Raw genomic sequence first — 288,358 nt, forward strand, 5'->3', positions numbered from 1 at the left:
TATTTTTGTTAGAAGCACTCGACTTATTTTATTTAACTGCTATCACAAAGACATAGTGAATGATTAACATATAAAAGCCATCCCTAACAACCAAACAAGTTTTGGTTGTTAGGTTGCTAGGGAACCATGTGAACCGTATCCTGCAACGTATGCAATCGTACTATAATGGTTTGATGTCCCAACGGTGGCCCAATGATAATCCATTTCGTAGGGTCATAGTTGGGGATTTCCGTTGGGCCAACAGCATAAACCGTTTCGTTGGGCCGACGAACAATATCTGCGTTGGGCCAACAGCGGAATTTGGTAGGCATATCCACCCACAAAGAGCCAACCGTGACTACGGTTCTCCAACCGAGGCACAACGGTCAATGTTACTTGGGAATGCATTGATTGCGATTCCTTACCCACCATTAGTGTATTCATAATATACAAATAATTTGGTTTTAGAAATCCCAGTTTAGACGAATGGCAATGGTCTATTTTAACCTGATTAGAAAAAAACCAGATTGGCGCCCATGCGATTCCACTCCACGTGACGTCACAGGGACCTAGTTTCTATACGAGTAGGTAGGAGTTATGCATCGTCTGAGATTACCAATGCATGCATGAGACACAGAGCTCAGGGAAACATCTCTTAATAATCACCTATTAAAACATTGCCGGAAAGTTTCCTTCGTTTGATAGGGTATTAATAATCCGTATTTAAGCCAAGCGCTACTTGCTAGCAGCTTGCGACGCATCAGCGCTCAAGGCCTTTCCCCAAGGTCACCTCACACGGCGACAGCTGGAACCAGAAACACGTCACACGGACTTTTCCCAGCATTCCTACTTAGCCGTCGCGTTTTCGCGCGCTTGAAAAGTTTCACTTTTCATTTAATCGCGAAAGATAAATATCGCCATTCAAAAATCTAAGAACGTGAAATGCGTTCTCCAGGAGTAATAATCTTTCGATTTAGGCAATAAAAAAATAATAGGAAACCACCCTATAGGAAACTTCACCACGGCAATGCGCCGTGCCGCAGTGCAATTCTTGTGCGGCAGTTGCTAGCGAAATTCGGCGTGGTGACGTTGCCTCACTCCTCCCACAGCCCCGACATGGCTCCACCTGACTTTTTCTTGTTTCCGCGAATAAAAAGGAAGCTCAATCCATCGAGGCAGTTCAAGCGGCAACGACAAAGGCTCTGAACAGTATTCCGAAAACCGACTTCCAGGGGCCTTTTGACATGTGGCAGACGAGCCGAACGAAGTGTATCGATGCAGGAGGAATGTATTATGAAGATCATTAAGTAAATATTACGATAGCTGCAATAAATTTTGATTTTTGGGTACCTGTCGTGATACTTATTGAACGGACTGTACTCTGTCTTCTCTCAGACCTATGGAAGCAGGCGTTCCACAGGGCTCATTGATAAGTCCACTGCTATTCACTCTTTTCGTAAACGACATTCCATGCACACCACACACTACAATTTACATGTACCTATGTAGACGACAGAGCTATCGCAGCTACATCTAGAACAGGAGAGACAAACATAAACAAACTGAACACTCACTTAAAACGACTAGCACAAGCGGACAAAAACATGGAAAAATCAAATCAACTCTACAAAAAGTACACATATACACTTTTCACGAGGCAAGATATTTATTCTCTAAACATTTCAACGCATCCACAACAGAAAAATACCAAGAGCCACAACTCACAGATTTCTCGGCGTCATTCTTGATGGCAAACTGACTTACAAACCCCATTTACAATATCGCCTTTCGAAAGGAATTGTTGCACGACAAGCTATGTCTCTCTACAAGCTAATGTCTCTCTACACCAACCAGTTCACTTTCCCACAGTTCCCGAGTTAGACCATACAAGAGTCTCATCCGTCCGGTGGTGCTATACGCATGGGAAATGTTCGCAAAGGACAAAACAATTAGTTGAAAATTAAAATCATTCCAAAACAAATATCTTCGTTCTCTCCTTAACATTAGCAAATTAACAAGTATTAGATATGCCAGAGCAGCCCAAAAACTCCCTTCCATTAATGATTTTGTCTTCCATTTAATAAGCATCTTTAAGTCCTGGTTGAAGGGCACAGGTAATACACTTCTTACAAACTAATGGGACTACGACCCACGAGTCCAAAATACATACACACAGCCTCACCAAATCACTCGCTTATGAGTCTTTACTATGTCTTAAACTCCTTCAAATCACAGGTTTATTTTGCAATTTATAGTTAATTCATTTGTATATCGCTATTGTGCTCTCGCTAATTAATAAAGAAGTAAGATAAATAGCACAAAATTGAAAAAAAACGAGAAAATATGTATGCAATGAAATAAAAAAAAGAATAAAATACAATAAGCAATATTTTTAAAAAAATTCAATTGTTAACACTTAAAAATTGTTTAAAAAGGAAAAAGGGGAAATAAGTGCTATTATATATTTTTTTGTTCTGAACTACCACTTAGGCTTTTAGCTTCTCCTTCACACAAACAACACTACAGACGACAACAGAAGATCACCTTTATTTTTGAAGTGCTAAAAATTGGATGACGCAGCTCTCGTCTTTTCTCGAAACCGATTGAAATGCGCCCTAGTGGCGAGAGCACAAATCAATCGTCTACGGAACGCGGCCAGTCTCCGCCAGGGTGCACTACGATCGCTGTCGCAAGGTGTCTCTCGGGCGACACAGCCATGGCTCCATTTAATGCACGCGCGCAGATATAGTTGTTTTTAATGCTTGATTTCATTCACTAAAATGCAAAATTATGCAATTATTATCGCAATGAGAGCCTTCCGTACTCACTCGGGGCGTCTACTGCCGACCGATAAATAAAATGGGAGGCAAGCCTATACAAGCCAAAGGGCGTTGAATTCGACAAACGCCTAACTTGGTCTCACCACATCTCTACTGCCATCAATAAAGCCAAGGGAGTTGCTGCCGCCCTGAACCCTTTACTTCGACCATCAGCTCCGCTACCGCTGAAGACTAAGCTCCTACTATACAATAGTATGCACCATCAAGCCGCTACTGAGTTACGCCTCACCGGCATGGCTTCACGCGGCGCCTAGCCACTTAAAAAAGTTACAAACAGCAGAAAATGTAATTATCAGAAGAATCACCGGAGCCCCGTGGTTTTTGAGCAACGCCAGTATCCGGAAAGATTTAAAAATCTGCCCATTGGTAACAGAACTGAAATTGCTAATCAATAAATTCTCGAAAACGCTTGGCAATACAAATAACGAAATGCTTGTAAATCTCTGGGACTATGATAACATAAATACCTTTCCCCATAAACTCTTTGCCCTCAAAGAGTTAGCTCCACAGATCGCGCCTTACTTAGAGATCATATTCAAGAAGTCACTCTCCGAAGGGAAGTTACCGCCCGACTGGAAAATTGCAAGCGTTACACCCATTTTCAAAAAGGGAAACAGAAATGACCCAGGCAACTACCGTCCAATTTCTCTAACATCAATTATAGGCAAGATACTTGAACATATCGTTGTTAGTAATATCATGACTTTCTTGGACAGACGTAACTTCCTCCATGACTGTCAGCATGGATTCCGAAAAAATAGATCCTGCGAAACAGCTCGCGCTCTTTCTTCACGACGTTATAAAATCTGGTGAGTCGAAAAGACAAGTTGACGCACTATTTCTAGATTTTAAGAAAGCTTTCGACACTGTACCTCACAACAAACTTTTATACAAATTACAGTCATGCGGATTAAACGAAACAGTTGTAAACTGGATACGTGACTTTCTCAGAGATCGTAAACAAAAAGTAGTTCTTGACGGAATTAGCTCTGATGTTGTAAAAGTTACATCAGGTGTTCCACAAGGAAGCGTAATCGGTCCCCAGTTGTTCATTATATACATTAACGATCTCCGCTCCCGCATTAACAGTAAACTACGTTTATTTGCTGACGACGCTGTCATCTATCGCGAAATTAGTGATCACTCTGACTATGGAAATCTATCATCGGACTTAAACAACGTTCATTTGTGGAGTCAAGAGTGGGGACTCGAACTTAATCTGAGCAAATGCATGGCGGTACATTTTTTGCGGAATTCGTCCAACACTAACAATGTTTATGCAGTGAATGGCATTAACATAAAGGCAACAGACGAAGTGAAGTACCTGGGAGTTACGATAACCTCGAACCTCACGTGGGGAACACATATAAAGAATATTTGCGGCATAGCCCTGAAGAAATTAGGATTCGTCAAGCGTATTGTGGGAAGATTTTCGGATGAGAAAGTAAAAGAAAGGTGCTATTTCGCTCTCGTCCGACCGCACCTTGAATATGCAGCGAGTGTATGGGATCCAGTGCAGAAAGACTTAATCCGCGAGCTGAGTAAGATACAAAGGAAGGCTGCGCGTTTCGTCAAAAACCGCTACGGGCGTACAGACAGTGTTACCCAGATGTTAAGCGAATTAGGCTGGGAGCCGTTGGAGACTCGGAGGCTGCGCGCTAGGCTTAGATTGCTTGAACAATTAAGAATGGATATCTTTAAGAGCGACACAGAGAACATAATCTTAGAGCCACACTATATTTCCAGGTCCGACAGAAGCGATAAATTAAGAGAGATTTTTTGCCGAACGGATAGATATGGGAATTCGTTTTTCCCCCGAACAATAAAGGACTTTAATAAACGCTTGTCCCAACCTCGTTAGAACACTTCTTTTTTTTAAATAGCTGTAAACGGCTGGTGTCCTAACACCCCCTGCCACACGCCTTTTAGGCGGCTTGCGGGGTATTATGTAGATGTAGATAAATACCCCAAAACTGCCCTCAATCCCTCCCACATCCCTTCCCCCTAATCTGATACTGTCAGGGCCATGACTTTTTAATTACTTCGTAGCAGAAAAAACTTCAAGAAGAATCACCCTGTAGACAGCACGCCAGCTGGGAACCGGGCCACTTAAACAAAAATGAAACTCGTTGCGTGCGTGCGTGCGTATACAAGCCAGGGACAAAATAGAAGAAACCGGGAGAAAAGGCGATGGGAAGAGCAAAAATATTTGCGGGAGTACAAGCAGTGGACGAGGCCATGAGCGCTTACCTTGCTACCTTTCGGGATGAGTTCACCCGAAGCTTAGAGCTGACTTGATTAGCCAAAGGTGCATCGCACTCTGCCTGCCTCGTCTCTCCTTCACCTTAGACGGATATTTCTCGAGCAGACGGCAAAACACGAGACGGCGGAATGTCAAAATAACCAAAACACGACCGGAATGCGTCAAAGGACGGAGACAAGAGATTCCTAAATATGGAAATTGAAAGCCTACCTCCCATCTGATGATTTTTATTTGCATCTACATCTACATAATACCCTGCGAGCCACCTCTAGGGTGTTTGGCAGGAGGTGATCAATCACCAACATGCAGCATGCAAGAGGACCGCCACATGCACACCGCACGGTCATATAAGAGCGTTCCACATTTAGTTGACAGTACGGGCCTTATGGATCATACAGCGCTACCGCTAACAGCGTATGCAACCACACATAATAGAGCGCCAAAATGGTTTAGTTCAAAAACGAGTTAGGGATCGCACGAAAGACGGCGTAAAGTAAGGATTTTTTTTAGCGTAAATTACAATACCTTTGCTGCAAAATAAAAGGAAAAGTCTTTTGTTATTTTATGTATGCACTTATTCAATGCACAAGCTGAATAATGATTAATCTGTAATGTAAAATATAACAATAAATTGAAGGATAATAAAATTATCGCCACTCCTGAATGAGACAAAATTTCTATTCCTTCCATATTATGATATATTTTTTGGCTCTGGCTAGTATTACATGAAAGGCGATGTTGTATAAGACATCATCAATCTTTAATTTTTCAAAAATTTCCCGTACTTGGTTTATTATAAATTAAAGATCTCTTTTCAAGCTGACATTTTCAAAGCTAATTTCCTTAATGTTCTCTTTCCTCCACCTTGTAGTAGGCAAGGATTCCAATTTCTTTGAGTAATAAGAGGCGTTATCTACCACTATAATTGATCCTTCGGGTAAGTTTGCAAGAAGTGAGTGCTCAAACCATCTCTCGTAACACTCGCCACCCACTTCTTCATGCTCATCCATTGAGTTCTTTTTGTACAGAAACACATGCGATGCTGCTTTTATGAACCCATTTTCCGTTCCTGCGTGTATAATTGCAAATCGTCCTCCTCGGGAAGTGGGGGCCAAGCCCAGTATTTAGTCCAGCAAGGAAAGCTTGACGCGGATTTTCTAGTTGTTTGTTTCGCAAACTAATGTTCACTATTTGTCCAACATTAATCCAACTTTCGCCTGTGAATACACTCGTCCTGTGTTCGCGACGATATTTTTTTAGCTGCCTTAAATAATAATTAATTGTGCCACCAACGAATAATATCATCCCTTTCGATAAGGATGATTCTTTTCCCCTTGCGTTCGTACACGAAGCCTATGTCCAAAAGAAGACGATACAGTGTTGTCCTTTTGTAATCTGGGAGAATACTATCCATATTTACCGAGTTTAAGATGGATTTTAAAGTCGGAGGAATATTTTTCACTAAGGATTCATGTACCTTCCTTCTAATTCCCGATCTCACAAAATCGTCGAAAATCACTGCTCTCGAATTTTTGTAAGACTGTCTAATTTCTTTAGTTTTCGACCACGGGAGCTTTCCTTTCCCACTCTGTAGATAGTGGACTCCTAGCACCCAGTAGCCATCGAAGCTTCTCGGCAGGCCTCACTATAACTGTCTTTCGTGGCTTATGAGCTTCTCACCTTTTCTCCTCTTCTTTGTATCGGACATTTTGATTGGGCGTGTTACAGCAGAGATGAGTGTAAAACACACTTCACAATTCTCATATTCAGCAGACCACACAACACTTGTTCACTCCAAAAATGCAATGACAAACTGAACGCCTTCGTAAATTCTTCCCACGGCCCCTTCGGCTAGGGTCGATTCTGGTGCAGGTTTTATGACACCAGAAAAAAACCCAAGCCCCCTTTTGTAAAAGGCGTGCACTGGTTGGGGTAGTGTTTCGCACAGATTATGAGATATTCTCTTTCTTGGTTTCCGCGATGGGACCGAAACACCCAAGGCGAAAGCGTCTTATTTCCAAGCCGCTTGCTTACTTTCGTGTATCAATGTATTCAGATAAAAACACTGCTGTTACGACGTATGAGTATTCTCAGTTTAGGATATCAAACGAATAGAGAAATACATTTCATAGTATGCATTGACAAAAAAACTCCTTTTCCGCCCGAGAATTTTCCCTCTTCGCGCAAGAAAAAGCAAGGAGCCCAGCCCAGCGGCGCCGTAATATTTTTTCTTAAGATCAAAACCTTGCAACTCGCTTCAGAATTGATGTAAGTTAATTATTTTTTCACCAAAAATAACTTTGTAGTTTTCTTCACATTTGATACGCAGCATATAGGGACCTACGACATAAGAAACGTAAGTTAGTAAGCGACTACTTTTTACCTTGCAAAAATCAAAATTTTCTTGTCCTAAAGGGTGTTACGTCGGCATAACAACATTTTCACTCAATATTTGTACAATTGGTGAAGACCTTGAAAGAGAAAATAGTGTGAAGAATTTTGTGCAGAAGATTCAATTCAATACAGGCAACGTTCAGGCAGAAATTGTGAGAAGAAGATAAAGTAAAAAAATACACGTTCCTAACGGAAATTTAAGGAAATGTTTTTTATAGCTTTTGTTATAACTTTTATCGAAAAACTATTGGCACCAATGAATGCAGCATCTCTTTCTACATTAGAATGCAATTTTTAATCAGTGCATAACGCAACATTAATTTTCGCGCTGTTACTGACAACACCGCGCTCCTGGCCTTAAGAGGACGTGGGACATAAATTTTTCTCCTCCCACGAGGCCGTCTGAGTTTGGAGATAGTTCTCTTGTCGGCCGGTAGAGTCGTCCCAGACAATCCATCCTTGCGTCGGCGTTTTTGACTAGGGTTTATTATCTTCAGTGTGCTCCTCTTTGAAGGAATGAGGCGGGCGAGGCTTCTGCAAGCTCTCGCTCCTCCTCTCTCGCTTCTCCCGTGGCCGTCGCCAACGGGAATTCACTTGCACTCTTGGGTGTGTGTGCACCCTGACAGTAGCGATACTCGAGGATCAGTTACCCTTTCTCATTAGAGCCCTTTTACTTTCAGCATGGGTGTCACTTTGAGTTTTTTTATCCGTATTCATGGAAAGCTGAGAGCGTATGGACGCAGAATTTTGCAATGCGCTTCCTCGGAAGTCACGGAGGAAATAAATCCACATTCGCTGGAAGGTGTCCCCGCCTTATCGTAACCGGGGGTCCTCATCCCCACCCGCACATTTTTTGGTCCCTCGGGCCAGATCGCACACATGCTGTGCATCTGACATACTAGATACCTAAATAAAACCGCGGAAAAGAGACTTGGGAACGAAAAATATCATTTTTGTAGCATAAAAATAATATTCTATTTTCCTGTTGAATTTGTATTTTAATAGTACTTAATTATTCAGACGTTATGAATCCGAAAAGCTTTCGTAGTGGAGTTGCATCAGCTGTAGTGATTGGAAAAACCTTGGCGACAAGGTAAATATTGCAGCAAAATCAATAATATACCAATGAGGATTACAAAATAATGTTGGCTTGAATATAAGATACACCTTCAATTTCTGTTTGTATCGGATGTGCCACACGAATGACAACGAAAATGCTGCCCTTACGGACTTTGAAAAGTCCTGATGAAATCCTGTTTCACTCGCAGGTCTTTTCGTTCGAGGTAATTTACAGTTTCTAGTTGCTTTTCCGAATGGAGTGCTATCCGATGGGGACAGGTTAGTAGTTTCCTGGTAATTTTTGGGATACTGCACCAGAGTTAAAGAAAAGAGTATGTAATATCTGTTTTTAAATTATTTATTTTTAGCTTTTTTATTAGGCAACTGTCCTTCCCCGTCTTTCTCCCCCTCTTTCGTTTCCCCGCTGAATTTCTCATTTCTTGAGCTGCCAAAATTCCAGGAGGATTCCGAATCGGCATTGGTCGGGAGAATCTCGGATCAACAATTTCGGGAAGCATACACTCAATGTAGAATTTTTTCAATTTTTCCTCCATAAATGTTCTCCAAAAATCGTCATCCCTTTCGATTCTCTCCACTTTTAAATCACATTTGGTCCATACGGCAAAGATACTAAAATCTCGCTGGGTTATGTGAAGCTGGCCCTGAATTTGGAAGAAGTAATTATGCTTCTGGTTAATCTTCATTTTGTCATTCTTCATCCAGAAGTTTACTTTTCCTTTGTTGACTGCCTCTTCTACAGTCATCTCTGCTGCCGATGACGGACACTTTATTTCGACTATCCCACGATCACCAACAATTCCATCGGGAGTAGCTCCAAGGAAAGGAAATTCTTTGTAAACGTACAGCCCGCATGGTTGAATGCAAATACCTTCCTTTAACTCCAATGCTGTGTGAGCTTTTTCCTCATTTATCCTTCCATATTCCAAGTGAGGAGAGTCAAAATTGCTGTACATAACTGATTTTATAAACTTTTCACAGCCAGTGTGCGGAAGCATTTTACACACGCGGCCAAAATTGGAAGCACTGAGCATCTTCCGCCGCATTGTGACCCACTGAATATTTTTTCCTTGCCCCACTGTTTGCCTTTCGATTTCCTCTGTTTCTTTTTCATTCCTTTGGAGGGATTTGAGGAAAAGCCGACACTCATCTTCAAATGGTGGTTTAGCATGTCCGGTCTTTCAGAAAAGGGCCCGCAATCAGGGTCACGATTTTTTCCCAGACGACTGAATATACTTCTCTTCGATCTTGGCACACCTTTCCTTCTGATTGAAGTTGAAAGCGCCTTTTCACTTTTCCTCTGAAGTGACTTTTTGCAGTGGTACCCTGGACTTACGTCGCATACATTTTTATAAAGTGTGCGCAATGGGTTGCCAGAGTTATTACTCACAACTGCTCCGTCACATCTTCCCTTGTATGAACGGGAGAGGGCATAATTGACTCTTTTCCCACCAATGAATTTTGCTATAACAGCGTTGTAGTGTTCTACTGGATTATTATCCACGTCATAAATAAGGCTTCGACTATGACGACTTATGTTTTTTACAATACACATCAATTTTTCATACACACCACTTCTTTTCAATTCTGGAATGTAGTTTTTTTGATCACTTTTGTTTTTACCATCGCAAAAATACCCGATTTCTTTGCATTTCTCATGCTCTCCAAAAATGTGGCTCGCACTATTCAGGATATCCCTCTCGAGTAGTTGAGCTTTTTTAGGCAAGGGTATATCCTGAGATTTTCGGAACTAGACAGCTTTTGTCAATGCAGTTCTAAAGCGCAAAACATTTTCTGCTCTAAATTTCCTCTCAACTCTGTCACAGATCACAATTTTTTATCACTTCGCCCCTTTTTTGGCGTTGTTTGGCAGTCCGCATCTGAATGATTTCAAGTACTGTTGCACGAATGCGGTGGCAGACATTGAAGACCAAATCGTTCCTTATGTTCCCCATGCACACCGGCCACGGAGGGGAAAATTTCCCCTCCCATCCCTCTAGGACCTCTTTCAAGGTCTTTGCAAGTCTAGACTCAGGGAATAGCGTATGATAGCAATCCGTTCTATTTCTGACAGAGCGCTCGGGGCGAGAGAAGTGAGAACTAAGATGACTGCGGCCGCTGTCGTTGATGCCCGTTTTGGGACTGAAATCCCTCAAAACTCTCGTATTTCATTCCTTAATTACGCACTTATCTGAAAAGCATTGTCCACGAGAGTTGGTGTGTTAACCATAAACATCTGACTAAAAGGTGATGCGTAAGCATAAACGTCATTAATGGATTCAATATTCCACAGAGATTCCCGAAAATTCCCATTATTTCCAATACCGCCTTGCATAGTTGTATAATTTAGAAAAAAATAAAAATAAGATATCGACTTAGCTACATACTTTTCCTTGAATATATCGAAAACCGCATGCCTGTACAATCAAAATCAACGGTATAAGAACGGAACGTGTAGAAGCATGTAATATAGGGGTGTACTGCGTCCTCTTAAGGAGATGGGAAACGATTCTCCATAAGAGCCCCTACTGTCAACTAAATGTGGAACGCTCTAGAAATATTACGCATACTAGAAAAATATACATGCTTGTTCATAAAAAAAAGCTTGCTGATGGTTAGTAATTCCAATAGCAAATACATGCAAGGTTAGAACTATGAAAAAAATAACATGCAATGAGTGATCTTAGCGAGCGACGCCATTATTCCTATCGATTGAGACAACGTTGCTATACTTAATAGTACGAGGGAAGAATGACATTTTAAATCTCTTGTTTTGCAGTGTATTTCTTTTATTTTATTCTCATGATCACGTCTTCTATCGCACGATGGTAAACGAAGGATTATACTGCTTTAGACTTTAAAAAAACACCACTGGCCACTTATTAGCTCCTTTCGTCGACTTTATAGTATCTTTGAAGGGCCAGACGAGTAGTACGATAAATATATCTAAAACATCTACATAATACCCTACGAGCCACCTCTAGGGTGTTTGGCAGGTGGTGATCAATCATCAGCATGCAACATGCAATTGGACTCCCACATGCAAACCACACAGTACAAAAAACGTCACGCATACTAACAAATTATGCTACCATATGCTGTTAGAAATGAAAATAAAATTAAGAAACATGCATTAAGTTTTACATAGGTTAGCAGGCCACACCACAAGTCATCCAATCCATTTAAAAGTGCAACAATTTTTATTGCAATAATTTGGGATAACTTTTGCATATAATTTTTTTAACAAAGTTTCACATTCGTCAATTAAATTATTCAAACGCTTTGGAAGCGCATAAATACCGTTAAAAAATCTTTTGATGTTGTCTGAAAACACTCGTGCACCTTCATCTTTTCCCTCTTTTGGGAATGCGGTGAATAAGATGAATAAGAAATTCAAAAATTAATACATTCGGTAGGGTTTGCAGTCGAATGGCCTTCCTGTGGCAGCGCACTGTGATGCGGTACCAACTCTCCGGAAGTCCGTAGTTCTCGTCATTTACCTAATCCTGATTTCAGGGCGTGGAAGAGTTTATGGCGTATTTATTTCTCTATTTATTTAATCCAGTCCAAAAACAGCACGAGGCCAGTAACAGAGGACTACAATAACAGGAGAAACAATTTAATAATATTAAGCAACGTGACCAATAATGAACAAAAAATATTCAACAGTATTTACAAATAGATAAAGAAAAGTAAATTTCATAGGGTGGTGTGAGGAATAAGGGGAAAATTACGATAGTGATGGTGCAAGTTGGATGACGGATGAAGAGAAGGATCAAAATTTGGAACACATTTGGCATAGCAGTTAATAGAAGAAGGAAGGGTGAATAGAAAAGAACCTTTGGAGACATAGAGGCGGGGGATGAAACAATGAAATAGGTCACTCGACCTCGTCGTGCGCGAAGGAACACGAAGCTGAAAAAAAAGAAAGTAGATCAGATGATCTGTACTTGCCATTTGAATGTGAGAGGCGGAGTAGTGTCACTCCTTTGTTCATCTGATGCTTTAAAATTACTCTTTTTCATCCTCATCAAGAGTAGGCATCACTTTCCCACTAATCATCTACATCTACATAATACCCTGCGACAGGGCCGGCCTTAGGGCGGGGCGACCGCCCCGGGCCCCGCGCTTTGGGGGGCCCGCGTTCGTGAAAAAAATAAAAATATAAATAATTTTGTTAATAAATATAATTATAAATTTTATTTGTATTATACTATTTTGGACTCAACTGCGTGATGGTATCATAACGGCATAATTACAAAGTCTGAATTTGGGAGGGGAACACATACTTAGCCAGAGAGTGGTAGGGATTCAAAATGCTCGAGTTTGTAGATGGGGTATAGAGTTTAATATTTTAAGTGAAGGGCCCCGCACTGAAGGTTCGCCCCTAGCCCCGCACCTGCTAGGGCCGGCCCTGCCCTGCGAGCCACCTCTAGGGTGTTTGGCAAGGGGTGATCAATCACCAGCATGCAGCATGCAATTGGACTCGCACATGCACACCACAGGGTCCAAAAACGTCACGTATACTAACAAATTTTACTACCATATGCTTCTAGAAATAATAATAAAATTAAGAAACATGCATTAAGTTTTAAATAGGTTATTAGGCTACACTACAAGTCATGCAATCTATTTACGCGTTCTATTGCTGCCGTTATAATCTCTTATTGATCGTGGAAAAAATGACATTCGGAATCTGTCTGTTCTGCAATCTATCTCTCTTATTGTATTTCTATGATCTGATCTACCATAGTATATTGGCGTCCGTAAGATATGGCTAATTTTGTTAGAAAAGACTCTTGAATTTATCTAAAAGGTTTATACTATTTTTCAATCTACGGTCCGACAGAGATTCCCATCCGAGTTTATCTAGGAGGTCAGTTACACTAATAAGACTATCGTAACGACCTTTCACATACCTGGGAGCTCTTCTTTGCACGCGTTCTAACTCTGTTATTAAGCCTTTTTCATGAGGGTCCCAAACACTGGCAGCGTATTCTAAATGGGGTATACTGTTGAGTGGAGAATTTCTTTCATTACGCTGATGAGACATCCGCTCCAGCCTTTCGTTATTGGTTGGCCGCTTTTGAACTTGCTATACCACTCTTGAACTTGCTGCATCGCCACACATGAATTTCCTTTCTGCGATGAGTTTCATCGTTTTCACACCTTCAACACTGAAAATTAGACCAAGCTCGGATGTGGATAGCGCGATCCACCACAACGCTATTCTAAAATCGTATGACAGCAAGCTTCACTTGTGCAATGCAAGGTTGTAACAAGCTTGTGACAATGCCAGAATTGCAAGTCGGGTGATGGCGGAAGAGGGTGATCGTGAACGGATGGAGAGAGAAGAGGGGATTGGAAAGAAATCGGTAAGGTAAAAGTTAACGTAATCTTGAGTTAATCTTTTGGAAATCGTAATATTTTAATTTTTATCTCGGTAACCAAGGGCGAAGAAAACAAACTGTGACCTACATACGGGAGAGGACAATGTGAGCATATACAATAATAATTTTCGCATTCCAACTCAAAAAATTAGGTTGAGGGCAGAGGAGAGTATGAAGTTTTTTTCCGTGAAATCATTTTCGGACTACTTTTTCGAAGCTATACACTTAAAAATAAAGTAAAAAATCTAAATGAAATCGTGGCCACATGTATTAGCTTTCGCAATTGACAATAGCCATCCGCGTAGCACGACATCGGACAATCCTTTCAAACAGCAGAAGTAAAAATGTAAAATATTACAAAGGAAATTTTGGGGCCAGATAAAGACTTATGGTTGTTATGTATTAACTGTGTGTATTTAATGTTTGCATGGCACATATATGTAGTCACAAGTACGTAGCTTTTATCCATACTCGATGGCTATATTTGTTTTAAAGTGTAGATAAAAACTTGTGCCAAAATTGAGGTACTTATTTCGTAGAAAAATTTAAGCCTGCATTGACAAATATATCTCAAACTATTTTCCTTAAGGATAATGTGTAACAATTTGTTTCGTCCATATAAATCAGCTAGCAAACTAAAGCTGTTGGGTGGAGAAAAAAATAACAGAAAAAATACTAGGATTCATTTTTGACATTTTCATTTATTTTGATCTTTTTCATTTTCATTTGATCTTTATATTACAGAAGCTGTTCTTAAAAAATGTATTTTGTCAGTAACTGCTAAATATTAATGGACCCAATCAATAATTCAATTGTTTTTTGTGCTTTCCTTTCTAAGTGATTATGTGTTTAGAGACTCACAAAAAATACTCAAATCATAAATTACTAAAACTGCAGTAATACAACCTACTCCTACACACTTAAGGTAAGAAATAAAACAATAGCAATTAAGGTCAATTCTACACGATTGACAATATTTAAATATTGCTGATATTTGACTCGATGCCGAACTTGAATTCAAAAGTCTATCCGAGAACTCCCTTCAAGTTGCAGATGAGTTAGGGTTTGGAATATCACACGGAGAACATACATACGTCAAAGAAACGGGAAGCAACGCGCCCGCAGAAAATCCAGAAGCATAGTTCAGGAGATCAATTTCCAAACTTTTTCGGATCATTTTATTTCAAAGATTGATTTAAAATAGACGGCAGAGGTATCCGTGGAGTCCGTCCTCTTGAAGGCCTCATTCCCTCCACACTATCAAGATTCGGGACTCGTCAAAAACTGCTGCTGTCGTACAGAAAGCGTTACATGGATGTTAAACGAATAGGATGATTTACTATTATTTTTTATTGCCTAAATCGAAATATTATTACTCATTGAGTACGCATTTCACGCTTTTACATTTTTAAATGACGATATCTATTTTTCGCGATTAAATGAAAAGAGAACATTTTCAAGCGCGCGAAAACGCGACGGCTAAGTATGAATGCTGGGAAAAGCCCGTGTCACACCATTCTGGTTCCCGATGTCGCCGTATGAGGTGACCTTGGGGCGAGGATATGTGCGCCACTGCGATGCAGGTTGCTAGCAGGTAAGTACCCTGCTAGTAGGTAGCGCTTGGCTTAAAGAAGGATTATTAATACCTTATCAAACGAAGGAAACATTCCGACCATAGTCAATTTTAATAGGTGACCAGAAAGAGACGTTTCCCTGAGCTCTGTGCCTCATGCATGCATTGGTAATCTTAGATGATGTTAAATTCCCATCTACTCGTATAAAATCTGGGTCCCTGTGACGTCACGTGGAGTGGCATCGCATGGGCGCCAATCTGGCCTTTTTCATATGATGATAAAATTGACCATTGCCATTCGTTGGAACTGGGATTTCTAAAAGCAAATAATTTGTATATTATGAAAACCCAAATGATGGGTAACGAATCACAATCAATGCATTTCGTTTTCTTTGATGAAGGAAACTACCCTATTGAGTTGGGAGCCGCTAGAGACCCCGGAGGCTGCGCGCTAGGCTTAGATTGCTTGAGGAATTGAGAATGGATAACTTTAATTGTAAGAGCGATACGGAGATCATCATATTAGAACCCGACTACATTTCCAGGTACGATCTATACGATAAAATAAAATAGATATTTAGGTGAACGGATGGATGCGGGAATTCGTTATTTCCCCCGCACGACAAAGGACTTAAATACATGCTAGGTGTAATTTCGATAGAACATTTACTTTATAAATGGATACGGCGGGTGTCCTGCGTCCCCCGCCACACGCATTTTGAGGCAGCTTGCGGGGTAATATGCAGATGTAGATGACAACCATAAAACTTTTACAAATGAATCGGCTTACTACGTGTGCATAGTAATCTTTATCAAAGAAATAGCCAAAAACCCGCCATTTATGAGTCTTGTAAATCCCAAAATTCTATATCCCTAAACCCCTTCGCAATTGTTAAGAGAAGAAAGAACCACACGGGAAGTTGACTCGAAGCGCGTCACAAGACAATATTTTTCACACTATTAAAATGAAAATACGAATTTTCCAACGTACCTGAATTTGTATCTAAACTCTCATTGTGTAGTAAACCGATACAGGAACCACTGTTCTTATTCAGCCAAGCACTGACGTTTTTGAGATATTATTAACATAAAAGAGTTTTTCTTCTTCTCATTTCTTTTCTGCGCACCGCTTTCGTGAACACGTTTCATATTAACACTTCAATTGAGCATGAAACCCTCTCACTTGTCAAACCACCTTTCACCATTGGCATTCACTGAACTACTAAGCACTAGTTATGAGCGATATATCGCTTACTATGATTGAATCACCGTCACTGAAAAGTAGCAGTCACTGTCGGTGATTCAATATTCGAAATCACTGTGATCGGTGATTCGATCACTGGATTCGGTGAAGATAGCTCTGGCTGCTACCAAGTGATATGCGATATATCGCCACCTGTGATTGAAGAGAAGTAGCCGATCACTGCCGGTGACTAAATCACCAAATACTCGAAATCACTGCGACTGTGAATACGGTGAATTTAGCTTCGGCAGCTACCATGATGCTACCAACAGTAAAATAAGGATGTCTTATTCATCTTTTATGATAAATAAGGCATTCTGTACGAAATATACAGCTAAAGTTTTGATTTATGATGGTTTGATTAAAAATATGTTTAAAAAATGATTGCCCCTTATTAATTCTTTTACCCCATCAAATTTACTTAATTATTGTAAATAAACTCGGAATCAGAACTATTCCCTCAAAAAAATTATTTCCCCTATTCTTTTGCAATTTTCTATAAGTTTTTTCGTTTCTATTGAGGAGAGCTCACTCCTTGGAATTGGATTAAGTAGCAGGAATAGCAGCGCCACAAATCACCGCTGAATTCTAAGAGTGATTCTCACCTCGGTGATCGCAATCACAGTTAAGAATCACCGTTACTGGAGAGTAGCAGTCACAGGTAACGAAGTGATCGGAAAATCACAGTTCCGCTCATCACTACTATGCACTACTAATGTAAGGATTCATAAGGATTTCGCGATCTTTGTGAGGGGGGAAAAAAGAATATTTCTGCTGTGCGCGCGCAACTTTCCCCCTCCAATAACGCTTCCTTCCCTACTTCCAGTCCTGGGAGAACTACTTGGCGCTGATTCCCACGGTAATAGATACCCCTTAATCAGACAAGTGAGATGTGTAACTGTACCCAGACAAATTATCTGATATTTTTTCTGGATGAATCAATTAGGGTATCCACTACCAGCGGGGATATCGGGTTTCGCTACGGAACTGAGATTTTGGGAAGAGTGGATGAGGGAAAAAATGACATGTCAAATGTTCCGTCGATGTCCCCAACATATACTGAAATATACAAGGTCACACTTGAGGTTGCCACCGTGGTCTCATCTTGCAAGGGATATTCACACGAACTCGTCGTCGAATTTGGCCTAAGCGTGGGACAGGAAAGAGAGAGCCATCAGCGCCCCAGAGCAAGGCGGCCGCGTCATGATATTCATGAGCGTTGTGGGGGCCGTGGGGGCAATCAATAAATCATGGCGATCAATAAATTTGAAGATATGGATGATATCAAAATGCGTTCATAAGTGTAAAACTATTAATAGTATTTCATCATCATTTTAAAACATCAATATCCACATACAACCCTGCAAGTCGCCTCAACAGGTGTTTGGCGGGGGTGTTAGGACGCCTACCGTTTACCCAAAAAAAATAAATACTCTTACGAAATTACGTCGAGCATTTATTAAGGTACTTTATTGTGCGAGTGAAAAACGAATTCCAATATCCATCCGTTCGACAAAATATCTCTTTTATTCATCGTATCGGACCCGGAAACGTAGTGAGGCCCTAATATGATGTTCTCCGCGTCGCTCACAAAGATATCCATTCTCCATTGTTTAAGCAATCTATAAGTAAGCCTAGCCGCCGAGTCTCTTGTGGCTCCCGACCTAATTCGTTTAACATTTGTGAATCGCTTTCTGTACGTCCGTAGCATTTTTTCAGTGCGGAATGGCACATATCATTTAATATCTAGTCCGATAATATTCTCACAATACGTTTGACTAATTCGAACTTCTTCAGAACCCTGTCTTCACTTTATCTGTTGGTTCGATGTTGAAACTATCCGCTGCACATTAGAGCGGATCGAAAAAATCGATTGTTTTCAAATCCACCTGGCCCAATGAAATAAAAAGTTGTGGAAATGGTTAAAAATAAGGCCTGAAAACTTTGAGATCTCTAGGTGAACCTCTGACCCTCGCTCAAAAGCCATTGAAGGGTGAAGGGCAAAAAATCAAAACAATATATTTTATGATCATTCCCTATAGATTTTGCCGAGTTACTCTACTTTCGGGCAAAAATTTCGTGCTTTGTGACGTATCTGCCACCGTTAAGCCACATAATTCCAAATTTGAGTGCGCGTCTGCGAAGAAAATATTCCAACACCCACGCAGCGTCGCGGATAGAGGAGCGGCAGGCTGCTTCCGTCTCCTTTCCGCACGCCTCTCACCCTCCTAAACCCCGAAACAGCAAAATTCATCCATCTTTGATAATTTAAATCGGCAGATGGTAGAAGGTAAAAAAGAAAGCGTAGCGAGACGACTTGTCTCTTTTTTTTGGCGTATCGTCGGGGTTAAACAAATTGACATCACCAAATTTTAGAGAAGTGAAGAAATATTTTTGTTAAGTTCGCGATATTTTTAGATCCGAGAACGCAGGCAAGGAACCTACGGTCTATATAGTGGCCACTCCAGTGACTAAAAAGGTGTACGAACTATGGAGACGCGCTTCTCTTCCATAATGTTTTTGACTAAATGGATTTTGCGGTACTATAAGCAACTAAAACTTACGGGAAAAGGTGAATCTAGTCGAAAAGAAGAGTAACATTGAAAAAATGTGTCATTTATGTATATAATCAACGTATCTTGTCTAGTTTAGTAATAATAAATAGAAATGTTCTTTTGAGTAAGTTGTAGAGTTTTCGCTGTTTCTTAAGGACCCATCTAACATTGTTGTTGTACCAACGAGGTTTTTTACAGTCAAATTTGAGTTTGCACGGAATATATTAATTGATTCGTTGGCGTAGAATTTCTAAAAAGCATTTCGATGATACTTCAGTGTTTTTATTATCTGCTTTAGCTACAAAGTCCGTGTACGATTTATTAAGCTTCTCGCCAAATTTAATGAAGTTGCAAGTATCAAATAAATATATATTCCGTTTCGGATTTACAAATGAGTCCACTCCAATTTTTCAGGTTGCAAAAATTACTATGTGATCACTTACACCGTCAATAATATTGATTTGTGAAAAAAGATCTGATGCTTTCCCGGCGTATGCTGGTAGTGAAGGCCTTTCGGGTGTTCCACCGGGTACTCTCCTTCATGGCTGCCGACGTTTCGGGGTACGAGTCGTGCTCCATCCTCAGGGCTGAAGCCTCATTCAGTCATCGAATGGAGTGGCGTACTTTTTTTCTTTTTACTTTCTTTCTTTGCATATGAATTGTTTCCCCTGGATATTGACACCCGAAGCTTTCTCCTTGATTTCTTTAATGGCTTCTCTATGTAAGCATTAAAAATTAACGGGGAAAGTGTCTCGGGCCCCTTTTCTTATATTCTTGCTTCTGCACAGTTGGGTCCGCATTTGAGCACTGCTACTTGGTTTTTATACAAACTATGAATAATTCTACGATCATTATACAGTGCTCCGATTTCTTTCAGAATTCTAAGCACTGAATTCCATTCGTCTATCTAAATGATACATTAAGCCTTTGGAGATCCGGGACTAGACGACGGGAGGATGCCAACAATCACGCCGCGCCGCCCATCACCAGGGAAAGAGGGCAGCAACTGTTCTTCGTGTGATTGAAGGTGGAGACCATAGAGTTGAAATGAAGGCTCAGAAAAAGCGCCGGAATGCGAGTGCAAATATTCCTGCAGTACAATGAAGCCATAGTTACGGTAAAGTGAGAGACTAAGGCCGTTTTCCAATTCGCAATTATTCACCCTTCGTGCACTTTTCGATCGTCAACTTGCGGATGTGACGACAGCAAGGGTGGATCCAATTGGTTAGGGCGCAAGGGAACGAAGGGTAAGTGAACTAGGGAACGGGGATGCTCCCTCGCTCCCTTCCCCTCGTAGGAAGTGGACGTCAAAATGGCGGCAATGGAAATCTCAGAAATCTTGAACTGGAGTTTTAAGTAATTATGTGTTTATTATGTGAGCTCTTCTACGCTATATTATATCGGCATTGTGAATTCTTGCTCTTCGCATGCAAAAATATAAGTATAAAGGTGAAATTGATTCTTAAATCAACCACCAGATATTCTAACACTACCCCGTGCGTCACATTTCGTTACTGCCAATAGTTCGCATTATTTCCGTTCACACTTTATGGCGCCAGTAGAGCATTAGTAAGGGAACAGGGTGCAAGGGAGAAAGGGATCAAGGGAATGAGTGCATACTACGTGGATTGGAAAACGGCTTAAGCCGGTATATACCGTAAGGGTACAGTTTCACATGCCTCCGACAGAATACTATGATGAAGAAGTTGAAGGCTTCTGCGGAGATATCACGGAAGTAATCAAACAGGTAAGGGGTGAAGAAAACCTTATTGTTTTAAGTGATTGAAAAATTATCGTCGGCGAAGGTCAGAATGGAAGAATAACCGGAAAATTCGACAGTCCTGACATTGTTTCCTTCCTCAACATTAGAGTACCTTCCCGCCACACCCGATCTACTTCTTTACTCCACATTCCTACACCCAGGCTATCTGTAATTAAGCGCTCTCTTTTCCAAAGGCTTTCCCTTTTAATAAATACTCTACCCGGTGATATTGATCCGTTTGGTCTGACACTTAAAATTTTACACATCGGGCATTAACATATTTATCGCATAAATGACTAGATAGCCGGATAAATGTTTGTTTTTCTTTTTTATTCTATTTAAATTTGTAACAAATAATTATTCTTTAATTATTTAATATTTGTAGTTATAAGTGCACTTTAAATTGGCAGTATTGCTGTATGTGCATCTCTTTATTAAAACAAATAAATAAATAAAAAATAAGGATCAGAAAATCGAATTTAAAGAGGAGAAAGTCTTCTACAATTCTACGCAGAACAAAAATTAGTGGTTGCTAACACCCTGTTTAGGAATCACATGCGAAGAAGATATACAATTTAAGGGCCAGGAGACAAGAGAAGATTTCGACTAGACTATATTTTATTGGATCCGAGGTTTCGGAAGAAGATAAACCTTAGACAGATGTCTATATATATCAGATAAAGAATATTTGCGGCATAGCCCTGAAGAAATTAGGATTAGCCAAGCGTGTTGTGAGAAGATTTTTGGATGAGAAAGTAAAACTTAATCCGCGAACTGAATAAAATACAAAGGAAGGCGGCGCGTTTTGTCAAAAACTGCTAAGGGCGTACAGACAGCGTTACCCAGATGTTAAGCGAATTAGGCTGGGAGCCATTGGAGACTCAGAGGCTGCGCGCTAGGCTTAGATTGCTTGAACGATTGAGAATGGATATATTTAAGAGCAACACATAGAACATAATATTAGAGCCACACTATATTTCCAGGTCCGATAGAAGCGATAAATTTAGAGAGATGTTATGCCGAACGGATAAACATGGGAATTCGTATTTCCCCCCAACCATAAAGGACTTTAATAAACGCTAGTCCCAACTTCGTTAGAGCACTTCATTTTTTTTTTTTTGCTGGAAACGGCTGGTGTCCTAACACCCCCTGCCACACGCCTTTAAGGCGGCTTGCGGGGTATTGTGTTGATGTAGATGTAGTGGTTGCTAACACCCTATTTAAGAATCACATGCGAAGAAGATATAAATTCTAAGGGCCAGGAGACAAAAGAAGAATTCGACTAGACTATATTTCAGTGGATCCGAGGTTTCGGAAGAAGATAAACCTGGGACAGATATCAGCAGTGATCATAATCTAGTGATGATAAAACATCATCTGAAATTAAAGAAATCAGCGAAGAACTCATTGCAATTAGACATTAGAAGCCAGTATTAATAATATTTCATAATGATTAGTGAATTCCACGCAGACACGCATGAAACAACGTAATTCATTGAGGTTTGTTCGAACAGTAGTTATCGTTAAATTGTAATTATTCGTCCATTTTTACCACCAAGTAAGTTTCCTTCCTTTAATTAATCCTCAGACCTCAGCATGGTCAAGTCACCTGTCAGGGCCTAATTTAAGGTCAAACGGTTGTCAATAAATATTTCCGTAACGAATGAAGATACTTAAATGAGCCATAAAAATAGATACTTAAATTTGACGTATTATGCATTTATGCTTTTTATTAAATGAGCGTTCAAAAGCCTTAAAAAAATCGTTGTTATTTCAATTCGATGTATAGGCAATAAAATTAAAATGATTAGTAAGTATGCAGTAATGAGTAGTTAACAAGTCTGTGTCTTATCCTAAATTTACTATTATTTATCAGTGGCGTGGCCAGGAATTTCGTTCTGGGGGGGTCTAAAACCAGGGGGGAAATTTTAAAAAAACACGGCACTAAGTAAGGGGTTTTAAACTAATCTTAACGCTTCTCATGATCGTAAAAACATCATTTGTTAACCCTCTGAGTGACAACCGTTTTTCCTGGTACTACGCTAAAAGTGCCGAGGCATTTTTGCTGATTTTCCAGTAGGTTGGGGAAAAAAATTAGGTCTCAAAAACAACTAAAGGTATATACATTTAAAAACGTTAAGAGATCTTTATTATATTATGTGGTTTCACCTTTTTAATGTATTATTCGACGAATTTTTGGTAATATGAGTTATTTTTTTTTAATAAAATGAATACTGACCTTTGAATAATTAGTGAAATATCAGCATCTAAGAGAGACATGGCAGGAGGAGCGTTATCGCACTCGTGGCACTTTTCGCGAAAGATAGGAGCGAAATAGCGCTCTCCGGCACTCTAAGGGTTAAAGGAAAATCTTTAAAATTCACGATTTATCAATATTTTGTTTTATTTTATGAGAGAAAATAACTGTGCTTATTTATTTCAGGGGTGTCCGAACCCCTCGGACCTCCCCCCCCCTGGCTACGCCGCTGGTATTTATCCATACAAGCGAATATACCTCCCCAACGGTGCCAATAATGATGATTGCAAATTATGATTCACTATAAAATTCATTTCAATGAAAAACTTAGGTAATTTACTCGTTTGAGAAAAAAAGTTACTCAAATAAAAAAATACCCCTCACTGGTATCGAACGCTCAACCTTTAGGATGGAAACCTACACCCTGACCACTGCTCCAACCAAACAATCAACTATGATTAGCGTATATTTTCATACTATTGAAGCACTTCCTACTTCAGTGACTTTTAACGGTAGGTATCCTTTGAGTGAAACAGAACCTTACTTGCCAAAACATAACAATTCCTGACACCAATTGAGTGTTGACACCAATAAAGTGTTCACGAGTACCAACACACACAGCAGGGAGTTGTACACACAGCGGTACAGAAATAAGCGATATGTAGTTGTCGGATTGAAAAAAATGAGAAGGAAATAAAAACTGAGAATGATGGCTGCTCACCTTGTTCCACACACGCCTCCCGAGGGGTCCTCTTCTTCCTGTGTTCACACGAACGACACACACTCACTATCGAAACTGAAATCACCACGTACTTGCCTTTACTCGGTGTTACCCGTAGAGCACATGTCGCACAAGTGTTATTAAAGACAACAACCACCGATGGTAGCGCTGCTGCCAGTGACGTCAATTTTCAGAATGGGAGGCAGGACGAGTTATACGGAATTTGCGTGCGGGGAGAACGAAAGTTTTTCTTACGATATAATAGGACCAATCGTTTATGTTACTCACCATACATATCGCTTTTCTTCCGAGGCAATGTGCCCATGGTTGGAGTTCGCTAACGGAATAGATCCCGGTTTCAAAGTTTCAATTTACTGAATTGTTACGTTATTTAAGTTACGCCATCCAAACAAAAAACTATCTCCCTCTGATGAGATTTAGGTAATCCTAGTATAACTTTTTCCGGTGTTTATTGCGACTTTCTTCTCGATGGAGCGGATCCGGAACAAATGGAAGCTCCAACTCTTCTGGTACGGAAGTCTTTCTGGAACAGTTTTCGCAACCAATGAGAAAGTGAATATTTATTAAGCCTAAATATTTTGTATTTTGCGAAATATTGAATTTTAAAGGCAATGCCTTTATTTACATTTAAACGTTTAAATACAACATAGGATAATATTACACGCTTAAAAAACCTCATTCAGGTAATAAGGTGTTGCATGCATGATTTTATTTTTTCCCGACCCCATTCGAAAAGCAAAAACATAATAATAATACGAAGCAAATTTTGGGGCCAGATAAAGACTTTTGGTTATTATGAATTAATCATTTCTAATTAATTGTTGCACGGCATATATAGATTTAGTTACTAGTACGCAGCTTTTACGAGCTGTCACGTACGTAGCGATATGTACTCAACAGAATATTTACCTAGTGACTTCGAGAAGAATATATCATCATTCCCATTCCCAAAAAGAAGAGAGCAGAGAAGTGCGGAGACATTAGGACCAAAAGCCTGACGACACATGCGTCAAAGATTCTGACAATAATCATTTATAGTAGAATTTACAGAACGATCAAGAGCAGAAGGATTCCTGGATGAGGACCAATTCGGATTTCGGAAATGCAAGGGCACAAGAGAAGCAATTTTGGCACTTAGGCTGCTCATAGACAAGAGAATGGAGAAAAACAAACCGACTTTCATAGCATTTGTCGGTTTAGAGAAGGCATTCGATAATGTTGAATGGAATTCAATGCTTATAATTCTGATAGTAATCGGAACACTCTACAATGATCATAGAGTTGTTCATAGTTTGTATAAAAACGAAGTAGCAGCGATCAATTGTGGACCCAACTGTGCAGAAGCAAAAATAAGAAAAGGAGTGCGAGACACTTTCCCCCTTAATTTTTAATGCTTACATAGAGAAAGCCATCAAAGAAATCAAGGAGAAAGCTTCGGCTGTCAATATCCAAGGGGAAACAATTATTAAGCTGCGATCTGTGTGGTAATCTGATATTTTTTTCTCGATGAATGAATTGGGGTATAGACTACCCAGAAACACTTGCTTGGATATCGGATTTCGCTACGGAACTTGAGACTTTGGGAAGAGCGGACGAGGGATAAAATGGAATGTCACATGACGGCGACGACGATTCTCAAATTTCACCGGGTTATATACCCTTGGATGGCCCAGTAGCGTAGCAGAGGGGGGAGGTTGGGGGGGTCCGGACCCCCCTCCCTCCAATATAAAAATACAATGATTGTCCTTCATAAAAGAAAACAAAATATTGAAAAAACGGAAATTTACAAAATGTTTCTTTAACAAATTAGTTTTTTTCGATTATGAAAAGTGTTAAAATTAGTTAAAAACCCATTACTTACTTAGTGCCTGGTTTTTCAAAAAATTTCCCCCTGGATATAGACCCTCCCTCCGAACAAAATTCCTGGCTACGCCACTGGCGGCGATGATTGTACGCAAAGTGCGTACGCGGGACAATTTTGACAAAACAAGTGTGTAAGGGGACCAGTGTAACATTTCCAGTGGTAGTGAAGGAGAATGAGAAAGACAGGCTTCTTATAGTGAGCGCGTGAAAAAGCACTCTAAAATTAATAAGACTAAACCTAACCGACATCGGAAGCCGGAAACGGCCCTGATTGGCCCAAAACATGAAAACTTTAAAAGTTCAATTTTTGAAGGATTTTTCACAACTTTTAATTTTTTTGGTGCATTGGTAGGCATTTTGTACATTTTTTTGCATTCCTTTTCCTATTTTTATCATTTTTTTCTTTTGAACAATTTCATATAATTTTTTTATTTGAAGTATTTTCTTTTTCTTTTCACACAACAACAAAATTCAATTAATTACTTCCTGCACTGGCTGACGGCCAATGCCTGAATAAGTAAGTACACTGTTGACAGAGTTAACAATAATAATAATAATAATGAAAGAAAATACGTAGGAAAGAATTCGGTATTAGCGAATTAATATTTCTTTTGGAAGTCTGTAGCTTTTGAAGTGTTTAAAATGTACTGGGTAATCTGATCTGTAGTAGTCCCTAAAATATACTGATATTCACACGAAATACCATGGTCTCTTCTCACGAGGGAAATTCACACGAACTCGTCGACTTATTTGGCCTAAGCCAGGGACATGAGAGAGAGAGAGAGAGAAGAGAGGCGAGAGGAGCGCTTCATGATATACGCAAGCATTGTGTTGGCACCAAAGCTCAGGGCTCCCAGAGTCCTCTGGATGGCAGTTCTCTACACTACTCCCTCATGGGGATATGAGGGTTATGAACCATTTAGTGTGTTATTGACAATCGAGAGGACTTTGGGGGCCCCCTGAGCTCAGGGCCCTTGGCGATCGCTGACCTGGCCAGACCGCCTCTGTTGTCGAATGTTTCCTGGTGAAAATTGGGATGCCATGTTAGTTGCCGTGGAATTTGCATGTGAATCACTGAAAAGAAGGGATTGGGTGGTTGTTTAGGTCAAACCTATGCCACTTAATTTTTCCTCCGTACCCCTAATCATTCCTCAATACATAAATGCAGGGCCGGCCTTAGGGCGGGGCGACGGCCCCAGGCCCCGCACTTTGGGGGGCCCCGCATTCGTGAATAAAACATTAAAATATACGACAGTTTTGAAAATGCAATTTCAACTATTACTGTATTGCTAAGTCCGTGCTAAACAAAAAATAATGTTATGAAAAAGGAATAATAATGCAGTAATTTTTATTGTGCAATTGCATTTGTCAGTACAGTACTGTGTCGTGTGAGTGATAACAACGAGTGAGAGACCTTGACATGAGTGAGAGCGGGCGCTTTTGAATTTTATGAATAAATATTATGATAAATTTTATTTGTATTACACTATTTTGGACTCAACTGCGTGATGGTATCATAACGGCGTAATTACGAAGTCTGAATTTGGGAGGGGAACACATACTTAGCCAGAGAGTGGTAGGGATTCAAAATGCTCGAGTTTGTAGATGGGGTATAGAGTTCAATATTTTAAGTGAAGGGCCCCGCACTGAAGGTTCGCCCCTAGCCCCGCACCTGCTAGGGCCGGCCCTGCATAAATGGAAGATCTTTCTTCCTTTCTGGTTGACATCTGCGTGTTTTACATATAGGAGCACCAAAAATCACATGAAGCAGAATTTAACCATGATTTCCAGGCTACTATGGATCCTACAAGCATCTTCTTGTCACACAAGGAGTTTGATACATATAGAAGTGGCCTTTTATATGCGTCACAGAGTTGGTGGATGTGGTTGTTTTTCACTCAAGTTTGTAATGATTGGCAAAAGTAATACTTGAGAAGTATGACAATGTTGAGATGTGTAGAAGTGCCATAGAATGAAGTGATTTTCGCCAAAATGAAGGACCTTAATGGCCAAAACATGAGCATGAAGTTACATTGGAAATGCTAACTCACGTTCTCTCCCATGCTCGGTGGAGACTTTTTCATGAAAACCACTCTCAAAACAAAAATGTACATCTCCAGTCCAAACAAACCTGTCTAGAAAAAACTTTAACAACCACCACTGTGACATGAGAATCTGGATCAAATGCCACTTTTGGCTTAAAAATGTTGGTGAGGTTGTTGGCAACGCTATACTATCAGATATAAGTAAAACAATGTGGTGGAAGCCCAAAAAACATAAGAGAGTAAGCTACTCACCATTGAAGCCTTCACAAAAACAAAACAGGATTCTTTCATGTCTCCCTGAAAATCTTCATAACAATCGAAATATGTAACATTTAATGTCATAGGATCAGGACGCATTTCATGGACACATGGTTTATACCATTCATGCAACGTAAGATTTAAAGTAAAACTATTGGAATGAAAAAGATTGGGTGTGGAAAATTTTCATTATATATAATACTTTCTCCCCACATATTTATATATGTTCATTCATATATACTTATATACACATTTAAATGAAGTAGGAATTGGTTCTTGTGGTTAAGGTGAAAGAAATTTTACCTCCATCTCAGTATGAGACAAATGAGTGACAATATAAAATATGTTATTTACATCTAAGGAAATGACATATTTGTTACCTACAGCATTTATGAAGAACAGCCAAGATTCTCATTTGAATGGCACAGTAGAGCAATGTCCGTGAGGAATAAACACTCGTTCAAATCTTTCTGAAGGAGCATTGGGGATGGCACACGAAATAAACACAAGTAATAACCATGATAAATGCTAATGTCTCTGGTAAGGTTAACAACACTTCACTCATGCATTTGGGTTTCTAATAAAGTCTCACTTGGCATTACAAAAATTGGTCGATAGCAGCCAATTCACCAACAACGTATGATCATTGATTTGATGTGTACCACTCCTTATTTCACGTGTGATAAACTATGTCCATAAAAATGCAACAATCGGGTATAACTAGTGTTGTATAAATTAAATAGGTTCAGTTGATGCTTGGACATAGCATTCAACTTGAAATTAAAAATAAAATTAAGTTGATGATGCGTACTTAAAACCACTTTTATCACAATTTCCTGCAATATGCCAGCATTGAAACAATCACAATCTGTAACTTCACACAGTATTTCACTGGAATGCACATTTCATAATAGATTCTTTATTCAAATTCACAACACACATTGGGAACACCTGAGTCTCAAGAACTTTAGTTATATTCCTCTCCAAATTCTCACTACCCATGAGAGCACAGTTTTCAATGGCACCTAGTCACCACAAACCTCGGGAAAAAATATCCAAAAGAATTTCATCCCCACGACTTTATGCTAATCCTTGATAGAGAGGGAACACTCAGTCACGCACCGAAAAAACTAGGTCACAACACTTTTCGACATCATTCTTACAGTGTTCTTCAGGGCTTGACGTTTGTTGCAGAACCAGATACGAATCACCTCCCGCTCATAGCCCAGCTGCTGAGCCAGAGCGGTTATCTCAGCACCTGAAAATCATCAACAAATGCAATGAAACATTGGCTAGCCACAAAATAGCCCACCCACAAGTATTACCATATTTCTTGAACACACTTCTTTTACTTCTTTGCCCGAGGCACATTTGCTAGTACATATATTCTTAAAGCAGTCCCTACTATTCCTGCTCATGCTTCAAACATCAAATATAGGGTTCCAATATCTTTGTGATTTGTAGAAAACAATCATTGTCGCATTCCTATATCTTTTTATAATTAATGACCCTTTATACATAAAGTAAGATGGTTGAGAAATAGACATTAGATTGTAAATCTAATTACGAGGAGTTACCCCTCTCTTGCTAGGTTTTATAGTCAAAGGGAATGATATTAGACTGCAATTCTAAAGTTGTTTGTTTAAACTAAGACCTAAAAGATTATTACTTTTAATTGGAGCTTTGAAGGCTACTTGTTTACTTAACATAAGATCTTAATATAAATTAATTGCCACAATTAGAGGAATTCCTGCTATTGAAATCAGTACTGATATAAATATAATTGATTTATTGTAGTTTTGATTTATTCAAATTGTAGATATATTGTTTATAGTAAATGCACTATAAAAATTTAGTGTAATTATGGTAGTTATAATATTTACAATAATTAATAAAGTTCTTTCAAATAACAGACAATTTTGAATAATTATTCATTTCGGCAGGAATCCTAAGAAGGGAGGTAATCCTCCCAGATACTACTTGTCGTTGAGAGGCTAATGCTTCCCTAATAATAAATAGTAATATAATTACTCCTATTATAGAAATTGATCTACCTAAAGTAGAAACAATATTTCATGCTGTATATGAGTCAGGATAGTCTGAATATCGTTGTGGTATTCCAGCTAATCCTAAGAAATGTTGTGGGAAGATTTCTTGAACTTATGGGTGGAAAGAACTTAAGGGTAGACCTTCATTCTCTAACAACACAAGCTGCTTTGCCGAGGCTGCCTTAATTACAATCATCAATAAAACCCATGTTTTGAACCAGTCAAAAGCGAAGGGGTTCTACTAATTCTGTAACTGAGATTCCTTCAAACAGTTATGGGTTTTTTTAATGCAGACTTGCTTACGTGGCAATCCTATGCTGCCGATCATGGCAGTTCACATCTACTGTGTGCTTAATCTACATGAAAACAAATTCCAGTGGTTCAAGAGTCTGATTCAAGTATGCATTTTTCTTCAAATCTAACTAGAAATATCACGGAGCCTTAAAATCTCTACAAAAGAATCTGAATTGCCATGGAATTTTTAATTCATTATCGAGGATGACACAAAGCTACAGAGGATATGTGTAAATTGTAAAAAAAAGAGGTGAGACGCAACAGAATAATCATGAAGACGAAATGGGTTGACTGAGTGAGAAATGAGGAAGTCCTCAGGGAAGGGCTCTCCAAAATACGGCCCGCGGAGGGCTTTCATCCGGCCAGCGCACTCGTTTCAAGTAGCGTGCGATTCTCGCTCGTTTAACTCTGTGAGACGCCGCTAGGAGCATTGCAGCGCTGCACTGCACCTCAAAGTCGCCTTCAACTGTTCGTAAATAAGAAATGCGCCACCGGATACTTCAGTAGACGTTGGTATTGAATACTTCAGTCATCGGCAAATTTGCTATCCAGCCCGTGGGGCGATTCGGAACTTGGAACGTGGCCCTCTTGGCCTAATAAATTGGAGACCCCTGCCTTAGTAGAGTGCGAGAAAAGGGTGAATATCCTAATAAGAAGAAGGGACAGCTTAACACACTCAATGCTGAGAAAATTTATCATAACACACCGCCACATGGAAAAAATATTTTGCAATAATGTCAGATATTATGTCTTGCTTAATCGTATACAATCATACATAGTTCAAAATTATTAAAATTTGCACTATTATAAAGAAAATATTAAATATTATAATAAATATATTATAATAAAAAGAAGGCAAAAAATCTGCTGCAAGTAAATGACTTGTATCCAGTCACAGGAGAAGATACACTGAGACGCTGGGCACAATTGCAGGGTCTAGTAGAAGAGGCGGAGCCAGGTGGCGGGCCGAGAAACCTAACGGGACCGATGCCTTGTATTCAAGGCATCCGTGTCCTAGGTTAGCGCAGGATGCCTTGAATTCAAGGCATCCACATTGAATGTGTTAATCATCCAAATCATTAGACAGCATGTAGCCTGTGGAGACAGTCATTGAGGGATGAGTGGGTGGGAAGATGGCTAAGGAAGGCCAAGAAGGAAGTACATAGTTACTTAGTATGTACAGGTTATTAAGGGAGTGAAGGAGACGAATTATGTAAAAGTGAAAAGGTTCGTTGAGGAGGAGGAATATCAAACCAAAAGCACTGAACTCTCAGCGTCGGTGAATCATTGATATGCAATTAAATATATACAGAGATGAGGAGTGACTGAGTGAAAGTAACTTAGTTACTAGTGATGATTGTATTTCTGATATTTTTATTACAACCATTAACTTACCTAATTGTGCATAGTTACTTCTGAAATTTTGACTGGTAAAATTTGCTAACTAATTATTAACTTTGTGGTATCATTAAAAGACCAAAAAGGACAAAAAAGTTTAAAATAATGAATAATAATAATAATTTAAGTTTTTAATGCTTAATATTGAAAGTAGTGCTGTAAGTAATAGTGAAACATTCAAGAAAACTTAATGTGACTGGTAATCTTACCAAATTAAAAATGTTAAAAGTGACTGCAACTGAGCCCATTTACTTTTTCGGCTCTTTAGCCATCTCTGACACTTACAATCACTGATTCAGCCAGAAGGTTGGCTTGGAAAAGTCAGTGTAGAGCTCACCCCAAGCTAAATCACAGGCATGTGAAATTCACAAATTCAGGGCTAGTACACTTCCCTGGGCTATCTTGTACAATTTGCGATTTGGTGTCTGAATGGCTTCACCCACAACTTCAACCCACTACTCCCCATTAATTATTTGCCACTCACAAATTCCTATGCTCATGTCCATAAAAAAGCTTTTTCAAACTGTTTCAGAATTTCCTTGGCAAGTTAGCAAGCTAGGATGATAGTCAGCTGCAGGGGCGCAGCTAGGAATTAAGGCTGGGGGGGGGGGGTTTAGGTGCGACTATTCCTGGGGTTTGTGGGGGTGTGGAATACCCACCAGGATAAGTGGTAGGTGCGAAATTAATAAATTACGGAATTTTAAGATAAGCAGATAAAAATGGTGAGTTTTACGGCTTTCTGAGGGATTTTTTTATTAATCCTTACAGTATTCTATTAGTAATATCAATCCATTAAGTAAAATGGATTAAACTTAAAAATTTCTCAGGGCTCTGGGGGAGTTTTAACCCTCAAAACCCCCCTTGCAGTATCACTGGTCAGATGAATGTGAATAGATGTGACCAGACTGAATAGGCGATAGACAAGACATAATAATAGACATGACACAGAATAATTGACAAGGTTCACAGCAAGCAGTGGCGGATACAGATGGGGGGCGCGCGCCCCCCCTTTGCGGGGCCACCCGTATTGCCAAACATAGCAGAACCATAATTTTAACTTTTTTATATCATAAGATGGCATTGTCTTGAATGTGTGTTAAATCACTTTAGTTAAAACTTCTGAAGCTCTGCATGTGACTTGATTATTTTTTATTGCGATAAAAGTAAAGGTAACTCAAGATGTCTTTTGTGCCCCCCCCCCCTTGAATTTTCTCTGTATCCGCCACTGACAGCAAGTGGACCGCAAAGAGGAGATCCCAGTATGTACTGTAGAAGCTTGATTTTTACTGCCACTTTGCTTTTAAATCAGTTTGCAACACTGTCCACAGCTTGGTGATGAATGCAGAATGATCCTTCTATTCTTAATAGTATATGCAATGTAGCATTTACACAAACAGGGAATAGTATTGTAACATACCATATAATAAAAAATTTAAATTTTGGCGAACAGCCATAGGCTGGTATATTTCACCATGGAATCTAGATCGCTATACCAGCCACAACGGGAGTGGTGGCTAAAAGTTCGATTCCCTGTCCACAAGATATTTTCCTATTGCAATTAATGAACACAATATGTATTCATTGGTACAAAGGCTTCTTTGGTTATTTAATGACCATATTTTCTCTGAGTTTTGGCTGCATTGATTCATTTTGGGGAACAGCAGTTTTGCCCACCCTCCAGCTGACGTTGTCAGGTTCTTCCAAATTTGGACCTCACAACACCACGAGGAAACTGCTATCCCCCAAAATGAATCAATACCGCCAAAACCAGGAGAAAATATGGTTACATGTAAACATTTATTTCTCTGAGGAATATGAACTCACCAGAAGGATGAGTGTTCCTTTCGAAATGTGCATTGAGAACTTCAAGAGCTTGCGGGGTGAATGATGTCCTCCTCTTGCGCTTTTTGGAAGGCTCTACTCCAATGAACTCTGTCAGGTTGTGTTGTCCACTCTTGTACCTGGTATGAGAACAACAAGAATTGGTTCCTCAATTGACCAATTTCACACAAACACATGCCACATCTAAGGCTAGCTTAAAGAAGCTATAGTGAATGCTATAATTGCTAATCCCTACCTTTCCTCTGCTTCCTTCATCCACCTCTCCAAGACAGGTTTAATTTTCTGTGCACTTTTAGGAGTTATGTCTAATTTTTCAAACCTGTAACACAGGATGAATATTTTACTTTCGAATTTGTAAAAATTATAGGAATGAAACTTTTATCTGGTACCATATAATGTGTTATATCAAAGGCACTTTGCTATAAAAACTTTAAGGGCCAAAGAGGTGAACTGATTTGATTGAAAACACTGACTGATATCTTTTCCTGACTTCTTATTTTGCATCAACTGTATTACTGTTGCTACTCAAAAGCAAAGAAAAGGTGGAATTTAAGCAGTAGTTACCCAGCTAGTACAAGAGATAACAATTTCATGGAATATATTTGAATTCCATAGATAGAGATTAGTTCAATAGAGATATGATATCCAATTCAAAATTCAACAACATTCAATGCAACAGGAAATTTTGTTATTCAAAATTTCCAGTTGTATTAGATATCACATCTTTAAGAGGCAGCATCTCCATGGGAACTAAGTCATAAAAAAGACAACATAGTTGTACTGACTGGGTAAACATTTATGCAATCAGATTTTTATCCATATGCCTCACAACAATCACAATTCATTAGCAAAACAAGATGATGAAATGGAAAAAGAACAAGGACAATTAACGTGCATGCACCATTCATCAGCCAGTTGGCACTCCATACACATGCTAGGACAAAGGACATGGCAAAATAATGCTATTGTTCTTGATTTCAAACATGCTAAATTTTAAGGCTTGTGAAGACAGAGAAATGTTGGAAGTTAATTTGATGGTGTGCCAATGCCCTGGCTGACTAAATGAAATAATACAAGTAAATATAAATGTCAATAGGAGATATGAAACACAGCTCACTCTCCTGACTTCATCATAAGAGGTCTTCAGCCTTGCTTACACGTCAAAGGGGACTGCTATGGCAGTCAACTGTCATGCTCAACCAGTATGTGTGGACAGAAATTGCAAACGCTGAACTAAAAAAAACTGAATGGTAACACCCCTTCCCCAAGTTAAGCCCCAAAAATTGTGGATCTGGATTGAGAAGGACCCCTAGAACTAACTGTGCTCCATTTAAATACCACATGGGAAATGTTGCAAAGTCAAACTTATTTCTCAGTTCAAATAATTTGGATTGTGACTTGGAAGATAAGTTCCTTAGATCCCCTAGACAACATATAATTGCCCTCAAAATGTACTCTCCTTTCAATCAAATTTTGCACACTTTCCCATTCAAAATATGTACAAGGGAGTCAGCAGCCATGTTCTTTGGACAGACTTCAGCTGACACCATGAGCAAAGCATAGCGACGAGCATTCCATTGTTTTGAGATCAGAAGGACAGTGGCTGCAAAATACTGCAAAGTGATCACAATTTGATTGAGGAGGTGGTCGATATTTATTCCATTTATCAGTGAAATTGAAGCAGTTCAACTTAGAACGTAGTAGGAATCAATGGTTATGGATATATCGCAATCAAAAAATATTGGTTCAACTACTCAAAGGCAAAGAATACTATCATAAATTGCTTTTTCCACTTATTTCTTATTAAGGTTACATGTTAAGCCAACTGTTAATTTAATTTTCTCATAAAGAGAAGGAGATGAAAATTGTATTTCTCCCTTGCAACCGTCACTCCCTTTGTTTCCCTATCTCCCGCAGCATATAGTGCATTGGCTGCCGAGTAACAATTCTGAATAGTAGCGCAATGTAATTTCTGAGTCACTGCTTCAGCAGTTTACTTCAACGTGTAAACCAGGCTATGCAAACCAAGAAACCAAAAAAAATTATAACTTAAGCCTTCATTATTTATTGTAACTTATTCGTTTAGTGCATCTTAATTTCACTAAAGTGATAGGCAAAATGAAAAGAAAACAGGCAAGTTCTATTAGTTTTTAGCATTCTAAAAGGAGAGTGAGTAGTAGATATGTAGTAATACATAAGGTTTAGAACAACATCACCTACATAGCTTGATGCTGTGACGCTATCTGCGCAGCACAGTACATCTGAGTAGCCAGGGCACTGGGAAAAGAACAGCAACAATTACTACTTGAAAATTTCTGTGCTGGATTTCAAGATTTTTAAAAAATTTTAAACAAAGCTCATAGGACCATCCCAAAGAAAGACACTGATTGGTTGTTTTATGAGGTGAAAATGGATTCTTTATTGTTCACTGACTCACTGTTTTTATCTGGTCTACAATGAGACATAAGCCATAAGACGTTAGCTGTGATGGAGCTAAAATTCTATCCCACAATGAAGGTGAGTCATAGTGTGCGAAAAAGAAATGGTAGAGCTCGTCAGAATTACATCTATAGAGAGGTAAAACTCTCTATGCATATGTATCCATTTAATATAGTAGATGCAAACGGATTTTTATGGATATATAGAGATTTCTAAGAATGTTCGATCAACTAACTGGTAATTCCAAATGCTCAGCTTGAGCTGTTCATAAGGCATTCCGTGAACGTTTATCCTTGGATATTTATAAAGCTTTCCATATATTCAATGAACTTGGTTTGACCGTTAAATGAACTTCAGGAATGACTAATTCACATATATTCTGTAACCTGGCCTTTGATTTCTAAAAAAATTGCGTAAAAATACTTAACGGTACAATATGAGGCACTAGATATGTACTAGTAATAAGGTATAAGTTTTTTAAGGAATAACAACCAAATCACTCTTTTCTTTACGAGTAAGCCTTCAACCTACACGTACAATGGGTGGGGTAAAACCATAGCTGTTGACGATGCTTTTTCAGGTGTGCCCTGTGTATGTACTGTGCATTGGGTTTGTTGCCCAAAGTTTCATGGCTGTTGCTGGTCACATTGAGGGAATAAGGATATTTTTTTCAGTAGTTTGACAACATCAGGCAACAAACCCAATAGTTACATCAGGCACATAAAAAAACATCACCAACAGCTATACTGGCCCGCAAAAGCTTCAATGATTAGCACAGCATTTAATCTGAGAAATGAAAATTTGATGCTCAAGGTACTTTCAATAGTTGTGATAAATATTGATAGCTCACCTGTACTGCTAAGCAAATTGTACTTCTGTGGGTTCATTTCTGAGCCAGTAAACTTCTATCGGAAATGTAGGAATGGAGTGTGTGTCCTATACCATATGTATATTATTTTGGAAAACCAATGGCAACATATACAGTGGAACCTCGTTAAAGCGAGTACGGGCTATAGCGACACCCCCGCTATAACGAGAGATAGCCGATGCACCGTCAATTGACCCTATAATAAGAGTGTTAAAAAATTCGTTTTTACGAGACCCTTTCGGTGTTGGCTCTCGCCATAGCGAGGGTTTCACCGCCGGAAGACTTTCATCAAGACTCCTTAACCTCTGTAATTGCTAGCGATCTGTTAGAAATGAAGTTAATGGAGTGCTCAGTCTCAAATTTATGTGGTAAACTGTCGTTCGATAAATATAATGATTAACGAAACAATGCTTTGCACGATTTTTATTCAGTGCGGCGCTGATAAATTGTTTGAATAGTTAGTCGTTATTTGAGTAAGGAAATTTAGTGATGCAAAAAAACATCGCCTTTCGTCTGGATTTATGCTTACGTTTATCGGATAGATGTTTATCTGTCGCCGCATCACTCCTGTTCCTGTATATCTGTTCGCAACAGGTATATTGGCTATTATTTTCTCCACCTCCGGTAAAGCGACAATTCGCTATAGCGAGTGTTTATTAGTGTACCGTGGGGTGTCGTTATATCGAGGTTACACTGTATGTAGTTACTAATGGGATTTCCTATAGATGCATAGAGTTACCAATGGGATGTCCTAAGGCTACCTTTAATTTTTCCTACATTTCAGTTGTTCCTTAGATGTTGAGAAAGAAGCTATTAGCTTCAATTGCTCCAGAGAATTTTCCCGCATGTGTGTCTCTTTTTATGTGTTTTTATTCAGTGCTGGTGACTCGCTATTGTTTTATTATTATGCGCTATACGCATCGTTTTCCAACAATATTGTATATTAAACATATTGGCTTTTCTATAAGTATGTATAGCTACTCATATGCTTTACCTATAGTTTTGTGTACAAAATATGGGCCGAGTACATATCTATCGTTTGCTAATTTTCTAAGAAATTTTCACCTAGGTAATGAACAAAACATTTTATTTTGTATTGAGAATTAAGACGTTTTATGCAAATTAGAACCAAAAGTAATGAAAATTCTATGAGTAGGCTTCACTGACTTTATACTTGTCTCTAGTCGCTAGATGTGGATACAGACACTGAAAAATTAGGTGAAATTGATACGTATAGTGAGCATACAAGACGTGCACTGAGTGTCTGAAAGGAAACAGTTTGTAAAAGAAACACTAAGAAACTTAGGAAAATCATGTGAAAAAATGTGAGAAATGATATTGGAACTCAGCTCTTCCTGTCAATGCCTTCATTTTGTATTGAAGTCTAATGGCTTACACATCCCATTGGAGGTATGCAATTCCTCATGGCTTATGTCTTACGGCATCCATTTTATGGCTTGTATCCCATTGTAGACCAGACATTAAAGAATAGGGATGCAGTTATATCTGCAAAACGCAGTCATTGGTTTTTAAACACATCATAACCCATTCTCTTCTCAATCAAGTAAGTAGGTATCACTGTAATGGCATAAAGTAACAACTGGTGCAATACATCAAAGAACATTGATCATATTGTAATAGACTGTGAAAATAAGATTCATGTTATGCAGAAATGAATGACATCGAAACTTATAACATTCATGAAACACAGCAACAGTATGGAGGATGCTTCAACCAAATATCAAAGTCAGTGTTCTCCTCAGGGATATTCTCATGTGCCACACAACCACAGCTGTAGTAAATTGCTCACAACCTTTTCTTTTTTAGCCAGTCAAACCTCACTTATAGAATATTCAACTCTGAGAGTTGATAAATATAATAGCACTACATGAATTTTACATGCATGGCACAGATAACTACAGTGAGAACATACAGGCTGGATATGAACCTGTAAAATAGAAAGGGAATCAATTTCATCTCAAGCGACAGTTGCAGCAAAAGAAAGATGACGCTCTGATCACAATTGACCACAACTACCCAGCCAGCACAGGTTGTCAACTTCCAAGAAATCCTGGGACTGTATCCAGTTATGCAAGGATACACACCCATAATATGGATTCAAAATCCCAAAATGATCCTATTCTATTACACCAGGGATGGCAGGAAGATGAATGCCTGATTAAACACGGACAGAGGAAGATTTGGAGGTAGATAAAGATACAGCCAGGATCCAGCACCCAAATTTTACATGAGGCTGGAAAAGTGATACCAACAGACTTAAGCTGAGCTACATGATGCCAATTGACGCAATGGCTTCTATGTATTCTTGCCTTTGGAATGATGTTTGTTTAAAGTAGAAATTGGCATAGCAACTGCTCCATTTTAAAGACCAATGCCTCTTTATTATATTAGAATATATTTGAATTTTAAATAATATACAATGTAAGCACTATAAGCATTAGCATTGACTATGTATTTTGTTTTGAAAATACATATCAGCTAGATCCACCAAGTTGCAAGCCAAATATTAATTATTTGTCTTATGCAGAAAATAATCCTATCACAATGAATAGATTAATTAATAATCAATTAATCATATATTTTTCTGTAACAAAGTATTACATATGCTCATTCACTGCACTGTAATAGCTAGATTGAAAATTACTTTTGCTGTGATGTGTAATTTTTTAGCACAGCATAAATATTATTAATATCCTATACAGTGCATAAATATGAGGGGATAAGGGGATAGATCCCCCCCCCAAAGACTTAGAGAATTTATTATTTTATTAAACTGTTGTTTCGTTTTGACATATAATAACTGAATATGCTTAAATTTTAAGTACCGAAATGATAGAAAATGTATTTCCAGGCATGTCATTTTTCAAAAATTTTCCCAGAACCTCTGTTGATTGGGGCCCCTGCATCCCCCCAAAGCATATTCCTAGTTACGCCACTGATCCTATGGTATCCCTCATAGATCTCCACAGTACATATTCAAAATCCCACATTCCTTGTGCTGGCTGGGTACATACTTCAGGTTCACAAAATCTACTTCATATAAATAAAAATCTGGTTTAATGGATCATATTTAGGGGTACTATTTTATAACACAAACATCTGTCAATACTTAAACGATGGAATAATTAAATACCTGCATCAAATGGCAAAAATCTGATGGCTTAATTATTGAATTTTTGAAGCTATTACTAATGAAACAAGAAAATACAGATTCTCATTTTTGAGCTGAATATTTGTAGATACTGAGAGAAAAATAATAAATGAGAGCAGTCATATTGCCTTCGTCTCATTGTCAGAAGGAAGATGAACAACCAGCACACACTTAGCGTTTCGTGCATGGGGCCAAGGTTGAAATGGCAAGAACCTCGACAATGTGGTGGATATGATGGTTCTAATAGGCTGACTATGACGATACCCAGGTAGAACATGAAGAGGACTTGAAGACGTCTTTAAGAGGTCAGAAGGGTCACCATATAGTTAATGGTTTTCCTTTTGACTTGAAAAAAAAATTACACACAAAAATGTTGACCAGAATATGTTTAAATTATTAGCTTTGGCAATTCAAAGACACTGTAGTGTAGATATATACACAAATAAATTCAGAGGTAAGAAAAGAAAGGGATAGGAACATATAATGGAAAAAGGACGAGGACAACGGTGCGGTGGTAGTGAGAATAGTGAGAAGTAATAGAGAGTTAATGCAAAATTGTAATACAGTGTTGCATTCTGCTGGATAACCACACTATTCGATGCCTCGCGTAGCTATATCAGCTTACTAACAAACTCTTGGAACGCATCTTCTTCGTATATCAAATAATTACTGCATATGTGATTCAATCGTATGGCCACTTTCAGACAAAACAACTTTCCGCTGGCCGCCGTTCACGGCACGGCACACGACATTGCAGAGTCGTCTCTGGTTGTCTTGTCTGAAATCTGCCTAAATGGCTGCTGAAGGCGTTTCATCTGAAAGCGTACACAATGTAGGAATGTCTATATTTCACGCCGTAGATGGTGCATCGCTGGGCCAAATGGGTGCCCTGTCGTCAATGGCACGATTCGACTCGTTTGAAGGCGTCCATAGAGACTGTTGGTAAGTTAAAAGAATGGCGCTGTGCCGTGGATGGCGGCAGGCAAAAAGTCAGCTCCTTTGAAAGTGGCCTAAGCGGCCGTGACTACAAAAATGTTACAATGTTGGCGAGAGAGACAAACTGACAAACCCTTAAGTGCGCGAGATAGCGCGAAACTTTCTAAAGAAAAAAAAATGTGGAAGCCATGCAATCGGAAAGTAATATGTGCGTTTTTTAATCACTTTTCACTTGTTTTGCATTAAATATGCTGCAGAAAATTTCTGCTTTGGGTGCCAAATTCAAATCTTCCGAGCCGGTTCCTAAGTATCGACTTTATGTGACCAGTTCTCGATACCGGTTCGGCAGCCAAGAACTGGTGGTACCGAGAACCGATAAATAGAACCGACCCATCTCTGCTTTCAACCGTTTTGAAATGAGGGAACAAGGATGGTCGTCACTTTCTTTTCTTTTACACAGACTACCTTTTCGCGGATGTTAGCCGTGGCCATTGAAAGGAATAATTGCCAACCATAACATTCTTCTTGTGGGGGAATAAAAAAACACCGCACAATCAGGTCACAAGGCCACTTAGGTGGAACTGGTGCAGAGAACCCAATAATAATTTTTTTATTACTTTGCAGCAACAGTCGCATTAAAAATATATCAATGACTAAAACTAAAAGTGAGAATTTCAGTGGAAATATATGGCATAACTTACTGAAAAAGGGTACTCGAAGAAAAAAGTAACTCAAAAGAGATTGAAAAAAAATGAGTTTACGGATTTCAAAGTTAGCCGTTGTATATGAGAAACTTCGTAATGGGATTTCATGAAGTCAATGAAGGGTCAGATCCAAATCTACAGGTTAAATATTGTAATTTACACTTTCAATGTCCACAATGATTCACAAATCCTATAGACACAAAAACAACCCTAAAAAACCCTAAAATTTCTCACTTTTCACTACCAACTTCCCTGGCGTGCAGGCTTTGAAGAGAATTATTAAAAGCCTCTACTCTTTTTTCTAATAACCTCACTACAGGAAAAATCATGACCAATTACCCATCCTTAGCCTTCCGAAGACCACCTAATCTGTCTTCCATACTGAAAACCATCAAACCACTCTCAAGGTTCACATCCCAAGCCAACACTTTACCTACCCCATGCCAACGGTCCCGATGAAAAACCTGTGCTTTGCTCATTACCAAATCACCTCCTAAACCGTCATGCGCAACCTTATGCTATACCTTTTACTTTATATCCTTTCATGCAATTTTTTCTCTGCCTTCTAGATTGGCCTAACCTCCACTTCAATTAAACTCCAGGTTAACAATCATCTCGCCTAGTGTGGTAGCCTTCTTCCCCATCTGCCTCGCTTCATGACCCCACCCACAATTCCCAAGGCAGGCAGTCATCCTTATCGTTCCTCCCACCGCTGGATGTTGAGCGTCATTTTCCATTACGTACATGCTCTTGAGGCAATTAAGGGGTGAGTAGGATCCTTGGGGCATGAAGTGAGCGTACCGTGGAGATGTGTTGGGTGTGCAATCGCGCAAGTGTACCCACGCTAATTGTCACTGTGTAAAATTTGATCTCACAGATGGAAAGGCACTCCTATATTAAAACTGGCATTAAAACCTTTGGATTCTAGTGTACTCACATCACTCACAGTTTAGCATGCGATAATTGTAAGTACAATTCTGTATTAACTGCATCCTCGTTGATATTGGGTGCTCTCTGCAACGCCATGTGCCGTGCCGTAAACGGCGGCCAGCAGAAAATCGTTTCGTCTGAAAGTGGCCTTACGATTGAATCATGATGTCATTCTTTGACATACGAAGAAGAATGAGTTGAATGAGTTTGTTCGTAAGTTGATATGCAAGGCATCAAATAGTGTGGTTATCCTGCAGAATGCAACATTGCATCACAATTTTGCTTTAACTCTCGGCTGCCCGGTTTATCCACGTTGTCGCTGCACTGGCATGTCGAGAAATTTATTGTTGAGGTTATAAGAAATGTGACAGTGAAGCATTCAAATAAGCCAATTAAAGCAACAATTTAAGCTACATCACAGATTACAGAATGCATTTTGAACTGAGTCACAACTTACAACAAATTAACGGATGATGTCGTCAGAAGTTGAGGGAGTTTCCCTATTGATGTTGATGATATGCAGAATGTATACTGTGCTCTAAGCATATTTTACGAGGCCCTTCAAAATCAACATTGACCACTACTGTTTTCAGCGAACACCTTTTCATGGCAATATTTATGTCAAAAAAAGGGTAGATTAGACCCAGATAGGTCAAAAATGTTGAATGCTGAATCAAAATCTGAAAAAAGAAATAGTGGCTGCCTGGTGTAATGTGACATACTGGTCGATCATGCATTCTTTAACAACTTGTCATTTGAACTTTTCTGCTTGGGAATATAAAATTATAGAGATAATCTTAAGTTTTTCTTACAGAGCTTTCTTGCTAATTTACATCTTTAGTGAAATTGTTTTCATTCACTTCTTGCAGTTGTTCATTTAAATTTGCCATTGATTCAGAAAATAAGAGTTCATCCTTGGAACTGAGTATGGAGAACCGAGACCCAATGGGACTGGAACTGAGAATCGAAAAAATTTAAGAGCCTACTCATCCTTAGTTGAAAGTTTTCATTCACAATGTTCAAAGTTTAAATGCTGAACTGAATGAACTTGAAGCTTTGGCAAAGCAATAAAACCCTGATTATATTAGTATACGTGAACATAGGATGAGAGATGTTTGTGTGACATTACCTGGGTATGAAATAGGTGATGGTTTTCATAGGTGGATTTAGGGGAGGCACGGGGGCTTGCCCCCCCCCCCCCCCCCCCCCCCCCCAGATGCTTCAAAATATGTACACAAGATTTTTAATACAGTTATTATTACATGCGCATTATTTAGTGCATTAAAGAGCCTCAATCATTTAATTTATTATTAATAACTTTCACATCAAAATGAAGATAATATTTTGTAGAATAGTATAGTAATAATTGTATTTTGTTTTTAATCTCAAATATGAGAAGACCTATCAGACCCCCCAGAAAAAAATCCTGGATCCACCCCTGATGCTTTTTGTACAAAGAATCAAATACACTGAGGTGTTGCAATTTTGTTAAAATAACATAAGCCTACAATAATGTCCCATTTAACATGGAAAGCTTTGATGAGGAAAATGAGGAACTAAAATTTGAGCGCTCAGCCATGAAGTATATGTTCGAAAATCAAGCATATTATTCTAATATTGTATCAGTCGCCTGGGTTGTTTTAAGTCCTTTATAGAGAAACACGAAAGCCTATTGTTATCATTAACTCATCACCCCAAAAGGCCTACTACATATTATATTAGCCAGGGATTTAAACTGTAATCTTTTCATTGATGGGATTGTGCAAACACAGCTTCGGCAGGTCTTCCACAGTTATGATATGAAACCTTAAGTAAAGACTCCTGCCAGAATTATTGAAAGTTCAAAAACATTACTATACAATGCATTCACTAACCACAGTGAATTAGATGTAAGCACAACTGTTTTTAATACTGCACTGTCGGACCACCTAGCCATAATGTCTACTTTCACTGTTAAAACTAATAATTCACTACCATCTAACACCAAATATCAGAGGTTCTTTAATGGCATTAATATTAATATCTTTTGTGTGTTACTACTTCAACAAAATTGGAATTGAGAAAAATGGTCAAATGAATTTATGGATGATTTCTGTAAGTTTTATGAAATTTACATTTATTGTTTCAATCCAGCATTTCCTCTCAAGCCAATAAGATACAAAGGATCAATTAGAAAAAAATGGTTAACATCAGAGATAATTACCATGGCAAAACACTTAAAAAATATGTCACTCCAAGCAGTGGCGCAGCGAGCTCCCAGAGTTCAGAAACTTTTTTAAGTTATACACATTTTACTTAATTGCATTAATATTACTTCCAAATTTCGTAAGGATTTATAAAATATCCCTCAGAAAGTTGTAAAACTCACTATTTATCCTAATTTTTCTCTGGGAGAGCCCCCGTACCTCCCGCATTCCCTGACGGGTATGCCATACCCCCAGACACCATCGTATTAGTTGTGCCTAAAACCCCTCCCAGCCTTAATTCCTAGCTGCGCCCTTGACTCCAAGTATTTATTGTCAATGAATGACCAACTTTTACGCTCTCAATATAAAATTTTTTAAAAGCATTATAAATATTGTATTTAGAAAGATAAAAAATGATATAATGGTATACGCTTACAAAACTCTTCAAATTACTCAAAAGAGGCATGGAGTATTATTAATGGTAGCATAAGTTCAAAATTATTTTGGAGATGAATTTCAGAATATTATTCTTCCTCACCATGCCATTCTGATGTCATGTATTGTAAGTCTTTTTATTTGAGACCATGTGATAAAACTGAATAACTGCAGCATTTAGCTAATATCAGGAAAAAGAAATCTACTAATATATATGGTTTTAGCGGTCAAATATTTTATCAGAGTGGAGATATAATTCTTAATCCTTTATTACATCTAACTGATCAGTCTATAATTGAAGGTGAATATCCTGATACTCTTAAGGTCACCAAGGTAGTACCCCTATATAAAAACAAGGGAGACATAAGTGAATTATGCAATCATAGACCTACAGCAGACTTCCGATTATCCGGCTGCGGTTTATCCGGATTGCGGATTATCCGTGCATGATTTTCACTCTTGCTCAATTTATTCTACGATCTTTAAAAAAATAAATAAAATCGGACACAAAATCATCAGAATTACTGCATTAATGCGACGATACACGGGGCTTATTATTTCCGTTAGAATCCCCTTCGTGAAACAGAAGCGATCGCGCGCTAGCTGCATTCACATGAGCACAGTGTTCCTGATTTCCAAGCCTCGCAGTGCGCGACCGCACTCCGTGATCACGGATACACGTCCCGCAGCAGTTGCAACCCGGGCAACTTGTGCGAGACGCGACTACATTGTGTGGTGCCTGACAGTGTAGTTTCCGACATCGAGCAGCGGTTTTGAAGCATTCGTGCAAACCAATTTTCCTTATCAGTGATCACAAAGCCACGGATGTGTGGTTTTCGAAACCAGGCCTTACATGGAGCATTAATAATACGAGTGCAACCATGTTATCGCAACCAAAAAGATCGAGAACTGGCAAAGAAAGCTCTCATTGAGTCCGGGAAGCACTCTAATATAACAGAATAAGTGCATAAATATTAATATACTGTTTGCTTTAGGTAAATTATGGACGTTGCAAGACATTTAAGTGAAAGTTTGGGTTGTATGTGTTTTCCGATTATTCGTGCCGTCTCTCCCATTCATTAATTAGCCCATTTGGATGATCAGGATAAGTGTACTGTATTTCTATTAATGTACAAATTTTTTGTGTTCCACTGCACCCAAAATGCTTTCATGTATTTCATAAATAGTCACTATTTGTTATAATACAATCTTTAGTGATAAAAATGTCAATTAAAAACTGGAAAAAAAGTTAGGAAATCTTCAGAGGAAATATTCTCTTTCACTCATTTCTCTCAAAATGTGAAGCATCACTATTTTATATTGGATTTAGGTCAAATAATAAACATCTCACTGGAAACATAATGTCTAAGAATTTTTAAATATCAAATATGACGATATCTGTCAAATACGTGGCATAAAAAGGCATAGGACCCAGATAGCACAAAGTAAGAGAGTTATCCATTTCTTATGGTTTTCTTACAGAAAAAATTGATAAGCAGCTTATCGTAAGCTAAGGGGCTTATATATGGCAAGGGTAAGATTTTAGGGAAGAATGGGCAAGGTAATGCCGTCAAATATCCTCAGACAATGTACCTAAGTCACTTCTGTTAGAGCGCCAAAGGTGGCTGAACAGCATACTACACATGCTACGCTGCTCATCCTGACATGAATTTAAAGCCTACCAGTGAAATTCAGTGAGTCTTTATAAGAGCTTAACAACCGATAACAGATTTTACCGTAAGTAGAAAAAAATTAACATCAGCAAGCGACTGGCTGGTGATGATGCAAAGCATAATACTTTATCCTTGTGGTGGAAAGAAAAAAAATTAACATCAGGGAGAACCAGACATATCATAACCTAACACATCCTCAGCTCAACATGCTAACTATTACACCACAGCAACCGATGAGTGAATGAGGTGTAGTTACCATTTTAAAATCTAATAGGGTAGTTTCCTTCATCAAAGAAAACGAAAGGCATTGATTGCGATTCGTTACCCACCATTAGTGTATTCATATTATACAAATTATTTGGTTTTAGAAATACCGGTTTAGACGGATGGCAATGGTCAATTTTAACCTCATTTGAAAAAGGCCACATTGGTGCCAATGCGATGCCACTCCACGTGACGTCACAGGGACCTAAATGCTATACGATTAGATGTGAGTTTTACATCGTCTGAGATTACCAATGCATGCATGAGGCACAGAGCTCAGGGAAACATGTCTTAATAATCACCTATTAAAACTGGCTAAAGTCAGAAAGTTTTCTTCGTTTGATAAGGTATTAATAATCCTTATTTAAGCCAAGCGCTACCAGCTAGCATGGTACTCTGCTACCTGCTAGCATCCTGCATTGTATCAGTGCTCAGAGCCTCACCTCAAGGTCACCTCAGTTGCGGCAGCGGGAACCAGAACGACGTCACACGGAGTTTTTCCCGGCATTCATACTTACCTGTTGCGTTTTCGCACGCTTGAAAATTTTCACTTTTCATTTAATCACGAAAAATAGATATCGTCATTTAAAAATCTAAAAGTGTGAAATACGTGCTCCAGGAGTAATAATCTTTCGATTTAGGCAATAAAAAAATAATAGGAAACCACCTTATTACATAGAAAAACTTAGCTGGTACGTGAATGAAAAAACTGAAATTATTCTAGGCTCACACATTCCAAGATTTATGAATTTTAATTTATGCGCTGATAACCCGATGAATACAATATGTATATTAGAGATTCCTTCCGGCATTTTTATATTATTCCACATCACTAGTAGTGTGAAATTATGTTTTTCTTACAATCGTCGTTTCGCCATCAGTTCATAAATGTGAATGATTTTCAAATTATGGCTGTAAGAGGTTATTTCTACTCATATTATAGAGGTGCAAAAATTGAAAAATTACTCTTATACATAATTCCTTTAATTAATACTCTAAATCGATGGAATAAAAACAACATCTATGGAAGTGCTGAAAGTTTGGCATCCATTTTGCCATTACTCTGGATGTTTGTCGCCCTGGCAGTAAGAAACCCTAACAAGCTTAATTGATAAGCGCCTTCCGTATTTCTTCCTTTCACCTTATCTCAATGGCTTATAATGTGCTAACTGGGGATCATATATGACAGTAAAAATGGCATATTCCCACGAGACGACAATATATTGCAATGCGGGTTGCATAACTGCAAATAGATACCATATTCGGCCAAAGTTGCAAAAACGCAACATTATGTTCCCGATCCGATTTTCTCTTAATGTTGACTTCCTGATGAAATAAAAGCTGTAACATCTATTAATTGAAATTTTGAATTTTATATGGACGAATAAAAAACTTAATGAAGGGAACAGTTACACTCAGGAAAACATATTTAACTTGCATAACAGTCGACTTGATAATTGAAACATTTTGAGTATTTTTTTAATTATAGAAATACTCATGAAATGTCATTATCATCTTACTAAAACTCAGTTTAAACTTACTTTAATTGAAAAAAGCAAATTTTATATGAATAAAATTCAATTGAAAGTATTTTTTTGCATTCCTTAATAATGTTGCCTTTTCGCAACTTAGGCTGTAAATGGGTTGAGGGTAAGGCAAGTCTAGGACTATTCTTCATCTACCCTTCCTTGGAACTCCGTCCCTTACCATCGGTCTAACCTTCATCTACACTCTTAGGTCCAATAGTATTTCTGATTTTCATTAATGACCTAACCTCAGGGGCGGATCCAGGATTTTTTTCTGGGAGGGGCACAAGCAAGGCCGTATCCAGGATTTTGTTCTGGGTGGGGCACAAGGATACCTCGTAATACAAAACGAACGCAATGATAATGGGACCGTATTAAAAATCATGCATATCATTGAGGGTCTGGGGGGGGCACGTGCCCCCGTGCCCCCCCCCTGGATCCGCCTATGCCTAACCTTGAGTCTTAATTCAAGAGTAGGAAAAAATTGTGTGATTTTTGCTGATGATGTAAGTGTAGTAACTTTTGGAAAAACAGTGAATAATTTAATATTCTCTGGTGAACAGGTATTATGAAAAATGTTGAATTGGTGCAGTAACAATGAGCTCGTATTTAACTGTCAAAAAACACAAGCTGTAATTTTTACAGCTAAGGGCAACAATTGTGAGAACTGCTCCCAACTTATTATAAATAATGTCTTTAATGTGGTGGAAGAGTTAAAATTCCTAGGAATTCATGTTGATCAACATCTTAAGCCGGATACACATGTCACAAATTAGTGCAAAAGTTGATTTCAGTTTTTTATCTTATCTCTGTTTTAAAACATACTACTGTTAGTCTCAAGGGGTACAGAATTCAATATTATGGTATTTTTTTATTCCCTGATTTCCTATACCCATTTCATACCCTTTGTATACAAGGAATATTACTTGTAAACAAGCTGTTTATTAGAGAGGTCTCCAATTATAATACAATGTGTACTGCCATGGGAAGGGAGACACTGCTGCCATTATAAGTTCCACACTACAGTAGGTATGTATAGGAGAGGAAGAAAAAAGAAATGAGGAAGAATCACATGCTGTCATTAAGGCAACTTCAGCTGCCACTAGCAGAGACAAATTTGATGTTCCCACAGAAAGGGAAGATTGTACATTAAAAACATGTGAAGCAGTGGCGTAACTATGGGTGGGGGGGGGGGGGGCGAGGGGATAGATCCCCTCCCAAAGCCTCAGAGAAATAAAAAAGTTATTTAGAATTATTGCCTAGTTTTGAAATTTAATAACTGCATCTGCATTAAGATAAATTTTTAATGCCAAAATGATGTAAAATATATATATATCCAGGGATGTGATTTTTCAGCAATTTTCCTGAAAAGATTTCAAGGGGTGGGAGGGGGTCCTCACCCCTAGTTCATCCCATCCCCCCCCCCAAAGCACATTCCTAGCTACGCCACTGACGTGAAGGATGACCCAGAGAGATTATTCCCCAGACGAGGAGGGACGGAGAGCCAAGCGAGCAACTGCTGGGATGGCGGAAGAGGGTTGAGCAATGAGAGAGTGGTGATTTACCTGCAGATGGCACTTTGGCTGTACGCTGGCCCTTCCGTCACGCTCAGAGCCTGCCCCACTTGCGTTTGGGTGAGTCCGAGCGAGAGACGACGGAGTTTGAATGCTTTGGCAAATTCCTTTATCTCATCCAAATTGATCCCATCGACAACATTACTGGTCGTTTGGTTGATGGTTGGCTGGTCTGCAACAGCAGGTGGAAAATTGAATTAGGGCATAAAAAGACAATGAAAGTACCTACTACGTGTGCATGCAAGCTAATGAAACAGATGGTCTGTGGCTCGATTCCCGGTCGAGGGGAAATATTTTCCACATGTGGCCACCATTTCATCTCCACATGGCCACTACGTCATCATCATGTGTTTGTGTGATACCTACCTCTATCATTAACCTAAGTTTGTATTTGGTCAAGCTTTCATACCTATAAGGATGTGTGCCTAACCTATCTGCCCCTTGCCTTTTTTTGAACTGATCCATTTCACTCCAGTGAATACATTCAGTAGTCAGATTCAAAATATTCTCATAGCATGTTGAGCAAAGTATAGGTTGCGGTAAAAACCCGCTTTTGCAGACTCCGTTGATGTCGCTAATATTCGAGATTACTCTATAGCCTTTAGTTTTCACAAATCATCAAAGAAAAAAAGACATCCAACATTTGAGGCCTTATTTTTAAATCTGGCAAAATATTGATACATAAATATGATACTTATAACCCAAGTGTTTTTGGAATCAGTATTTTGATCCTGCTTCAAATAAAAATTTTTACTGACAAATTGGTTCGTATTGGGAATGTAAAAATTTGAATATAAGTTTTAGAAAAGTTAAGCATTTAAAGAAAAATCAAACAAAAAATAAAAATGGCATTGCAACACTTCATGAATTTTTGATATATTGCGGTCTCCCAGACTGCACGTCACTGATAGAGTAACAAGAATTGCACGTCACTGGTTAAGGGTTAAATGCATAATTTTATACACTCTATTTTAAGTTTTAAATACTCCCCTTACCATAAGCTAACAGGAAAACACAATTATTTTACCATACAAAAAATTTTAGTTCATTCCACGAGAAACTCACTCGGCATGTCTCCTAACGGATCAATGGATCCACCCTTGTGGTGCACGCTGCTCCCATTCAGGGCCGAGTGGAGCTTGTGCATCAGATGGTTGTGCTGCGTTTGGTGCTGCTCATGGTGATGAACATGGTGCCTCGACTGCTGCTGTTGCTGTTGCGTATGATGGTGATTCTGGCCGTGGTGCGTTGTATGCTGCTGATGCTGCACAGCGTGGTGGTGCGTGGAGTGAGGGACTAGAAGAAGTAGAGGAGATGCATATTTATTTATTTTTTTATGTCATCTCATCATTTTCTCAGAGCACTAATGGCATGCAAATCAGAGTTGGGAAAAGTAACCACAAAAATGAACAGATTAAAGTCTAACTTAATCTCAGAAAAAGGTAACTGGTTAAAATTCACTAACTCTTGATTTACTTTGTGGTATTCCATTATATGTTTTCCTGTATATTACACAATTACTTATACCACTTATTTTTTACAGAGTGCAACGCGGGTTTCAATGAATTATCATCATCTTCAGGCACAAATGATGATTTGTTTATCTCATTATTGTTACCTAGTTACTTGATGAATAATGTAAGTGCTTACAAATATAACAAAGATGAAAAAAGTAATTTTGCTAAATACTTAATATGTAACTGCCATAGGAGCGATTTTAAAATGAATATTTTAAAATTTTACAATGACCGCTGTGAACTGGACTCTAGGGAGCAGTTAGAAATTTTAAAAATTATTTCAAGTCAGGACAGTACTCTTATAAATGAATATCTCAACCCATCCTTTTCCCCTATTCTGGTGTATGTTTTAAAATTCACCAAGTAACTAGGTAAGTAACGCTCTGTAAAAAAAAGTGGTATAAGTAATTGTGTAATATCCAGGAAAACATATAACTGGTTAAAGTTAAAATTTACTTTTCCCTAAAAGTAACAGACTGAAGTTCAAATTGAAAAAAATGTTAATTTCCCTTTCTTTTCATCTTTCTGAAAGCTGGGTCAAAAAACAGTTTATGAGCTCTTCAGGACAATTTATTCACATGGTATCCTGTTTCTTCCTCTGAGAAAGTGTACTGAAATTTTATCGGTCACTTTACTCAATCCCGCAGCTGACAGGATGCTGCCAAGTGCATAAACTGGTGCATTTTACAGGTATGTCACTTTTAATTATCAGAAGGCAAGGCCAATAGATTTCCAAATAGATACCTATATTTTGGTATGATAAGTTAAAAGTTATTTAAAAGTTGAAGAAATGGATAATATTCAATCGGTATTCAGGGGCGGATCCAGGATTTTTCTCTGGGAGGGGCACAAGCAAGGCCATATCCAAGGCTATTTTTGGGGGGGGGGGGGCACAAGGATACCTCGTAATACAAAACGAACCAGGGATGCCAACTTACAAAAAATATTGGGCGGGCCCAGGTCGGCGCTCTTGCCCCGGAAAATTTTATAAGTAGTGAGTTTTAAGTTTTTTTAAGCATTTTAGAAGAGTCATATAATCACCATTAGAATCCTGATTACTCAAATCTCAATATCTGGACTCTTCGGGGAAAATCGACAAGCCTGACACATTTATTCTTCACACCGATAATGAATTTTTGAGGGGGCTCGGGCCCCCTCAGTCCCCATGGAGTCGGCACCACTGAAACGAACACAATGATAATGGGACCGTATTAAAAATCTTGCATATTTTTACATGCCCCCGTGCCCCCCCCTAGATCCGCCTATGTCGGTATTATATGAAAAGCACTAATAGTCGTCGGATATTTAAGTAAAAGAGTTAAAATACTAATTTATTTCTACCTGTACCTTTCTTCGTCTAAAAATTCATTGCTGAATTTTTCTTGAGTCACCTGCATAGATTATGTTGATATTAAGAATACATCTTTTAAAAAATGAAAAAAGTATGATTACTTCAGACTCGATCCCTTGCAGGACTCTCACGAAAATACAGCGCACAGTATAGTCCCACTCGGCCATGGAGCCATGTAGTGATTAGAGGTAAACGGAGAGTCCAAATATGAATCCAAAGATAGGAAAAACTTTGCCACGGAGACCGAAAGAAAACACACCGACATGACGGCCCAACGTCTGTGGGGACATGAATTATCTCCATGCATTCCATCCGCTATTCTTAATTTCGATTGGGCACTTGCTCCTGGAGTTTGACTCTAGATTCGGTTGCTCAGTCGCATCCGTGTCTGTCTTCGTCAGCTCGCTGCGAAGGCAATGGATGCAGGTTGCTTCATGTGCCAACCTTTCAAGTTTACACCGACCCTGCCCCATCAATTAAGCGGGTCTCGTGAGTGTCTACATATTATTGAAAACGATAGAATTTTCGGGTAATACGAAGAAGGACATGATGAAGCAGTTTGCCTGACTGAAATATTTTCCATATTATTGGTGCACTGATATTTTGGTAAAAACGAATAATGATATCCGTGGAAAGCAAAAAGAGAATTTTCTCCATTCACAATTTTAAAACGACAGCAGTGTTTAATTAAGTTAATATGCGTTACAGTGGATAAAAAAATGTTACTGCCATACTATGTAACTGAAAAAAAAAAATTGGTCCCGAGAGGTTCAAATTGCCGATTTCGGATTGCTGCCGAGGTAAGTTTTCTCCTTAACCACTAGTCCATCTCACTCATTGACTCCAAGGTGGATTCATTACGAGCTTTGTCAGGCAAGGGAATGAACCAGTCTTCTAGTGTCACTAAATCAAACTGAATTTAAACACTCAGTGGCATTATTTGCTGTGATATTATGACAGACATTTTATATGTATGCTATGTTCGCTATCGCTGATCGAAAAGCTTCAGCGTTAATAGTAAGACAATATACTTAGCTGGATTGGCCAACTTACGAGTGAAGGTAAATTGACATTCTGGAAATAGATGTATTATCTAGCAGGAGCTGCATAATTTATGTGGTATTAAACATGCACATATACCGCATACACTTCCCTTTAATGATGTTGTTATAAAAATATTGCGGGAAGTGGGAATGTTGTTCAAATTTCCCTCCCACTGGTACAATCGAAAATGCCGAAACTCGATTTCCAAACTGCGGCGAAAGTGGCGCCGCTCCATTTGTTACAATACTTTTGAATCCGACAGTGCATAACACATTTAAATGGCTCACTTAGTGGAATCACATAACGATATGCAGGATAGAGAAAATTTTGCAACAAGCTTTTAGCATTAGATAGCTGATGCCTTAAGGAACCAAAATTACTGATGATTTTTTGGTCAAAAACGCACAATTTATAAACAACAGAAACTTTGAGCCAAGCACTCCTTTAGGCCACAACTATACCCAGTTGCCGGATGCCATGAATATATCGCAATCTCCGGCAGCAAAGCCTTCGAAGTTATGAGTGGTACAGAGCATTCGGCAACAGGGCTTGTCTAGGGTATAGTATAGGGTGGGTCGAAAAATGCCTTTTTCAGAGTCAAATATGCCCTAGGTGGGAAAGTTGCCAAACTTATATCAGGGGTCACATCTGAAATTTCTCAAAATTGGACATTATTAATCACCGATGCCCGGGCCCCAAAGTTAAAGATTTTCAGAACATTCTGGTTGAATTTAAATTGAGGCAACTATGCAGAATAAATCACTTCTAGTAAGCCCGTTTTGGCAATGAAAGCTGATGAATACAGCATTCAAGGTTATATTAACTAAGTTTAAAGTTTATCTACAGAATTTTATAGTTTTACCACAGGTGAGAATGATCAACAATTATTGAGCACATGTAACCCGTGCGCCAACCAAAATATCTACACAACGTGACGCGCGCTCACTCTTGGTGCAGTATCCCAGGTACCAAAGGGCAGAAATGAAAGATAAATAGAGATGATGCACTACAAATGTCTAACGAGTTGTTGTAAAAAACAGAAAAGTGATAGAATAATCCGAGAGTGAAATCATCTTCAGCTATTGTCCGAAAAACACCCAAAAATACCAAATATTCAAAACTTAAAGTGTGATGCGGCATGTTTACCTGATATACGATTGCAAATATAATTTTCACAATTTATTTTCTCACCAAATGGAACAAAACTGGGCGCCCTCCCAAAAGAAATTCGAAAACGATAAAAATAAGGACCACCCTAATTACCATAGGCATAAGCAGATAATAAAAGTTTTACTCAATTCAGATAATTTTCCTGTCTCAAATGAACAGGATTGAAATCAATGTATCAATCACTTGATTAGATATAATGCTTCAATTTACCATGAGTTGGAGTAATTGATATTGATGAATTAGCAGCAGACAGTCGCTGACTGATGGCACTCAAAGAGACGGATCCATTCATATTCTTCTCAGATGCCTGCAAAAGAAAATTAGAACAACTCGCATGAGACATTTACAAAGCTGGATACGTTTCTACAATAAACATAACTTAAATGTTATTTTAATGGATTTTTTAATCCTGACATTACAACAGTCAGTTGCTATTGTGACAGCCATTTTCTTTCCAGCAACTCGGAGTTACATCAGTTTCTACCATATGGAATTATGTAGGGAATAGTGCGTTGGACAAGGGAAAAGGGGAGAGAGGCGAGAGGTGTATGAGGGAGGGGGTTAGGATGACACAGACGCTCAACCCAGGGAAACTATTGGCTTGCAGATGCCAAATGCACGTCGACTCGAGGGTTGAGGGCGGAGTCAGTGGAAGGGAGGGAGGCAATGACTGAAAGTTTGGAGCATTCATTGAAGACGGAGTCATGCAACAAACAATATGCAGGTACTGGTAGAGATGCATGGGGGGATGATGGACAGCAGGAGGCGCGGCAATTATTAATTCTGAGGTTAAGGGGGGTGGGTGCATTGGCCAACATAGAAAGCGGGGCAGAAATTACAATGAAGGAGGTAAATGTTATTGGTTGAAGTACAGGTGGTAGAGGGAAATATCGGGAGGCATTTGAGTTTGGGGATGAAAGAGGTTCGGGGTGGGGAAAATATCTTACAGATTTTACATCTGGGATGGTTGCAAGTTGAGGGTGGGGTGGCGGTGACTGAATGCGATTATTGAAGAGGGCGGGTTGCTTTGAAGATGGTACTTTGGTTAGGTGGTCTCTTATAAGTGATCCGTGGAGTAGAAGGGAAAATCTGGGAGGTGGATTTATGGTTTGAGAGAATGGGGTACAAGTCCTTCAGGATATCCTGTAGGGCATGAACGCCAGGAAAGTAGGTAGTGAGCAGAGAGGGGGAGCAATTTTTCTCCGTGGGGGGTTTATTAGAAATGTGTTGTTTCTTTCTTATTTTATTCATTAAAAGTTTATTGGGGTACCCACGGCGGAGAAGAGGAGTATGTAGTTTTGAGAGGAACTTCTGAAGGTCTTCAGGGTTATTGTAGATCTTATGTCCACGGACGGAGAGAGAAAAAGGGATTGAACGCTTGGTGTATGGTGGATGGCAACTGCTGTGGTGGAGGCATTGCTGTTTGTTTGTGGCTTTGATGTGAACCGATGTCTTGAATTTGTTGTTTTCAGAAAGGTTTATGTCCACATCTAAAAAAGTGATATTAGTTTTGGAGATGGAAATGTGGAAGAAGCTGAGGCAGAAGAGTTGAGTGAAGAAACAAAGGTGTTAAGAGAGTTGATGTCATGAAACCAGAGAATAAAAATGTTGTCAATGCATTTAAGTCAAATAAGAGGTTTTAGAGGGTAATTGGTGAGGAAATTTTCTTTGAACAGGCTGCGGAAAAGGTTGGCATAAGAAGGGCTAAACCTACTACCCCTCAACCTAGAGTTGGCGGGCATTTGGCATCTGCAAGCCAATAGATTCCCAGGGTTGAACGTCTCATCCTAACCTAAATTTTTAGGTTTATATATTCATGAGTCACTATCTTGGGAATTTCATGTTGATAAACTGTCTACAAAGGTGTCCAGTGGCTGTTACCTACTTAGAAGAATTGTCCCTCTGGTTGATACTGCTACTGCACTCTCAGTCTATTATGCATATATCCATAGTCGATTGATGTATGGGATTGCAGTATGGGGCCATTCCCACCATTCTACTCGTCTTTTTAGGCTCCAGAAATGGGCCATTAGAATAATAAAAAACATTCCTAGGCGAAGCAGCTGCAAGCCCTATTTCAAATCCTTAAGGATTCTTACGCTACCTTGCCTATACATTTTTTCTGCAATTACCTTTGTTCAACAAAATAAGCAGTTTTACAGTCTCAAAACCAATGCTGATATCCACAACTATAACACAAGGGGTTGTAGTGATTTAAGAGTTACTGTACATAAATCAACCATGTTCAGCAAAAACCCCATATATGCTGGGTCAAAATATTTCAAATGTTTACCTCTAAAGATTAAACAGCTAGATTCATTCTCCAAATTCAAAGGTCAACTTTATCAGTATTTATGTGACAATCCCTGTTATTCAGTGGATGAATTTATGTCTTTATAACCTGTCTTTTGAAAATGTTACTTTTATGTTTATGTCTGTACCTATCCTTCTCGCCTTAAATATTATTTTTTAATACCTCATGTATGTACTATTCTTGTGACTTGTTCCATACGTGGCTTAGACACGTCTCTGGGAACCAATAAAAATATTATTATTATTATTCCCCCATACACCTCTTTCTTCTGTCTTTCAACAGCCTTGTAGTTCACCATCCTATGAAATGTGGCTATTGGATAACAAATCTTGCATTGAAGATTAAAATTGAGTGTACCCAGCATCATTACATATTACGAACATGAAAATATAATAGAGCAATAATGGAGTACCGACACTTAGAATAAAAAATAACAGGAGAAGCAGTGGAAGTATCACTGCAATGAATTTTTCTTGGGCTTCCAATTGCATCTGGCTCTCCTTTTCTAGCAACATTTCAATGGAAAACTATTTCATTGCAACATCAGCAGAAATGAAGAACCTTACCCATTCATCGAGTAATTTACTGGGAAAGGATTAAACTCTTTTTAAATTGTTAGGTGAAGTTTCAACTTATAACATCTACCACTAAATCAATCGACTCAAAGTAAAAGCTCTAGGAAATATTTCAGCAAGACACAAGTCAAAACAGTGAAAAATACAAAATAATACACAGTAATTATACCACAGAAATAATTTATTTCACGAGTAATTGAAGACTTGAGTACAAGTAACAGATAATAACTAATTTTATCCAAAAATGAGATTTCCACCAAAGCATTAAGTCCCTCATCCCCTTTATCATCAGATTTTGTTATTTTCAACAAAAAGTTTCAAATGTGTTATGCAGGCATCGTTAAAATCTTCTCTCAGAGTTCAAAAACTTATTTTTTCTCATTTTTCTTGAAACTTCACCTTAGGTTATACCATAAAGTAAGTAATCTATAATTATACATATCTAGTTCTCACACATGTATTTAGTTATATTTATTTAGTCAACCAAAATACTAAGAATTCTGTAGGTGAGATCAGAAAAATGGAAAAATTTGACTTATTTTTTCACACTGGTGGTTTCTCGCAATACTTTATGGAATTTTCTGAACATTTTAGATGAATAAATTTTAACTTTGTTATTCCATAGAATTTTTATTAAAACACAACCGTGGTCATCTACTGATGGAAACCATGGTTGTCTTCTGATAAAAAATTCTGTGGAAAAAAAGTTTAAGGGCCGTATTCTTAGTCGACCCTACATTTCCGACCCTACATAACAAAAGGCTCCTACATGCGTTTCTCAGTCAACCCTACATAAGTGGTGGGGGGTAATTCTGTCGTCAAGTCCTCTGAGATGATGTAGATGATGGCGCAGTGCCAATTTACCACTTTGGCGGCGTAAGGGGAACTAACTATGAAACAAAGAAAAGACGTCTGATAATTTTCGGACGTTCGTTACAAGAGAATAAGGAACGAAATATGTTGTAAAGCGCGGAAGGCTAGAGAAACGTGGATGAAAAGCATTTGCGAAGACGTGCAAAACAATCTTAAACATGGAAAAGTAGAGGCCGCTTATAGGATAGTGAGGAACCACTTTAAGGAAAGGGGCGTAAGATGTAATACCCTAAGTGACAAAAACGGAGAACTATTGATTGAAAACGAAGAAAAAGGGAAGAGATGGAAGGAATATCTGGAACATTTGTACAAAGGAAGACGCCTCAGAACGAATGCTATCGAAAACGAGAGGGAAGTGGATGCCGATGACATGGGAGCCCCAATTTTAAGATCGGAATTTGATGCGGCTGTAAGAGACCTCAGGATAAATAAAGCATCTGGCATTGATGACATTCCTGCAGCACTAATTAAAAATTCAGGAGAGAAGACGTTGAACCAGCTATATAAAATCATTAGTGAAATGTATACGACAGGTGAGATACCAAAGGATTTCGAGAGGAACATTATAATTCCTATTCCTAAGAAGAAAAGAGCGGAGAAGTGCGAAGATTTTAGGACCATAAGCCTTACTACACATGCGTCAAAGATACTCACAAGGATCATCTATAGAAGAATAGAACGAAAAGCAGAAGAGTACTTGGATGAGGACCAATTTGGATTCAGAAAAAACAAAGGCACAAGGGAAGCAATATTGGCCCTAAGACTGCTCATAGAGAAGAGAATGGAAAAGAACAAGCCAACATTCGTTGCGTTTGTGGACTTAGAGAAAGCATTTGACAACGTGGATTGGAGCACAATGCTTGGAATTCTAAAGGAAATTGGGGTTCTTTATGATGACAGAAGAATCATCCACAGTTTATACAAAAACCAAGTAGCCGTGATAAAATCAGGGCCCAGCTGTGAAGAAGAGAGAATTAAGAAAGGAGTGCGACAAGGCTGTACATTGTCACCCGTAATTTTCAACGTTTACATTGAGAAAGCCATTAATGCAATCAAAGAAATGGAATTGGGAGTGAATATCCATGGAGAAAAAATTAGCATGCTTAGATTTGCCGATGACATAGCCGTTATAGCAGAAACAGAGAAGGATTTGAAAAATATTCTGGCTAATATGGGTAGGGTAATGAGTAGATATCAACTGAAAATAAGCACGAAGAAAACCAAGATCTTAGTATGCAGCAGAAGAGAAGAAGTCAAGACCAACATTAAAATAGGGAGGCAAAAACTGATAGAAGTGGATGAATTCTGTTATTTGGGAAGCAAGATAACTAGTGACGGGAGAAGCAAGAAATTATCAGCAGAATAGCCCAGGCGAAGAGAGCATTCCACCAAAAGAGAGACCTGCTTACAGCGGGAAACTTAAATATGGAAGTAAAGAAACAATTCATAAGAACCTACATCTGGAGTATGCTCCTATACGGAAGTGAGGCATGGACAATGACCGCAGCGGAGAAAGCAAGGATAGAGGCCTTTGAAATGTGGTGCTACAGAAGAATGATGAAAATCAAATGGATCGACCGAGTTAGTAACGAGGAAGTGCTAAGAAGGGTAGGAGAGAAGAGAAGCCTCATGAAAACCTTAATAAGAAGACGGAACAACCTTATAGGCCACATCTTGAGACATGATGGCCTGATGAAGACAATCGTCGAAGGGCAAGTGGAAGGCAAGAATGGAAAAGGAAGACCTCGGACAAAATATATGGAACAAGTAAAGAGAGATGTGAAAGAGAAGAATTACGTAGGTGTGAAAAGATTAGCTGATAGGAGAACTGAGTGGAGAGCTGCGTCAAACCAATCCTAGGATTGTTGACCAGTGATGATGATTGTTAGGGCAATGGCTCAAGGTAAATAAACAATCTGTGTTGTCCGCCAGGTCGTGTCGGTACCTTAATTATCGCTACAAATACTCTCATATCGAGCCAAAAGTAGAACCTCATTGTCTTTAAATTATATCGAAAACGGTCTGTACAAGATAGTAACAAGTACGGAGCAAATATGATCATTGACATGGGAAATTACGTTGCATTACCAAGGTTCGTTATTCCCTTTCACCTTCCGTAGTAAGTTTATTATGTAGCCAATAGAGGCATGAAAATACGTTTTCTATGGTTATACATAAACAAAGTATTGGTTTCCTAAAAGTATACCAAGTACCAAATGTGAAAAATATTATTATATATTCGTAGAAATAAGGTGCATGTATACCGCTATATTGTTCTTATTAGTTCAGTCACGTTTATAATTTATTTAACTTGGTGGCTATAATGTGGTAGTAATATTACCTTTCCGCTGTGTTACTGTAAATTTTAAAATTGTTTGTATGAGCTCGTCTGCCTTAATATCCATTGTAACATAGATTCTTTAATTGAAGTGATCAGCAGACGATATTTGGCCGCCATGTTTTTGTAGGGTGTAGGATTGGTTAGGGTACCCTACATCAACTAGGGCTTGTTTAGTTCCAAAAACGGCAATATGTAGGGCTTGATGTGGTGAATGTAGAGGGAGATCAGTTTATGCAGGGGCTGATGATGTATCCAGGGTCGTTTGGTCCTATAGGGTGGACTAAGAACACGGGCCTAAATTTATTCTTCCAAAATCTCAATACTTCCAGCCTGAATATTCAAAGAGGGGAATGGCACAATAAGGAGGGGTCGATTCGACTCACGGTGGAAGAGGAGTAGTGGTGATGCGGTGGGTGGTGCGACGACTGAGTGGGCAGAGGGTTGGCAGCTCCTTGCTGCTGCTGCTGTGGAGACGAGATCCTTGCACTGGGGGCGGTGCACGGCCCCTGGCTCTGCGTCTGGGAGGAAGGGGGAGGCGGTAGGGGGTGGTGAGGGGAGATGGGGGCAGTGGAGTGGTGGGTGCCACTCGACGATGGCACCCCCCTCTGCAGGGAAGGGGTGGACGTGGATTGCTGCTGCTGCTGTTGGTGCACTGATGGCGCCGCTTGCTGCTGCATGCTCATGGGTGCCATTGCCGCCATCTGCTGCTGCTGCTGTGGGGCCTGCTGGCTGCCAATGCCAGCCGATGCTGACCCGTTTGTCAGGAGGTGCTGGATTCCTTGGAGACCAGAGTTGGGCGCTGATGCACATTAAAGAAGATGGACATGTTTCACAAGACCAAAATACCTTCATGATGTCATAAATTATTCCGTTACCATTCAGCAAATCCCCATTTTGTTAGTGAACAAATTAATATACATAATTCCAGATCCTGAATATTAATAATCATAATTGGTCATATAATTTTGGTGCTTTACATTTTTATGATCATTGCATATCATTTCTAGATTTTAAGAAAGCTTTGGACACGGTACCTCACAACAAACTTGTATACAATTTACAGTTATGCGGATTAAACGAAACAGTGGTAAACTGGATACGCGACTTTCTCAGTGATGGTAAACAAAAAGTAGTTCTTGACGGAATTAGCTCCGATGTAGTAAAAGTTACATCAGGTGTTCCACAAGGAAGCGTAATCGGCCCCCTTTTGTTCATTGTATACATTTATGATCTCTGCTCCCGCATTAGCAGTAAAATACATTTATTTGCTGACGACGCTGTCATCTATCGCGAAATTAGTGATCACTCTGAGTATGAAATTCTATCATCGGACTTAAACAACGTTCATTTATGGAGCCAAGCGTGGGGACTTGAACTTAATCAGAGCAAATGCATATCAAATCAAATAGGTCCTCACCGATTAAACTGCCTTTTGGGTAGAAAGTTCCTCCATGTCACATTTTTTTGGTGCGGAGTCCAAACTCCCTGTTTAAATCAATGATCTCCCGTCATTTGTTCAAGAAAAGACAGTTACTTTAAACGATGAGGAGCTTGTAAATATCACTCAGTGCTTTGTTTAATTACTCACTTTTGTTTCATAATACATCAGTCATATCACCTATCATTAGTAATTAAGAGGGTAAATTTTATTTTGAATTTTGTATACGTACTGAGGGATATTATTATTTTTATTATTATTAATTCAAGTAATGTGAATAAATCGTTCATGTTATTTAAAAGAATTTCGAGTAGTCTCTCAACACGCTATCCCAATATTTTTAAATTCAGTTCTCTTTTGAATAACCATCACCACAAATGCAAAAGTTTGTACAGGTAAACCTTCAGGTACAGGCCCTTCAAAGATAACTTCTCAATAGTCTACTCACTGGTAGCTAGGTAGGTAAAAATGGTTGAAGACCCCTGCTATAACCCTCACTAATGATATTAATCTTTCCTGGAAGACCAATTGTAAAGCAAATATTCCATCATATGCAGGATTGGCATTAATTCAGAACAGAAGATTAGTTTGAAGAGCAGGATGTATGTAAATGTTGCTATTTAAAAAATGTGGTTTGTTTACAAACAAGACGTAGAGTTACATAACTGACAACTTATTATGGAAGTGGAAGCAAAATGCGCTAAATTTGAAATTTTGAAAATCAGGTCCAAAATCAGCTCAATTCGCATGATGAATCCATTGCAAGTCAAACTGATCCTAAAGCAAGAGTCTATTGTGTAGCAATTTAGAAGAAAAATATGAAACTGAAAATGAAAATATATGAAAATAAAAAAGAAAAAATATATTTATGCAAGATAATTTTTATGATCAACCAATCACAACCAAGGATTACTGACGACAAATAAAAATGCTCATTTTCTCAGTCCTTATAACCATCTGTGTCATTTTAACACACAATGATATGTTTTGGATGTTTACACATTCGTTCTAAAAATATTCTAACTTTTCGCAGTATTTTTTCCTACGAAATTTTATTTTTTATCGATATTTATCTAGTTTTTAAGAGCCAGAATAGGGTAAAAATCTATTCGTCGTAGTGGAAAATATGAAGGATGATAGGAGTAACTGTGAATAGCTCTAAATATCAATTTTATTTCCAGCTTAACGCATTCTTAGTTTTATGTCCATAATCTGGCAATTTCCCGGGTAAATAGCTTTGTCATAGGCAGATGCCATGGAATTGTCAATGCTTCTCTCAGTGCGGTTAAAAATGTGTACAACTTAATTGTCATTTGCTGCAATAGTAACTTCTTCATTCTAACCCTTCTAATTAGCCCTTGTAACTGATTTAAAATTCCAATGAATAACTTTAATTTATCCCAGATACTCTGTCAGATAGTGGCAGAAGAAGGGAAGGCCACACTTAAAAAAACTTAGAATATCTTAATCTTTCAGGTGGCTCTAAAAAGAAATATTTTATTTCACGAGCTTAACAACAATGTGAAAATAATTGATGATTACCTAAGAGCTGCATTTCTACGAATATCAGTCCTTAGATGCATTATCGCCAATATGTCCCATTCCCTCACATATCACCAAGTTTCCGCGGAAAGTAATGAACTCTCCTCTCCCCCAAAATAAAAGTGATCTTAATCCTTCTCTACTTTCTAGTGCCCTGTCCATCACGGGACGTCTTGGCGCGGCCATCTCGGCGTATCTCAAGGACTCAATTCAACAAGATTTGAAATTTATTGGTTAAAGATGCATGAACACCAGACCAAAGGCTTAGTTAATATTGATTTATTTTATCTACCTCGTAAAAAAGGAAGACACCCAAATTGGACTGCTTGCTTCTGCGTATGATCACATGGTTAAAAAATTCCTCCGCCCATTACTATTTCTTTTACAAGTTTGGCTTATGATATATCCTCATTAAATTACTTTATACACGGTAAAAATATTTGAATGAAAAATATTTTTATCGCGCATAATGAGGCAAATCTACAAACTAACAGGGTATTTCGCCGAAAAAAAAAAATGTAATAACAGTTTGCCCACTTTCGCGCCAATACGTCCACTTTCGCGCCAATACGTCAGCTTTCGCGCCACGCTTGCTTGTGCAGCACTTCTGACATGCAAAAAAGGGAAGTTTGGGAGTGCTGCCGCGAAGCGCATCTGATGCGCATCTGCAGCATTTTGTGTTTACTGGGGTGGTTACAAGGGGACCCCGATATAAATTTAATCTCTTTTACAAATGATTAGGCAGTAAGTGCTCAAATGAATAAAATTATTTAAGCTATGGAATAAAATTTCTCGTGATTTTTTGGCAATTCAATTAGCCATTAATAAACAAGAGAATGAATATCAATGTATTTAATTGTATCAATAATTTATTTAAGTGTACCAAAATTTTATAACCTTAGGTTTCAATTTACAGAGGTTTTACCAATAGACTGTAGTTTACCAATAGACTATGAGTGACTAGGTACTCTACTATTAATAATCCAGAACACTCTCCCATCATTTTCCAAAACTACAAATGAATACACAATATTTAATAAAAAAGAGAAATGGCAATTTTACAAAAATTTATTTAATAATATATTCAAAGGTGGACCCAGGATTTTTTTTCTGTTGGGGTGGGGGGGGGGGAGAGGGGGGTTCTGACAGTCAAGGTCCTGGCAGGCAAACAGTCTTCTCATATTTGAGATTAAAAACAACATACGACAGTTAATGTACATAATATTCTCTTTATTTTAATATGAAAGTTATCAATATGAAATTAAATGATTGAGAGACTGTAATACACAAAAAAATTGAGCGTGATGATAACTGTATTAGATATCTTGTCTACTTTTTAAGGGTCAGGAAAGGGGGGGGGGGGCGAAATTGCCCCCTCCCACCCACATCCGCCTATGAATGTATGGAGTGTTTTGACCATCAGGTCATTCTCAAGTACAATGCGAATTTTTTGAAATTTAAGAGAGAGCTGTATTGATAGAGTTGGGATGATTGGGGAGTGGGAGGGGAAGGGGATGGGGGAGAGGAATGTGCCATTGGTGGCGTTGCGCACTTGGGGAATGGGATAGCTAGGAGTGGCCCATGAATATTTGTGCGTTCATCAATGAAACACCCCCTTGTGACGCAATTTCTCAAGCATATCCTGTCTTCAGACTTTCCTCTCCACGATCTGGACTGTCTCCTAGTCAAAATCAATACAATGTTTCCCTGCTCAGAGATGTTTCACCTCGAGATATGTGTTATCTCCTTTTTCCCAGCATTTGATGAGCTCCTCCATCCACGTGGTAAAGTTCCGGCCTGCCTGACCAATGTAGACTTTTTTATAATCCTTGTACTTTATTTTATATTGGCCAAACTAGGAAACTCTTTGGAAAATAAATTTATGGAAAATTGCCACCTCTCTTTTCCATTCAATGAGGATGTCATTCCACTGCACCTCGCCTGCCTCCGTTACTTTTTGAACACACAGTCATCATACCATGTCCAGAGGTGTTTGCCGTTGAGGATAACAGTTGCTGTGAAGGCTGAGCGAGTGCTTGAAGGTTTCCCAGTGTTGTGGACACTACCTGGCCGTTGTTCAATGCCAAATTCACTACCTGGCCACTAGCCACCTGGTTCACTGGGATAGTTAAAATAGTTTGCGTGGCCAATCCTAAGAAGAGAAGGAAAAAAAACATTTTAAAGGCTTCCACCGGTAATGTATCCCTTAAAGCATAGTGCTATCTTTTTCATTTAATTTGACATCAATTAATGTCAAAAAGATATAACCTGTATTATGACAAAGGCATAAAAATATGAATACATTTTTTATCACCCCAGTGATGTTGAATAGTTTCATCATTTCAATACAAAATAGTTGATATCACTTGCTTATATCACTCACTTGTCAATAAGAAGAAATTATGTATTTACATCATACATATTCGTCTACGATGATATCAGGGAATTAATCAAACAGGTAAGGGGTGAAGAAAACCTTAATGTTTAAGGTGAATGGAACGATTTCGTTGGCAAAGGTCAAGATGGAAGAATAACCAGAAATTATTTAATTCATCGAAATTAAAATTGTTTAGTATAATTTAGATACCATTTGTTAACAAATGAATCAATATTTATAAGTAACCATGATTAGCCTAGTAACGAAACTTTTCTATCACAGGTATGTTGTTTAATTCTGTACACAATTTTTTAATTTACCAATGAATTTGTACTGCACAATTGTATTCAAATTTTTGTAACCACTTAATTAATTTATTTTCTTTATTTTCTTTGTAAACATTCATTATAATTAAGAGCCCTGAGGAAGGAGAATAAATCTCCGAAACGTTGGCCAAATGTGAGTTTAATTTATCATGACCTATACTCCAAGAGCATAAACATTACATTGGTGTTATAATAAGGAAGGTCAGGAGAAGAAACTTTATTCAATAACCAGAAAATATGGATTAGGAAATCGAAATGAAAGAGGAGAAAGGCTCCTGGAACTATGCACAGAACACAAATTAGTGGTTGCCAACACGCTATTTAAGAATCACATGTGAAGAAGATATATGTATGTACATGGAAAATGCCAGGAGACAAATGAAGATTTCAACTAGACTATATTTTAGTGAAGCAGAGGTTTAGGAACCAGATGAAGGACTGGAAAAGCTATCTGGGGCAGATATCGACAGTGATCTAGTGATGCCATCTGAAATTCAAGAAATTGAAGAAATCAGCGAAGAAAGCATGGCAATTAGAGAAACTAAAGCAGCCAAAAAATCAACAGGCCTTTCAAGAAGTGGTGGAGAGCAAGATAGGAATAGGTCAGACTGAGAAATCAGTGGAGAATGGCTAAACAAATATCAAAAGTGGGCTTCAGGAGGCCGCTAGAGAAGTTCTAAGGAAAAGAAAATGTGTTAAGAAAAAGCCATGGATCACGGATGAAGTCCTAGACCTCATTGAAGAACGGAGAAAGTATAAGAATACGAATACTGAGGAAGGACAGGCTTGCTACAAGAGAATAAGGAACGAGATTTGCTGCCAAGCGAGGAAAGCCAGAGAAGCGTGGATGAGGAACATATGTGAGGACGTGAACAATAACCTCGCACAAGGGAAAGTGGAAGCAGCCTAAAGAATAGTGAGGAACCATTTCAAGGAACGAAGCACAAGATGTAATACCATAAGGGACAAGTATAGAAATATGTATTCCAATTGAAAATGAAGACAAATCCGAGAGATGGAAGGAATACCTGGTGGAATGATGGAACGGAAGCAAATTTAACTAAAAAACTATGGAAGAGGAAAGTGAAGTAGAAAAGGATGACACGGGAGCGAGCATCTTGAGATCGGAATTTGACACTGCAATAAGAAATCTGCGAAAGAATGAGGCCCCAGGAATAGATGACATTCCAGCAGAGCTAATAAAAAATGCAGGAGAAAAGGTCTTAACTCAACTGTATAAAACTACATATCTGCGATATGTACTCAACAGGAGATTTACCTAGTGAATTCGAGAAGAACATCATCATTCCCATACCCAAAAAGAAGAGAGCTGAGAAGTGCAAAGAATTTAGGACCATAAGCCTGACGACACATGCGTCGAAGATTCTGACAAGAATCATTTACAGGAGAATAGAACGAAGAGCAGAAGAATTCCTGGATGAGGACCAATTCGGATTTAGGAAAAGCAGGGGCACAAGGGAAGCAATTTGGCACATAGGATGCTCATAGAGAAGAGATTGGAGAAAAACAAACCGACTTTCATAGCATTTGTCGATTTAGAGAAGGCATTTGATAACGTGGAATGGAATTCAATGCTTAGAATTCTGAAAGAAATCGGCGTACTCTACAATGATCGTAGAATTATTCATAGTTTGTATAAAAACCAAGTAGCTGTGATCAAATGTGGACCAAACGGTGCAGAAGCAAGAATAAGAAAAGGGGTGAGACAAGGTTGTGCACTTTCCCCTTTAATTTTTAATGTTTACATAGAGAAAGCTATCAAAGAAATCAAGGAGAAAACTTCGGGTGTCAATATTCAAGGGGAAACAATTAGTATGCTGCGATTTGCTGAGTACATAGCATGCATAGCTGAGACAGAGAAGAATTTGAAGAAGACTTCGACAAATATGGAAAGGACAATGGCCAGATATCAGCTGAAAATCAACAAAAAGAAGACTAAGATATTAGTTTGCAGCGAAAGAGAAGGGACTGAGACAAAGATTAACCTAGGAAAGCATAAGCTTGAAGAGGTGAAAGAATTTTCTTATCTGGGAAGCCGAATTACCAACGATGGACGAAGCAAGAAAGAAATAGTCCATAGAATATATGTAGCAAGTGAAGAGGGCTTTCGACAAAAAGAAGAATCTTCTTACAGCTGAGAATACAAGCATAGAAGTAAGGAAGCAATTCATCGCATGCTACATATGGAGTGTGATTCTCTAAGGAAGTGAGGCTTGGACGTTGACAACAGCAGAGAAGTCAAGAGTGGAAGCATTCGAAATGCGGTGCTGCCAAAGAATGATGAAGATTAAATGAAGTGACCGCGTAAGTTATTAGGAAATGCTAAGAAGAGTGGGAGAAAAGAGAAGCCTCCTAAAAACATTAAGCAGAAGAAGGGACAACTTAGTTGGCCACATTTTGAGGCACGATGGCCTGATGAAAACAATCGTGGAAGGACAGGTGGAGGGGAAGAAGGGCAATATAGGACAGGTTATAAAGGATGTAAAAGAGAAGAAATACGTCACAATGAAAAGACTGGTGGATAGGAGAGAGGAATGGAGAGCTGCGTCAAAACAATCTTAGCATTGAGGACTAGTGATGATGATGACATATCAGCAAACTGCATTTTAATGCTGCTATGAAAATATTAACAGACAATAGTTTGTCCAGTTGTAATTACTTCACCAGGTGATATTTATTGATACATGTAATTACTTTTTAATGGCTAGCGGGGATATCAATTTATGATAACACAGGATTATTTCTTGACATCACTATTCATCATTCGCAGCATTATCGAATTTTAATTCCTGAAGTGATATTTAAATGATATAGGTACATTTGCATCACATAGGGGATATGGATGTAAGCGTGGTATTCGTGCTTTTATATTGACATATTTTTGCCATGGAAACGACAAATGATGCCGCTCAGGAAGTGAAACAACATTTCCTCTTGGATGGTAATATAATTTGAAACAAAAAGAAGTCCTGGTATTTATTTACCTTGAGAAGTTGGAATGAGGAGCTGAGCACCTTGGATTCCTTGCACCAGCTGGCCAGAGGCCAAAATGAACTGTGGCATAGAGGTAGCTGCAGGAGGGGATGAGCCGGAATTCTGCTGAGATGCAAGAACCTGCCAGGCAACGTGGAAAATCCATCCATCAAGAGCAAGCGGTTGAAAAAAATCAGCCAACATTGAGTTTGAAATCTCTGGGTGGCATACACCTCACTGCTAAGTTCTTGAAAGTTTTCCTGGATATCAGACAATTATGTACTTATTCCGCTTATTTTTTATCAGTGAATGACCCGGGTTTCAATGAATTATCATCATCTTAAGGCGCAAATTATAATCGCACTCTGATGAAAAATAAGTGGTATAAGTAATTGTCTGATATCCAGGAAAACTTATAATGGAATACCACAAAGTAAATCAAGAATTAGTGAATTTTGTAAGTTCTTGAAACCAAAAGAGGAATTTTGAGGTATCTATTATATCCTTGTCAGAGGAACCTGTTCTCAATTCAGTATTCCATCAAGTCAAGGAATGGAAAATGAAAATGCTCCAAAAGCCATAATATATTATACTAGTGATTTTTGCGCTGTTCTGGGTTTATTGTTTTCATTTGTGGGGATGGAGCAAGAGCACAAGCACAGACTCACACTATCCACTCCCACTCATGACTAAATACAAAATCGTGTATGCTTTCCGTGAATCAGCAAACACACTGCCACAGGAAGGTTAATTTCTTCAGGGTTCCCGTCTCATGCATTAACTATCTTACATGGGAACCTGGCAAAAATGGCCACGACAAAACTTGCAGAAATCTCTGCAGAAACATGGATAAGTGTGGTTGCATTACCTGCTGGGAGATGGCAGCAGCGGCTGCATTGTTGGCTGACAAGTGGTGGTGCTGCAATTGTTGGAGGGGACTTGAGTCCAGGGGCACAGGGCCACAGCTGGTGGGGATGGAACCTGAAATGAAACAAATGTCGCAATAACAATTATCCTGCAAGCATTTATTTAGGACCATGGATATGGACCATAATGACTGTACATATACGTATATGTACTATAATATAATGCCAGAGTGTCCAAGTGCTGCAAATTCTAAAATTCTCTGAGGTTTTCCCGAATATTCATTTATAACTTTTTTCTCATTAATTAATTATTTGAGAAAGCTATGAATAGGTTATGAAGAGTATACATATATTCCTTCTAATTAATTTATTTGTATGATTGTGCTTAAGGTGCCATGTGAATGAATGAAGGAGTGTATTTGCCATAATAGTTTGTTTCACTTGGGCTCAGCATGCCCCAAAACGCATGTACCAGTCTCTTTCCAAATATCGTGTGAGTGTGTATCTTTCCTTTCATCCTTGTGTCCTCATCCATTTCTTCTGCTGGTGAGTGGTGAGCTGCCCCAGTGCCATCTTTGGTCACTCTTGTGAGCCAAAGCAAAGGGAGTGTTCTTTGTATAAACTCCCGCCGAAATCATGGAAAATCTAAGCTTCCTGGTAGCCCAACTGGTTAGAGCACCAGGCCGGCAACCAGGAAGTTCTGGGTTCCTGTCCCAGTCTGGCCACATTTTCACCCTCGGAGGTTTTTAAGGTTGCCCACGACAGAGGATTAAACATATACATCTTGTCAATTATTGATCTCTGAAGGACATATGCGACATGCCCTTCCATCTGAAAATTTCTGTCTTTTCCAGCATCTCCTATGTCCTCTTGGAAGATAAATTATCAACTATGGAGCATTGGCGCTGACTCCATGGGGCCTGAGGGGGCCCGAGCCCACTCAAAAATTCATTATGGGTGTGAGGAAAAATGTGTCAGGCTTGTCAATTTTCCCTGTAGAGTCCAGATATTGAGATTCAAGTTATCAGGGTTCTAATGTTGATCATATGACTCTTCCAAAATGCTTAAAATGGTACTTAAAGCTCACTACTTATAAAATTTCCTAGGTCGAGATCCCCGGTTTTGCCCCCCCCCCCAATATTTTTTGTAAGTCGCCATCCCTGCTATGGAGTGAAACTAAGAGGGCAAGGGAGACTTGTCAGAAAAGACAGTGGATATGCGTACAACGCCACTCACTTGGTCACCCTTCAAAACCTTTATTTGGGGACATCAGTTTCCCTGATACTTTAAGACATACCTCTATGACCTTTAACACCTATTACAACTCTCGGTGGTCAATCAATCTACAATACGGATCTATGGACTGCAAAAATGACTTTGGCACCCTCTATAACCTATGGTTGGACACGATGGTTGTCACGATGTCCTGACGTTTACCTCTATGACCTTTGACCTCTGTATTAACCTTGGAGGTCAATTAGTCGATAATACTAGTATCATGATAATACCATTGCCTTGGGCACCGTTTAGAACCCATGGATCGACACCTGTGTTGTTATTCTATCCTTTTTGCCACCCTTATATGACCTTGACTGCAACCTTACTAGGTCAACGGTTAAATTTTCGTAAATAAAAGTGTTATTCTTGGTTCTCTTGTGTCCGAAAACCTAAGAATTGACATCTTGGTCAATGAACTTTAGACTTTTTTCTATCTTGACTTTTTTAACACTGAAACCCCATTAGACAAATTCAAATTTTTTGGTTTGGACACACATTGTGAGGTCAAAAGGTCAAATTTGTAAAATTTTGCTTGGAATCAACAAAGCTTAGGACCTTTCCCCATAAGTGTGCCAATTTTCATGACGATTGCTCGATGTGAAGTTACTAAAATTGGGGGTCAAAAATGCACATGATCCGTAGGACAGTCTGTATTTTAAGAATGATAAGGATTATTTTTTTACCCACATGTTTGGAGGAAATTAAAACAAAAAAAGCATGATACTTATCTTTAAAATTTTGAGACAAAATCATACTCGTGAAACTTCAAATCATCTGATGAACTTTCAGTTTTACTTCCAGACAACAGCATTTTCTGATCATCGTGTAAGATAAGATTAAAAAACATGAAATAAAGGTTTTATAACAATTGTATACTGTATTACTTTGTTAAATACTTTGTGGTTGTTATTTTTTGTCTACAATTTTCCTAATTCATTTTCCAAGCCATAAGGATGAAAATATGATTGCTAATTAGTTTTAAAACTTTGGCAAATAACTAAATACTATTTTGTACATCAGCCCTCAAGATAAATAAAGACATACCAATGAAAAATAGATTTCAAAAATTAGACAAAAAAAGACACTGGCACCAGCAAAAAAAAAGAAAATGAAAAGGATGCACTGAACATTAACTGACAAAATTTTCTTTCGGTGTCATATAGAAAAGATAGGACGCTTAAGTTGAGGTAAGGAGAAAGGGGTGTGGAAAGAAGATGGCATCCTCTGCATTCAAGGGAAATCGGTGGAAGATGTTCATAATTTCAATGAAAGTAGCGCAGCAGACATTTAAAGCTTACGCAGGTTAGATTCCTTTTTCAGGGAAGGGCCTTGTGCAAGAGGCTGCCAAGGGTAGTTGTCACATGTTTTTTTAGGGATGGGAAAAAAATTAAGTTGTTTTCTTGCTTGATGTTCCACTGGCTACAGGTCCACAAAACACGAGAACAAGGAGCAAGGCTTGGAAAAATCGTACCTTTGGAGTTGTGAATAGGGTGGTTTCCTATTATTTTTTTATTGCCTAAATCAAAAGATTATTACTCCTGGAGTACGCATTTCACGCTCTTAGATTTTTTAATCACAATATTTATTTTTCGCGATTAAATGAAAAGTGAAAATTTTCAAGCGCGCGAAAACGCGACGGCTAAGTATGAATGCTGTGACAATCCCGTGTGACGTCAATCTGGTTCCCGCTGCCGCAGAGTGAGGTGACCTTGGGGCGAGGATGTTTGCACCGCTGCGATGCATGCTGCTAGCAGGTAGCAGAGTGCCATGGTAGCAGGTAGTGCTAGGCTTAAATAAGGACTATTAATACCATATCAGACGAAGGAAACTTTCCGACCTTAGCCAGTTTTAATAGGTGATTATTAAGACATGTTTCCCTGAGGTCTGTGCCTCATGCATGCAATGGTAATCTCAGAGAATGTAAAACTCCTATCTACTCGTGTAGAAACTAGGACACTGTGACGTCACGTGGAGTGGCATCGCATGGGCGCCAATCTGGCCTTTTTCAAATGAGGTTAAAATTGACCGTTAACATTCGCCTAAACTGGGATTTCTAACACAAAATAATTTGTATATTATGAATACACTAATGGTCGGTAATGAATCGCAATCAATGCCTTTCTTTGATGAAGGAAACTACCCTATTATAATACAAGTTTAATAAAGTTCCGCCACTGTGAAGGAAGGAATGCTACGAATGCACGCTAAGCATGGGCGTAAGCTTCACCAAAAGCAAAAAAGTGCTCATTACCGGAGGATCCGACGCTGAGGTTGAGGGGGCTGTGCGCGGCCGACGCCGCGACGGCGTTGACGAGCTGCGTGGCGGCGGCGGCGGCGGCCGACGAAGGGCCTAGGCTCGCCGCGATGCCCTGCAGCCCTGCGGCCAGCGTGGCCACCTGCGGAAGCCCCTGCAGCGTCGCCAGGTTCTGCAAGTTCTGCAGGTTCTGCAGCGTCACCATGCCAGCCACTGTACGGAGGAAGAAACACACCCGCGAAATAAAGTTAGTAGAAATAAATCGATAGATGAATGACAGTAATACTTACACTGTAAAAAATTATTATTCAACCCGAAATTCGTAAGTATAAAGGCCGATTTACACAGTACACGGAATTGCGCAAACTGACGTACGTACGAAGGCGCAATCAAAATTCGTCGTGTAAAGCGGTGAATTGCTAGAACACATGCGAGAATGCGTGGACGTGAGATGGCAAAATAGCCCCTGTTCTGATTTCGTTCATGCATTCGCGCAATTCCTCGCCATTTTAGAAATTAATGCAGCTCTAACCTGCGCAATTCCGTGCCCCGTGTAAAACGGCCTTTAGATAATGTTCAACTCCTATCTACTCGTATAGAGACTAGGTCCCTGTGACGTCACATAATAGGCTCCAGGGGCGCAGCTAGGAATTAAGGCGGGGCGGGGGGGGGGGGGGGGGGCGGGGTTTAGGCACAGCTAATACTGGGGTGTCTGGGGGTGTGGAATACCCACCAGGGGAAGCGGGAGGTGCGGGGGCACTCCTTTAAAAATTTTCAAAATAAAGGGTTCAAAATGGTGAGTTTTACGGCTTTCGGAGGCGTGTTTTATTAATATATTCACTATTCTGTAAGTAATATTAATCCGATTAAGTAAAATGGATTAAACTTTTAAAAATTTCTGAGCTCTGGGGGGTTTATCCCCTAACCCCCCCCCCCCTCGCTGCACCCCTGATAGGCACACCAAAAGTTACACAGAATACCAAGTTGTTCTATGACAAACTTATAAAATTAAGGAATATAAGACACTACAAAAAAATGCGAACACCAAGGGGTCTAGTCATTAGTATTTACAAAAAAAGTACAAATTTGGGCATAGGAGGAATAGAGAAGCATCATATGGTGGAAGGAAGGGAAACAAGCAGGCTACTGTGATAGTATGTGGGATGCAAAATGCAGAAAACAAAGCAATAGACATCAAGGAAAGATTCAGTTAGGGAAAATAGACATTTGCACTTTTGAATAACTTGTTATGGAACCAGAAAATATCCAATGAAAACGATTAAAGGATACACAACACAATAGTGAAAAGGATAGTAGCTTAGAGCTGTGAAGTAGGTACGCACAATGACGAAAATATTCGATTACATTAGTGTTGAGGACAGAAAATCTAAAAAAGATGGAATCTGATAATCTGAATTTATGTAAGGCGTTAGTAGAAGACGAAATAAGAATTTTATTATTTATCTTATTTGTTGAAATTCGTTCAAGCTTGTACATTTTTAGGTGACACAGATATAAAGGTACACAGGTGGCACACGGCCGGTCGGACGGCGTACTTTATATGCCACGGGTGTCGGGTTCCTCTGCCGATCTACAAACATTGCTACAATACTTTGTGCTTTAAAAATCGCACTATAGACAGCCTAAATAACATTGTAACAATACACAAGGGCATTCAAGAAAAGCGAAGCATGAGGTACACGGCCGGTTCGCACTCGTTCGGAGAAAGTCCATGGAGGCATATAACCATCATTTTCGAAGGAATGAAAAAAAGTGTTACCTACGGCGATTTATTTACTCTTGGTTTTTCACGTCGCGACATATATTACGTATCATATTGCGACCACTTCGCTTAATTGCACATAAAAACACCTCAACTATTCCTTTGTTTTCCATGTTAAATGCTGAAATATGTTACTGAATTCCATGGCTGTAACATATTTTACTATTTTTTTACATTCAACCAAAAGTACTAATTTGGCATTGAAACTGGTTATTTCTCGCGTGCTATTATTGCTAGTTAATCGTATCTTTAGAGTGGATATATACCTGACCAGAGCGTAACGAGGAGAAAAAAATAGATAATTTACCGAGGAGTCGTAAAGAGAGATTAACAAATGATGATGAAGTATTTATAAAGAGCAGTTAGCTGTATATAAAAGTCTGAGTTAATCATAAGAGGAGCATTTAAAAACTTTTCTGGTGCAAAATACGTGAATAACATCAGATGCTGAGTCAATAAATATTAATTCTGCTTATTCTATAAGTGGAGAGCATATACTGTCCTGCACAAGGATAACCAAGTAAAGGCCTGGGACATAATTTGCTAGAAATTACTATAACACGCTGCGCAAACTATTTGATACCACACAGGGGCGCAGCTAGGAATTAAGGCTGGGGGGGTTTATGTGCAACTAATACCAGGGTGTGTGGGGGTATGGAATACCCACCAGGATAAGCGGTAGGTGATAGATAACTTGCGGAATTTTAAGATAAATGGTTCAAAATGGTGATTTCTTACGGCTTACTGAGGAATATTTCATTAATCCTTACACTATTCTATTACTAATATCAATCCAGTTAAGTAAAATGGAATAAACTTAAAAATTTCTGTGAGCTCTGGGGGGGTGGGGTTTAACCCCCAAAACCCCACCTGGCTGCGCCACTGATACCACACTATGCTTTTACATTATACTCTAAACGCCCGACAAACAGTATTGTTCACCAGGAACATATATTTTGAACTGTTCTTTTTTACTAAACAGGATCAAAGTGAACGGTCCATCAAAATGAAGACCTGTGGGAACTAACTAGGCCTCACTTCTGTACTCACCCGCGCCGTTGATCTGAGCGGCTTTGGCGGCGTCCAACGCGTTCCCCGCACCGTTGATGGAGGCGCCACCAGCGCCCTCCATCGCCATGGCGAGAAGCTGCTCCTGGTGCGGCGAGAGCCGGTGGTGCTTGTGGTGCGGGTGCTTGTGCGGCAGCCGGTGCCGGTGGTGCCGATGCAGGTGATGGTGGTGCTGGTGGCGCTTGACGGTCGCCGCCTCGGCGGGTGCGGCCGGCGCCTGGTGGTGGTGCAGGGAGGAGTTGGAGGAGCAGGAGGAGGCGGAGGAGGAGAGGGAAGAGGGGGGGGAGGCGGCCGCCCTCCCCCCCACCCCCTCCTCCTCCTCACCCTCGTCGTCGTCCTCGTCGTCATCCTCCTCCGCCAGCGTGATGATCGGCTCCGGCGGGAGAGAGCGGTTCTGGTCCGAGGAACTCTCGTCTTGGCTCTGAAACAATCAAAACAGGAGATAAACAGACAGTGCTCCACTTTACCATTACATGCAGTCAATCCCCCGACCGAAATGACTCACGTGTGAGCTCAGTTTTCCATTTAAAACCAGTAATTTATTTGTAAACTAGAAAAGAGCCTTGTGTAAGAAGGCACTGGAATTAAAATTGAGGAAGATATTGGTGAATGCTATGTGTGGAGTGTGTTTATGTATGGATGTGAGACTTGGACGATGGGGAAGAGAGACAGGGACAGGATTGGGGCTTCTGAGATGTGGGTTTGGAGGAAGATGGAGGGAATACGGTGGACGGATAGTTATAAATGAGTAAGTGTTAACTAGGATAGATGGGAAAAGAACATTGATGGACAAAATAAATCAAAGGAAGGGTAAGTGGCTGGGACATTTGATGAGAGGGAATGGAATTTTGAAAGTAGCTTTGGAGGGAACGGTGGAAGGGGTCAGAAGAAGGGGAAGGAGAAGGCTGAAGATTATCGACAACGTAAAAATTGTAAGATACGGAGACTTGAAGGAGATGGCCGGAGACAGGAGGGAATGGAGACGGCATTGGCGCGGGGGACCTGCTTACGGGCGGAACACCACAAGATGATGATCATTTATAAAAATAGAAGACGAAATAAAGGGATGGGAACAAAAACACATGATGAATCAGCCGGCGCACAGTGGATCAGAAAATCAGGAATAGACCCTAAATTTGACAGGCATGGGGATAAGGAAAATCCCTACCACTTCTATTAATGAAGTAAGCAGGTGCCTAGAATAAATTTGTCGGCACGGGTCGTCAGTCTGAAATTAAGCTCACCCGAAACGACTAGGCTATCTCTCCACTTCACCTCCGCCATTACTCACATTTTATTTCTGTAAACAGATGCAGTAAGAAATAGTTGTTTCCAAGCTGATATAAAACAACGGGTAAGTTTCGTAAGTAAAGCAATTGAATTATTACGTAAATTAAAAACTTTGTAAATTTCATGCCTCAAACCTTCAATGTTATTTTGAATGATTACAATAAAATGAGAAAGTATAAAACAAACTGTGAGATATGGTCTGTTGGGGTAATAACATACGGGTTTTCCTACATCTAACCCTGTGAAAACAACTAATTTAGGCTATTATCCAAAGACTAAGCTCCAAAATACATATTCGATACTGGGCAGAAGTTTGAACATGCTTTAAAAATGAAGGTCGTCTTCAACCCATCTTCTGCTTATTCTGTATCATGCGTATAGCCATCACAAAGAACTTTCAACAAGTACTTTTGGAGAACATATCTGACAACTCGTTCCCATGACGTTATAAATATCATCCTCGATATTCACCAAGAATCATTTGTTGGCTCAACAAGAATGCGACTAATGCGAAGAAACGACTAGTGGCGAGGCCACTATCGGCCACAAATAATACAGCTGAGTCGTGAAAGTTGCCAAGAATTAACAATAATAAACCGCATAGTAATATTGTAAATTTTTGTTTCTATTGATTTACTAAAGAAGGTGTGGCATTAATTTTAACATGCTGAATTTAAAAAAAAATCAATGAGGGCAAATTTTGCGAAATTTGTTCAACTTCGAGGCCAAGTAATTAATTTAAAAAATGTACCGATGAAAAACGGTTTTTGTGAAAAAATGCACTAAAGTATTGACAACATCAGTGCAAAGTTTCAATTTCTGCACTAAAAATAATCTATTTCCAGGTTTTGTCCATCTTTTTTCGATTTCAGCCCACTGTGCGTCGCGACGTGTCAGCGGAAGTGAAGCTATAACCTTTTCTAGAGCCCAAGATGAATTCCTAAACATTTTTCACCGAGAAAACCTTCCGCTACAAATTAACAAGTAGATATTGCCAGCCACGGAGGCGGCAAGGCAAAGCCTCGAGACTTGATTTTAACGCGTAATTTTTCCGTCAGAAAATGAGCATGATGACTCCGTCGAATGGGAACATTTTCCCACACGCTTTCACTCGCACGCGCGTATTTTTAGCGCGAGCGACAGGTGGCCGGCGCATTCAATCGGGTGTCGCACAGGAAAAACGGCCCATTTCACCGTTCAAAATCGCGAGGACCGAAAAATATCCACGAGGAAGACAATGTCGTCCAAAAACCCCAGTAGGGTGATTTCCTATTATTCTTTTATTGCCTAAATAATGCTTTGATATGGTAATATGTTGATCCCGACATGGAAACCAGATTCCTCGATGCATGGCATCAATTAATAATCTTGACAAATATTTTCAGTCCAACTGTAGCCGGGAATCGTTTTTCAATGCAAAGAAAAACATTTTTGTGACTTTTGACCTTGAATCAAACTTTTTGCACACGCGGGATCGATAGGGACTTTTCAGGATTTCATAAGAGTGGTTTTCCTAGCGTTCCAGTAAATTTTCAGCTTTTTGGGAATTTATGCAAGGGTCAGTGACTACTTTGAACGGGATATGAGGTCCAACGTGTCCACCAAAAATCCAAACGATAATTAAATGCGTATGATATATTTCATTGAAATGTTTATGCGCCCGTTTTGTTTTTAGTAAAGATGGTGCTGTACATTTGTGGAGACTCGCCGAGAACCGTACCGGAAGAGCTGAAAGCAGCAATATATACCGGTTATTCAAAGGAACGGATTTTTCGGTCACCGTGACAATGCACTACCAGTGGCGGCTCGTGAGTCAAATGCTGGGAGGGGCACACTCCACCGGGGGTCAACATTTTTGAATATATTGTGTATTTTAGTGAGTTTTTCAGGCAATCTCGAGACCACTAATACACAAAACAATCACAAACACTAAAACACTAACAATCGACTAACAACTCGATTAACTCAACTACAACTAGGGCTATTTACATTAAAAACAATTTACACATAATAAGTCAACTGGTCACCAAAACAAGGTAATCAGCAACACTGCAACACCAACATTATACGGCCTCCGGGTGGCGCGGCGATGTCAACTCACTAGATTAGTCGTTCTGCGCATGCTCGGGCGGTGTCCCAAGACTTCCATAAGGCACAAGGTTAGACGCGTCATAGCACCAGCAGCCCCCACCACTAACACTCTTCATGTAACTGCATGGTGTTGGATAGGGACGTTCTGTCCAGCGCCTCACGGCTACAAATACGAACTTCTCGTGCTATTTTTGCGTGTTTTTTCCTACATTTTCGATGCATGCGATTGAAAAAACACCTTAGTAAAAAGATGTATGATTACAATTGAATGGGTGCTTAACTTTATTTCCTTTTTCAAATCTTTGGGAGGGGCGGCGTCCGAGAGTCCTTATGGGCAAGCAGCCTCTGTGCACTACTTGCTGTTTAAAAGCTGATCAGCGTGAGGAGGTGAGACGAAATGGACGGAAAAAAATATTAAAGGCACGCAAGAACCAATCGGAGATTTTTTAATTGCTGAATTTTAATATCGACGTAAAGGACGACTCACTGGTGATATATTGGGAAGAGACCACGGTACCTCCGTTTATATCTGCCCTTAGCGCTATGGAAATTCAAAAATCTTTTGAAAAACTTTCAAATTTGAAGTAATATATTCCATTTATTAAACATGCGGTCGAGATATTCGTGAAGGAGGTCAACCGAACTTAGTTGACAGCAGACAAAGACGACGAACAACACTGACATAAGAAATACAGTCTGGAAAGCAGATGATTGCAAAATTCTTTGCGATTTTCTTCCACAGACGATGCTATAAACATCAAATATTAGATAGAATAACGAAAGAAAAAGCACTTGGTGAGAATTTCGGTGCATTTGAGGCGTGATGAGGGCGAGCGGGGAGGGGACGCGAGCGCCCTTCACCCAAAATTCATTTAGTCACACCTGTCGCACAAAATCCTGAATAGAAGTGCATATCCAAAGTTCGCACACCTTTATAGCCTCTCGAGAGGCCTCTTCATAAACCATAGGCTCCTTTCCGGCATTCTCGGATCTAAAAATATTTCATCACTTCTCTAAAAGTTGGTAACATCGATTTGTTGAACGCCGACGAGGCGCCAAATAAGGAACAAGTTGCCTCATTACGCATCCTTTTTTACCTTCTACCATCTTCCAATTTGTACCATCAAAGATGAACGCCCTCCTACCAGCACACGCAGGATGAATTTTGGTGCATTCGGGGTTTGGGAGGGGGAGAAGCGAGCGGGGAGGGGACGGGATCGGCCTACTGCTCTTTAATCCACGACGTTGCGTGGGCGTTGGAATATTTTCTTGGCGGACGCGGCATAAAATTAGGCATTTTGTGGCTAAACGGTGGCAGATACGTCAAAATGCACGAAAGTTTTGGTCCTGTAGGTCAGCAACTTGGCAAAATCTATTGGGAATGACCATAAAATATTAAATTTTCCGAATTTTGACATTCCCCCCATAAATTGCATTTGAGCGAGGGTCAGGGGTTCACGTAGAGGTCTCAAATTTTCAGGCCTTATTTTTTATTAGTCCAACTTTTTTTCAATGTGCCGGATGGATTTGAAAAAAATTGATTTTCCGATCCGCCAGATTGTACAGCATTCGAAAAAGACAAGGATGACGCCGACGACAACGATGATTAAATACATGAAAGTACTCAAAAATTTATTTTTATCTGTGTTTCTATAACTTTCATTTTTGTCTATGTACGTAAATATTTTGTGCATGTTGTTAATGTGTAAATTTACTTTTTTCCCATTCATACCTATTTAAGTAGTTTATTAGAACTGCAATGTTATATGGGGTTGTTTTTTAAGAGTTGAAAATTTGTAAAATGAAATTAGTACATATTAGTATATAATATCCTTACAATGAAACACCATAACGAATAATTTTTTTAGGTTAAATAATTTATTTCATTTACCCCTAATGAGGGTTGATTTTTAAAGGTAGAAATATTCTGAAACTATGTTTCAAAGTATAAAACAATCAATATTTAACTAATACAATCTAAATGTTACCCATATAAAGCTTTAAAATGTAGTTTTTTTTTTAACTTTTTGCATGTATGGGGCAATTTTCACCCCTAAGAAATAAATAGCACACTATATAGATTTTGAAGTAGAGGGTAACATTAACCTAATCCTAAATTTTTTTGTGAATCGATTTAGTTCAAAAAATTTCAAGGTGCTGCACTTTCTTGAACTTGATTTCCTGGACTAATGAGCCATAATTAGGGATGTTAACCGAAATTTATCTCAGTGACAAGTAATCAATAAATTTACAAGTTTTCATTTCTACACCTCAGGAGTGTAAATACTAGTGATGGCATAAACGACTCTTTTTGTGGGGCTTCCTCACCGCTCACAGCACACTCCAGAGAGCCGCTCGCACAGTGCGACTCAACAAAGCGCTTCTATGTTGAGGGGAGGGGGAAGAGGGGAGTGGAGAAAAGGGGAAGAGGGGAAGGTGGTGATGGGGGAATTTCTGAACGAATATTTAAAATGCAACATTTCCTAGATCACAATTTGAAAAATTGGACTCAAATCAATCACGTATTGCATAGTCACAATGTTTAACAGGTGATATAACTGAGGAACCATTTCTGCCGATACGTGATATCTTCCATCGATGACGGAAAATGTATTCCGTCTCCTGTGCTTAGAGATGACGACAATTTAAAAAATTCTGTTCTAACAAAACATTCTCTCCGAAACTACATGGTCATGTTAACAATTAATTTCCTCGATTAATCTTAGTTGTTTGTGTTAAAACAAATTTTCATTTTCGTCATATTATTTTCAATAATTTGCCGTTGGCGAAAACTTTTACGTGAGCACCTTCCACCATTTTCCCTCACGACGCATGGCATTGATGCATGAGATAGAATTACGATAGGGGCCACATGAGATTCTTTATAGTAATACCCAGAAAATGAATCAGAAGATTCTTTCAAGCGACGTGAAAATGTGAGCTGTGGGCTACCCGCGAAAAGTGCCATGTCCTTCCTTTGACCCGCCAAACGTGCGATGAGCTTCGCACAGAAAATATTTGTGGAAGGAGTCGTGTGCGCATGGCGTCCAACTTCCACCGCACACGACTCCCAACACGCACAGTGTGCGCTGAGGGAGTTGTGAGCACTTCGAGTCTTGTCTTCACTTCACACAATTCCATCGCATACTGTGCGCGAAGGGAGCCGTGTGCGCATGGAGCCAGGACCACCTAGATACTGATGCCTCATTCACATTACGATAGTTCCAGCGATTGTCTGAACTATCGTGCATTCACACAACGATGGTTAAAACCTGTGCTGCCCTCTAGTGCTGACATCTGAAGGGAACGGGAAATTGACGGTTAGCAAAGCTGTTGAAGTATGCAGGGACAAGATATCACTGTGTTCAACAGATGTATCCGCAGTCGGCCTGCAAATGTGCGGCCCCCCACCGTGCTTTAAATATGGGCTTACAAATATCGTCACTTGCGGCGCACATCGTCACAGCGAACCTTAATTTCACTTTGGAGAAATAAGCCACCATCAAGGCTTTCTACTGTAATTCATTTTCGTGATCTTTCAAATTCATAACATTAGAATGCTTCTTCTCGCGATTGTAAATACGTAAGTATTGCCTCAAGACTTACCTATCTATATTTTACTATCATATCATAGTATAAGTAGTATTATTATATTATATCATTATAATAGAGATTATATTGAGAATACATGGATTGCTCTCACCTCACCGCTGCCCCACGGGCAATAAAAAAAATCATTAAAAATGGGCTCAATGTAGCGACAAGCATAAAGCTTCAACCGACGGATTGGTACTTATGAACGATTCATTGGACATGAACAAAATCGCGAGAAGCGACTTGAATCGAAAGTCTCGTTATAATTAGGGATGGACGGATCCTGGATTTTTTCGGATCCGGATTCGGATCGGATCCTTGATTTTTGGAGCCGGATCTTTCGGATCGGATATTTTCGGATCCAAGTGCATTTACAAATTCCTGACGCTGAGATTCCCCCGATGATTGTTCAATCTCTTGGGTAGAGTCACTCTATATGCCAGTCGTATTTTGCTATTTGTATTTTCCACGGCTGAAATTCTCCTACGTAACCTCTGCGAGAGCTTTCAAACAAAACGGTTTATGAGTAGGACAATAATCGCATGCGACGGCGCATTCGAAGATAGAATCGGAACTATTTCCACCCTTATGGGGTTGCATTCACTGAAGCTATTATTTAAAATTTCGGATCCAGATCCGATGTCTTCCGCGACTTTGGATCCGATGTATCCGATGAAGGGCAATATCCGCGGATATTTGGATCCGAGGTATCCGATCCGACCATCCCTAGTTATAATGCGCTGGTATCTAGAGCAATTGCTGACGTGAAAACGATAAATCCGGGCGGATGGTGAGTTAGTTCGGTAAATGAGAGAGTCCTCCTACGGGAGCATAAACATCACGGGAACCGGAGAGACCAGTTGGACGGAGCAATGAACCAACGCCCACTAGAACGCGCGGCGTAATCGCCAGATTCCAAGTTAACCCGTTTCGAATTCATTTCCACACACTCAAAGTTTTTACCAGAGTTAGGGCAGATATCTGCTGGTGATCGATATAAAAAAACTGCCAATATATATGGGCAATTCCATTTGTAACGGAATTACCTTTAGAGAAAACTATGCCATAGTTTCGATAAAATTGTAAAATACAAAAAATGTCAAATTCTAACTTAGCATGATCAAAAAACATTTACGAAGATGATTTTCATGCACAGAAACAAAATTAATTATGGAAATACCCTATAAATATGCCCAAAATTAGCATGTGACGGAATTACTCCCAGGTCAACCTCCGATGTGTAATATTTCAAACATCTTCAGAACTCTGTGAATCGACGTATAATTTGAAAAATTTTAATAAGGCTCCGAATAATGTTTCAAATACATATTTCATAAAATAAAATCATTCAGCCGTAGATTTATCAAGAGAAAATATCTATAGCCTAAATATTAATTTGAGATATAAAGTTGACATTTTCATGGAAATATCCATATATAGGCAGTCGAAGAAAGGAGACAAAAGTAAACAGTTATCTAGGAAATAAAAATCTTGACGATGCGACGGATTGAAAATGGAAAAATAGGAATTGGTAATTCCACATAAATGTATTAGGCGACATAGGTTTCGAAGTATCACATCCTCATCAGGAATACACGCGCAATGGCACACACGACAGTTATCTTATCAAATATTTTCTCAGTCGCAACCAAGGACGGTTTAATAAATTAATGTGAAAATCCCAAGTCAGAACTTTTAAATTTTAACAAGAAATTCAACCAAGTCCTGGCTGAGAAAACCTCGCTCAGAAGCATCAGAGTTTTATTGCCTATGAAACGGATCTGACCAGCGATGGACATAGCAAGAAGAATAACTCACTAGAACAGCACAAGCTAAGAGGGCGTATTACTAAAAGAGGAATCCACTTATAGCTGAGAATATAGGCAAAGACATAAGGAGCAATCCATCATATTCCACCCATGAAGTATTTCTTTTTATGGGATCAAATTTAAGACGCTGATAGCAGTGAAATGAATAGTGGAAGCATTAAAAATGCAATACTATGGAATAATGACGATAACCAAATTGATCGACCCATTAAGTAATGAGGAAATCCTTAGAAGACTGGGAGAAAAGAGATGTCTCCAAAAATCTACAAGAAGAACAAGGGACAACGCAATAGGCTACAATGATGGCCAGATGTAGGAGCGCAAGCTTATGGGAAGACAGGCTGAAAACGTAATAAGTAGCGATTGTTAAGGATGTGTGAAAGGAAAATAAATGTAAATATGAAAAGCGTAGCTAATAAGAGACCGATATGGAGAGCTGCGGTGTAGCTGACTGATCTACATCTACATCTACGAGCAACCTTATGGTGATCAATCACCACCATTCGGCATGCAAGAGGATTTCCGCATGCACACCACACAGTCATGAAAATGTTAAGCATACGAAAAAATTATATTTCAAATTCATGCTAAAGCAAAACTTGTCAACAATCCGTGATGTCACCAATGGGCCTATGAAGCTAAAATATACTAAGCATGCTGTTAGAAATACTAGGAAAATTCAGAAAGATGCGTTAAGGAATGCATAAGTCAATAGGGTGCACTACAAGTCAACTAACCTATTAGTAAGTTATAACGCTGTCGCTACAGCCTCTTATCGATTGTGAAAAAACGACATTCTGAATCTATTTTATCTAAGGTCTCCATTACTTTTAATGATCTGATCTACCGAAGCATGTCGGCGTTCGTAAGATAAGCCTAACTTCTTTGGAAAAAACTACTCTTGAATTTATATAATAGGGTAAGTCTAGTTTTCGGCCTACGGTCTGAGAGAGATTCCCATTCGAATTGTTCTAAGAGGTCAGCAACACTAACAAGACTATCGTAACGACTTTTCACGTACCTGGCAGCTATTCTCTACTCTATTCCAACTACGTTTTTAAGCCTGTTTCATGAGGATCCCAAAAACTGGCAGCGTATTCCAAATGGGGTCTTACGAGGGAGAAGTGGCTAATTTCTCTCACTTTGTCGTCGCAATTTTCTAGCATTTCTTTGACAAGACCCGATTTACGATTAACTTCACCTGCTATTTCCCGAATGTATTTATTCCACGCTAGATCATTATTGAGTCTAACTCCTAGATATTTCACAGTCTCTAATTGGGTACCCTGAATGAAATGTCTCCGTTGTGGAGAGTTATTTTTTTCCAGAAATTCATTACTAAGCAGTTACTTTCACATTCAACTGCAACTTCCATTCATCGCCCCATGCTTGCATTGCAGTAGGGTCGTTCGTTAGTTCATCCCTATCTTTACTAGAACGGATTTACTGTAATATACCTAGAGGATGGTTTTAGCATCGTTATAACTTGCCTTCCGTGGAGTACCATAAAGTAAGCATACGGTTCGATGCAAGGTTTTAAGGCCGTTTTACACGGGGCACGTACTTGCACAATCTGACGTACGTACGAAGGCGCAGTCAAAATTGCGTCGTGTAAAGCGGTGCATTGCTAGAACACATGCAAGAATGCGTGGACGTGAGATGGCAAAATAGCCCCTGTTCTAATTTCGTTCATGTATTCGCGCAATTCCACGCCATTTTAGAAATTAATGCAGCTCTAGCCTGCGCAATACCGTGCCCCGTGTAAAACGGCACATGGTTCGACGCAAAGTTTTACATTCCCTTCCTGTGAAGTTAAGTATTTTCACTCAAGACATACAGCTAGGAATTTTTATCAGTAGGATAAATAAATACAGTCAATAATTCTTTCAATCACGGTAGTAGATGAGATATAGCTTTCAGATGAGAAAGGGAGAAGACGGAGGGTACGAATGGAGTGAGAACTGAGCGGAGAGGGGATGTTAATTAAGTGAACAGTGTTAGAGGGGAGAATGTTAGGTAAACGAGGGAGAGGAAGGAAGAGAATGGGATTTTTAGGCAGAAAAAAAGTGAGTAGGCGTTAATGTGAATTGAAGTGGGAAGTCCATGAAGGGTTGGGAGACTCCCAGAATACTCCGTAAATACTCCATGTAAAACCACCTTAACCGGCAGAGTATTTTAATAAATATAAAAATTCTTCTAATAGATTTCCCTTCGTCCATATAATTCGTCTAAAAATAATGGTTTCAGCTAAAGAACACCAGTTTTTCTTCACATCATGTGCCTGGATTATTTCGTTGACGACCGGTTAAAATAAAAATGAATAGAGCATTAATATATCCAATTTTAATACCATTTTTACTTGAATGGAGTTAGTAATCGACGTTTATACGGATAACATCCGATTAGCGTCATCACGTACAAACCAGAGTAAGAAACTCATTAGGACAACTCTAGCTGAGTTTTGCAAGTTCTGAATAAAAACACATTCAACATGGCGCACAGTGAACCGACAGACGGGCAGTTGGCGAGGGCTCTCAAGTCGGATAGTCCAAAGTTGCCTCCGCCGAAATTCTGAAAAATTTATTGGAGCGTACATGCACTCCACGCAATATTTTCTACCATTAAAACACACAAATATTTTCTTACTTTTCATGGATATTAATCGTTACTTAAATTAAGTTTACTACTTCTTTACCACTACATTCTATTATTATAATTTATCATCGACCACATAAAGACGATGATGAAAGAGGATCCAGTGCAAATTCCTCATATCTCCAAAGAGAAAAATATATCACACGTGAACCAATATTTTACATTATGAGCTCATCCACTGATTACAGGATCGAAAGGTGTTGCCATATTACCGAGCATTTATTCCTATTACTGAGCCTGTATTCCAGACGAATACACCGTGTTTTAAGGACATTTATTGAACCTAAAGATGTTTTGGTCGGTCACCGAAACGTCGTGGTCGGAGTACTAACTCGGATGAAGACCCGAAAATAATGTAATCGCCCGGCCAGTGATCCCGCCATCTGCACCCCACACCCCGTCAGCACAAACCCCAACTCACCCACTCCACAAAGAGGGAGGGGGGAGGCGAAATTACCTCTCCGAGTTATTCATCGTTGCATTGGAGCCCCCCCCCCTGTTCCCACCCCCCAACTCCTCCGTGCCGTGATTAGCCCAGCACCTTATTTAAATGCAAATGAGCTTCATTTAGCCGCATTAATTCCAGCCCCCGCCCCCCGCCTGCCTGCCTTCCTTCCATCTGCCGCCCCTCAGGGCCCGGGGAAAGCCAGGGGGGTGAGAAGGCCTCCCCTTCCCCCCGGACCATCGCTAGGCGTCCCGAGACAGGCCGGCCACCAACAAGCGACGCCTCCCCACACACTGCAAACCATCCAACCTTCTTTCGATTGCCACTTCGCATTTCCATCGCTTTCGCAAGCGGCGTCGCGATGACTGCGGTGCGATCCGTTTTTCAACATTTTGAACGATAGTATTTGCAATTGAGAGGAATAGCATTTAAAAAAGTCATGGATTCGATGACTATCATCATCAGGAGCAGTGGTGCAGTGAGGGGGTGGGGTTTTCGGGGGATAATACCCCCCCCCCCAGAGCTCAGAGAATGTTTTAAGTTTAATCCATTTTACTTAATTGGATTGATATTGCTAATAGAATAGTGAAAGTATTAACAACATATCCTGCAGAAAGCCGTAAAACTCACCATTTTGAACCGTTTATCTTAAAATTCAGCAATTTATTAATCTCGCACCTACCGCTTATCCTGGTGGGTATTCCATACCTCCACAAACCCCGGGAATAGTCGCAACTAAACCCCCCCCCCCCCCAGTCTTAATTCCTAGCTGCGCCCCTGATCAGGATTATAAATTTTGATTAACAGTCCTGATCACAGCTCATTTCTCCAAAGTGAAATTCCGAGCGCTTTGTCCGCCAGCGACGACTTTTGTAATCCCATTTCAATGCGTGGTGGGTGACAACATGTACTTAAAGAGCAGCATTCCAGCATTCTCCTGTGCAGTATTCGAGGAAAATTTCCTCAGCGTCACCATTTTCCTTTCATTTGGTCTCGTTTTCATCCCCGATATTATTTTTTAAGTGTTTTAAAGTTCTAAAACTGCTGAGTATTCTCACGGAATATTTCAATTGAACTAAAGTCGCAAGTAGGTGACGACATAGACATGGTAACCACTGGTAACGACGGATCTGCACTTTTTCCGGCCCATTTGACGGCGCGCGCGGGTAAGTGCCTCGCCTTCCAAACCTAAGGTCGCGGGTTTGAGTTCCGCCTGTGTATCCAGGGAAAGGATAATTTTTATGGTAATACATATATGATAAAAGCTAGTGATAGATGGATTAAATAGTATCATAGGTACCATTATGCACAGTGAAAGTATAAACCTAAAGTAGTTGATATAAATCACAAATGTATTAAGGAGCCTGACATTTTCCAAGGGCGCCATCACAATCAAAGAAATCTAATGTTTTCTCCGTACATAGGCTAAGACGGCTACTCACTAGCTAGGTGATTAAACCCGATGCATCAGCCGTGAACCATGAGGACGGTGGGTCTGGATAGGTAAGGGTAAAGCTGTCACAAGACTAATCCAAAGGCTTCACACATCCATGATAAAGGGAATGGGTAGCACCGTCGTTCATTCCTCGAAATATGAGGGATCGTAACAGTTTATAAATAAAAAACGTTATCGCAGCACTCGCTTTATTTAAGCCTTGCAACAACACGATTATAGATATAAATTACCTAACGCGAAAGAAGTCTTGAAAAATTCTGGGAAGAGACGAGACAACTTAGTCGGGCACATCATGAAATATGATGACCTGAATGAAAACAATTGTCCAAGGTCAGGCGGAGGAATAAGGAACGGCTTCGAATGGTAAACAAAATTATATAAAGGGTATAAAAGTGAAAAAATAGACCAATACGAAAAAATTAGCATATGGGAAAACCAATCTTGCGATTGTCAACTTTTTCATTCCATACATTACGTTTTCAATTTTTATGACCTCCATACATATAACCATGGTTACATTTTTTCATTATTTTCTTATGCTTACGCATGCACAACATATACAAAGACTAGTAATTCATAAGAGTGTAAGTGCTACGTAATTTTTTTTACTTCGTGTCTTAAATAGGATACATAGGTAAGCCAATCCCATCGACAGCAAAATGGCTTTGTGTACTGATTTACAACCTGCTAGTTCTATGAGTTCCCACTAGATGGTATGGGGAAAAACTTCAAACCTCTGGATAACAAACAGACGAAAATGCTTACTGAAAACGTAAATTAACACTGACAACCTCATGAATTAATAGTCTTTACAAAATGACTTTACAAAATGCACTATTTATATTTTTCCAAGGTAGAAATGTATCAATAAGTCAAGTTATCAGCGAGATAATTTGCTTGGTTATTTTTACTTTAGGCTAGAAAAGAATAATGAATAGGAACGCAGTGTAGAATCACATTAATAAAATCGAACATTAAAATGCCATTCGCCGAGCTCCACTATTTCTTTCGACAAAAATTACGCGATGCAAAGTAGCAGAGAGGAGAATAGTAGCTAAGAACCCTCCCCTCCCCCACGCCAGACTCGCCTTGATTCCCCTCACCTAATTCACGGGCGCCCCATTATCACGTGAGAGGGGCGACCGCGATAAGTTCGGCCGCTGGCCGCAAGGGGCGCTCCAGAGAATACGCGAGCTGCTGACGGCGTGGTTTTCCCCCAAGACGTTTCTCTCGTACGACTCAAAACGAAAGCATTCGTTTGTGACGAAAGCAGAGCACGATGGGCGCATGTAGGTACACTGTGCATCGCGCCCTGCACATTGTACAGCCTACGACGAAGGCCGCCTCAACAGGCGTTCTGCGTTTACATAAAAAAAGTGAATGCGAATATGAATAGGGTAGTTTCCTGCATCAGAGAAAACGAAATTCATTGATTGCGATTCCTTACCCACCATTAGTGTATTCATAATATACAAATTATTTGGTTTTAGAAATCCCAGTTTAGACGAATGGTGGTCAATTTTAACCTCATTTGAAAAAGGCCAGATTGGCGCCCATGCGATGCCACTCCACGTGACGTCACAGGGACCTAGTTTCTATACGAGTAGATAGGAGTTTTACATTGTCTGAGATTACCAATGCATGCAGGAGGCACAGAGCTCAGGGAAACATCTCTTAATGATCACCCATTAAAATTACCTAAGTTCGGAAAGTTTCCTTCGTTTGAAAGGGTAATAATAATCCTTATTTGAGCCAAGCGCTACCTGCTAGCAGCCTGCATCGTATCAGCGCTCAAAGCCTCGCCCCAAGGTCACCTCACACGGCGACGACAGGAACCAGAATGACGTCACGCGGGGTTTACCAACATTCATGCTTAACCGTCGCGTTTTCGCGCGCTTGAAAATTTTCACTTTTTATTTAATCGCGAAAATTACATATTGTCATTAAAAATCTACAAGCATGAAATACGTACTCCAGGAGTAATAATATTTCGATTTAGGCAATTAAAAAATAAAAGGAAAACACCCTATTATTGCCGAGCATTTATAGTAAGTTCTTTTTTTGTTCGCGGAAAAAACGAATTCGTCTGCCTATCGTCCGAAAAAGTATCTCTCTTTAAAATATATTTTCAGTCGGACTTGAATGTGGTGAGGTTATAATATGGTGTTCTCCGTGCCGTTCCGAAAGATATCCATTCTTAATTGTTAGAGCAATCTAAGCCTAGCACGTAGCCCCCGAATCTCTAACGGCTCCCAGCTTGATTCGCTTTATATCTGTGTAACGCTTTCTGCACGCCCATAGCGTAGAATTGTTCTTAAAATTACGGGAATTTAAAGTAAAAATATTTATTCATTCGTCTGCATTAATCTGGTTGCCTCCAAATTGTCCCCAATGCATGTTAATAATCATTTCTTTCTTAGACTCACCGAAGGCTGTGAAATGTGAACTCAAAAAGAGAGTTCACATTTCACAGCACTTGTTACACTTTATTTGCTGATCATTCTTTTCTTTTGCAATCAATCTGAGATTCATTTCTTTTAACAAACCAATATATCCGAGCGTATAAAAACACGCCTAACTGTAGCGGCGGCCACAGACAAAGTAAAGAATGAATACAACTGCAAATTTTATTGCTCTTCAGGGGCACTAAGGCAATAAAATATAATTTTGGAAATTCAAAATTAAAAATTCCTGTAATTTTATGATCAGAAATCGTACGTTGGAGGGCGCTTCCCTTATTTATTTTAATTCTCATGTTGCCAAAAGGCGAGAGCCTGCTGGTAACAAAATGCTTTGAATAAATATCGGGACATCCGACGTTCGATTCTGAATCGATATATGAGTTGTCTGCGTGCGGCGAGGGAATCGACTCGGTGGCATTCGATTCGCGAGATGCGCCCTCTCCAATGCGATGTACAGAGGGGGGTTAATTCCACTGCTCTAGGGGTGGGGGTCGCGCTAGGATAGGGGGGGGAGGGGAGGGAGAAGGATTCTATGTAGTAGAGGACCCTTCCCCCTTCTCCTGCAGAAAGGAGCCCGTAGATGTATAGGCCCAAATATTCGAATTTCGATTGTCACCTGTTTGTAATTAGTACGCCTGTTTTTATGAACGTACTTATGAGGATATTATGATAATTTTATTATTAACGTTATTAGGGTTTCTGTTACATGGTTTGTACCGTAAACTTCAACAGTATAATTATGAAGCAATCGCTGCAGATGGCACATTTTATGACATTTAAATCATTGTAATAGAACGTAGTTTAAAGAAACGTGCGGATATATTTTTTATCTATCATTTTCCAGGTAATTTTTATCCTAGTGTACACTAATGCATTGATGTTTAAAACAAAAAAGAGGCCGACAAAATAAGACGTACGAACATTAAAATTGTTTATACATCCCGAACTCTGCCACGAGAATACCTACTATAGGAAGCGAAAAAACTATGTGCGGGGTTTCGGTGTTCATTGCCTTTGAAAATTCCGCCTTAAAAGGTTCTTAACCTTTCCCTAACCTACAAATATTTCAAATTTATTTGAATAACGCCTGCGACAAGATGTACAAGTTTAACTATACTGATGAACTCCGTCATCAGAATGCGATCGGAAGCGCGATTCGCGGAGTGTCGCTTGGCGGTGGCGCTTCGGCGTACAACACCTCGAAGGCAGCAGATCAGAGCAGCAGAACCCTTTGCTGCTTGTGAGTGCGCCCATAACATTCGTCCGTGTCCTGTGGGCTGGGGGTGGAGGGGAGGAGAGGGTCGGGGGGCAGAGAGAGAGAGCGTGGATGGAGAAGCGTTGTGGCGAAGATGCAAATGCGGTGAATTCTCGCTTCGTGGCGTCCGAATGAGAGGGGGGGAGGGACCCCCTTTCAGAGAAACCCTCTCCCCCCCCCCCCACACACACACCCCTCCACCCCCCACCTCCTGGCTGATCGATAGCAAAGGGAACGGACGGCGGCCTAAGCAATAGTGGTGTGCCGGAGGCATGGTAACCAGGGGACGTGCATGTGTGATGATCTGGGGGTGCGGGGTTGTCAATCAATATGGAGGGGCGCCTCCTTCTCCTGACAATTGAACTGCGACACCCCGCGTCCTTCTCTCCCCTCCTTCCTTCAACTTGTATTTCTCGCGAAAAGCGTCCATTCATCGCTCGGATGATCAGTCACTTTTTCAGCTTCGGCCGCTAGGCAAAGAGTAACGCGAATGCAGTGACTGTTCATAGTCTCCACTGATTTTTGTTCAGTCAAACAAATCCATTCACCTTAAATGGCGATGCACGAGTTGTTGGTGATACACGGATTTTAAAAGCGGTGGGAAATCCCGGAAGACTTTGAGAGAACTTTTTAGCCACTACCGCCTCAATGGGGGACATGCATGAAATTTGTTCATCATGCTAATAAGTCTCACTGAATAGATAATTTTCTCACGAGTCCAAATATATAAGCCAAAACTCTCCTAGCACTCCACAAGCGTCATTAAATGCTTATTAAAAGTGATGGAATATTGCTTGATGTCACGTGACCTGAAACGCCTTCTGACATCATCGCACGGAACACCATTCACTTATCTAAGAGAGTAGGAGAGCAGAGTTTGATTGCAAGATATTGAAGTAAAAATCATCAACGAGCTTTGTGGTAGTAACTCAAAGGACAAGTTAAATTAAGAGGGGTTTAAGAAAGCACAATACGACAGTTTACTTTTGGTCGACTCCCTTATGGCGGCTGATTTTCTGAAAAATAGTGATTGCTTCCAAATCTCACCAAACAATCCCCTTCATTTGTTTCAATAACACCTTGGCAACCTAACATATTCATAATCTGCTGTTTGACGTTAAAACAGCAATTATTTTTGCGATATTTGAATTTGAGCCCCTGCATAGACTGATTTTCTATCCACTTCCTCAGTCTGTCATCAGTGAATACCGTGCCGTGACGTCACGCTCCGATGACGTCGTGTTTTCAAGCAGCCGATGAAGATTAATTTTCAAAGACTCATAACTCAGCTAAAAAACATAATTTATCTGCGAAATTTTCGGCGAGTGTATTTGTGGTAGGGACCTTCTTATTCTATTACTTTGAAAAAATAGTGCATGTTCCCCATTCCACCAAGTAAAGAATAGGGACACACATTCAATAAATAAATGGACATGGACGCACAAATGTTTTATTACTCAAGTATTGTACTCAAGATTCAGGTAGGTTTCCATGGAGCAGTTAAGAAGCATTCTGGGAGCCTCCCCTTCCATCATGCACTTCCCTCTTCAATCCGCAATAATAACTATTTCCTTTCACTTCGTCTAAAAATCCTATTCTCTTCCATCCTCTCCCTCGTTTACTTAACATTCCACTCTTTAACACCGTTTTCAACAGCCTCTCCCCGCGAAGTACTCCCTCCATCCATACCTCCTGTCTCCTTCGTATCTAATCTAAAATCTACCTCTCCTCACCCACCATATACAGCACTTCGTCGCTCCACTTCCTTTCCGGCCACTTCACCTTCTTCACCATTCATCTCCACACCCACATCTTAAACACCTCCTGTCCCCTCTCCTCCCACTTCCTCACTGTCCACGTTTCTGCGCCGTAAAGCGCTACACTCCAGACTCTTCACTAACCTTTTCTTTACACTCTTGCACAACGATCCTCTCATAAGATCCTTCCTGTAATGAACGCCTCCTTAGCTAGCGCAATTCTCTTCCCGTTGTCCTTATTGCTGTTTCCGTTTTCTTCTTATGCGCCGCCCAAATAGTTTAATACCTGCTCCAGTTTGTGCCCATGTATATTTCTCTTCAGTGTCGCATTCCTAGGTCGCGATGGTTCGCAAAACTGCGTTATTTGGTTCTTCTTGTGATTAATTCCCACGCCATATTCGTCACATTTTTATGTCCGTGTGGTGTGCATGTGGGAATCCTCTTGCATGCTTCACGGAGGTGATTGGTCATTCCAAGCCAACACATCCTAGAGGCAGGGGATTATGTACACGCAGATCCCACGCTACGCTTGCCCAACGCATCCATTAAGGCCGTTTTACACGGCGCACGGAATTGCGCAGGATAGAGTTGCATTAATTTCTAAAATGGCGTGGATTTGCGCGAATGCATGAACGGAATTAGAGCAGGGGCTATTTTGCCATCTCACGTCCACGCATTCTCGCGTGTGTTCTAGCAATTCACCGCTTTACACGACGCAATTTTGACTGCACCTTCGTACATACGTCTGATTGTGCAAGTACGTGCCCCGTGTAAAACGGCCTTTAAAGCCTTCAGGCTCCCTACATCAACTATCAATGGAGTACACTAAATGTATCTAAAGACAATGCTAAACGTCAAATGTAATATCAGAGCAAATGAAGGACCATGACGATAGGCAGTTGGCGCGATCACAAACTTCATAAGGTGTGAGTGTCCATACATTTTTGCGTCTAAATAAAATCAAATTTATTAACTTCCCAAAAAATATGCAGAAAATTTAGCTCACGAAGAAATTTAAAAACGTGAATTCCGAAGCTTTTCTACAACAGTATTTTTCTCATATAAATATGTTTTTGAATATATTCACTTACACAGCGTTTTTGAAATTTTACGGGTAAGTGTAACTTAATCATACCTACTATCCTTGTAAAACATTTCAGTTTTATGTTTCCGATTATTCTTTAATGTAAATGAAAGTTGTGTTTCTATACCGACTTTGCAATATCTAAGGAAGTCTATATGAATTTTTTGAGGAACATGTATGTAATGACAAAGGACCGTGAACACTCAACATTATCCGAACCGTGTGAACATCTAGGAAGTCAACACGAACACTGATTTCGCTTGTCCTCCCCGTGGAAGCCTGCGAGTACCGACTCACCGTTAAGGCCGTTTTACATGGGACACATTATTGCGCAATCTGACGTACGTGCTAAGGCGCAATCAAAATTGCGTGTTTTAAAGCGGGGAATTGCTAGAATACATGCGAGAATGCGTGGATGCGAGACGGTAAAATAGCCCCTGTTCTAATTTCGTTCATGATTCGCGCAATTCCACGCCATTTTAGAATTAATGCAGCTCTGACCTGCGCAATTCCGTACCCCGTGTAAAACGGCCATTAGAGCCACACGACGTACACTGCGAGCGAGTACACTCCCAGGATCTTACTAAAACATTCAAACATCACATCCTTCCTACGCCAGAGAAAACGTACAATTGCTACGTTTTCTTTTCCAATTTAACGATGATTAGTAAAAAAAAAATACCTGAACTATAATCGTTACCAGTAACTGAGTCACATTTACTCAGTTCCTCACCAAGCTTGTCCCTGACAAACCGTGACCTGATAGACCAATCGAAATTCGCCGACTTGGAGGCGTGCGTCATGGAAGTGTATTACGGAAGGGAGCTAGCGGGAAACAAATGAGGAGCGATGACAATTGCTCCTTGGATCGCACACACGGACAGACTGAGAGAGCGAACGCCTTTCATCGCGTTAAGACGAGCATGTGGAGTCATGTTTTCGTTCAATTACCGAAAGAGGACGGCAACGAGGAAAAACAAACAAACAAGCGTCGCGCGGCGTGCAGTGGGTGCTTGTTTAGCCGCGTCCGGGGGGTGGCCGCAAAACAACAGAACCTTCCCCCCTCCCTCTCATTCCAAGAAATTGACTTGCTCACCAATTTTTTTAAGAAGCATTGAGTGATAGAGTTAAAAAAAATGAAGAAACCCCGTACTCTACCGTTTATCATTTGACTCCTTGAGCTGTTCACGGCGAAAAATCTTCACCTTTTAATCCTTTATCTTATAGAATATTAATTATACGTGATACACCAAACCGGGAGAAAAGTACTCGATTTGTGTCTAAAGAGGTAAAATCCAATGCCTAACCGTCAGTCAAACGGTTTACCATGACACAAAATACTTCCATAAATGAGTTGATGACGTCATAGCGCGTGGATCTCCGCTCCTAAGATACGTCACGGCGTCATGCCTCGACCTCTCGTTGTCCTTTGCGGTTCAAACCCTTCTTAAGGCCTGTTTACACGGTACATTAACACGTACGAGTTAATATCTAAATGTATGGACGCGAGAATGAACGCCAAAATGCACCGTGTAACCACCTAATTTGTGCGAATGCATGCTCAGAAAATAGAACCTGTTCTAATTTGGTTCATGCATTTGTACATATTCCGTTCCGGTCCACAAAAAACATTAACTCGTACGTGTTAATGTATCGTGTAAACAGGCCTTTAGAGACCACTTCCACCAGAATCCTATCGCTTACCTGATCTATACCTACCTCTCGCTTACCCAGCTTCCCGTTTAATACTAAAGCTACCCCTCGCTGGCTTTCCTCCCCACCACTATATATAACCCTATAACAATCACTCCAATAGTCCTTTATCCCCCATCGGCTCTCCCTGGTAAGTAATAATAGTCCCCCATCCCTCCACCTCACCTCGCATAATCCTAAGACAATCCTCCCTTTATCCATTCCCCTTTTGATATTTTCTTACTTCCCCGTTCTCATCATTGTCCTCACATTCCACGTCACTGCATTCATAGCCGACTTCTTCTTCTCCATCTTCTTGGTCTTCTTCTCTTCTTTCTTCATTGCTGCTGATGCTGCTGGTGATGATGATAAGTCTCTACAAGGATTTCCCATGTTGGTGACCCCGAGGACCTTGCCGACCTCGCTGCCGTGACCGACACCCGCCCTTTGCGGACGGGTCCCGGTCGATGAGATTCCGAGGCTCATTTGGTTGTACTTTATGTTTTCAGGGAAGAGATAGTTGGTAGGGTTTCCCACTTCCATTCCAACAGCGTTTTTTGAAGTGACACCATCACGTGGACTACCCTTCGTCTGGTTCCTATCCTTCGACATATGTGGCAGGCAGGAAAGGACGTTTCCACTTATGAGATAAGAATTAAACGACATTTACCCAAGCAATAATTACTCGTTGCGCATAGAAAGATAAGATTAAGCGGAAGTGGAAGAGCGCGTCTAATTCAGTGAGAAATCTCCGTGCGATCGCGTTTGATGAAGGGATGGAGTCTTATAAAGACCGAAATGGACTCACTCACTCAGATCCGAAATAGCAATTTGTCAAAAGAATTCTGTATATGAAAAAAAATGATTAACATCGAAATCCCTCATTCTTACATTCCCTTGTAAGTCAAAAATATGAACACGCAAAGTATTCCGTCCACATTACAAGAGTTGGTGACGCCACATGACTTTTGGCTTGTTTTGGGGACCAGGGAGAAACTTCCGTTGAGGGCAGTGGGAAGTCATTTTAAAAAGAAATTTGTGTTTGAAAAAACCAGTAATTAAGCAATTATCTATGCTTTGGGCGAAATTTTATCACATAATACTTGTTGTGATTATCATAGCAATAGGAATAGCTAACTAGCTTTTATGGTCGCACGTCTCTCCAAACTTTAAATTGCGCATAAAAAACGAGGAGCAACTGTAAAGTCAGGACAAGATCTGATGAAGTGATCGACTGATTTGCGATTGCGCTGAGAGTGACATTTTTCGTCGCAAAAATATCGAGAAGTAGGAGACGGATCGAAAAAATGGAAAAGTATTCGAGTCTCTTTGTTTTTCACTCAATCACAATCGACATTAACAGAATGGTGACTAGGCGCGTGAGATTGGAGGGGGGAGGAATTCAACAATAGGGTAGCTTCCTTCATCAAAGATAACGAAATGCGTTGATTGCGATTCGTTACCCACCATTAGTGCATTCATAATATACAAATTATTTGGTTTTAGAAATCCCAGTTTAGACGAATGGCAATGGTCCATTTTTATCCTCATTTGAAAAGGGCCAGATTGGCGCCCAAGCGATGCTACTCCACGTGACGTCACAGTTTCCTAGTTTCTATACGAGTAGATAGGAGTTCTACATCGTCTGAGATTACCAATGCATGCATGAGGCACAGACTTCAGGGAAACATCTCTTAATAATCACCTATTATGACTGCCTATGGTCGTAAAGTTTCGTTTGATAGGGTTTTAATAATCCTTATTTAAGCCAAGCGCTATCTGCTAGCAGCCTGCATCGCCGCGGCGCACACATCCTTGCCCCAAGATCACCTCACTTGTCGACAGCGGGAACCAGAACGACGTCACACGGGCTTTCCCCAGCATTCATACTTAGCCGTCGCGTTTTCGCGCGCTTGAAAATTTTCACTTTTCATTTAATCGCGAAGATTAGATATCGTCTTATAAAAATCTAAAAGCGTGAAATTCGTACTCCAGGAGTAATAATATTTCGATTTAGGCAATAAAAAGATAATAGGAACCACCCTATTCTATGATTGGTTTGACGCAGCTCTCCATTCTGATCTCCAATCTGCTGATCTTATAATATTTACGTACTTATATTCTATTACATCCTTAATAAATTGTCCTATATTCGCAGCCGTCCCACACCATTCTTCTGGTCTAACTGTCCCTCCACGAATACTTTCATCAGACCATGATGCCTCATGATGTGTCTGGTCCCTTTTTCATCTAAGGAATTTTACAAAACCTCCCTTTTCTTTCTCCACCGTCAGCCACCAACCATGCCACCCGGACGCGTCGCGCACAACTGCCGCGGGACGCGTATCTCGCTCCTACCACAGATGCTTCGAGACAAGGAGCTTCCGAAGAGGCAACTGGCGCTGTCGTTGCCCATCGAACAGCGGTTATCGGTAATCAGGGCTTTAACCAAAGGCGTTCGAACGTGAGGCGAGCGGACGGAATGGCCTGAAGGAAAGCGGAGGGACACCAAGAAGAAAGACTGTCTCGGTCATTGGTATAGATGCATGAGATAAACCGGGAAAAGTCGGGAATGATCGCCGATCAGAAGAGTTATCTCCCTCAGTTGGTCCAAGAGAGGCTGAAGAACTCGTCAGCAAGGCAAGAAACTTCAATAGAAAGGATAGACACCCGCTCCCCCACGCTGGGAAGAGACTTGGACCACAAAATACAAGTTCAGGCAATCAGAGAAAACCTGACTGAATAAAAACGACTCAACTATGGCCACTTCAGCATGTACATACAGGCCCACCTTGCATCAATCGCCTCCAGCCTGGCACACTACTTTGAACTATCCCTGGACGACGGGCGCGTAAATATGTGGACTACCTGTGTTGACTTCATACTCACTAACTGCATAAATGACTGTTATTGATATTGACGATGAATTTCTAAAATAACTAATGGCAGCTACGCCTGGTCAAATATATTATTAACTTGGTCAATTAAATTATATAACGTACCTAAATCATCTCAGTGAGGTAATCGTTATTGTTTGTTACTAATGGCATTGGACGATTTGAGCAAATAAATAACGAATTGTGCGAATAAGTGAGTTAAAATTTCACATTACAGTTAATAAGGCCATTTAGGTTTTACATTTAATTCCATATTACAATTGTACGGCCAATTGAGTTTTCATTCCACATTGCATATTTGAGGGTACAATTCACCCGTTTTCCAAGTAACTGTAATGCAATGTGCATATAATTCAAATCTCTGACTTGGCAGCAGCACTTCGTAAACGGCATCATCAGAAGACCGGCCGGGCTCGGATCTTCGCAGGAGACCAACGCAACGGCCAGCCTCAAGCATCAACACACACATTTCCACTTACTTCACACACCTATGTGTGGAAGAATATAGGTGTGTATATGTTTAGTTAGGAGTGTCGATCAACATGGCGCATGTGTTTGTGTGTGAGAGAGGAGAACCTGCCCCCCGCCCCCTCGCTCGGATCCAATTAAGATCCAATTACGATAATTATAATCCAATTATGCAGAATGGCGCCGGGAGGACGGGTGTGTGTGGGGGGGGGGGGGGGAGGGGGGCTGGCTTGGCTGGGGGGTCGGAGTGAGACATGCCTTGTGAGTGCTCTTCGCCACGACGAGTCCTCTCGAGGAAGAATGCCCGCGTTTAGGATTCTAAGATGATTCGGGTGACGGGTTTAGGTCTCTAAGATGGCCTAAAACGTTTCGTTCGGACACTTCCCCGGCATCGTCATCGCTGGTGATAATTAATCATTAAAATTAAAAAGAAGAACTTTGTGCTTTCACATTAATATTTATTCACAAATTTACGACCATGGTTTCAACGTTAGACGTCATCATCAGGTGAACTCTACAGAGGTCCATCACATCCTTTTATACCAGGCTAGGAGGGGGAGGGAGGAAGGTAACTAGGTTGAACGGATTGGTCAACAGAGAAGAGGGAGGGGATAGGCATGACCAAGTTCTTTCCCCCTGATGACAAACCTGATCACAAACCGCTTCGGCTTAGGAGGACACAAGTAGGAAATGTAAATGACTTAAAATGGCGGCAAAGTTATCTGAGTAATCCGTCTCGTATGCAGCCGTGACTTAGCCGGATTATCGAAAATGCCACATTATTGGAAACGTACAGGAAACAAACACAATGCACAAAAAGCTATTTAGGGCATAATTTTAATATAAAATAAATACGTACCTATATAAATATATACGGTAAATACGTATAGTGATGCCAACTCGCCCTGCTGCTTAGGGTGTGAGTCTAGATAGATCATCGAATCAATAATAACAACTTTGGTCGATAAAGGCAGAAAAAAAAACCAGGACACCACTGTAGGAAAGTTTCCTTCGTTTGATAAGGTACTAATAATCCTTATTGTATATAAGCATTCATAGTTAGCCGTCGCGTTTTCGTGCACTTGAAATTTTTCTTATAATCGCAAAAAATAGATATCGTCATTTAAACATCTAAAAGCGCGAAACACGCACTCCAGGAGTAATAATCTTTCGATTTAGGCAATAAAAAAATAATAGTAAACCACCCTATTCACTCACAAGCAAACCGAGGCGCCTCGCCGCGGCCGCGAGCCGAACCATACTCCCGCCCCCACAATACAATGAAGATGCAATTATGATCATTCGCTGAGTGTTCGGCCTTCGGCGTCGGCGTCCCCCGCTCGACCCCCGCCCGCCCACCACGCAAGGAGCCAATCCGCAGTCATTATGCAGCACCAATTTTAGTCTTCCTTTTCTCCTCTCCCGGAATGAAACTGCACACTGCCCCATAATGGCTATCACCTTCAGCTTGGTCACGGTTCCGATTAAAACCATACCGGATTTCAGTGTACCAACTCCAGTGAACCTTTTTTAATACAGAAAAGTATTTTCCCATTGAACAGTTTTTTACTACAGCGGTATTTTCCACCAGGACATTTGATCTCTGCATTCTCTTCGGGTTTTCAACGCGTCCGTTGGCTTTTTGCGACAACAGTTTCGCTGACTGCAATGTCAGTGTCAATTTAATGAGTCTATAGACTTCAAAATGAGTAGGCGTATTGGAACTGTTCGTCTCACTAAAATGCTTAAAAACATTCAATGAAACTGCATTTCATTGAATAAATAACAACAGACTGCAGTCAGCGTCTTCAGGTCGTCCACCTTCGGCCTGAAAACGCTGACTGCAATGTAAGGGAAACTGTAGTCGCCAAAACCCAACGGACGCGGTGAAAACCCGAAGAGAATGCAGAGATCATCTGATCAAAGCCGCGAAAATCTTCGAACCTACACCAGGACATTTGTTAACAATCACTTTTATGGAATCTTGATCTTTTATTGAATCTTCTCATTGATCAGAAAATTCTCCACGAACGAATGGAATAGAAAGCTACTAGCGACACTAAAATGAGAGTTAAGATATATATCTGCAGCGTGGATATTCATAACTATTTAGGGGGAAAAACAGTTCACCGGTTCGAACGAGAGCACTGATTTCTTTCCCTGTGGTCTGAATCCGATTTTGAAGAGACATGAACCGCTGAAGCGATCCACTGGAAAATCACCCAGACTTACACTGCTAATGACCAATTTAATGAGTTTACGGACTCCAAAATGAGTAGGCGTATTGGAACTGTTCGTCTCAATAAAATATTTTAAAACATTCAACGAAACTGTATTTCATTGAATAAAAAACAACAGTTGTGAGATGTAACTGAGGGAACGGAATTGGTCCAGAATTTCTGCGTTAAAAAACGCGTTTTATTCTCGGGAGACCTCTACCCTCACCTATCTTAAACTACTGCTTTTCAGATTTAAATGAATTTAAATGCACTTTTCTTGGTATTTGCGTTAATTGGCATAACCTTACTTCATCTTTGCTCGAAAATAAAATTAAGAGAAAGTTGAACTTTTCTCGACTTCATATTGGCAGTGGCAATTCACGCAACGCTACGTTAATCGTTAATTAGCAAACGCTGTGGATCTCGTAAGTTAAGTCAAGAATAGAAGCTGTGAAAGAGGCTTTATTCCACGATTACAGCGAACGAGGATTCCTTACTTGATCACTTAATGCGTTGGAATCTATCATGCATTTCAAAGGGTTTGCTAGTGTCCACTCGCGACGCTGACGGACACAGCGATCGCGGAAATTTAAGCTGTAATAATGGCTAAAATATATATTCCAGAATATGTGATTCTGCAAATTCATAACTTTTCATTGCTACTCCTCACGATTTCAACTTCTATAAACCCAAGCGTAGCGCGGCATTGAAAATAAAAGCTGCGCTACGGGTTTTCTTGAAAGCTGATTTTAATGCGCCCCGCGTGGCAACATACCTAAATCAAGTTTCCACCGTCTCTTCTGCATTCTCATACCTAACTATTTTATTTCGATTGTTGCGAGGGAGGGGATAATGGCGGTCCAAGTCCAGCAATCGAGTAATCATTTCGCGGAAGCGCAATGTTTTAGAGCAATTAATTGAATGGGGCATCGGCGAATGCAAGCGGGAATATTCGAACACATCGACCGACGCGACACGGAATAATGAGGAATTAATTAAGAGCGCTTCACGCGGAACCGTTAAAAGGCCTTTCGAACACCACAAAACGATCAACTAACAATCCGCGACCGGAACGGGAATAAGATAATCCCTAACCGGAGAATAAGCATTGAGAGCAAAATATAAAGCAATGGGACACTGCAGAAAATGATAGCGCATAGGAAACGTTCCTTATTTAGCTCCTCCTGATATACATCTACATACTATCCCGCAAATCGCCGAATTAGGGGAGTGGCAGTGGGTGTTAGGAGAGCAGCCGGAAAAAAATGAAATGCGCGTACGAAGTTCCGCCTAGCAATTATTGAAGTCCTTCATTGCTCGAGGGGAAAAACTACACCTAGCCATTTATCAATAGATACCACCTAATTTATCGCTTTTGTCGAGGCTGGAAATTTAATTAGGTTCTACTACAATGTTTTCCGTGCTGCTATGAAAGTAATCTATTCTTAATTGCTCGAGCAATCTAAGCCTGGCTCGTGGCCTCCCAGTCTTTAGTGGCTACTACACTAATTCCTTTACAAATGTAGAAACGCTTTCTGTAAACCTGTGAGATTTTCACCAATCGCGCAGCTTTCCTTTGCATTTATCAAGTTACACATTAAGTATATCTGCCTAAATACAGGTACATAGCTGCCATGAAACTTTTGCATTATTCATTAGCTTTGTAGCTGTAAACCATGAGTACAAGAGGCACGTCTCAAGTGTACGACACGCTCTTCTGATTTACGCACGAATACGTATCGCGTTGTGTTCGCGAGTTTAAACTCTGTAGGTACGCTTAAAATGAGCCATGCTTCACGCAGATTTAAGCTTACAGCACAGTTTGTTCACGCCCCGTGTAGTCTTGTTATACCTACAGTCCACACCTCATGCTGCAATCATAGTTCATGATAACTATCCATCAAGAGGAACATCTAAAGTGTACGTTTCATCGTCGCTTGGGGGAGCAACGACTGTTCATGAGAAATTTTCAGAAACAGTCTCGGAGGCCTGAGGTGTAGCTGACCGAATCAACTGCGTTTTTCATTCAAAAGGCTACTTTTCCCAAGGAAAATCATTTTTCCGACGCTCACTCGAACCCGGTACCACAGGAATTTCGCATGCATACGGATATTCATTCTTCCAGACAAAGATCATGGCATAAGATTTTTCACCAGAGAATTTTTCGCTCATTGAATGGAAACGCTTCAAAAACTACGGAACGAACAATACCGACATTGGAGGGAAAGATGGCCAGGATGGCGTAGAAAAAACTACCAATCCTGAAATACTTACAGTCGACAGCTGATTTGGATTTAAGGAGATATAACTATGAGAGCTGATTCCACACTCTTGCTGGGGTTCTTGGCATCACAAATATCTCAAGATGAGGTCCTTCACTCATTCCTCATTCACATTACGATTGTTCCAGCGATTGTCTGAACTATCGTGCATTCACACGACGATTGTTAAAACCTGTGCTGCCCTCTGGAGCTGACATCTAAAGTGAACGGGAAATTGACGGTTAGCAAAGTTGTTGAGATATGCAGGGACAAGATATTACAGTGTTCAACGTGTATTTTTACCGAATAATTTTTCTTCCGCCCATATTCTTCCTTCCTTGGACAAATCCGTGAAAAAAATAGAGCTTCACGAGCTTTTCGTCTTTCTCTTGTCGCTTCCGGTCTCCCAGCGCCTAACCATCGTAAAGTGGCAACGTTCAGATTTAGGTCAACTATTATCAGGACATGCATTCACACGGCTAGTTCGGCCAACTATCGTTAGGACGATCGCTTGGACAATCGTAATGTGAACGAGGCATCAGACGCCAAATCGCAGTTTATGAAAAGAAATCGACGTACGGGAAGAAAACATTAGTTTGAACGAAAAAAGAATATATTCCTTAACTATCCATTCTCTTACGGTTTTGAGATAAAAAACAGGTAGGTTCCGTTTTCTTTTCAAAAAGCTTTTTAACCACGTCAAATAAACGGAATTATTTAGAAAATTTCATCAACTCTCCGAAGGGGTTATTCAGATATAAGCTATGGGGATCGTCTTGAGTGGGTAGCATAATGACTATATTACGAATGGCGTCAACTTGGGCTTCAACTTCAAACTTACAGTCGAGTTGAGGAAAAAGGTTGTTATGGCGGAATGAGTTAACGTTAACGGTCGACCGTTTCACTTTACAGCCGGCGCAATACACAATGCGAATATCGGGTCTCACACGTTGTCCCTTTGGATTGGCAAATGCAATACAATATCGTCCGACTTGGCTTCACGAATGGAAAATAACTCCACAGAAAGAAATAAAGCCCTCATCTCGCAAACGGCACACTTTTCGAAAGCTCTCATTTTATTTTCGCAAAGAATTTGTCAATTTTGCCGAGAACTTCCCTATAACGATAAGTACATCGGATAAAGCGCGAACCTTCTCTCCGAATTTTTGCTGCACAAATTACGCGCAGCTAAGGTTACCACGTCCACTAAAACTATGTTATAACCCTAATACAAGCTTTGCTTCTTATTAAGTGATCAAAAACTGAAAACTCAAGCATAAAATGTGAATCCCAAAGAAGATGGCGTTAAGTCTCCTCAGACGATGGCACTTGGAAGTTGACCGGCAATGGTGGAGAAGCGGAGAAGGTGAAGAAGAAGATTTATAAACCGCTAAAGTTGACGTCAATGGGGAACTTGCATGGGTCGTCGATTGCAATTATAACTATTTTGAACAGGTAAAACGGATATATTAGCTCGCAAAAATTCCTGAAGTTACTCTATTCATCGTCAAAAGAAAAAAAATGACTATAAATCGAGAAAAATTTCTCTAAGCCGACCACTGGGCGATGGCACTATATACTGCCTATTACACGTTTCATTTTCAACAGGGTCACTAGCCATTGCCTTAGGAACAAGGAAGTTTGACACAGTAGTGTTGGCATAAATTACTCTTTTTGGTGAGCGGCCTCATTGCTCAAGGCACACTTCGCGACCGCTCGCACAGTGCGACTCAGCAAAGCGGCTCTGGGTTGAAGGGAGGGGGAAAGAGGGGAGTGGAAGAAAGGGAGGGCAAGGTGGCGAAGGGGGGGGGGGGGGAGAATTACAGGTGACGATGTGCTCCTTTTGACCCGCCAAAAGGAGAGGGCGATTATGAGAAAAAAACCGGTTATTTTGAGTGAGTCGAGTACTTGAGTAATAAAACCTGATGAAAAAACCGGCTATATTCAGGTTATATAACCTGAAGCATTTCGTATCGCACATCTTCGACGTTATAGAGCAGTTCTTAATAAAAAAACTATTGCATTTTGAAATCCTTCCTGCTTCTTGCATACCATTCATCCGAAAATCTGGTCGGGAGCATGAAGTACCTAGATTATCTGACAGAGAGCAGTGATCCGGATATTTTGCCCATAACCTAGCATTCGCGACGAGTAAAACCGAAATCGGTCACTTCGCAAAGAGATTTTTCATACCAGGTTATTTCACCAGCAGAGAAGAAGAGTGCACTAATTGTAAGTAGATTTTATGCTCTAAGTGCATTTAATTCTTAGGTTTAATCAGGACCACGAGCTTCTTGACATCCTTCACCTGAGGACACCAGCAGGATAGATGTTGCGGATTATTCGACAGCACACGCGGACGCAGCCCGAAAATGTTAGGCGTCACACATTAAATATAAAATTGGTATGTGCATGGGCACGGAACCTCCATTGAATGATTTTTCTTCGCACTCAAACGAACAGCAATAGTGCAACATTTCGCAAATCAACCAGGCAGCTCTTCTTTGCACGCATTCTCTGTTATTAAGCCTTTTTCATGAGGGTCCCAAACACCTGCAGCGTATTCTAAATGGGGTCCAACGAGGGAAAAGTAGATAATTTCTCTCAATTTGTCGTCGCACTTTCCTAATATTCTTTTGACGAAACCCAATTTAGGATTGGCTTGACCCGTTATTTCTCGAATATGTTTATTCCACGATAGATAATTATTGAGTCAAACTCCTAGATATTTCACGGATTCAACGGTTTCTAATTGGGTTCCCTGAATGATATAGCTATGTTGTGGGGAGCTATTATTTTTCCAAAAATTCATTACTACGCATTTTTTTCAAATTTAATTCTAACAGCCATGCATCGCACCACGCTTGGATAGCAGCAAGGTCGTTCGTTAGTTTATCCCTATCTTTACTGGAACGGATTTCTCTGTAAACTACAGCGTCGTCAGCAAATAATCGTAACTTACTGCGTACTACTTCGCTAATGTCGTTTATATAAAGAAGGAATAGGAGTGGGCCAATGACACTATCCCGAGGGACGCCAGAAGTGACTCTAACCTCTTTGGAGACTGCAAGGTCTAATACTACTATTTGGATGCGGTCGCTCAAAAGTTCTCTAATCCAGGAAATGATATCTTCGTCTAGACCATAAGATTTCAGTTTTATTATTAACTTTCCGTGGGGTACTTTATCAAATGCTTTTTGAAATCAAGAAAAATCGCGTCAACTGGAATTTTGTACACTCTGGAAACTAAAATATCGTGGGCAAAAAGCGTTAACAGGGTCTCGCATGATCTACTTTTCCTGGGGTATGTCGGGGCGAATGTACCGACTTCAACCGTTCTCCACTAATCCTAATTCGAAACTAGTGAGCGATTCACTCCGTATAGGACCGGATCTTTCGTAATAGGTAAAAGAGACAAAACTCCAATGATGCCAGCGACTCGTAAAAAAGGAGTGGCTGAAATCACAAATACTTCATATTTATGTCATAAGGAAATGGCCGCACGAATGAGGAAAATTTCTTTCGTCGTCAAATATCCTTCCGTACCATCTAGCGAATTACATTCGAATGGCTGATTCAGTTGAATCATCCGATGGAGTGGAGAGCTGCTTCAAATCAATCTTCGGATTGGCAGTTGATGGTGATGATGAGTGGTGGTAAAATCAGAATAGAAAGAAATAGAAGAAAACATGACGAATAAAAAAACCCGAATAATTTCTTTAAACGTGTTCCTTGGTCCGCCGTGGGACTCACATCAGCCAAGGCAATAGAATCTTCAACCGGAGTCCACTTAATCCGCAGAATGCATAAAAGGGAACTTGCGGTAATTACGAGGCGTAATTGGTCGGCCAAATAAGTCGATTTAACGCGTGACATTGGATTAATTATCGGTGCGAATTTAAATGCCCGAATCGCCGATTCAAATCCGAGAGACGCAATTACTGAGCGGCGAAATCTCACAAAATAAAAGAAAGGCAATGATTAACTGCGCAATAGAACTCGAGGAAATGTTTGGAACCTGAAGAGTATCAGAGTAACAGGAATGCCAAGCAAGTAAACACACATAAGTACATAAATACACACAACATCGTCGAAAAATGATGCGTGTAGCACATAATAATGGAAATATAGCGCACTGAATGAAATATCACAAAAAGAGACACTCACACAGGAAAACGACTCATCTACATCTACATAATACCCCGCAAGCCGCCTAAAAGGCGTGTGGCAGGGGGTGTTAGGACACTAGCCGTTTACAGCTTAAAAAAATGAAGTGCTCTAACGAAGTTGGGACTAGCGTTTATTAAAGTCCTTTATGGTTCGGGGGAAAAACGAATTCCCATATCTATCCGTTCGGCAAAACATCTCTCTTAATTTATCGCTTCTATCGGACCTGGACATATAGTGTGGCTCTAATATTATGTCCTCTGTGTCGCTCTTAAAGATATCCATTCTCAATTGTTCAAGCAATCTAAGCCTAGCGCGCAGCCTCCGAGTCTCCAATGGCTCCCAGCCTAATTCGCCTAACTTCAGGGTAACACTGTCTGTACGCCCGTAGCAGTTTTTGACGAAACGCGCAGCCTTTCTTTGTATTTTATTCAGTTCGCGGATTAAGTCTTTCTGCACCGGATCCTATACGCTAGCTGCATATTCAAGGTGCGGTCAAGGACGAGAGCGAAATAGCACCTTTCTTTTACTTTCTCATCCGAAAATCTTCCCACAATACGCTTGACGAATCCTAATTTCTTCAGGGCTATGACGCAAATATTCTTTATATGTGTTCCCCACGTGAGGTTCGAGTTTATCGCAACTCGCAGGTACTTCACTTCGTCTGTTGCCTTTATGTTAATACCATCCACTGCATAAACATGGTTTACATAAACACAAACGGTTACCGGAGCTTCCGAAGCCAATAGTTTCTTTCTCAACCCCTGAGGGATAACTGATTGGGACATCTGTGGGACATTGCAGTTGTGTTTATTTTTCAATGAACATTCTCAGTCACGAGTATCTATCATTCGAAAAAATGGCAATAAGATTATGCAGAGTCATGCTGCATCTAACCCCGACGGCAGATGGACACTCAATGTTGAGCGAGGTAAATGCTGATATACTTCTCCTGTGGTTTCGCTTGTTAACATCATCTCATACCCCTAACCCTCCCACTATCTGGAAGGAAAAATAAAATTATCTCACTGATATGATCGAATAATTCACATCGCCAGCTTAAAAACGTGTTGCAAAGTTTCGAGAACTGGTTTTCCTTGCTTTCCCTTCGTTCAGGGGAGCTGCCGAAGCTGGGAGCACAATAACGGATCTCCGTTCGACAGATGCTTTGCCATGTAAGTCGATAAATCTCATCCGAAGAAATGGGTCTTCTCTCTTTACCTCTCCTTTTTTAAACAGTTGGGTGTATCGAGTTTTTATTTTTGGCCTTGGGGGGGCGGAGGGAAGGTAGCTCCAACACGGATTCCGTGGAGTATACATAGTCGATAACAATGTTCCGCTATCACCTCCTTGTCTTCGCTGAATTCTTGAAAGGTGGAAAACAATTGTTTACTGCCTTAACGACATCTACTGCTACCATAGCATTTACTTGTTGGTTGGTTGGTTAGGTGACCGTAGAACTCAACTCGAATTTTTTTCCTGATTCCCAGAGTTAAGAAAAATGTTCGAGTTGATTTCTCCTGTCACCTTACCAACCAACCAACTAGTAAATGTTATGGTAACAGCAGATGTCGCTAAGGCAGCAATTTTTTCCCCCAACTTGGGGAACCAAATAAAAAAATAGTAATACTGTTAAGGTATATCCCGCATTAGTTTAAGGATTCTCCATCTTAAGAATACCTAATGACTTCGTGATTACTTCGCGTTAAAAAAAAGGCCTCTTGAAGGCCGAAATACCGTTATCCGCACCTATCGTGTCTCATAATACACCTTGAATCGCTCTTCTTGAGGTTACAATTAGTCTCCTGGCATTTTTAGCCAGTGTGTCTATTTGTGTGCGTGTGTGTGAGTGAGTGTGTCGTGAGCACGAGACGTGGATTGACGGTTCACTCCATGACGCTGCACATTTTAGGGATCTGCCACGTCGTCAGCTGACCAGAGATCTACCTCAATAAAGTTCAACTACACAGAGACAGTTTGTACACACAAGCAGTGGATTTAGGCGGGGGGTGCATATGTTCTCGAAGCAGAAAGAGAGAGAGATTCAAGTGTCTTCTTATAGTTTACGGCTTACCAGGGGTGCAGCTAGGAATTGAGGCTAGGGAGGGTTTTAGGCACAACTAATACTGGGGGGTTAGGGGTTATGGAATGCCCACCAGGGGAATCGGGAGTTGCGGGGGCCCTCCCCCAGAAAAATTTAAGATAAATGCTTCAAAATGGTAAATTTTACGGCCTTGTGAGGGATATTTTTATAATCTTTAAATTATTATATAAGTAATATTTGTCCAATTAAGTAAGTAAAATGTATTAAACTTTAAAAATTCTCTGAGATCTGGGGGGAGTTTATCCCCCAAATCCCCCCCCCCTCGCTGCGCCACTGCGGCTTATCGTGTGTTTCTTCTCAGGACGAGAACTTCCTCTTTCATGAGGGTCCCAAACACTGGCAGCGTATTCCAAATGTGGTATAACGAGGGAAAAGTAGCTAATTTCTCTCACTTTGGCGTCGCACTTTCCTAATATTCTTTTAACAAAACCCATCGAGTCGAATCGGGTAATTTCTGGGCCAGGAACTACAACAATACATGCTCCAATATATTCTCATTTTTCCAAATATGAATTTTCTATTCTAAATTCTTACCTTGATGTAAAAAGAAAAAGTAAGTGAGGAACTTTGATTAATTAAGGTAATTGTGTCAGAATTAGGTGATAAATGAACATTAATGTGTCTTAAACAGTTCCATAGGCACAATTCAAATGAATTATCCTCTAGTAATATGTCAACAAGTTAAGTGATATATTTATCCAAACTGCTAGGAAGACCCCTAAGTAAAGGTATATGCATAGCTATAATAAAAATTACATTCCACGCAAATGAGTCATGTAATATTTTATATTTCCAAAAACTCATGCAAAAAAAAATTGTTCTACATTCTCAGGCAGCAGGTTTTGACGTCTCCAGGTGGCAGTATTACTACCTGCAGAAAATTGCCTTTCGTTACCCACTTGCTGCACAAGTGCATACGTTCTTGCCAAAATTGCAAGATATGGGAACCTTGGTAGTCCTTACTGGAAATTATATCAACGCCTTTTATGGATCTTGAATCTTCATAGAATTTAAGGGAACAAAGCGAACGAACTATGGAACTTAGCTTTAGCTTTGAAGAACAAAAAAATCTACATTTTTCACGCTGTTTAATCAGCCTTAGAAACTCTTGTTTTTAAACTTCTAGAAAGAAATGAAACGCAACAATGGAATAAATGAAAATTAACATCGGACGTGCGCAATAATCAAAAAGGCCCAAAGATGGCACAATTTGTGACGTCAAACACCGGGAAATACCGGTATTGTCCGCTAAAACCTTAAGGTTACATATTTTTCTTTATTTCAGAAATCTTAACAATTTTTTACGTATTTTCTCAGCGTTTAAGTAAAGAAAGTTGGTTAAGGTACTAAAGTGTCACATACGAAAGTATGGGCGATGCAGCGGTCCATCCGAATACGCCGCTGGGTCAAGAGACGATGGGCTGCCGCAGCTGACGAGAGAGTATTCGGCGCCCACGTTAGTAGTGACTACTATTCGAGACTGGGAAAACTTCATCTTACAATTCCTTACGATCCTATATCCTTAAGGATTACTCCCGACAATTTTTGCGATCAACAATAAGGTTCGAGAGCTTAATTCACAAACGAATTCGCAAAATCACCGATTCAAGAGTACGGGTAACAATTGCGCGGGTTACAAATGAGATTTAGCTTCGATAACCGATTATTTGCTATGTTTTGTTATTGCTTTATCCTGTTGACAAATTTTGACCCAGCATTTACGTATTTGTACGAATTACAAAAATATTTTTGCCGGGGAGCGACTGCTTGCTGACAATGGGAATTAATATGCAAAAATAATTTTCGGTACCTTTCAACCAAATATAATATTATCTGCTCAAATAACTCGATTTAAGAACAGTTTCGTAGCATCCCCTTGAGGGCGCACACAAAAACAGGCCTTTTAATTTTAAACAGATGACAATCGAAATTCGAATGTTTCGGCCGGCACATTTCGGAGGCTACGGTTTCTGATTTCGCTCCTTCGGATTCCAGTTTAAGGAAGGATGTGTAGAGGCAGGGAACACAAAAACACGCGTACACAGAGGAGAGCGATTTAAAAGAATATACACATCGATCGATCAGCGGATATATCGAAACTCATCGGTGTGCGGGAGAGAAACAAAGACGCTCTTCGATCCGCGCTCTCATTTCACTTCGCCTGATCGATGTTCAAGTGTTTCTGCGTCTTCTTTTTTTTGTAATCTGCTCTTGCGTCTCTTCCCGTCCGCCATGCTCTCACCGCACGCCACAACTTCAGCCAGGAAACAACCTTGGAATCCACCTGGCGCTGGTGGTCTCTCCTGCACCAAAGAGCAACGTCTGCCAATCACCCTAAAATGTCCCATTCTCTTTCTAACATACTATGCACTCGTGCCACCAAATCCTGATAGTTAAGGCCGGTTTGTTCGAGCATTATTAGCAATGAATCATACGGAGTAAATAACGTGAGATTCCACGACCCACGCACCACTGTGGTGTCCATAGAACAAATTAGCGCGGATATTATTGCATGGTGAAATCAGCGCTAATATTTATTATATAAATGGTCGATTTCGGATTTCCAGGAAACTTTGCGTGAAACTTTGGAACGCACATCTATTTAACCATACACGAAAAAAGTTTAGGAATAACTGTCCAATTCTGAAGAAATATCGACAACTCAGACTGCACTTACCTAACTTGGTAAGTACGCTACACAGCTATTTCACTTTTGCATTTTTATAACTCATGCTGTACATTACAGTTCCATGTGCTGCTTCCAATTTTCCCCTGCATGTACGTGAACATTTTTTATTACCGAAATTAGTTGGAGTAGTGAGTCATTAAGAGGGACAACAGAGGGGGTCACGGTTGCTGTCCGAAGTAGAGAGAGAACCACCAGAATCCCTGCATTTTGATGACGACGACGATGGCGACGAAGATCTTTTGGAGGGGCGAGAAGAGAGCAATGACTCGGAGCAAGACTAGGACATGGAACAGCAACGAAAGATGATGATATCTTCACCGGGAAAGATGGGACCACCACATGGAGAAAGAAGGCATCAAAACAAAGCGTAAGAACGCGTTTAAAAAATATAATTACACAATTAGCAGGGTCTAAAGGAAACATGATAGGAATAAAGAGTTCTATAGAATCATGGCGATGTTTTTTTGACAGTACAATAATAAATGTGGCAATGTGATTGTACTAATACAGTCAAGGAAAAGGTTTCTCCTAATCACGGCCGTAGCACGCACGCAAGACCCACTAATGTTCATGAAATTGAAGCACTAATGGGAATGCTACTGCTTCGTGGTATCAATAAAAGTAATCACCAACATACCGACGACCTCTTAATTAGCAAGGGCGATTCAATTGAAATATTTTGTCTTGTTATGTCACTACAGCGTTTCCGATTTCTGCTGCGTCATCTAAATTTTGATGGAAAAGAAACTAGAAATGAAAGACGTAAAGTTGTTTAGCTTGCCCCCGTGCGAGACATATTTGATTTGTTTGTTGAAACTGCAAGAATGATTTCAGCTTATCTGTCCAGGTTACCATGGACGAGAGCTTGGAGGCATTTAGAGGTCGCTGTTGGTTTCGTCCTTATAAATAAAATAAACCCGTCGAATATGGATTAAAATATTTGCTCTCTGCGATGCAAAAATGCATTACACGTCCAACTTAGAGGATTACGTTGGATAACAACCCGAAGGGACGTATTCAATGGACAATAGAGCACTTACCGTGGTTGAACGCTTGTGTAAACCAATTGATTACGCTAACCGTACTGTTACCACGGACAACTGGTTCACTAGCATTGAGCTCCTTGAGAGAATGCTGAATATCTATCAGCTGACTTCAGTGGTCACAATCAGAAAAAAAATAAGCGCGGCTTACCTCCATAATTCGTTCAAGAAAAGGGACGTAAAGTGAAATCATAAGTGTTTGGTTTTAGGAAAATGTACATTAGTTTCGTTCGTCCCAAGAAAAGGAAAAAATTTTCTCTTGATTTCAAGCACACACGACAACGACCAAGTGGATGCAATAGCTAAAAAACCTGATACCATTTTGGCATATGATTACAAAAAAGGTGGATGAGATATAGTGGATAGGTTGCGCGCTAACTACAATTGCGCAAGACCGACAAGGCGTTGGCAAATGGTCACCTTTTATTCATTAATAAATGCATCAACAATAAATTCTCAAGTAATATACACTATAAACAAAAAGAAAGAAAGCCTTGTACGGCGTAAATTTATTGAAGTCATTGCATTTTCCCTGATGGAAAACATCTTGGAAACCGTGCATCTATGAAAAACATACCACGAAGCACTCGTTTATGGATAAATGAACTACTAACCATTAAGCCATCACAACTACCTCCTAATCCTACCGAAGAGCACTGTAAATATTGTAAGAGAGTAAAATTATTAGACTAAAACGCGATACTCTCGTAAAATTTGCAACTCATTCCTCCGCTTTGAACATGTAACCTTGCTATGCGAAAAATGTTAAGTTAAAAATGCAGAAGCCTTCTTTTGGCTTTGATATTTCTGAAAAATTCCTAATTATATATGATTGAATATCTTTTTAATTTCTGTCATTCAATGAATATGAAACCCATTTTTAATTATCAATACCTTGTACCGGATTTTTGGGGTACTAATTAAAATTGGCAATAAATAAATATTTCTTCCTGTTAACATTCAAATGAATAAAAGTTCAAAAACACTGTGTTTGTATTGAAAATGTGAAATATTTTCTTTATAATTAGCTATGCAATTCATTTATTTAAACCTAATTCAAGGAAATACTATATAATTAATCTTCCAAACTGCATAAGGGACCACATCGGTCCAGGAGACCGACGTCACCACTCATGAACCAAAAACTTGACGTCACCACTCTAGGGTCATGCTGTCATTTCTTTAATGCGCTTAACAACCGCTTTTAGTCAATTATAGCCATAAATTGTGGAAGAAGACACCTCAGAGTGAAGAATAACGTGGATATTATAATATGAATTTGAAAAGTATATCTAAAAACAACTCGAATGCATTTCAATACCATATGTTCAGTGGCATTATGCCATTATAGGTCTGCTGACGAAGTATAGATGGCGTCCAGTCCACGTGCAACGTTCTGGGGGTGGATTGTTTAGAAAAGAATGCTGCACTAGAACAGATTATCACACAAGATCAGATTCCTTTCAGAGACCTACAGAGAACATCATCTCAGAACCTCACATCGTCCCTGGAGCCGAAAAAAAGTAAAAAATGATGAAGACGTTTAACCGAACGCAAGGCTGTAAGAGTATTTTGTGTGGCTCGTCAAAAACTGCCGTGAGTGAACACAGAGCGCTGCACGGCTATTACAGGAAAACTGTCATGTGATACGTATGCAGGTATTTCACACAGTGGGAGCCGTTAGATCTATTTGGAGGCTACTAGATAGGCTTAGTTTGCATGAGCAATGAAGAACAGATATCTTTCATAGTGGCATAGAGAACTGGGAAACACATTCGGGAAATAACAGGCAAAGCTAATCATAAAATGGGTTTTGTTAAAAGAATATTAGGAAAGTGCGACGACAAAGTGGGAGAAATTAGCAACTTCTTCCTCGTTAGACCCCATTTGGAATACGCTGCCAATGTTTGGGACCCTCTTTTCGTTGCTGGGACCTTGCGCTGCACGTTGATTTGAATGTTTACAGTAAAGGGACGAATTTCAAGAGACATGCGTGACTTCCCCTGGGTTCCAAGCAAGCTGAAGAGCGAGACTAAAAACTGGGGGCGGGGGTATTCGAATCCCTCGGAGGTCCTTCTGATGCATTCTCAACACAACTCACGCTGGGACAGCTCTGTGGAACCAGATTCGGTGAGGAAGGACAACGAGTCGGACAGCTTTCATTGGAGGCCGATAGGCAAAGCGGGGAAAGGAGGCATCATTTCTAAAGAAGTCACTCTGCTAAATTATGAGTCGGGGATTACTAACTACTATGAGTGTAGTCTACTAACCTATGTAAAACTTAATGCATAATTCTTAATTTTATTATTATTTCTAACAGCATATGATAGTATAATTTGTTAGTATACGTGAAGCTTTTTGGACAGTGTGGTGTGCATGTGGGAGTCCAATTGCATGGTTCATGCTGGTGATTGATCACCCCCTGCCAAACACCCTAGAGGTGGCTCGCAGGGTATAACGTAGATGTAGATGGAGATGTAGATGAAAGCGTCACCCAAGATTAGAACCTGGGGCCATAGGAACGGTAGCCAAGTGTTCCACCCGCAAGGATACCACGTTGCCCTTTCTTTGGAAACCCCGAAAAAATCCTGGAAGTGGTCCAGCGAAAGGAATAAGTCCTCTGACCCTGAATCGGTGAACTTCAAACGTCTTTAGCCCGTCCGAAGCTCATCTAGCTCACTCAACCTTCGGGTTAATTTAGTGAGAGAGAGACTGTTATGTGCTAACGTGTTTGTTCACAGAAGTCAGCGCTCATTCACTAATTTCGGCTGCCTACGGCAGAGGGCGCTGTGTGAAGTGACGAAGACGAGAAACTGCAGTTCGGCCTCTCCCACTCCGAAGTCTGAAGCAGTCCGCCCATGTTAGGGCGGTACAGGGAATCCTGAACCGGTTCACGGCTGTGGAGAAAAAAAATTTTCGACTTCGGTGCACCGATCCACCACCTGACACGGACAACTATGTATATATGGATTTAAATTCCTACCTCATCAGAATCCCTTGAGAAAGCGACCAGCATCGGTCGGGAAACGTTGGGGACACCCACAAATCGACGCGGCGACGCGACGTAGCCCAAAAGTTTTTATTTAACATGAAAAATAAGAATATATACAAAAATTATAATCTGCCCAATACTTATTTATAGGTCCGCGACGTGGATACTACAAAATCGCGAGGAGAAATAATTGAAAATATTCAACAATAAAGTTTTACGCAAGACTTATGAACAAGAGAGGTTTAGAAGAAAATTCAATAAGGAGATCAGAGAACTCTACAGGAGAAATGGTGTTATTGGTGAAATTGGGGGCAGAAGAATAAGATAGTTTTGCCATTTGCAGAGGTAAATAGACGCAAGTAAGTAAATAAGCAAGAAGAAGTAAGACGAAGGAAGACATAACACCAGAGTCAGACCGAGAGGAAGACCAAGAAAGAGATGGTGGGAGCAACTAGAATCTGATTTGGAGAAGGTTGGATCAGAGGAAGCAACGGGCAGAAAGAGACGGAGGGAAACTGTTGTCAACTAGGACATACTCGAGTGGCCCTGGGAGTGAGTGTGTAATTGTGGGATACGTCTGTGCGATCCACAACTCTTGGAATGGTGGATCGTGAGCTGTGCGTGGGCAGGTTGATGCGAGGGATTTAAGGTCGGCAATTTAAGCGCAGCGTATGGCGAAAGAGAAAATGGCTGGAAGGGATCATTCACGATCCAGATTAAATCTCTCGGGAATAACTTGCTTTTATTCGCGACCGCGCACACACCCGCCATATCACGATTATGAGTAATTTAGGTTGCGTTATTTTATCGGGCGTGTCCGAATACTTTCAAAGCAATATAACATCGCGATTCTAGTTTCGATCGTTCCAATAATTTGCAACCTCGACTTGAACATAGTAGTGCATGAAGGCGGAATGAAATGATTTTCCAGGGCAATCGATGCCGACTGTTTTTCTAAGCCACTCAAAAGCTCATCGAAAGACAACCACACTATCCCAATATTGCAAATAACATAACCAGGGTGTCCACAAGCTCCTCTTTAATTCTCCGCACACATTGCTTTTTTTACCTCGATAATATTACTCTTTCAGGAAGCCGCGGTTGGTAAAATTATATCCTCATGTGGAAAGAATCAATTTTCAATTTGTTCAGCTTTTACCAAAGATTGAGGACTTTGCCGGAAGAAAAAAATCCGTATTCCAGCACCCGAGACTATCTTGAGTCCTCACTCAACCTTGCTGGTTCAAATCTCAGACTCATGTTGAGTTTGAGTTTATATTGTAGAAAATAACGTGAATTCAACTCACTTGAGTATTTGTGCAAACGCTGCGAAACGAAATTTTCAAAGAAATACATTTAAACTATTTACGCCCATGATCGCTCACTGAAAACTGGAATAACTGGAGCAAATGCCATGCATGAAAATAGTATTTTTACGAAAGAGATACCATTTTAAAAAACTTGAAGAGAGGGTGGCGAACATGTTGGAACTTGGAGACTCCATTTGAATTGGGACTCAAATTATCAACAGAGAAGCATTTTCAGAGCAAGCATTGGAACTGCAGGGAGTGCACTCCCAATGACTGTTGCCCCGAAAAACCAACGTGCCAACCGACTCGAGTTGGAGTCAGGATTGAAACTATAGACTAAGGTCGAGGATTAGGGCCCACAGACAAAGACGAAAAAAGCAAGAGGAAGGGGAGGAGGTGGCCAGTGCATACTCACCATAGGGCCACCACGAGCCTCAGACGACATCCAGGGGGGGTGAGCACCATCACTCACCTGCGAAGGGAAAGAAGAAGACTTTGAGCAGGAGACACTTTGGATACGGCTGAAAGAAGCGAACTTTGCTTACTGCCTTTGCGCCCCCGGTAGATTACCCACAGCAACTGTACTACTGCCTCGACAAGAAGTAACCGAATAAGTTCAACAGATTCAGGCTTCAATTGGTGGAAGTTAGACATATTTAAATAAATAAAAGATCGTATCACTTTTCCACAAGATGTTTAAATGCGTACAACGCGTTTCGGCTTACTGAGGCATCATCTGGTACAAGACCGAAACGCGTTGAGCGCATTAAAATTCTTGTGGAAAAGTGCTACGGTCTTTTATTTATTTAAATTAAAGAAGTAACCGGTTATATGCATAATTAGTTGTTATGAATCGCAATGTTTTAAACTTTTATTTTTAGGAAATATCCAATAGATCACTCTGCATTAATCTCGTAGGCAGTTTTCAAAAAATTTTACGAAAAGAAAGAACGGCAGTACTAGTAACTTTTAGAAATTACAACTGGTGCTTGCGACTGCAACTAGTTACTTTTTTAAACTAATGTAACTTATTACAAATTTTGAAAAGTAACTGTGAGTGAGTCCGGTTACTTTCTTTTTCCAGGAAAGGCAGCGGCGAATCACTCCTCTAATCTCGTAATGTTCGCCTGCTGAGATTTGAGCCTCGGATATCTTCAATACGATCTCGTTAGCCCCCACGTGCCCCCTCTCCTCCCCACCCCTCCCATAATTAGCCATGGGACGCCTCACTCATTTGAGAGACTACTCTAATAAACACATGGCGCGATTACGCCACCCGCCAAAGCTCCAAATGGGAGCGCGTTACTTCACATCATCCACCCGTCTCGAGCAACCAAAGATACAGATTGAGTGCCGATCACCAAAGACCAATGTGAATAAGTTTTCTTGACTAATTAGAACAATGCTTGACTGGAACGATGCCCTTCTTGAACCCACACCAGAAAACCTAAACATATTTATCACAAAATAAATAAATTATAAGAATAGATGGAAGAAGGATATTGTTACCATTTGATTGCAAGATATAGTTAACGAGGGCTAAGACATATAAATATTTTTTATCAATTTATCATGCATATCTATGTTATCACTTGGCCTATTGCCCACTATCAACACATTCAAATGATAATAATGACTAATTATTGTCAAGTTAGCCTTTATTCTGTAAGGGAAGAGGATGGAGCCCATTGGGGAAGTCAAAGGGCACCGGTTCTTGTGAATATTCCGTTCTGATTTTTCACCGACACAGTGCGACCGGGATGTCGAAGGGAAAATATACAGTAGTCCTCCTATCTTCTCAATGTAAATGTATGAAACTCAACCAAAGAATCTAGGTTCAGCGTCTCCACGTTATGTTTATGAAAAATCAACCGGTTTCGACGCGTGTCACTTTTTTCTCAAGAGTTGTCGAAACCGGTTCACTTGTAATAAGCATGGTGTGAATAATAACTACCCCTCTCGTTATAGAGTGAATTTCCGCTAAGATAGCTCGTCGGACTTATCTATGCGATCGATTCGAAAACACATTTACATTGGTCCTTGCGGTCGGCACTGTTCCTTAAGCTGGTGATCATATTTTGCAACAAAGTTTGGCTTTAATATTTGCATCCCAAGATCTTGCCATGCTCTTTCCCCGCTATCTTACGAACGCAAACATACTACGGAGGATCAGATCATATAAATACAATAAGAGAGATAGACGGTAGAACAGACAGATTCAGAATGTCTTTTATTCCACGATCAATAAGAGATTATAACGGCAGCGATAAAACTCAAATAGATTAGATGACTTGTAGTGTAGCCTACTAACCTATGTAAAACTTAATACCTGTTTCTTAATTTTATTAGTATTTATAACAGAATATGCTAGTATGATTTGTTAGTTTGTGTGACGTATTTTGTACTGTGTGGTGTGCATATTCTAATTACATGATGGTGATTGATCACCCACTGCCAAACACCCTACAGGTGGCTCGCAGGGTATTATGCTGCTAGCGTATGGGACCCTTACGAAGTAGGACTAATAGCTGAAATCAATCGAGTACAACGGAGGGCGGCCAGATTTGTGATGGGTTGTTTAGACAAAAAGGGCAGCGTTTCCAGTATGTTACACGAGTTAGGATGGGAATCTTCACAGGAGCGTAGATCGAAGTATAGGCTTAACTTACTTAGGAAATTCGAAGAAGACAGTTTCTCATACGAAGTGAATCACATCCTTCGTTTACCATCGTACTATAGTAGACGTGATCATGAGAATAAAATAAAAGAAATAGACTGCAAAACAGAGAGATTTAAAATGTCATTCTTCCCTCGTACTATTAAGGATAGCAACGTTGTCTCAATTGATAGGATAAATGGCGTCGCTCGCTAGGATCACTCCTTGCATGTCTTTTTCATAGTTCTAACCTTGAATGTATTTTCTCTAGGAATTAATAACATTAGCAAGTTTTTTTTTATGAATAAGCATGTATATTTTGCTAGTGTGCGTAATATTTCTATGACCGTGCGGTGTGCATGTGGCGGTCCTCTTGCATGCTGCATGTTGGTGATTGGTCACCCCCTGCCAAACACCCTAGAGGTGGCTCGCAGGGTATTATGTAGATGTAGATTTATCCTATAGACCGATCCCACGACACAGCCAGTTCCTTTTCTTCGAGCCAACCCATCCTCTATCGGTCATGTCTCTCGTTGGACAGATCGAGTTGTCGGTGGGGAAATGAGGGGCGGCAGGGGTCCTCTGCTCACGCACAGGGAGAGCGGCGCGTAATGCAATTGGGAACTTCCCCGGAAATAAAACCACTCGGCTCAGAGAAGACGAGTTTCGGAGGCGGGGGGGACCGCAATTTGAGAAAAAATTCCAATAGGTCTATTCATGAACACAGTTATAATTAATTTCCATTCTAATGAGGAAATATTCCGATTCTCCAACGCTCGCGCGCCCGGTCAGGACGACGGGAAGGGTCTGAGGGGAGGGTTGAAAGGGTAAGGGGAAAGGTTTAAGGGGGGTGCAGAGGGGAGGGGATAATTAGGGGGGGGTTCGCGCAGGCGCAGATTCGATTCCAGGGTCTGTCTTAAGGGAATAAGAAGAGGCGCATTCATTCTGATGCTCACGGCTAGAGGACAGCACAAGTATAGTGGAAAGGGCAGCGGCGATGTGCTTAGCAACAATAATAATATGTATTCGGATTCTCGACATCGCCCCAATACCCTCGGCGCGGAAAATTCTTCATCACACGCGGGATCATATCTTGTGCGGAACGGGATGCCATTTCATTGGTTACCGGGAGGGAGGGGGCGAGGCGGGGAGGGAGGGGAGGGCAGGGAGATTTTCGATGCATTTCAATGCTTCAAATCGTATGCGATTCAGGACACAGATATGAATCGCTCTTTTGAGTCGTTCAGCATAAATGAATTGACTGGCACAGAGTCGTTCTCAGAAGACGGACGCGTTTTTTTCCGCGCGCGTTTATTACGATCATGGAAGATTGGCTCACCGGACGCTACACGTGTTGTCAACCACCGAACATTTCAATTGATTCACAAAAGTCACCACGATCGGGCTGTCGAAGGCAGAGCGATCCGAATTACTTTGGGAAGTAAGCTGTAGTTAGGGCTGCAGACCGAACTTCATACGGATGATAACATAATCTATCGAAGTTTAAACTTTCCAATGATATTCAACATTTTTTTCCATCGCCAGTTCAGATATTATATTTCAAATACAGTAGATTCCGTGTAATGGGTCCACCGGTTACTTGGAGCAGTCGCTTAATTGGGGCAGATCTTGAAGAACAGAACCCCATAGAGGAATATCCCAGAGTATTCTCCGCTTAATTGGGACAGCATGCCGCTTTATTGGGCCATGAGTCGGCGACATAGACTCTATACTCGCGACCAAATTAAAATTTTTTGTTTTCAGAATACTATTTTTTTATATTTTCCTCCTTTGATTTACTCTTATTTTTCACAAGTGTTCCTATTATTGCCCTATTTTGAAAGCCCTTGGTGTTATACTATCCGCAATAGGATAGGACTTTTCTTTAATAGGACTTAGTAAAAGACATTAATTCAGCGTCGCCCGAGAATATGAAAAATATTTTTAATTGAATTGTTATAATTCTTAAAAATGATAATAAATTAACTAAACTCGCTGATTTATTAACCAAATTAATAGTTTCATAAACGGATGCTGCATTATAAACATTCTTTAGTCTTCTTTCTATCATTTCAGCGTTTTTTTGCCCATTTAGAGGATAGTTCGCCTAATTGGGGCAGCCGCTTAATCGGGGCAAAGTGCACAAGTCCCAGGAATTAACCGGAATCTACAGTAAATGGATTTGCATGCGTCCATCGCTGGACAGCGGTCATTTCCGAAATCTGATTTAAAAGTCATAGAAGCGGCAAAAATACGTCAATCAAGGCTCCTTAGGAAGAACCGGAGGTTCTTCTGTATAGTCTACTTGTTAAAAAGAACACCTCTGATACTGCAGCGAAAATGTCGATTCTTCGAGTTACTGAATCTCCTTGTACAGGTAGAAGTTGCTATAATTACGTATTCGCAGAGAAAAAACGATGGTGAAGCATCAATAAATGAAGACTAATAACTGATGAGGGTGTCAGCGTCATTTTACTTCCCTCATAGTTGTTTTATTCCTCTGTTTGTCATCCAGAGTTTGGCAAGAGAGTCCCTATACAATCTCGCGTGGAATCTAGGAACTAGCAGATTGTAAACCTGCACATTTGAACTATTTTGGCAGTGCATTGGTCTTGGCTTGTGCATCTAATTTAAGATACTGACAAAAAAATAGTACTGACACTCTTATGAATTACAGGTCTTTAATAAAGAAATAAAAACGAGCGATCGTAAAGTATCAGTTAATGAGTGAATCAATTTTCATAGAAATGCATCTTTGGAGACCCAGAATATGGTTATAAGCTCAAAAAGCAGAATTTATTTCAACGGGGGACGTGAGGAGTAGAATCGGTAGTTGCGCTTCAAGATATAATGTTGAGGGCAAGATGTCCAACCCCTTACAGATCACACGAATAAAGGCCTTTGATTCACACTGAGAGAGGACTCCCTATGCAGGAACAAGTGACTTTGATGCAGTGCTTTGAAATTCGTCGTCGCAGATCAGTGGCAAAATAAGGGTTTTTCACCCCGACAGTGGCTTAGTAAGCACGACCCTCGCCACATGTGCCACAGTAGGGACTTGTGACGTCAACATCTTGTTCGGTTAAAACCCATCCCGAAGTTCACTCTGAGAAAATGGCTTGGTGGTGGAATCGGTTAACACGCCTGACAAGCAATCGGGAGATCCGGCTTCGATTCCCGGCTAAGTCAAATATTTTTTCATGGCGAACTTCATCCTTAGGTGTATTTGAAATACCAGTTTTCATTCAAAGCATACAGGTCAGAATAAAAACGGAAAATAATTAATGCAAATTTTAAACAATCGGGAATTAAAACGTTCGCGACAGTGCTAACTTATTCCACACGATCTACACTTGAGATGGACGATTGGCGGGAAAACAAACGAATCTCGCACCCAAGCAGTAACTAAGTGAAATGTGAGTGAGGATGCATGTGATTCACGTCATTCGGTTCGCACCGAAGAGTCGTTCGTGAGGAGCGACTCACTCAGCGAAGAGCTCCATCAGCAACATTGGGTCGCGTCGCCGTGTGTGAAAGTTCAGGGGGGGGGATTGGGGGGGAAACGTAACACAGCCCTCCTCGCGGCGAGGACTCCAATCTCGACCCCCACACCCTGCAACCCTTTCCCTTGCAAACTCAAGAGGAGAGGAGAAAAGGGGTCCCTTTCCCCCCCCCCCTCCGAAACCCTCGCTTTCGCCGCCTCCCGCAATGCCAGGGTTCTTCAAACAAAGTCCGTGCCTCATTTGAATTGCTAATGAGAAACCCAATTATTGGATTAATGTAAATTACGGGAGAAGGCGCAGGGAGGAGGGTCCTGGGGATCCGAAGAGCGTGTCGGAGGGGGGTTGGAAAGGGGGGGTTGGGAGGGTCTGAGGGGAAAGGGGGTGAAAGACGGAGGAGGAAGACCCCGAGTGGGAAGTCGGTGTATGCAGGATAATTAAAATCCGTTGATTAATATGTAAATTTAATAAGATTACACGCTGCAAAGCAAACCTAATCTGAAACTTTTAAGTTAATCCAACAGTTCCACTAATGGGAAGAGTTTACTTAGCCGAAAAGCCCGTTAACTATGTAAAACAACGACTCCGCACTGATATAGGATAACAGTGGCACATTAGGATTTTGCAAGATTAAAACCTCCGCCGGGATTTCTTCATCCTTCTCGAACAATGGGGGGGGGGGGGGGGGGGGGGAAGGGAGCCCAGGTGGAAACACGCGCCCAATACCAGAGATAACAAATGAAGGGAGAATTAAAACGCTCAAAGTGAAAGGAGGGAATTTCTCGGGTTATCAACCGAGCCTGCTGTTCCATTGTGGCCAATGCACTCAATTCTATTTTTCCCTGCAGTGGAAATAAAATGTTTAAACATGATAGTACCGATGGTTTCTTCCCGAAAGAAAATGTCGGTTGGTTATGTCATTATGACGCGCAAACAACTTGCAGCCATGGTCCCAATGATTTGAATGAAGTTTTAAACCGCTGGGTTTGGATTTATCGCAACTGTAAATCAACCAAAACTTCTCAAAAAGTCTGATGTATTTTTAAAATGAGCAACTATGAGCAGCTACATGGGTTGGAAAATTGATCTGTATTCTTTTTCCTTTCAAACGCAGGAAAAAACTTGCCGTGGACAGGCGGAGATGTTTATGTATTTCGACCCCAATATAGAATCTAAGGTTTGTACGACCAAGTTTCCACGACCAACATCGATTATAACAGGTTTAGAGAGGAACTGCTAAAATATTTTATTTCAAGTCATATACCTCCTTTACATAAAAAAAAAGTTAACTCGGAAGTTTAACGCAGCACCGTAATGAGCGGTGTCCCTTTAGGAACTATTAGGAAACGGAATTTTACACGATTTTAAGGCATTACAATTCAGGAATCATTGATTTAATATGGTAGGTAACCTGGTATCGTTGTAATGCAGGCATTTTTATCCAGGTTGAATAGTGATTGGAAAACATTTCGTAAATATCAACAGCATATAAGCAATAGAGCGCAGCAAGATAGTCATTTGAGACCACTGCCACGCGTCGCGCCGATCTCCACTGTTCGTCGATTGTTATCTTGAAGGAAATCTCCCGTCATGCGTCACTCTCGGAATGCGGTCCCCGTCACGTGCTCAAATTGATTGTCTGCCAGCTGCAAGATTATTAATCACTGAAAAAATGTCTACCTTATTTTGCCATTACCTCGTAAGTGACTTTCATCAAAAAGAAAAACGCGAATGCCGTCACACTTTTCACGAGTTGGTGACGTCATTTAGAGATTTGGTTCATTCAATGAATCTGAAAGAACCTTTCGCCGAATGAATCGCTAACAAGAGGGATTTCAAAGAACATACAGGGAGCCGAACGAGGTACAAGGACAGCGGGTGGCTTCGAAGCGGAGATGCGCACCACATGAATACGTGATGTCATCAACTTCCCAGCGAAAGGGTTAAGGCTGTCGATTGCACCGAGAAGCAGGCGCCAGAAGGAAACAGCGGAAAATTGCGAGTCTCTCCCTATTTTTTAAAACTTCATCACAATTAAAAATGAAGGAAAATGGGCGAGGGACCTAATTCGATGTAAACGTTTACTCGGCTGTTCACAGTTTGTCGCATAGTAAAATTGAACTTCGCCATGAAAAAGAGAAAAGGGAAGAAATTTTTTTTATAGAAAGCGAAGAACGAGGTCCATTAAATTGAAATGAGATCGTTCTCTGTGGAGTACACAAGTCAATTCGCTGAGTATTCAAGCACGTGCGCGAGAATTTTCAACATACTTTTTTTTAATTTCTACACCAGCAATGGTGTGTGAACCGTCCATTGGCCACTTTCCGGCGGAATGCGCCCGTCTAGTGTGTAGTCTGTAGTAGGACTAATTGCTGAAATCAATCGAGTACAGCGCAAGGCGGCCAGATTTGTGATGAGTTGTTACGACAAAAAGTGCAGCGTTTCCGGTATGTTACACGAGTTAGGATGGGAATCTTTACAGGAGCGTAGATCGAAGTATAGGCTTAACTTACTTAGGAAATTCGAAGAAGACAGTTTCTCATACGAAGTGAATCACATCCTTCGTTTACCATCGTACTATAGTAGACGTGATCATGAGAATAAAATAAAAGAAATAGACTGCAAAACAGAGAGATTTAAAATGTCATTCTTCCCTCGTACTAATAAGGATAGCAACGTTGTCTCAATTGATAGGATAAATGGCGTCGCTCGCTAGGATCACTCCTTGCATGTCTTTTTCATAGTTCTAACCTTGAATGTATTTTCTCTAGGAATTAATAACATTAGCAAGTTTTTTTTTATGAATAAGCATGTATATTTTGCTAGTGTGCGTAATATTTCTATGACCGTGCGGTGTGCATGTGGCGGTCCTCTTGCATGCTGCATGTTGGTGATTTGTCACCCCCTGCCTAACACCCTAGAGGTGGTTCTAAGGATATTATGTAGATGTAGATGTAGTCCTCCTACATGCAAGAATGGATAACACTCACCGACTAAGAAGTAGTCTTTTCTCGACTTCTCCTTCACTTGCACTGTTAAGGTAGCACTAGTCCCCTCATACTTCTGACTTCTACTTCGTGCCCTAGCACGCATAAATGGGCTGAATTTAAACTCATCGAGGCAACATCTAAGAAGACATAGTAGCAATAAAACATAAGTTATAGGCTCCGTCTCGACCGCAAGAGGAGGGAGGGAGATCAAAGGAGAATAAAGGTAAACGATTTTAATTTTTCCTGGTGAATACTACTCACGAATATTTCTCGGGTTCTCAGCCAGATTAATGCTTTTACATAAGCCGACGTTTCGGTAGGCGACTTGCCTCCCTTCCTCAAGACCGTGTTACTTTATGGAAGTCCAATTTCACACTGAACCGGATCGACCCTTTACCGAGCACAACAATGCGGCTCAGGTGTCGTCTGATTGGCTGTAGGTCTTTCGAAATTCTTCGCGTTCTTCCCTTATGTTTTTTATACAGCTGATTACAGGTCTCCATGTATTGCTAAGATGAAAGTCGGTGTCCCGATTGAAATTTTTGGGATTGAGGCGGATCTCTATTGCTTCATTAATTATGCGATCCCAGTAACGATGTGCGTGGCAAAGGATTGTTGTATCTTCCCATTTAATAGCATGGTCTTCATTAATGCTGTGTTCCGCCACGACCGACTTTTCTGGTTGCGCTAATCTGAAAAATCTTCGGTGTTCTTATAGCCTCGTCTCAATCGTTCGGCCTGTCTCCCCCACATATATTCAAAAGGTATTCCATAAACCCCCGGTGTCTTCAGGCCGATCGGATCTTTCACCCTCACCAAGCGGTGCCTTAATTTAGGTGGTGGCAGATGAATGGTTTTGATGTTATACCGTCGTAGAATGCGATGGATCTTACCAGATATGGTTGACACGTATGTGATTAAGGATTTGAACAGCGGTTTTTCAGCGGTCGTCTCCCGAAACGTCGGCTTGCTTAAAAGCATTAGCCTGGCTGAGAACCCGAGAAATATTCGTTGTCGAGAATAAAGGTGTTAAGAGAGACGGGGAGAAGACCATCATGGGCATCAGGCAGAGAAATGCCAAGGCAAAGGAGGCCGTAGGAGCAAGTGCAGTGAGGGTGCATTGGACGCAATGGAGAATTAGGGTGAAATTTGAGTCAAAAGAGGGAGAGGAAGGAAGAGAAAAGGCTCCATTGATGGGGGGTGGGCTACATTTTGAATTGAGAGGGTTGGGTGGATGGATTGGATGTCGAGATTTGCTAATGCTATTCCATGCTAATTTACCTCAAACGCTATCATAATTTATGTGTGTGAGAGTAAAGGTGAAAATACAAATGATGCCTCGGTATTGCATCAACGGCATCACGTATTGCTCAAACGAAACAGTTGACCTGAAGATGATGCTGAGCGCCGAAACACGTTGAAACTCCTATCGCTATTAACCCTTTCTAACCCTGAGCTGCGAATGGGATAAAATAAATCTCAAGATTTTTCATTTTGAAAATTTTGCACTCGATCATAATTATTGTGGTAGCTAAATATTTCGCAATTTACAATTTACACCACAAAATAATGAGTATTCTATATATTTCCTGAATAGAGCAGAACATTTATACATTTTTGATGTTGCTTAGAAGCACCATTGGGTTAGAATGGGTTAAAAGGAAAGTAGAGAATAATAGATGACCATTTTCTGCAATCAATGATTTTTTTAGCGACGCCTAACTTTCGGCTGAGGTATTTAAACGTATGAATCAGTTAAAAGTTTCATATTCAATATCTAGGCATGAACGATCGAAGACTTACTGTTAAGGATGCGCGCGTCAGCCATGATCCAAGGCGGCTGAAATGAGACGCTCGCTGTCTCAGTTTCCCGCTAATACGATCGTCCGCCCAACCTCCTCACTCCGTAACCCCCCTCCCCCCCATTCAACGGATATTCGCGGATAAAAGGTGTTTGCTTAGGACCCTCGGACGCCCACTTCAACAAATGAACCGCTCCATGCGATGCAATGATTGAATCCCCCCCCCCTCTCCGCCCAAAATGCTAATCGTAAAATTTAATTCATTGCGTCAACAAAGCAACACTTTGCCGTGGGAATCAGATCCGATTGGATAATCCCACGGCTGCTTTGGAAGAGATTCCCTCTCCTCCTCACCTTCCTTCGACCATCCTCCACTCTTACTTTGATCGTGCACGCCAATACTTTCTTAAATGCAGCCGTCCGACCGATCATGAGTAATCTACATCTACATAATAACCTGCGAGCCACCTCTAGGGTGTTTGGCAGGGGGTGATCAATCACCAGCATGCAATTGGATTCCCTCATGCACACCACACAGTACAAAATACGTGACGTATACTAACAAGTTATACTACAATATGCTGTTAGAAATAATGATAAAATTAAGAAAAATGCATTAAGTTTTACATAGGTTAGTAGGCTACACTACAAGTCATCAAATCTATTTATGAGTTTTATCGCCGCCGTTATAATATCTTATTGATCGTGGAAAAAGAGACATTCTGAATCTGTCTGTTCTTCAGTATATTCTCTTATTTTATTTACATGATCTGATCTTTCGTAGTATGTTGGCGTCCGTAAGATATAGCTAACTTAGATAGAAAAGACACGGCTCTTGAATTTATTTAAAGGTTTAGTCTATTTTTCAATCTACGGTTTGACAGAGATTCTCATCCGAGTTTATCTAAGAGGTCAGTTACACTAATAAGACTATCGTAACGACCTTTCACGTGCCTGGAAGCTCTTCTTTGCACGAGTTCTAACTCTGTTATCAAGCCTTTTTCATGAGGGTCCCAAACACTGGCAGCGTATTCTAAATGTGGTCTAACGAGGGAAAAGTAGCTAATTTGCAAATCAATGCCTCATATGAAAAAAAGGTGCGCCAATGAGGCAAAACATCGGTCTATCGACGTATGAGACCACGGGTGACGCGACGTGGTCCTTACATCTACATAATACCCTGCGAGCCACATCTAGGGTGTTTGGCAGGGGATGAAAAATCACCAACATGCAGCATGCAAGAGGACCACCACATGCACACAGCACGGTCATAGAAATATTACGCACACTAGCAAAATATACATGCTAAGCCATTAAAAAAAAACTAAGTGGTGTGCGACTCTTTCCGGCGCGGAGACGTGGACACTCTGGAGGAAGGAGGAGAATAAAGATCGAGACGTGGGTGTAGAGGTGAACGGAGAGGAACGACGAAGTGCTGGAGTGAGATACGGAGGAGACAGAATTCTTGGATGGACCAAGCGGGGAGGTACGCGAGTTGGGGCTAATTCCTCCAGGCACCAAACCACCGCTGTTTAACCTAACCGCTGGCTAACGCAGCATCTCTTCCAGTCTTTATCATTTCAAGATTTTTCCCTTATTGGATATTTTCCGGTAACTTTACATTCGCTTTTTTCCCCGTAGCTGAGACATGATTATTCAATGTTCCGAGTTCTCTGGCATACCTTCAAATGGAAAAATATGAGATTTTCAAATGCCCCCGTCATTTCAACAGAGAGGGCCCCACAACCGGTGGCGGCTTGCCCATAAGGATTTTTCGGACGACGCCCCTCCCAAAGTTTTGAAAAAGGAAAAAAATTAAATACCCATTCAATTATAATTATACATCTAATTAACAAATTTAGTGTTTTTTCAATCGCATACATCGAAAATGTAGGAAAAACACGCAAAAATAGCGCGAGAAGTTCGCATTTGTATCCGTGGGTGGCTCGCCATAACTTCCCAATCCAACACCATTCAGTTATATAAAGAATGGTAGTGGTGGGGGCTGCTGGTGCTATGGCGCATCTAAGCTCGTTGCTTATGGAAGTCTTGCATGTTGCCTCGGTGAGTTTAAATACCACCCCTTCGGCCTATTTATGCGTGAAAGTACACGAAGTAGGGAATGGTTTCAGAAGGGTAAGGGAATCAGTGCTATCTTAACAGGGTAAGTGAAGGAGAAGGCTAAAACAGACAACTACTTATAAGATAACGGATAAGCACTCTTGAAGCTAGAAGGACTAAACACTAAGCGTCTGCATATCATGGCCAACCAGCACTCAGCATAGCGTAATGCAGGGGTCTCCAATTTACTAGGCCAAGAGGGCCACATTCCAAGTTCCGAATCGCCCTGCGGGCCTGATAGCAAATTTGCCGATTACTGAGGTATAAGATATTCGATATTTGAAACGAGTGCGCGGGCCGAATCCGGCCCGCGAAGGGCTTTCATCCGGCCGTATTTTGGAGAACCTTGGCGTTTATGCATTGCTAATATTCTCCTCCCTGGGCTATATATTATTGGCTAAAATACGGCACCAAGTATTTTGGCCTTAAAACGCCTGCAGGAATGAAATACGAACTGATTTTTTTTACAGAACTCCGAAATGATGACAACCAAAAAATATTCCCTAGATTAAATTATACATTTTTGCCGCCGATTTTGTAATCGCAATGACTTTGATTCCTCTGTTGGAGTGAGGCGAGGGACTTAAGGGTGGACCAAAGCACTGCAAGTCCCTTCCTGAGAGGGGGAAGCTATCAACTCCATCCCCCACCCGCTAGGAGTACTCCACTGTCGGTCAGTCGTGAGGCTTTGCGGTTCAAGAAATCCTGAGCCGGTCCTCAGTTATGAAGAAAACCGGTTTCAAACTCAGTAGACTAAACCGGTTTATTTTCTACTCAACCGCTTTCTTCTGCTAAACCTTTCTTTTCAATGAGTGATACAGAATCCTTGATCAAGAATATTCCCACAGCTGATCCGAAGCGGTGCACCCCATTGACTTTTCCATCCGACTTTTCCAGCTATTCGCGGTGAAATCTTGACCTCCTGAACCTTTGCCCATAAAAGTTGATGACGCCATCAACAGCTCCCGAGCGGGAAAGCGCTTACTTCCCAGCTACTCTTCGGCCTCCAGCGTTGGCGCGGTCTGTGCTTCGCTGTCGTTTACACTGTCGTGTTGAACTTGTCGAAGTGAGCGATTCCTTATCTCAAAGAAATTTTCCCCTAAACGAGGTAGTGGACTTGAACTCTTAAGACGCCACCTACTAATGAAAATTCGGAGTCAACTTTTGTGTTTTCGACTTTAAACATGTGATAACATGGCTGATTTGAGTGAGATATTTTTAATCGTATATTTTACTTCTCGCAAACGAATTCTTTTGATGAATCACAATTTTTATTCTGTTGGAAAAAGCAAAAATTGAAATAGCTAGATGTTATCATTTGTCCTTCATTTATTGCTGATAAACAACGAGGAACGGCGAAGTCGTACCGAGGAATGAGTGGGCGCTTCCCTACCCCCTGGCCGACGAAGCCGGCCCCTAGCTTATTCGGGTGAGATTATTCGAACTAAAATTCTTTGAATAACCACAAATGTAGACGGCGAAGCCGGACCCGAGGTTTTTAAGGGGCAGAGCCCCTTAACGAGCGCGCGGAGCGCAGCGAGTATATTTGTACAAGAGGGTTTATGCATGTAAACTGTATCAACATGCTTTTTCTGTTTTATAAACCCTTGGCATCGAGTTTGTTTATTTAATCAAGAATAAACCATACTTGCAAGCACATTTCAACCACTTAAGCCCTCAAGTCCAAATTTAATAGAATATGCCTACTCGTTTAGCAGTTCTCTGAACTGATTGATAATAATCCCCTCTGAGATTATGAAAACGTGAAAAATAGCAATAAAGTAACCAATCCTATGATTAAAACTATCATCAGCTCTAACCTATTAATGAATGCATTATTTAATGCCATATTTTGTCTGATATCCCTGCTGCCCTATACATGTTTCCCCTAACAAGCCGAATTCACAATTACTTCAATACTGAACCCACTCTTGTTCGTAAAGTTTTTTTTTTACTATGCCTCAATTTCTCAGCTCGCGATGCTTCACGACACCGCATAAATTGTTTTCCTTTCGATGCACACGGAAATATTACAAATATCCCTTCGCTCCTACTTTTCTGCTGCAAGTGAGTGGGTATATGATTCGAAATCCAATATGGTGGTTTCCTATTATTTTTTTACTGCCTAAATTGAAAGATAATTACTCCTGGAGTACGTTTTTCACGCTTTTAGATTTTTAAATGACGATATCTATTTTTCGCGATTAAATGAAAAGTGAGAATTTTCAAGCGTTCGAAAACAAGAGGGCTAAGTATCAATGCTGGGAAAAACCCGTGTCACGTCGTTCTGGTTCCCGCTACCGCAAGTGAGGTGACCTTGGGGCGAGGCTTTGAGGGCCTATACGACGCAGGGTGCCAGCAGATAGCAGAGTACCTACCCTGCTTTCAGGTAGCGCCTGGATTAAATAAGGATTATTAATACCTTATCAAACGAAGGAAACTTTCCAACCTTAGGCAGTTTTAATAGGTGATTATTAAGGCACGTTTCCCTGAGCTCTGTGCCTCATGCATGCATTGGTAATCTCAGACGATGTAAAACTCCTATCTACTCGTATAGAAACTAGGTCCCTGTGACGTCACGTGGAGTGGCATCGCATGGGTGCCAATCTGGCCGTTTTCAAATGCGGTTAAAATTGGCCATTGCCATTCGTCTAAACTGGGATTTCTAAAACCATATAATTTGTATATTATGAATACACTAATGGTGGGTAATGAATCGCAATCAATGCCTTTCGTTTTCTTTGGTGAAGGAAACTACCCCATTCAGTCGAAACCGTTTCGTGCCGACACCCCCCTGCCCATCACTCCCGCAATATAGACCCGAGGACATTGCGAATAGACGCGTTGGGAGGATGAGGGGATCTCCATCTCTCCATTCGCATATCGACCCGCAATTTTCTTCTTGAGCGCATTAATTTCACGTGCACCACAGCCTCGAATCTCGCATAATTCATTCGCCATATGATTGCGCGGGGGCGTGCACTCCGATAAGAAAGGGGAGGGGGAGCACCTAAGCAACCACACACAAACAATTGGTCGATCCTCATCTGTCGAGCCACATGTCGAGTGGGGTGGGTGAAAACCCTCCCCCCCCCCAACTCTACAAGAGGTTCACTTATATCACATGTAGGTAGTCGCGGGGTAAACACACAAACTTAAATCTTGAGGCATAATTCTCCGGATGTCAACTCCATTTCAATGAAAGCGATGAAAGATATCCGCCAGTCTTTCCCGGCTTGGAAACCATCTTCTCGGGTATCACTCCTGCTTAGGTGGTTCCTAATTCTCGACATTACGCCAGAAATCTTTGGCTTACTTTCCGAGAATTTTCTTCCCGTAAGACTTTTCTTTTCGAAGACTCTTCGAAAGAATCCCGGTATATACCTGGCAAGCATGAACCATCTGACGCGGTGTAATCACGGAGATGAATACATAGAATTCAATGAAATTACTTCTAGATGAATGCATATTGAATTTTTGGAATTCATCTGCCCGTAGGCGTATTATTTGAGAGCGAGGCGTTTAGTCAAAGATTCTCTTCAGATTCACGTGAAGGCTCTTTTTATCAAGTGACTTCCTCTTCAATCCGAAATGAGCGTCTGTGACTTTGAGTGAAGTCTCCGCTCGGGAAATATAGGCATTGCGATAAGTTGAAAAGAGTTAAAATACCTGTTAGTGCGGGATTGAAGAATTTGAGGGAGGTGAGAATTAGAACGGCTGGACATGTCAGTAACTCCTTTGGGGGGATGAGTAGTTCGCACAGCTGTTGAGGAGTCTGGTCAAGGAATGTGGAGAAAATAAATGATCCCAGGAAGTTTCGTTTCATAATTCCTTCGGTTATGCAAAGGTAACCAATTCAAATCAATAATAATCTTTGAATAAGTTTCTTCTCCAAGCCAAAAATGAATCATTAATCAATAATGGGGCAGATAACGCAAATAGCAAACAAATTTCTTGTGGTAATAGGTAGATTTTTCTTTTGCTGTGTCAATGAATTAAGAACCTTATTTTCTTTCTTGCTTACATCGAGCACATATTGGTCGAATAATAGATTGTTGCTGAGCGTGAGTCCAAGATATCGTGCGGCCTTGGTAACGAGCACAGCAGTGAAAGCGACACACAAATTTGGAAGGCTTTTAGTAAGCCATTGTTTTTAGAAGTCACTCATTACCAAAAATCATTGATTGCGTTTTAATTGTGTTTAACTGGTGGCAGTTTAATTCAGCCCAATCGCAGATTTAGCGAATCTCAGAGTAAACTATGGAAGTACTATGCATGGAAGCTCTTCTACGGTAGAATGAGCAAAGATTTGTAAGTCGTCTGCGAAAGCATGTATTTACAGTCATTGATGCTATTAGATCGAGAGTATTCAGAGTAAAAAAGAGAGGTCCGAGGACGGAGCCTTGAGGGACACCTCATGACACCATTCATCAAAAAGTCTTCTTTTGGAATGAGCTATTCACTATGGCCCTACTAAGCGGGAGAATATATGAGCAGGTTCCTTGTTTTCAATTTGTTGTTGTGCAGTATATATGGCATTTTTGCACTTATCTCATGCCTCTACTTATACATCTTCATATACTTAAATATGCTCATACTCTTATGCACACTCTTATGCAGATGCTCAACACTATTATAAAAAACAACTTCAATAAGACAATTCGAAAAACTCTATAAAATTATCAAAAGGCATATTGGTGGCATACATAAAATTATGGCAAACTTTTCGTTTTTCGTAATCATTCTTTTTCATTAGCTTCTCAAATAGGTGTCCTTTGGATATACGTGATCCACTCCACTGTCAATGACTGTTGGCGTGTGATTTTACTGACGCCATTTATGTAATTGAAAATAACTTAGAAATGGTATAAATAGGGCAGTAATGTCACATGAAATTCGTGCGTAGGTTTCCGCGGCGTTGTTCACGATTATTCAGTTCAAATTAGCAGTCATAGTAATGTCACATGTTATGCATAAATATTTTCACGCAATAACCAATCCTTGTAAATGGTAATATATCAGTATATGTTGCTTGGGAATACCATAAACTAAAACGTTAGACAATATTTCTTTCCACGAAAAAAAAATTAATAGAAAAAAGGAAAATTGGGAAAAAAAGCTATATTAAATAAAAAACATTTTTTATCCTCAGTTTTATAACTTAAGCGGAAAAAACCCTTACTATCCAAAAATACTTTGGACTCGACTTAATAGTGGTAGAGGGTAGATATTGGAGTGGAGTGAGGTCCGGCAACAGCAATCGAATGGAGTTTGAGTCGGGATCAAGACTTTCCCGAATCTTCGCTCGCCTACCCGCCTTACCTCGAGGGTGGGGGGGAGGGGGAAGGAAGAGGGAGGGGAAAAGGGTGGGGAGGAATGGGGGTGTGGGGGTGGAGGTAAGCCGTAGCAAAAGCGAGGCATTCCCCTCGCCATTAATCCGAGAGCGCTTAATTAGTTTTGCTTAATACTGCAAATGATCACATCGGGATATCGCCATTTCCCATAACAACGTCCTCCCCCCACCCTGCCAAGGAAACACCACTCCCCTCATAACCACACCAACTCCATATCTGTCTGTCCCTCCCCTCCCAAGGTAACGCGGTGAAATCGCAACAATAAAATCGCCGTCCCAACTACCTCATTACCATGTTCTTCAAAATATTGGGAAACGACGGTTGTTAGAAATTCAATTGACAGCTTTGGTTGCGTTCCATTCTAAATTAATAATAATTTTAGTAAAATTTATTCAACAACTCAGAAATCAACTTAATGGCTATAAGATGGAACTTCCATGGGTCGTCTCATCATCATCATCACTGGTCAACAATCCTAGGATTGGTTTGACGCAGCTTTCCACTCAGTTCTCCTATCAGCTGATCTTTTCACACCTACGTATTTCTTCTCTTTCACATCCTTCTTTATTGTTCCATATATTTTGTTCTAGGTCTTCCTTTTCCGTTCTTGCCTTCCACTTGTCCCTCGACGGTTGTATTCATCAGGCCATCATGTCTCAAGATGTGGCCTATAAGGTTGTTCTGTCTTCTTGTTAAGATTTTCATGAGGCTTCCGTTCTCTCCCACTCTTCTTAGGACTTTCTCATTACTAACTCGGTCGATCCATTTGATTTTCATCATTCTTCTGTAGCACCACATTTCGAAGGCCTCTATCCTTGCTTTCTCCGCTGCGGTCATTTTCAATGCCTCACTTCCGTATAGGAGCATACTCCAAATGTAGGTTCTTATAAATTGTTTCTTTACTTCCATATTTAAGTTTCCCCCTGTAAGCAGGTCTCTCTTTTGGTGGAATACTCTATGGGTCGTCTATTGCAATAAAAACTTTTTGAACAGGTAAAACGGATATAAAAGCTCGCCAAAGTACCTGAAGTTACTCCATTCATCGTCAAAAGAAATAAAAAATCGACTGCATAAATCGAGCAAAATTTCTCTGAGCCGACCACTGGGCGATGACACCCGATCTTTGCCGAGGCCAGGCGTGACGTCATGTGTGCCTAAACAGCCGTAGGGAATGATCGTAGGCTTTCCCGGCGTATTGAATTGTGGAAGGCTACACGGGATTTCCACCGGGTCAGGTTCTCCAACTTCATCTCGGCCGACGTTTCGATGGACAAGTTGTCCATCGTCTTCAGGGCATGAAGACAATGGACAACTTGCCCATCGAAACGTCGGCCGAGATGAAGTTGGAGAACCTGACCCGGTGGAAATCCCGTGTAGCCTTCCACAGCCGTAGGGAGTTGGGAAATACGCTGAGGGCATGCTATAAACATTGTTTTGAGGGAGTATACAGCCGCTCATCGGACTTGTTTTTGTTCAGTTATTCTTGGGCAAGTTTTCCTTTTGCTATTTTGCCACGATTATTACTTAGGATATTAATAATACGACAACGGGATGATGCGTTTTACCTCATATATTTCAGTTATCAGAAAAATGGATGGTAACGTTGCTTTTCGTTCGAATTATATACCTGAAATTGATGCCTAAACTCTCATGGAATTTGTTACGACAAATTATTGCTATACGCCGGCGGAAAATCGCGACGTAAAGAAACCTGTAATATCGGAGGATAACGATCACTTTAATTATGAATGAATGCCTCAATTTTCCCTGTTTATTGGGATGTTCCATACTTCGGTGTATTTTCTAACCATGTACCACTCCGTTTATTCCAGTATCATCTAGTTTTATGCTTACGTGAAAACACTTATTACTTAACACGCTTGTAGATAATATTTGAGGTTTATTCGGAAAGTATCTACGTCAAAGGTTTACTGGTGTAAATAGCCGGTGTTAGCCTCAGGAATTATACACCAACACGTCTTTAGTTGCATCTGCAATAATGTGATTCAGTTTCAACAGGGTCATTAGCCCCTACGTTTGCAATAAGGGAGTTCAACAGAGTTGTGTTGGCATAAACGACTCTTTTTGGTGAGATTATTGAAGCGAAATATGAACAGTATACCGTCAAAAGATAACTTACTCAATTAAAAATCATCGGTGGACTCACTTATGGGTTGAATCACCCGTATTAGTGCGCTGTTAGCCCAACGGTGGACTTCTGCGCGCAATGCCTTCTTAAGCTTATGAGTCCAGCTGTTGAATTTGGCAATGACGCAGAAGCGGAGAAGGTAGTCCTATCCGTCCTACGGTGGTCCGACTCTCTTCCAGCTCAAAATGCTGAGAATCCATTACGAATGCTTAGCTGGAGAGCCTTAATCACAGATAAAAACACTTAACTCCAGTGAAATAACAAGTAATCTGTTGCGCAGCATTCTTTTTGTGTGAGAAGCGGGGTTTGGAAAGTTAATGCCAATTCATAGAGCACAAGAAAAGCACTATCTGTAATTATGAAAAGAAACTAATAGGCCGTTATCTATGAGAAGCAATGGACAATTAAAGAATCACAAGACATTCAGTTGTTGTTAAAGAAAATTTTATTTCATCATAATGAGACATACTTTCACCATTTTCTTGGCTCCACGAATACGAATTCATAGCAAATTAGTCTGGACACAATTCCTGTGCGAGATCGCGAATCGGTTCCGCTGCCAACACACACAAGCTACAACGTATTTCAATAATTCTGGAAAAATCCACGAACGATATATAAGGTCACACCATTAAAAATAATGGGAAATATGCAAATACAATCATAAAAAACTGGAAGTCATTCTTTCATTCATCTCGTACAAATAACAATCACAGATTGGAATGACGAAAACTATTATGTATTCACTCAATAACCCACGTAAGCGGCACAGGTGACTTTTCTCACTGCTACTCGTTGATATGGTTGATATATTAGAAAAACAAACTTCACAAATAGCTTTGATCTTCGTAGTTTGATCGTAAAATTTCATAACTACGGTGAACAACGCAGGTGAACACGCCAATGACGATTTTTGCATTACTTTCAGGCATTTATCGATAGCGTAATAGCACTGTTTACAATTCAGTCACAATGGAAAACTGATAATTACAACTCTTGGCCGATATTTTTCAACCTTGCCAAACTTTGCTCATTAAAATCACTGGTACTGTGATTATCATTAGCATATTTATTGGAGTTTTCACGCAGAAAATAACACCATTATGGCACAAAAGATGTTTGTAGAATTCTCCAAGCGCGCAAAAGATGTATTTACCTTTTAATGCAAGCACTATGTACGACGATTTTTCCTGTACATACGAATACACGGATGAAGTTATTGTATATAAATGCAAAGCGGACATTATAAAACATCACAATTGTTCTAGTTACATAAATGAATGAGGTGCCGTCGAAACACCAACTTATACTGAATATCCACCGTCAACGAATGTGGCTCAGACTGCTACAACGATGTTATTTAGGTATTATAAAAGGCACAACTGTTCGAGAACGATTTCTAACACCTGGATCTTACTTCGGAACAACCGATGACTGAGTCAGTCAATCAAAAGAACGGTTTTTCCCTTCATAAGGGCGAGCAGCTATAAACATGTCACCGGAAGTGGTCACTGAACCGCTCAGGCCGCATAATTACCCATTTGACATTGAAAGAATACTTTTTATTTAAATTTTTTTATTTATTCGTGCCTTTGGATAGTATTTTTATTAATATTTTCAATTTTTGTTTCATATATTCTATATTTTATCAATTTTGTTATTTTACCTCTTTTTTATTTTTTATGAATCTTATAATATTTTTCCTCGCAACTTTCGTTCACTTTTATAGGTACAAATCGTAGAAGTTGGTTGCTGAGACAAGCTTTACTCCACAATGGGGAACATCCATAGTTTATTGATAGCACTAGATTAAGAAAGTCTCTTCCTTAAATGTACTCACCGAAAATACCACGAATGAATAATGTTTTATAACTGGGACATGAGTCTTTAAAAATTACTCTCCATCGACTGCCAGAAAACACGACGTCATCGGACCGTGACGTCACGGCACGGTATCCACTGATGGCAGAGCGACGGAGTGGATAAAAAATTGGTCGATGTGTGGGCAGAATGCAATTTTTGCGAAAATAATCGCTGTTTCAGTCCACACGAAAATTAATCAACCGTCCACTCAATTTCTTCTTATCAATAGTTCGACATCGCATACCTCACCACAGATTCTCTTCACGTGCCGAAATACTTCATTCACTAGGATTATTACAACCCACCCTCCACCGATTGACATCAGACATGAAATTTCTTTACCGCGTCATGAATGGGTCCTTCAGATCCAGTGATCTCCGAACATTCTTTTCACTACGCATTCCAGCTCGCAAAACCCGCAATACTGAAGCTGTACACCAGCCCAATTTCCGTCACGCAATATCTCATAGATCCCTCTTTCACCGCTTACCTTCTATTTTCAATTCAATCTCCAATACTTCTTCCTCTCTTGACATCTTTGCCTCCTGCACTAATTTTCATCCAAGTCCAAGTATATTTCTCGCTGTTGTTTTCCGCAGTTCCCAGCTTTGCAGCTGTCTCCTGGACCAATTTTAATGATCAATTGAAAAGACTATATTTTTGACACCGACCTTTTCTACGCATTGTATACGTTGAAAATGGATGTTATTTATGATGTTATTTTTATACAAGTATATTAATTATATTTACATAATTTATTTTGTTTATAAACCCAATGTAAGGGCCTTAGGTTTTTCTGTTTTTGGTGGGATACAAATAAATAAAATAAATAATGTAGATTGTGAATACAATGGGTTGCCAAGGCGTTGTTGAAACAAAGAAAGGGAGTTTTGGAGAGAGACATGAAAATAAGTAGATTGCATTGACGAACGGATATTAATTGATTTCAAAGAAGGAATCTTGTGATCTACGTGAAGCACTTGTATCATTTTTATAATGCAATGGCTGTATTAGTGTTCATCAAATCGGCATTGATCTTCAAGAGAAAATCGTGTAAAAACCATATAAATCGTGTATAGTGCCCCGTCGCTCAAGCTTTTTTTCTTATTTATTTATTTATCACATCCCCCGTAAACAGCACATGACGGCCTTTTACAACGAGGGTTTCCAATATTAACAAAGTACAACACAAACATCCATGCCCTGGATAGGGATCACCTACCCAGGCGGGATTCGAACCCACGACCTACGGATTGGCAGGCGAGGACTTTACCTCACCGCCACCGAGGCCGGCCTTGTGTTTCAAAGGACAAAAATAAGAGAAGAAAGTGGTTGATGACCTACTGAATGGCTTTAAATACTTTATCTACATTGCAAAAGGGATATTTCCGTTAGGATCGTTTAAATGTAAGTACACTCATGCATCAGGGTTATCGTAGGGTTTTATCGAATTGCCAGTTTTTCTCGCACAGCCACCAAATTTAGGTCCCATCACTTACATCACTTTCTAAACAACATTAGAAGTGTGCCTGTTAGTCTACATATTGCAGGATTAAATACAAAGGACTTTCGCTGCAGATGGCTATTCACGAGGATAAATATTGCTTACGATTAAAGCACGGATGGAAAATAAGGAATATACGAGGAATATGACTCTAGGAAAGGTTAACTAAATATTTGCCATTGTGATGCCCATAACGTTCGCTGCTTTTCAGCATAAAAGCCATTAGTAACTTATTTCTGTGTCTATCATGTATTTTTCTTATTAATTTTCAACGATCATTTGGCTCTCAACCCTGGCAACTATAAAAGTTCCGCATAATAGGTTATTAAGTAAACACCTAAGATTTTCAGCAAAGTAGCAATGGATTTATTTAATCTCACTGGGAAATGAATACATGTAAAAAACGTTTGTAACATATTTTATATTGATATCACATAATTACTTACATGCTTTCCTTCCACTCAACGCATCGCAACGGTAGTGACGGAGCAATCACTTTTTTTTCAGTAAAATCAGCCGCCATAAGGGAGTCGACAAATGATAAACAGTCGTATTGTGCCTTCTTAAACCCCTCTTAAGTCAATTTGTCTTTAGAAAAACTACTGCAATGTACGATTGCGACTATTTACTTCAATCTCACTCAGTCATGGCTCTAGTCCCTTAACGAAAAACGAATAGTGTTCCGTGTGGTAACTACAGGAGTTTCAGGTCACGTGACTTCAAGCGATATTTCAGAACTTTTCATTAGCATTTAATTCGGTTTGTGGAGTACCGGGAGATTTTTGGTTTATATATTAACACTCGTGAGGAAATTGTCTATCAAATGAGACTAAGTAGCATGATGAACAAATTTCATGTATCTTCCCCGCTGAATATAAATAGTAACAACTTGTAAAATAAAGATACGGGATATTACTCGGCGATCTACCGAGATAAATTTCATTTTTATGGCTTTGGATTTAAAAGAGTTTATTGGTTATTGGGAAGTCAATTTAGGTATTTTAGTTAACCTGTGCGTTGCGTGGAATTTCAGCATTAAATCGTACATGGTTGGCAATCTGGGCGCGGAAGTTTATTGATGACAGCTGAAGTATATACAAACTGTCCCAATAATTTTGCACCATCAATTTTGATCTCTAATTAATGCCCTCCCAGGTGTGCGATTTTGATGAAATGCAGCACACATCAGAAAAAGTAGCAAGTTTTATGTTAAGAAAACCGAATTTTATATCTTGACTCTTTGAGCTGGTAATAAGGGCTCAAACTCAAATATTTAGCCCAATGAGCTTTCGATGACATAGAAAGTCTGAATTTGTTTAAGAAAATGATATTTCAATGGTTTTTGGGCAGGCAAGAAAGAAAACGATGGAACTACTAGCGAAAAATCAACCTGTGATCATTCTAAGGTCACAGCAGGGGTCACGTTTTAGGTCAAAGCGGTTACAAAAGAGGAGCATGGCACAAAGGTGTCACAGCGTAGGTTTTCAAAAGTGTCCAAGTAAATGGTACACTCCACATAACATTTTTGTGAACGTGTTGACTTCTTGCTAGCAGGGTACTCTGCTACCTGCTAGCAGCCTGCATCGTATCAGCGCTCAAAGCCTCGCCCCAAGGTCACCTCACGCGGCAACAGCCGGGACCAGAATGACGTCACACGGGCTTTTCCCAGCATTCGCACTTACCCGTCGCGTTTTCGCGCGCTTGAAAATTTTCACTTTTCATTTTATCGCGAAAAATATATATCGTCATTTAAAAATGTAAAAGTGTGAAATACGTACTCCAGGAGTAATAATATTTCAATTTAGGCAATGAAAAAATATTAGGAAACCACCCTATTGTGCGAAAAATCCATAGGGAAAAAAATCACTCGCCTTGACCAGGATTCGAACCCGGATCCCCGATTTCCGGTCGAGTGCATTGGCCAGTTTAGCTACCGTAGCTATCAGATTATATCGACACCGGGTTTCCCTCCATACTTAGTTCCCAATCCTTCCCTCGTGGCGCAGCTGTCGGTCGCCTCCTCCAAACCGTTCTTTTCGCACGAAACAGCGGGGAGACGACGAGTGATTGGCGCCAACGGTGGAGATGCACCACCGGAAATGAAACCATCGAACAGAAGCAACCCCAACTACGGCCAGGGCGGCTAAATCCACCCTCATTGTGTCGGGCGCCGTCACAGGCCCCTCTCTCAAGAGAGCCCCCGAATAATTTCCACCCGCCTACCATCCATTTGCACCCCCACTGCTGCGGCGACTGGGAGCAGGCAATCCATCTGCTGAGGGGGGCAGTTCCATTCGGGGGGCCATTCATTAGCGAGACATGTCGATTGGGCAGCCGTGGAAATTGCTCCTTCCCCGCGGCTCCTCCTCAGGGGAAAACCAATCGGCGCACACGAATTATTATTCCATTATTCGGGAAAAAAGCTGCCCTCGTCTAAAGTGGCACTCGCGCCCCTTTTCGTTTCCTCCGAGATGCCAAGGGCCGAAACATCCGATTTTCGATCGTCATCTGTCTGAAACTAGTAAGCACACATTTGCGTATGTGATCTAACGATTTGATCGATGGATTTTTCTTCCTCATAGGATAATCCTCCAAAATCGTTAGAACATTAATGGCTTTGCCTGGTTTAGCTATTTAGCTGGGCCCTCTTCGCTTCTATAGCGTTGGGGTGTTTTTCCCTGTCCCATTCCTAACGAACCTATCCTACACCAGAGGCGTCGACGGGCTCCTATTGCGGCGGCGACGCCTCTTTCCTTTCTCCTTCCTTTCCAGCCCCTCCCCGGGTGATCCGGCGTATAAGTCTCTGACTTGGTTCCCGGCTCGGATGTGTTGTATCCCTGAAGGGCCCCCCTTGAGCCCACAAGCCATTTGCGTATGTGCTAATGGGGATTCAACGTAAATTTTATTAATACGACGACCTACTCGGCCGATAAAATTTGGTTGGTAATGTAAATTTCTGAGTAATAATTACCATATTAATCAAATATTTTAATACTTCTGGCTCATGAAGTGTGAAATTAGAACGTCGTTCAAAACACGTAGATCGGAATGTTAGAATAGTTTTAGAAATGATGGCCATTATAACTAGGATGAAATAATACCAGTGCTATCTCAATTGCATTTATATATTGGAAATGAAAGTGAAGAGGGTCATAAAATAAGCCGTGTAAATATATACAGTTGTTTGTGTTTCCCGAACACTGCCATAAGAATGACGTACGAAGCAACGGGATGTTTCGTTGTTTTTTCGTTATAACTGCCCCGAAATTCCGCTTCAACGAACGTTAATGCTCTCGTAAGTGCACAAATGTTTTGAAGGAATTTAAATTTTCGCTTTAAATAAAGAGAGCAATAAGACATAAAAGTTTAAAATTACACAACTCTGCCGTAATAAGCGCAATTGGAAGCTCTTAGCCCTTGCTTCGCGAGCACCATCTATAATTAAGTGGGGAAGGTATGTGCATCTCGGAGGCATATCAAAGCTATGTGAAGGAGAATTACACTCCAACGCCACCCTCGCACTACCGTACGGTAATATAATGTAATTGTGGCCTTGATGCCAATACGTCTTTGTTTTTCAATGGAGAACAATCCTACGTACGTGTTATTTTACTATTTCGCCATTCGAGTAAAATGCCAACTAAGAGCTCACAAATGTATAAAACTGGTTTAAATCAGCATAATATCCTACCAGCCGCCCCTTGGGTGTGTGGCAGAAGGTGACCGATCGCCTGCATCAGGATCGCAACATGAACACCACACGGTCATAAAATCATGCACATCATTAAAAAGTCAATACGTGCGAATTTCATTGAAAGTCAGAACTACCCAACGCAAATGTTAGTATGCTTAAGGTGAGTTAGCTTAAAGGCCCAGCTTCATTTTATAATTTCCAAACTCGAGGCCAGAACCATCTTATCTAGTGATGGCCTGAGTGCTTCTCTAATGTGGATCACCGTTCACCATTCACTTAATTCAACCGATCGCGAAAGGTAGATCACTTCCTATGTTAATCACGACCTGTGCTGGGCAATACATACAAGAAAATAAATTCAAGTATAAGGAGAGAAAGGGGTGGGAACGGAGAAAGGACAACAAAGGGTGGTGCGTGACAACACTCCCCAATATCTCTCCATGTGGTTATCAATATTTTCGGTTTTTCTGGAGGTCCAACATTTGCTTGGGCCGTTTGGTGTCTTCTATGCGATTAACAGAGTAGTTGGAAGCGCCTTCCCACCTCGCCGACCATATCTTCGTTCAATTCCATTACCTTCATTATTGAATCATTTCTATCTCTATCGAGTCAATTCTTTTTGCAACTCCTACTTATTAAATAACTCTCAGTCGTCAATAGGGTAGTTCCCTTCATCAAAGAAAACGAAAGGCATTGATTGCGATTAGTGTATTCATAATATACAAATTATTTGGTTTTAGAAATCCCAGTTTAGACGAATGGCAATGGTCAATTTTAACCTCATTTGAAAAAGACCAGATTGGCGCTCATGCGATGCCCCTCCACGTGACGTCACGGGGACCTAGTTTCTATACGAGTAGATAGGAGTTTTACATCGTCTGAGATTACCAATGCATGCATGAGGCACAGAGCTCAGGGAAACATGTCTTAATAATCACCTATTAAAACTGCCAATGTTCGGAAAATTTCCTTCGTTTGATAGGGTATTAATAATCCTTATTTAAGCCAAGCGCTACCTGCTAGCAGGGTACTATTCTACCTGCTAGCAGCCTGCGTCGTATCAGCGCTCGAAGCTTCGCCCCAAGGTCACCTCACTTTGCGACAGCGGGAACCAGAATGACGTCACACGGCCTTTTCCCTGCATTTACACTTAGCCGTCGCGTTTTCGCGCGCTTGAAAATTTTCACTTTTCATTTAATCGCGAAAAATAGATATCGTCATTTAAAAATCTAAGAGCGTGAAATGCGTACTCCAGGAGTAATAATCTATCGATTTAGGCAATAAAAAAATAATAGGAAACCGCCTTATTCCGTAATTAGTCACTAAGTACCATATTTGAAAAAACCACGACCGTTGAAGGCGTCGCGTCGTTTCATTGGATGGAGGATATCATTTGACCGCATTCGGTTGTGAATGATACAAACATTTCCTCGATCACGAGCGACCGACGCTGACTTCGAATGCGAGTGATCGATCACCGACATCGGTCGCGAACGGCCAAAAAGATGGTGTCGTTCGTCGGAGTGATCCGTTCATCAATCGATGACTCAAAAGATGCCGCTCACGACCGACCCGACACCAATTCCATCCACCACTCCTCTTGCTTGGAAGCAAACCGCCCGGCACAGCTGAGGCAAACGGAGGCGAACCCCCCCCCCCCTCTTCTCCCCCTCCGTCCCCCCTCCCCTATCGCACTCCACCCCTCCGCCAAGGCTTCCACATTATGTCCGCTCGGACACCAATAATGATGATTTATTTTATGGCATAAAATTATAGGCCATAGCATGAGTAATGTATACAGAGTAACGACGGGGGTTGGGGTGGGTTTGAGGTGGTGTGGGGTGGAGGGGTGGTGTAGGGGAGGGTGGGAGGGGTGGTTGTAGCGGCGGGAAGCGAGTCATTTAGAGGCGATTGGGATTGTGGGGGAGATTGGGGGGGGGGGGGGGTTGGTTCGTCAGGCGTACATTCGTCGCACAGCACATAACGCGATGCACAAGTAGTGCCTTCGCATCAACGTGGCCACGCACTTGTAATTGTTGTTACGTTTAATCTTTTATGACCGTTTTATGACCTTTTAGATACATTCAAGACCAATGTCTTTTCTAACGAAGTTATCCATATCTTACGGACGCCAACATACTACGGAAGACCATATCATATAAATAAAATAAGAGAGAATAGATTGTAGAACAGACAGGTTCAGAATGTCTTTTTTTCCTCGATCAACAAGAGATTATAACGGCAGCGATAGAACTCATAAATAGATTGCATGACTTGTAGTGTAGCCTACTAACCTATGTAAAACTTGATGCATGTTTCTTAATTCTATTATTATTTCTAACAGCAGATGGTAGTATAACTTGTTAGTATGCGTCACGTATTTTGTACTGTGTGGTGTGCATGAGGGAATCCAATTGCATGCTGGTGATTGATCACCCCCTGCCAAACACCCTAGAGTTGGCTCGCAGGGTATTATGTAGATGTAGATGTACGGATCCTGCTGCATGCTGCTGATTGGTCCTTCTCGCGTAGTGATCCGGAAATGAAAGATTTCCGTCTCCAAAATATGCATAAATATGTTGTTTTTGTTCAGCAGATTGGTTTTCGGGGTTACTACAGCGTGGATTCATCTCTGCAGACGACAGTTTCGCCGGCATGCTGAGCACACATGGAGTGGGCCGAATCACAATCCTGACTATGACAATGCAAAAGTCTTTGCCAATGAAAAGAGATACTTCCCTCGGATCATTAGGGAAGCTATAGAGATTAAACCCTCCTGTCCCCATTCCTCTTTGTCGAAAACATCCTTGTTTCTCCTTCATTATATATTGTCACGGTGGAGACACTAATGACTTACTTAGTTGACTCAGTTGCTCAGTACTGTCGCTAGTGGTCAGTCACCATGTCACCAGTCACCGTCAGTTGGAGCCGTATGGCTGCAGTACCTCGCTATCCACCCGTGCCATCACCAGCAGCCGAGACTTCGGTAATATCTTGACTTTTGGCTCTTCTAGACGCATCATTACTTTATGTATTTTCATTGAACTGATTTGGCAATTGGGATTTTTGGGAAATAAACTTTGGGTTAAATACTTGAAATACTTGTGTGTGATTACTCGCTTCCCGACACATAGGGCAAGAACTCACACTTTAAGACGTGCGACCCGCGAGACGTAGATACAGCGAGACGCACCATTACACTCGCAGCGCAGTTTGAAAACAACACGAAAAGGAGACAGCATAGTGGAGGCCCCAATGGGTCCCGCAGAAAATCAACAACACTAGGCTGAAGCGTCTTCACGATCGTTTTCACCATGGAAGTTCAACAGGATTGGGGAAATTTTTTCGCAAGCATTTGCGACATCTATTCTTGTCGTTGTTGTTAAATATAATATTTGTAGTCATAAAAATGCATAATTCAGCCATGAATTTCCAATTTACGCTATATTGCCTTTCCTTCTGATAACTAAATGCCTCTTTCTAATGATTTATATTATCCGTCGAAGTGCTATTAGAAAAAAAAATGAAGGTGACATCCGCGTCCTCTCAAGTGAACTGTGTTGTTGTTTCGGAGTTCTGTAGTGAAAACGAAGAATGTCGGCATTTGCCAGCGTGTATCGCATCGTAATAGATCTTCAAAATTTGGAGTATCGTAAGAAATACGTTACTGTTGCGCAGTTAAGGACTGCCCTTCCAAGGGCTGTAAGTTTTTCTGTTCTCCTCGACAAGTAGCCAGGTAAGTCACATTCATTTTTATTGCATCTGCTGTCATGAGTTGTGAAATACTTTTCTCAAGAACGTAGCTGTTGGATGTTTAAATTTGGGTAACTTAATCCAACTCTTTAGAAGAACAGTGACATTTCAGTTTATTTCCTCTCAATTGATAAAGATATATCTTGACAGTGGAGTAAGTATAGGACTGTTAAGAATGATTAATCCAAATGTAATTCATCTGCTTGAAGCGATTACTATTAAATTCCAAGGATCTCGAAAAAGGAATGCATAATTTTTGCTATGCCTAGTTAACTTCCATCCTTCGCTCGTCACATTGTTTTTATGCTTCTATGTGCTTGCTCCAAACATCCAAACTCGGTGGTTTGAAGTTACTATGTATTAGAATTACTGTTTAAATCTATTTAATTAAGTTAAATGATTTTTAATTAATACCTTTATTTTTCACTTATCTACACCAAATTGTGTTGTTATTGAAGTTAACTTTATGCATTTTTGTGTTGGTGCCATGTGAATCTTTCTTTAATTTTAACCTGGTATTGAAATACTCTTTGCAACAGTCTAAGATAATTTTCTTCTAAGAGATTACTGAGCTGTATTTCTAGTTCCTTTAAAAGTTTTGAATCATCCCCTCATCCATGCTGCCATTCAGAGGGGTGACTAGGACTATGCTTTGGGGGGAGGAGATAGCCTGGGGTGGCGATTCCCCACCTTCGTTGGGGAAATTTATTGAAAAATAGCATGCCTGGAAATACATTTCACATAATTTTCGCACTAAAAATTGACTTTAAGCAGACGGAGTTATTAAATGTCAAAACTAGACAATTGTTTTTGTTTCTCTGAGGCTTTGGGGGGGATCTATCCCCCTTCCCACCCCCATAGTTACGCGTCTGCTTCCATTTTTGTCTTACAGAACTGATTTTTGTGGATATCGTCTGAAAATTGTTTAACAGTGCAATACTCAGTTATGGCCAATTCACTCAGCTAATTTTGTTTGAAAGTCCTAGCAATTCTCATAACTTTCTTCTGTTTTTCATAGGGAGGTGTAAATTTCCTTTAATTTCTGAAACATTACAAGTGATGTACTCTGATTGTGTTTCTTTCTCTTCTTTCTTTATCCAGGAGTTCATGAATCATTCTTCAGAACTTCATCATGAAAAAAATATGTAGCACAGAACTATTCGGATAAGTTTGTTATTCTCATGAATAATGTACTTATTGACAATAAATATTATTTTTGTCTTTTTACATTCGATTTTAATTTATGTGCAATAACCTAAGATAAACAATAACCTACCGCCCTGAGGCCTTGATGGCTCTTTCCTCCAAATAAAAATGATATGAAACTACCCATTCGCTCCTGAGAATCAGTTATTTTGTGCGTACGAGTTCGCGGGCATTTTGAGTTGAAGCAAATAGACTTGAAATAATGGAATGGGAAGGGAGGTCGTGTTTTAGTGATTCTGAAACTCTGTCAAAGAAGTTTTGCGTGGAGTTGGACATCTATGGTTTTCACTCTCAATGACTCGAATTGATCATATCGTCTTTCTCTCCGCCCTTTCTTTTTCGGCAGAAGCGCATCGAAATACTGACATATGTGGGCGAGCAACGCTCATTCAGACGATGGCCTGATGGGGCGCTCACCGCCGAGGTGGTGTGAGCAAGGCATCACCGCCACGGGGGCAGCAAGCGAGCCCACGGAGCGGCCGTCTGCGTTTTTATCCTTGGGTTGGTGGAGAGGAAATGAATATGGTGAGGCATTGCGTGAGAAAGAAAGAAAATGAGCGGAGGCATTATATAAAAATATGAGAAAGGTGTAATTATTCGTCAATGACAAACGGGTCGACGATAAAAGTCACAATTTGTTTTAACAGATGCAGAGAGAGAGGGGAAAAGAGGTATGTGATGGCGGAGGAGGGCTCGAATTCGTATTTATAGGCCTCAGACTCATTTCCGGTCAAAAGGATTGCAGCTGATTGGGGCCGGGGGAGGCTTCAAGGAGGATTTCAAGTAGGGGTGGAGAGGGGCGGGGGTTTGGAGGGGCAGTTCAGAGGGCACTGCTGCGTGCGTGCGTACTGGTGAGCCGAGTCGAACGACTCAGTGATGAACGACCGTTCACTCAAGCGAGTCGGTCGCGACTATTCGATCGTCGATTGAACAGTCGCGATCGACGGCCGCGAACGGCCAAAAAGATTGTGTCGTTCGTCGCAGCGATCCAGTTCATCAATCGATCACACAGAAGATTTCGAACGCTGACGACCGACTCGTCACCAGCTGATAGTGGTAGCAAGAGCGGGAAGGTAAACTATGCTTCACATCACCACTGTTGGCGAATGACAGGGGGTGATGGGAAAACATCTAGCCGTCGCATTCTAAGAAGTAAAATCCGGCCAAAATTAATAAAGTCACTTCGCTACCCAACTATGCAATGGAATCGGCTTTTGATCGCCTCAATCTGATTTTGACATTAACTCACAACACTTAATTATCTTTTCAGCTGAACAATTTATCGGGGTATTATTCTTTAAGTTTTCAGAAAATTTTACGAGAGCAGTTACAGGGAATCGCGGAAACCATCTTTTACGCGGGACTTAAAACACAATAATTTTTGGAAGCAGATATCCTAACGTCATATTCTGATGAGAAGCATTTCTGTACAGCCTTAATTACAGCAGAATCTACCAATGTATGGTAATACGGCACATTAACCAGTGCGAGGTAATCTCAAAATGCATTAACGATTTTGGTGGACCAGAACGAAAAATACATGATTGCACGAACGAAATAAGAACAGGATCTACATCCTGTACATGCGTTCCCACAGTTTGAGTGGTGACACGGTGCATTTTTGGGTTTATCACGCGATCATACATTTAGACATAGGTAAGTTCGGATTTACATGCTGTTTAACCAGGTCTTCGAAGGAAAGGGAAGTAAGGTAAATCTTCGGGATGTCGATTCCGTCCAGCATATATGAGTGTAAATTTGCATACATATGGCATTAGTCTCACTGAATATGATGGTAGGAAACTTTCGAATCTCGACATAGTGGTGAAAATTGTTCTTTCAAGTCCGGTGTATCAGGAGCGTACAATTCGTGTCGAGGTCTAGAAAGAATGAAGTAGACGGATGAGAGGTCAGGCGGAGCAGTGGATTGTCGGACGCGGACACGAGAACAAGGAGGAGTGGATCTCGGCGAGTGAATCAACATTGGAGTGTGAAGAGGGTGGGGGGGAAGGGGGATGAGGGGGTGGGGTGGGGTGAAGGAGTGACGTAAGCGCCCATTTAATCCGGCACACACTTTGATTGGCCTGGCATTGCAAGGGGGAGGGGGGCGTGGGAACGATTCAGGTACTACATACATAACCACCTCACTCCCCACCCCAGGTGAGACCTGCATGCCCTCTGGTGGCCGTAGGAGGAACTGCCGACGAAACAAAAGACGTCAGAGTTTTCCAAGGGGCCAAACAAAGAAGGCCCCATTCAATCATAAAGGAGGGTTCATATCAATTTATCGCCTCTTCGGTCGCTTTTTAATCGGTTTTCAAAAATGTCCGCAGTGCAATGATTTGTTCAGCGCGATTCACTCTTTCTCCAATATTTTGTAGTATGGCAATTTTAATTACGAGGAATGACATTTAAAATCTATGAATCCGATAGATCACATCATCAGGAATATAAATTCTGATCGACAGCCCTGATTACAGCTCATTTATCCAAAGTGAAATCCGGATCGCCTCGCCCGTCAGTGGCGAACACTTTTGAATGCGCTGAGGGTGACACATCCATCGCATCTGGAAGCCGACACACCCTCTTCTCTGCTCTACGCTACCCTGAAATTTCGCGGCTTTTATTGTGTCTCAAGTTCCCAGCTGTTTTGGCTGTCTACTGAGAGTTTCTTGGCTATTTGTAGTTTCAGGCGTTTAATATTCTCGGTGCGATCATGGCATAGATTCTACGGCTTGATTAATTGGAGGTGGGAATATGGGAAGAGATAAGGGCAGTTTTGGGGACTTAGATTTTCGCGTGTGCTGATGGGGTATAATCCCAAAGAGTTTTCAGTAGTTCATTCCGTGTCGCTGCGAAGGATTTTTCAAACCGGGGATGGTATGATTTTAAGACGGAGAGGAGAGAGGCTATTTTCAGATCTTTCCTGATATTCTTGTTTGACGCGAACCAAGGTGCCCCAACAATTCTTCTTACGATGACGTTTTCGGCAGATTGAATGCGTTTTAGATGCGTCGCAGCGGCGTGGAGCCAGGCCGGGGATGCATAAGATAGGAGAGGCTTGATGCAGCTGTTGTATAGGAGCATTTTGGTTTTGAGGCTCAGCACCCTCTTCTCTATTATTCGTTTCCTCTTCCTTCCACGCAGCTGCGTGCATTGGCAGTGGAGAAGCAGCGGCCTTCTCCCCCGGTTCCACTGCATTGCAGGTGTCATAGAAATCGAATAATAATTAGAAGTGTATTTTCCCGTTTCTCGATGCGTCAAATACTCGATTACGGCTAATTGCGCAATTAATGACTAAACAAAACCGGGATTCGCCCTTCTGAGATACTTTAATGACGTCACGCACTCCTTTCGAGCGGGTCACCGCTTGCTTCTCAGCCACTCATTTTGATCTACTACATGTACAGAATACATTGTGAGCCACCCTCAAGGTCTTTGGCAGGGGCGGGGGGGGGGGGGGGGGGGGGGGACTCTTCCGTCTTGCTCACAGTTCTCGCGTGGTTCCAAGTTGTTTAAGGATTATAGAACGATTAATTCCTTCAATGATCGGGTCTCTTCTGACTAAGTTCTTCTGAGACTCTTCCGCTGCCACTAACATAAGGCAATTGTATTTATTCAAAGTGCTTAAACTATTTTTCGCCAGTAGTGGAAATATGTCGAGTGGATGTAACAAATATAAATATAATTTAAGGAGTGAGTCATTTATAGTAGCAAATAGACCTAAGTTAACATTATATATACGCTGTTTTCTTTAAATGGGTCCAAAGTTATTTCATTTACTGCCCGCTAGAATGTAAAAATAATAAATCCTCAAATGTAATGTTAAGACTTGCTAAAGACTGGCTTTTCCCCCGAGAAATAGTTGAATATTTATTTTGATGTTACCTATTTATTTAAAGCACTCATGTATCATTTACTGCATTCTAATTTTTTTATGCATACATTTTTATTATTTGATGGTGGCTCCTATGACCTTAGAGACCACCTAAAGATCCTTCTATTGTTTTTTTTTGTGTCCAGATGTAAAAACAAAATGTAGGAGTAAATAAATTATTAATATTATTCTATCTAGTTCATGAGCAGAAACTCCAATGACGCCACCAACTCACAAAAATTGGGCTCCAAATTAGCGTTTTCTTATTTCATGCAAACAAGAGAACGGCTCGATCGCTAAGATTTTTTTCGCTGTAATTTCTCCTTTCCCTTTCCATCAATCGAATTATTATTATGGATTGCGAAGCCGGGTCTAGTGTGAACGACCTCTAGGCTAGAAGGACACTGTCAAGCGAGACTTCCCTTCATAACATCAAGGCTTTCGGCGTCGCGGACGCAGCTTGCATATTCAATCGATACGCGGCGCTCCTATCGCTGCCGGTCAAGCGGCTTCGCCCACGCACGCACACTTCCATGAGGAGCGAACACACACAAAGGGGTTCAAACCGACCAACCCCTTCGGCGCCATCCCTTACAGCGCTCCCAGAAGGCGCCGCGACAGTTGTACACGTGATTGGCTGAACACCACGCGGTCGGCAAGTGACACGCATTCCTTGCGCCTCGTTCACGAAAACTGAAAACTAGAACAGAGAAATCTTTGATTACCGTTACCGGAGAGTGTTATCGTTTAAAGATTTTTATTGTTTAATATAGCAACTATCGTAGTTTTTTTTTCAATTTGTTATGTTAACAGCAGCAGAGAAGCCAAGAGGGGAAGCATTCGAAATGCGGTGCTCTCGAAGAATGATGAAGATAAAACGGGTCGAAGGAGCAAGTAATGAATGAGTAAGGGCAGAGAAGAGCAATGAACAGTCTTCTACAAAACCAAAAGAGAAGGCAACAACGAATATAGGCCACATTATGGGTTATAATGTGCTGTTGAAAACAATGGTACAATACGCAGACAGGTGGACGGGAAGAAGACAACGAACGGCCCCGAATGAATTACATGAGTGGTCCTTACAATCAACCCTCAACCGGTGACGTGCGCTCTGAGAGGCCGCTGCGTTTCTAAAATTAAGTATGAAAATTTAAAAAATGGCTATTTCAAAATACCTATAATCCTCGTCAGCGCCATAATTTTGTATAATAAGGACATCGCACTCTTAAAATTTAACATTCTTATTATTTATTTCTGAAAACTTGGAACTGACCTTGAGAAGCGGTCTGTGAGACCTTACGTCACTAATTTGGAAATCAAATAAATGTAATGCTGGTGGAAATTATTCAAAAAGTTATTAAAACAATTCCTTGTGATATTTCAAAAATAATAATAAAAATTAACAATTTACAAGGAAGCATTGCTAGTTGCTTAACGTGGATAATCAAGTACTTAATTGAAAAGTAACACAATAAAAATCATAACTCAAGTGTTTTTTATATCTGTTTTTTGTTCCTGTTTCAAGTAACAATTTTAACTGAAAAAGTTGGTTCGTATTTGGAATGTATAATATTGAATATAAGTTTTATAATGGTTGAGAGGTCAAAGAAACAGTAAACTAAGCAATAAAAATGGCTTTTCATAATTTTACAAATTTTTGCTTTATTGCTGTCTACCAGACCGCACGTCACTGGTAGTGTATAAAATATTTTACGTCACTGGTTAAGGGTTAATGTTATTAAGGACGTAAAAGATGAGACGTGCTTCATTTTAATAGACTAGCATATAGGAAATTGAAATGGAGAGCTTCATCAAACCAATTCAAGGATTATTGACTTATTATGATGATACAATTTTTTGGTTTGCTTTTTGGGTACAATGAGCTCGTTCATCATTTTATTATTTTTGTAGATCGAGATGGAGTTCACAATCTTCTTTCCCTGCACCACATCGCCCTTCGAGCATTTTGACTTTTTTTGCGAGTAACGGATTCAAAAGATTAGCTGATAGGAGAACTGAGTGGAGAGCTGCGTCAAACCAATCCTAGGATTGATGACCAGTGATGATGAACGGATTCGCCAGGCATTTGAACCCAGGACGGCCCGATAGGCAGCCAATAGGGAACTTGCATATATTTCAGATATAATCAATAGCCCCAAAATAATATAAAAATATATGTTTGCATACTTCGGTGAAAGTTTTTTATATTATTTTATGACGTGGTTTGCGATATTTAATGCATCAAAGTTCACGAGAATTTTCAAATACAAGTGAGAAGCGAAAACGCCCGATGATTGGCTGGTAGAAAAGTGACGTTATAGTTCAGTACAAGGAGGCACGGTGGCACGGCCATAGTAGAGGCTGCATACTTGAATACATGCGACGGCGTGGTTATGATTCATTTATTGAAGTGCAGACGTATCGGAGTTGTTCATTGTGACTTCAGGGCTATTATTTGATATATTTCTCCACCATTGAAAGCGATAGATTGTGTAAAGATGAAGGAATATGGTTATTCTTAGGCTGATCCTAGCAAGCTTATATCATTATTTGTAATGGCAAGAAAGTTGAAATTTTGTTTACGTTCATTTTTCTGTTTATTTCTGTTTCGTTGTGTAATGGTATCCGTTAACCGATGCATCAAAGGCACTGAATACTAGGATACGTAAGATAAGTGCATTTATAGGTATTTCATTTGCAATTGTTTATACTACGATACCACGTTTCACTGACAATCACTGTGAGTGATTAAGTTGTTAGCTTCTAACATTTTGTGGTGTTACGTGTTTAAATCTTTCAGATTCGTGACGTGGGCCCAGACACAGGGAACTCCGATCGTCTGTCACTAGCTGGATGAGGGAAAGACTCCACAAAACAAGAATAATCAGCAGTAAGAGAAACAATTGTGACAAAATTACAAGTCATGTTCAATGAAAATATACTCCAAGCAGAAATATTGAAAATCAAGAGTCATACAAAAATCTACGACGATAATTAATAATCTCATAAGGAACATTACCAATCATTTGAAAAGCTAAATACAAAGCTGTGTTTGCCTTCCAGCGGAAAAATGATTTTCTTACTTTACTTACTTACGTTAAACTCTCAATTATATGATTTTCAATCAGAACAATGTTTATCTGGACGGAAAAGCTTACATACGGGCACGCTACATCGCGTCGGTTTCATTATCCTTTAGATGTCAGTAGTTTTTACCTAATTGCCTGGCCAATTCGATAAAATTTATCAAACAGGTTTGGTAATTGTTACCAAAATATTCAATGCTCCATATGAACCGAAAAGTTTGATAAATTTCATCGGAATTTGATAGTTCTAGCTATACTTCATTTCGGTGTACATTCACATTCGCAGAACTACAAACGGTCCCTTAGACACTTTTTCACTTATCTATTTCACCAGATTCAACCCGAAAGTTGGTTTGGATAGGTGAGGCTAGAACTCATCCTATACTTAGTTAGCCACATAAGTGTGAGTAGCACGCATTCAGGAAGGGGGCGGGGCACTTACTTTCCTTGATACGTTTCCCTTTCCCGTATAATGCTTGGTTCTTTCCGAGCGAACAATACAAGTAAAGATTTCTCGGGTTTTGCACCGGGTCATATCCTTCATGTCTCCTTCCACTCCTCACAGGGAAACTTGGAGAAACCGATAAATCTTTACTTCTTAATAGGGATGGACAAATCCAGGATTTTTTTCGGATCTGGATTCGGATCGGATCCTTGATTTTCGGAGCCGGGTCTTTCGGATCGGATATTTTTGGATCCAAATCCATTTTCATATTTCTGCTATTAAACGAAGAAATTATTCAAAAGGAAACAAAATATTGAAAAATCGTGAATTTACAATAGATTTCTTTGAAAAACGAAGTTTTTTTTTCGATTATGAAGAGTGTTAAAATTACTTTGAAACCCTCTACTTGGTACCCTCTGGTTTAAAAATTCCCCCTCCCCCTGGTTTTGTACCCCCCCACCCCCTAACGAAGACAATGAATTATGGTCCGTGTCATTTCGGAAAAAAAACAACAGAGGCACGGGCTGATGGACGGCCGTGGGTGGTTTTCCGAAATCTGCGACGTAATTACTTTTGACGTAGTTATTATCCTACGACGCTGAGATTCCCCCGATGATTGTTCAATCTCTTGGGATACACTATGTGTCAGTCGTATTTTGCCTTTTTTTATTTTCCATGGCTGAAATTCTGCTACGTAACTTCGGATCCAGATCCGAAGTCTTCCGCGACTTTGGATCCGATGTATCCGCGGATATTTGGATCCGAGGTATCCGATCCGACCATCCCTAATTCTCACCTTTCCATGTTTGCCTCCTCATAATTCGAGGATCCCTTTCGTGCACAGCGACGACTTCGCACCGCGCGCTCAACCCATTAAGCTGCCGCAAAACATATTGTACGAGACATAACTACACTAATATATTATTCGACCCTATAAAATCATAATAAACAAACAGAAAAAATACTACACACGCAATTCAAACTAAATATAAAATATTACGCAAAATCCACACTTCATGTTTAACTAACTGCTACATTTAATATACTCATGCATCTCATATTATTGCATCTCACATAGGCGTACGCAGCGAGGGGCAAGCAAAAATAGCAAAAGTCTTTAAGGAAAATCAGTAATTAATTGAAACGCAAATTTTCTTCAAGCCCATGAAAAATGATACGTACTTATTAATATAAGATATGTAACTAAAATAAAAGTATCTTTCAAGGAAATAATCTCATAAACATATAAAGAGTCGTAATAATTTCCTTAAAATATTGGTTTCATCCACCTTTTCCATGCTAAAATGTCACGACTTGGATTGCCCCCTCCCCGCCTAGGCCATGGCTTCCCCCCCCCCTAGTTATGGTCCTTGGTACGGCCTTAGTATCTCAAGCCATTGTTCAAGTTATATATTTATTAATCATGAAGGTTTAACATGAAATAGGAATAGATTATTAGGAGTCGGGTAAAATAGGCCTTTCCTAGCATTTGCCCATCTCTCAAATAAATATAATTTGCGCATGAGATAATACTAGGGAAATATTTTTTGAGTTTGAGATACTCGAAATAGTTGTGAAGAGTGAATCTCACGATCTTAGCGTGGATTTAACGCGAGTATTCCATCACCGATTGATTGACCGACGAAGCGGAAGAAATGCATGTGAGGAAAACATCTGAAGGCATTGCCTCACTCCTCGCACCGTGAGTTGCTTGCGATGGCGGGGAAGGGGGCTCAGAGGGGTGATTAAGAGGTGAGGTGGGGGTGCAATCGTTGGCGTCTCCATTCTCCTCCAGCCCCCGCCATGTCTGCGATGACTGTTACGGGTTCCACATTCAGATTTTATTAATGTAACTATTCATAAACAGCTGAATTTGGACGAAACACTAATAGGGTGGATTCCTTTAATTTTTTATTGCCTAAATCGATAGATTTTTACTCATGGAGTACGCATTTCACGCTCTTAGATTTTCGAATGGCGATATCTATTTTTCGCGATTAAACGAAAACTGAAAATTTTAAAGCACGCGAAAGAGCTGTCGCCGTGTGAGGTGACCTTGGGGCGAGGCTTTGAGCGCTGATACGACGCAGGCTGCTAGCAGGTAGCGCTTGGCTTAAATAAGGATTTTTATTACCCTATCGAACGAAGGAAACTTTCCGATCTTAGGTAATTTTAATGGGTGATTATTAAGAGATGTTTCCCTGAGCTCTGTGCCTCATGCATGAATTGGTAATCTCAGAAAATGTAAAACTCCTATCTACTCCAATAGGAACTAGGCCCCTGAGACGTCATGTGGAGTGACATCGCATTGGCGCCAATCTGGCCTTTTTCAAATGAGGTTAAAATTGACCGTTGCCATTCGTCTGAATTGGGATTTCTAAAACCGAATAATTTGGATATTATAAATACACTATATCCACCAACCTATCTTTTAACCCTTTCGCTGCTGTTCAATCTCCGAAAACCTTCTCCACACATGCGGCGAAAATGTTAAAATGCATTTCCTGGGCCCAAGGAGCAGGTACTTCCAGGATGGGTGTGGTACACCCTCCGAAGGGTCACTAATCCGCGACCCTATCCTCGACGAATTCACCCTCGCAGGACCGTCTCATCGGCCCTACCAGCGGGGGCCCTACCTCCGGAAAAGTGACCGCTCTGACTGCAATTTGAAAATCAATCAATAAATCCGATCATCACAATATGATTGTTCTCATCGCTTTCCTGCCAATCAAGCAATCAAGTACGTCTTTGAACCGTGTCTCTGCGATAAAAAATAACGATTTTATTAACTTTGATATAATGGCCGTTTTCCGGTGGTCCGCAGCCACATTTTGTTGCAAAGTTAACAAAAACGTTATTTTTTATCGCAGAGACACGGTTCAAAGACGTACTTGATTGCTTGATTGGCAGGAAAGCGATGAGAACAATCATATTGTGATGATCGGATTTATTGATTGATTTTCAAATTGCAGTCAGAGCGGTCACTTTTCCGGAGGTAGGGCCCCCGCCGGTAGGGCCGATGAGACGGTCCTGCGAGGGTGAGTTCGTCGAGGATAGGGTCGCGGATTAGTGGGTCCCTTCGAAGTGCTTCAGCGAAAGTGCTGACCGCATGACAGAGAGGAAGAAAAAGTACGTCCACCGCAGTCTGCCGTGCGGACGTACTAGGTACGTCCACAGCAGTGAAAGGGTTAAGTAAGGTCTGTTTAGGAATCTTTCAACTGCAATTGTGTATTTTTGAAAACAAAACAGGAACGACAGACCGTTCGATAGCTTACGAAAGACGATTAGTAAATTATATCGAACCTAGCAATGGTTTGACAATTGTTACCAGACAAGCAAGCACACTGGTAAAATTCATCTTAACTTCGATGAAAATCACCAAACTCTAAAGCGTATCGAATTTATTTAATTATTTTCACCAAACTCTTTTGTACAATTGACTAAATTATGAAATATCAAAATTTTGATAAAATTTATCCAGAGCGTATGATGAAGTAATTCAGGTGCTTAGTAATTTGCATCAAAGTTTAACTAAAGAACTCCTTATGACACCAGTTTGATAGTTATAAAGAAATCATATTTTCCGCGTATCGTGAGATTACTATATTATCATTAGCATCGTTCTCTATACTCAGAAAATTTCAAGATGACAGTTTCTATTCGAAGGCGACAAACGTTACCTGAAAAGACTAGACGTTAGCAGTCGAAATGGACAGATTCGTCGTATAGTGTGGAAAAATCAAAATAAGAACAATATGCCTTTTCAATGAGGCACAAGAAAGAACAGTTTCAAGTGTAGCCAATAGATATCGCAGGGATCCATACCGCTCCGCTTCAAATAAAAGAAAAATAAACACTTCGAGGCTTATTTATTTCTTGGCTCACTCTTTTCCTTTCAATTTCGTTTCCCTCCCGCCAAAGCACAACACAAGGCAACGGGTCAGCGAAGAAACAATCGAAGAGCGAAATGACACGCTCTCACGCGCGGTCGCGGCGGCGGCGGCGGCTACCAATGGCTTTTAATGACGGGAGTCTCATAATAAAAAAAGCACTGAGGGGTGGGGGTCGGAAATGCCCACTGCGTGCACTCACCCCCTGCCCCACAATATCCCAAAGTTTCCCCACTCCAACCCTCCTTCGGATTGCGCCGCGAAATCGCCCTCGTCATGTGATGGGGCAGTGGGGTGGGGTGGGGTGGTAGGATGCGATTGTTGCTAAGATGGAGGAGGGGTGGGTCAAAAACCAACCCTTCCTTTCATTCTGTCCCTGCCCCCTCTCTGGACGCTGGTGCGTGCGGTAAAATGGGGCAAGGCGGAGGACAAGAGAATCGCAGTCGAATGGGGCAGAGAAGTGGGGGTGGGCATAAATTAATTTTATTAGCTGCGAGTGCTGACTGTGCGCCGCGCAAACTATGATTGCTGGGACTTGGGAGTGAACGAAAGGGGGAGGGACACATATATATAAATAACTGTGACGAAGGTGGCAATGTCACCGATATTTTAAATTCGTGTACGTCTATTTTTTATTATCTTTTATACAGTGACTTACCCAGCCTGGGTTATTTTGTTTATTAGGAAACGATGCAGTTAGCACGTAATAATGAAAACAGTCACCAGCAATTAATAAAAGAAACAATTAAAATGAGCAGGAAAAAATAACTGGAGCTTTCGAAGCGCTTCCTTCTCTAGGAGTAGGAGACGCCTGGCTGAGTTTGAGGCAAATGAGAGCTGCTGGATATTTCAGGAGAAAAAGGGAACGGGAAGGGATGGAGGCGGTTAGCAGGACACATTCAGACGAAAAATTAAAGGATGAGTCGTGGACAAAGAATTTGTGGGTACTGGCAGTGATGCGTGGGATGATTACGGACAGCAGGAGGCGTGGTGATAATTGATTCTGTGGTTACGGGTGGTGGGTGGTGCATTAGCCAACACAGAAAGCCGGGCAGAAGTTACAATGAAGAAGGTAAATGATATATTTAAATAAATAAATTTAGGATAAACTCCCCTTTTTCACTCTTCTCAACCCCTCTCCCGTTTTTCTATGGTTGTTCCCCACGTGCCGTTATTTTACAGTTATGACTAGAGCCCTTCTTCCAATGTGGGTCCCCCACATCCCGTAGTTGTATCTTTTCCCACTGTCTCCACTCTGTATGCCTGTTCCCACCCCCTTCTTCAAAGATGTCAAATCCTCCCCAACCCCCGTTCTCAAGGGTGATTTTCAAATGTTTTGGAGTGTCTTATACCAGATGATGGCTCAGTGAGCCGAAACACGTTGTACGCATTAAAATTCTTGTGGAAAAGTGCTACGATCTTTTATTTATTTAAATGTGTCTAACTTCCACCAATTGAAGCCTGAATCTGTTGAACTTATAAGGTAAATGATGTTGGTGGCTGAGCAGGCAGTGGAAAGAAATATCGGGAGGCATTTATGTTTGGGGAGAAAAGAGGCTGGGTGTGGAGAAAACCACTTGCAGGTTTGAAGGCGAAGGTGGGGTAGCTGGGATTTTTGAAGAGGGCGGGTGGCTTTGAAAATGGTTCTACATGCTGGTGGCCACTTGTCCGTCATCGTAGAATGTTAGGGTAAATCTGTGAGGTCGATTTGTGGTTGACAACAATGGATATAAATCCTTCAGGATATCATGCAGGGTATGAGCGCCAGGAAAGTAGGTTGTGTGCAGAGGCGGGGAGAAATTTTTATCCGCGCAGGGATTATTCGCAAATAACATTTGCATGTAGACGTCTTAGAAGATTATATTAGCGCTGGAGATTGAAGTAGTGAAAGATACGGAGGCAGTGAGTTTATGAAGAGACAAAGGAGTTAATAGAGTTCATTTCGTGATACCAGAGAAGGAAGCCAAACAAACGTTTTAATGGGCAATGGTTTTATAAAAAATTCATATATACAGGTACATATACTTCTTCTTGTGCAACTTCGATATGTACACATGTTTGAAATTGCCAATATTTGATGAAAACTTTGACGCCATCCTAACTAATGAGCATAAAATTGGAAATAGAAAATAAGCCGTCAGGAGTGCGTCACCGCAGAATCCTGGAAGAAAGCTTTGATCCGCCCACCTCCTCCTTTTGCGTCCACTTCCATCATCATGTGTTTCGGCACGGAGTGGTTCGAGGCACAGATGAGTTCTCATGGTAAGGTCACAGATAACCATCTGCTCAGAATCTGATCCCATCCGTTGCATCCCAAGTAAGAACACAGTTTCCCTAACGATAGGATTCACCTCAGTGATTCACCCCAATATTTCAACGGGGAGATTCATTCAAGTGGCAGTCGCTGACACTATTATCTCTCTCTGACCCATCCCAACTTAAATTTATCCCGAATGCCGCCTGCGTGAACATGTGACAGAATGCGTTATGACCCAAGGCATTTAAATTAAAGAGAAGACGGTTCGCTATGCAGATATCATACCACTGTCTTCATGAAGGTTAAGAGGCAACACTGTCTTTCATAAAGGACACCTTGCATTCGTGAAAGTCCCTTATTGTTCAAGGAAAAATAGAATCCCTTCATCAATCTGTACGGAAAAATATCTCTCTTCCTTAACTGTCTCTGTCAGACCTAGAAACGAAGTAAGGTTCTAGATGGTGTTCTCCGTGTTGCTCTGTAAGATATCCGTTCTTAATATCTTCAGCAATGTAAGCCTATCACAAAACTTACGAGTCTCTTGCCAGCTACCATCCTCAATCGTGTAAATGTGATGTATTCGCTCTGAGTTTGTTCGCAATCGTTTTGAAGTTCTGCATTGTGTGGAGGGTTATGGCTAAAAAGAGCAGTTTACAGTGGCAATCTTCATCTTAGCCCGAACACTATGCTTGTTTGTTTGAACAGAATAGTTTGAACATGCAGACATTTGAGTTAACGAGCAATATAAACGTAATCTGAATTGAAATTTATCACTTCATCAGGGACAATAAAAACCAGATAATACTCACGTACTGCACACAGTCTCAAGAAGAGGACTTCATCAACCTTTTTGAGGGCTCATTACACTCACCTGAAAGAGGAAAAAAGAAATCAATGGACTAAATTTCATGAAAATACAGAGAGGGTATACTACACCATTTGCACTCTAGCCACTGAGCTAGCAAAGATGAAAATTGAATATGCTAAACAATTCTACAACAAATTATTTCATAATATAAGCCTAATATGAGTCATTAAAGCAAAATAGCATCGGTGAAAATTATTTCATAGTTTTCATTGCGGCAATGGATAAAGAATATAAGGCATGAATTTTTCTTGGTAAGTTTTTACAAACGGAGGCCTTGAAGTCAATGAAGATTGGTAAATATAAATAATAAAAAATCGACCAATTCTTCAGCTAACGGAGCGCAAATTACATTTTTGCACCATCAGGGATTGATTTTTTTTTAACTTTAGTAGTTTATTACCATGATACTTTCTATTAACCGATTGACGGCTTGCGTGACGGCAACTGAATTGCAGAAGAGTAAAACTTTCATCTGAAATATGGGTTTTAATACGCTATTTTATGATTTTTATGCTTGGTAGTTTCCAAATGCAGATAGGAAGTGATCTGACAGTTAATCAATTGTAATATTAATAATATAAACAGTAGAATCACACACAAAACAACGGTCAGACACGCGAGTTTTTAAGTCTTGATCCACAAATATAACAATTCATCAGCATTCCAATGTTTAAGATAAAAACTTTTCCAGCAATGCGAAAGTTTATCAAAAATTCTTTCAAAAGTTATGACGACTGAAGGATATAATTTTCGAAACGATGGCAAAAAGTTGTTTGATAAAAAAATAGCGTTATTGATCAATCTCTCTTAACATTAAGACTTAGAGTATTAGACAAAAATTGTGCGTAATCAACTGTTAAACATTAATTCTCGACCCATATGTCAAAGACGTACATAATCTTCTAGATCATGTGGCGAGAAGATAATATAATCTGTCAAAAAATTGGGCGTTAATAAATGCTTTACAGTGAAATATTTACAATTATGTACTTTCCCGTCTATGTAACTCGTGCCTTTATCCCTCCAAACAAATATAAAGAGGCATAGAATACGACTAGAAGCATGAAACCGACGATATTTTCCTACCCACAGGGGCGCAATCATTTTCCATTCTTATCGTTTGCAATATTTTTCAGCATCTCAGTATTTTATATCTGCACTTGGAAATTACCACGCATTAAAGTCACAAAAAAAAGGGTTCTAAAAAACACACTTCGAGGCAAAATCTTGAAGTTGTGTGTGTCAGTTGTTTTTGTCAGTTGACGTCACGTATGACATCAAAAGGCAAACGCTTAGTATCATGAAAACAGATCTGATGCTTTCCCGGCGTATGCTGGCATAAAGAGTAGAGGAGTAATCTCCTCCATAGGTGCCTACGTTTCGGAGAGTGAGTCCTACTCCATCCTTAGGGCTGAATGGGGTACGACTCGTACACTGAACCGTCGGCAGCCATGGAGGATATTACCCGATGGAGCACCCGAGCCGCCTTCACTACCAGCATAGTATCACGGACTAATTGAGCAAATACTGCTTAGCCAAATTTTTCGCCAAATTTGCTGACAACATGATTTTATTTGACTCGCTCACTTCGTGCATAACAGCACAGTTTATAGATACATTTAGAATGGGCTGGTTAACAATTTTGCAATAGTTAAACTCGATTGTCAGCCGTCCGACATATCTATCGCTCGATTATTCGATTATACATTCATACGAATGTTGTAAATAGCACTCGACGTCTCTATCCGCGAAAATTCGGTGTTAATGATTCGCATTGCGTACACATTTCAACTTTAATAACATCGAGTCATTATCGACCGCGAACCAATTCATCGACGCATACATTCTTCGCGGCTACGCTTCCCAGTCGCCGTCCAAGTCGACTGTAAAGCCTGAATCACACGATCATTTTTTTCCGTCGCGAAAGGTGATCACTATCGCGGTCACTAGAGTGATCACTCGCAAATGATCGTCGCCGGCAATTGTTTTTCGCGATCGCGATGAGGATTCCTATCGCTATTTTTCATCACTCGTCCGGTCGCTTTTTCCGTCGCTGAAACCGTCCCTAAAACACCATATCAGCCAATCGGAACGCATTCCCGTATGGAGCGATTGCTGCGCAACGTTTGACAATCGTGGGAACGACATAGATAAACAAACAAACGCTGTATATTTTCGTTATGCGGGTCCAATGACAACGAGCTGTGATATCGAAAGTGATGCGAAAGGCGACGGCGGGAGTGACCGCGTGATTCAGAAAAATGATCACTAGAGCGATCGCTTTTCGCGACGGGAAAAGTGATCGCGATAGTGAAATCTTTTCGCGACGAAAACATTGATCGTGTGATTTAGCCTTAATGGCAATCGACTTCGACAAGTAAACAATTGGAAAGAATAGAAACAACGTGAAATGCGCATGACGTCCAAACAACGTGCGCTGGATGTTTCACGGCGCGACCCCTCCTCGGCTTCCTTCTTCTCGAATAAGGGATTCGATTCGATTACAGAGGCCGCCCCGCTCACCCCGATCCGAAAACCCCCCTTCGCTACACGAACCCTCCTCCTTCCAATTCCGAGCCCTCCCTCCCTCCCCTACTGCGGCCGTCACGTGCGACTCCCATTTCGTCGAAAACTCATTATCATAATTATCCACTGACTCAACTCGCCAGCGGCTGCCACGCCAACCCCAATCAACCCCCTCCCTCCCGACAACCCCTTTCGCCTCGGCGCCGACCCTTCCCCCTTTCACCCCCCTCGGCCGGAGACCCCTGGCGTCGCTCCTACCAGCTCCATCTCTTCCATCCCCTCCGCCGTGCCGCGTGTTGAGACGGAGCGGGTCAATGCAAGTGCCCGCCACTCAGTGCTACTCATGCGATCGCGTTTTCCGGTATTTCACCGCGTTATTCATACCTCACATCCATTAATTCTTAACACTAGTTTACAGAAAAAAATAGCCATATGTAGGACATACTTTTCTAGCCGACCCGGCGAACTTCGTACAGCCTAATTATCAACGAACAGTTTAATTACACTATTAATATATCAAGAGAGGGCTGTACTGATTTAGATAATTTTGTACTAATTATGATAAATAAAGAACGTAATCAATGAGACTACAAAAAAAGCTTTACAATATTTTGTTAGAAACATATTTTCTTTATTCAATCCACATAGGGTAGACCGGGGCACGCATGCGCGGAATGATTTCAATGAATTTTCTAATTTTTACGTCCCAACTTAGGAGATTTTAGGCATTGTGGTTTTATAAAGCAGTTAATAAAGTCAAAATTTCATGCATTCAGTTGTTGTCCTTTTTTTCATTTTTCACCGTAAATAAATGTTTTTAGGTCCAAATTTTTCCCCGTTCTTGACGCAAGTTCACGCAACGCTAGACCGATGCTTGACTGACGCTCAAAATAGACCCTAGAGAGTAGCATTAATAAGTCATGACTTGTGGCGCGCTAGATATAAGCGGTTCGGAAAAGTGCACAAAGTGCACCTGGCCCAGTATCCGATGCGTAAGCGTGCCCCGGTATTCCCCAGTTTTATTCGTTTGAATCAAGTACCTTCTGATATACAACAGTTTTTATTTTGCTATCAGGCTGAAGAACAAATAAAGCGGATGGTTTACCAACACGTGAACACGCAACATACATTTGACCATGAGAAAAACATGGCATTTCTAGATTCAGAGCACAAACACACACCTTGTGATTTGTTAATCGTCATCGCAAATGCAACACGACTTGAAAATTGAACTCGTTTTTAACTCAAAGGGCATATCGGTTGGGATAATAAGAACATCGGAATGAGACCTTCCTCATCTTTAAATTTTCCTTTGAGTAAAGTCGCGCGAATCACATAAATTATCAGTCTTTTATAAACAAGCCCGTTCCATTTCATATTTTTAGTTGGTTTAGTTATTGAAGCATCGTGAACACCGAACCTACCTTCAGCTGTAAATTGTGCCGTAGTAAGCCGCGCTCATGTAAAGACTAAAGTCAGATGAATAGTTGGTGACTTCGTTTTTTATTGTTACACAGTCAATAGATTTGAATTAATGCAGAGTAGAAACTGTTTGATCTTGATTTACCAAGTTTAAGTCATTCACATCTTCGTTCGTAGCCGCCAAAATTTCTCACTCAATCAAGCATTTGTGATTTTTGTGGTTATTAATCATGCTCGTGAACTCTTTGTTGGTAAGCTCATCTTTCGAGGATACGAGATTGCAAAACTACCGACGAAATGAAATCAATCCCCTATATTCGACGACAGGTACACGGCCATTACTGTTGGTCAACGATTACTTGGAGATTTGTTTACACCACGTGGAGACGTGTTTGTTGAAATATCAATTCCAGCTAGGCTAAGCTTGAATTGCATTATTTTTATATTATTTTAACATTTTAAGTATGGTAAAACAACTGAAATGTTTTTCAATATTTTTTAAAAAGCCCAGTAATTAAACTGGTTAAAACAAGCAAATCATCTAGTTTTACTAGCTTTTGCAGTGTTACGAACTGACAAAAAATAATCATAAGATTAAGATCAATTATTTTCGAGAACTTTTACTATTTTTACTGTATATCTTGTTACCCGGGACAAAGACGAATAAAAAAAACAAATATCATTAAAATCGGTAGAGCCGTCTTCGAGTTATAAATGATTTAATGAACACGATTTTCGACTTCATTTTATATACATAAATATGCTGAAAATAAGTATAAAAAAGTACGAAGCCCTATGATTTCATTAATTCATTAATCATCTGATAAAAATTTTTAAGTCCAGGCTCAGGGTAACAAAAAATATACTTTTTACAGACATCTGGCACTACGAACCAACGATTCCCACTGCATGCATACGGCGTCATTAAGTAACTCTTCAATGAGTCTTTCCTTTTTCTAATTTTACCAAATTTTATGAATGTACTAATTGCTAATTTTTCACAACACAAGGAAAAAAAATGAAAAACTACAATATGAAAATGAAATGTAAAAAAATGAGAAAAGAAAAATCTCATAGGTACTTGCGATAAAAAAGATTACTAAACTAAATAATGAAATAAAAAAAAGAATACGGACTTATTGATTAATCATATCAATTATTTCAATGTATTTTTTTGAATTAATATTCATCGATTGTTTAGAATGTAAGTTTCTGCTTTCACAAACGAACGTAATGATAACTGCATTAAAAATCTTGTCTATATTTTAAGAGTATATTGCACTAAAACCTTGTCGCGGTGGAAAGGCTTGCGCATTCCTATGACCCCTAAAGCTGCGCTGACGGGATTAATTCGCAATTATTCCCGATAGGACCACCAATGCAACATAGATCAAAGGGTAGCAGCCAAACGAAAGGTAGTCCGCGTGATAGTGTCGCGTAAAAAACACTGTTGGAATGAAAGTGAAAAACTAGGTAGTTCGCAGGATCTATGAGGAGGGGTGTTGGCCGGAAGATTTCGTGAAGACGGTTCTAATTCCGCTACCGAAAAAGAAGAAATCTGTTGAATGCGGAGATCATAAAACTATCAGCCTTATATCGCACGCGGCGAAAGTGGTACAGAGGATATTGAACAGACAAATAGAGGCGAAGGCAAACGAGTATTTGGGCGATGATCAGTTTGGCTTCAGAAAAGGGAAGTCAACTCGTGATGCAATAGCAGTAATGAAGCCCCTCTTGGAGAGGAACCTAGAATATGACCAGGACGTATATGAAGAAAGATTTCGTGCTTTCCCGGCGAATGGACTTGGTAAAGAGTTCTCGGGATCGCCACCGGTTCCTGACCCGGTGGCGATCCCGAGAACTCTTTACCAGGACGTATATGCCTGCTTTGTGGATTTTGAACAAACATTTAATAGAGTGAACTGGGTAAAGTTAATGGATATTATCAAGAAAATAGGTGTAGATTGGAGGGATAGGTGACTGATTCGTAATCTGTATATGGCACAGACTGCGCAAGTGTGAGTAGCGGACGGGGATTCTGGTTGTGCAAGCATGGGCCGAGGAGTGAGGCAAGGCTGTCCTCTATCGCCGCTGCTCTTTGACGTGTTCGCTGAACGGATGGTAAGGGAAGTTTGGGATGAGTTAGAAGCTGGAATAAAAGTGGGAGGAATGATCAATTTAAATCAGTGAGTTTCGCGGATGATCAGGCGTTGATTAGCCAGTCAGTGAGGGGAATGCAGGCTTTAGTGGATTCGTTGAACGAGCGGTGCGAGGAGTATGGGATGAGGATTAATCACAAGAAAACAAAGGTAATGCGGTTTTGTTAAGCACCGCGAGCGAGGAATGTGAGACTCAAGATAAAATTAGGTGGGGAAAAAGTTGAACACGTTCAGCAGTTCAACTATTAAGGGAGTACGTTAGAGGAAAATGGATAGAGTAGTAAGGATGTTGGGAAGAGAATTGAAGAAGGTTAGTGAAGAGTCTGTTCTGGAGTGTAGCGGTTTACGGTGCAGAAACGTGTAGACTTAGGAAGGAGGACTTGAGGCATTTGAGATGTGGGTGTGGCGAAGAATGGAGAAGATGAAGTGGACGGAGAGGAGGAGGAACGATGAAATGCTGGATATGGTGGGCGAGGATAGACAGCATTTGAATGAGATACGGAGGAGACAGAAGGTATGGATGGAGGGAGTACTTAGCAGGGAGGGGATGTTGAAAACGGTGTTAGAGGGTGGAATGTCATGTAAACGAGGGAGAGGAAGGAAAAGAATACGATTTATAGATAAAATGAAAGGGAGTTGGTCTTATTGTGAAGAAAGATCTGAGGTTTTCCCGCCGTATGATGATGTTTTAGTTGTTTCGGGTTTCCCATCGGGTGAGGTTCTCCATCTCTGCCGACGTTTCGACGGCCGTGTCGTCCATCGAAACGCCGGCAGAGATGGAGAACCTCACACGGTGGGAAACACGAACAACTTCGACGTCAGGTGTCATTCTGAATTGAAGAGGAAAGTGCATGATGTAAGGGGAGGCTCCCGGAATTCTTCTTAAGCACTCCAAGGAAACCGACCTTAATCGGTGGAATACTTAATAACAACAATAATAATAATAATAATTTATTTTAGGCGGATTTAGGCGATAATAATAATAATTATTGTTTAAGTGTAAGTAAAGAGGGGGCACGTGCTTCCTCCCTAAATCCGCCTCTGAGCCATAGCAAAAATTACGAAAAGATTACCGGCCCAAGCCATTCACCGCTGCGAACCTGAACCATCGCATCCTGTTCATCGAACGCAAATGTTCAAATGAACACGAAATCAAAATGAACGCGAGATCCCAAATAACCAGCAAGAGGAAATAAACAGACTCCGAAAAATTAACGCCCTGGGGAAACGAACGGCCTCCGCGAAATGAACGCCCTCCGAGAAACGAATGCCCTCAGAAAACGAACAGCTTCAGAATAATTTTTGTCACCATTCCCTCCTTCCCGCTTTCTTCAAGTACATCTCGTGGTTGAGTGTACGCACCTATTCTTTCGCCTTTCCGTGATCCAGCACTGAACACCCTTCCACCGCCGATAATAATGGACTCATCAATCCGCTTATTTCGGAATCAATCGTTGCACATACACGCGATGCATCATTGATACGCCTCAGGCAATCAGGTCACATCCCCTGAGGACATCGCGCAGAGATAATCACACCCATCGATTCAGCCACAAGAGCGCGGCGAATATATTCCGATTTCGACTTTTGCTCGTGGAAAAGAAACATAATCACCCATAGACACAACGGAAGATAGGGAATTTGAGGAACATAAGGCGAATAGAAGATCCTTTTGGTGAAGTAAAGAAAAGAATTGAAGGGTAAGAAATGAGTGATAAATTACAATACAATAAAACATTAAGTGAACGTTTTTTATTCGAGCTCGGCAGAAGACAAGAAATCTCCCGTCTCGGGCCAAGGTCCCAAGTTAACATTTAAAAGATATAAGGCTGCAATTTAAAAACCAAAAATGTGATGAGCATTCGCTTCAAGCTTGACAATGGAATGTATAATAATAAAATAATGGAGATGTGAGGTGCAATAGTGAAATGATTTTTTGCAGAGAAACAATTAGATTTAAGGTATTTCAGTTGGTCGGCACCACTTAAGTGTTTTCCAATATGTAATCTTATACCTCATAATTTCAAACGCAGGATCTTGGAGCACGGTATTTTAGTATCTTTTGTTAATTAATTTACGGTAACATTACCCTTCATTAATTTTTAATAAAATCGTGGTTTGATACATTGATTTTTTAATCCGTTAATACATTATTTCAATATTTTAATTTATAATAATGTATCATAAAATTATCTTCACTTAATATCCTCGAGGGCTGAGGGTGAAATATTCCTCCAATAAATACTCAGCCCGCACTTCGATCGTAAATTCATTGATTTAAGAGAACTTTGAAAATTTCCTATATTTATGGATAGATGATCGTCATCAACAGTCATCAATTCTCAAATTGTTAATTAATAGTAGCGAGTGTAACTTGGTGGAAATCCATAATCGCAGGAATAGAAGGATCAACAACTTTGCTATTTCCACATAGTAATTTGTTGACTCCTACCATGGTTTCGTTACAGAGTGACATTATCAAGGTGGGATAATGTAACCACCTTGATAATGTTCTCTGTAACGAAACAATGGTCGGTGTCAATAAATTACTATGTGGAAATAGCAAAGTTGTTGATCCTTCTATTCCTGCAATTCTCAAATTGGTACGATAAAAATTCTCAAATTGGTATAACGAATCCCTCCACTAAATTCTTCAGACGGAAATTCTTTTGATATCGATATAATTCTTACGTCGTTCATCGACTGCTCTATGTATCTCACCCGTAGCCCATGTCTTCTTTCTACCCTTACATTCGCTTCCTTCAACGATAATTTTCAACATTCCATCCAGACTCGTGATATAGCAGGTTAAATTGTGCCGTCCTCTACCCAAAACACTTTTCATATCTCCTTCTTTTCTTTGAACTTCTGCATTTGTTCACTTCACTTCTGCATCACCGAAGAGTGATGAAGATCAATCTCTTTGATCTTCATCACTCTTCGGTGGAACCACATTTCGAAAGGTTCCAACCTTGATTTCTACGCTGTTGTCATATATGGACGGAAATTATTATACATATCTTTACACCTGGCTGCTTGCAAGTGACATTTGATCCTTTTATGAACTAATGACCATTCCGATTCGAGCGACGCCACTTTATGTTCTTATGAATCAGTAGCCGCTCTTCTCAAGTGTACAACTCCATGATTGCACCAAGTAGTTAGTTAGTAATAATAGTACACAAGTTAAGTTGTTTGACGAGCTACTGCTAGTAACTATACGAAGCAAGGCAGCAAGGTAGGCCGTCCTTATCCACCTCTTGTCATCAAACCAGAACGGACACAGGCACTCATTATTACCCTGTTAGGAGCTAAACGCGTCATTAGCGGAGTTAATGACCTCATTGCACGAAATAATGAGCTCATTAGCGAAAGAGATGACCTTATCTCGTCAATTGCAATCAACTCCGCCACAGACGGGACCGCTCGTAAAAAGATGAAGCAGCCTCATTCTTTCGCTTTCGGGCAAGGACGCTCGCTCCAGAGAAAACTCACGGGTCGCGGGGTGAGCTGCTTGCACGGCAATTGCATAGAGCATGGTCACGTACGTGAGGCACTCAACCAAACAGCTCACGGGTTCGATTCCCAGGGGGTGAAGTCGATATTACCCACTGATCAAGCAGAACTTGATAATACTTGCCGCGTTCATGTCGTGTTGGCTTTAAAATAGCCAATGTGTCCTACACCTTTCCAGGGATGTCTTCACTTGCAGGCCAGGCCTGTGATCCGATTGAGGGCTGTGGAAAAGTTGTAAGGAAGTTAAGGGTGTTACCGAGATTGGGGGGGTGGGAGTGTTTTTCACCCACCCTAAATCAGCGGAGGATCTCAGAGGGATTTTCACGAAATTTTTCGAAAACTCGGTGCAAAAAGTCGAGTTTCTGTCACGTGTGGGCGGCCAGTTTTCCCGCAAACTTAGATTTTATAATTGTTTATTGATTGCATCAGCATAATCGTTGCAAATGAGCGTAGATGGCAGATGCTAGATGCTAGAGCGTAGATGGCATTAATGTAAAGGCAACAGACGAAGTGAAGTACCTGGGAGTTACGATAACCTCGAACCTCACGTGGGGAACACATATAAAGAATATTTGCGGCACAGCACTGAAGAAATTAGGTTTCGTCAAACGTATTGTGGGAAGATTTTCGGATGAGAAAGTAAAGGAAAGGTGCTATTTCGCTCTCGTCCGACCGCACCTTGAATATGCAGCGAGCATATGGGATCCGGTGCAGAAAGACTTAATCCGCGAACTGAATAAAATTCAAAGGAAGGCTGCGCGTTTCGTCAAAAACTGCTACGGGCGTACAGACAGTGTTACCCAGATGTTAAGCGAATTAGGCTGGGAGCCGTTGGAGACTCGGAGGCTGCGCGCTAGGCTTAGATTGCTTGAACAATTGAGAATGGATATCTTTAAGAGCGACACAGAGAACATAATATTAGAGCCACACTATATTTCCAGGTCCGATAGAAGTGATAAATTAAGAGAGATGTTTTGCCGAACGGATAGATACGCGAAATCGTTTTTCCCCCGAACCATAAAGGACTTTAATAAACGCTAGTCCCAACTTCGTTTGAGCACTTTATTTTATTTTATTTTTTGCTGTAAACGGCTGGTGTCCTAACACCCCCTGCCACACGCCTTTTAGGCGGCTTGCGGGGTATTATGTAGATGTAGATGTAGATGCTGTGTTGCTAAACTACGTTGACATGCAGAGCAATATTTTCCCAAAACTAAGACGGGTTTGGATAGTTTTAATAATTAAATTAGAGTAAAATATAGAATACAATACATCGCTTTTATTATTTTTCAGCCATGGGGGCGAGCCGGGGCACGGCCAAGGGGGTGCTTCAGAGTCTCATCGGATTAGCGCCATCGGAAACGGATTCAGTCCGAGTCGATCGGGAACCTATCCTACGCTCGTCTTCCGTGCGTTTCACTCATGCTATCGGAAAGCGTTACACGTTTAGTAATCCCAATCGGGAAAAGATAAAACTTTACAATTTTCAAGAGACAAGTGAGCAGCGAAAACAACCTCCCGCCAGGTTTGACACTTCACAATGGAAACGAAAGGTATGTACGGGCATACGCTAATTTATACATTGTCACATAATTGCAGTTATTGCTGAGTAAAATAATTTTATAATTGCCTGTTTGAAGTTTTTAAAATGTACTATCCTGTTCTTTTGTGCAAGTTACAGGAATGAACGTATATTTTAAACGAGTTTTTTCGTTCATTTTGGTGAGGGCACAGTTGATTTTTAAGGTAGTGTGTCATAAGGATAAAAAAAGAGGTAGTTGCAAAACCCATCCTTTTTTTGCAACAACAGATACTTAGCATTTATTTCCTCGATGGATTATACAAACTGTCATACTTTCATTGCTTATTACATTTCAATGTGAATATTGACCCTCTTCAATTATGCTATGGCCTTCATGATATGCCGAAAACATTTAACAAATTTTCCGTTAAAGTGGAAGTACGCTGGAAGGAAATACAGCGATTCAATTAGGCTGAATGGTGTCGATTATCATCGATGCAAGTTCAAATAACGTAAAATAACGTGGTTAGATTGATATGTGTTTTGCACGTACTCGGTTATTTTAATAACTCCGCTTTATTAAGTACTAAAATCTCACACACTTACAATTGTTACACCTTTTAACATATCTCCTAACTAATATTTCACTGTGAAAAAATGCCACAGAGAAAATATAATCATTCGCCTTGAGCAGGATACGAAGCCGAAACTTACGATACTAGATTGCGTTCTTTAGCCAGTAGAACAACCGACGCGTCTTATCACACTAAGGGCATTTGTGGACTATAAGGGATACCGGGGCATGTTTTCGCATGGGGCACGTTTTCGAATTCACTTTACCCACGAAACCATCCACTATAGCGCATCACCAATCATACTCGAATGATGCGCCTATGCATCGACGGCTATTTTGTGAGTTTCAAGGACAGGGACGCACGCGTTGTGGAGCAGTGACCTTTTGTTGATTTTTACTCAGGTGAGTAACTTTTTCTGCCCTACTTTAAACTAAAAACAAGCATATTCCGTTTCAGTTGTGCCTTGTTTTAATAATATATATCAATTGAACATTAACTGCTGTGTTTAACGATATAGGTATTGGACGAAGAATTATTTATTATCACCATTTTAGGTTGGTTTAAAGTAAAATAATGGCGACGGGGCAGGTTTTCGAATTCGATGCGGGGCAAGTTTTCGCCATCGAAAACGTGCCCTTTGAATCATTTGGTGTTTACTGACACCGACTTCATGCCAAGTTATTCCACGGATAGGCTTGACCCAACTGGGATCAATGTTGAAAACTGATCCACAGAATCTGATTGGATGAGTTGGCTGAAAACATCCCTACAACTACTGCTGCTTCTTGTACATCGCCAGAGGATGTCAGGCCGTTCGAAAAAGCTCGACCCAGAAAGAAAACCAGGTAATGGTGAAAAAAAAAAGAAATTCGGATATTTAAGAATCAGTTAAGAATGGAACAGGAACAAGCTAAACAGAAAAGGCAAAAGCTATAGCAAGGGAAAAAGAAACAGAAAAAGGTGAACGAAGAGATCATGAAAAACGATGGAAAAATGGCAAAGTCAGTAAATAAAAATCTATTTCAAAGTCATTCCAGTGATGAAGATGAGACCTACTGTACGTGCATTTACTGCTTGGAAAAATTTAGCAATTCCAAATCTAGCGAGCAGTGGGTAAAATGCACTCGCTGCAAAAGATGGGCACACGATTCTTGCATCAAAGGGGAATCATTATTTTTTGTTTGGCTTAATTGTGACAGCAACGATGATTCTGAGTTTTGCTGAACTTTCTTACAGTATTTGTGTTAAATATACAATTAAATCCTGACATATACGTTCTTATTTTCCATTTAGTTATATTTTAGCATATGCGAAAACTTGCCCCAGTATATTTTAATGCTATGCGAAAACATGCCCGGGGCCACGGGGCACGTTTTCGCACGTGACTTACATTTACTTCTTTATATTTTTACTAAAAAGTATTTATATTTCATATGTTACGATAATTTATAATTGTAGGTGATAAACTACTAATTGTTATGGCACGCCTTTGGTAATTGTAAATATGCAGGGGAACAAAATAAAAAATAAATTAAAAAACATGCGAAAACCTGCCCCGGTCTCCCCTACCTGACGTGATGGTGCTAGGGTGACTCCGTATCGATTTCATCGTCGACTTCCAAACCCAAGGAACCATTTCTAACACATTATGCTATCTACTTATTTGTAAGTGTTTTATTTATTTGTATACGTACGCCATGCATACCAACTTGTTTTACGCTCTTTTTGCCAAATTGATCGTCCAAATAACATGTAAATAAACTTGCGCCGACAGCGATACAGTCCGCGCATATATTGTCTAATTTACACGATAGTTAAATTCACTAATACCTATATTACTCTAGCGGAACATCCACATATATCAGCACTCATGAAAAGAAGTTATATTACTTTATTAGGGTCAGATAATTAATAAAAACCAACGTCATAACAGATCACCCTACGAAACCGGAATGACTTTCCCGCTCCTCTTGCCCGATCGACTTCTACCCCATCAGAAAGCCTTCCTTGAGTCGATAGGAAACAGTCAGTAACGCACGGATTGTCTCGCCGATAGTAAGTGATGTAGAACCCGAGTCAAGTCTCCGGATCCGCCCGAAACGGGTGAATGTGACCCTCTAAACACCCTCTAAGCCGGTCTAGTCTACTTGCGGCTCATGGATTCCAATGGAGAGGAATAAACTTGCACGGGCATAAGGGGGGATTAGGAGGGGAGGACCCCCCAAAGCTATCTAGAAAAATTGAAAAGAATATTTATGGTCGCTCTCGTATGAAATTTTTTATTTCGCCAGCTTGACAAAAAATGCTCAAAAGCAATGCGGAGCTAGCATGCATTTTTTATTTGATTAGCGAACGGAAAATTATGTTTTCAATTCATCAAAGAAAACTACATTTAAATCAGAGTTATCCTCGCTAGATATTGAATGATTAATATAGTGATATGTTCAAGCGCGCCAAAAACTCTCTCACCCCAAGCCACTGCTGATGACGTCATCTGTGCCAAAACAGCGCTCGTAGCCGTGGGCTGATGGCGCACTATCATGGGCGATTCAAGCGTGCTTACTCGACCCTAAAGTGATCCCACCTCTGACTTTTAATCGGTAACTATGCAACTATAAATAAAAAGCTAGTATTTCATCATTTCATCCCGATGGCTCATTTTTCATATTCAAGTAATAATCGTCGCACAATAGAAATAGGGAAACTTAACTAAGTGTAACATCATATCAACGAGCGACGATGAGCGACTATATCGTCCACCAAAACAATGTTTGCAAGATGCATTCAGGGTATCTCCCGGCTCTCGACAATAGTTTCAGAACAGATGACGTAACACATAGCCTCGGCAGAGCTCAGGTGTTTTCGTGCAGCTCTGAGAAATTTTGCACGATTTTTAAAATCAATATTTTATTCATGTTGATGATGAATGAAGACTCTTTAGGTAATTTTGCCAACTAATATTTGCGTTTGAACTGTTCCGAATAGTTCTTTTTAGCAATCGAAGACCCATACAAGTTCTCTAATGATAAATAAGTAAAAACCACTACTCTGCTCAAATCAGACTTCAGACACATTATCGCACTAAGGTACTGCAACACTCCAAAGGCGCCGTAGGAAGTAATGAACCCCTCCCCCAAAACAACGACCTTAATATGCACGCGGAGAGGGGAGTAACTATAAGAAGGTGGGCGGTTTAGAAAAAAGTCTTCTTTTATTTCTCTACCCAATTATTTGGCTCAGCCGGGATTCGAACCCTGACCTCCCGACTGCTTGTCAGTTATGCTCCAGTAACACCATCACTCAAACTGGTAACTGGCAGTGCGCACACCTGACCGATAATTTTAAAACCGACTATGAGCTCGAACACTGACTAAGCCAAACGATTTTTACTTCACCCTCGGTGTAAATACTCCACCTAAAACGTAGCTATATAATTCGGGGTACCCAATTAGAGACTGTTGAATCCGTGAAATATCTAGGGGTTAGACTCAATAATGATCTATCGTGGAATAAACATATTCGAGAAATAACCGGTCAAGCCAATCGTAAAATGGGTTTTGTTAAAAGAATATTAGGAAAGTGTGATGACAAAGTGAGAGAAATTAGCTACTTTTCCCTCGTTAGACCACATTTGGAATACGCTGCCAGTGTTTGGGACCCTCATTAAAAAGGCTTGATAACAGAGCTAGAACGCGTGCAAAGAAGAGCTGCCAGGCATGTGTAAGGTCGTTACGATAGTATTGTTAGTGTAACTGACTTCTTAGATAAACACGGATGGGAATCTCTGTCGCGCCGTAAATTGAAAAATAGACTAAACCTTAAAAATAAATTCAAGAGCGGAGTCTTTTATAACGAAGTTAACCATATATTACGGACGCCAACATACCATGGAAGATCAGATCATGTAAATAAAATAAGAGAGGTAGACTAAAGAACATACAGATTCAGAATGTCTTTTTTCCACGATCATTAAGAGATTATAACGGCAGCGATAAAACTCATAAATAGATTGCATGAATTGTAGCGTAGCCTACTAACCTATGTAGAGCTTAATGCATGTTTCTTAATTTTATTATTATTTCTAACAGCATATGGTAGTATAACATTAGTATGCGTCACGTATTTTGTACTGTGTGGTGTGCATGTGGGAGTCCAATTGCATGCTGGTGATTGATCACCCCCTGCCAAACACCCTAGAGGTGGCTCGATGATGTAGATGAATATGTAGAATACTATGCACCCGTGCGCATGACTGCGTACAAAGTCACTTCCTTCGTCCAGCATCACGTATGGAGGTGCTCGTCCTATTTCGATCCGGGTTCGATTCCCGAGCAGTCCCTTGCCACCGACCCGCCAGCCCCTTCCCTTCACTTCAAAGGAATCAACCCCTTTCAAGTGCCGCTGCCGTGGCGAAGGGACGAGAGAGTGTGTCTTTTCAGAGACCCATGGAAACCCCCCCCCCCAAATATATCCAACCCTTCCCATCGTCCAAAGCAAATCCCCCCAATCGCTACAGCAACGCTGAAAGAAGCGAAAATGCTTTTTCGAGTGCTGGCGAAGGGGGAATTCGCTTCTTAACCGCCTCCCCTCTTCCCCTACACGCGTGCATTCACACGCGCGTGCTTACCAACTCCCCCCACCCCCTCTCCTACCTTTCTCCTTTCATTCTTGTCCAATTCCGTACTCAAGCAATCAATCAATCAATCAGAGCGAGTCGGTCCCTTACACTGCCGTTTTGCACCACCACTACGTCCAAAATTGAAGGTTTTTCTCATCCTATTCCACCTCCATTGGAAAAACAATTTTTTCTAATTGGGTGGTATTTCTGTTTTGATGGCGTGGAATGCTTACTTATTTTTAAATTTAAATATAATGTTATCATAATTTTTCAATAATGATTTCATAGTACGACTGGTTTCAAACATGTTTAGTATAATCTCCGAGTCCTAAATTAATATAATATGCCTTGAAATCGGTCGTAATTTCAACGCATATGTTACGTAGTGACGTATTAGTGGAAAATTGCCATTAAATTATGATTTATAAAGAACTTCATCGTTAATACTATTTAGGTATTCATGAAATTCGTCGAAATCTTGTTGTGCCCATGCAATAAAATTTTCTCGATGTACAGCAGTTTTCAAAAGTTTCTTCACAAATTGAGCGGCGTCACTTTCGCCACAGTTTGGAAATTGAGTTACGGTATTTAATATAGAACCAGTAGGAGGGAAATTTGAACAACATTCCCATCTCCCGCAATATCGTCATCACTACATCATTAAAGGGTAATATATGCGGCACATTTGCAATCATTAATGCCACAAGAGTTGAGCAGCTCATGCTATAAAATTAATGCACGTCCAGAACTTCAATTTATTTTATCTCGTAAATTGTCCGATTCGTCAAAGTATATTTTCATACAATTAACGCAGTAACCTTAATGAGAGCTAACGAACGTAAAATATATAAAATATCTACCGCTTTGCCACTGCAAATAATGCCATACAAATTTAGTGACACTAAATCATAATTGAGTTGCATGACTTAAGAAAATACGAAACGAGACGCCATAAGAATCACAGAGTGAAATGGCATTGTAGTAAAGCAGCAGATATTTCACTGCCGTGATATGAAGTAGTGGTTCAAATCTATCCGTGGGAATATTTTCCATTCGCACACCCTATCTCCTGCCGAGTGCGGGTACTCGCAGATAGATAAGGAGGCATTAGCTGTTGTTTGTGGCGTCAAGAAGTTCGACCAATATTTTTTTCGGAAGTTCACTTTATGCACAGATCACAGACCCTTATTAAGCATTTTCGGTCCATAAAGGGGATTACCTGTTTTGGCCGCGAGTGGACTTCAGAGATGTGCTAAGTTTTCATCAGGGAATAATTTTGATGTTCAGTACGTTAAATCTGAAAAACATGGCAATGCTGACGCTCTTTCACGTATGCCATTACGTGAAAACCGAGGGAATATTTATTTTAACCACAAAAACTGCAGTATGATATTTTTCTTATTCACTTTAACGCATACACTCCACTGCAGTCGTTATAAATGTGTATAGAGAAAATTCTATTTGTTACCCGCGGAAATCGTCATTTATTTGTAGGTAAATCTCATTTCACGAAGAAAAGAGAGAACATTACAGTCAGAATATCTTACTAGTGTAATTGTTGACAGGATGTGTTGAAGAATAGTGTAATTGTTGACGGGAATTGAAAGTTTTTTTTATAGCTGCATAGAAAATATGACGTGCAGTGGACTTGTGTCTCTAGAGTAAGTGTACACATTTTGTGCATTTAGTGTAGGTACCCCTAAGTGAGTTGATTCCATATAGACGATGAAGTAAAGAGAGAAGCGAAAAGTGAGGTGATTTGTGAGTGTATGAACTTCGACAAATTTATTTATTTCTTCCATACTGGTTTAATAAACTGTATATTTACATTTTGATCAAAGGTATCTGACTGTTGCGACGGGGTAATGATTCATATTTAACGTAGTTGTTCTTTAGGGATACGGCGAACGCGTATTAATTTTCATTCATGTGAACGCTTATCAGTTCTGTTTGATTTTATTACTGATTTTGGTCACTTCATCATGAGCTTTTGGCAGTGTTTACATTCCACGCATTTCGTTGCGCTGTTGTTTTTGATTTGGTTACAGTACGAGTGATAGTGAAATTGGAAGTTTGTTGATGTTACAATGACTGGTTTAGCAATTTGTTTCAGCCTATTTATTTCATTGTCTACATAATGGTAATGTGAAATAACATGAACTGATTTTAAATCGTAAGTGATGAGTGGGAAGTGAAGAATCCTTTCGAACTTCAAGGAGTGCAAACTCTTTTAGTGTGTGCAGAGTGATTGGAAAACTGTTTCGTAATAGTGTTTTAAATTAATTGTGAGCCAAGTTTTTCATTGAATCAGATGATTCGGAATTTACTGATTATAAGTATCATAAAGACAACTCGCGGAATGTAAATTGATATGTTGTGTGTGTTGTAGTGATGTTTATGATATGATCAGCAATAAATAAGTAAAAGAAGTTAGGTTAATTATGCTTTGTTTTTTTATATTAACCATCTCCAGTAAACTATATTCCCTATGCTTCCGCACTTCTACGCTGTCAATATTTTAAAAATTTAAATTTGGCGAGGTAGATTGTTGTGTTTCCTTAACTATAACATTTTAGGAGTTGCAAACATATGTTAGTAATTGCTCGCACGTAGGTATTTGTATCGTAATAAATGTGTATAATTCACACATTTACCTTAAAGTTATTTTCTTTACAATTCATATATGCATTGTAAAATTTTTATAATTTTTCGTTTATACTCCGACATTGAGGTGTATTTCTGCTTTTCGAATATAAATGTGTATAATACTGACGTTGCTAGTTATGTTTTTCTATACTCATTACGCATACACCATTGAAAACAAATATCGGTGGTGGAAAAAATATGCAATATATATCATCAATGAATAGATGGCCGTTTGTACAAGAAGAACTGCATTTCAAAACATACGAATGCTTCGGTAGTACTCATACATCTATCTTTTCTCAATGGTATAGCATAATTTTTGTGTACAGCAATCAAAAAGTATATCTGCAATGCGATTTCGAACCCTCCATTATCAAGTAAAAATTTCGATGCATTTTGCCGATTCAATTTATTTTGTTTGATGGCTTCACGAATTTTCCGAGCCGCGTAGGAGTCGGATACAGTGTTGCCAAGCGTAGCCAAACGGGTTGAACACAAATCGCCACCGAATAGCGGCTGCCAAGCAGGCTAGTAGCATACCAAGTTTGTAGCTCTTATAGTAGCTCACTTAAAAGAATCCATGAATACCATATCTTAGTAGGCGACTTAAAGGTCTTAGTACCCGACTAAGTTGGTCGCCCTACTAGCGTGTTTTGGCGGAAATCTATGAATACGACCGCGTGGTTTTAGAGTTCAACGAGGCGACTGCCCGGGGCGGAAGGGTGAGGAGGCAACTCACTCCAAGCTAAACAAGTTAATCTTGAGAAGCCTGGGTAAGTGGCGTGCCGATCGAGCCAATCGAGTCTCATTTGTTGAAAAACTTCAGAAATCCAAATACAAACAAAACACAATACAGTTGATGCGTAGTTTTCCGCGGCGTTGTCTAGATGACGTCTCCATGCTTCTGGGTTTTACCGCGTGGCTTTTTTGCGACGACAGTTTCTCCGGTATTCCATCCGGCGTCTTCAGGTCGATGTCGGGATTCAATTTTTGGTGACTCATTGAGTGCATTCTTGGCGCCAATTTTTCATGCTGGAGGCTGATTGGTCCACCTCCTTTTTTCTCGTATGACCCTCTTCCACGAATTGTGGAGAGGGTAGGCGTCTTCTCTATTCATGTTTTCAGGTGTCTTGAATATTTCGATAGCCTCCTTTATTAGCCTGGGACAACGTCTATTTTCTTTGCAACAACTGTTGCTTCGTCAAACAGTATCTGGTGTCCGGGTTCACTCCAAGTATGTTCCGCAATGGCGGAGAGATGAAATTGCTTATTTATTGTGGCTCTTCTGTGTTTCTGGATGCGCACTTTCCTACCTACACGTCCATCCTGTGTAGTCTTTCCCACATGAACATGGCACATTATAGATACCTTCTTGAATGTTGTGCGGCAAAACATCTTTTGGACCCGGTAGGACATCTCCAGTCTTGGTGACACAAGTGAATCTTGTTACGGCGTTGTGCTGTCGTGGAAAAAAAATTGGCGCCAAGAATGCACTATATAAGTCACCAAAAATTGAATCCCGGCATCGACCTGATGACACTGTTGGAATACCGGAGAAACTATCGTCGCAAAGAAAATCCACGCGGTGAAACCCAGAAGCATGGAGACATCAAAACACAATACATGTTATAATACTAATACACAAGCACATTAGGGCTGTGGCGCAGCGAGGGGGGGTTTTGGGGGATAAACCCACTCACCCTCAGAGCTCAGAGAAACTCTTTTAAGTTTAATCCATTTTACTTAATTTGAGTACAAGGATTCATTTGAATTTAAGGACAAAATATCCCTCAGAAAGCCATAATACTCACCATTTTGAAACATTTGTATTAAATATTATCTGGGGGAGGGCCCTCACACCTCCCGTTTATCCTGGCGGGTATGCCATACACCCCAGGTCTAGATGCGCCTAAAACCCCACCTAGCCTCAATTCCTAGCTGGGCCCCTGCATGTGGGAGTAGTGTTGAGAACTGCACTCCAGAGGACTCTGGCAGACTGTATATCTGATCCCATGAGCCCTTTTGCTGCCGATGGGATTGGCTTATACTTTCGTTATTAGATCTTCTCCTTCGTTCTCAGCAGCGTTTAACTTTATGAACGCATGATTCATCACCAATGTCAGGGTATACTACTACAAGCGGGTAAGTCATTCCCCAGAGCGAAAATAAGCCCGTTCTGCTCATCCAACGATTTGACGCGTGGTTGGAGAGAGCTACAGCGGGAAATTGAAAATGGAGCCAGGACGAAGAATCGTTGCTTTTTATCTATAATGGGCAGAAAATTCGAAGAATAGGGTAGTTTCCTTCATCAAAGAAAACGAAAGGCATGGATTGCGATTCGTTACCCACCATTAGTGTATTCATAATATACAATTTATTAGGTTTTAGAAATCCTACTTTAGACAAATGCCAATGGTCAATTTTAACCTCATTTGAAAAAGGCCACATTGGCGCTCATGCGAAAATCTAAGAGCGTGAAATGCGTACTCCGGGAGTAATAATCTTTCGATTTAGGCAATAAAAAATATAGTAGGGAACCACCCTATTATTCGACATTAAAACGCCACAACTGCCTTAGAGAGCTATGGATGGCGAGCGAGTTAAAGTCTTAAAAAAAAACTGAAGCAGTAGCTAAAAGATCGTTGAACGTCGGAATTGCTCTTGAATTTCTCGACCGGAGGATAACTCGACTGCTTCATCGAATTCGCGACCGCAGCTTCCCGATCCAGAGTGCGGACCTTTCGGCCATTCCTACGTCAAGAACGTGGAAAGGGAAATTCACAGGCAGAAGACGGATTATGGCAGGGGCTGGGCTCCAATCTCCAATCCGAAACTTTGTATAATCCTCAGAATATTCTCAGGAGGGATTTTTTTCATATTTTAGTACCAGTTAACCCATATATAACCCAATGTTGCTTCTAAGCATCATCAAATATTCAGGAAATATCTAAACTACTCATTATTTCGTGGTGTTCATTGTAATGACTAGTAATTTAGCTACCACGATATATGTGACTGAGTGCAAAACTGTCAAGTTTTCAAAATGAAAAATCTTGATATTTGAATTCTGCCAGAAGTAGCTGCTCTGGGTTAGAAAGGGTTAAATTGAGAGGCAAATGTATTTATTACGCACTCCGGAAATGGCGTTAGTTACGGAGGAGTGAATGCGTGACGAAAATAGTCGCAATGAATGCGCAGAGCGGTCGAGAGTGCTTCGAGAGATAGAGATGCTTCGTCCTGGCGTTAAGTTACGACTGGAGGCGATGATCAGGGGAGGAGGGGGAGAGGAGGAGAGGGGAGGGGAGGGGCGAGTGGGTTAGGCGCTTTCCCGGTAATTAATTATCGCATTCGGCGAAATGGCGCCCGACACATGATGAATTCGGGATGGGGGTGAGGAGTTGCGTGTGATTGGTGAATTTACGCCCGAGCACGTAGGCATCGCGGCGCGGCGTGCACATAGGGGGGGGGGGGGGGGAGGAAAGTGCAGACACATAGGAAGGAAGGAGAGCGTCGGCCCACTGCGGTGAGGAGACATGGTGTCAGCGATGGGTCGGTCTTCGAGAGCGACCGAGGGATCGATTGATATCGTTCCGACAACGACACAATCCTTCATATGCCACGTTCACATTACGATCGTCCGAGCGATCGTCCTAACGATAGTTGGCCGAACTAGCAATAAGAATTCATGTCCTGACAATAGTTAACGTAGTTCCGTTCCTTGAATTTATATGAATATCTTCGCCCTGACCATGAAAATTGTTCAAGTCCGCAACGATGGCGGTGCAAAAATTAATCCGTCATTTGATGAAATCTGAAGACCAGATAACTAAAGTGATATAAAACCAAAGAAAGTGATATAAAGACTAGTTTGAAGCGGAAAACAGGCTCTAAGTATTGACGCAGTGAGAGGGCGACATATTGCCAGACTAATAACATTTCTTCGATTCACACGCCGTAGGGTGTTTCACAAAGGAAGGAAAGGGCACGGCTGAAATCAGAAACGGAGGGACAAGATAAACAGGAGCCGGGACGAAAATCCCTCCCAACTCCCCTCCGACCCCACACATCCAAGAAGGGACGAAAATTACCTTCAATTAAACCCCCCCCACCCCCCTCCCCCCGCATTTAGTTCCGACCGACCGCCCTAGATGGCCGCGTCGGCGCTCGCCTCCTGGCGGATGGACGCCACACCATCCTCGAGTCGCTCCCCACCATATAGACTCCGACATGTCCTGAACAGATCATCCCATTTTCGATTTCCATTAATTTCAAATTAGTACGCTTGTGTATGTGCTTCATACTATGAACATTTCCTAATTTATGATGAGTACAGTATACGACTATATCGTAATTTATCGATCTATAATGATGGGTTAGGAAGAGTTTTAAACCATTTCATACAACACATAGGTCAGACCTCCAAAAAGAAACACGTCCATAGAAGTGTACCTTTCATTTACCATTTGTCTAGTTATAGCATCCCTAGGACATGATAATGCTTTAAATGAAAAAAGTGGTCAGCAAAATAAACCGTAGGTATGTAAAACATTGTTTATGCCCTTCGAACTCAAATATTAGAATACCGTAGGAAGCGAAGACACTTTTCATTGCTTTTCGTAATTTCCTAATACTTGTCGCTTAAATATTATAAATAAAATTGAATTGGCACATAAACTAAGGCGCGAGACAAGATACAAACGTGGAACTCTCCCGTTGGGAAGTGATCGACACGAAGGTATTGCTGCGCTCTGCACATTTCGGAGGCCCTCCACCGAAGCGAGTTGCATCACGGGATACGCGTTCGCAGACTCTCTCTCTCTCTCTCCCCCGCGCTTGGCCCATTATTCAGACGTCACACAGTGAGGAGGGGGCAGTGTCTATCGTACCATTTCTGCCTCGTGCGAATGGCCGACATGCGAAAGACGAATAGAGCGGGAAGGGGATGGATTTCTCGCGGGCGCATGCTCGCTCTCTTCCTGCGGAGAGGGAAGCCGACCGACCGGCCGCCATCACCCTACTCACTCTATCGAAAGAGAGTTTCGGCGGAACTATCCCGGACGTGGCCGCTGACGTTTCGAAGCCGTACCTAATCACTTTTCCAGGGTCGTTACTTATTTAAATATGATGCTGATTGAACATTAAATGCCCATCCTCCTCCACCGCTTCACAAGGTATAAGACGGGGCCGAGTGTTGCTAAGGGAGGGGGAGCCTTTTCGTGATTGTTTTCCCCCTCCCCTTCCACACTCGCAGTCTCCCTTAAGGCCGCTATACACGGGGAATGATCATGCGAATGATCATGCAGAATGAAATCATTCGCCTCGTGCAACTGAGAAATTCGCGAATGAACCTTCATGCGCGTGATCATTCAGTGGAAATCAGAACATGTTCTATTTTGCTCGCATGACCCCGTGAACGTTGGCATGATATTTCTGTATTCGCATGATAATTCCCCGTGTATTCTGTATGGCGGCCTTTTTAGGGATCGTGGTTTCCATTCCCGAGGGATTTCCGTTGCGCTTCTACGCTGCGCTAGAATTTTCAAATTTCCAAGATTTAATCATTGATGCCTGTTTTCAATTTTTTTAAAATAGAACTTTTGTACAGCTAATGTTAAAATGAACAATAAGTAACCGAATAAGTTCAACAGATTCAGGCTTCAATTGGTGGAAGTTAGACACATTTAAATAAATAAAAGATCGTAACACATTTTATTGTTACGACTAGAGTCCTCCTTCCAACGTGGGTTCCCTGCATCCCGTAGTTGTATCTTTCCCCACTGTCTCCACTCTGTATTCCTGTTCCCACCCCATTCTTCAAAGATGTCAAATCCTCCCCAACCCCCTTCCCCATGGGTATAAAGGTGATTTTCAAATGTTTTGCAGTGTCTTGTACCAGATGATGGCTCAGTGAGCCCAAACGCGTTGTACGCATTAAAAATTCTTGTGGAAAAGTGCTACGATCTTTTATTTATTTAAATGTGTATAACTTCCACCAATTGAAGCCTGAATCTGTTGAACTTATTCGTTACTTATTGTTCATTTTAACATTAGTTGTACAAAAGTTCTCTTTCAAAAAAATTGAAAACAGGCATCAATGATTAAATCTTCGAAATTTGAAAATTCTAGCGCAGCGTAGAAGCGCAATGGAAATCCTTCGGGAATGGAAACCACGATCCCTAAAAAGGCCGCCATACAGAATACACGGGGAATTATCATGCGAATGAACATGCAGAAATATCATGCCAACATTCACGGGGTCATGCGAGCAAAATAGAACATTTTCTGATTTCCACTGGATGATCATGCGCGACACGGTTCATTCGCGAATTTCTCAGTCACACGAGGCGAATGATTTCATTCGCATGATCATTCACCGTCTATAGCGACCTTAAGGGAGACTGCGAGTGTGGAAGGGGAGGGGGAAAACAATAGTGAAAAGGCTCCCCCTCCCCTACCAACACTCGGCCCCGCCTTATACCTTGTGAAGCGGTGGAGTAGGATGGGCATTTAATGTTCAATCATCATGGCGCCTTCGCTAAAATCGCATTTCCACGCGCTCGCGCGCTCCGCGGAATACGTATTCCAAGACCGCCTTGGTTTTCGAAAATAAACATGTTCACGGCTTAATATTTTCGCGTTTTTTTACATGATTGCTAACAATTGGGAGGTTACTTACGAATTTCCACGTTTTTGGAAGGCTTTCGTTCACACCTTACCACCACATTCGAAAACAGCCAAGGAGGATCGAGATGGTGACAATGTGGTTTCGCGATAATCAACGCAACAATCGCCTTTTGCATCGCTCCCGCTCCAAGTGGTAAGCGATCGAATCTTTTGTGTGATCGACTGATGAGCGATATCACTTCGAGCGCCCATCGAAGTCGATGATTCGCAATCGACTTTCAACCTGTCATTCGCGATTGAAAAGGGTGGTTGGTCCCTCACGATGGCTGCCCTTTCGCGACCAAAGTCAGCGCCAGTCGTTCTTGATCGAGCAAAGGTTTCCAACCATTAAAAACCTTTAACGGTCGCCAGCTAAATAGAATATTCTGGTTAACATGTTTTGGGCAATGGGTAACTAATAATAAGGAACAAAGAAAACCAAGACCTAGAGTACAGCAGAGGAGAAGAAGTCAAGACTAACATTAAATTAGGGAAACAAAAACTGGTAGAGGTGGATGAATTCTGTTATTAGGGAATCAGGATAACTAGCAATGGGAGAAGCAAGAAAGAAATCATCAGCAGAATAGCCCAAGTGAAGAGAGCATTCCACCAAAAGAGAGGCCTGCTTACAGCGGGAACTTTAAACACATAAGTACGGAAACAATATATAAGAACCTACATTTGGAGTATGCTCCTATATGGAAGTGAGGTATGAACAACGACAGCATCAGAGAAAGCAAGGGTAAAGGCCTTCGAAATGTGGTGCTACAGAAGAATGATGAAAAGCAATTGGATCGACATAGTTAGAAACGAGGAAGTCCTAAGAAAAGTAGGAGAGGAGGGAAGCCTCATGAAAACCTTATTAAGAAGACGGAATAAAATTATTGGCCACATCTTGAGACGTGATGACCTGATGAAGACAATCGTCGAGGGACAAGTGGAAGGCAAGATCCAAAATAGGCACAGCTATCTAATGACTAAATACTTTTAGAGTGTGCAGTTTCTCATATCTGTAATAACAAAAGAAATATGTTATAGGTATCTAAGTTACTGTAATAATATAAATGTTGTTGATTGATTAGTTATAGGTGTCGTGAAGGTGTTGTAATACTTAATAAGAAAATAAAATAATTAGAACAGGATAAACTACAACAAATGCATTATCATCAGTGGTACTATCAGGGTTATTCATTCGCAATGGACGTCATCTATCACTCTACTGACGAACTATCAGCAAATTGCCGGATTCCCTATAATCCAAATTGAGTGAAGTTGTTCCATAGCTGCCTCGATGCCATTTTCGAAGCTTACTTGCGCACATACAAATTATATCCGCGTTAGTTCTAGTCCCGTGATTTCTTTTTTCCCGGTTTCAGTTTATATAAGGCGAAATAAAATTACGAAACAAGTCACTACTACCCTGACAATGAGCGTTACTAAGATTTGAGCGATTTCAAAATTGCCGAAACACAGTTCGCTAATTTAGGCGCCTGCCTGACCACGCTCTCTGCTGACGTTAACTTTTGTGAGCGATTCCTTTCTTCTTAGAAACATTCTCCCTGAATGAGCGAATGGACCATAATACTTATGACGCCAAAATATACTGAAAAGTGCGCGGCAGCCATCGTGATTTCTTATTTTAAACTTACGAGTGAATGACTGAATGCAGAAGAAGGGACCGTGCTGGGAAAATATCTCGAGCTATCACTTAGATATGTTTTCGAGTGACACGTAGACGTTCATCTTGGAACATCGATATGTTTCTAGATCCGACAGGAAGTATAAAATAAGAGGTGTAGTCTACCGAGCGGATTAGTATAGGAAATTAATTTTTTCTCTGAAAAATTTATAAGACTATAATAAATGCTCGTTGGGACTCAGTAGTGACATCACTGCAACGCGAACTTGATTTTCTTTTCTTTGCTAACGGCTGGTGTCCCACTAAAAGCCACACTACTAATGTGGCGGCTTTCCCCATCCACGCACAGTGCCCTGCGCGTGGGTGGGGAAACGGAGAGAGGGGATTAAACGGACTCCCTCACCCTCCACTGGCATCCTCAGCATCCACAGTGCCTCATTCCCTTCATTTCCCTCACTGCACACGCACTGCCTTCGCTTCCTTCTTCCTTGCTTCGACCCTTTGAGTGTCCGTTGGCCCTCACCCTTCCTGCGCGCGCCACTGTACACCCTGCAGACCCAGCCCACATCAGTCACACGAACTCGAACTGCACCCGTGCGACACACTAAAATTCTCAGAAATCTGAAAGTGCAGAGCTTTCTCTAAAATCATTCCTCGAGCCACTACCCTATACGTTTTTCCCGGTGAATAATATTCCGGATTTCCTCTCAGGCTCCACACCCGATTATTGTCCTCATTTCCGCCGACGCACAGTGGGCTAGAATCGAATAAAGCTGGCCAAAACCTCAAAAACGATTTTTTTGAGCTAGGAAGTTGAAACTTCGCATGCATATTCTCAAATAGATTGTGCATAACTTTAGATAATATTTCTTTCCTGTGTTTTTACGTAAACAATATATGAGAGGTCAAATTTGAACAAATTTAGCAAAAAACGACCACCCTCGATTTTTTCTGAAAATTGCCAACTTTATCCTCGTGCAGTGGATTCAAGAATAGTTTTATTGGCAAAACTGTTATACTATCTTAATTGATACTTTATTTTCTTCCATTCGAAAGGTTTTTAAAGATTTTGTTTTATCAATAATCATAGATATATAACTAAATGTCGGAGCCTGTTTTCAGCCCTTTTGTTTACATAAACGTAGAGAAAAAGTTTATATTACCACGGACTTCCGCCAAGTAACTGATTCCACGTCGTTCTATGAAGGTTATAAATTGTGGATCTAAAGTAAAACCATGCATCAACTCGCAACCCCTAATTTTAAATCGTTTTTTCGAGCGTGCGGTCGACTCCGGTTCTGGCCCGCGGCGGCGGAGAGTACGGCCACGGCGAGTAGACTTGTAGGTGAGGGGGGGAGAAATTCGCGGCGAAGCGGGGTTGCGCCGCTACCCCGGCCACCGTGGCGTGGCAATCGCGTGACGTCAGGATAACAGCCAATCGGCAACGACTAGCAGACAACAGCAAACCGTTTGTAATCGTTTGAATCTAAACTGATTGCCTTCGTCTCACCGTTGTCATGCCTTTGGATACGGCGCGCGGAAAACTCCTGATAACCCTATCAAATTGCATTCATTTCCTCGGAATGAACGTCTGTAAGTACAAAGTGAAAGAATCTTGTAGTATAAGTTGGCCATTAATGCACTGTACGATATGTCACATAAAAACAATCTGTTTTTATGTGACATATCGTACTTAGCGTATAATATTCTTATGTTCTTGGAGTATCTGTGGATTTTTTTCATTAGTGTCATGCTATATATGTGCTGTAAATGGTGTTATGACGGGGTAAATGCAAGTGCAAAGGGTGGGGACTTAAGTACTATTAGGGCATTATTTTCTTCCATGCGAGAGACAGTCATTCACTATAAGATAATTTTCCACGGGAGTACCCTTATATTAGGGAAGCTGGCGTGATGAGTAATCCCTTTGAAGATCGTCCTTTCTACTCCTCCAACACTTTGGCAAAGATATCCTATCTTTATTTCAGATTTGCGGGTGAAAAAATGTTCACCATCGATGACCCTCCACATCTCCTGAAGTGCCCACGAAACATGTTCATGGAATATGACAATAAAGAAGAGGTATAAACATTAGCAAATACTTCAAAATTGTCAGTATTATGTAAATAACCATAATTAATTATAAATTTTGTTGTAGATGACAGTTGGTGGTGTAGCTATTACAAGGGTTGGAAAATAGACCCACAATGAGGAGACTAAAGAATCTGAGTGGAAGACACTGGGAATATCGTTCACTTCCCCAAGATATCCACCTCTACTCTTAATCCTAGGTGAAGAGAGAAAATGAAAGGGAGCCTTGCCGCCCATGCATTCTGTCGATTACTGTCTTCTCCATTTGGACATTTTTGTTCGGTTAGGTGAGTATGATTTCATGCAGATTTGAGAAACTGTAAATAGATAAATTTAGTAAGGGAGACATCCATGTTATTTTTACTGTCTATTGCAGGGTGGATTGATTAAGGTGTGAGTGTGACTGCAGAAATCGTTCAATTCATAAAGCAGTTTTGCAGCTTTAATGGAAGTGCCCAACAGAAGAACTCGAATGGAAATCTTGTGGCCTCTTGCATGATAAATGTCAGCATCTGGAATTTTAGGAAGAAGGTATTGAAAAAGTTTATATATTTGTGATTCGCCAATTCTGTGCAGTCTCTATAGTGGGTATTTCTATATTATGTTGTATATTTTATTTATCAAATTGCATTTCTCTAACAATTTGCATTTCTCTGACCAAGCATTAGCCTGTACCTCTCCTGATGTTTTCACAAAGTTGTATGGTATGGTTTTTTGGAAAGTATCTTTCCCTGTTACTCATTTAGTCTGTTTAATTACTCATGCACCAAGATTCAATAGAACACATCAGTCAGATTACACAACATAGCCAACATTCTTAGCACACCTTACAAAATTATTCGGTACATATAATGGCCTGACTTATTTCAACAATCAACGATGGGAATACCATTCAAGATATGTATAAACATACTGTTTCCTGTGTAAGATGAAGGAGATATTATTTCTTTGTATCTTATGAGATATTCTTTTCTCTGTCTTTTAGGGAAGTGTAATGAAACTTTGTCTTAAGGCCTCACCCTTAGTGAGCAAGATATGAGAAATATTAGTGAAAACAGTAGTTACAGTTTTTGCTACCAACTTTAATAAAATAACCATTACTTAAAGACAACGAGTACCAAAGCCTCTAATTTTTGCATGGCAGTGGTAATACAGCCAACTTTTTGAACAGAGGACAGTAAAGGGCATCATGTTTTTTAAAAATTCATAGCCTAAATGCCTCTTTTTTTTTGATCTATAAAAATGGCCATTGTCTGAGACGAGGAACTCCAATGTATTCAATGAGATAGGTAGAGAAAGTATGACTCACTTTTTGCATTTTTCTTTCAATTCTCCAAAATTATTGTTGCTGTGAGAACAATATTGGTGTCAACAGCATAGGGAATGGATTGGAACCATTTATTTGTAGAAAACTATTTATATGATCATTTATGTCTGAAAGTGATAGGATAGGCACAGGGAAGGAGCTTAATGGAACTCCTTGCTTCAGGCCTGTACCCAGGCAAATGAAGGTTACACCATTTCCTGAGGTAATGACAAATTGAATATGGTCCGACAAGTAGGTTTCAATCAAAATTAGCTATGACACAAAAACCATCAAGTCAAGTTTATTGAGTATCAATTGGTGGTCCACAGTGTTAAAAACTTTTGAGAAATCAAAAAATATTGTAGCAACTTCCATTTTATTATCTAGTGCATTGATAATCTGGTTTTCTAAGTGATGGATTTCAGAAGATGAGATTACTGTTTCCTGCCCTTGGTATTTATGGTTAGGAAGTAAATATCTATGTCCTTATTGATGTTGGGGGAATATGAATTATTTAATCAGTATAACTGCATTTATCAAGGGAGATATTATCGTGGGAAGAAACGGATTGCTAGACAAGTGAATCTCATCTATTTGTCAGCATAAATGTGAAAATTATAACTTCATATCTCAAATGAAACTTGCCTAAAGGAGGTAGTAAAGAAATGCTGCCTTCGATTTTTGGTAACCAAAACGGTTGTTCCATAAGAAATGCACAAGGATAAATGTTTTACCACCCTAAACACTTAAGGTCACTCAAAAAAATTTTTCAAACAAAGGAGTGGATACTGCTTTGGCAAATCTGGACAGCTTTTAATGGAAATTTTGAAGCATGTAGTAGGGCATTTGCAATTTTCTGACATTTTCCGACCTTGAGTTTTACATGATTTCAATGTGGATTGTATGCCCCTAAAATTGATTAATTTGGAAATTCCTAGTAAGTTTACATGGAGACTACTGTTCATTATTCCAGACTTAGGATTCTTTTGAATGCAAAAGTGTATTTTTTCCATCCTTTGAAATAAATAAATAAATATTTAAGGCTGGGTAAATTAATCAAATTTCAAAGTAAGACAGAGAGTTGGGTTTTTCTGTAATCAGAAAATCTTTCCCGTTCCCACCTCATTGTTTTGTTTGCTTTTATTTAATAGTTCAGTCAGACTGTTGAAAAGTTACTGCAGTCAAAATTTTTAAATACACGAGTGTTCCTACTGCTAATTTGCTTTGAGTTGTATTCTCACGTGTAAAGATTTTTTAGATTAATTCATTTAGTCATTCATTTTACATAACAAATGAGGACCATAGAAGCCTAGGGGGACTAGTGCAATTTTTTTACATAATAGCTGATAATTCTTGGTAATTAATTGCACTTATCTTTCTTGGTTTCTAAGATCCTCAATTATTCAGTAAAACCTCTTTACATCGCAATGAAGGGGACCAAAATTTGGGCAATTTGATGTTTGGAGGTAGTTAGGCTGTCTCGGGAGTATCTCCTTGGTATGATAAGTATTTTATGAGATAAAGAGGTTCACTACAAAGAGGTTTGATCTCTGCATTTCTCCAGGGTTTTCTTCCGCGTCAGATTGTTGGTTGACAACAGTTTCAACAATCTGACGCGGAAGAAAACCCTGGAGAAATGCAGAGATCAAACCATCGCCACGGAAACCTACGCTCTAACATTACAGAGAGGTTTGCCTATAAATTTACATGTAAAACTGACCGCAGGGGTGGTATGAAGTGTGGAGGTTTATGATGTAAAGAGGTTCACTGCATAGAGGTTTTACTGCATATGTACATAATCCTAACAGCAAAACACATTTGAATTTTTAAGGGAGTCTTAAATCATGTGACATTATTGACAATGGTAAGATATTTTCATAATAATATGTTTTGTACCTTGGCTTTACTTCAACTTCAAAAGTCACCTCAATTCATGTGATATGTAATAACATCCCTTTCACTACAGTAATTTCTCCTGTGTTTAGAAATTTTGATTTGATTACTAATTTTGTGCAATATGGATTAAAAACTGGAATGAGATACCATGGATTAGTAGTGGTTTTCTGTTCATCGTACTCTACACTGTACAGTGCAGTATAATCTCCTAAGTTTGATATATGATAAGTACATTTGAGAGATTCAGCCATAATAGTGTGTGTGGAAACCAAATTGGAAATAGGAAAGATTCACTTTGTTACTTTTCATTGATACGAATGCACTTTGAGATATGAATGGATAACTGCAGCTGAAAATTTTTCCAACCGGTTACAGTAGGCTATATGCTTTTTGAAACATCCTACTATGTTTGGTAGGTAGGCAACTAAAAATCGTCAGTAACAATCCCGATTTGGTTGACAACCGAACATCATCTGTAGCCGACCGGGTTCAGTAGGCTACCGAGAATCATCTGCCTGAGTGAATTCTTCCCATTTCCAATTTGATTTCCACCCTTACCAAAATGTCTGAAGCCTTCTCATTTAAACTCAACTGATTTGGGCGTTACTTAGTAGAATGATGAAATATTCATGGTGAAACAAAAACAAAGTACTGTTCCAAAAACTTTTTATTTGGTATCAACTATCTTGTATGATGTTGGGCACGATATGGTGGAAGTTTTAATATTAGTAAAATAAGACATTGCAATATTTCCACTGACTTTTATTATGACACTAACATTTCGTCATTACAAACAACATTATCAGGTGTTGCTTGGCCATACTTGATAACGTTGTTTGTAACGACGGAACACGTAGTGTCATAATAAAACTCAGTGGAAATATTGCAATGTCTTATTTTACTAATGCTATCAACTAGTTTCAACATCATTACCAAGACAATTTGTCTTGATAGCATATAAAAAGTTTGTGAAACAGTATTTGGTTTTCGTTTCAACTTCTAATTTAATTATATTGCATCAAACGTAGGACATTATACTGTAGTACACATTACGGTATATAGCCTGATATTTACAATAAAATTTTGTACATTAATTGTTATGATGGAAGCTTATTTGTTAATATAATGACTACATTTTCAATGTATAAATATTATTTTAATGTGTGTTGGTTGTAACCCATGTTTATTGATTTGAGCTTTCCTAACTTTTTACAATGTTAGTTTAGACTGGTAGAACGTACGAGTGGTACATAGGAGTTTCGTTCCAATTAATTCTTACAAACTAATCCTTATCCGCTTTACGTGTGAATTTTGTGGCCTCCTGTCCTGCTTGTTAAAGAATAATTTCTGTTGTAATAACGATTTTTCATGTACAGACACCAGCTCAAAATAAAGGCTTTTGAAGCGTAATCGGATTTTTTACTTATTTGAAGCAGTAATACCCCTATCCTTATAAGATCCCTACAAAATCCTGTCCCTAAATTCGCGCTGGTTAAAGGGAATAAGAAAAAATAATAAGTAATACGTAAATACAGCAATATATGCAGACGACATTGGCAGTCAATTCCGATTGGCTGTTATCCTGACGTCACGCGATTGCCACGCCACGGTGGCCGGGGTAGCGGCGCAACCCCGCTTCGCCGCGAATTTCTCCCCCCCTCACCTACAAGTCTACTCGCCGTGGTACGGCGACGCGGCAAGCGCGTGGATACAATATGGTCTTATTTACTTTTATATGTGGATAATAGATATAAAAGTGATATAAAATAATCACCAGAAAGTAAAATTAATAAATATTGCTACGAATGACTCTTATTATGCAATCGCTGGGCACTGCAAGAGGTGCACTGAAAGGTTTCTTTCTTTGAGTGCATTCCATACACTACCACGGAGAATGGACTTAATTGTTCGCTTAAAGTAGGGAAACGGAATCTTTTATTAACAAACAAACTATTTCTAGGCAAGAGCCCTCGATGATCCATGGCCTCCACTTCCTAACCTCCCATAGATATTTAAAGGTCTACCGACAAGGTACATATGAGTGGCTTTTTGCTGATATTTTAGCGGGTATATTCTCTTTTTCTCTTGTAATTCACTTTCATATTTAGTTTTGCTTTTGGTGCGATGTAGAACGGTTATTTTTGCTGTGTTTCTTCTGCTTTTCTAAAAAACCGAATGCTTCGATTATTCGCTATGTTGGTTAGTTTCATATATCCAACTATAAAAGCATCTTTTTAGCGGAAGTAATGTTGATATTCCATTTTGACTGCATTGCAAATAATGTTTTTTATGTTGCGACGTTTCGCAAAACGATTTGCTTCCCATTTTCAAGGCGTGTTTATTTCACTGCGCCACAGATTTCAAATTCAAATCTGACACTGTCAGACAAACACGCCTTGGATATTGGAAGCAAGCCCTTATCCGAAACGACGGCGGAAATGAGCCCAAAAAGAATTGCTAAAGACTATATATCCACTGCTCATATTCGTCCAATCGCTGGCGAGGAGGTTCTGGAGGACTATCGAACATTTATATTATCACAAAAAAATATTATGACAAAAAATAACAAAGCAATCGCAGTGTCCCGTTTCAACGCCTCAGCGTCATAATCACCGCCCCTTGTGTGAGAAAAGTGATTTCTTCATTCAAAATAGGCCATCAATACAGTCCGTAAATCTGGGAAGGAATGTGGTGGGAGTTTCTTACGCGGAGTTTAAGGTCATTCATTCAAAAGGGAAAATTTTGTTGATGTAGGCTTCAAAAAGGAATGTGGGAGTTCACGGCGGGCAACAAGCGTAATGAGAAATGAAAGGGATGAGCATTTAGTGACTCACGTTTCAAGACATAGGATACGTGAAGGACGTTGCCACTAATTTTAATTTTAAACCCATGCCTTCTTCTTACTTGGGACAATCTCCAACATGTATAACAGAATGGAGTAATTTTCCCACGTCAGCCTTCATAAATATGACGTCGAAGCGTTGAAACGGGAATAAATGTGACTTAGGTTGCAGGCAGTGCGATTTTTTATTTATCAGTGGAACTACGTTTTCCGCCATATGTCACTTGATATCGATGACTGGACCAATGTGACAAGTTTGCTGGTCAGGCGGGACATGACGACGCGGAGAGAACGTTGACCACTGATCTCACTGAGTCTCCGAGGCAAAAGCTGTTGATTGGCCGTGTAATGCGCACGGTGGCTGAGCACTCGATTGTTTACTCGATTATAGATAACAGCGCGAGGATAGCGGCTGCATTGAAGGATCTGCCCACTGACTTCGACGCACAAAATAAACAGAGTCATCAATTGACGAAACATTTTTGTCCGGATACATTATGTCTGCTGCAATGAAGTTATATCTTGAATGTTCATGGTATGGTATTTGGAGAAGGCGACCGACATTTGGGTCATCTGCTAAATGAGGGAAGGGTATGGAAGGAAGGGTGGAGAGAAACCCGGCGTCGGCATTTGCCTGCTCTTAACGAAAGACACCAAGGGGACCACGGCTTAATGTCCCATCCGACGGACGGAGTGTTGCGCTTGAAATGTCCTCCACACAACATTCAAGCAGGGATCGGGCAGTCTCTGAAAATTCTCTGCCGCTGCCGGGATTTGAACCCGGGCCCACGGGGTGGGAAGCCAACACTCTAGCCACTACACCAACCCAATCCCCTTGAATGTTCATTGTGGCACAAATTGCATAACACGCAAGATACTTAATGCCACCCTGTGAGGAGTTGCCGCTTCTTTCGTGCATGCAAATTCATCAAGTTCTGCGAAGATAAACAATAAAAATACATCCAATACCAATGGTTAACTTTGCTCCGAGCTTCACGATAAACCTACAAGCCCCGAGGATGGAAATATAAATTCCGACAGGTTGACGAGGTACTAATATACCTACTCTTTCAACGACCAAACCTTAAAATGGATTATAAAAATAGCCATGCATTACTTAACTTATCGTTGAGGTGCCTTCTAGGCTAGACGTGTCCAAAGATCTTTTCCCAATCATTATGGAGGAGGATCTTTCTATCATGCAGTTATCTTATCTATTACTGCCCTGCGATCATTTCGAAATTTATTTTAATCTTGTAGTTGCAGTAATGCGCCACAGATTATTATTATCTTAAGCTTCTTCTAGACGCCGAAGTTGACTGCTGGAGCTCTCGACATTCAGTACGAGTCTATTTAGCACGTAGTCGATACTTATTCGATGTATAGCGAAATTGGAGCAGTTCGAGTTTGAAATCGATAGGAATCGATTGCTATGGACATATCGCATCCAGCAAATGCCGACTTAACTATTTAGGCAAAGGATATCTTTACAGCGTGCTTTTGACTATTCATTACTTAAGAGGGATCATGAGTAGGCCCAAATTTTATGTAGTTTTCACCCTAATGGGGGGGAAGGAAAACATTTTTCTATCGCCAGCCTCATTTCTTTTGTTTTTTACACTATTAACACTATTAAGCGCATAGATACACCAGGGACACTTCCGTGTTAATAACAGTAGCGATGCAAGGCTTTTGTTCTACTACTATTGCATTCAACTCCTGCACGTAAACCTAGGATATGTTAAAACTAGCCCATGAAAGGTACAGGGAAATCTTTCTTTGGTCGTTGAAAGACATTTTGTGACTATCGATGACATGGCCACTCCCAACCTCCATCAGGTAGCTAGCCTTCTCTCTCACAATACCTACCCCTCATCGTTTTCCACTTACCTCCCATTCTTACTCGCAAACTATGTCGTGGTTAATTCATCAAGACGTGCCTTTATCCTTTCAATCATCAGCACATATCTCAATTCCCCAAATTTGCTGTCATTGCTCCAGTTTAAATTAGGGATGGTCCGATCGGATACCTCGGATCCAAATATCCGCGGATATTGCCCTTCATCGGATACATCGGATCCAATGTCGTGGAAGACATCGGATCTGGATCCGAAATTTTAAATAATAGCTTCAGTGAATGCAACGCCTCATAAGGGTGGAAAGAGTTCCGATTCTCTCTTCGAAAGCGCTGTCGCATGCGATTCTTGCCTACTCATGAACCGTTTTGTTTGACAGCTCTCGCAGAGGTTGCGTAGGAGAATTTCAGCCGTTGAAAATAAAAAAGGCAAAATACGACTGGCATATAGAGTGACTCTGCCCAAGAGATTGAAAAATCATCGGGGGAATCTCAGCGTTAGGAATTTGAAAATGCATTTGGATCCGAATACACCCGATCCGAAAGATCCAGCTCCGAAAATCAAGGATCCAATCCGAATCCGGATCCGAAAAAAATCCTGGATCCGTCCATCCCTAGTTTAAATATTAAAATATTATACCTGAGAAAATAATGAAGATGACGTATCGATGAGATAATAATTATGACATATAATGATTTAGGTGAAATTATTGATTGGGATTGGGGGAAATGTTTACGAAGGAGTTCTACACATACTCTGCACATTTCAAGACGATGGCATAAGTAGGTATGAAGCGGGAAGTAATCCGTGAGCGGTGTAGCTGGAGACGAGCGTCCCCTCCGCCGAGAGAAGATCAACCTGACAGATCCTCCCTGAGCATGGCTCAGTTCACTCATGGGGATGAATCTATAAGTGACGAAGTGACGAGTCCACTCATTGCAGCCCGCTCGCGGATTACAATAGGGTGGTTTCCTATTATTTTTTTAATTGCCCAATTCGAAATATTATTACTCCTGGAGTACGTATTTCACGCTTTTGGATTTTTAAATGACGATATCTATTTTTCGCGATTAAAGGAAAAGTGAAAATTTTCAAGCGCGCGAAAACGCGACGGCTAAGTTGGAATGCTGGGAACACTCCGTGTGACGTCGTTATGGTTCCCGCTGTTGCCGTGTGAGGTGACCTAGGGGCGAGGATGTGTGCGCCGCTGCGATGCTGGCTGCTGGCAGGTAGCAGAGTAACCTGCTAGAAGGTAGTGCTTGGCTTAAATAAGGATTATTAATGCCTTATCAAACGAAGAAAACTTTCCGACCTTAGGCAGTTTTCAAAGGTGATTATTAAGAGATGTTGCCCTGAGCTCTGTGCTTCATGCATGCAATGGTAATCTCAGACGATGTAAAACTCCTATCTACTCGTATAGTAACTAGGTCCCTGTGATGTCACGTGGAGTGGCATCGCATGGTCACCAATCTGGCCTTTTTCGAATGCAGTTAAAATTGACCATTGCCATTCGTCTAAACCGGTATTTCTAAAACCACATAATTTGTATATTATGAGTACACTAATGGTGGGTAAGGAATCGCAACCAATGCATTTCGTTTTCTTTGATGAAGGAAACTACCCTATTGGTGCAGCTGGGAGGGTGCCGCAAGGCTCTGTGCCTCTCCACTTCGAGGTCCTGCAGGGCTGCCACACGAGCGGACTTTCACCGGCCGGCCAATCGGCGTGTGATCAATTCATCACGAGAGCTGAGTTTTCGCGCGAAAGTTGGAGGCATAATTATTAGCACTGACATTAATGGCGGTGCTGGCATTTATAGTGGGAGTGGTTGGCGTGGTGGGAGGCGGCCTTTCACCGCCAGTGTGGCAACTCACCCCCACACGGGCTCGCGAGTTCTCCCTTTGTGCTGACCCATTTTCATTGGATGATTAATTCGAGGGATTCGCAGAGCGGCAACGGAAAAATTTCATATTTGAGATCCCGACGTATATTGACTGAAGTCTATTGAATGTACCTGGGAAATTTCAAGACGATATTTTAAGGCCCAAAACAATTATATGATACCTATTTGGAAAGGAAAGGCACAAGACCACCGATGAAGTTGGGAGTGATAAATCTTATACACAGCTTCCTGTAACCCATCCTCCACAACCAGAACACTATTTCTTCTAAACTTTCTGAACACATCAAATCCTCAAGATCAGTGGCGGCTCGTGAGTTAAATGTTGGGAGGGGCACACTCTATCGGAGGATGAAAATGTTTTAATACTTTGTGTATTTTAGTAAGTTTTTAAGGCAATATAGACACCGTTATGACTAACTAATACACAAAACAATCACTAACACTAAAAAACTAACAATCGACTAACAACTCGATTAACTCAACTACAACTAGGGCTATTTACATTAAAAACAATGTACACATAATAAGTCAACTGGTCACCAAAACAACGCATTCTGCAACACTGCAACACCAAGATTATACGGCCGCCGGGCGGCACGGCGTTGTCCACTCACTAGATAAGTCGTTCTGCGCATGCTCGGGCGGCGTCCCAAGACTTCCATAAGGCACAATCTTAGACGCGTCATAGCACCAGCAGCCCCCACCACTGCCACTCTTCATATAACTGCACGGTGATAGATTGGGACGTTCTGGCCAACCACCCCGTGGCTACAAATACGAACTTCTCGCGCTATTTTTGTGTGTTTTTCCTACATTTTCGATGTATGCAATTGAAAAAAACACTTTGGTTGATATGATGTATAATTATAATTGAATGGGTATTTATTTATTTTTTCCTCTTTCAAATCTTGGAAAGGGGCAGCGTCCGAGAGTCCTTATGGGCAAGCCGCCACTGCTCCGGATGGTTTGGAGAAGTGAGAGTAAAAGCTACCTCCAATTAAGCCACGGGTGAGCGAATTTCAAGGTAGAGGGCAGTTCCTTTCTCTTATTTGCCACCTCACATTTCCAGGACTTGAATTTCCCGGATTTGAACTCGGAATCAGCAGCAAAGCGCTATACCCACTATCTCTCTGCCATGCTCCCTACCTGCTACCCTTTAGAGCATTAAAAATCGCGAAAATAACGGGGGAGGAGGCGTCGTGCCACAAGCGACAAAACAACGGTTCTTCGTACATAGTGAGGAAGTGAATGTTTTCTAGATGGACAGCATTGGCCCGATGTGGGTCGCTGATTTCGTATGAATATCCAAATCCTGACGATGAAACTGTTCAATTCCAAAACGTAAGTGTTGGAAAAATGTTTCTTTCATTCAATAAGATCTACATTACAGATAACTGAAGTGTTGTAACGATCGAGAAGTATAATTCCTATTCTGTACCGCAAATAGGGTAGTTACCTTCATCAAGGAAAACGAAATGCATTGATTGCGATTCCTTAACCACCATTAGTGTACTCATAATATACAAATTATGTGGTTTTAGAAATACCGGTTTAGACGAATGGCAATGGTCAATTTTAACTGCATTCGAAAAAGGCCAGATTGGCGCCCATGCGATGCCACTCCACTTGACGTCATAGGGACCTAGTTACTATACGAGTAGATTGGAGTTTTACGTCGTCTGAGATTACCATTGCATGCATGAAGCACAGAGCTCAGGGCAACATCTCTTAATAATCACCTTTGAAAACTGCCTAAGGTCGGAAAGTTTTCTTCGTTTGATAAGGCATTAATAATCCTTATTTAAGCCAAGCACTATCTTCTAGCAGGTTACTCTGCTACCTGCCAGCAGCCAGCATCGCAGCGGCGCACACATCCTCGCCCCTAGGTCACCTCACACGGCAACAGCGGGAACCATAACGACGTCACACGGAGTGTTCCCAGCATTCCAACTTAGCCGTCGCGTTTTCGCGCGCTTGAAAATTTTCACTTTTCATTTAATCGTGAAAAATAGATATCGTCATTTGAAAATCTAAAAGCGTGAAATACGTACTCCAGGAGTAATAATCTTTCGAATTAGGCATTAAAAAATAAGAGGAAACCATCCTATTATATCAAAACAGTGTTAGTGAATTATCTGAAGACGACTGAAAACGCATGAGGCAAACAATAAGCTTAAAAATAAATGATTCAACCCGAGGGCTGGTTTGGGTAGGTTAGGATAGAGCTCACCCCGAGCATAGCCATCAGGTTTTGAATGTCACACATTCAGGGTTCCCATCCATCGAGAATTCCTCGCTTGGAGGTGTCCGAGGGTCACACTTTGGATTCGACCCCGGAACCCCTCCACCTGCAGCCCTGCCCCCAGCAAAACCCCCCCACACATCACGGCCGAGACTATGCGCGCACAGAATTAGCAAGAAAGAGGTGGTGAGGCCGGTTGGCATCCGAGGAGGCGATACGAGTCGGAGGCGCTCGCCTTTTGATCATATTCTTACAGCCACGTAAGATGAGGTTTGAGCGTTAAATGAGTCTACTCGTCCTCTCATCTACGGCCGAATTAGAGGGTCCATCGTTCCCCCTTGTGCAGGGAGGGTCGATTGTTAGCGGGCCCTGAGGGTGCGGGCCATATTCCGGGAGAAAGCCCTCCCCCCCCACTCCTCGCCTCAGATCCTGCCCGCAGACATTCTCGTGTATCGCAGATAACAGCTCGTAATTAACACACGACTGCCCCTCTTTCCACCCGCGCATTTGGAGGGGGGGGGGCGCGCGGAACCCCACGTCATCAACACACTCGAAGAAAGGGAGCAGCAAGCGCACTATTCACTCATTCTCTTCGGATTGCTGGCATTTTGAACTCAGTTGTGGCACCTTGTATGATGTTGGGCACGATATGGTGGAAGTTCTTAATATCATTGAAATAAGACATTGCAATATCCTCAGATATGTGCACACCCTTCAATATCCTCACTTCTCGTCACCCGAACTCCATCCTCCACCTTACACTCTCCCTTCAAGCACCAAGATATATATAAGGAGAAACTCTTTAAGGGATAAAAAATACATATATATATAATTAATATTATAATAAAAAATGTAAATTAAACACATATTTCAATGTAACCCAAGCCTATTAATATATGTACCCAAATATATTTTTCAATGTATTAAATCAAAAAAATGTTATTGCTAATTTACTCATTTACTAGTTATAAGTTTCAGCTCACACTAACAGAACACTACCCCCACAACATAAAAAATTGCGCACCAAATCATTCCAATGCCAACTGGCTGGTTAGGGTGAACTGGTTCACTGGGACAGCGGGAACGCGCCTGCGGCGCATCAATTAATACGCCGTTTAATACTTGTCACACTTGATAATGTTGTTTGTAACGACGAAACGCGTTGTGTAATAATAAAACTCAGAGGAAATATTGCAATGTCTTATTTTAATAACATCAGCTGCAGCATCTTAAAATAAATCTAGGATAATGGAGGGGTAAATTTGATTTTCTTCCGTAGGTCAGTAATTGTTATGCTAAAACAGCATAGACACAGACTATGAAAAATTAGGGCCTGGTCAAGGAGTGACCTATGATTTTGTGATCAGCGATATGCATCAAATCCGGCGATTAAAATATCTATGCACGCGAAGAACTATCGAATTTTACCATTCGAGCAATTTTCTTTAAAGTTACCAATCCTTTTTATTATAATGCATCCAATACATTTGGCTGGTATTCCGTCTTCTGGCTGTGAAATTCCTTACTGAGCGAAATAAAGCTGATAACCGCAATTCATTTGAGTCAGAAACAGGCATATATTCCTACGCTAAAGCGTTTTCGATTTTTTGGCGTTACTCGGGAAAGATTATACCCAGGGGAGTGGGAGACTTGGAATTCACGGTCACATAAAAGGATTTTTAGGGAAGCTGAACAGCATAAAAAAGAGGAATAAACGATTTCCGCATAATGGGCCCGGGATCAGCTTATCGGACCCCGTTCCGCAACATCGATCGCTGAGTGAGTCAGTATATGCGTAGAACCACAAACGTCGTACCCCAGCAAAACGAGGAATAATAGTTAAGTGTAGAATCCTTTGAGTTATGCTTTCCCATGGAGCGTATCAAGAGGTGTGCCTGTCTGGCAGGATGTCCAACCACAGAAGTTGTATGACGTGACATAACAAACGGTAATGAGTAAACGACGCAAACGACCCGTCGGACACAACCAAAAGTAGTACATCAGGCTTTGGGAGCATGAGATGCACCTACCCGCTAACTTTGTTTGCAATCCGTGTAGCCGTATGGAAATGCATAACGGACAAACAAACAGGCGTCTTTTTTAATGCCTATATATGTCAATCATACGATTAGTTTGGCACAGATCTCCATTCCTCACCCCGATCTACTGGCTTTTTCATAGCGACGGATTTTTTTCTTTTATTTTCTTCATAACCTGTAATATGTAACTCATTCAAGGTCTTCCTTTACCCTTCCTCCCTTACATTTGGCCTTCTATGGTCGTTTTCATCAATCAGTCATGTCTCATAATGTGGCCAATTAAGTTGTCCCGTCTTCTGCTTAGGGCTTTTAGAAGACTTCTCTCTTCTCGCCTACTCTTCATAGCACTTCCTCGTTACTTACTTGGTCGATCCATTTTACCTTCACCAATCTTCGGTAGCATTATATTTTGAATGCTTCCACTCTTGACTTCTCTGCTGCTGTCAACGTGCAAGCCTGGCTTCCATGTAGAAACATGCTCCATATGTAGCATTTGATGCATTGCTTCCTTACTTCTATGCTTGTATTCTCAGCTGTAAGAAGATTCTTCTTCTTCTTGTTGTTAGCCCTCTTCAACTGCGCTTTCATACTGACTATTTCTTTCTTACTTCGTCCATCGGTGGTAATTCCGCTTCTCAGGTAAGAAAACACTTTCACTTGTTCGCTTTATGCTTTCCGACCTTAATATTTCGGAGGTTGTGGACACGAAGTGTTCCAGACTGCGGGTTATGGCTCATGAAGGCGTCAATGATAGCACCTTCCGTGGATCTGAGGAAATTCTAGGTTCCCTCCGCGATCTGAATGCCGAAGTGAAGCGGGAGGGTGGGACCATTGGGGTCGGCATGGAGCTTTCGATCTGTAGTCTTGTCCCAAGGATCGATCGTGGACCCCTGATTTGGAGCCGAGTGGAAGGCATAAATCAGAGGCTACGTCAGTTCTGCAAGGATATCCGAGCCTCCTCCGTTTATCTGCGGCCGGCAATCCGATCGTGTCGGAACACTATGGAACGTTCGGGAGTCCATTACACGGCCGAGGAAGCTAGGCTTGTAGCGAGTAGAATCTTCGAGCATTGTACGCCTTTTTTAGGTTACAGAGTAGGGCAGAGTGTAGGGTTGATATGGGGATAGTCAATCATGGGGTCACAGATTCCGTTCAAACATCAATAACGTGTTCAAAACGTAAAAAAAATCCTTGTGAAAATAGTGGTAGTTCATAAAGATAAATCAGATATAAACAGAAGACCTCTGATAAACATAAATTATCAAAAAAGTTCATAAAAAATCGTGTTAAAGAAGCTTTATCGACCGTAGTTGTAAATTGCCGTAGCATTAAGAACAAATTAGCTGATTTCCCCCTTCTAATTCCAAAAACAGAAGCTGATGCAATCATCAGAACGGAAAGTTGGCTATCGGTTAAAATACGAGACCGAGAGATCTTCCCGAAATCATATTCAATGTACAGAAAGGAGCATAAAACAAGAATAGGACGGGGAGCATTCATTGCAATCAAGGATGAGATCAGAAGCAGAGCCGTGAATTTTGTAGATAGTGAATTGGAAAGTGTTTGGTGCTCAATCGAGTGCTCAGCTAATAGATACTTTATATGCGCACATTATAGACCACCAGATTTAAGCCCAGATTCAGTTTTAGAGTTAGATAGCCGGACAAGACGTTTTACTTATCAGAAAAATCATAATACTGTCATAATTGGCGGCGATTTCAATGTTCCATCGATCGATTGGGAAAAATATTGCTTTAAAAATGGAGAGAAAAATAAGGACTTGTGCGAAACTTTGCTTTACTCATTCTATACCAATTCCTTGACTCAGTTAGTAGATACACCTACCAGGGGTAACAACATACTACACCTCTTAGCAACGAATATTCCCGAGTTCGTTATTAGAACAGAGGCTGTGGCTGATATAAGTGACCGCATGGAAAGTTTCATATCGTCTCCGATAGAAAATCTGTGTCAAGAAGAAGGGTCTATTTATTCCATAAGGCGAATTTTGAAGGGTTAAAGCAGTACTTGTCGAACTCATTCACTGTTTTCAAAGACGCCACTCTCAACCTTGGGGCAAACGACGCATGGAACAAGTTCATTAGTATTATGCAAGAGGCCGTGGATAACAGGATACCCGGTACGTTAAAACGTTTGAATACTGAACTGAGATGTTGCAATGCTAAAGTCCGTAAAGCTCTGAAGAGATAGAGAGCAATTCACGCTATACAAGCTGCAGAAGTGTATTCTCAAAAAGGATACGACCACACTTGCCCTACTGTTAACTATTATACGGCTCATTACAGTCAAAAAAAGCAAATGATGTTGTTGCAGCGAATTTAAAATGTTTTGAAGTGTAAAAATGAATACAAAAGAAATGAGCGACATGAAAAAATATATACGAGGTACTTTTTCAACGTCGGGGATTCGATCCCACAATTAAGATTATCTCTGTCGCATGCCAACTGCACTAAGCCACCGCAACTACTTGCAGCGAAGGTGTTATAATACCTAAAATACATACCAACAGTGAAAAGAAGGATAGAGGATTTCGACAAGACGACACACTTATTAGAAGATTTGCTTACCCCTGTCCTTCTGCCACGGATCGCAATACGCATGCAGAAATGCCGCGAGTACCACCAGTAGCAGACAAGGCATCTGATTAGTGCCAAAGATGGAGCTTCGGGCCATACTGCATGACGTTTTGAAAAAAACTAGATGAACTCAAGGAAGACCAAATGTCATTAAATGAAAAAGTAAGTGAAAACTGTGCTCTAGTCACTGCCTATCAGCAAGTTTGATGCGATTGAGAAGGAGTTAATATATGATAAGGATAAGCTCAACAGATTCAGGCTTCAATTGGTAGAAGTTAGACATATTTAAATAAATAAAAGACGAGCGTGATGCGCCCGCTCCCAGCGGGCTTCCCCCGCTCTTTTCAATACGGATCCACAGAGGGATGGGCGCGTTTCTAATTTTAAAATGTAGAAAAAAAGGCAGGGTCTTATGTACAAATTTAATTGGAATGTTCATGTACAAATTGAGGTCAGAGGACCTCTTTAAACACAACATTGGAAGTAATTACACTATCCTCTGTTAAACGCACATGATGACTCATACTTACGTATCAACAGAAGACTTGAATGTGGAATCAGCCGCATTTTGATCAAAGTTATTTAAAGAATGCGAGATATTGTTGCAAATGAACAAATGCATCAGTTTGTGCGCCGTTAATGTCAGGAATATTTACCGGTTTTTTTTTTTTTTCAAATTATTTAAAAACCAATTTTAAGAAACAATAACAATATTTAGGAAGTAAGATATGCCGTCGCATATTCTCTAATAAATTCTGTGCATTTTGGTACCTTATTTGTAGAGTTTGGTTGCGTATAAGTTGAGAAAAAGGTATCTATACAGTAGAAATAATATAGAAGATCGTAGCACTTTTCCACAAGATTTTTTAATGCGTACAATGCGTTTCGGCTCACTGAGCCATCGTCTGGTATAAGACCATCTGTGCGCAAATAACTGATAGCACGACCCCTGATGTGACAGCAAATTCTCCACTCAAAGTTGATTCAAAATCCTCCTCACTTTTTAAATATATCCCATGTAAACGCTCAATCGTTACCCGCTTACATCGAAAATTCCAAATTGTATTATTGCACTAACCATATGTATGTAATCGGTGTGAGTGAGACCTGGCTTAAAGCAACAATCAAATCAGCGGTTGTTGCTTTGTCTGATTATGCATTTTTCAAATGCATTATGCATTTATTTAAGGATAAAGAAAAAACGTGAAGGAATGAGCATTCATCCTTAAGAGCTAAATGTATTGGCCGTTAAGCTAATGTTAATCAAGCCACACTGGAGTTCATTGCTCTACATATTAGTTCCCATTATTTTAAAATGATGATAGTGGTAGTTTATAACCCCCCTAAACTCATATGATCTATCCGACTTTGAGACATTTTTGACTAACAAGGTACCTATATATGAAAACATGGTAGCCATGGGAGATTTTTATATAATATTGCAAAGAAGATTGTACGCAGTGACCGGTTGTTTAATATAATTCGAAGCAGTATCCTCAATATTGTTCCCACAGCACATACCTGCCACTCAAAGTCAACAAGTACAACATTAGATCTAATATGTGTCGACGAAGCCAAAAAAGCATCCTCCTGTGGGCAAACATTGGACTCTAATACGTCTTGCCATGATCAGTTATACATTGCTTACAAGGTCACATCCCCAGCTTTCATACCAAAAACGGTCACCTAAAGAAATTTTAAGTCATTGCATCAAGAGAGATTCACGAATGATCTTTGAAAAAACAAATGGTGCCTCATCGGTGAACTTGACTCGATTGATGAAAAAGTAGGGACATTAAATTCTCAGCTCTAAGACACTCTCGACATACATGCTCCCGTTAGGACTGCTCGAGGTACTCACCCACCAAAGCCTTGGATTTCAACAAAAATAAAGCTTAAAATTAAATAAAAAAACAGAGGTTGAGCTGCATTTAGACACCATGAGGACCCGCTCAAATACGCTGAATACAAAAAACTAAAAAAGCGAGTTAAATATATGCCTTTAAAGGCAAAAAGCTAACACTTGCAAAATGCCATCGGGATGCAGACTAGTGCCAAAGCTATGTGGAAAACTATTCGCGATCATGGGGTAATACAGCCAAAACACATGAATGTAATCAATATAAATCTAGATATATCCAATAGTTATTTTTCAATAAAAGAAATTAACCACCAGTGCTATGTGAGCAACGTCTCACAAATGCATAAAAAAATTTCTCTGGACAACATTTTTATTTCTCTCGCTTTTGATAACTACGTATTAAATTCATTATAATCTGAATTACGAACAGAACACAGTACTCAAACTGCACTATTGAACATTACTGAAGATATAAGAGGGGCTATGGAAAAACGAGAAGTCACAGTCCTGGTGCTGCTATATTTCTCAAAGACATTTGATACGGTAGACCATGAACAGCATCTTCATTAATTGACGAAGTATAACTTTTCAAGAAGTTCAGTAAATTGGGAAACCGTTGAAAAATTTGAGCTGATAAATATCATCTGTTGGCAAATAAGAAAGAAAATAATTAATCAGACGCTTGGCATGGAGCATGTTCCAGATGGCATGGTTGTTAAGGATGTAAAGGGAAAGATGTGCAAATATGAAGATAAATTAACAAATGGGATAATTAAGCAACGCCAAATCCATCTCCGAACGGTTGATATAAATTCTGTGATAAGTTTGACGCTAGTTTACACTCCATTTTCCTAATTTACATTTTCTTTTGAACCATTAAAGTTAGTTGTTTGCAATGATATTGACCAAATTTGAAATCTGCGAGCGAGAGCAACACTATTTTCCAATCGAAACCAGATATACATTATTAGCTGCATGAATATTTGGAGAGATGATGCTCTTGCGGCCAACGCAAGGATGACCTCCCATCCGGAAAGGGCACTTCTTTTTCGGCCATTTTCAACCATCTGACTAATTCATTTGGCGCAAAACATTTCGAGAGCAAATACAAAGTCCCGGAAGAACGCGCGCGCGCTCTCGCCGTGGGCCATAATGCACGCGAACGGCGGCCACTGATTGGGTCGTCCCTTTGCGTCCCCTGCGTGCGTCATTCGCCGTCCAAGTAGCGTCCCGCGAGATTCGACACACGGCCACCAGAGGCGCGCATGCAGAGTCCGCTGGAGAGGCCACATCGCTAATTTTAAACTGACTTCTTTCGCCAATTTTGAGCGCGCGAAATTCACACCCAATCCTGCTCGCCGCGTTAATGAGCCTTTTTGTAATTGTGATAGACAAGAATCCTCAGCAATATGGGTTACGACTGAAAGGAAGCAGGGGAGACGAGAGCTATTCCAAGACAGGACTGCAAGGGGCCCCTTCGCTCACACCCGAATTCATTCATTTTACTAATCTCCTTCTCACTGAATTCAGTGAAGAATTCAATTCTCTCCCACACCTCCAAAGACTTCATCTTAGCTCACTCAGCTGATTAAATTAACCTTCATCCTTCTTACGTGAGGGAGATAGGAAAACCTGCAAAAACCTTAAGGCCGTTTTACACGGGGCATGGAATTGCGCAGGTTAGAGCTGCATTTATTTCTAAAATGGAGTGGAATTGCGCGAATGCATGAACGAAATTAGAACAGGGGCTATTTTGCTGTCTCGCATCCACGCATTCTCGCATGTGTTCTAGAGATTCACTGCTTTACACGACGCAATTTTGATTGCGCCTTCGCACGTGCATCAGATTGCGCAATTCCGTGTACCGTGAAAACGGCCTTTAGAAGAAGATCGGAAAATTTTAATGACTACATCATCAGACATGAAAGCCTAATGAAAACAATCGTTGAAGGATAAGCAAACGGTTAGAAAGGCAAAGGAAGGCCTCCAATGAGTTAGACATGATATATACACGGCGTGCAATTCAGGAGGAACAATTGATTTTAAGAAATTTATGAGCATTATCGCAACATGGCTCTACGAGTCGCTTAAGTATTCTTCAGTCCATGGCAAAAAATGCCATCGTTACGATTCCCCAGCACCATTCCTCCATCTTATCCAAGCAGACTCGTTTCCCTCTTCGCCAAAGTGAAAGCCTCGCCCTCAAAGGACGAAAACACGGGATAGCCTTAAACGCGTCCTCTAAAGGATGTTTCGCTCCTTCACTTCACTTATTGGAGGGTCAGGAAACTCACACGCAGGTGTGTGCAGAAGGGTACACTTTGGAGACAGCTGCGACTTTGCAGCGATATCCCTCGAAAATTTCAATAAATGGCTCTATTCTCATTGCTTGAAATAAACAGCAAAGATGTCGAGAAAAAAGTATACGTAAACATGAAAATATTATTTCCCAGGAGGGTGAAATGGACGACACGTCAAACCAATCGTCGCATTGTGATTTGGTGATGACCCTCTCAAGTGGTACCACCACATCGCGATTGCTTACGTGCTTTTGCATATGCGACATTATTTGAAGCGTGAGGAGCAAGGGTGGAACAGCCCGATCAGCCGGTTTTAATATTATTTAAGTGGCGGGGCAGCGAGAAGAGGGGGACAGCCCGGGATTTGGCAACTATTCCCTTGTTTATCTCATAAACGCTTCCCTCTTCTTTTTGCAGCCATTCTCCGCATAGACCACGCGTGCCGCGACCTCCGCCTCGCTGGCTATTTTGAGTCTGCGACGTCCTCTAACGCCGATAAAAATTTACAGGCCGAGAGTTCATTGGATTACAAAATTTTACATCTTCGGTCCACGTAGAGTAATCTACCTACATTTACATAATACCCTACGAGCCACCTCTAGGGTGCCTGGCAGGGGGCGACCAATCACCAGCACACAGCATGCAATTAGAACACCACACAGTACAAAATAAGTCACGCATAATAACAAATTGTACTACCATATGCTGTTAGAAATAATAATACAATTAAGAAACATGCAATAAGTTTTACATAAGTTAGTAGGCTACAATACAAGTCATCTAATCTATTTATGAGTGTCATCGCTACCGCTATAATCTCTTAATGATCGTGGAAAAAAAGACATTCTGAATCTGTCTGTTCTACAATCTATCTCTCTTATTTTATTTATATGATCTGATCTTCCGCAGTATGTTGGCGTTCGAAAGATATTGTTAACTTCGTCAGAGAAGACACTGCTCTTGAATTTATCTAAAAGGTTTAGTCTATTTTTCAAGCTACGGTCTGACAGAGATTCCCATCCGAGTTTATCTAAGACGTCAGTTACACTAACAAGGATATCTTTTTCATGTACCTGGCAGCTCTTCTTTACACGCGTTCTAACTCTGTTATTAAGCCCTTTTCATGAGGGTCCCAAACACTGGCAGCGTATTCCAAATGTGGTCTAACGAGGGAAAAGTAGCTAATTTCTCTCCCTTTGTCGTGGCACTTTCCTAATATTCTTTAAACAAAACCCATTTTACGATTACCTTGACCGGTTATTTACCGAATAATTTTATTCCACGATAGATTATTATTGAGTCTAATATGAGAGTAATTATAGCATTTGGAAGCACGGAAGAAAAGGTAGAAGAAAAGGGATACAGCAGTAATGACATCGGGGAGAGAATTGCGCCGGTAAAGAGGTGTTCAGCAGAAGAGAAGACCTGGAGAGAGGAGAAGATTATTATGTACGAGTCGAAAGAACAGGCTAGCGAGGAGTGTGGTCTGGAATGCGGTGCTTTGCGGTGCGGACACTTTACGATGGAGGACGAGAGAGGACTGGGGGCATTCGAGATGTGGGTGTGGCGAAGAATCGAGAAGGTGAAGTGGGCGGAGAGGGGGAGGGATGGTTACCTTAAACGCCTTGAACCAACAAACCACCGTGATGAACTTTTGAAATGAATGGCAACTAAAAGGCATTGTACATGAATATGAATGCATAAAACAAACTAATTACGACGTTATGATAGCTTATTACCACAAATATAATTAGAAACATCGTAAAACACCCAACAATCCCAATGATTTGTCGACATGGTTTCCTTAGGTAATTTCTTGGAATCCTCGGAGTTCTACTTCCGAATTCGGCAGAAAGTTAGCGTATTGGTTGTCTAGATTCTCGTACAGTTGCAATCACTTCCGATTGGCGACGCGGAGTTGTTTAAATGGCATCTGTGACGGAGGTGCGTTCCAAACAGCATGCATTGATTGAGTTTCTTTTGGTGGTATCTCAAATATATTATATAGGCGATTGCAGCATGTCTACAGCGATCTGGGATTGAACGAAAGCATAGTGAGCCGTTGGGAAATGTGTTTTCCGTCATCGGGGATGATGAGGAAGTTATTGATGTCGTACGATGCAGTGGCTCCGATATTGACCAGAGAAATGATACCCTTCAAGGCGGTCTCAAGCCTTACCATTGCATGGAGATTACGTTTAAAAATAGCAGTTATATGCTCTGTTATATGCGAACAATATATTGGAGACATTATATAGGTTTTTATTCATTGGTATATACATTGCATGTCCAATATATGACTTTATAACCCTGACCCATTCGAATAGGTCACCTACATAGTACTTATTTTCCTCAACAAAGCTCCTTTTTTATTGATATTTTTACTATTGCTCATTTTATTGTTTAATTTTCACTGCACATATTGTAAATTAAGGTGAAGACATTGCCCAAAATGCATATTTTTTCTTTTACTCGAGAAACCTTTTTTATGAAGTCACAAGTCCATTTACGATTATTTATGGCGAAATTAAGACCGTTTGTCACTGCCTAAAAATGCCTTTTTTGCCTTTTTATTATTGTCTTAATTATTTTATTATTTTCATATTAATAATTGTCATAAATGTCAATTATGCCTTTTCTGCTGATATCGCCTCATTAGGGGTCTAAAAAAGCAAAGTGTTTCCCATATCACCCAAATTCTCTTTAGTGTAGAGCAAATCTGTTATTCCGGTTTCTTTTTTAATATGGCAACGTTGAAATTATGCCATTAAACATACACGAAGAAATTTCACCCAAAGAATTACTATAAAACGAGCAGAAAAATAATTATGGTAATTTTACATGATGCGTGTATGCGGTGGTTACAATAGGGTGGTTTCCTATTATTTTTTTACTGCCTAAATCGAAAGATATACGTGAAAACGTGAAATACGCACTCTTGGAGTACGTATTTCACGTTTGTAGATTTTTTAATGACGATATCTATTTTTCGCGATTAATAGAAAAGTGAAAATTTTCAAGCGCGCAAAAACGCGACGGCTAAGTAGGAATGCTGGGAAAAGTCCGTGTGACGTATTTCTGGTTCCGGCTATCGCTAGCAGGTAGCAGAGTACCCTGCTAGCTGGTAGCGCTTGGCTTAAATAAGGATTATTATTACCCTATCAAACGAAGGAAACTTTTCGAACTTAGGTAATGGGGAACTTGCATGAATTTTTTTTATTTCACAGGCGGACAGAAAATTATTTTGTGAATACAACAAAGAAAACCGCATGTATATCTGAGTTTTCCTTCGCGAGATATTCAATGATAAATATAACGAAGTTTAAAGCGCGGGAAAAACTCCCTCACCCCCCAAGCCACTGCCGAGGAAGCCTCGATGACGTCAAAGGTGCCTAAACATCTACGCGAAGCTATTGTTGTGATTGTTTGTAATAGTTGCCAGCAGTTGTGAGAGCTTCGTTTGTTAGACGTGTTGATTATTTTCTATTTAAAGATAAATATCCGACGAAAGAGGCTTGGAAGCCCTCATATTTTGCATTATTTATAATATTAATATCTGAGTAAGGGCATAAAATATAAAACTGGAGTAGTTAAACCAAAAATTTTACAATACCTAAATAACATCGTTGTAGGAGTCTGAGCCACGGCCATTGGAAGGGGGATACGTTATTGTAAGTTGATGTTATCGACGGCATATCATTCATTTAAGTATGTAATTAGAACGATTTTGATGTTTACTAATGTCCGCTATGCTTTTATATACAATAACTTCATCCGTTTATTCGTAGGTACCGGAGAATTCGTCGTTTAGGACTGTCTGTGCTTGTATTATGGGGTGAGTTCCAGTCAATACAACTTTTACTCGCTGATTGAAGACATCCAGGAACATTTTTGTGCCAAAATAGTGTTATTTTCAGCGTGACATCTCCCGTTAAGCTACTGATAATAATCACAGTGCCAGTGGTTGTAATGCACAAAGTTTGACAAGGTAGAAAAATATCGGCCAAGAGTTATCAGTGTTCCATCGTGATTGAATTGTGAAAAGTGCCATTACGCTATCGATAAATGTCTAACAGTAGTGTAAAAATTGTCAGTGGCGTGTTAGCCTCCGTTGTTCACCGTAGATATGACATTTCACGATCAAGCTATTGAAATAAAAACTGTGTGTGAAGTTTGTTATTCCATTATTTCAACGAATAGTAGTGAGAAAAGTCACCTGTGTCACTTGTGTGGGCTAATTTAAGGGTTTAAATCAGTGAATAAATAGTTGTTTCCACCATAACGAGCTCTGTTATTGTAAGTTGTACGTGATGAATATAAGAATGTGACAGAGACTTCCAGTTTTTGATAAGAGTATTTGCCTATTTCCCACCATATTTTTATGGTACATGCTAGTATATTGTTTATGGATTTACCTATATTATTGAAATAGGTTGTAGCTTGTGTGTGTTGGCAGCGGAACCGATTCGCGATCTCACATGTGGATTGTGTGCAGACTGTTTTGCTGTGAATTCGTACCGTAGGACGGATAGGACTACCTTCTCCGCTAATTCGGCGCTGCCAAATTCAACAGCACAGCTTACTCTAATGTCAACAGCACAGCTTACGATCGTTATCCTCTAGTATTACAAGTTTCATTTACATCTCGATTTGCCGCCGACATATAGAAATAATTTGTCTTAACAAATTCTATGAGGGTCGTGGCATCAATTTTTGGTGTCCTAAAAAAAAGCTGGTGTCCTAACACCCCATGCCACACGCCTTTTAGGCGGCTTGCGGGGTATTATGTAGATGTAGATGAATTTCAGGTGTACTATTCGAACGAGTGGCAACGTTATCATCAATTTTTCTGATAACTAAAACATACGAAGTGAAACGCTTGTACTTCATCGTCCCGATGTCGCATTATTAATATCTCAAGTAATAATCGTGGCACAATAGCAATGGGAAAACTTGACCAAGAATAACAGAACAAAATAAAGTGACGATGAGCGGCTAAATACTCCCTCAAAACAAATTTTACACCATGCGCTCAGCGTATTTCCCTACTCCCTACGGTTGTTTAGGCACCTATGACGTCACGCCTGGCCTCGGCAACGCTCGGGTGTCTTCGCGAAGTGGTCGGCTCAGAGAAATTTTTCTCGATTTTAAATGCAATTTTTTTATTTCTTGTCATGTTTAATGGAGAAACTGAAGGTATTTTTGCGAGCTAATACATCCATTTTACTCATTCAAAATAGTTTTTAGAGCAATCTACGACCCATGCAAGTTCCTCATTTTATTGGGTGATTATTAAGAGATGCTTCCCTGAGCTCTGTGCCTCATGCATGCGTTGGTAATTTCAGACAATGTAAAACTCCTGACTACTCATGTAGCATCTAGGTCCCTGTGACGTCACGTGGAGTAGCATCGCCTGGGCGCCAATATGGCCTTTTTCAAATGAGGTAAAAATTGACCATTGCCATTCGTCTAAACTGGGATTTCTAAAATCAAATAATTTGTATATTATCAACACAGTAATGGTGGGTAAGGAATCGCAATCAATGAATTACTTTTCCTTTGATGAATTAAACTACCATATTGCGGTATCCTGTCAGTTATGTTTTCCCTTCAATATTGTCAAGACTTTAGCCTACCCGACAGGATGTCCAGCCGCTGACGCTGTGTGACGTGATACAGCAAACAGTAATGAGGAAACGACGCGTCGGACGCGACCAAAGGAAGCACTATCGGGCTTGGGAGCATGAAATGCACCTACACAGTAACTTTGGATGCAATATGTGCAGATGTATGAAAATACATAGAGGACAGACTAACACACATCCTCTTTCATGTTTATACATACAGACTCCGGATAAAATTTGCCTTATGGGATTGCAATGTTAAAAAATTTGATACAGAAATAAGTCTGAATTTCATCGATGAAGACGTCAATTGTAAGGTTTTCGGACACGAGAAGGGTTTCCAAGTCAGTTGTGCTGTTCACAGATCGGTATTATTAATTTTTCGACCGCCGAAGGTCATAATGGAGGGAAAAATGGTCATAGAGGTATGCTTGTAAGTATAAGGGAAACATATGTCCCCAAACAAAGGTTTTAAAGGGTGACCAAGAGATTGGCGTAGTCCACATATCCACTTTGTTGATTTGTTTACCTCCTGAGGTCGCAAGGTGGTCATAGTTCACAGAGGTGTGCACAGAAATATCCAGGCGATCAATCCGCCGAACAAAAAGGTTTTCAAGGATGCCCAAAACAGTGGAGCGGTAGGTAAACATATCCGTCTTATTAGTTTTTGACCTCCGAAGGACACATGGGGATCAAAGGTCACAGAACTTTGCGCGGGAATATCCGGACTGCCACCATCAAACAATAGGTCTCATAGACATGTCTGTAATTGTGGGTACCCGGGGGAAATTCGACACGAAAGAACATTCCAGATTAAGCACAACGGATAAATATAAATAATAGTGGAGCACTGGTGGAGCCGAAACGGAGTTAATCACACTAGGCCATTCTGTTTCCAAGCTTCAACTTCCAACTTCAGACACTCGTGGAAATATTAACAACCATGCCTACGGAATTTTTTAACACTACATGCATTATATAAACGCACGCGAATTTTCGAGTCGGCCTCACACATGCTAATTTCGTATTTTGCCGACACGAATTCCACGAGTTGAAAAAATCGCGCGTGGGGAACATTGCAGTGCCAACTGGTGGTAGGAAATAAAAGTCAGAATGGGGGCGATTAAAAAAATTGCCGTATAACGTGCGTGCCAAGGGTGAAAAAAGGGGTGGGACGATCGTAGGGTCGGGATTTGGAAAAAAAAGGCAGAAAAGAGCGCGCTCGGGTACACTGCCGTGCGAAAACACGCGGAGCGCTTTTGAAATAATTTAAAAACATGATGAATACTAATGGCAATGCAATAAGCAGTGGGCCGCAAAGATGCGTAGACGATACACATCTGTCTACATATTACCCCGAAATCCGTCACCACGGGCGTGTGAGGGGGCAGGAGTTACCAGGGGGCTTACCAAAACAAGAAAAGATCAGTGACATGGTGGGCTACGAAAGTTGTCTCCGCGATATGATTGCCGCATTAGTCGTTCGGACGTCACTAATTGTCAGCGCCGAATGCGCGTATACTTTAGCTGTACCGGTGAGAACAAAACTCACCACAACCAGCCAGTTTACAAAAGAAGTTAATTAAAATTGGCGCATGTGTATCGTAGTCTGAGTAAATGATTGTTTGTGTAGAAAAGGAAAGATCGTGAAACATTTTTAACAAATTTTTAAAATTAAATAATATCATTTTTTCTTTTGCTTCGAGTGTAACATGTGCTTTACAAGCAGCAAAAGATATATACACATTTTATTATAATTTTTTGTCTCTTTTGAAATTCCATTTGCAGGTAGTGGAATAACAATTGTCTTGAAAAAGCAAGAACAATTTGAAACCATTTAAAACCTGTGATTGGAAGAAGGTAAGACACACAGTCGTAGTACGGAAAGGCACATAGTCGTGAATAATAATTAAGGCAGTGTAAATTGTACTTGATGATTAATGTCTGTAAAAGTTTTAAAATAGCCCTGTAGCCTGGACAATTATTGGGAACGGGTAACGAGAAGGTGTGACAGTATGAAAGGATTTTTTTCGGCTATTGAAGTTAGAGAATTTAAATGTGAATTGATGCCTAAGAACCATGAAAGGAGGTCTTGGTTTTTGTTGGCGGAAGGAACAGAGGAAGGTTGTTTGGTTGGCAGGGAAGGAAAGGAGTCAGAGTTTGCGGCAGCGGCGAATGATTTAGTAAGGGGAGGTCGCAGAAGGCAAATACATATACATTGGTATTTAGTAGTAAATCGGACTAACACCTCCTGCTTTCATTCAATATATTATTTAAAACCACACAATCAGCCGACCAATTGTCATGGATCCCAACAACTGCTACGTGATCACCATATCAGTAAGGCGTACTGTACTCCAAACGCAAAGGTCGCTGGTTCGAGGCCCATGAAAGTATTTTTTCCCTTCACTGAATATTTCAAAAATTATGTTTTACGTGTATTTGACGTATTTGAAATATATTTTCTTAATGCTAGGCTAATCACCTAGTGATGGAAGGGTAGGACAATCGGAACTCTGATTTTAAGATCTGATGAACATGATTTGTTTCAATGAAAGTTGGAGGACCTAACGGCAGCTAAATAACCCTTTGCATTTGCCATCTGCCCAAACGGCATTCATACGGCGGTGTCAGCTATTGTAGCTACCTCTAATGAGTCCCAGCTAGCAAATATCAACACCTTGCGTGCCATGGACGTAATATTACGTCCTGTTAATCTTTCTGAAGATTGCCATGGACGTAATATTACGTCTTTCTATTTAATTGGCTTTGTATGCGTGAAGCCGTGATATTTCGCCCGTGGTACTTTTGCAGTTTACTGCTTAGTGGTTCTCTTCTTTCAAAAATCAACTGCTCGATGGAAAAAGAGTTCACTTAATGTCTTGAGAGCGAAAATTCCTCTGTAGCTACCGGCACCCTTTTCTCAGCCTACTTTGTGTGAAAATTCTTTTGCGGAAAGAACCGTTCGTTGAGGGTGCAGTGACCCTTTTTGTCTTCCAGGATTTATAATGCTTTGCTTGGAACAATGCTTTTTTATGATTTCCATGCTTTAAATAGTTCAAATTGAGCGTAATAAAAAAATTATTATGCATGTTATGGCGGTACATCATATGTCGCAACTTTTTTATTTTTCAAAAACTGTAGGTTTTCATTGTTAAATTATATATTTAAAAATTAGCAATAAATGTTATTCAACTCATTCATAAAAAAGAGCATAGTCCATTTTTTCTGAAGTACACATCGATATAAATATATTTTTGATGCTAATGTTTTAGAAAATGTACGAATTTAGTAAAAATGGCTGGATTTTTATGTAGGATTTTAAAATTAGCGGGCGGCACTCAAAGTGTTAAAAGTCCTCAATTACTCGGAGGATACATAAATTCATATTCGTATCCGTTCGCCTCGTTCTGTCATAGTTTCTGTCGGACCAAGGAACATGATGAGGTTTTATATAATTGTCGGTTTGTCGCTATGAAAGACATCTATTCTTGATTGACCAAGCCTTAAAAGACACGCGCGCAGTCTCAATTTCTGCGGTCTTCAGCCTAAGCTATTTAACGAGCTCAGTAACGCCATCCGTTCGCTCTGTTAGAGGGCAGAATGTTAGGGAAACGAGGGAGGGGAAGGAAAAGCATATGATTTTTAGATAGATTGAAAGGGAGTAGGCCTTACAGTGAATTAAAGAAGGCAGTGCTGGAACGAAAGGGAGGCTCCCAGATCACTTCTTTAGTACTCCAAGGAAACCTACCTTAATCGGTAGAATACTATAATAATAATTCCCCCTGTTCTACTCTGTCAAAGACGTTTTAAGTTGTCCACGTTTTCTACGTGTTGTTAGTCCATCGTTATGCTTGCTTTTGAGAGCCTAGCGGTGTTTGTTCAGTCGAATGGAGATTGCTCTGTTAGTTTGCTCGACGCATTTCTGGCCGCAGCCGCAGGAAATCTCGTACATTCCTTCACATGGGCTGCAAATCACGGATTCTGCCTGTACATAGGAAGAAGGTGGCCAATCTTCTCCATAACACTATACTTTGGTGTGTAAAAAACGAATGAAAAGATGGGGAGAATTCTGAGAAGAATTATTTCCCTCACATCATCCGGGAGGCCATTGCAATTGAAAAATTAGAAGACATTTTCAACGGAGATGATGGTTATGCACTTAATGCCACTTTGGAAATACTCATTCATAAAATCTCAGGGTCCTCGACGCTGATTGGTGGTCTTACTGGTCGGCCACCCTGAGGGTCATTAGAGGGCTTGTCGGCACCCAGACCTGATCTGAAGATTTGATCGGCATAGACCACGAAACGTCATCTTGAAAACAGCTTGACGCCACCAACTCGGAAGCCATAGAGAGGACTTTTATCATCTGCAAATGAAGGAGATTGCATGGCAGGCGCCTGGTGCCAATCTGGGCGCATTTTAATCAGCTTTCAAAGTGTCCGTCACGATTTTGAGAGAGTATAGTGTTAGTTCACCCACCAGAGGCACGAAAGTTTCGAACAAGCGAGAGAGGTGAGCGATGTTTTGAGGAACCGGGTAACAGGTATCGTGATGCTCGGAAGAAAATTGTTAGCTCCACGCAACACATCCAACCGCAATTCCGAGGTTCAATTAAAACAAATGTGGTGTAGCATAAGAAGTGCTGGACGATAGGTGATCCAACCACAACATATGCAAAACATTGGCTGGACCGTACACGCAAGAGTGATTTTTGACGCCATGCTTCTTTGAAACTAAGCAAAGGGAAGTAATTACACTCTATAGAGCAGTTGGAAATTTCAACGGCTATTCAAAACCAAAATGTATTTTTTTGTAAATGACTTTTTTTTACACTTCCCACTCCTTGCCTTCGCTGTCGCTCCTCCTGAACTTAAAATGGAACACGCGAGGTCTTTTTTCCACAAGAAAGTTGTTCAATACTACTTACACCCCCCAGCCCAATTTACAAACACCCCCCCCTCAACCTCCAAAATATGGTTAAATTTGCTCGCATCACGTGCAGTTCATCTTGACCATGACATTCCGAGGTCGAAACATTCAGTGGTTAGTAGGGATGGACGGATCCAGGATTTTTTTCGAATCCGGATTCGAATCGGATCCTTGATTTTCGGAGCCGGATTTTTCGGATCGGATATTTTCGGATCAAAATGTATTTTTAAATTCCTGCTACTAAACGAAGTAATTATTTAAGTTTATTCTGGGTAAGTACAATCGAAGGAATGCTTTTTAGATTTTCATACACATTTTAATATTTTTATAAATTGAAAATCATTTTTGCAGGTTTTCAAGAGTTATTTTAAACATCTTTACATGCTCAGGACCTAAACTGTTACGCTCAGGTTTGGAAATGAAAATAGGAAAAATCTTCGGATAAACCACTGACTAGTGGCGTAGGACAAGAATTGCATGCGACGGCACATTCGAAGAGAGACTCTTTCTCTCGCAACTCTTTCCACCCTTATTTATTGCATTCACTGAAGCTATTATTCAAAACTTCGGATCCAGATGCGATGTCTTCCGTGACTTTGGATCCGATGTATCCGATCCGACCATCCCCAGTGGTTATACTCTGTTCATTTTATGCCTGCGGGTGAGCTGGTGTGGCCAAAGCAAGTGAAGATGAGGGGAGGGAAAGTTTCTCGACATGTACTTTGTCTTTACCAATCAGCAAACAGTAGGCGTGGCCTCAGTCAGTCGCTCTCAGACCTCCGCGGAGTGAACATCGTGAAGCAGTGTTGCCAAACCTCACGCGTTCTCCTTGTATGCGACTAAGTACGCCTTCCACCAACGGTGCCTCATTCAGCGCGGTAGCTGACAATGTAATGGGCTTCTGTGAAAGGATTATCCCCAACGCCTTCCGAATTAGTAGGTATATTGTCTCGACGCCGGGGCCAAAATTCCTGTGGCTACCCATGACTCAAACGTTTTCAGTGATAAGAGGAGGCGGCTATATAAATTTGGCAACGTTATGTCCGCTCCTCCTCTCTCTCTTGTTAGTACCCCTTCCCTATCAGCGAAGCCATCCGATAGTGTCCGTGCTCTTACGAAAGCTCAACCGCAAACATAAAGTGAATAGACTATAGTCAAGAATAAAATTAAGTGTACCGTGCAAACGCTTTTCTCCCTTTGCAACACGCGCCACTACCAATTTGGCGATACTGTAAAAGTAAATGGAAACAGTGCACTTACCAGAGGCTCCATCTTGGTGTGCAGATCGAGCGGCGCAGCGTGCCCCCTTCCACCTTCATCCTCCTCCTCCTCCTCCTCCGCTTCCTCCCCCTCCTCCTCCTCCTCCATGTCCTCCTCTTCCCCGCCCCCTCCTCTTCTTCCTTCCACCTCGCCCCCCACCTCCATCCCCTCCTCCTCTTCTTCCTCCTCTTCTCCCCCCTTCGCCCCCGCCGCTCCGCTCCAGCCCTCGCGAGAGGCCGTCGACGGCGCCCAGCCCCCCGTGGCCTCGGAGGCGGCGGACTCCCCGACGGACGCTGCGTCCTCCTCCGCCCTCTGGCCCTCCACGCCCTGCTGGGCCATTTCACGCTCCTCTGCGCATTTCCCTGCACCCGGCCCGCCGCCTTCAGCCGCGCCCTCCGCCGCCACGATGACAGCCGCCGTCGCTCCGGCGCTCGCCTCCCAAAGCTGCTCGCACTGCGGCACTGTTGAGAAATGAGGACCGCTGTTACACTGGAAGTAGCATCTTAATTAGCAAGCACTGGCCATTTCCGAAGACCGGAAATCTTACAGATTGGAAATGATAGATTTTTTAACCCCTTCCACTAAAATTTATTTTCTGAATATGGCGCTCCTATCCTCAATTTATTATTTTTGATTCTTTCTAAAAAGAATGCTAGGCATTGAAATGATATTTTTTTGTTTTTAATCAACAATGAAATAAAGTGATTATAATTTCATATGGTGAGGTATCTAGTTACGTTCATCGAGAACACACCTATCGCTACTCGCATAATATCATTTGAATACTTCCAATAAATCATATTTCATGAAATATAAGTTGTTCATGTTCTTCATTTACATTATTAAAGTTTCAAATTATTGATTTTTTTGCCCTAAAAATGTATTAAAACTATGAAAATCCGATGATGACCTACACTACCGTCATTCCATGATTTGGCATCGGAAGTTCATTACGAGCTTAACTCGTCTTTTCAGCGCAAGGGGTTAACGAATAAAAAACTTTCTTCCATGTAAAACTTTTTTCCGCACTTTTTTTTACTTCCTTGCATAAAATTTTTTCAGGAAAGGCATGTCCTCAGTGCATTTACTTTATATTGCTCCTGAGAACATACACTGCTATATTATCACTTCCATGAATTAGTTATCATATGGATATGGCGATTTCAAGAGCAGTGTCTTCTCTGACGAAGTTAGCCATATCTTACGAACGCCAACATACTTCGGAAGATCAGATCTTAGAAATATAAAATAAGAGAGATAGACTGTAGAACAGACAGATTCAGAATGTCTTTTTTTCCACGAAAAATAAGATATTATAACGGCAGCGTTATGACTCACAAAAAGATTAGATGACTTTGTGGTGTAGCCTACTAACCTATGTAAAACTTAATGCATGTTTCTTAATTCTATTATTATTTCCAACAGCATATTATTGCACAATTTGTTAGTATACGTGACGTTTTTTGGACCGTGTGGTGTGCATGCGGGAATCCAATTGCATGCTGCATACTGGTGATTGATTACCCCCTGCCAAACACCCTAGAGGTGGCTCGCAGGGTAATATGTAGATGTAGATATATAAAATGTAGCGTCATTGTGAAAAGTATTTTCAATGGTGCCTGTAAAATCGCGTCAACTCACGGAATCGAACAAGCACATATTGTAGAAATCTCATTAAAAAAACTAGCGAAGAAACCCACGGAAGGAGCCAATCATGTCAAAATGTGTTAAAAATATGAAAATTAGATTCAGGGCATTAAATTAATGCCATATGCCATGAAAACCGCCATCCATCAAGTCACTGAATCAACGCTTTTTCACATTGCTTTCGAGCACAATGAAAAGTCGTCTTTTTTAAACGGTCTTTTTAGGAAGTGCCCATCTTTTGGAAACCCTAATGCAAATTGAAGTTGGAAGAGAACTACCTCCGAAAACGGTTTTCCGACAGCTTGACGCAATCATGAACGGGGAGGAGGGTGGGCTTCAATCGCCGCAATCCTTAGCTTAGCACTCTCGTCAGTCAGGGTACGTCGTAGTGCTAACCCATCCCAATTATTCCTCAAGCGAAGGGGATTCAGCACTTTCCTTGCTCGAAGGCTTATATACCCAGATGATCCAATGCGATAGCAAAGCAGAGTTGGGCGAGGTTTGACCGAAAAATATTTCGTTACTTTGGGCAGGTACTTTGTTAAGGTGTCTTTACGGAATGCAGCACACGCGATAAACGAGCCGTTAGACTACTAAGGTCTACGGAAAGGGCGCTAGTAGTAGCTCTTTCCGTTCGAAGGCTAAGACAGGGGTAGTGATAATTGAAACAGTAGTGGTAGGTATATTAAACAGGGGTTCCAAGATAACAACGCAAAGGACTCGATGCTTAATATGGACACGAAAGCTCATTTATTTTATTCTTAATCACATTCCAAAAATTCCTTTGCAACACGTCCACTGACAAAGTTAGTTGTACACGTTGCCAACTCATTAAAAATAAAGTAGATACAAATAGACACAATTTTCACTGATTGCCAAAGGTAATGACTATCTACGACTATGGTGAAATGCATATTCTAAAGGTACATATTGAATGACGACGACTTACTTCGATCATAAACTTGGGTCTCGACTGATAAGCCACCGATCTCAATCGCGAATGATCCACAAATGATCTCGGTCGTGATCGTCCGAAAAGACTGCCAAGTTGGTAGGAGTGATGCTGACAAAAATCTATCGATCGATCAATCAATTCACAGTGATCGCGCACGTCTCCCGCTCATCACTATGCACGATCACGTGAATCGCCACAAATGCGGTTGATCTATATGGCGAACGTTGCAGTTAACAGGCTCAATTCAATGCACTCTTTGGATTCCGAAGGGATGATCAGTTCGTACAAGAGGGGTAGCGTGTTCGGAGCACAGGGAAGGCGCCAGGGAGTCGGGAGTTGATCATTACGGCAGGATCGAAGGCGCATTAGCGGCGGAGAATAGTTTGGGCAATCCTAATAATCTCTCTCCTCTTGTGAGCTCCCCACCTCTCTACGATAGCCGCTGGCGCGCGCTGCGGCTCATAATTCCGACAACAGAGAGCACTTGACAGCCAAATAATCATGCTTTTTGCATCGAGATGGTATTTGGAGTAGGTAACCGAAAGATAACTTCACAGGAAGAGCCGGGATGGGAAGTCGGAGGGAAACCCAGCGTCGGCATTAGCGTGCCGTTAACGAAAGGCGTCAAGAGGGCCACGGCTTAACGTCCCATCCGACGGACGCAGTGTTTCACTTGAAGTGCTCTTATGTGGCCGAACGATAGCAGTGCATAGAATTTCCATTGTCTGTTGTGCCAGATGGAGACTAATTCTCTCCTTGTTGAGGGTCATTTCATAGCGCGTCAAAGCTCAGGAGATATACTTTCTCCCGTTTCGAAGGTCGTAGGATCCTGTTTCCTTCTTTCTCCACCATTCTCTCCATTTCGGGCAACCCTCCCTTCCTATCATTCATATCTTGTATCCAATGCTCTGCATCTTTGCCCTCCACCATTCCCACTAGAATTATCCCTTCCAAGCCTTTATGTAAGCTATGTCTCAGTACATGGCCAGCACATTTGTCCCTTATTCTTGTTTTTGTTTTTACATGGCTCCGCTTTTCGCCAACATTTTTAATACCTCTTCGTTTCCATCGACCAAGCGAAGTGTATAGGAGTTGAGGGGACTCGGTGACCCGCTCAGAAAGAGTTGGTGGCGTAATCAACATATTTTTTCCAAGGGTTACGTAAAATCGCCAATTTTTCACCGCGAAGAGGATTTTATTTAGACGACGAATCCAAAAATGGGACACTAAGGTGCTCCTTATTTTTGAAATTCTATATAAAAACAATAATTAATAAAAGTTGGCGAACTATTCAAATCTCTAGATGCGAAAGTGGATCGGGCTGGTCAGGAGACTAGAAACTTGGCGTCATGTCCCGCAGACCCGGGTTCAGATCCTGACGGTGGTGGAGATTTTACGTAGACTGCCCAACCCCTAATAGAGTGCAGTGTGAAGGGCACTTCAATTCCAACACTCCGTCCGTCGGATGGGACGTAAAGCCGTGGTTCCCTTGGCGCCTTTCGTTAACGGGCTTTCGGCAGCGCTAATGTCGGCGCTGGGTTTCCCTCCGACCTACCATCCCTGCTCTTCCTGTAACTAATGCTCTGGAATTACAACGAAAACTCCCACTTCAAATACAATTGACCAAAAAGAGCAATAATACACTCAATGCAATAAAACAGCGACTATAGCCAAATACACATAATAACGCCAACAACAAAGTAAACACGCCACACAACGATTTCCAGTAGTCTCTGAATATTGTCAAAAATAACTGACTGCAAAGTTACTAAAGTTCGTTTCGTGGCTATGAAAGGCGTACCTATATATTAACCAGCGTTGAATGATTTTATAAATGTCACTTTTACGTTTTGGTTGGACGATTTTAGCGATCCAGAATAAGTGTTGAACGGGTCGTTCACTCAGATAGGAAATCGGTCTCCCCTCGAAGCACAAGGGATGACAACCTCTGGCATCCCCAACCCTCACAAAGAGAAAACAAAAGCCACCACCTCCCTCCTTTTTCGCCTCCTGTGTCCACACGGCTCCTCCGCCTCCTCCACAGCATGTACGCGCGTATGATAATAAAAATGAAAAGCTCCCTCCGCGCGTCTCACTTCCTCCTGTCTTCACGCATGCCAACGGCTTATCTCCTGCGCCCACCCCTGCCGGAGATGTCTTGCACCGCCACCCCTTCCCCAAGCACCAACGAGCAACAGGTCTTCTTTTTATAAAGTTCCTCCCTCCCCCATTCCGTTTACGCACCCCCGCCCCGCCCCCCCCCCAACACCTTCCTCCCCTTCCAACCACCCTCTCGCTTCCACAAACAAACCGCTCCTTTTTTTTCATCGCCTGGAGGAGAGACCCTTTTCCGATAGCGGTCGTTTAAAGACAACTGCCGATCTCACTGCGTGGCGAGTAGGAAAGGGCTGATAAAGGCGTACATCTTAACCAACACTCAAAGATTAAATATCTGTTCCTTTGATTCTTATTTCACTTTTTCGAAAATACACACTCCTAAATTTTTTATACGATTCTCGTCCGATTGAGGATGGAGGGTCAATTAACGAAGTCACATCACAAAAGAAGAGAGATGAAGAAAAGTGTAGCCTATGGAAAATATAAATGAGAATTTGGGAAGAATTTAATAGCCATGCACCGACACAGATAGGTTAGGAGGAATAATAGGGTAGTTTCCTTCATCAAAGAAAACGAAAGGATGTGACTGCGATTCTTTGCCCACCATTAGTGTATTCACAATATACAAATTAGAAGAATAGCACGAAAAGCAGAAGAGTACTTGGATGAGGACCAATTAGGATTCAGAAAAAACAAAGGCACAAGGGAAGCAATATTGGCCCTAAGACTGCTCATAGAGAAGAGAATGGAATAGAACAAGCCAACATTCGTTGCGTTTGTGGACTTAGAGAAAGCATTTGACAACGTGGATTGGAGCACAATGCTTGGAATCCTAAAGGAAATTGGGGTTCTTTATGATGACAGAAGAATCATCCACAGTTTATACAAAAACCAAGTAGCCGTGATAAAATCAGGGCCCAGCTGTGAAGAAGCAAGAATTAAGAAAGGAGTGCGACAAGGCTGTACATTGTCACCCGTAATTTTCAACGTTTACATTGAAAAAGCCATTAATATAACCTTCCAGAAAAAAACCTGCATTACAAATTATTGTTAAATTATTAACTGGTGTAGTTACACCAACATTTGACGCATGCGATGCATCAACACATATATCATCGATTCCTTCAGCGTTCTAAGCTGAACTGCTTCAATCTTTCTCTTAATGAAATGAAAGAAAAGGAATTGGGAGTGAATATCCATGGAGAAAAAATTAGCATGCTAAGATTTGCCGATGACATAGCCGTTATAGCAGAAACAGAGAAGGATTTGAAAAATATTCTGGTTAATATGGGTAGGGTAATGAGTAGATATCAACTGAAAATAAGCACGAAGAAAACCAAGATCTTAGTATGCAGCAGAAGAGAAGAAGTGAAGACCAACATTAAAATAGGGAGGCAAAAACTGATAGAGGTGGATGAATTCTGTTATTTGGGAAGCAAGATAACTAGTGACGGGAGAAGCAAGAAAGAAATTATCAGCAGAATAGCCCAGGCGAAGAGAGCATTCCGCCAAAAAAGAGACCTGCTTACAGCGGGAAACTTAAATATGGAAGTAAAAAAACAATTTATAAGAACCTACATCTGGAGTATGCTCCTATACGGAAGTGAGGCATGGACAATGACCGCAGCGGAGAAAGCAAGGATAGAGGCCTTTGAAATGTGGTGCTACAGAAGAATGATGAAAATCAAATGGATCGACCGAGTTAGTAACGAGGAAGTCCTAAGATGGGTAGGAGAGAAGAGAAGCCTCATGAAAACCTTAATAAGAAGACGGAACAACCTTATAGGCCACATCTTGAGACATGATGGCCTGATGAAGACAATCGTCGAAGGACAAGTGGAAGGCAAGAATGGAAAAGGAAGACCCCGAACAAAATATATGGAACAAGTAAAGAGAGATGTGAAAGAGAAGAAATACGTAGGTGTGAAAAGATAAGCTGATAGGAGAGCTGCGTCAAACCAATCCTAGGATTGTTGACCAGTGATGATGATGACAAATTATTTGTTTTTAGAAATACCGGTTTAGACGAATGGCAATGGTCAATTTTAACCTCATTTGAAAAAGGCCAGATTGGCGCCCATGCGATGCCACTCCGAGTGACGTCACAGGGACCTAGTTTCTATACGAGTAGATAGCAGTTTTACATCGACTGAGATTACAAATGCATGCATGAGGCACAGAGCTCAGGGAAACGTCTTAATAATCACCTATTAAAACTGCCTAGGGTCGGAAAGTATTCGTTTGATAGGGTATTAATTTTCCTTATTTAAGCCAAGTGTTACCTGCTAGCAAGGACTCTGCGACCTGCCAGCAGCCTGCATCGTATCAGCGCTCAAAGCCTCTCCCCAAGGTCATCTCATAAGGCGACAGCGGGAACCAGAAGTACGTCACACGGGCTTTTCCCAGTATTCATACTTTGCCGTCGCGTTTTCGCGCGCTTGAAAATTTTCACTTTTCATTTAATCGCGGAAAATAGATATCGTCATTGAAAAATCTAAACGGTGAAATGCGTACTCCAGGAGTAATAATATTTCGATTTAGGCAATAAAAAATAATAGGAAAGCACCCTATTGCAGAAGGGGTTGTGGAGGGAGCAACGCGATGGGAGACTGACATAAATAGGTTGAAATGCGCGATGGGTGAGAATGACCGACTGAGGATACGAATATCTTATCCTCCAGTTAGCAAAGGGATCCGAAATAGCGATTGTTTTGAAGAGATGGAAGGGAGATGCGTAAAATTGCATCTTCAGTACTCATACCTCTTAAGAATACAAATTGCCGAACGCTAAAGTAGCTATTGGTGTTAAAGACATGTAAGAGCCAAGTTTTAATAAATTTTTTCCAAGACTTTCGAGAAGATAGGCAATAATGATATTGATCTATAATTGCTAACCTTAGTTTTATCACCTTTTTAGAAAATTGGAACTATTAAAGCTGTTTCTAATTCATTCGGAAATTCACCTGTTATCACACTCAAGTTTGCTATGTTTGTAAAAACTGGTGCAATGAGATCATTAACTTTTTTGATAACAATGATACTGGTTTTATCATAGCCTATTGAATTTTTAGGCTTCATTTCTTCAATAATTCTACTAACCTTTTAACATCAGGAGGAAAAAATTAAATGACTGAGCTACATCACAGCTTGGAAACCACCGCTCATAATGGCTTTTAATGCAAGTATCAAAATTATTGGGTTCACTTGATAGTCTCCGAACAGCTTCACTAAAATAGTAGTTAAACTCATTTACTATGTTTTAATTAGAAAACAACAGCTGCCTTTTTCTTCTGATTCAATCTTTTTGATTTTAAAACCAATGTAATCCCTACCTAGAATGTTTTTTCAGAGTCCTCCATTGCTTAGCCGAGTCATTACAATTACATTACAAAAAATAATACGCTTCCAATAATACTTTGCAATGTCATCATCGAGACGGGTCTTAAAGGATTTGTAGTAGCGCTTCAATTTATAGTTATATGGTTGATTCCTCATTTTTTTGCATAAAAAATTTCTTTTAGAAATACTAATGCATAATTTTTTGTTATCCACGGTTTTATCATCCCGTACTTATTTACTTTTCTAATAGTAAACTCATCACCATTGATGCCTCCTTCAAATATTTCTAGAAAAATCGCATAAGCTTTGGTGATATTACTTTGGTTATGTACCTAATCCCAGCTACATTGCCGAAAATGTTCATTCAAAGCAAGGAAATCGATTTGTACAAAAGACTCATTAATCACCTTTTCACATTTTCTGAGCCTATTTCTTAATTTAAGATCACATAGGGTCTATTTTTTTCATAAGGCGAATTTTGAAGGGTTAAAGCAGTACTTGTCGAACTCATTCACTGTTTTCAAAGGCGCCACTCTCAACCTTGGGGTAAACAACGCATGGAACAAGTTCATTAGTATTATGCAAGGGGCCGTGGATAACACGATACCCAGTAAGTTAAAACGTTTGAATACTGAACCAAGATGGTACAATGCTAAAGTCCGTAAAGCTCTAAAGAGTCGAAGATCAATTCACGCTAAAATGAAAAAGACACATGCGGGTCTTACTTGTGAGAAAATACAAAAAAAGCATGAAAATAATTTTTAAAAATGAAAAAAAGAGACGAAGGGAGGCTTTGAGTGAATTCAAAACAAAAATATTGGGCGAATATTTACATGACAACTCTAAGGCTTTCCGGTCATACGTAAGGGAGGTACGGGGAAATAGCGCTACAGTCTCTTCATTAACAAATGATCGAGGCGATAGAGTAACGAACAATCGAGATAAAGCTAATCTCTTAAATACATTTTTTCATAGTGTCTTCTCTAATTTCACGACAAATATAACAACACCTTTACTTCAACGCTACCAAGAACAAATGCCATCTATCTGTATTTCAAGCAGTGGTTTAGGGAAACAACTCAGCTCTATTAATCCAAAGAAATCGACAGGCACTGATGTCGTTCCAGCTCGAGTGTATAAGGAATCAGCATCAGAGAGCGCCTTATTTGAAGATAGTGTTCGAAAAATCTCTAGAAGAACACACAGTCCCTAAATATTGGAAAACAGGGAATGTCACGCCTCTATTTGAAGGTGAGGATAGGGAAAAGCCTAGTAATTACCGTCCAATTTCACTTACTTCCATTTCTTACCAAATATTGGAACATATTATTTTTAGTTCGGTAATGAGTTATCTAGATAGCCAAAATCTGTTAGCGAAAGAACAGCACGGATTTACAAAAGGGAGGTCTAGTGAAATTCATCTTGCTCTCCTCGTTCACGATATCTAATCCGCGGGTGACACACATGTTCAAGGCGACGCCACATTTTTAGACTTCAGAAAGGCATTCGATAAGGTTCCGCATTGAAAGCTGATTCAAAAGTTGGAACCATACGGCATAGATACACACGTAAATGGTTGGATCAAAGATTTCCTGAATGATCGCGAACAGAGGGTTGTTTTGGATGGAGTTAGCTCGGATACAATTCAAGTTACCTCAGGAATACCCCAAGGAAGTGTTATCGGTCCTCTTTTGTTCCTTCTTTACATTAATGATATTACCACAGAGCAAAATCCACCTCTTCGCAGATGATGTAGTTGTATAGAGAAGTTTACGACCATGGAGATAGATAAGCAGATATAAAAGGACCTCGTCGCTTCAATTTCAGTTTTATTTATTTAAATGCGCTCGGGTCGACGCGGGGTGATGTTCCCTACGAGTGACCTCACACCACCAATATGAAAATACACACCCCTTGCAGACGCCTTCCGTAGGCTTCAACACACATTCGAACCAGTGCCCTTCGATAATAAGTCCAATTTGCGCTACTTGCCGCTCTTTCCACTATGTCACAACTCATTAAAAAAATTGAGCCATAAAAATCCGCCTAAAATAATTGCTAAAACTACGGCGCAAAAGACATGAACTAACATCAAAATTAGGGATAGGGTCGGATACCTCGGATCCAAATATACGCGGATATTGTCCTTCATCGGATACATCGGATCCAAAGTCACGGAAGATATCGGATGTAGATCCAAAATTTTAAATAATAGCTTTAGTGAATGGAATGCCCCATAAGGGTGGAAAGAGTTCCGATTCTATCTTCGAATGCGCCGTCGCATGCGATTCTTGTCCTGCTCATGACCTGTTTTGTTTGAAAGCTCTCGCAGAGGTTACGTAGGAGAATTTCAGCCGCGGAAAATACAAATAGCAAAATACGACTGGCATATTGAGTGACTCTGCCCAAGGGATTAAACAATCATCGGGGGAATCTCAGCGTCAGGAATTGGAAAACGCATTTGGATCAGAAAATATCCGATCCGAAAGATCCGGCTCCAAAAATCAAGGATCCGATCCGAATCCGGATCCGAGAAAAATCCTGGAACCGTCCATCCCTAATCAAAATAACACCACAACATTGTTTACAGTCACTTCGTCCCGAAGGTTTCTCCCCTTGCCGAGTCGTTCAGTCGCGTTCGAAGTCTGGGTCGGTCGTCCGTGACCGAGAAAAGTTTTCCAGCCATTCAAAACCAAAAACGGCGGCTGGCGAATGAAATTCTCCATCAAATTCGACGCCATGAGAAATCTCCCCAATTATGGAGCTCTATTTAAAATAAATATTGGGAAATACATAAGGTCACAGGGAGCGACCGACATCGGTCGTGATTGACACAGGAAGTGACCGACGCGCGATTGACTCATCAATTGAACGGTGAACGGAGATCGACAAGAGTGAAATGAGCCCCTAGGCCCAGTGCCTCGTCAGCAGTGAGCCATTCCTAGGTCCGAGTGAAACCCCCTCCCCTCCCTCTGTAGCGCGGTGACTCAGAGCAGAGGGGAGGGGGTCGACCACGTGACTGCTAATTAACTCTTTGAAGTAGCGGAGAGGTCGCTGACGTCACCCGTGGGGCGGGAGGGGCGGGGGAGGAGGCAACGCCTCAATAAGGAGGCATGGAGCGGAGGAAGCACGGTTTCTCAGAAGAGGAGCGAAAGGACGCCACGGCGGTACACGCGCGCACTTGACACGAATCGCAGACATCCGCCCTCTGTGGGAAAAAAACGCCGCTTCCAAATACCCGAGCGAATTGCCCACGAAATTAAAACATTGAAATGCTTGCAACACGATAATCAATAATATTAAAAATTATAATAATAATAATTATTATGGTAAAAACGGCAGCGTGTCCAATCTGCACCTACATTATACCATTTCAGTCACTTTTTTGCTCTCATTAGGCGAGTTAAGGCTGTTCTACACGGTACACGGAATAGGGTAGTTTCCTTCAACAAAGAAAACGAAAGGCATTGATTGCGATTCGTTACCCACCATCAGTGTATTCATAATATACTAATTATTTGGTTTAAGAAATCCAAGTTCAGACGAAAGGCAATGGTCAATTTTATCCTCATTTGAAAAAGGTTAGATCGGCGCCCATGCGATGCCACTCCACGTGACGTCGCAGGGACCTAGTTTCTGTGCGAGTAGATAGGAATTTTACATCGTTACCAATGCATGCATGAGGCACAGAGCTCAGGGAAACATATCTTATTCTCACCTATCAAAATCACCTATTAAAACTGCCTAAGGTCGGAAAGTTTCCTTCTTTTGATAAGGTATTAATAATCCTTATTTAAGCCAAGCGCTACCTGCTAGCAGGGTACTCGGCTACCTGCTAGCAGCCTGTGTCGCAGGGGAGCATATATTGTCCTCGCCCCAAGGTCACTTCACACGGCGACAGCGGGAACCAGAATGACGTCACACGGGATTTTCCCAGCATTCCAACATAGCCGTCGCGTTTTTGCGCGCTTGAAAATTTTCACTTTTCATTTAATCGCAAAAAATAGATATCGTCAATTAAAAATCTAATGGCGTGAAATGCGGACTCCAGGAGTAATAATATTTCGATTTAGGCAATAAAAAAATCATAGGAAACCACCCTATTACGCAATCTGACGTGCACGCGAAGGAGCAATCAAAATTGCGTCGCGTAAAGCGGTGAATCTCTAGAACACATGCGAGAATGCGTGGATGCGAGACGGCAAAATAGCCCGTTCTAATTTCGTTCATGCATTTGCGCAATTCCACGCCATTTTAGAAATAAATGCAGCTCTAACCTGCGCAATTACGCGCCCCGTGTAAAACGGCCTTTGGAATGGAAATATTTACAGGTGCATAGAGCAAAGCATTAGATAAATTAACTTAGTAAAATCGAAGAAGATTCTTTCTCAGATGACGGGAAACATATTCTTCGTTCACTATCGTACTATGGTGGACGTGTTAACGAGAAGAAAATAAGGGAAATTTGACAGCAAAGCACAGAGATTACGAATGCGATTCATCGTACTATTATAAACAGCAACGGTGTTTCTATTAGTAAATAAAATTAATGCCGTCACTCGCTAGTATGACTTATTGCATGTTATCTTTTTCTATTGATTTAAGTGGTATGGATTTACTATAGGACTCACTAACCGTTGGAAAGTTTTGCCTCTGCATGAATTTGCACGTAATTTTTGCCATAATGGGTAATTATTTTTATGCATTATGCAGCTTGCTGGTAATAGGTAACCCCCTGTCACCCTAGAGGTCGCTCGTAGGGTATTATGTAGATGTAGAAGCTCACAGTTCTACGTATATTACGAGTCTAAATTAACGGGGTAAAATAGGCTTTCTTTGGAGTCGGCGATATTTGTATCACGGGCTAGGAATCCAATCATCAGTTCGGGATAGCATCGCAAATTATTTATTAAATATCGTTCTTCCGAAATCATAAGATTTGAGTATTGACGTTGGTGTCGCCAAGAGAGTATGCGTAGATGTATTTCGTAGGCTATATCAAAGATTTGCACCAATAACTCTTCAATAAGAAGCCAAATCTAATGCCTTTAGCTCAACCCACTCGCTCATCACGAATAATACAATTAAGATAAAGAATCCACGAAAAATAAATACCATAACTATAACGCCTACGATTTGTTCCTGAATCGACATAAACGTAACCTATAGGGTCGACTCACCCCTTATAATCTTACGGATGTCTACTAGCGATGGGCTGAGGTATGTCTCTAAATAGGGCGAGTATACCTACAGTAAAGTTTATCATTTTTATATTGATTCTAGCTATTTTAAGTAACGGATATTAAACATTTTCAAAGAAAGACTTTTGATGGCTATAGTTTTTCGTAAGAGCAAAGATAACCCCTTCTAATCACGTGTGTAGAGAACTAGCCTCAGATGTTCTTGCAGTTAATATTCAATAAATCCATCAAGCAACACGAGGTACCTAACGACTGGAAAATTGCTTACGCCAATATTCAAAAGTGTAGACAAGGAACAGCCATCTAATTACAGACCGATGTTCCTGTTCCTTGCCTAAACTTTTGAATTTTTTTTTTTAGCTATGAGCAATTTTCGAGTCATTAGGTACTTCATGTTGCTTGATGGATTTACTGAATATTAACTGCAAGAAGGGGGCAATTTCTGAGGCTAGTTCTCTACACACGTGAGAATTAAGGATTTCGTCGGGACGAGGTGATTTATTTGGATTGAGCGACTTCAATATATTTTCTATTAACTAATGTAAATAGACGGTATCTTTCGTATGCAGAGATAGTCAACTGTCTCGGGTGAGTTCTCAGAAGGCTCGGTGAACACGCTCTTGAAGTAGGAATTTAATAAATTGGCTTTATCGGAACTGCTTTTCAACCCATCTCCATTATCGTTTCTCAGCGAACATACGGTAGATCGTTTACAATGAACTTCCCTAAAATAAGACTAAAATGCTTTTGGATTATCCCGTAACTGCTCTTCTAGTGTTTTTCTTTTAAAATTCGTGAATGCATTCCTGAACGCTCCCTTCTTGACAGCTTTAGACAACTTCTATGTTTTAATTATTAACTCGCGTTCATTAGCGGACAAATCCGCATTGACTTTTTTCATTTCAGCATGACACGCTCTCTGTCGCCTCAATGATTTCCTCACATCCGCGACATACTATCTCTGTTGAATGAAATAAAATAAATATGTTTTATTCCACACTTTATTTTAAATCGTACGACCGGTTTCAACACTTAGTGTTATCATCAGGTCATAGTGTTATCACACCTGATGATAACACTAAGTGTTGAAGCCGGTCGTACGATTTAAAATAAAGTGTGGAATAAAACAAAGTTATTTTATTTCATTCAACATGAAGCAATTCCACAAAGTAACGCCTGAGACCGTGTCTTATGCATACTATCTCGGTTTGCTGCGCTCTTCAATTATTTTACAATGGATGTAGCTATTCATTTCCGAAGTTAAGAGCGAAAGAAAAGCTTTCCATGTACCCTCTACACTTAACTATTTTATTGATTCTTGAAACGCGGGGAAATAATTTTTCAGATGACTCTTAAATCAATCAAAATCAGCTCTTTCAAAAATGAAAAGTTTACGTTCTTTTTTAAAGTTTTCAGCGGTATTCAAAGAAACCTTTGCAGTTACTACCCTACGGTTACTTATTCCTTCGACGGAGCTCACGTTTATTACCTCATGATGTATATTTGTCGCTAATAAATCAAGAATACTTTCTCAACTGTTTGGTGCGGATGCCTTTTGAAACAAAGAGTTAGATGTAAAAGTGTGTAATAAAGCCTCGCAAATCATTTTATCCCTCCCACCAGGAATGAAGCTATGCGTCTCCCAATCTATAGAAGGGACGTTGAAATCTCCACCTACAATCAAGTTTCATTCATAATAATTGGATTCTAAGCTGTTTATTTGAGTTTAAAAATTCAACATTGACGTTATACCTAACACCACACAGATTCAACGCTGGTCTTAGTTACGGTTATCGCTTGGCTGACGATTGCATTCTTTACAGTTATAAATACTCCGCCCCCCGCTCGATTAATTCTGCCTTTCCGATAAACAGTGAACAATTTTGGGAAGAACTCATTGTCTGAATCATCATATGTTAGCCAACTTTCAGTTCCAAAAAAAGTTACACTTCGTACTACCTATGAATTAAATGGTGGAATTCGGGAATCTTATTTCTTAAACTACGGCAATTAACCACAGCCACGATTAAAACTTCGGAAGTAGTATTATTGCGATTCGGGAATAATTCTGATTTGATTTTGTCGAATAGACTATTCACAGGCTCTATACCGCTGATAAATGGAAATGCATGTTATTTTCTCACCATTAAAATGACCTGAGCCTTGACTGCCTTTGAAATTATTGCTCAACTGACGCTTCTCATGCTTAAATGCATTACCTGTATTAATGTAAATGGGTAATGCTGATCCTGAAACGCTTACTTTTCTTTCTAATACTCTATTCTTAATATATACTCCGTACATTAAACTTGTAAACTTAGAGAAACGACTAAGTACTTTACACTCCGCTTTTTAACTACCCCGATCGACTCAAACAACAGTGAGTCATTCTTAAGTGCGGGGAGCAGAGAACGGAATATTGGCAATGGCGGAGAAGCGAAGCAGTTGAAGCAAACTCTTCAAGCGGGTTGATGGTCCGCATCCCGCGCAAGTGGTGACGTCATCGGCGGAAGGGGGGAAAGTGGACGATGGGGGGGGGGGGGGGAAATGCGGAATGAAAGAGTTACAGTGTAGCGAGCGGAGGGGGGGGGGGAGAGAGCAAAAGAGAGAGAGGGAGAGGGAGAGGCGGCGCCGCTGACGGAGCGATATCAAGACGTAATTCTTTGCTCGTGCTCTCAGGGAACACAGTTCCTGAATGGGAATGCTCCTCAGGGCGAGGATTGGTGGAGGGCGGGTGACGTCACCACATCGCTCCCAACATCCTTCAAGCGTCACAATGGTGACGAAGTATCACGACACGTGACTTGCATGCGATCAGCGAAAAGGTGTAATACTTCCCTGCATTTGAGTATTTAGTAAAACCGAACGAGGGAAGCTCAGAGACTTTTTGCGGGTGAATAAAGTTTGAAAAAGTGTACAATGTACATTGTATTTCATTCTGATTTGTGTCTAATTTTTCCTCCTGTTTCATTGACGCGTAGATCGTGTCCACGCCACGTGATACATAGTATCTATACGTAGATACTACCCTGCGAGCCACCTCTACGGTGTTTGGCAGGGGGTGACCAATCACCAACATGCAGCATGCAAGAGGACCTCCGCATGCACACCGCACGGACAAAGAAATATTACAAATACTAGCAAAATACATGCCAATTTCAGGACGAATTTTTCCCGAGTTTTTGCGGAAAGATTTCGACTCACTGCATTTTATGATAGTAAAATTTGGAAAAGGTTTCTAAAAGTTCTTTTCATGATAAACACACTGGTTTTTAAACTATTCTGATATCTTTTAAAATAGCTTAGACTTTAAACTCCATGCAAACCTCGTTTTTCATCAAAATTTGTCCATCCGCCCGTATGAAAAAGGCTGCAAAAAAAAGTATGGCTTGTAAATTTTTTTTTCAAATGGTGTTTTGTGATTTACAACTTGTAGGGGACCAATGATAAAAAAAACAGGATAATTGAAAATGTCGAGCGACAAATTTTTCTTATGTTGGGCGATTTGAAATGGAATGACCCAATGCCTTCTTTCGATGCTTTTAATACTATAATCGATGTTCATAACATTGCAGCAGCGCACGTGACTACATACGAAGTGACTGGCGTCATGCGCAGTTTTGTCCCTTAAACATTTGGTGTACTCTATAGTGAGTCATTTATAGTAGCAAATAGACCTAAGTTAACATTATATAAACGCTGTTTTCAAAGGCCAAAGTTATTTAATTTAGTGCCCGCTAGAATTAAAAAAAATAAATACTCAAATGTAATGTTAAGACTTGCTAAAGACTGGCTTTTCTCGAAAGAAATAGCTGAAATTTTTTTGATGTTATTTATGTAAAACACTCATTTATCATTTACTGAATTATTATGTTTTTATTGGCATAAGTACATTTTATTATTTGATAGTGGCTCAATTCTGGTCTTATGACCTTGAAGACCTTGTCTGGTTTTTTTTTTGCATTTAGATGTAATAACGAAATGTAGGAGCAAATAAAAAAATTATTTTATTATTGTTACTCTTTCTTAGCGACCTTAGTTTAAGTGCGTGCGGTTGCCATGGCGACTCTTGCCGTCCGTCGTCGAATCATCTCCCTTCCTCACGAATATAATGATCGTGTGACCTCGACTCGTCGGGACTGTTAATTAGCGCGATATCATTACCTCCGCCTTCATCATCATAATCATCTCCTAATTAAACTCCGTCGCTCTTTTCAGAGGCGTCCTTGCTTCGTGGTCATGCCCTTCAAGGTCAAGAGAGGGGCGGCCACGGAGGGGGTGGGGGTGTGGAAGAGGAGAAGGGGTGCCTCCCCCCACCCTCTCAAATGCGGCACCACCCACCAGGTGGGGGCACGAGAAGACGTAAAGCAGGCTTTGATCGCTTTCAATAGGGTGGCTTCCTATTACTTTTTTAATGCCCAAATCGAAAGATAATTACTCATGGAGTACGCATTTCACGCTCTAAGATTTTCGAATGACCATACCTATTTTTCGCGATTAAACGAAAATTGAAAATTTTCAAGCGCGCGAAAACGCGATGCCTAAGTAGGAATGCTGGGAAAAGTCCGTGTGACGTATTTCTGGTTCCAGCTGTTGCCGTGTGAGGTGACCTTGGGGCGAGGCTTTGAGAGCTGATACGACGTAGGTTGCTATCAGGTAGCAGAGTACCCTGCTAGCAGGTAGCGCATGGCTTAAATAAGTATTATTAATACCCTATCAAACGAAGGTTACTTTCAGACCATAGGAAATTTTAATAATTGATTATTTAGAGATGTTTCTCTGAGCTCTGAGCCTCATGCATGCATTGGTACTCTCAGACGATGTAAAACTCCTATCTACTCGTATAGAAACTATTACCATTCGTCTTAAGTGTGATTTCTAAAACCAAATAATTTGTATATTATGACTACACCAATGGGTAAGGAATAGCAATCCATGCATTTCGTTTTACTTGATGAAGGAAACTACCCGATTGTTTCTCCTTCCGTCGAATCGTGAGAGGGAGTTAGTAACAGAAAAAATAGCGATAAATTAACCGTAGGCAGCACCAGTAGCGTATACAAAAAAAATCGAGGGGGGGGGCGCAAAAGATATCTTGAATTGCCTTTACTTGTATCCAAATAAAAAAGAATCAAGTCACATGCAGAGTTTAAGAAAATCTTAGTTAAATTCATTTCACAAATATACAAGACAATGTCATCTTATGATATAAAAAAGTTATGGTTGTGGTTCTGCAAATGTTTGGCAATGCGGGCCGGCCCGCAAAGGGGGGCGCGTCCCCCTTCGCCCCCCATCTGTATCCACCACTGGGCAGCACTTGGAGGGATATAAAAGTACCCAGTGGCCAAAGGCGGCTACCATAGAAAACACAAGCGCCAAACCTGACTAAATTAACGTTTAGTTAGGGTGAAAGAGAATGTACGTGCAAGTTTTTTAAACGCAATGTGTCGCAGTCATTTTTTTCACGCGATTCTCTCCCGTATTTTGATAATTAAAGCCTTAAATCATAATGGAAAACTTTAAGGGTAAAAAAATTATAATTATAATAAAGAATGGAGCACTAAAGACCGGAAAGACGTTGCGGCCGCTAAGAAGCAATTCTTATCAATTGCAATTTAGTTCTTGTGGGGGACAGACGAAACATTAATCCAAATATCTTCTATGAATTCGATGTATTCAGATCTATTCGAGACCCAACTCAACCGTTACAAAGTTATGAGGAAAGGAACATCGAACGTTAGATCGCTTTGTACCTGCGGTAGGATGAAAAACTTGATGTCGGTGAAGCTAAGAATGAACCTCGACGTATTAGGCAGTGGCGAAATGAATAGGCCAGAATAGGAAGACTTCTGGAGTGGAAGCTACAGAATGATACACACAGGATCGCTAAATGCTAATGGTTGAGTAGAGATAGTGCTTAGAAAGAACGCCGGCTTGCGTGTTCAAAGCTACCTGCAGTTTAATAAAAGGAGACAGAAGAAAATGGTGAAGATATAAACTAAACCCATAGCTGCTGTAGTGGTATAGGTTTACATGCCTATATCAGATTATGAAGATGAAGAAGTAGATGATGTCTATCAAGGTGTCCAACGGGAGAAATCAAACAGGTAATAGGGGAAGAAAACCTTATCATTTTAGGTGACTGGAATGCTGTTGTAAGCGAAGCTCAGGACGGAATAATAACCGGAAAATATGGATTAGGGAACATAAATGTACTATAGGCCGGCCCTTATTTTTCAGAATTGCGAAAAGTTATGTTTTCCTGGTCTCAAAATGATCCAAATGGTGTTCATATTCACGTGTTAAAACTTGGTTACTTTAAAATAACGGCAACCCGTGCCCCAAGGGCCCTAAGTACTATGGACCCTCAATTGAGTTTTTTGGGGCCGACAAAGCACTATTCCTATGTAAAACGTAAAAGTAAAGTCCTTAAGGGCCGATTTTCTGTTTGTTTTAACCTATCTCTAAGCGTGTAGGAGATATTGCCCGTCGTAATGCAATCCCCCCCCTAGGGCGCCACCCCGCACCGCGGCACCGCTAAGGTATGTCCCGCACCACTTTACTGGAGACTTCCCCTTAACCCCCTCCCCTCCCTCGGCAAAGACTTTGCTCCTGATGTCAAGATCTAGCCTCTGAAGAAATGTGCTTACCATAGAAAGAATTTAATTGCCATAACAATACTTCCAATCCAAGAGATCTATTTATTTTCACTCTGTCTATGAATTTCGGTACATTAACCAAAATAAAGTAGATTTTCATTGTATTTATAATTTTTCACTGACATCCTATATTTGGCAATGAAAGTGCCTTTCCTACGTAAGGGTTTTATTGCGATGAAAAGTCACACTTAGTGATAAATTTTGAAAGCTCTCTCCCTTCAACGTGACTGCCTAAATATCTTGAATTAGTTTCACTCCTCTCGCTGCACAATCATTTCCCACTTGACGACCCCGAATAATTTGCAAATCGTTCTTGTACGTTCATCCCATTCTCGCATGTTCACATCAAAAATGCAATGCATATTTACAATACATTAAATAGCTTTCTCGAATTAGTGGTGACAAAATTTGGTATAGATACCTTTGTCATGTCTTTACGTTTATAGAATGACTTCTTCGGTGGATCATATTTTCCTACACAAGACCACATACGGCGCATCACGTTTTTTTTCACACCTAGAAATGGATCCGTCAAAGAATGACAGGCCTACCAACTCCTCACTCATGTACCACAAGTGGTTTGAAAACCTCTTTTGTGCTGCTTTCGCTATGTCTAGGTTAACACTTTCGTAATTAACAAGTCCTTGTAGGAACTGCGGGTCACTGATGGGAGCTAATGCAACAAAAGGAGCGGAGAACCACATCTTTTCATTTCTTCTTGAATGTATTGAAATCTATTCAACCAATAACTGCATTTCGTTCTCCTCTTTATTTGCGTAAGAACTTTATCTCTTCAGCCCAATCACATTTATCCGAGAGATTAACTGCACTTTCAAAACTCGCGCGTCAAAAATGCAATGGTACCGCGACGGGCGATATCTCCTACACGCTTAGAGATAGGTTAAAACAAACAGAAAATCGGCCCTTAAGGACTTTACTTTTACGTTTTACGTAGGAATAGTGCTTTGTCGGCCCCAAAAAACTCAATTGGGGGTCCTTAGTACTTAGGGCCCTTGGGGCACGGGTTGCCGTTATTTTAAAGTAACCAAATTTTAACACGTGAATATGAACACCATTTGGATCATTTTGAGACCAGGAAAACATAACTTTTCGCAATTCTGAAAAATAAGGGCCGGCCTAATGTACAAGGAGAAAGGCTACCGTAAACCGGGACAACTTTGCCAAGTGGGACAACTTTGCTAAGTGGGACAACTTTGCCAGGTTTTGAGAAATATTATGTTTGGTGCCCTACTAAGCTCCCTAATTATCCAAGAAAGGGCCTATGTTTTCATCACACCGAAAAGATATTGAGTGATAGCCTTTCCACAGATTTGTAGTCCTACGAGTTTTTTCAGGTATTTATTAGTGTTTTGTTTTCGTCGCGCCAAACTGAATATTTTGGTAGGCTATTTAAGTGTCTCGCCCTGCCCATTTTCTCAAACGAAAGTAAAAACTTCTGGCATCGTTCAATAGAGCATATAAATTACTTTCAGAATCGCTTTAAATGGTAAAATATTTATTATATTTAGATTTAATAACTTAACTTGGCAATGTTGCACCAGGAAATTTGGTGGAAATGGGACAACTTTGCCAACCGACAACATTGTTATTTCTCCACTACCAGCAAACTTTTTCCTAAGGGTGCGTTTTTCATATTCGTTTTATAGGTCTTTCAAATGCCAAGACGCTTTAATACCAAGTTGGGAGGCCGAAGGTATCGAAATTATGATGACACTACGCTGCAACTTGCTGTCTCTGCAGTGATTAGTAATGAATTGAGCAGTGGAAAAGCAGCCCAAAAGTATAATATTCCACATAGGACAATTGACAGTAAGGTGAAGTGTAGCCATTCAAAGAATCCAGGGCGCCAGACGGCATTGAGCAAGGATAAGGAAGAAGAGATCGTCGAACATGTGGTTGTATATGCTGACCGGGGAATGCCTTTTAGTGCCATTGATTGATGATTGATTCGTTTTGTGTTCTTACACCATCGTCCAATCATTTGTGACAACCTTTTGATGTTTCAGTCTTCGCTCCTTGTAAAAAATAAATGGAGAGCCATACTGACCTACTATAAATTGTGGAACTTTACTAGTTATAAAACTCTCGAAAATAGAGCATTTCAAACACTTTTGGTAAAAATTCTCAGTGCTTTGGATGAAGGAGGTAAAATGAACTCAAACGTTATATCAGGATTCGAGAAATGTGGCACCGTGCCACTCAATCCCAAAGAAGTTTAGTCTTGAATTCCGGATGCATAGAAAACTGATCGTAATGACACTCCTACGAGAGTAAGTGCTTCATTTTTGAATAATCATCAAGCCTGTCGCCGTAATCCAAACAAAAGTTCGCCATAGAGAAGAAGACGGAAAATTAATGGGGCCCCAGGAGAAACCATGGAAAAATCACACTTGATCACTGCCAAGCACCTCCACACAGAATCATATTGGAGGAACTTGTAAATAGAAGAAACATTAGGGGAATAACCATAGTATATTATGTTCAGTGTTTTGAGTATCTGTGTGTACCTTTCTATATTTAAGAGTTTTCTAAGTTAAAATTATTTATTCCATTGTTTTATTGAGGTTTCCGCTGGATATAACTCCGTTGGCACAGTTGCCCCAGTTCAAGAGAATCTCTGCCAACTATGTATTCAATTTTTTTAACGTATAAACTCTTACTCAAGTTGTAATTTGTTCACACATTTTGAAAGTAGAGACCAAGAGTAATGGCTGATAATGGTTTTAAATCATTTCCGTACATGAACTTAGAAGAATGCAGTTGAAAAAGAAAAAAAAGTGGCAAAGTTGTCCCGGTTTACGGTACTTGAATCATGCACTGAGCACAGGCTAATAGTTGGCAACATATTATTGAAAAATTCCATGCGAAGAATATACACAAGGAAGATGCCTGGAGACCTATGAAGATGCCAAATCGACTGCATTCTAGTGAAACAAAGATTCAGGAACCAATAGAGGGACTGCAAAATCTACCCACCGGCAGATATCGATAATGATCATAGCTTAGTTACGATGGAATTCCACACAAAATAAAAAAATGAATTAAGTCGTGAAAAATACAAGTTGAAAAATTGAAGGAGGCACAGCATCAACTTGCGTTTAAAGAAACTGAGGAAAAAAGAATAGGGGAGAACGTGACCAGCACAAAAATGGAAGAGAGTTCGAAAACCATTAGAAGTGGTCTAGAAGCAGCAGCTAAAGAAGTTCTTGGCAAAGGAAAAGTTGATATAAGAAAACCATGGATCACGCAGGAAGTATTTGATCTCATCGAAGAAAGCCAAAGTTACAAGACTGCGAAATAGAGGAAGGAGAGAATTTTTACAAGATGATAAGGAACGAGATATGTCGTAAGGTGAGGAAGGATATATAAGCGAAGATGAAAAATATCAGTGAAGACGTACAAAATAGCCTTGTTCGTGGAAAAGGTGAGGCCGCCTGCAGGGTACTTAGGAACCACATTAAGGAAGGGGGTGTAAGATTTATCACCCAAGAGGAAAAAATGGAGAGCTAAGACAAAGTGATAAGACAGGCACGGTTAGGCACGTAGGAATATTTTTACCACTCGTACCTTCCCTATTCACTAACTTCTCAATTACGATTGTTGTCTGGTGTCAGCCGCCGGACAACAAGAGGTGGCTTGCGGCGTAGATGAAAGTATTTCAATGAGATAATACTTGCATCTGAATCGATGCCTTAAAGCTATTTACGGATCCAGTTTTGCCGAGGGTACGTACTGAAGTCACATAATACTTAGGTGCAAACAAGGATGCTTGAATTGAGAGTGGTCAACCTTCAAACACTAAGACTACTTTAATTAAATGTTTTTCGCATTTCGAGGCAGGGGCTCAAAATTCGCCCCCCCCCCCTTCACCAGATTCACCCTCGGGTGATCTACCCATTTACGCGGAGTAATGGAAGATTATAATTAGCACCCGGGCGATTAATTTTATCCCAAAAAACAAGAAGTATCGGCGAATTAACGAGTAAATTTGCATAAAGGTGATAACTAGTTAAACCAATTCTCTTCTGAATTTTCTCGTGATGAGCAGATAATCCTTCATTATTATGTGGACGTCGAAATCCCTCCATCCAATTGGCTCTTCCCAGCATGCAGTGGCGGAGGTGAGGGGTAAGCGAAATGGGAGGGATGAAATTCGTACGGAGGAAAGCCCATGTGACTCCGCTTTCCATCCGAATTGCGCCGTCAATTCTGCGTCTACATACCACCCCGCAATCCGCCTTAATAAACGTGTGGCGGATACCATGAGTTGCCAAATGAAAAGGATTTTGCGACTGCAAAGTTTCGCCATTGAATTCCTTCATTTTTCGGGAAACAAATGAATTCCTTAGGTATCCAATACGATCGGAATATCTCTCTCTTAATTTAATGCTTTAGTTGGACCAGGAGATATGGCGAGGTCTCTTAATATGACGTTCTCCGCAACGATCTGAAAGAGCAATCGCGCAATGTAACCCTTAGCGGCCACTGGGGGTAGCTCGTTACCTCAGGCTCAGAAAATGTGAGATTAGAGGCCACAAAAGTTTGAAATTGATACAAGTAACTACATTTGTAGGTAGTAGACAAGTGTAAATTGTGATTCTATTAGATAGGAACCTGAAATAATGCGTGGGGGTGCTTCGAGTGTTCGATTTATCGGCGTGGGGTAACTAGTTACCCCAGCGAGTCCACAAGCGTTGTTCGATTCAGATCTTTTTCCGAAACAAGTTGTTTTTGGCGTCAATCGGCAAAACAAAAGTGAGTTTTTAATATTATGGCAAAAAATGTTTTTCTCAATCCATGTTGCGATGAAATCACGTCTGTCCTTGTGGAATAATTCAGTTCCATTTGTGCATGATAATGTTTATTGAATACATCTGGTGTACGTTTATTGTTGGATGGCACGTAGATTCTAGGCCATGATACTGCGTGGTTGTTGTTTTTTTCATCTTTTCCCGCGTGAGAATCCAAGTGTGCCACGTAAGAATGTATACATGTACACTAGGGGCGGTCATCAAACAAATTTTTCGAAAGTCAAAGTTCGACATATTAAAAAATGTAGCCCGACGTACCAAATGAACAGAGAAAAAATTTTGTTCATGTAGGTTGACATCCTACGGTTGCACCAGGGCCGTTTATGTTAAGCTTAGGCAACCCGCAACACATTCCCTCTTTTTACGCTATTTCGGCGATAAATGTCGTGATTTTAATGATTTTTTCAGCCGATTCTGCACCAGTCATGTATGAAATAGTCGAGTTAAGCAACATAGGTCGAATAATAACGTTTATTATACAATCACCGGTATTAAAATGCAAAGAAACGTAAAAAACTTTGAAATTTTATTAATTAATGGTATATATTTGAATTTGGTGTACTCGTATGGGCATGGTCGCACTAATATGACCCTACCGTTTATATACAACAACATTTTTCCCCTCTCTCATCATAGAGTATGGATCTCCTCATCTCCCTACGGCCCGCCTATGAACTGATATAAATACACTGGTCAGGGATGTGAAAAGCCCTGACGCCTTCATCTGGCGAATAGGTCTTTCTTGCCTGCAATATCCTTTGGAAGGCTACTCTTCGCGCTTCGACCCTTTCATCATTCACCAATGAGGTTGTTTTCTGGATGAGCGAAGAACGCTTTGCTCTGGATGAATTTCTCAAGAACTCTACTTTTTACGGAATTGTCTTATTCTCTTAAGCATTTCCCAGATGTGTTCTGCTTCTATAATCTTCCAATTTTTCTTTATTGTGAACCCCATAGGAATATAGAGTTTCATCATAGTCTCGGTTATTGAATTCAAAGCCACTGTTGGTCGTCTTGTTTCTATGTAAACGCGGATCACTCTGTTGGCCGTCATTCCCCATCTGCTGTTATTCATTTCCCCATTATCGCGATCAGCCAGCTCTTGTGGGATGTATCCCCTGGAAATACCACGAGCCATGTCCAGCGAATAATTTTGGTATTTGCTGATGAAAGATGAATTTAGTTCAGGATCAGGTAGACCAAGATCAATCGTCTGAAATTTCATTAGAGGTAGCTGCGCACAGGTCTTTAGTTGGCGACCAATTGACCCAATGTAGATATTTGGTCCCGTCGTTGGCCGATCAAATTTCTCCAATTTAAGTCGAAGAGGGAGTTCATCTGAATGCAGAAGGCACTTAAATATACAAGGCACGCCCGAGACGCACGTCGATAAAACATATAGCGCCTCCCTTCCAGCCGGTCGCGGTGTTCGAATGTGATCCATCACAACCGATGCACCGTATGGAAGACGTGTCAATTATAGCAGCTTCAACTAATTCGAGGATAGAGTTTCCGAGCCATTCTGTTTCTCCTGTTTCAGTTTATGCATGTCCCAAATGAACTCCGCCGGGTTCTGCAAGGATGACTACATGCTCTTCGGTTATGTCGTGATGCGCACTTCATTGTTGCTGCACAATTCCCTGATTTTCGTCTTCTCTTTTCTTCCCTCGAAGAACAATGCTATCCTCGGTTGATCTCTAAGCTTTTCCATATCCTCTGAAGTCGCAAGCTCTCTGTATTTCTTCCTTTGTCGCGCAATTTTCTTCCGGTCGACAATCATCGATGCATGTTCAGGTGTGACCTGGCCGACGTCTTCAAACGCTCCAGTCACGAGGGTTGCTGCAAACCGCTGGCTACGTTGTGCCTTTTCACAGATTGGCAGGTCACAGGCAGCTTCAGGATGTTGCGCGCCGAGCTATTATAGGATGGGCGGGAGGATGGTTGCCATTCGTCGCCGAGCACAGGCGGCGAGTCATTTTGAACTTTAGAGCACTAAGACTTGAATTTAGAACCAATTTTCTGGGCAAATGATGTCCTACTTTCAAATGATTCCTCCGTTTTTATCATTTTTTTTCTTTGGCAGCCTTCCTCCAATCACTAGTTCTCCGGTTGATCTTTGGTCTAAAAGGAATGATATTTCTTCATTTTTAATTTACGTCTTCGGCTTACAAATACACTAGGCCAATTTTGGAAGACACATTGAGGAAAATAAAACAAAATTTTAACATCTTCCTTAAATTAATAAAGTCTCGATGGGCAACAGAGGAATTTTTCTTCTTTGTGCTCTTCATAATTTTTTTACATTTCGTGTTGTATCTCTAAACTGCCATGAGGATGCCGCGGTTCGACATTAAAGGTCAAGACGCGTCGTTCTACACTTGGTCCACTCTGTCGGCGACAACATGGGCAATCTCCTGGACCGATTGATCAAAGTCTCATCTTTCTTCATCTTTTCCATCTTCACCCATTAGTAATACTTCATAATATCTTCATATGTGGGAAGATATCTCCCAAACATCTGTCGAGGATCGCCAAAGAGATGACTCTCAACTGAAGAGCGTGTCAATACATTCATTGTTTATTTTAGTTGCTTCTCCATTTAAAAAAATCACTTCGGCACGAAATCCTTGCCTCACAAAACCTTGCGAAAGGCCATCCACATGTACAAGACAATTCATCAATAGCGTACAGGGAATATGTATATAGTAAAGGAGAATAGAGGGGAAATGGAGAAAACGGAGAGGATACCGGCAAATGTTACTTTGTTTTAATTTGTATTTACATAGCCTTCAGCAGCTCACTTCCTTTCAATCTGTTTAATTACCATTTATCTCCACCAATTTTGGATACAAAAAAGATTGCATCTTAACTGGTACGTCATAAGACTTGACGGGTAGGTAGTAATGGGAGAAGCTGGAGTTGGAGCGCCCTAAACGTGGCGAGTTCTGGGTCTCCCTGAGAGCCAGAGTGGCACCTGTTCTCATGGTGGGTGAAGAACTGCAAAATTTGGAACACGGAGTCATTTTCGTAGACGATGTTGCCTGAGCAGTGCGTTGACATTAGTTCATAGGTGGGAGACGAGGGGATCCTTACTCTAGGATGGGAGAGGAGAAAAATGTTGTTGTATATAAACGGTAGGGTCATATTAGTGCGATCATGCCCATACGAGTACACCAAATTAAAATATATACCATTAATTAAGAAAATTTCAAAGTTTTTTACGTTTCTTTGCATTTTAATACCGGTGATTGTATAATAAAAGTTATTATTCGACCTATGTTGCTTAACTCGACTATTTCATACATGACTGGTGCAGAATCGGCTGAAAAAATCATTAAAATCACGACATTTATCGCCGAAATAGCGTAAAAAGAGGGAATGTGTTGCGGGTTGCCTAAGCTTAACATAAACGGCCCTGGTGCAACCGTAGGATGTCAACCTACATGAACAAAATTTTTTCTCTGTTCATTTGGTACGTCGGGCTACATTTTGTAATATGTCGAACTTTGACTTTCGAAAAAAGTTGTTTGATGACCGCCCCTAATGTACACTATATAAACATATTATACGTTATATAGTGCATGAATATAAATTCTTACTATATAAGAAGAAGTATGCATAAGATTAATTAATATATAGGAAGGAGGATAAAAGAAGCAGGTTGGATGTTTGCCCTGTTTAAGGCTGGTTTGCGAGGTAAGTATATCGGATCCCTCTGTGCATGACGAGAGCTGGTCAATATATTTGTTTCGCTCAAATGTCATGAAAATATTTTTTCACTTTTCCTTAAATGAGTAATTGCGAAATGTAACACCTAAAAAAAAACAAATTATATAATGAGTGATTTTCTCCACTTTTCCCGTGCGTAATTTTGCAGAATAAATATAATTTTTGCAAGAACGGCGGATACTATTATTTTTTATGGTATTCTTATGCTTCCGCGTATAACCCTTACATTTCTGCCCTTAATATTGAAAAATAGTGGAGTGATGAATTTTTCCTGAAAAAGCCGTATTTTCGGAGTTCTCACATATATATTTCTAGAGCTTCATTAATAAATAGACTGATGAAAATCTATACGATCGTTGAAGTACCGCTCAAGCATAAAGAACCCTGTTGGAAGTCCTAACATAACTGCTTTTTTGTTACAACTATAATTATAGGCATTTTCGGCGTGGGGTAAGAATGTACCCCGTGAGGCCGCGACGCGACGTGGCCGCTAAGTCCAACAAGTGGCCTCCGCGTATCTTGCGGCTCACACGTTAATTCGTTTTAAATCTGTGCAACGCTTTCTGCATCAACTCTGAGGTGACAGCCCAGGGCTTTCTTATGCCGAAGAATCCGTTATCAGCATAAGTGCGAAATTTGCTTGAGACACAATTCTTCTCTTGCCTGCTAATCTTTTAACACTTCCTCATCGGTTGGTCCCTTTCATCATTCTTCAGCAGAAACACGTTTCGACTGCTGCACTCGTGCCTTCTCTCTCTGCCGCTCTTCTCACTTCTCCTCCAAGCCTCACTCACCCACAGAAACATTTCCCATGTGTAGCATATTTTGCGTGGCATTTCCTCCTCCTAGATGAAGTCTTCACGGGAAATAATACGGACCAAGATTGACACTGCTGCCAACGTTTCAATGGCCTTCTCTGCCATCGTCTTCAATTCGCCCTGAAGACGATGGAAGAGAAAGCCATTGAAACGTTGTCAGCAATGTCAATCTTGACCCGGCTGATTTCTCGTAAAGACTTCATCAACAAGATTCGCCGAGAAAGTACCAGATACTTCATTTCCTCCTCCTATTAGCAGATTATTACTTTCATGTAGACTGCCTATGGCTATCTCAGCGCTATTCTACAGAAAATGTTTCCCTTACTTGGTGTATTTCTTTCACCTCTTCAAGCTTTGGTTTTTCTACTAAATGTTTTTCCTAATTGAATGAATATTACCACATGCAAAAAGATTTTGCAAGAAGATCGTTTTTATTAAAGTTAAAAGAAACGGGTTGCAATTTCATGTCATTTATATTCCTTAGACATTTTAGCTTTTTCCTCGAACGTTGCAGGGAGTCCTTCCTGGAAAAGAGGTGAAAGTAGAGTATCCGTTGATATTAATTGAATCAGTAAATCCGTGTAATTGAATTCTTAATCACTACTTGAGCATGAAAAAGTCAATTTAAATCATGACGGAGTATAAGATTTGTAATAAGATTTTCTACTTGGGTCTCCCAAACCGGAAACAAGGGATAATTATTTTCCACATGACGTAGACTCACTCCGGTGCGTATATTCAAGAGACCAATCGCGGGATTACGGCCTCGCGACTTTAAGTAGGTTGTTACGCACTATTTATTCTTTATTAACCGCCGAATATGCAAAACACGCTATTGAATTCTAAGACATGTTCTCTCTACTGCGTTCGAAGGATGACGGAAATAATTATGATTAAATGCACGTATCTTATTCATGAGCGCGATTATGATAAAAAAAAATGCATTTTCTTCCAAATGACCACTCGCGCTGCTTCTGCGGCGGGAATTCGAGTTGGAACGGGTAATTATAGCCTTGCATTGAGTGAATGGCATTTATAAATGTAGTAAATTTGAATTGGCGGTGCGGGCGTTTTAATTGCCTTCAGCACAACCTTCGGTGGGAAATATTATTCAAGTATTATCCCCGTAATGGTAGAAGGCTTTCGTTGGGCGTTTTTTTTTGTGAGATAGCTCCCAACTTGCTCTTCAGCTCACAGTAAGGCCTACTCCCGCTCATTCTATCAATAAATACTCCCTCCCTTCCTTCCCACTCCTCGTTTACCCAACATTATTCTCTCCAACATGGATTCTTAACATTCCGATCCCGCTCAGTGCTCTCTCCATACTCTTCTCCGCACCTCATCCAGAAACTCCTCTCCCTACCCACCACGTCCTGCACTTCTTAGTTCCTTTCCATCCACTTCATCTTTTCCATTCTTCTCATACCCATATCTCGAACGCCTCCAGTATCATCCTCCGTCCTTAGTGTCCATTAATGTTACCACCGTACTTCAAAGCGCTACACTCCAGAGCAGACTTACATTAGCCTTTTCTTTAACTTGTTACATAATCATACCGTAGAACCTCGCTGACACGACTCTCAATTACATTGAAACCTCAACTACAATTGGAATTTTCAAATCCTCATCAGATTGCCATAGCACACAATGCTAAATTAACCGCTATAACGTGACGCTATTATCATCCATAAATATTCAATAACAAGGATTTTTCCCATTCACAGCGTAACTCAGAACCTTTATCAAAAGTATTTTTGAAGTCAACCTCTACGAGGCGACTCTACACATGAATGGAACTTTTAAGGCTATCGCATACCACTGCCAAGAACGGAAATGAAGAAGAAAAAGAGGGATTTCGTCCGCAACTGCAAGGGGAATGGAGACATCCCAAGTCTAACAGATATCAAAGTAAATTTCCAGACATCTAACACCACGTCCAAAATACAACCAATGAAAAAGGCACCATAAACATTTTTGCGATAATAGTTCGTGTGCCTCTACCTTGAACTTGGAAGAGAATACTAAATTGATAATGAACATTCTCGATGCCATGTGGATGATCACCAACGCTTGGAAAAAATCATAGAAATACCATCGCTAACTGTTTCAAGAAATGTGGTTTCAAAACACCTGAGGAAAGTATGGAGGGGCCAGGAATTACGCCGGCGCCAAAAAAACAACCACATCTAGACGAAAGTATAGCGGATTGGCAGCAAGTGACTCAATGTGGGAGGATTGGAAAATGAAGAGTATGTAAGCTCCGATGATGATGCGGTGGATTGTGGAGAACTGTCAGAGTTATACATTGATGAATATGTGCTTGAGAAACCAAAAAAGGTGATTCCAAACATTCCAAAAGAAAGGTGATTCGCCTATGAGTGAAAGTGTAATCTTCTATATACCATAAGGCCCTCTTCCAACCACTCACTCACTCACAAAAATGCTTGGGGTGAACGAAACGAGATACGACAAAAATTCTCATGACGACCCCCTCTAAAATTGTCTGAAACCCCAGGAAAAATTGTGAAAACACTAAATTTCCCATTATTTATCTGTCTATTCATTTAAAACTGAGTTTGGGGATTAGTTCAAAAATGGCCACCAAAATCTAATGGCGGCGCTGCGATCATTGGAAGGAAGATACAAACAAATAATCATCATCATCATCATCACTGGTCAACAATCCTAGGATTGGTTTGACGCAGCTCTCCTATCAGCTAATCTTTTCACACCTACGTATTTCTTCTCTTTCACATCTCTCTTTACTTGTTCGATATATTTTGTTCGGGGTTCCATGTCTTTTCCATTCTTGCCTTCCACTTGTCCTTCGACGATTGTCTTCATCAGGCCATCATGTCTCAAGATGTGGCCTATAAGGTTGTTCCGTCTTCTTATTAAGGTTTTCATGAGGCTTCTCTTCTCTCCTACCCTTCTTAGGACTTCCTCGTTACTAACTCGGTCGATCCATTTGATTTTCATCATTCTTCTGTAGCACCACATTTCAAAGGCCTCTATCCTTTCTTTCTCCGCTGCGGTCATTGTCCATGCCTCACTTCCGTATAGGAGCATACTCCAGATGTAGGTTCTTATAAATTGTTTTTTTACTTCCATATTTAAGTTTCCCGCTGTAAGCAGGTCTCTCTTTTGGCGGAATGCTCTCTTCCGTACAAGTACCGTAAAAAAGTACCATAAAGAGTAATCCCCTGAAGACGATGGCAGACTCAGCCATTGATACGTTGGGAGAATTAACCCAATACCACACCCGGAGGGAATCCCGAGAAATGTTTCATGAATCTATACGCCGGGAAAACCTAACATTTTACAACATTGTGCTATGTTAAAGTCAATCTCGAGGGGTATGCTAATGGCAAGAACGGAAAATGAAAACCCCGAACACAATATATATTGAAGGGAAATATATAAAAGAAGAAATACCTACACGGGGGTGAAAAGATAAGCAAACAGGAGAATTAGGCGGAGGGATGCGAAAAAACCAATCTTAGTATTGTAGATCAGTGATAGCACAGATGTGGGGGACACTTGGAATCCAAGGTAGCATTGCAGCTTTTCTAGATTTTTTAGCGCGTCAAGAGGTGTGCCTATCTCGCAGGATGTACAACCGCAGGAGATGTATGACGTGACGTAACAAACGGTACTGAGAAAACGACGCAAAGGACGCATCGAAGGCAACCGAAAGTAACACGGGGATCGGGAGCATGAGTTGCACCTACATCTCTCATGTGTATTTTCTAACGAAGTTAACCATAAGTATCTTATGGACGCCAACATACTTCGGAAGATCAGATTATATAAATAACATAAGAGGTATAGACTGTAGAATAGACAGATTCAGAATGTCTTTTTTTCCACGATCAACAAGAGATTATAACGGCAGCGATAGAACTTACAAATAGCTTAGATGACTTGTAGTGTAGTGTACTAACCTATGTAAAACTTAATGATGTTTCTTAATTTTATTATTATATGTAACATCATATGGCAGTATAATTTGTTTGCATGCGTGACGTTTTTTTTGGACTGTGTGGTTTGCATGTGGGAATCCAATAGCATGCTGCATACTGGTGAAATCACCCCCTGCCAAACACCCAAGAGGTGGCTTGCAGGGTATTATTTAGATGTTGATGTAGATATACATACTTACTTTGGAGGAAATCCGTGCAGTTGCATGAAAACGCATAGCGGCGTCCTCATTTACGACAGATTAATTTTCACAAAATTTACACCTAGAACCAAGTAGTAGTGGACAAGGAGGCTCCCGTCCGATCTTTTATGAATGTTGCCACTTGGAATGTTGGCGGTGCTGTGACCGATTTAAAAAAAAAAAAATTTTTCGAGTGCAACACCTGTAATAATCGACTGTGGAATCCTCTATGGCATTCTTCGTGTTCTGAACAATTATTTATTTAGAGTTGGAAATTTCACCTGAGGATTTTCTGAGGCCAAATGAAGCCTAAGGTGATTGAGTTTTCTTTCCACTTACTAGGTGAAGGCGTTTTATGGTTCGTCCACTGTTCATTGTTCCAATTTTCCGATCCGGTGATGTGCAAGACACGTGCATTTCGCCTTTCATCCCAAGTGCACTTTAATTCAGTATTTTCAACAATGAAGTTACCCTCGCATAGCATTGTAGCGAATAGCATTGACGTTTTGAATTAATAGATTGTACACTCATATAGATAAATATAATGATTGCCATAATTTTAAATTTCGGTTAACAGCACAAACTGAAGCTCACTTTCCCACGAAATTGGGATCGTTCTATCGTCAGCGACCTAAGCGGCGACTTCAGGAAGTTAATTAACGTGCACATTTAGAGGCCGACAGGAGGAGAATTCTCCGTTGGGATGGATTTAAGAAAGCGCTTAATTTGGAAAACCTCGTCGCCAAGCGCGCGAATGACGCGAGCAATGCCCTTCCCGCTGTGTCACGCACTCTTGCTGCTCCGTCGAAACAATTGAAAGCGAGTCGAGGCGAGCGTCTTGGGATTTGACACCTCAGCGCAGTCGAATGAAAACCTCGATTCGGAAAAGACTCGAGCAGGAGAGGATGACTGAGGATGCTGCGGTCTCTAGGGGTGATACCGAGAAGAAGTGTCGCTATGGGAAGATGGGGGGGGGGGGGGGAGGGGTAGGGAATTGGACGCGTTGTCTTCAAGCAGTGACGTTACATGCGCGATACAGATCTTTCGTACGATCGATTGATGAAAGGGATCTCTTCAACCGTTCGCGACCGAAGTCTTTCGTCGGTCTTCATTAAACGCAATCGGGTGGTTTCCTATTTTTTTTGATTGCCTAAATCGAAAGATTATTACTCCTGGAGTATGCATTTCACGCTTTCAGATTTTTAAGTGACGATATCTCTTTTTCGCGATTAAATGAGAAGTGAAAAATTTCAAGCGCGCGAAAACGCGACGGCTAAGTAAGAATGATGGGAAAACTCCGCGTGACGTCGTTCTGGTTCCCTCTGCCGCAAGTGAGGTGACCTTGGGGCGAGCCTTTGAGCGCTGATACGACGCAGGATGCTAGCAGATAGCAGAGTACCCTGCTACCTGCTAGCATCCTGCTTGTAGGTAGCAGGGTACGCTTGGCTTAAATAAGGATTATTAGTACCTTATCAAACGAAGGAAACTTTCCGACCTTAGCCAGTTTTAATAGGTGATTATTAAGACATGTTTCCCTGAGCTCTGTGCCTCATGCATGCATTGGTAACCTCAGACGATTTAAAACTCCTATCTACTCGTATAGAAACCAGGTCCCTGTTACGTCACGTGGAGTGGCATTGCATGGGCGCCAATCTGGCCTTTTTCAAATGAGGAAAAAAGTTGACCATTGCCATTCGTCTGAACTGGGATTTGTGAAACCAAATAATTTGTATATTATGAATACACTAATGGTGGGTAAAGAATCGCAATCAATGCCTTTCGTTTTCTTTTGATGAAGGAAACTACCCTATTGAGGTCGTCGCGACCTTCGAGTATTTCAATAACTCTATGGTCCCGAAGACTGCAAAATAGAGTTTGTCGTTAGTCGTGGCTGCAAAAGCAAGGATAACCTTTAAAAGATTAAGATCCATTATTTATGGAGCTGATATTTCGAATTTAATCGCCTCCACGAAGCGCAATTTCTAATGAATTTAATGGTGGGTGAATTAACTTTGTGGATGTTATGCATGATAGGATAAAGTGAAAGCGCTTTGCACTTTCCACACTATTTTAATATTTTGCGACCGGTTTCGACGTGTTCTACACACGTGCAGTCTAGCTGGAAAATGACGTAGAAAGCGGTCGCAATAATATTAAAATTGTATGGAAATTACAAAGTGCCATTACTCTATTCTATCGCACAATTTCAATTTTACTCCAATAAATATCGCACTGTTTTAAATCGCACTGTTTGCTCAACCACGCGAAGCGGAAAAAGTCTGCTTTGTGCATTGACTGTTATGCGATGACGACGAAAGCCATTGACGATGCTTCACTAAGTGCTTTGTACCACATTATGAAACAAAAGTGTCAACTTTCATTCTCAAATGAATATTCCCGCCCCAATTTGCCACCCCGCCTCTCCCATCAAGTTATGTGCGTGAATGTCCAACCTCCCGACGCGGTGATTAGATGCGGAATTTTGTTCAGACTTAGTTATAGTCGAGGATAATTCGCTAAAAGTGAACGAAATTGCAGTTATGCCATATTAGTCTTATTGTTTTTTTTTTAATTTTTCAATGGGCACATTACGATTTCCTTCACAAGACATATATGATGGGCACAACAATTGCTCCTGAAAGTCAGAAGCTTGTCTCAAGAAGCAAATAAATATATTCTAATTCTTGAAAAACCCTATTTTAACCACTATGCCCTCGCATATTCTGCTACCCGCGTTCTCTTAGGCCTTTTATAGCTCCCATCAGCTGAAACACTGGAAAGGGCACATGAGCGCCACGTTACATACTATCACTTAAGAAGTTCTGTAATCGATACATCCCTGTCTGTTTGTAGAAATGCCGCTTATTGCTTTATTTCCTTGGTCTATTAAAGGGTTTTTGCACTTTTGAGGATCGCTTCTCTTCGACATCCGCGTAAGCGATTTCTACGACGTCGCTCGCACAGGGTTTTCCATGAATACTTCTTTCCGATTGGTTGAAAAATATTCCCTTTCAAGATTTTACCGAGAAAATAAGTCAGTTTATCTTCGTGCGAGCGAAAGAATCTCAGTGTTTGTGCTACGGAAGCGAAGAACCAGGGTTAATTGTCTCTAGATCGTGAAATTTTAGCGTTGAGGCCGAACTACCGCTAGTGAACGATAAAAGGTACGTTTTCCAAGTAAATTATCTTATTGAATATGCATGTATTATCGAGGGAATTTCATTCTAATTTCGATTTCCTTGTCCGGTGATTCAGACTGTTGATATTTCGGACGAGACAAAATGGAGCGCACGAAAGTAACTCGCAAAGAAATACATGACGTTATTGTTAATAAAAGTAGATATTCGTTGCTTCAAAACGTAAATCGCTCCCTCAATATCTTCACCATAAGTTAAATTTGGGTAAGGACATGAAGACAAAGAAAACTTTGAAGAATGTCATGAACAAATAATTTTTCAATAGGTATTTTCAGAAATTGGAAGAAAGCAAGAGAACTAGCGACACGTTTGAAATAAAATTTCGATGTTGGCTAGAGAAGGATATACCGTTCTAAGCAAACATGCAAATATTTCTTCTTGAGACTCCTTAATCAGGTTGGTACCTGTTATGTTTAACGTATTCGTATTTACTTTACCACACGCGAAAAATTTTGCGCTTCACTAAAAAGGGGTGTCTTTTCCAAAGGCTCCTCCTCCTCTACGTCGGATCTTACTTTCTGACTTAGATCAATTTATATGTAGTTTGAAATGTTAAAAGAAATGCTTCAAGGTATATAAGAAACTTACTATTACTGGAGGAGCCAAAATCTGACGAGGACTCTGAGGACTTGGAATCAGAGAATGAGAACTGGCAGTGGGCTGGTAACTTTATTCTTTATGTTTTCTTATGTTTTATATATTTATGTTAATTTATTATGGTTTGTAAATAACTTTATGTGGTATGTTTTTGAATGCATATTTCTAAATACAAATTGTTTTATAGGTGATTTCTCACGTGTGTTTTCTCAGAGAAATGTCGACAAAAAGTTCTAATTTAATTGACTATATCATTAATAATATTTTTAAATATGTAATGTACGTAGTAATTTATGTGAACTTTTTATCTAAATAATCAAATTTAATATTAAACTACTTACTATTTTATTGCTAACAAATTATTTTTACCGAACGATTCCATCTCTACTGAAGCAGTCCGAATAGTCCATTTTTGGATTTTTTCAGTCTCCGCGAATTTGTTTAAAAAACTCCCCGGGTCAATTTTTCGGAAAAATGTAATTATATTCATTTTATGTAGCCCATCCAAAAATAGTTGAAAAGATTACATCTAGCTACTTCTAAAATTATGGAAGATATGATTTTTGGCCAGCTATTCGCGCTTTTTAGCCAACTGTGCGACGTTAGGTGGAAGGCATGGAAGGGGGTTCAACGATACACTCCCCCCCACTCACACAGAGCATTCCGAATTTTTCCTGGCGTCTTTCACAAAGGTGTCGACGAACGCAATCAATTATTACTCCCGAGACATCAATGACGCGAAAACAGACGTTCATCCCTCTCTCCACAGATGTCTCTCTCTCCTCCCCCTTTTCGCACGCGCTAAGCAGATAAATGTAAAAACAACGGAACAAGAGATAGATAGAGAGAGAGAGGTGTCCCTCGGAGGCCTGCTAATTTCCCTCCTCCCAATTCCCAATACCAACCGCACACACACAGACCCCCCTCCCCTCCGCGCCAACAAACTCCCCGGACCCAATGAAACAAATGAATGAGCGAAAATCTTCCGATCAAGAGACACGCTCGCACCCGTTGTGCTCCAGCTATTTTGAGTCGACGCTTCAAAAGGCCATTGAAATTTCAGCCCGCGTTTGTGGTGTGCGTAGCCCCGCGGGATTTTTATTTCAGCCGTGGCATATGCTCTAATAATAAGAAGGCTGTTTATCAAGTTCATTACCCAAGAGCAAATAAATACCTTTGATTCCGTGGAGAGAGACGCTACGCAAACTAATTACTATCAAAACAATGGACTGACAGGGTTTGACGGAAGGGACGAGGAAAAAAGAGAAACGACACAGCTCTCAGACAATTAGAATATCTGCTGCTTCGAATTAGCTGCTGTCGTGTGAGAGCGCGAGACCAATTATCCACTCAAAGAAAAAATGTCAGAGGATGAGCATTATTTGCGCCCGAAAAACATTAGCAATCCATTGGGGGCCTTAAATGAGGGCAAATAAAAATTTAGTCGCAAAAAATATAGGTCCATGCACGTTAGCTGTAAAACGCAGATTTTCTTTCATATTTTTCTAAAAAAAAACGGATGTACATCTGCATGTCCTTGCATTACAAAAAATACCTCCGATTGCCATAAAACTTTGCATGTGTACGCATTTCATCAAGGAAAACGTTTAATTTGCATTTAGTTCCCTTCAGGATCCATCAATCCATCGACTCCTCCCGCTCGCGTATCCATATGACAAAAGTTGGCTTCAGTGCAGACGATTCAATTGTCCCTTTTCAAGTTCTCCAAATAAGAAAAAGAGAAATGTTACTTAAAATCTGTGAAGCGGTACTTTGAATACATTTTGCCTATCATTTACAATCATGCTTTTTATTGACAATTGAGCAATATTTCCTTCTTTTATTCATGCATACATTAATTCTTATTTTATTTTAATGTTGAATATTTAAAGCAATGTCACTTGAACAATGACTAGAATAAAATGATGAAGAGTTGAACATGAACTGTACATTTTATGTGAAATTTGTGTATTCTGTGAATTTTTTGCTGTTTTTCATAATTCATGTAAAATGTAATAATGAAAAAAGGTCGAGTACAAAATGTCTAAAAGAACATTTATGGTTTTACGATTACAGAGTATACCATTTTAATGTGATAGAATGCTAGGATTTTTTATCGGAAGCCTCAATAAATGGAGTTCGTTAATATGTAATTTTTTTCTTACAAGCTTCCATTTTTTCTGGAAATCATGTTTTTAGCTAAAAAAATCTAGTAGTTTTCTCTCAAACCTTTCGGATCAATGAGATTTCCTTGACAACGATCAATGAAAATAATAAATACTGAATGTTATCAGAATAAGTAGGTATTACGTGATCTTTAGAAATTCAACAAACTCTGCATTCGTACTGAATGGAGTTCTATGGTGGAGTTTAAGTGAAGAGGTATTTTTCTTCTTATCGATGACCGTTTCTCCACAAGTATATTGGGGTGGCAAAATGTTCACAAGCAGGAATATGTATGGAAAATTTTGCCATTTTTTTAATAGAGTACATCGTCATAGTAAGCAAAACTATTATATGGAAAACGATATCATGAAACAATAGTCTCTAAATGTTCTTTTCTATTCAGACTTCTTTCTTCCATTTACTCCTATGCTAAATGTGTTCCAAGTTTTTATCCTTTTTTTCATCCCTCATCCATCTTGCACCATCACTATAGTAACTTTCCCCCTATTCCTCGCACCACCCGATGAAATTTACTATTCTTTGTTATCTATTTGTAAATACTGTTGAATATTTTTTGTTAATTATTGGTTACGTTGCTCAATATTATTAAATTGTTTCTCCTGTTATTGCGAGTCCTCTGTAATTGGCCTCGTGCTGTTTTTGGACTGGATTAAATAAATAAATAATCCTATAATTAAGTCACCATGGCATTGCATTCCAGTAACATAATTTGGTATGTATAGAAACATTTAAATGATATGAAAACCATGGAAGTAAGGAAAGAATTTACGATAATTTATACTTGGAGTTTACTTCTGTACGGAAGTGGGGCATGGAAAATGGCGGCAGATGGTGGAGCCTCTCAAAAAGTGGTTTTAAAGGAGAATAACGAGGAACAATGGATCGACTTCTTGTGAAAATGTTAGTATCAACGACTAGTCACGGACAGTTTTATATTATTGTCAAGTTGGTAACATTTGCTAGATGTTTGTATTGCTGTCTTAAAATAAATAAAAACAGATAGTTTCGTTTTTGTGAGCAAATCAAGCTTGGCGTCGTAAATCACGCTGTCTCAATAGATAAAAGTAATTATACAATAAGGTGACTGCTAAAACCATGAAATCTAACACGTTGTTAGATTTCAGAAAATTATTTTTTTAAATAACAATCAAAAGCGTAAAAACTGTGAGGTGATAAAATCAAGTATTCGTGAGAAACGTGCATTAGGGCATAGGCTATAAAGATTGACAGTGATGACATTGCCAGTGTTAGTGTACTATAAGACAGTAATATCTTTCCTATTTGGCACTTTGATGCTAAAATCTCATTTCGAGGAAAGCCATTGGCAGCTCACCACTCAGCAACAGAAGAAATGGACAAGGATACAAGAATGGGAGGAAAGATTCACATTCATAAGTAGGGATGGTCGGATCGGATACCTCGGATCCAAATATCCGCGGATATTGCCCTTCATCGGATACATCGGATCCAAAGTCGCGGAAGACATCGGATCTGGATCCGAAATTTTAAATAATAGCTTCAGTGAATGCTACGCCCAACGATGGACGGATCCAGAATTATTTTCGGATCCGGATTCGGATTGGATCCTTCATTTTCGGAGCCGGATCTTTCGGATCGGATATTTTCGGATCCAAATGCATTTTCAAATTCCTGACGCTGAGATTCCCCCGATGATTGTTCAATCTCTTGGGAAGAGTCATACTATGTGCCAGTCGTATTTTGCCTTTTTTATTTTCAACGGCTGAAATTCTCCTACGTAACCTCTGCGAGAGCTTTCAAACAAGACGGTTCGTGAGTAGGACAAGAATCGCATGCGACGGTGCACTCGAAGATAGAATCGGAACTCTTTCCACCCTTATGGGGCGTCGCATTCACCGAAGCTATTATTTAAAATTTCGGGTCCAGATCCGATGTCTTCTGCGACTTTGGATCCGATGTATCCGATGAAGGGCAATATCCGCGGATATTTGGATCCGAGGTATACGATCCGACCATCCCTTCCCATTTCTCCTTCGCCCCTTTCCAACATTATTGCTCCTAAATCCGAGGAAGGAGGTAGTGACACCGAACATTTAGTCGTAAGAGTTTTTTTTTGCGTCTTTCATTCATTGTATTTTAAACTGTGCCTTACCCAGCCCAGGTTATATAATATGCTTAAACATAAATGCGCATATGGTAACTGAAGTAAGCGGTCGGATGAGGAGGAAGGGAGAAAGATGTTGCAGTGGTGTGGGTGGCCTCCTCCACACAAAGGGGATGAAAAACAATGGAGGTGAAAAATGTGAATGGGATATTCGGAGAGGGGGGAAGGAAGCGAAGAAAGAATGCGCGGAAAGGAGAAGAGAACGCTAAAAAAATTGGCCCTTTTTTCACTCCAGGGCTCTCGATCCTTTTCCTTCTTTTTTAAACGGTTCTCGGGTAAAAAAAGGCAGCGTTCAAAGAAGTGCAAAAGGATGAGGGGGCGGCGATCAGTTGAAGACATATTAGTTCTTGGCAGCGGTCGGCTCGTCGCTATGCTTTGGAAAGGAGTTGTTTTGAGGGTGCGACTGAAGAGTGGCGAATTAAGAGAGGGATGATAAGCAATGCGTGGAAAAATTGAAAAGACCCCCAATCGAAGATTTAGTGTCACCAGCATCAAAAATGTACCGTCCGATAAATAATTAATGAATATCTCAATGCCGTGATCACGTAAGACCTCAGGCGTCTCATACCTGAGAGGAATGGTCAAGCACTACAGCGCCGAGGAAATGGTCGGTTCCCAAAACAACTCCCTTCATTCGCCACTGCACACCACATTCAATTCATTTTGCACAATTTTACTCGGATGCATTGGCATTGAATTGGAGAATACGATTCACTTCTCATAGTGAAGCAGGAGGGTGGTTTGAAAAGTTCTCGGAATGGAATAGAAAAAATGTTCTTACATCACTGAAACTTATTTTATTTTTTAATGTAGTCTTCTTGTAGATTACTAAATTTGGTCCTACGATGTTTTATTGCCTTGATCCCATCTATAAAATGAGATTTCTCTAGGCCTGCAAAATAGTTGTCAGCTCCGGCTATCAGTTCTTCATTTAAGTGAATCATTTTATCCACCAAGTCCACCGTGAAAAAATTTCAGTTTTGAGAAGAGATGAAATTTTGACGGAGGCACATCAGGTGAATAAAGCGGAAGTGGCAACAATTAATACCATAGTTCGTGTTATTTTGCCATGGCGACAGCACATGTGTGCAGGCGCGCATTGTATTGATGGAAGATGACATTGTATTGATGAAGAAGTATATTTTGTTGCAATTAGTCTAAGAGGTTAGTATAGTATTATCTAGTAATTGTTTGCCTTGTGAGGAGACAACCTATACACAGAATCCCCTTCATATCCCAGAACACTGATGCCATGACCTTTCAGGTCGAAAGAATTGTCTTTGCTTTCTTTGGTGATGGATAATCATCATTTTTCCACAGCTTTGGCTGTGTTTTTGTCTCTGGGGAATAGTAATGGACCCATGTTTCATCTTTGGTCACAAACAGGTGCAAAAAAACTTGTTCGTTTTCCCTAAAACGGATCAAACATTGTTCCGATATGTCCATTCTCATGCGTTTCTGATCCAGTGTCATGACTCGCGGCACTAATCTAGCAGATAATTTTTTCATTTCAAATTTTCCAGTTAAAAGATTATGCACCCTTTTATATGACATCTGGCAAGCAAGAGCAATTTCACCCACTTTCAATCGGCGATCCTCCATTACCATTTTGTGCACGTTAGCAATGATTTCTGGAGTAGTGACACTCCTTGGCCGACCTTTGCTCGGACCATCATCTAAGCTCCCCCGACCAAGTTTAAATTCATTTGTCCTCTTGGAAAAAGTTGACTATGAAGGAGCAGAGTCCCCTAGTGTAGAAAGATTTCGTGCTTTCCCGGCGAATGGACTTGGTGAAGAGTTCTCGGGATCGCCACCGGGCCAGGAACGAGAATTTGACTTGCTTATATACAATCACTCTGGTGGTCAGGTGACTGCCGATTGGCTGTCGTCAGCGGCATGCTCTGATTGGTGGTTTTGCCTAGCCTTTTGTATAGTCTTGAGCACAGGTTTCCAGGTGCTGCTCAGAGCATATCCGGAGTCTCTATTGATGGTATTCTTAGACAGTCTAATTTCAATAGACTCTTTAATGAGTCGATCCCAAAAGCCATTGGATCGGCAGAGCATCTTGGTGTCGTCAAACTTAACAGGTTTTTTGCATTCCATCCAATTCTCTGCGATGGCTGACTTTTCGGGCTACCCTAGGCGGAGGTGGCGCTTATGTTCTTTGAGCCGCGTGTCTGTAGTGCGGCCCGTCTCACCGATGTATATTTTCCCGCACCCACATGGCACTTGGTAAACGCCCGGTGTCTTCAATCCTACCGGATCTTTTGCTTTGACGAGCATGTCCCGGATCTTATTTGGTGGTTTGTGGATATCCTGTATGTTGAATCTCTTCAGAATTCAGCGCCACCTCCGCCTAGGACAGCCCGAAGTTGACGAGTGCGCTATAAATTCATACACAGCATGGTGGGGAATTGTTGTATCTTGTTGAAAGTGAAAACTGCTAGCTGTATATAATATTTCGGCTTATGGATTCGCGATGGCCACATGAATGGCATCCGATTAGCTGGATTGGCAAATAGGAATTTGCTCTTCGTCCACGCTACTCTCGTCCGAGTGAAAACTTACACAAGTGGACCACAAAGCATTTGATCGCGCGATCTTTTCTATGAATTGCCCAGCACCCGGCCAATGGACAGAAAGAACATCGCCTTCCCCAATCCACGGGCTGCGATAACCACATAAAAAGTCGACTCTTGAACAGCATGGCATTTCCTCAATAATCACCACTCACTTCACCCCTCACGAAGGAAGCAATCACGCACGTTGGAGGAATCCAAGGAGACAAGGTGAACGAAGGCATACTCGGCGTCGCAGATAAGCATCGCGCTCAATAGCGCTTTTCAATCCGCAAATGGAGATCAATCAGGTAAGGGTGGTAGAATCCAAATAAAATGAGAGTATTTTCTGTAACTCAATCAGAATCAGGCTGAAATTCCTCATGGTGGCAACTGTGCATAACTTATCTCCCTAGAGCCGTCGATCGAGCTCGCAGTTAATCGCTCGAGAAGCATCAGACGAATCGATAAAATGGACACATTCGAGACTCTTTGTTGTTCAAACTTAGTCTCTACCGGGAAAAATACGAAATTGGATCTGAGCGAGACCATTGTTAAATATCGACTTGGCGTAGCCAGGGGGGGTCCAGGGGGTCCTGACCCGCTCCCCCGCGAAAGATAAAAATACAATTATTTTTCCTTTATAAAAGAAAAAAATATTGAAAAATTATAAATTTACATAATATTTCTTTAGCAAATGAAGTTTTTTTCGATTATGAAAAGTATTAAAATTAGTTTAAACCCTCTACTTAGTACCCTGTTTTTCAAAAATTTCCCCCTGGTTTTGGACCCCCCCCCGAACGAAATTCCTGGCTTAGCCACTGCTTGGCGTCCTGTTGGACGGCCACCCTTGCGCCCACGAGGCGGCGGACACTTGCCACATTCTTGTTCCGTTCTATTCCAAGGGAGGGGGGGAAGGGGGTTCTCTGATCCCCCACCCCGTCGCTCACTCCTGAACCTGTATTTAAATGATAACCATTACGAATACATAATGAGTTTTCAGGGGCATCATTAATAGCCTTTGGATTTTTTGTCTGCCACTCCTATGATACGAAGAAACACATCCTTTTAATGCCCAATAAAAATGCCTCGAATTATAATTGGAAATTATCGTCAAATTTTAGCACCGCAATTAAAATCCTCGCTTCGATTTATATTCAAAAGGTTCCTTAATGTATTTATTGGCATATTTTACTCTGGGTTAACGATTGTTTTATCTCGATAATATGTAATGAAGATTGGATGTAAAGCGAGACGTTCCCACAGAAACTGACTGATGAATAATTCTCCACCGCCCCTCCCACTTTCCACTCGTCGAGGATCGACATTTGCATGCGAAAATCGGTGCACTCAAGTACTCCCTCCACCTCTTGCTGATATTTTCAACTTGTGTGAATTAATAAATTTGCAATTAATGCGAACCTGGTCTGCGGAGGCGGGCGGGACAATCTTCTCGGCTCAGCAGCAGCAGCAATAGTCGGCGAACGACTTGACAACTCTCCCGAAACGCTGATTAGCTCACCAGAAACAATAATTATTTTCAGCCTTTTTAAATGGATTTTTTAACGACCAATCAGCGTGGCATTGCATCCCATCTTATTTCCATCCCCAATTACATCGCGAGATCGAGTGCTGGGAAAGAAACGAGTCTATGTATCAACCGGAACATACGAATATCGATTTCCATCTTGTTTAAAATAAGTTGGCCTGCTCTTTTGTATATCCTCTTGGAGATACAATGAACATTTCCTTGAATGAATGTATTTAGGCTACTAATATCGGCTCAGTACCGTACATTTCCATGCAATAATTATCACAGCTAAGATGGCTCATGAAGCACATAACGCCATATTATCCAATACATATAAACCAAGGATGAAGTCATACTTGGCTTATCCGGGGCCAACCTAAGCCAAATATTTTTTCATGGCTAACTACATCCTTTGTGTTTAAGAATTAGCACCCGTTCGCATGCCTGTGTACTAAGTCACATGTCTCACGCACTGCATATTATCCAAATATAAGCACGTCGTTCAAAGAAACTCGTCAATCGGAATGTCATTAATTCACCATTTGAGAAGATATTTTTCACTGCAACACAAATAATACATTTCTGATTTCGATGGTTACCCATGACAAAAGGCGTGAGAACATGTATAATTGTTTGTGTGTCACGAATTCTATCATAAGAAAGCTGTCAGAAGCGAGAAAACTCATTATTGTTTTGGCAATAATTGCCTAAAATCGCGCCCTAGATAATGCTAATGCTTTTCCAATTGAATACACATTCTTAATGAATTTGAATTGTCCCATAAAATGAGGTCTGCGACTAGATATAAAAGTTTAAATGCACTGAACTCTCCCATAAGAATTCCATGTGTGTGTATATGCGCTAATCCCGCGTGGGACGAAGTGAAACTACAAGGATGTAGTTAAACTACATGAAGGTGGCGATGGCGCATAACATGGTCAGGTCCTAACGATGTAGACATAATATGAAACCTAGGGTCGTGCTTTTTAAATATATCAGTGAACCTAACAAAGTTTATTATTTCATTTTCCACGAACAGGAGAGATTAAATAGGCCATAAAGAAGATGAGACAACTTGCTTCACAATGTGGCATGTTGGCCTGAATGAAGGCAATCGTCCAAGATGAAGCGAATAGGAAAAAAGGTAAAGAAAGGCCCAGAATGAGGTAATTAGGGCAGCTTATTATGGGTGTAAAAAGAAGAAGAAAAAGTTGGCAAGTATGAAAAGTCAAGGAGAGCGCAGTGGAAGGCTGCTTCGATCCAATCTTTGGATTGCTGAATTGCGGAGATGTTTTCGCCGTACGGATGGCGACAGGACTTTGTTTCCCGTTCGGACAACGACGGACTACAGTAAATATTAGGTCGTAGTCAAATCACCTCATCACGGCTGGTGCCCTGCCACGCGCCTTCTGACATATGGTAAATGCAGAGCATGTAGATGTAGAACTTACGCGCTGCCGAGGCCAGAAGGGGATCAGGTGGGTGTGGCCTTCCCTCCAGTGGGTCTGGGTTCAACCCCTACTACAGTGCTTTGTGAAGGGCACTTACGAGTACAGCATTCCGTCCGTCGTATGGGACGTTGAGTCGTGGTCCCCTTGGCACCTTTCGATACGATCAGGCTAATGCCGACACCGGGTTTATCTTCATCCTTCCTTCCCCACTCTTGCCTATAGCGCAGAGGAACTTATTTATCGGTCGCCTTCTCCAAATACCATTCCACACAACGAAAACGAACGTCTTTACGCACTGGATGTGTTATTGTTGCCAAATACGGGGGTGTAAGAAAGCGGTAAGCTGAAACCAACTTATTTGTAAACGGATAGATTTTCATGACGTCTTAACAGACTTAAAAAAAATGGTTAATAATTGTTGGAGCAGCATTCCATTGAGGGGGATTAGCATTTCGGATCGTAATTCTTAAGTTGATTGCTGCATGGACTGTCATATGGAAAACGAGGCCTACGTGCCGGTGGCGCCATAAATTATGCGCCTGCTCAGCAATTTCAGGCCACAAATATTAATTGCCCTTTAGAAATAGAAAGCGATGCATGGATAGATGACGAGGCCTGTCACGTGCTCTCAGATTTATAGCTTAGTGCCTCTTAATAATATGATAAAATATTAACAACTCGAATAGCGGGATATAAAAAAATAACTCCTCGTGATTATGGTAATGAAAGTGTTGGAAAGGTTTACCGGAAGGTTAGCTGGTTCGATTCCACCGTAATACTTATCTGTTCAAGGCTGGGAGGTCACGTGACTTCCTCTTCTTAGACAGTTGGCGTTACATAATGGGATATTTGGAGTAGACGAGAGCATTGTTTATTTACGCCGTGGTCAGGAAGGGAAAGGAAAGGGGGGGGGGGGAAGAAACGCATCGGCATATTCCTAGCGATCACGGCTCAGCGTCCCATCTGACGGACGGAGCGCTGTACCTGAAGTGCCCTCCACACAAAACTCGTGTCGTTTCCGCATGAGGCAGGATTTGAATACAATTACACGATGTAGGAAGCCGGCACCCAATCCATTACGCTAGTCCAACCCGAAGGCAATATCATTATTAATCATTTTCCTTATTATCTTTACCTCGTTTAATTCATGATAAAATAGTTCTTAATAGTGTTATACCAGCTTTTAATGATGACTTGTGTTGTGAAATCCTACTCCTATATGTATTTGTCAAATGCAACATCCCCATACCGTGGGATCATCTATATTGGTAAATTATCTGAACAAATTACGAAAGTATTCAATAAAATAAATTATAAAATTGCACACAAAATTTATAACACTCTAAACAACCTTATATACACAAAAATAAATCCCTAAAAATCTGAAAAGTAATATAATACATAAAATTTTATGCCTCGATTGAAACACTTGCTATATAGGACAAACATCACAATATTTAAAAAATATGATTTCACAACACAAGTCATCAGTAAAAGGTGGTATAACACTGTGTGCTGTTGCTAGCCACAGCATAAGAAATGGCCATGTTTTTTATTTTGACAACGCCGAAATTTTAGATCATGAGGTTAATTAGAGAAAAAGACTTTTCAAAGAAATGGTTCATATATATAAATAAATTAACAGTTGTAATAAAAAAACATGCATTGAAAACCTTGGTAAAATATATTTTTATTTAAAATTAATGGTAACCAGGTTTGGTAATAACTTAGTAAAGTAATTTCAATAAATATGCACAAAGCTAAGATATGTCAAGTTTTTGTGTGTATTCTGTTCTTATATATATATTTTTTTAAATTATATTATTGTAAAAAAGCTCCATCGTAAAATTTATTTATGTAAACATATTGTACTTTCTTGTATTTCATATTGTTCTCACGTTTTCTTTCATAGCCCTGATGATAGTTTAAAATAAATAGAAACGTTGGCTATAACTTTTTTGCATCACATACATTTGACCTATACTCCGAGAACTATTTTACCATGAATATTATTATTGGCGGGATCTGAACCCGGGAGCATACGATCAGCACGTCACCCAGGCCACTCCCCCTTCAACTCTATTTTTGGGGAAATACTTGTAAAATATCGATCTAAAATGCCACGTTTTCTTTTAATCTGTTAAGCATAAAATGTTAAAACACTTTTAAAAATAAATACAAAACCGCAGTTAGAAGTTGCAGTCAGGAGTAAATTTCCCCAGAGTAAATGCAAGGCAGGTAAACGCGTCGACACCGAGATGAAAATAGGGAAGAGCATGCATATTTTCATGATTTCAAACGAGAAAAGTGGGATGGCGAGAGTGATGGCTTTCCACCCCGTGAATCGGGTTCTCAATCCCAGAGATATTCCACCGACCTGCTTGCACCTGCTACGTGGAGTACACACATCATGTAAAGCACTCGGTCCGTTGGATGGGACGTTAAGCCGTGGCCCCCTCGGCGCTTTTCGTTAAGAGCGGGCTGACGCCGACGCCGGGTTTCTCCCTACCCGTTCCCTTGAATTACCTCACCTGTCGGTCAAAAGCCTCCTCCAAAAGCCACAGCATAGTAGACAGGACGATTGCCGGCCTCGCCGCATACGCGCAATAATATTGGGCGTAGGATTGTGTGACGTGAAACTTCGGAATGGGAACGATCGAGGGATGATTGTAAAAGAGAAAAGAGAGCAGCGGTGTCCGAAATGCGCGGCCACGCCCTTCCGAGACGGGGGAGAGTGGACGCGAAAGAGATATTAAGGTATTCCGAGGCGACCATCCAACGGAAAGAGAGAGATATTAATGGAAGGTGAAAGCGGTGACATAAACACCGATAAATGACTAGTAACTTAGTGTTTCTGTAAAGTATGGTATGGTATTTGGAAGAGGCGACCGACAGCTGAGGTCATTTGCGCCATGAGGGAAGGGCAGGTATAGAAGGGCGGAGGGAAACCCGGCGTCGGCATGAGCCTGCTCTTAACGAAAGGCGCCAGGGGACCACGGCTTAGCGTCCCATCCGACGGACGGAGTGTTGTGCTTGAAATGTCCTCCTCACAACATTCAAGCAGGGATCTGGCAGTCTCTGAAAATTCTCTGCCACCGGCGGGATTTAAACCCGAGCCCACCGGGTGGGAAGCCAACACTCCAGCCACCACACCAACCCGATCCCCGTATTTATTTTAAGTGATGGTAGATATATATATGAGCTAGGGACACATTTCGACAATGCGAGTAAATCCGATGTGGTAAAAAATACAAATTATTTTAAGAAAAAAACGAAGGACCAACACTAGACAATGCTACGATATTTTAGAGCGGAACACACTGCATCCACTCACACATACGGCGTAAATTCCTTACCACAGTTAAAGCTTGCATCAACAAAGGCACTTGCATCTTTTATTCCTTCGCTAAGAAACCTCTCTCTCTGTCTTGGGCTACAACCTAGTCGCGGTGGTAACTTTTGCGTGAATCGTTGACAGTTACTCTCGGTAGGGGCTCTAAAAATTGCGTAGGGACCGAAAGATAGTGTGCCTTTCCAGACAAAGCTAGTGAGGCCACTATAGTTTTCAGATACTTTCCCTCTTCCCATGGCAGGTTAGGTTAAGTCAAAAGCAATTAATAAAATTAGAGTTGTCAAAAACATTCGTCTCTTACCTTCGCAGCGATCGCAGGAAAAAAATAGCGTAGGTTAGCTGGACGCCATCTATTATTCTTTTGCACAACTGCAACAGCAATCACAAAAGGGATTGACATTATTTGAGCTGTGTTTTCCCGGCATATTTTCCTGAGTTTATTTCTAAATTATATCCACGTTATTCTTCATTTCGAGGCGATTCGCGGTTAGATCTGGTTAATGCTGACGAAAAAAGTATGCAAAACTTACGAAAAAAATGAATACGACACTCATTGTTCCCAATTTTCACGCTAGTAATCTAATTAATTCGAAATCGATCGTAAACCAATCCGATTTCAAGCAAGTTTCACCACTCGGTAATATACGCGCTATTTTTTATCATACTCCCGGTATCCCCGCTACACTAACTAGGGATACTATGAAGTGTATACAGACCTACAGGTTGGTCCAACACGCTCGTTCAAGGCCCAAAATCGTTTGATATTTCCCAATAAAGAAAAAAGACTCACTCTGCTGTAAGATCACTGGCAGAATGAGGAAAATATTCACTACAAACATTACCGATCAAGGCAGAAATTGAAAAATAGCAGAAATAAATACAAACACAATAGTCAATAGCTCGAATTGCTTCCAAATAAAAACATAACCGCCTTGCTGTGATTGCCACCAAATGCTGAATTGCACCAAGGAATAAACTGCAGTCAATAGTGTCCAATAAGTGCCAGAGGCAGTCACGGCACTAACAACAGAGTTAGGTACATAAGCGTCGGCATAATGACAAATCTAACCCGGTTTCAAGGCTGAGACAGTTGCATCCAACTTACTCACCGGGAAAATCTTGAGTAATACATCACTCATCATCAAAAAGTATGAATAGAGGTAAATGAGGCAAAATGTACTCGTATAGTTTGGTTTATTTACCTGTCCACCTGTCAGCGCTCCTCCTGAAGTCTACGTCCGGGTATGGCTTCGCAAGGGATGCCGGGATAGCCTTTGTGGGGAGCAGAGGGAATTTGGACCAGGGGTCACGACACGGAAGGAATTGTTCAACGTCGCCCATAAGAGCAAACTCGCTGCCTGGATCTGCTGAAATTGGCCACAAGATTGAGAAAGAACATTAAAGACAGTACATGTCATCAACATTTCGCGACCATTTCTCGAAAGAAAGCATAACAAATTCAAATTGACCTATGAGCGCATAGATACTCATATAGCACAGACGATGGCAGAGTACCAGATGGAGGTCAGACTTAAGCTTTTATTGGATTGAGCATTTTTTTGTTGATCACGGCTCATAGAAAATGCAAATATATATGTTTTTATTCATTACTTCTTCTTGTAAGTAGGCTATCGCCTTGTAGTAACATGATAATCAAAGGGTTTGAATGAAGTTCCAACCGACATAAGAGAAAATAAATGAACAAACTACACTTACGCGGATACCACACTAATATCAAATGAAATTTGAACCAAATCATTCAAAATTCGCATTTTCCACTGGTCTCAAAAGAAGTACATTAACATCAACTAAAAATCGAGGAACACTTATTTTTTTTATTTTGAACCTTTTTGGGGAAATTCTTAAACATTTCTTCAGGGAAGTCATTCCACTCCTTTATGCAGGAAGAATTCATTCAAAACGAACGGTTTCTGCATCTCAAACTTAATTTTGAATTTGTGATAGATCCTTCCTATGTAGCGGAATGAGTCTTTTATTAAGGGTCTATTTCTTCCTATGCCCACTTTTTTGTAAACGCTCCAAAGACCTCGAATAATCTATCTATATTTCTTCTAATTTCAACATAGGTTCTCAGTGATTAAACACGTACGGATAGGCGAGGGTAGAAGTCGCTCCAGACTAGGTCACAGGGGGCGGCTGAATTCCTCACACTGAGCTCGGCCTCAGCCACTTCAAGAGGGGCATCCGGGATTTGAACTGGGGACTCTAAGCGCCACACCCGCTGAGCTCCCAAATACGATACTATCGAATGAAAACCATTAAAAATTGAAAATTAACACGATGACTTTCGCTGATGATCCTCCAAGGAGAAGTCCCACGTGAAAGACGAAGACGTAAGTACTTTGAGATTACGAAGAAGAATACCGCGAATTATCTGAAAAACGTAACTTAGGAAGTAGACATACGGAGGACTGCAGTGTAACAATCTTAAAATTATAATTCTACAGATATACTATTTTCACGGTTGCAATCTAAATATCTATGCTATCTGGCTGGGTTACCTCAGCGTTTACTTCAAGCGTAAAAAATGTTCCGCCAGTGATTCTACTGGCTTAACTTCATTAGCATTCTTCGAATCTACTATTTCCAACGGATACGGTACCAACAAAAGGCCGTTTTAGAGACCAAATTAGCATTTAATATAAATTAGAGGTGACGAAAAAAATAGCTTCACGGCTTCGCGGCGTTCGCAGAAAAAAATATCGAGGTTTGAATGCTTTACTTTATTCTTCTGAAGAACTGTAACCGCAAACAGGCGCACTGAAATTTTGTTGATCTTTTTTCATCCGCTTTTTTTTTTTTGAGTTTACTTCTCAATTCGACATCATAATATCAGGGTTATTATTCATTCCGAGGTGTCTTTTTCCATGATTCACGGTTAGCACTAACAAAACACGGTTGCAAAGCGCACGAAAACAATTGAATACGACACTGCGCGTTCCAAAGTTTCACGCACATTCTCCCACTTAAATCCGAGCTCGACCATACCCTACGACGCTGATTTCGCCATGCTCCGCGCCATTTTTTCCATCAATTGAATTTGTCGTTGACGTCGCGGTATCTCACTCTTAGTTCTACCTTCGTAGTATTTATTACTATTTTTCAAGAGAGTGAGTGGCCTTACGACTGACAAATTTACAGTGATATCGAAAAAACCAACCGACATAAACCGAGGGGTTACTCTGGTGCGAATGACGCCAACTGGAGTTTTCAAATTCAAAAACGTCGTCAAAAATGACGGTCTCAGACTCATACAAAGAACGATTAACGCGATGAAGATGGCAATACGTAAAGAAAGTACAAAGGAGACAGATAAATTTTAGGTAGAACGAAATAAAAGCTGATTTATGCCCAAAAACAGAGGTGTTATACTTGCTACAAAGTAGCGATAATACTCACTTCTCGATAGCTATCCGGGGTTATTGGTAACACGTGAATACAACGAAATTAACAAAAAAACAAAGATGAATAAACCCCAATAAGAGGAAAAGTATACAATATACACACACACGGTCAGTGATGAATTTATCGCATGAAACGATATACAATGGAACTGTAAAATTGTGGCTAAAAGCTTCAAATTACAGAGATAACTCATAAGATAAAATTAAAGAACATTTGCTCCATTGGGCAACAAAATGAGCTCTTTTCATTGGAAATAATTATGCTTTTTTGCTTTCAAATGGAAGGAACAGACGTCAACATTTTTATTGCTCACTTAGAGTTTTTTCCTCAATAAATGACATTAGCGCCATCAAACCAAGAAGGTTATAAAACCCACGGTCCGTTAAACAAGTAACTTTGACGCTTCTTTCAGCAAGTAATTGTTTAGGGAACAATAGAAAATGGATCGAGAGAATAAAATAAGAGAAGGGGGCAGCTAAACACTCACTCTTCACTGTGGGACAAGAATTATGGAATTATCCGGAGCCATTAATCAGCGTTCGATACGTGGACAACAATGGATGAAAATTTCATGGCTCGCTGCTAATCACAAATCACTTTTTGCTCGTAAAAGCAGCTGTTAAGCTTAATGCATCATGAGTCACAATATCACGATTCAGGGCCCAAAGGAATCCTGCAAAGTTCGACAATAGTGGAGGAATGTCTGCACCACGTAGCCATGCATATCATAATATTATTCATAGCACGCTTGGCCGGCGCTTTTCAACGCAGTATCTGAGACATTAATATACGTGCACAATTTTTAACGGTTTAATTAGTCAAAAGGAAGTGAAATATCTCCGAAGGGAACTGGAAACTCCTCAAACATGGCGAAAATTTCACTAAGTAGGTGTATTCCTCAAGATGAGAAGGCTTTTGACAACGTAGATTGGAGCACAATGCTTGGAATCCTAAAAGAAATTGGGGTTCTTTACAATGACAGAAAAATCATGCACAGTTTATACAAAAACCAAGTAGCGGTCATAAAATCAGGGCCCAGCTGTGAAGAAGCAAGAATTAGGAAAGGAGTGCGACAAGGCTGTACATTCTCACCCGTAATTTTTAACGTTTACATTGAGAAAGCCATTAATGAAATCAAAGAAAAGGAATTGGGAGTGAATATCCATGGAGAAAAAAAATAGCATGCTAAGATTTGTCGATGATATAGCCGTTATAGCAGAAACAGATAAGGATTTGAAAATTATTCTGGTTAATATGGGTAGGGTAATGGGTAAATATCAACTGAAAATAAGCACGAAGAAAACCAATTTATTAGTATGAAGCAGAAGAGAAGAAGCCAAGACTAACATTAAAATAGGGAGGCCAAAACTGATAGAGGTGGATGAATTCGGTTATTTGGGAAGCAAGGGAACTATTGACAGGAGAAACAAGAAAGAAATTATCAGCAGAATAGCCCAGGCGAAGAGAGCATTCCACCAAAAGAGAGACCTGCTTACAGAGGGAAACTTAAATATGGAAGTAAAGAAACAATTTATATGAACCTACATTTGGAGTATGCTCCTGTACGGAAGTGAGGCATGGACAATGACCGCAGCGGAGAAAGCAAGGATAGAGGCCTTTGAAATGTGGTGCTACAGAAGAATGATGAAAATCAAATGGATCGACCGAGTTAGTAACGAGGAAGTCCTAAGATGAGTGGGAGAGAAGAGAAGCCTCATGAAACCCTTAATAAGAATACGGAACAACCTTATAGGCCACATCTTGAGACATGATGGCCTGATGAAGACAATCGTCGGACTATTGGAAGGCAAGAATGGAAAAGGAAGACCCGGAACAAAATATATGGAACAAGTAAAGAGAGATGTGAAAGAGAATAAATACGTAGGTCTGAAAAGATAAGCTGATGGGAGAATTGAGTGGAGAGCTGCGTCAAACCAATTCCAGGATTGTTGACCAGTGATGATGATACGTAAGTGTGAATAGATTATCTGATAGAAGAATTGAGTGGAAAGCTTTGTCAAAAAAATCTCAGGATTGTTGACCAGTGATGATTAAGTATATTCCACACCGTAAAAAAATTTGATCCCGGGCCAGGCCTGCATCTCATTCCTGGAAATCATTATCATGGTCGCGACGGCGAGACAGTCGCGACATGAGTGGGAGTTACAATAATGGAACTTACGAGGGAATCTCCGCGTTGTGTCTATGACGTCTTAATTCCACAAAGGTAAGCCCTCATCAAAACAATTTCGCTTAGAACCTCAAAATGAATAGCTATATAGGGCTTAACGCCTCAAAAGAAACAGTAGACCCCAATTCCACATTAACAGTACGTGAGGAAAAAACACAGTGCAAACTATAAACGGGAAAAATGAGCGTGAATCTTTGGCACGCACATCCAATGTTTTCTAAGCGGTCTGCGACCGAGATTTGTTTGTTCTAATTGTGAATCGAGTAAGAAAACACCTCGAAATGAAAAATGACGTGGACATAGCTTGGAGCTGCGAACTAAACTCCAAAAAAGCAATCGATGGGGCTGATCAACTCAACTTCAACAAAATCAACTGATTTGGGCGTTACTTGGAAGAACGATGAAATGTTCGCGGTGAAACAAAACCCAGCACTATTCCACAAACTTTTATTATCTGTTAACTAGTTTCGACGTTTATAATGACGGTATTTGATATTGACGGAATTTGATAATGACGGTATAAACGTCGAAACTAGTTGACTGATAATAAAAGTTTGTGGAATAGTACTGGGTTTTGTTTCACCATGATCAACTTCAATACTTCCTTAAGTGCGTCAGTTTGCTGAAATAGTTCTTAAGAAGAATGATGGTTGAGTAAACTATTCTCGGGATTCCCACCGGGCTAATTCTTCCACAACGGCAAACGCTTCAAGCTCCGTCTCGGCCCTCATCATCAGCGCTGAATGAATGATAGGTGGCGTCCAATACACGTTTGCAAACATTTGAGGCAACCTCTGTTTTTTTGCAAACGCCACGAAGCTTTGCCACTCATTTTTTCGTTGGTCCTCATTTATTCGCATTTCAGTTTTCTTATTAAGTCCTGGTTACACGGTAAATTAACACGTACAAGTTCTACATCTACATCTACATAATACCCCGCGAGCCGCCTAAAAGGCGTGTGGCAGAGGGTGTTAGGACACCAGCCGTTTACAACTATAAAAAAAAGAAGTGCTCTAACGAGGTTGGGACTAGCGTTTATTAAAGTCCTTTATGGTTCGGGGGAAAAACGAATTCCCATATCTATCCGTTCGGCAAAACATCTCTCTTAATTTATCGCTTCTATCGGACCTGGAAATATAGTGTGGCTCTAATATTATGTTCTCTGTGTCTCTCTTAAAGATATCCGTTCTCAATTGTTCAAGCAATCTAAGCTTAGCGCGCAGCCTCCGAGTCTCCAACGGCTCCCTGCCTAATTCGCTTAACATCTGGATAACACTGTCTGTACGGCCGTAGCAGTTTTTGACGAAACGCGCAGCCTTCCTTTGTATTTTATGCAGTTCGCGGATTAAGTCTTTCTGCACCGGATCCCATACGCTCTCTGCATATTCAAGGTGCGGTCGGACGAGAGCGAAATAGCACCTTTCTTTTACTTTCTCATCCGAAAATCTTCCCACAATACGCTTGACGAATCCTAATTTCTTCAGGGCTATGCCGCAAATATTCTTTATATGTGTTCCCCACGTGAGGTTCGAGGTTATCGTAAGAAGTTGGTGTACGTTTGCGTGAACGATTTTGGTGGACCGGAACGGAACATGTACGAATGTATGAACCAAAGTAGAACAGGTTCTATTTTCCGTCCACGCATTCGCACAAGTTGGGTGGTTATACGGTGCATTTTCGTGTTCGTTCACGTGTTCATACATTTAGACATTAACCCGTACGTTTTAGTGTATCGTGTAACCAGGCATTTAGATCCGGCTTTAAATAAAAATGTGGGCTAAATTTACTTAGGATTTTTGTAATAATGTAAG

At 40.6% G+C, this 288,358-nt stretch overlaps 2 protein-coding genes, 2 long non-coding RNA genes and 1 other non-coding gene across 5 annotated transcripts; 3 read left to right on the top strand and 2 right to left on the bottom strand.

Moving 5' to 3' along the window:
- Positions 1-28,415: 28,415 nt before the first annotated feature.
- On the bottom strand, positions 28,416-77,802 carry LOC124159569 (POU domain, class 6, transcription factor 2). Its single transcript, XM_046535468.1, has 13 exons — positions 77,624-77,802; positions 74,788-75,003; positions 71,261-71,373; positions 70,404-70,533; positions 66,674-66,847; positions 62,099-62,514; positions 55,823-55,919; positions 51,596-51,826; positions 50,522-50,702; positions 36,044-36,100; positions 34,059-34,142; positions 33,806-33,942; positions 28,416-29,499 (listed from the first exon to the last, which is right to left on the bottom strand). Exons 1-13 carry the CDS (start codon positions 77,709-77,711, stop codon positions 29,372-29,374), a joined length of 2,052 nt encoding a protein of 683 aa, XP_046391424.1. The 5' UTR covers positions 77,712-77,802; the 3' UTR covers positions 28,416-29,371.
- A 137-nt stretch (positions 77,803-77,939) lies between these two features.
- On the bottom strand, positions 77,940-230,518 carry LOC124159571. The gene is made up of 3 exons (XR_006864975.1): positions 230,455-230,518; positions 121,817-121,873; positions 77,940-78,062 (listed from the first exon to the last, which is right to left on the bottom strand). It is a non-coding gene; the product is annotated as an uncharacterized LOC124159571 (long non-coding RNA).
- Trnaa-agc lies at positions 127,174-127,246 on the top strand. Its single transcript has one exon. It is a non-coding gene; the product is annotated as a tRNA-Ala (tRNA).
- On the top strand, positions 197,381-198,210 carry LOC124159570. The gene is made up of 3 exons (XR_006864974.1): positions 197,381-197,784; positions 197,861-198,080; positions 198,170-198,210. It is a non-coding gene; the product is annotated as an uncharacterized LOC124159570 (long non-coding RNA).
- A 42-nt stretch (positions 230,519-230,560) lies between the features above and the next one.
- Positions 230,561-230,929, top strand: LOC124159785 (vegetative cell wall protein gp1-like). Its single transcript, XM_046535703.1, has one exon. It carries the CDS (start codon positions 230,561-230,563, stop codon positions 230,927-230,929), a length of 369 nt encoding a protein of 122 aa, XP_046391659.1.
- Positions 230,930-288,358: the final 57,429 nt, after the last annotated feature.

The sequence above is a fragment of the Ischnura elegans genome, chromosome 5 (assembly GCF_921293095.1).
Source record: "Ischnura elegans chromosome 5, ioIscEleg1.1, whole genome shotgun sequence".
NCBI classification, from domain to species: Eukaryota; Metazoa; Arthropoda; class Insecta; order Odonata; family Coenagrionidae; genus Ischnura; species Ischnura elegans.

Coding starts and splice junctions, on each gene's coding strand:
- LOC124159785 (XM_046535703.1), top strand. CDS start 230,561: ATGTCCTCCTCTTCCCCGCCCCCTCCTCTTCTTCCTTCCACCTCGCCC.
- LOC124159569 (XM_046535468.1), bottom strand. CDS start 77,711: ATGGCGATGGAGGGCGCTGGTGGCGCCTCCATCAACGGTGCGGGGAAC. Junction 55,920..62,098: donor ACCACTACTCCTCTTCCACC/GTGAGTCGAATC, acceptor TTTCTTTTGCAG/GCATCTGAGAAGAATATGAA. Junction 36,101..50,521: donor AGCCAAAGTGCCATCTGCAG/GTAAATCACCAC, acceptor TTCTTTTCCCAG/TGCCCTGGCTACTCAGATGT.